Here is a 288,358-nt window from a genome sequence, read left to right on the forward strand (position 1 = left end):
GATTTTTACATAGAATGAAAGGGAGTAGGCTTACCTTTATCGGTAGAATACTGTAATAATGACTGCTATCGTCTTGTTGATTGTGCTTATGCAGGGTCATAAAAAAGAACTTCAGGGAACCGTAAGAACTTGGGAAGTTGGGAATGTTGGACTGCAGTATGACAAACTAAAGATTTTAGTACTGTGAATGAACCAAAGGTTTACTCAATAATTTCATTGAGCCATTGTTGCTATAATTAGAGCATAAATGACATGAACCATAGTATATTTGCCGGCCTCGGTGGCGGCGAGGTAAAGTCCTCGCCTGCCGAACCGAGTCCCGCCTGGGTAAGGTATCCTTGTCCAGGGCACGGATGTTCGTTCACGTTTGATTGTTAATTGTTTACAGAAACCCCGATGATAAGACCGAAAAGAGCTGTTTCCGGAGGTGTGAAAAATAATAAAATAAAATTTAAAAAATACAGCGACCGGCTGGAACCTAATCTCGTTCCTCTTAGCACAATTGGTTCAGTGTGTGCAATAAATTCCGTAGCACATCCATTCCCTAGCACCACCGTTCCACAGACGTTGATACCATATTTGACTGCCCACTTACCTATCGTTGAGGATGCAAAATTTATCTCGCTTCCACGACAGGGCGCTACGCTGAACCGTTAGGCGAGTTCTCCATACAAGTATGCCGCGCGCAGAAGTGCATTTGCATCCGAAAACAAAAAAGCAGCTCGACGCGCATATGTGAGATGCTGGGGCGTGATAAAGGGACGTTCGCCTCGATTGAGAACCGGACGAATCCGTAGAGCGATACGCCTGGCGAAGAATGATTCATTGCCTCGCGCACAAGGAGAGAGGAGGAGACATTGGCGTTGCAAGCGCCGATATGTCGGAAGAGATATGAAGGCATTAAAAAGGGGAATACGCCCAGCGCCGCTTATGGATACACGGCGGAGCGCGGAAAACACTATCGGTCTGTTAAGGGAGTGCGAAATGAACAGATGACGCAATTGATTAATGCACCCATCGCTCCTACTGGGGAAAATGGGTTCTCTCCTACCTATTTTTTTTCGCCATTCGGTTATGGCACTTTCTACCTCTGTAGCGAGAGTTTTTGTGAGATTCCAAGCCCAAGTGATGGCTGATTTTGACAAAAATTCTCACTTTAAAGAAATATTAATGAATAATGGGCAAGTGATGCATTTTGTAAATAAAAATTCTTCTACATTCCACCCCTCCTCCCTTTTAAATAAAAAAAAATCGCACAGTACATCTTTAGCTTGGGTTCTCTCCTACTTAATGTTTTCGCGCCTCTGTTATGGCACTTACTACCAATGCAGTGAGAGTTTTGTAAAATTCCAAGCCCAAGTGATTGCTGATTTTGACAAAAATTCTCACTTTAAAGTAATATTAATGAATAATGGGTAAGTAATGCATTTCGTAAATAAAAATTCTTCTACATTCCACCCCTCCTCCCTTTTAAGTTTAAAAAATCGCACAGTACATCTTTAACTTTTTGGAGTAAGTTTATGACGTCATCAGAGATCCAACTCCGTGTCCATTTTAAACAAGTAATGCATATCGTTAATAAAAAGTCTTCTACATTCCCCCCGTCTCCCTTTTAAATTTCAAAAATCGCAAAGTACATCCTTAACTTTATGGAATAAGTTTATGACGTCATCAGAGATCCAACTCCGTGTCCATTTTAAACAAATATCGCTATCATATAAATTACGAATTTGGTGAAAAGGAAAACAGATTTTGGACAGGAAGATTACTCCCCCACTCCATGCATGTAAAAAGAATACTTTTGATTTTGCCTCCTCTTTTCCTGAAAAGTTTATGACGTCAGTAGAGATTAGGCTCCACTCCCAACGTGATCATTAGAAAGCTGGTAAGGAAACGGTACTCAGAATCAGGTGGTTTAAAGGAGGTTGTAAATATCTGGAGGGGCTGTGTTCGAGTTTTAAGTGTGGTCAAAATTCCGCCATATTGGTTTGACAATTTTCGGACTTAGTCTCAAACAGTGTACGTATATAATCAATTATTCTATTCCTTATATCGCTTCTGTACTGACATATATCGCCTATATTTTATAAAATGAAAATGCAACAATTACTTCTTGGTTGTCGTCGGAGTTTTCCGATCGTTCGTCATACTACTGTGTGTATTATACTGTCCATATAGTCATGTCGTGGTGATAATATATCGTCGTGAACATACTTTCTTTCTATTATTGCGACCGGTCCGCAATCGTAAGATTTCCATTGGCTGTAATCTTATTAATTACCAGTGGAAGAGCAAGGGGATGGATATTTTACACTTGTAAAATGTTATTTTCGGCTAAGCTAGTTGCACAGCGGAACCATGGTGATTGACCGTAATTTTTCCTTGGGAAAAGACATTCGAAGCATATTTTCACAAAGCCTTCCCATGATGATAGAAAAAAGGTTCACTGCGTTCGTTTTCGACAGTTTATTTTAGCGTAACAACGATCATGACCGAACATTCCACCAAATTTAAATAAATAAAAGATCGTAGCACTTTTCCACAAAATGTTTTACTGCGTACAACGCGTTTCGGCTCACTGAGCCATCATGTGGTAAAAGACAATGGCTCATTGAGCCGAAACGCGTTGTACGCAGTAAAAAATTTCGTGGAAAAGTGCTACGATCTTTTATTTATTTAAATATGTCTAACTTCCACCTATTGAAGCCTGAAAATATTGAACTTTCACCAAATAGTTAGCATTGACTCTTATGGGATTGTCAATATTTTGGTCAAAGTGGGCGTGGCTATCCTACCCAAGCACCCCCATTCCTGCCACACTGCGCTCAACGCTCGGAACCAGTGGTGCCCCCTCCAGTACATTTACAACCTCCCTGGGCGATTTAAACTTCAGCTCTCTAATTACTTGTAATAAAGTGGCTTGAGAATAGCAATAGCTTCCTTCTTTGCATCGAAATTGAAAGGATATAAAGGCTTTAAAAAGTGAATTAAACCGAGTGCCGCCCATAGAAATACGCCGAAGCGAAGTAAACACTATCGGTTCGGTAAGGGAGTACGAAACGAAGAGATGACACAGTTGATTATTTCTCCTATCGCTCCTTGTGAGAATACGGGTAACTACCGATCTAGTTGTTCCGCGCTTCGTTTATCGCACTTCAATCCTCCGCGACCCTAATGGGGAAATGATTATCGAATACGATTGAATCTTTGCTAAAAGTGCATAAAACGACAAAATATCAGCGCAAAGGCCTAAGGAGGGATTTTTGCAAATTTGTTTTATATATTTATGTTTGGAACAGGTCTTATAAATACGGCCTAATGACAAAGGGTAGATATTTAAGTGGTCATAATAATCATTGGTAAAAAATCCTAAAATTGCTTTGAAGCAGCTCTCCATTCCAATCTCCTATTAGCTAGTCTGTCCACACCAACGTACACCTGCTCTTTCACACCCTTCTTTGCCTCCTTAAAATATTTTATTCCAGATCATCCTTATCCATTCTTGCCATCCACTTGTCCCAAGACTATTGTCTTCATCAGGCCATCATGCCTATTAGCCCGGTCAAAATAGACATTGACCCTTGCATAAATTGCCAACAAGCTGAAAATTTGCATGAACCTCAAGGATGAACCACTCTAATGAAATCCTGAAAAGTCCCCATCGATCACGTGTGTGCAAAAAATTTTATTCAAGGCCAAAGGTCACAAAAATGAGTTTTTTACATTTTTTGGCCAAATGGTTAGTTTTATGATAAAAATTGCTTAAATGAAAATTGTAGATCAAAACATTATCTACACAATTGTCATTTCTATTTTTTCTCTAAGATTTACCGTTTCTGAGAAAAAGCCTTTCGAATGTAGGCTGGAGCTGTACTTTCCGTAATATGCTTGACTATATTGTTGCGTTCTCCGAGCATTATTGGAACATTATTAATTATTATTTAAAAGGTTTTTTCTCAGAAACGGTAAATCTTAGAGAAAAAATAGAAAAGACAATTTTGTAGATAATTTTCTGATCTACAATTTTCATCTGAGCAATTTTTATCATAAAACTAACCGTTTCGCCAAAAAATGCAAAAAAACTCATTTTTGTGACCTTTGACCTTGAATAAAATATTTTGCACACACGGGATTGATGGGGACTTTTCAGGATTTCATTAGAGTGGTATCTTAGAGGTTCATGAGAAATTTCAGCTTGTTGGCAATTTATGCAAGGGTACCCCTATTTTTTGGGCTAATTTGACCGGGCTATATTAGATATGGACGATTTGGTAGTTCCACTTTCCCATATGGTGAAAAACAGTGCCTTAGTTGGGAATAAAATTTAGGCGGTACTCCCCAAAATTTGCCAACAGCTGAACATGTATTATACATCCGGCCGCGATTGAAATATCAAACCACAACTCTGATATTAGCTCCAAGCTGTGCCACGAGATAACTCTGAACAAGTAAATAATCATTTTCCGATTTTTCTTTCTGAAATCCATCGGACAATTTACAGTAGGGCTATTTTTTTACAGATTTTAAAAGGTAGTTCAACCGGTACGCCTGTAATGATTTTGGATTGTAGGGGGTTCGCCGTACCGGCTCGTAGCGGCCCAACTACAGCACTGGTGAAAAATATGTATTAATTCTAACCACTCTAGGTTATATTTTTTTAAACAAATACAGACTTTCAGTGTGCCATTAGTATTTTTAGTGAAGCATTAACCTAAGATAAAGAATAAATATTTTTGAGTCACATAATTTTGTGCATATGCGATTGTAAATTATGAAAATTTTGACATCTATTGCCGCTATATCCCTCTCTGTTTATGCATTTAAAGTTTGTGCTGTATACTTTCCATGCACTGCAGAAGACTCTTACGCTATGATGCGTGAGGTACTGTAGTTTTTTGAGTAACCAATATTATTGTAGTAATGCTGAAGAATATGAATTCAATCGACCCTTTGTTATGATTTTTAATAAATATTGTTCGTCAATGTGTCATGAGTCTTGTTTGTCGCACCATCAACCTGAAATGAAAAATAAACGGTTGAGTGAGTCTTTTGTGGTGCATGTACCTGATAATAACTTTCATATCCACCCCTGCTCTCTCCCAGATTGACTATGTACTTGAAAAATGTGCTGAATAATGTGCCATGCACTGCAACCTGAAGGAGACACTTCGGATCGAAAGCGTATCAAGTATGAATAGAGTAGTTGCAAGCAGTACTATATAACAGAGTTCACTTCTTTGATGGTGTAGCACAAACACAGTTGTTACTAGTTAGAGAATCCAGGTAAACCAGGTAAAAGTAAAAATAATCTCATGGTGACAGGGAAAATTTGTCATGACGGGCGAATAATAGGAAGACCTCGCTATTAGTCGGCCCAGGGCTACCATCATTGACAGGGAAATATTCGGTCAATTTAACAAATGGAAATCTAGAGTACACAAGCTCCTATCTGTGGGTATTATGAAGCAAGCAAACTAAATTATACTACCGATTTTATGCGTTGATTATAAATACTATATTTTGGGTGTGTCAATTGAAAATTGACACCAAATTTTGCTCTTATCTGATCGAATATAATATAATAAGTGACTATCTAGTTTTTCTACGAGTTCCCCGTAAATTAATCTGTTTTAAAATGAATGCACACATATTTATAGAACTTCAGTATTTTTACCCCAATCCCTCTTAGTCCTGAAATATTTTATATTATTCAAAATATTTATTATTTTATTATTATATATTATTTTTATATTTTATATTATATATTTTTCGCACCATTTTATATTATGTTTGTAGTCACGGAAAATAATTTTATTTTTTCCTTGGATATTTCAGGGAGGAGTTTGGGAATTAGAAAATAGGAATATTTTAACACTCATAACAACAGAGTTCAGAGAGGAGAAATCAATTTCCGTTACCGTGGTTTGATTTTTAATTTATCCCCCAATGCCACTGCGTATCACGTTGCAAACATGCCTTACAGAAGCATTTTTTATCGTATTCGATGCTATATATATCTGTGTATCGATTGTATATCGACTATACATTCGACTTTATCTCGTATTCGAGTCAACAATCAAGAAAAAGGAGACACTTTTGCTTCATGCGACAGATACTTAGAGGTACTTTGACTTACTTCATGAAAAGTAAACAAAGGGGTGAAGTGTAAACGGGTATACGTTTACAGTTTCGGCCAATTGCTGGGGAGTGACCCCACCTTAAGGTCCCTTTATAATGAGAAAGATTTATATATACTTGAGATCCATCCAGGGCCCCTAGCCACGCCCCTTCTCCTCCGAAGGCAAAAACTTCCCATGCCATACATCCTACCTTCCTCCCCCGCCTCCCCAATGCCGTCCCGCCACGCCCCCAACCACAACCCCCGAGCGATCATCACGTGATACCATGTTCCCACAATCCACTAGCACTTTGACCATTCTCAATGAGGGTAATGTTTGTTCATAGAGTGTTATTTTTGGTTGTGCTTCAGAAACAGTGAAAAATCTGAGATTAACGAAACTATAAATCCTTCCTGGTGAGCAAAAGAGATCTGTGACAGAGCCCTAGTCGTTTAAACACGCAATTTGCAGGAGAGAATATTCCTGCATGTAAGTACATGTAGAAACGTAGACTTTACTTGAATGCTAGAATGATTGATGTAAGCCTATCCCTACGTAAACCTATCCTATATAAACCTATCTTCGTGTAAACCTATCACTATGTAAACATATCTCTGTGCAAACTAATCCCTTTACAAACATATCTCAATCTAAACCTATCTCTTTTCTAACGTATGCACTTTTAAACCTATTTCTATGTAATCATATAATTATGCATAAATATCTCTATATAAACCTACTTCTGTGTAAACATATTTCTAAGTAAAACTACGCCTGTGTATAACTACTTATCTCTATGTAAGTCTATCTCTACATAAACCTATATAACCAATGTGACGTTTGCCTTTGAATAGATACGCGTTTTATATAGATAGAGATTTTTAGATAGATAAAGTTCATTTATTTAATGAACCTTTTCGTTTCTAATTATTCGCGTCTTCCTTTGGCCCCTTTTGTCCTGCCCCTCTGCGTCTTCTTCACTGCCGCCGGTGTAGGGCAGGGATTGGGGGAGATGGCGCCCAAGCGGACTGGACCACGCGTATATACCTCCTCGATTTAAAAAAACCGTCACTGACTGCCTCAGTATGGCATATTCCTATTCTTCCAACGAGGTGGGCGCAGCTATTAAAAGCAGTCATCCGATTAACATAGGCACCAAAAGTAAGCGAAACATTTTTGCTATTTCATAAGAGTCTCGGCTTCCGGGCGATCCTCCGCGTTGAGTTGTCCATAGTTGACGACAGTTTCTTGAGAGGCCAGCAGGATGGCTTGAGAAACTGTCGTCACCTATGGACAACTCAACGCGGAGGAACGCCCGGAAGCCAAGACTCATTTGAAGATACGCCGCGGAAACCTCGGATCAAATTCTTGCAATTTTTACCCGGAGATCGTCCACGTGGAGAGGAAAAGCTGAATACTGCTCACGCCTCTACTCCTACGTAACATTCCGCCTTAAAACGTGTGTGGCACGGGGTGTTAGGACACCAGCCGTTAAAATATGAAAAGCAAATGCTCATGCAAATTACGACTAGCATTTACGGTTCAGGGGAAAAAGGATAAGCCATATCTATCCGTTCGGCTAAATATGTCTTAATTTATCCTTTCTGTCGGATCTGGAAATATAGTGGGGCTCAAATATTAAGTTCTCCGTGTCGCTCCTAAAGATATCAGTTTTCAATTGTTCGAGCAATCTAAGCCTAGCGCACAGCCTCCGAGTCTCCAACGGCTCCCAGCCTAATTCGCTTAACATCTGGGTTACGCTGTCCGCACGCCCGTAGCGGTTTTTGACGAACCGCGCAGCCTTCCTTTGTATTTTGTTCAGTTAACGGATTAAGTCATTTTGCACCGGATCCAATAATCAAGGATTGGTGGGACGAGTGCGAAATAGCACCTCTCTTTTACTTTCTCATCCGAGAATCTTCCCACAATACGCTTGACGAAACTTCTTCAGGGATCTGCCACAAATATTGAGGCATTGGAAATTGTGCAGGAAGAGGGAATTAATGAATGAAGAAGCAATCATGGGCCACTGCCCACTCCTTGCCATTCCATTCCACAAGTGCATTACCCAATAACACACTTCCCGCCCCCTTTTTCAACCTTATTACCCACTCATCCGAGCTGTATACTTGCAGCTACTGATTTTTACATTTTCCACGTTGTACTTGAGAACGACCTGAAGGTCGAAATGAGTGGAACATTATTAAATAAATTCGTGGAAAATTGCCGTCTCTCTTTTTCATTAAACCAGATTAACGTAGGTTTTCATTTAGTATTAAAGAGGCATTCTGGCAGTCTCCCCTCCCTAAAAGGACTTCTCTCTTATTTTGAAGGTAAATTTTGGAGTGTGGAAACTATGTTCTACAGTAATTTGATTAATTATTAATAAATAGAAGAATAATTTGATTGCGGGGTATTATTTCGCAAAAAATCATTCGCTGCAATTTATTTTATGAACCTTCGTCAATCATAAGGTAGGTGTATTTAAAACTGAAGCCGAGTCTTTATTATTATATTAAGGTATTATTCGTTTACGGCAGGCTTTCATGGAGTATTTATTAAGTAATCTGGCCGTCTTCTCTTTCTTAATACACTCCCCTCTTCAATTCTATGTGAGGGCTACTCCCTTTTGCTCTATATAAAAATCCTATATTCTTTTTTTCTCTCCCGTGTTTAATCTACACTCTACCCTGCAGCACTATGCTCAACATCTCCTCCCCGCTAAGTACACCTTCCATTCATACCTCCTGTACACGTGTCACTGAAGAGATTACTAATTACATTCTGTGTGCTAATCCTTACTATTAATTGAGTTAGCATTCTTGTAACTTTTTCTATTTAAATTCCGGTATTGGATCGTAAAAACCCTTTAAGTTTGAAAAAATGCGTTCGTTATTCTTTTCATTTAATTTCGGACTCACGAAAAAGATTTATCAATTCTTCAATGGAATCCCATTTTGAGCGTTTCATTAAGGCTTCTGATTTGTCGAAATTAAGTTGAAAAAATGTCTAAGACACCTAATCTCTTGGTACAATTCAGAATTATGCTGAATGAAAGTCGAATATTGCGCTCTTGTTTGCATTTACTTTTGAGTTTGCAGTCATTTCTTCACATACGAGGCTCTCAGATTGAGAGACGGAAACCTTCTCCAGACGCCTTAACTACACCCACGCAACCCTTGATTGCGATGAGATCTTCTCGGCCAATCGTTGGACTTTTATGGCTTCTCGGCAGATCATTAAGGAGGGCCCATCCTCAGAAATATTTCCCTACGAACGTGCATTCTTTCCTGTCTGTCCGATTCTACTGTGTATAGAACTAGCCTGTATGAATGAGTACCTGCGTATTAACTGATACTAACCTTTTATGTTTAAACTGCATTTAGGATCTATCATTCAGTTGGTAATTTGAGTTTTAATAGGAAGCTAGACTTAGGAACAAAGAGGGAAAATTTTGAATGAAATACGAATGAGTCAGTGTACCAACTGAGCAGCTACGGCAGGGGACTTAAACGTGCGGCCCGCGGGCTAATTCCTTGCGGCCCCTAGGGGATAAAGAAAATATTGTATCGCGAACCAAATGTCGACACACTTGTCAAAAAATAAGCAATGTCCAAAATCGTATTGTTTGATTTAACTACAAAAGTAAGTCTTTCCAACCAAATATTTTACCCGAAAAGATTATTGCACTTTGAAATTATATTTTTTTTTCTAATTTTATTGATGTGGTGACAAAGTGATGAGGGGCGTTGTGGCCCTCCAGACGATGTGAAATTGGTTTTTGGCCCTTGCATTAAAAAATGTCGAAAACCACTGAGTTAAGCGATTGTAAAAACTGTTTGAAGGGAAGAATGCTAGGCAAGCAAGAGGGGGGGGGGGAGGAATAAAATATTTTTCTGGGAATGAAATTTTGCATTCCCAAAATGCCAGCTTTAGCAAAATAATAGCCTTTATGCTTGGGAAACACAAAAATATCACTCTATAAACAAACATTACGCTGGTGGAGGATGAAAGAAAATGTAGCAGGCCGTAATGTATTTAGTAAAGGGAAATCCTATTTTAACGGGTAGTCAGGGTGGGAAAATTCGCAAAATACTGCAATTAAATATACCGTAACCGCTGGAATACTTTAATAATAGTAGAACATTCTTTTGGGTGAATAGAGGCCAATTGCGATAAGTTTGGCTGACATTCAAATATTTCTAAGTTAACATAAAAACTGTTACAAAAAATTAAGATTCTCCTAAATGAAAATCTTCGCTGTGCTGTAAATCCAACGCAAAGGGTCTGGCATCCTATCCCTGAATAGGTGAATTTTATGCTCCCGTAACGCAGGGTTTTTCTTAATGCTAAGTCTGAACTTCAATTGTCCCCGTAGCTCCACAGGCTCTATGCAGCAATGCATTCTTTTGATATTTCTTCAATACTTACTTTTATTGTCTTTTTAAAATCCTTTTTTCCAATCCCAATCATAGTTATCTCATAGAATATCATACCTCAATGTAGTTACACAGTGGCCCCCCAGAGCTCAGAGAATTTTTTAATTTTAATCCATTTTATTTAATTGGATTGCTATTACTAATAAAATAGTGTAAGGATTAATAAAATATCCCTCAAAAAGCCGTAAAACTCACCATTTTCAACCATTTATCTTAAAATTCCGCAATTTATTAATCACTCACCTAACGCTTATCCTAGTGGGTATACCAAACACTCACACACCCTGATATTAGTTGCACCTAAACCCCCCCACCAGCCTTAATTCCTAGCTGCGACCCAGTAGCTACTTGCATCTCTCATCAGTGTAGCTTAATTCTTTCTGAAAAATGTTTCACTTACCTCAATTTGAATCCCTCACTCTGAAGCTCGAGCCCAGCCTTCCTGCATTCGTCAGTTACCTTTGTATACTTACGCTATTTTGAATCTCATTTCTTAGGATAACGTGTATTTAGCCCTGAAGTTACTCGCAGTACTTTTATATGGCTATAAGCTGACCTCTAGATTCCACAGTAAATACTTTGCTATTTATGATGAGGTTAACTGTTTCTCGGCTTTCAATTCAGCATTCCTGTCACGGTCGTCAGCTTTGAGAAACATAATTTTTGGCATATTTTTAACTACTAACCACAACAAGTGCCCACTTTGATTAAGCAGCCATTGGATTTGAACGTATCAGGAGCATTTGACTAATTTAACTGTTATTTCATAATATACATTACGTAAGAAAGAAGTTTCTTATTAGTATTTAAAACTGATTCGAAGCTGATTGGATCGGTGCTATTTTTCTGGGTTCATAAGAACACCAATCGTGTGCAGATTAGAAATATTCTAACTGCCACATCAACTATCCAGAATTTAAATACTCATTTAAACTGCAGCATTTATAAAATAAATTCATGTATTTTAAACGCCTTCCTAAGCTCTATGTGGGCACTGTAACATTATTGTATTTTAGGTAACTTTACTTCAAGATGTTTAAGGAGTCTTCAGGTGTATGGTTGCTTTTCTGGATTAATGCTTATTCTCCCAATCCAATCTTCAAAAATGTTATCAAAATCCAATGCCTTTGTCAAAGTCAAAAACTTTTTTTGAGACATCGTTAATATCTACAAGAGATGATCGTGGTGAGGAGAAAGCGAGTCAATGAAATCACAAAACATTCGCTCATATTAATAGTGTATTTTACAGAGAAAAAAACACGATTCAAAATTTACATTTACCATCATGTCACATTATAGCTTAGTAAATAATATAATATTAATTTGTTTTGGTAAAACTTCAAACATTCCAGATAAGATTTTTATTACAATTCATCCCATGGGGGTACGTTCACACGAGTAAAATAAAAAATAAACTTTATACAACTTCATCTTACACTTTCGGGGAAAAAAAAGATGGAATGGTAACGAACGTGGTTAACCAAATGCTTTAAAAAAAAAGAATAGCGTACCGTACAACAACGTGGCCTCCGTTTTAATCCTCAACAATAAATAGTGTAATTACTTCAAATCTCGGGCCTTGAATAAGAGTGATGTACAATATCTGTCCACCATTCAAAGCTGTATCAACAGGTCAATTTTGAGGCAGATAAACTGAAACATTTTCATGCTACAGCTTTTTCATGAATTGGGATTGTAGTCAAAAACACGTACATGCTTCGTACTGAACGCTTAGTCAAGTTGAAACATACATCCTTATTAAGGTGGCAAAATTCGTTTTTTTTGTAACCAAATATTCCGTTTTTGATACATGAATTTGGGAAGTATTTTTAATGTATATTATTCAAAATATTTTACAAAAAAACTAACAAAAACGAGGTGAAACACGACAAGGAGGAGCTATCTGAATATGAACATTGAAGAGATCTAGAGACTTTCCAGAGCAGATAGAATGGCGACTTTTTTCATGGACGGGATAATCGCTGAGAGATTGAAAAGAAGATTACTCGGCCAAGAATTAGTTTCTAGCTTTTCAACTTCCAAATCTCTACTCCACACCCTTTCCTCTGCTCTTTTGTAACATCAGCACCTTTGTCTCCTTTTCTGCTCGTAGTAAAATCTGTAGTTTCGACACGGATCACGCTATCCGTTATGAACAAACGCCAAGGACTCGATTTGTAGCTCAGCCAATGCCATCAATACCATTCTTCAGTTAACAGTCCATTTTATTTCCGTTTTTGATGTTTCTACGTTATTTTTCACGAGGTCCTGAGAAACAAGACCCATTTCATCGGAATGACGATCTTTCTGCGATACCTCGTCGTCATAACAACGACCTTTCACACTTAGGAAACGACTCATATCCAAGAATATATATTTATGTATGTATATAATTTTCAAAGCCCGAAAAAAAACAGACATTCGATCATCCACAAACATATTGGTTACATAATTACTAGTGAAGAGGTTTAAACACGGCAGTCTATTTCTCCCGGCCTCTGGGGAGCACGTGATATTGTATAATTGTTTCAACGTGGGCATTATTTAATTTCAATGCTGTGTTCAATGTTTTTTTTTTATCCCGAGTTTGACCACAGTGTTGCACAGATGAAAAACACTTATTTACTACCTAATTTTCCAGTACTTCAACGTACAAGTTAGCTGGGTACAAAACAAAGTCAAACTGCGATGTCACTAGCATAATCTCTTAGCCGTAGAATTGCACTGACCCACTGCAGTCCAGCTACGTTGGGAGCCAATAATTTCATCACTGAGCTTTAGCACTATCAACAGTTTTTTCGACCCAAAAACTGTCACTCTTTTGCACTGGAGGTGTGGTCTCATGAGTAAGCAAATATCCAAGCACTTTTTATCAGAATCACCCATCGAAAATTAAAATACCACAAGCGGAAAAGAAGACATTTTCAATGAGTTTCTTTTGAAATACCGAAGAACTCACTGTAAGTATTTACTGGGAGTTAAGATCGTACTGAAAATTTTGCTTCTCTCTTTTCCTTTAACTCGCATTGTTCATTAATCCTTCTGTTCATGTGCTCCTTCACTTTTCTCAGGTTTAACCGATAATTATTCACTCTGTTCTTGAAGAAGCCATTTTGTTGAGTGACTTCGTAACCCCTAAAGTTGCACATGCGTAAAGACAAAACCCGATTTAGAAATTTCTTCCAAAGGAAAGCGTGTCTTTACTGGAGAATCTCACATTCACCTGTACTCGATAACAGCAACGCACCATTTGAGGTCCTCAACACAAAAGAACACGTATACTTCGAGACAAGGCGTGCTAATTTTCCAACGCACTGGGTCAACCACTTCGAAACATTCCTTTCCTTCACGACAGAAAGAAGAAAATTCACGGGACATTTGATCGGTCCCTTGCCCTTACCAATGTCCACTCTCCTACCCCTCTGCTTTTATCGAGCTAACTGCGCTATGCTTGTCAGTACGTCCTCAAGCACCACGAGTATCGACAATGAAGTTAACACTACCCGACAGACAGCTGATCCACCTTTTTAAACTCCTCCTTAAGGACACGCCACTTTTCTGCGCATAAGCAGTAGCTTGCCTGTTGAAAGGGCTTCTGGAAAAATATGTTGATACCTGGAACCACAGCTTCGGATAGCAAGCTCCGGCAAAAGGGATTAAACCTAGCCACTTTTACAAAAGAGGTCCTTTTTCACCAGTCAAGGTTGAAGCTTCTTTCCCGATCCGAGCCGTACGTCAGCGGCCTAGTCAACACTTAAGGCTCCGCGCCAGCTTGGTACCATGGCGATGTTCCTTTGATGCAGGGATAAACGACTCTGGATACCAAGGGGATCGGTCAGAAGGAAACAACAACGTCGGCCACTTTTTGACAAAGAGGTCCTTTCGTTCACCAGTCAAAGTCGTAACTTTGTCCCCTATCAACCGCGCGCTACGTCAGCAGACCCTGAGGGTTCATCGAAACGTTCCCCGGCTCCGTACTGGCCTGGTACCACGAGTACTGATGATGGTGGTGGTGCGGCATCGCGTAAGCGGCAGCCGCAGCCGCCGCCGCGCTCATCTGCATCTGGTTCACCACGTGCTTCATGTCCCAGGAGGTGTTGAAGCCGCCTCCACCGCCGCCTCCAGCTCCGCTCCCTGCACCGCCGTTTCCACCGCCGCCTAGGGAGTGCAGGTGGTGTCCGCCAGGGCCTCCACCGTTGCCCCCGTGTCCGCCGATGCCTAGGGGCGGCGAGGACGGGATCAGGGGCGGAGGTTGTGGGGAGCACATCTCGTCGGAGACTGGGGTCGAAGAGGGTGTCGGGGTGCCGTGTTGACCGTATGCCTGTCCTCCGTCGCTCATGGCTTCGTCTTCGCCTCCGGAGCCGACCTGAGGGCCTCCGGACAGTGAAGAGAGGGGATGTGGCTGCGGGGGTTGTAAACCGGGTCCACCGGGGTTCGAGCCGGGGCCCACTTGGGCCGTTGAGGGCTGGGAAACCTGCTGCTGGGCGGCCTTCATCATCTTCTTGTACTTGCTGCGGCGGTTCTGGAACCAGATCTTGACCTGGAAGTAAAAGAAGAAGGAAATATGTTAATCAATGCTTACCGTAGCTATGGTTACTATGCAACCATTTCTGGGTTAGGCTGAAAGAAAACAACCTCTATGTCACCCAATTAACTGCAAGTGACATCTTTATGCGTAAACTCATTTTCCGTCAAAAGTTTATATGGAAAAATAAATATTTAGGCAAAAAAAGAGCCTATTTAATATAAGAGGCTACTTTGTTCAATATTTCGTGAAATACAAAAAAGTTTACGCTAAGATTCACCATTGCTTTTAGGAGCCTATAACTTAAGTTTATTTCTTATAAATAATGAAAAGAACAATCTTTTTACTGTCTAATCGCTTAAGTTCTTTCAACATTTATTGATCAATAATTCTTTGACCACAGTAGGCAAACATCAATTCACCACAAACAAAATAAAGCAATTGTCAACCCAAAAAGCTGTATATATTCCTTTACCCTACAACGGTTGATTATAAGGCAACTTTCAAGTAATGGCGTTTTTTTTTAATATTGTGACATCTCCCCAGGAAAAATATAGTATTATTTCAGCAAAACCTCTTCCTGTGGTACTACAGTGTGGCATGGGGCTACTGAGTGTTCACTAACCATTGATTGCCGACTTTTAATGGAGAATTCGTTGACTTTTGACGGTAGTCGTAGTGTTAGTCATTGTATTGTAGCAGTCTATGCTTGTTATTGGTATTTGAAGACATCATCCAATCGCTTTGGTCAAAGTCATCGATGATATTTTCCAGTCATCGAGGAAGCCAACGCGGAACGTTGGCACGGCGGTGGAGTTTGGATGTTTGGAAAGCTCTCACGTACACACACGGAGGAAGTTGATTAGAAAGAAGGAAGGGACCCCACGAGAGAGAATTTAGGGGAGGAGTGGAGGCGGGAGTGATGGTGGTACGAGGTTGGGTTAAAGGGTTGCATGTGGGGGAGGAGGAGAGGATGTTGGTCAGGACAGTGTGTGGTTGTTGGACCCGTGGGCGACCTTTCGTGTTCTTTGCGTGGTTGGAGGCGGGGTGGGGGGACGGCGGGGGCGGAGGGGCAGCGGAGGTGGGCGTTCCCGGAGGAGCAGAGATATGCGGGGGCGTGGCTGCTAGGAGGGAATATGAAAGGAAGATATAGGGAGGGATGGGGCTCAGGGGGAGGAGAGGTAAGGGTAGGCGGACGGGATACGGGGAGCTGCTCTGTGCCCCAGCGTCAGAGGGATGAAGCAAGTTTAGCATTTCCGATACATCGATTAATCGAAAACATCGTTCCGTTAAATCAAAGTTTCGATTTTTCAACCCAATGCATGCATTCAATACTGGCTCAGCGTCAGAGGGATGAAGCAAGGAGAAACTTTCAGCATTTTCGATACTTCGATTGATCGAAAATATCGTTTCGTTCAATCAAAATATTGGTTTTTCGACCTCAATGCTTCAATGAAATACTGCAAATGATGGAGAACGTGGTGCGTTGAGTAGAAATATACCCCAGCGTCAGAAGGATGAATCAAAAGATGAACGTTCAGAATTTTCGATAAATCGATTAATCGAAGAAATCGTTTCGTTTGATCGAAGTTTTCGTTTTTCGATCGCAATGCATCGACTCAATGGTGGACGTGAGAGAATTCGTGGTGCGCTGAGCAGATCTTTGCCCTGGCTGTCGAGAAAAAAGTAAATAGGCTTGTTCGATGCACTGTTATATCGAAATCAAAGTACATGGTTTCCATTAATCACACAGTGGGCATACGTTAATATCAAGAATGGGAATGAGAGTATGGATTCTGCTGAGCTGGATTATGTCATATTTGTAAGCATTTTAAAAAATTCATCACGGTGTATCCTTTACATCAAGAAGAAACTTCTGCATAGATAGACTTTCCCATTTTGTAGCAAATTCTCGATTTAATATATCTCATCAGAGTTGTCTTCCTCATTGTAAAAGGTTGCATTTCTTGAAGATTTGGTCATAAAAATGTAGTTAGAGGCCATGACAACGTTTCGGCTTATAGTTAAATCTTAATCTCAGAGTATCTTCAAGAACTTAAAGAAGATTCCATGGTGGTAGTATTTCTCACCTTGCTGCAAGTTTTATTCGCCAGAGTTGCTGACCTGAATTGAAAGTATTTGTAAGGGTTGGTTTTCTCGTAACTTTAAACGATGAAATGTTTCTTTGGCAAGAAAGCGTGGACTTTGTGAACCCTTCCTGAGGGAGGAGAGGACGAGGGAGAGTTGGTTCGAAGGGGTTGATGGTCTCGAGGCGTTGTGCCCCCCCTTACGTCCGATCTGATCGTGTGTGAGCGACTGGATGCCGTCCAGCCACGCCCCTGAATCCCACCTCACTCCACCCCCGGCGCCACCAGCCCCCCCTAGCGGCGGGTGAAAAAATACTGCGCGCCCTCAGACCCCTCGTTCTTGCCAGCCGGCGAGCTTCAACAACACCGGAGCTAATATCGAAGCCATGCTCTAGCCCTACCTTCCTGTTGCCTGCATTTCATCTGCTCGTAAGTTTTCATGCACTCCCTCCTCGAGAAAGGGGGTCAATCATTGACTGAACTGGCGTACACCCGGTCTCTCCCGTTGCCTTATAAGGGTTTATGCTCGAAACTTGATAGTCCATAAGAACATGTTATCTTTAAGTGCACTTATGCGTAAAAATGCTAAGTGTAAAGATAGTCAGTTTGGAGAGATGTACCGCAAGATTTTTTTCTTTCCTTACTCATGTGATACGTAGGAATACACACTCTTTTAACCTAAATAAATATGATCACATGCCTTGAAGAGTGGGTAGACTATATTTGTCTCTCCTTGATATTGGAAGTATATTTAACATATTCTCAATAAAAATTATTAAGAAAAATGACAGACTGCTATTGCTTCTGGTTCTTATTAAAAAAGAACTCAAATTCTGCAATAACATCCTGTTATTTTGGTGGTCTCTGAAATCGTATTAAAATTTATTGGGTTTTTCGATATTTCTATCCTCATTCGCCAAGATTAAAATGAAGATGTACAAGATAGCGGCGGGCAGATGTTACGCTGATGACAGTAGTTCTTAGAGTATGTATATAATTTTGTGTATCACTAAATAATAACTGAAACATTTTTGGTAAATTGCATAAGGTCTGTCGAAAAGTGGAGTACTTAATAAAAATATAGCGGTACAGTTATGGATCAATTATTTTCCCTCGAACTCATGTGATACGTAGGAATACACACTCTTTTAACCTAAATAAATATGATCACATGCCTGATATGATATGGTATGGTGTTATGGAAGGAAATTTTCACCTAAGAAAGGCATAGTGCCTTCGCTCTACGCCACAGTGGAGACATTAACGTGATCCTGATTAGATCGGAAATCTCACTCTTTAGATCTCCTGCAGAAACTATAGCGATTGTTTCCTCTCTACAGATGGTTAATTAGATGATATTTTTAGATGGCCCTTGATTCTATTTCATTTCATTATCCTTCAAATCCGATGAGAAAGGGATGAAAAAGCTGGCTAGGTTCAGAACTCATGCAGTAACTCGGTTGAACATTTTTCCTGTCTCTGAAATTGTTACTTTAAAGTGTCTTTCCCATGTGTTCTTGAGGAATTTATTGGACTTCCAAGTAGTTCAATGCATTCATTTAGTTCGACTTTGAGCGTAGAAATAACTGACCAAGAAATAACTGACTGGGTGGCTTGGTGCTTATCAAAAAATCAAATTTTAGATACCGTGAAATTTATTTCATACCAACGCAGCAGATTAAAATAGGTGTGCACGAGAAAGAAATAATTGGCCAAATAAAATAGCAATAGGTGTAATTTTCTCCTGAAAACCATTTCGAATAGCTTTCAAGTCTATTATGTGTATTTCCTATGATACAATCAGTTACCGCATAATTGCTTGTCTACGATTGGGAGATTAGGGCACACTGAAACTTCAAATTAAATTCTTTTTAAGAATTTGTACGAGCACACATCATTGTATCCATGGATTAAATGAGCTTGAAGTCACCAAGTTATGTGTATTGTACCATTTCACTTTAAAAATGCAGATGAAGAGCAGTTGAGCTGTAATGGTATTAGGATATTAAAAAATAATATGGTTGAAAATATTTATTGTATTGGCCTAATTAAATAAAACATGCCTGATACAGGTATTCAAAATTTTGTTAAATCTAGAATTACTCCAGGTGACAAGGTTGAAGGTATTTTGAATCTTTTAAGTTTCGTGTAAGTCTTGTCCTTACACCAAGGTTATTGAAGTCACAGTTAAGAAAATTGAATTGTGGTGGTGTTCATGAATCAATTTCACCAGCTAATTCGAAGGGGAATCGATGATGTACGTGTCTTTCAAAAATTCCCTATGAAGATATTAATGAAACTGTATCCCAGTTGTCATTATTTAACTCATATATCAGTAATAATAATCACGTACAAATATTTCTTGATGAGCTTAAAAAATGTGGAGTTCTAAATTCAGCGTGAAATTCTAAATCCTCAGTTATTTGTGGGTATCGTACTATGGTGACTTAGCGACTGCAGATAAAGAGTGACGGGGGAAGAATCTTATGTGCGATTAGACAAAAAAATGACGGAGCCTGGAGTGAGCATAAAAACGGAAGGTGTATGGAAGAGGGAGTGGGAAGGTTAGGGGGGAGGGGGTTGGAGGGGTGGGAGGCGGAGCTGGGTATAATTCTCGCTGTGAGGGGAAGGGGGGCGGACGCAACGGTTGTTCCTGTCCAGGCTAACTAATTTACATCGCTCAAGGCTCGTGCATACTCTCTTCTCTCTCCAATACAGGGAACGCCATGAATAATGCGGCATCTCACGCTGGGGAAAAAATATTTATAATATGTTCGTGAAAAAAAATTTGACGATTAAAAATTTATGAAAAAAATACAAAAAAAAAGATTTGACGATGGCAAAAATTTCGATAATGAGTGTTTGTACAATGACAAACACGACATGTTGCCCGCAATGATAATCTCAACTTATTGGAGATTCTGAATGATTTTAACGTAAGATATCAAGTGCTTGAATAATTTCTGATACTGGGAATAGCTCTATGCATTTAATGCTTTTATAATATCGATTACATCATGAGAATTGGTAGGGTACTAGTGAAAATCACCAAAGCTTCAACATTTTCCGAGCTACTTGTCGAATAAGAGTAAAATATTAACTCTATTTACTCTATTTACTTTAAAGTTATCTAAGACTTTATCTAACTTAAAGTTATCTAACTTAAAGTTATCTAACTTAAAGACTATTTATATTAAAAATAAGAATTAAAAAAAACGAAATATTAAAGTTATATAATGATAGTGTAGCAAAACCTATTTTTCCACTATTTTTTCGTGAAAATTGCGTGAAAATTGCATTAATGTCTAATAACTTTCAGATAAGAGAATCATAAGTATCTAGCCACTTTTGATGTGATTGCAGTTCAAAATAAACTAGAACTGGGGCTGGAATAGCACACCGATGAAATGATAAGGCGTAGGGGGTGGTCTATCTTAAGCCTCGCTTTCTGCGCTTGCCACCAAAATATAGCGTCACGAACTCATCTGAGTAAAAATAAATTGTTTCGACGATTTACTGAGGTCTTGGCAATGTGAAAGGCGTATTTCGGATGACTCAAAAACCAGGAGGTAGATGTCATATTTTTCGTCTGTAACACCTTTACGCCTAGTACGAGGGTGGGAAACTGCTGGGCTCATATAGCAAGATAATATTTTGACAGGACGGCGGCCGGAAGCATAAGCTTCTTCAAATAATCCATTCCAACAAGTCCACTGACAGTTATTGTCGCTGGAAGGTAGAGGGCAGATACACGAAGCATCCGCCATATGCACTTGAAATACTAGTCTGGCACGTGGTATGGCCATATCTTTTATAGTTTATGGATACATACATGCTTAGGAGAACCAGCGAAGCTAGTATAAGAAAAAACCGGTATCAACGAACGGCAACCCGCGTCTACTTTGGGACTAATTTGGTCTACTCATTCTTTGTTATTATTGATTGCATTTGTACTATTTATCTAATAAATAATGGGAGGGTTTTACCGAAGTTGTAGAGATAAATATATAATCGCTCAAAGACCTTGTCATAGACTGAAAAAAGGTTCTGTAAGCGCTACGTGATGAAGATAGAATAAACTGCAAGCGGCAGTACGAGGCATCTGAAGTTGAGTTCTCAGAAAGGGGGTAAATATTTTAATAAAAAAAGTAATAATGTTTCAACTGCTTTCAAAGATAAATAAAGATTTCCGTCAGCATTTGGTATATTCAAAAACTGATTTCATTGCAGTAAATTTACCTTGTTGCCTCGATGCCGTCCAATCATAGGCATTTTTAAAGAACAGCAAATATCTCCTTTGCCCTTTGATAAAACTTCGTAATATATCAAATAAATTAGTGAGAATATTTTATTTTTTTGGAATATATATTTTGTGTGTGTGTGTGTGTGCGCCATCAATAAACATTCCACCAAATCGTCCGTCGCCCCTGGTGACTCTTGAGGCCCTGACGTGGACAGCGTGGAGGGGGTGGGAAGGGTTGACGTTGAAGGTTCGACGCCAACGCCATCCCACGCGAGAGCGGCGCCTCCGGGAACAACCCATCCGTTTCTTTTTTTTTCCTCTTCCTTCAACGTGATGGGAGGAGGAGGAGGAATATATATGTGAATGTGTGTGTGTATAGGAAGGGACGTCTGGCTGCTAATCTTTTATTCATTCGGCGCTCCGCACAAGTTGCAAGCGGCGTTCCCGCCTCCTCCAACACCGAAGGAGGCCCTTCCATCTCTTTCCTCCCTTCCCGTCTCATTCGCATTTAGTTCGCAGCCATTGGCTCTCTCTCCTCTTAAACCTCCTTCTTTCCCTTCTGCTTATCATTCGTCCCCGCTTGTCTTCTTCTTTCGCCATTCCCTCCCTTCACCAATTTATGATCCTCAACTTCTAAGAGGCATCGGTGGTGGCGTTAGGTATCGTTCACTAAAGTTAAAATTTGAAGAAAGCAGTTGGTCGTTCACAATTTTTTGTGGCACTTTTCAACATATTAAAACGAAAGTTAGTTGTACTTTTCCACAAGTATTTACTGAGTACGTTTCGGCTCACTGAGTCATCATCTGGTACAAATTTGGTCTTGTACCAGATGATTGTTCTGCGCACCGAAACGCGTCGATCGCATTAAATACTTGCGGAGAAGTGCAACACCCTTTTATGTCAATACTTCGCTAATAGCTTTCACTATATCACGCCTGAATCTGCAGAACACTTTTCAACACACACCGGTCTAAAATATAGAAATTCTGTCTATTTTTAAAGTAAATGGAGTTTCTATTAGCACCTGAGGATGATTGTATAACAATCGAAACACGAGTAGTACTGGTTTAATAAATTGTGGACAATACGATATCTTTGTTTATCATCATCATAGAAATTCCACGCCTGAGAAAATACTTAGGCAAAATCTGCAAAATTAAGGTGGATGTTTAATATATGTATCGTGAAAATTTCGTCTATTTCAGCGAAGCTTCGACTACTTAAGTTAGCTGATTTCGACCTAGTTCCGCAGCAAATGACGGATATAATTTTCCCTGCGTGTATCATGGCAGCCATATTTTCCAACCATTATAATAGATCATCCTTCTCTGTTCTTCAATCTTACTTTCATCTATCCCTTCGTATACCCATGAAAACGTCATCCCTATTACTAAGCTGTCATTATAAAACGTCATCTTCTTTCACCATTCCTTCTCTTCGCCTTTTTAATCAAATTCTTGTTCACAACCAGGGAACTAGATGCAACTTAGGAGTTGAGAATTAGGAAAGAGCGTCTCCTAGTTCTTACATAAAAAAATGAAACCTTATGACTTGCCTCGGTCGTATTTTTCATCCGTGATTGGTTGGAGTTTGTCTCGATTGCCTTTCAAATTGCTTGTTAAATGCACTGTCACCTTGAAATTTTCAGTGTAAATAGAATAGACTTTTTTATATTATCCCCTCCATGTGGAATAAGATAGTTTCACTTCAGAGCTAACAATGGCGTAAAATTTTCATGTTTGATCTGAATGTGGTTACTACTTAAGGAATTAAGGCCATATCATTGCTAATTTATTTAAAACATAAGTGCATTTTGGGAAACATTACAACTAAAGCAAAAACTGGAGACGAATCAATTAACATTAACTTAAATTTCATTATTAACAAATTCGTTGCGTTCACTACTAAGGATCGATATATTTCGTGTCTCCCCCAGCAACAAACCTTCCGCCTATGCACCTTCGAATCACTAGAACAACATGGCACCAGCCAAAAGTAAAGGTCTGCAGATGCTTGCGTATAAATGTAGGAATTAGTCAAGAAATCAATGCGATAGGTAATGCATCCGAATACAACAATAAAGATGACGCACGATTACAACTTCATCGAACTACGCCGAAATATTTGACAAATACTCTTCAAGATTGAATATTAGTCAAATGAAGTCATGGGTCGACTGTAACGGAAACGTCAAAAGGGAGGGCAGTGGTTATTGATACCCAATTTGACCACCTCCTCTCCTCCGGTTACTCACCTCGTTATATTCAGGAGGCGTACGGAATCGCCCGTTCCAAATGGGTAGAGAGCAAAGTGATTTGTAACTCTCGGGCCATCCCTATATTTTAAGCGTCATTCCACCCATTCTCATCTTGTCAGATTGAATCTTTATGAATCTCTCTCTCCTGGGAGTCGCATTCAGCGTGCCGTCTCCCACCAACATTAATTCAATAAACATTTCCATTCGGAAGGACTTGTCAAACATTTCGGCTCTCTCTCTCTCTCTCTCTCTCCAAGCTGACCGTGAAAAAAGGTGAGGAAGAATTCGGGGTTTCTCGCCTCTCGCGAGTCGAATGTTTTCCTTCGATGCGAGATCGATGGCATTTCCCGAGCGTTCGACCCTTGAGGATTACCAAGGAGACTGCATGCAGGAAGCCCAATTCCATCCCTACAGGACGCTATACACGGAGAATGATTTCATTCGCATGATCATTCAGCATGATCATGCGCATGATAATTCACCGTGTATCACGGAACAATAGGGTGGTTTCCTATTATTTTTTTATTGCCGAAATCGAAAGATTATTACTCCTGGAGTGCGCATTTCACGATCTTAGATTAGGAAGAAAATAATTACGTATGCAATTGCGTCGGCGACTTCAAGGGCCAGTTTTATAATGCCTGGTTATTGGTAATCGGAACATGATACAATCTCAACCTTACCTTGACATCATTTGAAAGTATTTGCAAAACAACTTGCTCAGAATAACATTTACGCAATTGATCAGGTGACCGTAATTGGAAGGATTCTTTATATTCAGTTTCTAAAACGCACAATTTTTTAAAAGTATAGAGGAAGTCCTTTATTATTCGGGGGAAAAAAGAATTCCATACCTATCCGTTCCAAAAAACTCTCTCTTTAAATATTTGGTTTCTGTCGGAAATATAGTGGGTTTCCAATATGCAGTTCTCCGTGATGCTCTGAAAATATCAATTATCAATATCAATCAAATCTCAAGCAAGCTAAGCCTGGCGCGCGGCCTCGGAGTCTCTAGCAGCTCTCAGCCTAATTCGTTTAACACCTCTGTAATACTTTTGGTACGTCCGTAGCAGTTTCTGACGAATCGTGCATCTTTATTTTGTATTTTTTAAGTTCAAGGATTAAGAATTTCAGTGCCATATCCCATATGCTCTCTCCAAATCCAAGGTGCGGCCGGACTAGTGCGAAATAGCACCTTTCTTTTAATATACGAAAATCTTACCACAGAAGTCCTAGTACCAATCAATAGGCCAGCCATCAAGCTTCTCGAAGACCATTACAAATAAATAAAATTCTGCTTCTTATTCAACCATGCCTCATTTACTATTTCTTGTGCTCTGTCTTCCGCAGCTTCAGCTACTCCACCTGTCGACCCCTGTGAAATCTTTTCCTTTTCCTCCGTTATTGCAAAAGGCGACCTCTGCTGCCTCGCGCGGAGATCTCGATTTCAATTGTTTTTCCATGTTTCCGGCCGTGAAAAAAATACCCCGCAATTTGTCCTTGCCTAACGCTCACCCGGTGACAAAGCCATGCATTATGGATGAGATGAAGATTCGCCGTGCGATTAAGAGCACGTGGAGAGCTGTTCTTCAGCGAGAAAAAAATGACTTTGATTCCTTGAATGATTGCTAGGTTTAATAATTTACCCTGAAATCGAGCTTACCGTTGTTAGATATCCTAAAAGAATTTGGTAATCATGCATCAAAACGGAAGAAAGAGAAGCTCTTATTAATATTTGGATCTTCACTTTGTTGAAGCAAGAATTGCGACATGAAAATTCCCTTTATACGTTCCATCCTGATAATTTCCTAACATGGGTTCAACACTAGACTATCTTGACTCACGACACCTTGATAATAACAAGCAGTGTCGAAACCGTGGTCGAAATAAATTATCACGTTGGAAAGAATGAAGTGAATTTCCTTTTGCCAAGAAGTCATTACTTTTCACCCGAGGTAGAAGGAAAGAAAAAGTATTTTTTTTCTCTGAGTGGCTTCATCACATCAAAGTGCATAAAATTTTATATTAGCTATGAGTATTCCTTAATATCATCGCGTTTCTTATTCTTAACTTTACCACTAAACAAAGGCATAAACTGCCGTGATGCACTTATGAGATTCAGGTAATTTTAGTTATTGTGTGGAACTGGCAGTTTAGAGGCAAAATGAGCCAGCTTCGTTATGAATACCGATGAGGGATTCACAAGGTAGAGAATGAAAATGACGAAACGTTTTCAACGTAAATAGATTGTAGAGAGTCGCAAAAAAAACCAAAATATTTAGCAAAAGGTGATTATTGGAGTCGAGTCACTCTGCTGTAATTGTTATTTATTATGTTATGCTGGTAACTTGCGGATGCTCATGAACCAGAAATTTGAGCCATATTGGCTGTATTTATGTGTTTATATATTTAATTCAACTTCAGTGCGTCATGCGTACTTAGAACCCTCAATATAAGTTTTCCGTAATCTTTTCACATCCCCCGACCGCATATTTTAATTAATTCAGCTACGAGAGATTAAAATACTCATATTCTTGATGACTATTTTTTAAAAATACTCTATTTTCTTCACTCTCTACTCTTTATCTCCGTAAGATCCTTCCACTTAAAAAAAATAAACCAGTTAATAACTGATAATTTTGTGGTCTGCGGGTTGCCGACATCCATATCAACATGTCATGCTAAATACTACTGTTTTACATAGAACTAGATTCTTTGAAACGCTGCATTCACCTAGATTTTCTCCAAATCTTTGATGAAGTTCATGTTTAAAATAAGTATTATATTCATCTTTCGGGGGATCCGGATTCGCATCCTGGTATTGTCTAATTATTTTTTACGAAGCGAATTTCCATCCTCAGTATTAAGGCAATAATATTATTTTTATTCAGTATGTGGTCCCAAAAAAGCTATGGCTATTCGCTATCAAAACGAAAACAATTCTGTTATCAGTGCAAAGAAAAAGAATGCCACCACTTGGTTCGGAATCGGTCTCATCAATTCATGAGAGGCAGCGCGCATCGAACCCGCCGCCACCGTCTCAAAACGCGTCTCCAATTTGTCGTTTGCCTCCAAATTCAAGCTTAATGGCATTCTTGCTGCTCATTTGTGAACCAGATTAAACGGTCTCCTCTCTTCAAGCAACCAGGGGGAACTTGGGGTAGGCTGGATTTGCCGGCAGGAAAAAAAAGGAAGATCAAAATAATGAAACGCGTTGGATTCCTTGGCCGCGAGACCTCAGTCAACGGGCATTCATATAATGGTACTCCGGAGATAATTAGCAACTTGAAAAATGCTGTGGGGCGGGAGAGGGTCGCTGGAGGACTCGAAATAAGGTCAGTGTGCTGAACCTTTCCTGACTGTTCATTCATTCACTTTCCGGGTCGAAAAAAACCACGGGATAATCCATAGGTATTTTTCGCCTTTCGTCGGTTGCTTTTAAAGTAAAGGGAAGCAAAAGTTTTCAAGCGATTGGAAACGATAGCATATTTTGACCACATCCAGGGATGCATAATATATGTAAGTACTGTGAAAAACCTCAGAGTAATTAAAAACAAAGGACTGATGAAGGTATCTGCGTGGTTACCAAAAGCTTGGACCAGTATTGGAATCTCCAAAGTTTGATCTTAAGAAAGACAGCAGGGGGAACTTAACGTAGTAAAAGTCCTAATCTATATCCACACTCATTTATTTCAACCATTTTCAACTAGTTGAAAAATAAATCTTGAAAATGACATGTGCCGAAACATGGGTTGGTGGGAATAAAGAAGTCTAGAAATAGATGAGGACTTTCATTATTTTAAATATCAAAGAGTTCCACTGAACTACGCCGAAAACTGTATTTTTTAAGCAAGTGGTATTCTTATGAATATATTTTATAATAATTCTAATACTTCTCATTCTTCCTTAGCGACGAACTTGGCGAAAAAATGTTTCCGATCAAAACTTAGGCTGATTTAATCAAAGGCATAGTCAGAATCGGATTATTAGACCCGTCTGGAATTGCTCGATTAGACCAGTTCCAACCTTGCTCACATACGCAGAGGCCGAGAATTGCCCTTTTTGCAATGAATCTACAAAATAACACGAAACGAATTCACGGGATCGATTGTTCACCTATTTGTAAATTTTACTTGCTACGTAGCATTCGAAAAAATGTAGCTATCCGTCTTCAACTACTGATTGTTTGATGAAAGTAAAAGTTCCTTCCTCAGTACGTCATTACCAACATGAAAAGGGCAAAAGCGTCGAGTAAAAGCGCATTAATTGGCATTCAAACATGCCGAACGATGAGAGTGAATTCTACATCAGCGCTAATAAGTTGTGAAAGGAAAAAAACTCAAGATATTAATAACTACTTCAGCCATATCAGCGACTGCAGCTCATGGTATATGGAGGCGCTTTCTTTGGTTCCCTTAGCTTTTGTAATCCGAATTTATCTGTCTATTCCATTGAATTTCCATTAATAATCATATCTGAATCCTTATCTATCAGTGACTTGAAAGGTAGAATGTTAAAGATTTTTCGTACTTAGTGCTCCATATTTAATGAAACGAATTCACGGGACCTAAATATATCTGGTAAATTATGAAAAAAAACAATTACATGCTACACTAAATGAAGACACCGACCTGGTATAAGACCCGAAAAAAATTAGCAACCGATAATGCGTCATGCATGGATATCGATATAGTTATTAATTCAATTAACTGAATCAAGAATTTATTTGATTTTTCAGCGTTCACTTTCAGCATAATCAAGCCTCAATGTGTGTACAGAAATTTTAGTTTTCTCACTGGATATAGAAAATGTTCTTCATGCACCGATAAAGGGATCATTTAAGAAATATTTCGTGCTGATAGTAAGGCTAGGTTAAAGGTTCAATCACCGAGATTAGCCTACCAGGAACACGAAACGAGGAAGCAAGGTGATTTCTGAATCAAAAAATTGGGAACAGTCAAGATAGGGTTTCCAGGTATCCTTGATCGGTTTGATGGATTAGTTGGGAATGACTGATAGTTGTGAAAGTTCATGAATCCCATAAATTCATTAACCTCTGAACCACATCATAACTTTCACGTTAGCTGAACCTCATCTTAACAGGTTTTTACAGTACCGCCGTGGAGTTGAAATATCCACCCCCCCTTTCCTCCACTATTAAGTGATTCAGCAGCATGTCTTTGGTTTCCTTGAAATAACGCGCAAAAAGCGACTGAGAAACGCTGGCTTTCACGTAAATAATTCATTTTCTAGGCGCATCTGAGAAAATTTTCTCGTTGAGCATCAGACGGCGCACTTTGCAGTTTTTTTTGTGGTGAGGCCTGACCGGTGAGGACACTGTGACTGTTCCTTCGGAAAAGTGTATAATCAATAAATTGGATTCTGTTTGTCCGTAGTATCATTCCATGAGGTTAAAATATTAGCCTAAACATTACCTGGCTTCTTACCGTACTACCGCCTACATGCGATATCTTAATATGAGACTTACCCTAAAGTGAAAAATGAACCACATATATATCTACGTATAATGAATGGCAACATAGGCCGATTTAGCAGGGGGGGCACGTGCCCCTCCTAGACAATTTTTTTATACTGCCATCATTACGTTTGCTTTGTTTTATGCATTACGGAGCCACAATCATTTAATTTAATATTAATAACCATCATGTCAAAATGTATAGAATATTTTGTACAGTAACTGTTGTACCTTGTTTTTAATCACAAGTATGAGAAGAATGTTTGTTTGTCAAACCCTTGTGCCCCCACAGAAATAAAATCCTGGATCCGCCCCTGAATGCCAACAACAACAGCTAAATTTGAATTATGAAAGAGTACAATCGTAAACAGAGTGTAGGCATAGGAAAATATTTCCCCACTAAGGAATTTCTATCAATGTTGTCTGACTAAAAATCACTGATGCTATTCTCTACATGATAAAAAGCTATATAATGAATAAAGATAATTGAATTTTTGCAGAGGTAAAATTGTTCTGAAGTGAAGAATGCTATTTTTTCACTCGGTGCTCATTATTTTGGGGACCGTAGTTGCCTGAGGAGTATCTGAGGCAAAATAAATATCGCCAAATGACACGATTCAATTCCAGATGAAGCCTGGGTTGGAGACGTCACCAAAATTAAAAATCTCGCGGTGCGGTGCCAATGTAACGCAATGCCCCCTTCTCGGTAAGAGCAAAAATTTCAACCCATGGCTTAGTTCGGGAGAGCTCTACCCAAGCCAATCTATACCACACTTAGGGTTTAAGCACAGGTAGACTGTAATTAACAGGTAACTATTACCGTGAAATTAATAATTCATTAAAGATCTGTACAAAACATCAAGGTATATTTTCAAAATATTTTTTTTAGATATTTTAATCGTCTTCGAATTCTTTTTGATTTTGTGCATTGATTCCTAGATAACTCAGCATCTCAAAATTTGCCACGTAAAAATTCTCATAAGGCCTATTTTGCTTTTCCATCTTAAAATGCTCTCAATAATGCATTATATTTTTAATTTGTACAATATTAAAAAATACTTATGTCTAAATTAACTCAAAAAGTGCAAAATATTCACAGTGCAAACAAAATTAAAGGAATCTGAAGTTCGATAAAATATTTACAATAAAATATGGGACGGAATAAAATAATACTTATTCTCTTACGAGTTTTTTTTTATTGTTCTTAATAAAAAAAGTTTCGTTCACAGATAGGAGGGTATTCCTCGTGGAACTATGGGGGATTGGGGGGGGGGGATTCTCGTTGGAAGGCACCAGTGAGGCTGAAGGGGCTGATGGGAAACAAAGTGAAACGCAGTGAAACAAAAAGGACAAGCTGTGCGTAACGGAGTTGAACGCTTGGCGTGGAGGCGGGGGTTTGGGGGAAGGAAGGAGTTCAGCGGAGGCAGAAGGGCATTGTGTCCGTGGGGGGGAGGAAGGTGATAGACGGAGCGGCAGAAGGACGCAAGAAGGGAAGGTTAGAGCGTAGACAATTGATGGAATGACGCAAGGGAGAGAGGAGGACATTGAATGCCATTTGGCGGAAAAATTAGCGAGGTAAGACGAATCCTTAGCTAGTCTCCACGCCGGGGCGATTGCAAGGTGCTTTCCAGAAGGGCGAATTTCTTGATTCGAAACACGCAGCGCGGTTTTCCCGCAAAGGCACGCGAATCATATTGGACGGTGGTTTTATAGGGTAGTTTCCTATTATTTTTTATTATGCCTAAATCGAAAGATTATTACTCCTGAAGTACACATTTCCCGCTTTTAGATTTTTAAATGACGACGTCTATTTTTCGCGATTGCATGAAAAGTGATTATTTTCAAGCGCACGAAAACAATTGATCCATGTATAGTTTGGTCAAATGGGTTATATGAGGAGTGAAATATGGGATTTCATTGTGATTTATGTGTGGAGAGAGTGAAACTGAGTTATTTGGTTCAAACTTCATTTGCTAGTGGAACGATATTCGAATTAATGTATTTTCTGTCCCTTTACTTTGGTCATCGATAGCCTTTTCACTCATTCATTTAAATCGCATGCTGCCACCAGGCAATCGCTTATTTGTAGCAATAAGTAATAAACGAGCGTGATGCGCCCGATCCCAGCGGGCTTCCCCCGCTCTTTTCAATGCTGGTCCACAGAGGGATAGGCGCATTTCTAATTTTAAAATGTAGAAAAAAAGGCAGGGTCTTATGTACAAATTTAATTGGAATGCTCATGTACAAATTGAGGTCAGAGGACCTCTTTAAACACAACATTGGAAGTAATTACACTATCCACTGTTAAACGCACATAATGACTCATACTTACGTATCAACAGGAGACTTGAATGTGGAATCAGTCGCATTTTGATAAAAGTTATTTAAAGAATGCGAGATATCGTTGCAAATGAACAAATGTATCAGTTTGTGCTCCGTTAACGTAAGGAATATTTACCGGTTTTTGTTTTTTTTTATTTTTTTGTAATCTTTTGTTTTTTTTAATTATTTAATAACCAATTTTAGGAAATAATAGCAATATGTAGGAAGTAAGGTATGCCGTCGCATGTTCTCTGATAAATTCTGTGCATTTTGGTGCCTCATTTGTAGAGTTTGGTTGCGTATAAGCTGAGAAAAAGGTATCTATACAGTAGAAATAATACAGAAGATAAATTAATGAATAAAATAAATAAATAAATTATGTAACTTCAGGGAGCAGAGTTGTGAGAAATGTTTGGAAAATGGATTTAAAAAATGGATGGGAGCTGTGTAGAGAAGAAACGGGAGTGGCTTCAGGGGATTGAAGTTCTTTATTTTTTCTCTCTCCTCACAGAGCATGAGCCGCCCTTGAAGCTCTTTTGAGTCCGAATCCTCTGAGTCGGGGCTCACTCCAACCACTGTCGGCATCATCGCCTTCGGAGCGGTCGTAAAACTGGATTCTTGAATCGCTCCCGGGACATAGGGGAGGAGAGAAAACTCGTGAAAAAACGCATCATTTTTTTCTCGTCCCTCGCTTGCTTTCGTGAGTATTCCCTCAGGATGGGATCTTTTTAACGTCTTCCTCCTAGGAAAACTATCCCTTTCCTCAACATATCCAACCCTTTCTCCCTTTAACCACCCTTTTCATTTTCCCTCGTAAACGTGCTGCGGGCGAAGTCAAATACCAGTGTCCCAACACGACTTGGTTCTGATACGGGGAATAAAGCTCTGGCAGAACTGCATGCAATGGGCTGGGGGCATATCGGGGGAAGGCACAGTGGCGTAGCGAGGGGGGGAAGTTCGAGGGGTCCGGAGCCTCCCCGAAATATAAAAACACAATTCATTTTCTCAATAAGAGTAAACAAAATAATGAAAAATCATGAATTTATAAAAGATTACTTTTAAAAATGAAGTTTTTTACGATTATGAAACGTGTTAAAATTAGTTTAAAACCCTCTACTTAGTATCCTGTACTTCAAAAATTTTCCCCTTTGATTTTGGACCCCCCCGAACAAAATTCCTCCCCCTCTCTCCCTCTGGCTCCCCCCATGGGAAGGCAGGTTCTTGGATTTCGAATTTCAAGAAGTTAGATTTTTGGCAGCAAACGCGTCAATCCTCCCAAACAATTGGTATTATACGCACTGTACTTAATATTGCGGTTAATTAATATGCGTGCGTGAAGAGCACTCGGGATCGCCACCGGGTCAGGAATTGCATTACTGCCGACGTTTCGACGTCCGACTCGGCCATCGTCCTCAGTATAAAATAAAAATAATTTGTTCTATTCCACACTTTATTTTAAATGGTGCGACCCGGGTTTCTGCATCTCATACTATCATCAGTGACATCATCATGACCGTGCTATCATCATGACCGTGTTATATCGTCCTCAGGGCTATGAGCCGGACGAAGGTCGAAATTTCAGTAAAAACATCGGCAGTAATAAAGTTCCTCACCCGGTGGCCATCCCGAGAAATATTCACGCAGTCCATTCGCCGGGAAAGCACTAATTCCCTCTTAATTAATATGCATTTTAAAGGTTTTTGAGCGAACAACCCCTTTGCTCACTCTCAAGCTAAGACACCATTGAGTACCTATACTACCCAGCTATAGCATAAATTATAATATCTCGACAAAGTACTGCGGCCGTGATAAATCCTTGTGTATTGAATTATTTAATATTATATGATTTTGCTGCAGTACCTTGCACTAGCTAATCACAGCTGAACATTCGAAAAGGAATATATTAATCCCTAATGAGACGCTTGATAGACAGACGGTCACGAATTCCGATTCTGCAAAAATAAGTTTTCTAAGAAAGGTGGCTTAGAGTTTTTAGTAAACTGTATTATCAAAGACATCCATCGTAACACATAAATGTACAGTGTTTAAAATACCTTCTTTGTTAACCTTTACATCGAAAACCTTATTTAATGTCACTTAAAATTTAACCTCATACTTCCTAGCTAAGATCGGGTTAGAGTGGTGGCTAGAAGCGTTTACCTTTCAGGAGAGATAGGTCTGTTTGTATAAAATGAATATTGTACATTATCAATGGAAAGTCTTACATCCTATCGTAATAAAATGCAGGAGTGCGCGAAAGAAGATCTCACAAAAAATGAACACACTGGATGGGTAATACCGGTTCTTGAGTTTATAGCGCTCATATCTTAAGAATTACAATTTCAAATGCCTCCTCTATCCAGAATCGACGTTTACGCATGTTTCACCCAAGAATTTGTCATCTCAAGTTCAAAACTTGCAGTTCATATCTCAGCCAGTTTCCTTTCCATCTTACCGAAAAAAAAAGAAAAAAAATGCTCTCAATCATATTACGAGGATTCTATTTTTCATTCAAATGCAAGTGATTTCTCAATAAAGACGGAGGGGTTATTTTGCTTTTTACCTGGAAGAAAGTTGTGTATTGCCTTTGTAAGTAATAACCAAGCATAAAATTAGGTATTTATAACGCAGAAAATTCACCGCCAAGAGAAAAAGGGAAGGAGCTGAAGTAAAACTATAGGAGGAGAAACGATTGGAGCTGTAATCCAGATAAATCGTTGTCATGCTTTGAGGCAGGAGGTTTTAATTAATGGGGTCACATTATGTAGTGGGTGGAATTATATCTCTTTATATCTAATTATATCTGTGTATAGAAACCCAGGATGCTGGCTTTGAATTCATTTGGAGGCAAATAGTTTTTTACTGTCCAATTCTTGCTTGGGTACTATTCCACTGCTAACCTTCAAGTATTTTTTCGTCAGCCAGATGAGACGACTATTGGAGGCTTTCCTTAAGAATAGGAATATGCGGTAATTAACACTTCCATCCTGTGCTTCTCTTATGGTGCAAAGAACTAAAGCTGTATGCAACCTCCTATCTGTTTGCAGTTTTGATGAAATAACTTACAGTGTAATTACATGATTTTATATACATTTCCTGAAGATAAAATGTAGTATCTGCTGAAGTGTGCAACGATGAAGTCAATTTAATCGATTCTTCATTTGCATGGCTTTCAAAATTAGTACATTTGTTGCGTCATAAGTTCGCAAAACATTACATTATTTATATTATTTTCGTGGAAGTGCATTTTAATAATTCAAAAGGATTAATTATTCCATGCATATGTAGGCTAGAAAATGAAAATGTTTTTTGCAACTGTTGAATGATTTATTATAAACGGTAATAGCTATGAAAGCATCTGTAAATTGTATTTTTATTACGCAAAAAGTTAACAGTACATCAATTTTTTGTGTTATTTTGTTGAAATAGATTCGAAAAATTCAAAAGTATTCATTAGACCATAAATATGTATCCTTTAAAAAGGAAAATATTTTTCTGTAACAGAAGAATGAATGACTTATCACGAACGGCCACAGTTGTGAAAGCGAATATTGCTGGGAAAATTTTGCAAAGAGATATATATTTTTCGTTGTAATTGATACATATTGATATATTGGGAAATTTTGAGCGATTGTAAGGGCAGAAGCTTCATCAGCGAGTTGGTGCACTTGGATGAAGTAGTTTTCTTCCCGTCTTGAAGGCAGTTACCATTCTGTATTTTCTTCCAGATAAATTTTTCTGAATTTCTTGGTTATTTTAGCACGGTAATTTTGGCTGATTACCAAGTAAAAGAAATTAAGGTATAAAATAGTTTCAAGATCTTCATATATTTTTTTTTTATAAATTTCTGATTGACATAGTATAAATAAGACAACACAATTTCCTGTCATTATTTGCGCGTGAAAGGCAATAAAAGCGTTAACGTACACACCTTGATAGATTGGGAAATTTTGCGCGATTTGAGAGGGAGAAGTTCCACCCGCGAGCTAGCATACTCGGATGAAGTAGTTATTTTCAAGTAAAAGAAGTTTAAAAATAAATAGCTTCAATGCATTCACATTGAATTATTAATAAAAGTCTAATTAAAATCGTACAAATAAGTAAAAAAATAGAAATCCCACATTTTTCGCGTGTATTAAGATACACAGGGTGCTAATAAAAGGGTAAATGTTCGCATAATGATAGTTTTGGAAATTTGAGGGGTAGAAGCTTCATCCGCAAGTTAGTACAATTGGATGAAGTAGTTATTGTCCCGTCGTGAAGACAGTTTGCTGTCATTCTGTCTTCCCTCCCCGATCAGACCTCGTCAGCCATCAACCTTCCTTGCCCGCCCATCCCTTTCTCTCCACTATGAACTGTCTCCTGGGCTGGCAGACGTTTTTCTGCGACCGACGACTTCAAAGACGACGATTGTCGGTCGGCGAGGTTGTCCGGCGGTAGCGAAAGGTGACATTCCTATATGTCGCCGAAGGAATGCGCTGAATACTTCCAACGCCGGCAAGAGACTTGAGGATTGTGGCGGGAAAAGAGAGAAGTGGAACAAAAAAACATCGCGACGAACAGAAGGCCCAAAAGGATTGGGGAAAAAGAAAGAAAAAACAAAACAGAAACGAAAAGGAAAAGAATGTTCATACCGCGGACGAATATTCATTTTCCATCGGAAACACAATGGAACTACATGTGAGTAGATTTTTTTTTTAACCTTTCAATGTTTCCCTCCACCATTTCGTTCGTGCTTTCGGGTTCTCGGATTCTCGAAAAAAATACCCACAATCCTGTTCGCGAGCTGCACTGTTTGTCCGGAAAAACTGGAAATGTTGCAGAAAATGAAAAAACGCGCCCGCGGTGGTGGTTGGCCGTGAAATTCTCAAAAAGAGGATGCAAGAATACTTGAAGATTAGCCTCTTTTGGAAGAAAGGAGATAATTTTACAACTGACGATGCAGGTGTGCTTTAATATGAATGTCAGCTTTCACCCAAATTCTATGTGTGTGAGACTTATAAGCCCCTTCCTTTTCATTTCGATAGTGGACATCAATGAGCGTGATGAATTACTCGTACGATCGTTAATTTTTAGGGGGATTCTAGGCGAATAAGCTATTCCGCATAAATATTTAGAGTAATTAGAGGAAGTTTTATCGTAATCGATATAAGGACGCAGGGTCGCGACTCTGCGGCTCAAAATTGCTCATTTTTCGTAAGCTCTTGGAATTTCTTTTGCTACTATAGACAACAACCTTTGAGGTAACAAAGTAATGCAGTGTGGACTATTTAATCCTCGCATTTTCAAGTTAAGATGAATTCCAGTTCTTCGGGCCGTTATTTACGCAATTTTCGTGTTATTAATTATTTTATACGACTTACGTGCAGCATTCAGTTGTTATTCACTCATGAAGTATCCCTGGGTCGTGCCGAAATGTTATTTCATCCCGTTTCTTGAGGTAAAACGAACTTTATATCAGTTTTATGTCAAACCGGCGTATGTATTCTAGCATCAATCAACATTTTTCGTAGGGATATAGTTTAACAATAGGGAAAAATTTTTGACTCTCTTTATCACCACAAAATGTCACTCACATTAATTAGGAATGATCAAAGGGGAAGAAAATTTATATGAGGCTAATACAGGGTGCTGCTCTGACTCTTAAATAGAATGTTATCAAATTGCAGACGATGAATGCAACTCAGTTTCTGATGTTGCCGGTAATCACTGGCTGGAATGGATTTTAAAATTGCTTAAATTTCCCAATACTCACAGGCCGTTGTCATAAAATGTCAATAGCACTCATCCTGAGAATAAAGTGGCCGTTTTTATTGAGAAAAAGAATTTATACGTCTGCTTGGTATTCCAAAAAGTGTGTTGATATTTATGTTATATGCTTTTACAAACCACGTTGATTCGTCATCATCGTCAAATAAAAAAAACTGAAAGCCCATCGCCTCACGGATGAGTCAGGGTGCAATAAAAATATCTCAAAAGCTCTTAAAACCTCAAGGAATTGATAAAAAAACCTATCTCCCTTCGAACTTTTTTTTTAAATCCTTTCGGAAACCACACTAGTCTCCAACCTTGCTATCCCTTCCTACCTGGCACCTGAGGGTGTCTTATTTCCTGTATCATCTCTGCCACCCTTCCATCTTCGTATTCAATGCTCGGATGCATAATGCATTCCTCCTTTTGCACCATCTGCATCCGTCAATCGCAAGACTGATTTTTTGCAGCCCCAACCTCTATTTCCTTTCCCCCATACACCTTACCGTTTCATATACTCTTGTACGAGTGTATTTCTTCATCGGTTGATGATATCTTTTTTGTTATTTGATTTGCCTCCTTGAAGCCTTATTCCAATTACCCTCACATAATTTCCTTGTGGCTGCTTTGTTGATAAAGGCAAGGCCAGCTTTGTCTATTTATTCCTACTGATTACTGCATACGCAATATATTAATTTTGCCCTCCGTTCCGCGTCGTTATTAATGTTTAAATTTATGATCTACGCGTGATGATATACATGATATTTTTAACACAATACCCTGCAATGCTTCCATCAATCATATTCTGCAAACTCATTCAAATCTCTTCTTCTTAAACTATTACCTCAAACTTGTATCAGCTACTGTGTCGTGAAACTAATACTATAGGTCTCAAAAGCGATTATTAACTAAAAAATAGCCATCTTTCCGATATGAAAAAGAAATTTTGAAGTAAAAATGTGACTGTCACTCGGAAATTAAACCAACTACACCCTCTCGGCGACACACATTTCCTTGCCTGTTGTTCAAACATGGAAGTTTTATCTCAGTATTTAATTTTAGTTAAAATTTCCGTTCTTTACACACATGTAAATGTGGTAAGGGTCTTCTATATAAACGAACCCTGAGGATATAAATATTACAATGTTATTTAAAAATAAGTAATACGTATGGCAGGAAACTAAACAAAATACGACCGGTCTGAAGGATTGAGTATATCTCCGTGCGTCATTCTGGAACGGCATCAATATTATTCGCAGAAGGGAATAGATACGATTAGAGGAAAGAAATAAAATACTTGGATATAGCCAAATGAAACAAATGAATGCCTGATAGTCTTGCATGTAAAGGTAGCGTTTACACTGTGTAACATGGTATATAAAAGTGCTATATGAAACAAGTTACTGGTAACATTTGTTTTATATAACATTTGCTTTATAAAAAGAGTCCAGCGGAGCCAAAAATGCACTAATAACATGTTAAAGATTCCGTCCCAGCCCACCCGTCAGCTGGCTATCCTCACCCTGTGCCTCACCTCTTTTCTGTAACATGTTTTACATCTTCCCACTTCAGGCGGGAACCCAAAAACTTGTTATGTAACACGAATTTTTGTTTTGTAGGCAGTACGTTAGAGGAAAACGGATACAGTAGTAAGGACATTAGGAAGAGAATTGCATTAGCAAAGGGGGCGTTCATGAACAGGAAGGAGCTTCTGAGAGGATCGTTATGTAAGAGTTTAAAGAAAAGTGAAGAGTTTAAAGGGTAGTGAAGAGTTTGATTTGGAGTGTAGCGCTCTACGGTGCGGAAACGTGGACATTGGGGAAAGAAGACGAGAGAAGATTGGAGGCATTCGAGATGTGGATACGGAGAAGAATGGAGAGGGTGAAATGGACAGAGAGGAAAAGGAACGACGAAGTGCTGGATATGGTTGGCGGGGAGAGGTAGCTTTTATATGAGATACGGAGGAGACAGAAGGTATGGTGGAGTTAGTGCTTAGCGGGGAGGGGATGTTGAAAATGGTGTTAGAGGGTAGAATGTTAGAGAAACGAGGGAGGAGAAAAAAAGAATAGGATTTTTTGATAGATTGAAAGGGATTAGGCCTTACAATGGATTAAAAAAGGCAGTGCTGGAAGGAAAGGTAGGCTTCCAGATAACTTCTTACACACTCCATGGAAACCTACATTAATCGGTAGAATACTGTAATAATAACATAATGTTACGTGTAACTTGTTATACGGATTTGTAACTTTATCGTAAAACATGTTACATGTATATTGTTTATATAACATGTTACACAGTGTAAACGCATCTTAAAGGAATCGTCGAGGTAAAGATGTGATGTTTGGGAAAGGGACCAGCTATTCCTTATATTGGCCTCATCTCCCCAGCGTCAGGGGCAGCCCTCGCTTTTAATCGCTGCTGCTGCTGCCACCTTGTCACTTGCCCCAGCATACAAAGAGTTCACCGCCACCGGTCTTCAGCGATGATTGCCTCTCCCCCTTATACCTTCGCTTCCGGGCGACCGCCGCCAAACTGCTGTAAAACCCAGTCAACACGACGCCTGTTTATGGCCCCACCTTATACTTATACCTCATCCCAACCACCCCCCCTGATTCCTGAGGTCACTTAACACTTTGCCTATCAGACGCGAGCAGTGGCCCCCAGTCCATCCATTTTGGGTCCGTTCGCTACTTTAGCCAATCGATTCAATAGTCGACATGACAATATCGACGGCGTAATTGTGAATATCGACATCGGAAGCAGAGGCTGTAGACTTTTGTAAAATTATTTCAATTTTATAAGGTAAGTTTTGTAGGATAACCACATTGATAATGCACTGTCCATAATTTCACCACACGAAAACTGTTTAACCCTTTATAACCCGATGTTGCTTCTAATATAAGTAGTATCAAAAATGTTTAAACTTTCAGCTCTATTTAGGAAGCATCTAAACTACCCATTATTTTGTGGAGTAAATTTTAATGACGAAATATTTAGCTGCCAGGATAATTATAGTTGAGTGTTAAATTATTAAGTTTTCGAAATGAAAAATCTTCAAATTTGATTTCTCCAATAAAAAGCTCTGAGTTAGAGAGGGTTAAACGACACATTAAATCGTCCGAGTTCATGGCTGATTGCATGAATGATTTTTGTGGACCGGACGGGAACATGAACCAATCCTTGAATTAAAATTAGAGCAGGTTCTATTTTCTGTAAAAGTTGATCACATTCGAATAAGTTGTTACAAGGTACACTATGGCGTTCAATCTCACGTGTGTACGAAGGCGCAGTCAAAATTGCGTCGTGCACAGCGGTGAATTGCTAGAACACATGCGAGAATGCGTGAAAGTTAGATGGCAAAATAGCTCCTGTTCTAATTCCGTACATGCATTCGCGCAATTCCACGCCATTTTAGAAGCTAATGCAGCTCTAATTTGCGCAATTCCGTGCCCCGTGTAAAACGGCATTAAGAGTCCATGTAACCACACGGTAAAGCGCTCTAGATCAGACTTTTCGCTAACCTTTTCTTGAAACTCTCTCACAACGATCCTCTCATAAGCTCCTTCCTGTTCATAAACGCCTCCTTCGCTGACGAAATTCTCTTCATAATGTCCTTACTCCTGTATCCGTTCTCCTCGGAGTCGATAATTGAGGGTATGGTTCACCAAAAAGTAAACCACCAACGTGTGCTTGGGAATATATGTGGGGTATACCCTTCACAATTGAGGTTCATGGTGACGAATGGCAATGATGAAGGAGAAAGAGCTGGACATACCTACTTAGGAGGGCGTGATAAGGAGGAAGGACAAGGGTGTGAAACATATTCGTGAGGCCCACCAAAACGAGCAAGGGTAGATGCGTATCGCATAGGTTCTCGGAACGAACGTAAATTACGTCCTAATGGGTTCCTTGGGCCTCCCTCCCGTGGGACTCGCGGAAGAAAAGTAGTGAAACTTGCCCAAGCCGCGGCGCCCGGGACCCACGTCTCCGCCAGGGTTGCCAACAGTCCAGAATTTCTCCGCAAAGTATGGATTCATGTGACGTTGCCTATGGAGAGGGATTGCCATAATCCCAACCGCATTAACTATCGGCTTTAAGCCAAATATTATTGCTTAAAAGATTGAAATAATAGTTAGTTGCACTTTTGCATAGTTAAACAATTGAAAAGAAATGAAAATGGAAATGAATTAATGTTTTCAAATTACATTTCATCCTCTCTAACTTCCATTAAATCACGCTTAGACCGTTTAAACTTTGTAGTCGGCTTAAGTAAGTCGTTTTGTAAATAAGTTTGTAGTCGGTTAAGCCGTTAACTTCAAAAGTTCGGCTAAATTTCCGAGTAAATTTCGGTAAAATAAGTTAATTTCCTTTGTGGCCATAACATATACGGATCGTACAATTCGGCATCGTCTGCTTCTTTGACCATTGTATGGCGATATGATTAAAAATTCTCTTATTGTTCTATGACGCCAATTCGTCTTTTTTTATTCTATTTCAAAGATAAAGAGTCACATTAAGCGGTGTTGCCTTTTTATAGTGCCCAGGTAAGAATAGATAAATTCGGGGGTAAAAAAGCAATGTAACAAGGATAAACAAGAATTAAATTTGCAAAAAAGGCAATGAGAATCAGCAAGTTAGATAACAGGTAAGAATTTGATGCCTAAATGCGATTAAAATAAATTATTTTAATTAAGTTATAAGTTGCTATAATGAGTATAATTTGTTTTTATAGCGTGTATGAAAAGTTCGTTAAGTTTAGGACATTACTACTCCGCATTATAGTCAGTGATAAATATTACTCAAATTCCTCCTTCCGGCTGTGTTGAAGGCTAATTATCCGCAGTTGTTGTTGAAGTTGAAAGCAAAGCAAAGTAGAAGCCGCAAATTAAAACTTCGTAATGCGAAAGGTTTTGGGGTGAGGTATTTGGAATTGGCGGCGTCGAGAATACGAAGTTTAAATTGCTGCTTCTACTTTGCTTTGCTTTCAACTTCAACATCAACTGCGGATTTGGATTTAAAAAAAGCGCTTTAAGGTTGTTTGAAATTTTAAAAGTAGAGAAATGAGGCCGCAAAATTGTCGAATCTTCCGGCTTGATGGTAGTACGGAAATCCAGTTATCCTGGAGTTGGTAACCATGGTCCCGGTCAGTCGACCTTTGTTCTTTCCCGCCGTGATCCAATGGCACTTGCGCGGAAGCCCTTAACCTACGTCAATGGGGAATAATATTAGGGACACCCTATGAGGTTTCATTGCGACCGTGGAGCTTATAGTAGCCGGAGTACACCCTTTTTTACATTTTATTGCCCCCCATCTGCTGTTAAGCACACCGCACTGTTTGAAAAAGAGCGTTCAGAAGCACTTTCGTTCTCGTAAGAAGCGTTTTATTGGGCTGGAACGGGAAAGAAAGATGAACCCCATCATGCCGCGATAAAAATTTCGGACCCTCATGATGATGTGGTCAGTTGATAAGTTCTTCTACCCATTCCTCCAACGTCTTCTCTCAAGCGAGAAAGCTCGGAACGCAGTCTGCGGGATGAATGTAACTGAGATGCTCGATAAAGTGAAAATAAGCGCTTTAATTTACAATGGTTATTACTCGCATAATGTGGATAACTGCATATAAATTTTGTTCTCAAGTATGTTTCACTTTCCGTGTCTTCGCCGCAGGGTCTATAACAGTAGCGTGGGACTAATGCGCTTCCGATCAGGTATTTCGACCGCCTTATATGGATACTGGATAGTGACAGTAATATTGGATTTTATTTTAAATTAATAGTGGTCAGAAACAGGTACTGCATCAATTAGAGTCTGAAATTAATATAACTGGGATGTTGTAGAATTGAGCATTAGTGCTTAATTGATTTATTTTATTTTATTATTTACTCAGCACTCCACCGTTAATAGCATTGTGCGGCCTTTACATCGGGGTTATTTATTTATTTTTTTTATTTCGAACACCACCTATAACAGCGTTGTTCAGCCTTTACATCGGGGTTGACAACATTCAACTATGCCCTGGATAAGGGTAACCTATCCAGGTGGGACTCAAACCCGCGACCTTTGTTTTGGCAGGCGCGGACTTTATCCCGCCGCCACCGAGGCCTACGAAGAGAATTATGCCTGGAACAAAATTTTTATGCAGTTGTCCACATTATGCGAGCAATGACAATCGTAAATAAAAGTACTAATGTTCACTTTATCAAACATCTCAGATACATTCATCTCAGACACCATATTCTGAGCTTCCTCGCTTGAGAGAAGACGTTGAGGGAATGTGAATTTACACAGTTATTAATCGCATAACATGGTTAGCTGTCAATAAATTGTGTTTTTCGTTTTACGTTTTTAGTTTTTTTTTACCTCATTCAGACAAACTTCTGCCGAAATGAAGCACTTTTTAGTGGGATAAAATTAGGTTTTATGATGAAATAGTTCTAATAATCGGTATTATATGATCTGTGGCGACGTATATGCAGCAAAGAATAAAGTGACACGCTGCTAATGCACGTTATTTTCCGTGGATATTAAAATAGCAACAAATCTTTACATAGGAGAAAAAAATTAATGATATATAATTCAAGTCATTTTACGATGAAAACGCGCAAAATCTTATGCCTTTTTAGAACCAGGGAGCCTCTAGTTTTTATCTACATACTTGTCTCAAATTGAAACTTCCGCCAAAATGAAGCCATTTGACATGATAAATTATAGGTTTTACATAACGTCATTATCATGGGATATAATCATTTATGGATTTTTCGATCTGGAGCCATCAAAATCGTCACGCCCCTTTCCTCTTATACCCAAATAAAAATTGATTGAAATGGAATCGTTATATTTCCCCTCCATTCAAGTTCCCCAAAGATCCCATTCGCCAATTTTCACACCTCGGCCATGAGGTGGCCGACTCTTGCGTCCGTCTCACGCCTTTCAAAAGGGACCCGCTTCTTCTCCAGCCATTCGTCATCCAGAGAAAGAGAGCGGTCGCAGCATGATTACTCGGAACACCTTCTCTCATCCATTTCCTGGCCGAAAAATTTTCGCTTCCCCTTCTTCCCAACTTGCCTCCCATCCCTCTATATAGAGTGATTCTTTCCCCGGGCAGCCTGTCGCCTCCCTTAGCGGCCAAAAACATTCGGAGTGGGCTCCCTTGAGCACCTGCCGCCAAATAACTCCTTCCCACTCTCATGCTCAGCTGGAACAACCTCACGCTTCAACTGGATATCTTGACTTCTATCGTCATTCAATCATATGCCATTTTCAATGCTAGGGTTATATGCCGCTCACACAAATGTTACAATAAAGAATTCTCCAATGCATAAAATATTCTCTGGCTTTACAATAATGCCTGGAAACATATTAGGAAATTTATAGAAATTCTGTTCCACAGAAAGACTTTCACTCACCAATCTAGGTTTATACAGCTCGCAAGACATTTTTAAGGTTAACTTTCCTCAATACCATTAGGTACAATTGATACAACTTACATCATTACAAGTAACTTTAGTGACACCATTTGATGAAGAATTGTTAAGTTTTTAAATCAAACAATAATTCGGTAAATTAAGAACTTTCCGCGAAACACCAAGTAAAATTACCAAGCCAAATATCGAGTACTCTCCTATCGGCCTCTAAATCAGTAAACCGCCACGCCATAGTTTAATTAGCAAACCAAAGCAAGGCCACAATTCCTTAATGATTTCGCGAAAAAAATCTCATAAAAATATTAAAGTAAAACCTCCACATCAGTCCAATGATTCACCCACATATACATGTTTTAAAGGTAGTTTCTAGGTAGAACGAATCGTTGACTTCAATGCTAAATCTCTGATTTACTGTATCATGCAGTTCCTTTTTGAGATTTTCAAATTCTGTATATCTCGCGAAATTACTTGATGTTCGTCCCATAAATAAGAAAAATATTTACGCACGATCATGGACAATTGAGCGACAACTCCAGACTAATTCGTCATCTTCTCTGGCATTCAAGGCCGTAGCAAGGGGGGGGGGGGGATCAAGGGGGATTGATCCCCCCCGAAATGAAAAAAATTAAATGGATACTTTATGCTCGTTTGATGCTCACACGACGATATTATATAGCGGCGCAGGGACATCTAGTAGTCCAATGCGACTTAAGTCAATAATTATCTAAGCGAATTTGTAGGTGCAGTGTGTGTAGTTGTGGTGCAGTGTGTGAAATAATAGTGCTGTGAATTAGTAGAGAGGTGAGTGACTTATGAGCCTCCTGGGGGACCGCAGAATTGACATCGACACCGAGGAGTTAACTCATTTGGTCGCTGCAAAAAAAAGCTAGAAGGCTAAATTCAATTTTATAATAATATTTTTATAATTTCCTTTAAGGGTTTAAAATAAACATGTATATTTAACCGTATACGCTATTTTATTTATCTTATAAAAATAATTTTATGTTTATCTACTATTCCATAAACCCCCCCCCGAAAATATTTTCTGGCTACGGCCTTGCTGACATTAAACGGCTTTCCATAAATGTAAACACTTCTATACTTAGATTAATAGAATATAAATTAAACTAATACACCCCACCCTTCTTGGCAAGCGTGCATCCGTGCCTTGGGAAGCGTGTGCAAGACCTCGGTAGAATCTTTCTCTCTCTCGCAGGGGCTCATGTCCGAAGGAGTCGTGGGAAAAAGGATAGGAGTGACTTGAATGGGAGGTTGATCGTCTTAGGAAGGAGAGGAGTAGAGGGGGTGGGGGGCAGGAAGGCGAGAAGTCGACTGTCGTGGTAAGAGGGGGGGGAGCAACCGGAAAGAGAGGTAGCGATTGCAATAATGAAAAAAAAAATAAAAGATGAAGATCACGATGCGCGGAGGGAAGAGAGAGAGGTGGCCACACTTCCAGGAAGAGAAAGGAAAAGGAAGGAGTTTTTTTTCATGCGTTCGCTCTTAATCCTTGTTGCGTGTGGAATGGGGAAGGAATATGGAGGAAAGGAAAACATGCCAAGGAGAAGATGAAGGAATGAATGCACGTGAAAGTTTCAAGTGTTTGTACTAATTGCTACTACTAGTATACCTGCTAGGTTTGACAGGCGAGGGTAGAGCTCACCTTCAACTAAGCCACAACTATTACCAGTACTGCTGTTAGGTTTGACTGGCGAGGGTAAGGATCCCCTCGATCTAGGCCACAGCTACAACTAGAGGTGCTGATAGGATTAATAGGAGAGGGTAGGGCTCCCCTCAAACTATGCCACAGCTACTACTAGTATTGCTATTACGTTTGATAAAGGAGGGCAGAGCTCACCTTGAACTAAGCCACAACTATTACAAGTACTGCTGTTAGGTTTGACTGGCGAGGGTAAGGATCCCCTCGAACTAGGCCACAGCTACAACTAGAGGTGCTGATAGGATTAATGGGAGAGGGTAGGGCTCCCCTCAAACTATGCCACAGCTACTACTAGTATTGCTATTACGTTTGATAAAGGAGGGCAGAGCTCATCTCGAACTAACAATAAGCCACAGTTACTACTAGTACTGCTCATAGGTTTACTGCTGATAGGGCGAGGGTAGAGCTCACCTCGAATTAAGCCACAGCTATTGTTAGTTCTGTTGACAGGTTTCATAGAAGAGGGTAGGGCTCTCCTCGAACTAAGCCACAGCTACTATTAGAAATGCTGATAGGTTTGATAGGCTAGGGTGGAAGTAACCTCGAACTATGCCACAGCCACTACTAGTATTGCTAGTAAGTTTGATAAACGAGTGCAGAGCTCACCTCAAACCAACAATAAGCCACAGTTACTACTAGTATTACTGCTGATTGGGAAACTGGGACTTCTAAAACCAAATAATTTGTATATTATGAATACATTTATGGTGGGTAACGTATCGCAATCAATGCCTTTCGTTTTCTCTGATGCAGGAATCGACCCTATTACCTCGGGCGTTCTCGTATGTACTTATTCTGAGGTTCGTCTGCGCCATCAACGCGGACTCCTAGAGATAGAAATCGTGCGGACATCTTGCGGCACGCATTTGCGTGTTGCTTCAAAAGGCCGACTCTCTCTCCCGGCCTCATGTGTTTTTGTAGGTTTACATTTTTTTCAAACACCCATCTCCATCCATTCCCCCTCATGCAAAGGGAGGAAGTGAGATCCGTGTCGTTGCGTGAGCCAGCCAGCCTCTGTTTTTTCCTGTTCCCTCCTCAATTTTTATATTTTTCTTTATTTCTTTTTGCCATTGGTAATCTAACATGGCACCGATGAGGGTTCTCCTCAAACTGCGATGCCTCCGCTTTCTTTATTAACTCACTTCACAACCATCAAGAGGGAGACAATTCTTCCCATCCTTGAAGAAAGGATAGTATCCTTATAGTTAGAATAAATAAAAGCAATTTTCGACTCCACGCATGTTGTCAATATTTAAATTTAAAATACCTAGATCGCGTATTCCCTGTGGAAGCGAGGCTTGGACGTTGACAGCAGCAGAGAAGTCAAGAGTGGAAGCATTCGAAATGTGGTGCCACCGAAGAACGATGAAGATAAAATGGATTAACCGTGTAAGTAACGAGGAAGTGCTAAGAAGAGTCGTTGAAGGACTAGTGGAAGGGAAAAAGGGCAAGGGACGGCCCCGAATGAGTTATATAGGACAGGTTATAAAGGATGTAAAAGAGAAGAAATATGTAGCTATGAAGAGATTAGCGGATAGGACATAGGAATGGAGAGCTGTGTATGACCAATCGTAGGATTGCTGACTAATATTGATGATGATGTTTTCCTGAGCCTGTGATTGGAAGACCGGCATACAAAGTGTTCATTAAACCGAAAAATCAGACACCTCTTTACTTCCCTACCTCACTGCTCCCTCCATTTTGCCACTCACAACCTCAAGCTCCACCTTCTCTTACCCCCAGTCATTTTATATTCTCAAAATATAGGTAAATGGCAGTTTCCGGCAATAGCAAGGTTTCATGCAAATTTATTTATTAATTTTATGTATTTTTCCTACAACGAAATTACAGGGAAAACTCAATTCACATAAAGTATATAAACGTAAACGAGGATATAGTCCCAGTCATCATAATGTATCAAATACATTGTATTTAGTCATTATAATCCATTAATAACAAATTAAGCTTTACAAAATTTGTTTCCTTCTTTTAACATATCAAGTTTACTATAATATTAATTTATTTTTCTCACCCATTCTAAATAGTGACAAATTATTGGCATAATTGTGTTTGACATAGCTTACATAAAATGAAGTTTAATTTAAGCTAAGAAAAATATATTGTTTTACTTAAAATAACTTCGTTTTATTTCAACAAATTCTGCATTTTAAGCATAATTTTACATGAAGAGTTGGTGTAAATGTTATTTATTTCAATCGAACATTCAATTTACAATGAAGTTAACTATCATCAACAGTCCTTCTACAACCATTTCAGAAAAGAAAAAAAAAATGATTTGGTTTCAGCAGCAAGTGGAAGAATACTCCACTCAGAAATTCAGTTCCATGATTACCATTTTCTTTAGAACTGATAATTTTTTTGGAAGAGTTCCATTAATATGTTTTTATTTGTGTCCTACCATTGCGAGACATTAGGTCAAAATTCTACGTACAATATAATTTTTGTAATTTACTTAAAAAATAGGGGTGTAGTTAAAATAGTACCGTCAAAATATTAATAATTTTTCAGCCAGTAAACAAGTCTAGTAAAGATTTGGAAGAAGAGGAACTTCCTTATGATATTTTTTCATCTGGAAACAATGAAAATGATCGAAAAGTGAATCTTCCAAATAAATAGGTGCACAGACTTCAGGTAAATTGTATTATTGTGGATTTATCATTTCAAGGGTAAAATGTGATACAGTCGCCTTGACAGCCAGCATGCGTTATTGTATTCGGTCTCTGGGACAGCGGGAAATCTCCCCGGGTGATAAGCGACTTAGCGGGCGGAGAATTTTTTTCCGGGTAGGAGAAAAAGCTTAAGATTTTCCGAAGGCGACGTGCGTCGAAACGAGAGAATTAGGCGACGAAGAAGATAAGGAGAGATTGTGAGATGAACAAGGTGGAATGGAGGAACGCGTCCCATTTGTAATAAAATACGGAAATGGGACGTGGTCATAGGGTATGAATATGCATATAACGAGCTTAGACGCGGCAATAGACGTGTGTGAGATAAGGAAAGCCATGACCTTTCAGATTTAGGGAAGTGATAAAGAGGGAATCTGAAAACACAGCGACTGAACGAGGAATGGTCACTTCTATTGAATTTATTTGCATTTTTACTTCTGTCATTACAGAAATTATGTTTGAGATGATTAAGGAATCAAGCTGTAAAGGAAGAATTAAGTAATAAATGATGATAGATTTGACTTTTGGTTTCGACAAAAGGATAACACCTTAAAATCTCGATATTGTTCAAGAGTTTCAAACTTTATCACTTCTGATCGGTAAGTATAGGTAACATGGAGGATTGATTATTAAAAAAAAACAAAGTAATAAATCCCCTTCCAAACGTGGGACAAGTTAGTATTCACTTCTTCAGGGCTACAATTAATCTTTCATAGGTGTAAAAAATGAAATAAATAAATATTTCATGACTCTTAAAAAAGAGAAAATAATACCCCAATTTTTTATAAGTTTACTAATATGTTCAGCTGATCCTAATACCTTCAATGCGATTTGAAATGACTATGTACCTATGCTCATTTCAGTTGAAATATACGTTTTTTCGTCGTACTGAGGAATTTTTATTTTAATGAGCAAATATATTTTGTGAAACTATTGAAATGTATGGAGGAACACAGATATTTGTGACCCCGAGTGAATAATCAGTGATACAGAGTTACGATCGTCGAAACCTTTGCCCGTTTATTTATTTCATGCTAATTTATATTGTGTTGTATATATTTTAATTACAGCCAATATTCTGATTGGCAATTTCACAATTTGTTAAAAATTACAAAAATAAGCAAACTAAAAATATTTTCTGGGCTCATATATTTTCTAAATGAAGAAGAGTTTTTCACTTTCCCACACGTTTTTTTTCAACGAAATTACATTCTTAGGGCTAAACCCATTATAAGGGTTCAAATTCCGCTACATTCCCCCGTTGATACTCACCCCATGGAGAGAGAATAAAGTATCAGAAGCAAACATGATCACGCGAATCCGTAGTTATATCCTCCTTGGAAAAATAGTTAATGCGATCTTTCGGGCGGAGCGTCACTAATTCCTTTGGCGAAGAGCTTTTTTTTATTTTGGGCGGCCCAGAGTCACACGCGAAGAAAGGTCGTCACACCAGGGAAGTCGTTGAGTTTTCAGGGGGGGACTATTGTGAGCTGAATTCGTCCCCTTTCTCTCTCATGGCGCGTCACGGAAATGAAATATGAAAAGACGTCAGTGTGTGCACAAGTACGAAGAGAAAAATGAGGCGTAGACTGAGGATAGGTGGGAGAGAGATAGAAATGAATGAAAGTGGAGAAAGAGGGAGGGGAAAAGGATAGACACCTTTCGTATACAGCAGCGGTTCCCAACAGTGGCGCAGCGCGGGGGGGGGGGGGGGGGGGGGGGTTTGGGGGATATACCCCCCCTACCCCCCAGAGCTCAGAGAAATTTTTGAGTTTAATCCATTTTACTTACATTGGATCAGTATTACTTATAGCATAGTGTTATGACTAATCGATTATCTCTCATAAAGCGGTAAAACTAGTTAATTTGAACCATCAATTTTAAAATTTTCTGGAGGAGGGCCCCCGCAACTCCCACTTACTCTGGTGGATATGCAATACCCCGCACCCCAAAGTATTAGTTGCGCCTAAAACCCCCCCTAGCCTTAATTCTTCGCTGCGCCCCTGGTTCCCAACCTGTGGTACGTGACGAACCAGACGATGGTACGCAAAAAATAATCGGAAATAGCGGAAGTCACGTGCCCTAATAGTAGCCTGGCAACGGTGGCAGTCAACTATTATACATCTTTATGCGCACAAATAAACAAAAGTGAGATTACAATCAATATTTTGTCTTTCATTAAAAAAAATATTAAGTATACTTACATAACATGTGTACTTACAGTGAAAGTAGATGAAAGTTAAATACAAAAGTAAATTATAAAACAAAATAACATCTTACCAAGCAATTAATAATCTAAAGTTTAAAATAGTGTAAGATCAAGTATTAACCAGGAAATATGTATACTGATATGTTATATGGAGTATTTAAAACAAAGTTTATATTTATAAAATTATTTATAACTAAAAGAGTCACCCACCCGAGCTGAAATTATATAAAAAAATGAAGAAACTAGGCCGCAAGAAACTAGCCTGCGGGCCACATGCGGCCTGCAGACTAGTGTCTTGCGGCCCCTAGACCTAGAGGCTAAAGAAAATATTTTATAGCGCCGCCCAAGCGGGGACGCTAGCGATACCGAGTTAGAACTTTTCAAATATAAAAAAAAGAAATATCGACACAATCATCAAAAATAAACAATTTCAAAAATCGCATTGATCGATTGAACTTTTAAACGAATAAAGATTATTGCACTTTGATATTATATGTTTTTTTAATTTTTATTTTATTGGTCTTGTGGTAAATTCATGTGGAGCATTGCGGCCCTCCGGACGATGTATAATCGATTTTTGGCCCTTGAATTTAAAAAAAGTTTGAAGACCCCTGGTATAGAGGAAGAGGTGGTTGGTGGAAGGAGGTTGAAGGCAAAGAGAGAGAGAGAAACAGAGGACAGTGTGGTCTACTTCCGGTTTCTTCATATATATTCCGGATCTACACATGAAGAAACACGCGTCTGTAAACACTGCTCTTCTGACGGACGGCAGAGGGAGCCAGGGGAGGGGAAGGGTAGGATAAGTGGGAGGGAGAGAGAAGGACAGGAGGGGAGGTAATGCACTGTGAGAAGTAGGGGAAAAAGAAGCCGCGTGCATGACCACGTAAACCTTCAACATTATAATTTTTATCCAGATAAATTACCACATCACAGTGAAACCTTTGGATTTTTGCTGTTGAGTAACGTTTTCCGAGCCTCGATATTAGTCATAAGTTTTAGGAAGCCGCGTTCACAACCACAAACCGTCGAATAAACCTTCAACATAATAATTTTTACCCTGATAACTAACCGTAATACATTGAGACCTGTGGATTTTGGCGGTTTTAGTAACGTTTTTCGAACCTCAATATTGGTCAGAAATACTAAGAAATGACCACAAAGCTTCGTATAAACCTTCAACACAATAATAAACGATTTTAATTTCTTCCGGTGAATACTATTGATGAATATTTTTCGGGTTCTCATCCAGGTTAATTCTGTTATATAATCCGACGTTTCGAGAGACGATTAAGAAGAAGAAGAAGAATTTCGTTTTGAAGAAGGGAGACAAGCCGTATCTCGTAACGACGGCTTATATAAAAGAATTAACCTGGCTGAGAACCCGAGAAATATTCTTCAACACAATAATTTTTCTCCTGGTAACTCACATCAGTAGAGTGAGACCTTGGATTTTGGCTGCTGGGTAACGTTTTTCGAATCTCGATATTAGTCAATAGCTTCAGTCGCTACTAAGTGATATTACTTCATGTTTAATAAAATAACCTAATTGATTTCTCATAACTCATTTCACAAGATCGGTTTCCTCGTAGTGTAACATCATCTGGTGTAGATACAGGAAAAAGTTTAAAGGTTTTTTAACGAAACAGGTCGCGTGAAATTAAATTTGTGAAATTAGCAAAGTTATTTCATTTGATTCAATATTGGTAATTCGAATGCTTCCCAAGACAGGAAAACCACGTACCAATTGAAGGCTGAAAGGAAAAATACCCCCACTGAGGGAATTTATATATCCTGAGTACTAATAATATCCCCCATTTCAGGATAAATTCTACTTTCTACTTGACACTAGGATTTCCGGGCATAATTCACTTAAGCTAATTGATAGCTCAACTTAATTCTTGTAATTCGAAGTTAAGATTTAATTTATTTTTTCATGAATAAATAAACATATTTTTCCGCTGTTCAGCACTGTGCAAGATCATTTGTGCATGATAGGAGCTGGAGAGAACTTCATAGACAAAATTGAACAGAAAAAAATGGACTCATAAACGCTAATAAATTTGGAAATATACAGTATTAAATAAGGGAACATTATTCATTGGTGGGAACCCAAAAACCAATGATACGAAGTCAATTAGTCTATAATCGCGGCTATAGTCTTCAAAACTGATATATGCAATAGTGTGTTAAGTTATCGCTAAGCGCTCACACCAGCTGGGAAAAGGATAATCATCGTGACTGGCAGCGTCCTCGCGTAACCTGTTAGAAATTATCAAGAAACGTGATAGACGATAGCCTCCTCTGTGACTTCAATCAGTCGTTCCCACCTGCCAAATGGTGCGGCAAAAGAAAGCTTTTCTCTTCACTTTGCGTTGTAGGCCAGAACTCTTTAGAGTTTGACCTTGTAATAAGTATTTCACGTTGAATCTGTTAGTCCACTTCGTGTCCACCAGATGGAGCCTTTAGATGTGGTCTCCGATGTTTCTATTATTTCTGATAAAAAATCAATGCCGTATTTTTTGGGTGCTGCAAATCAAAAATATGCTTCCAATGTTCACTCTAATAGCGATAAAATGGTATTAATTATCTATGCGTAGAAAACTGATCGCAAATACATTAAGGTATTTGTAGCGACTGGAACTTCTTCATAAGCAATTCTGAAAGATGATCGTCTGGTTGCCAAGGCTTTCTAGCTGTAATTGGAGAAATAAATACAAGGAGGAAAAGCTACGGAATGAGAATTCCTAATTAAAATGGAGATGTTAATTTGGATAAATAATCACCGAAGATTTTGTAGAAATTACGATATGGTGGAGCCAGGTTTAGTCGAGGTCTACGAAGCTACAGAAGTCTTCCCACTTCATTACATCGCGAGGTAAAGTTAGTAAGTAGGTCATGATTGACGTTATGATAAAGGCTTCGGATAGTTCAGTAATTAATTCCTCTTTCTCTCCATATATCCAATGTAAATAAACTTTACGAATTTTTTAGACTGTTCAAGAATTTACGTATACATTTGACGGAGAATCCGATGAAATCAGTCACGAAAAGCCTCAATCAGGACTTCATCGTGTACATTCCTAATGAAATCCGAAGTATTGAGCTTTTCTCTGCTAGGTACTATGCATATGTACGTTATGTAGCCATGCAGAAGAGAGGATTGCATGCATGAAAATCATTACCACAGTCTACCATCAAATATAGGAATTCCCTGTCTGTAATTTTGAAAGAGTTCCTCCTGATATTCTGACAAATAAATCCCGTAGAACTTAACTAATTTCCATTATTGGAATCATCTGACCATTTATCCAATATAACTACCAGTGGATGATGTTATTTCCAGTACGAAAGTGAACGTAAGTTCATTACCTTAGGAATTGAATTATTTTGCAGTGATGGTTTTTGAGCGTCTCATTACAACTTTGCTAGCATGTTTAATTTACCTGAATAAATGCGAATAAAATCAGTGACATATATCGTTTAATAAATATTTAAAGCCTAAGCAAGCTGTTTTGCCAACATTGATATTATTGGTGGGAGTAGTCGTAAAGATTAATTTCATGGTATAAATTTCCTTCGGCAATTTTCCCAAACCTCTTCCATGTAAAGCACCTTGGTAATTTTCCAACAAAATCGGCTATGCCATGCTTCTCATAGCTCAAAACAGTGAAGATACAGCTATCTAAACCGGAAGACAAAATATCGAAAACAGGTCGGTCGATGGGCGAGTAAAAAAATGTGACAAGTAGTAAGAAAACCGGAGCATGTGTGACCAGCTAGAGACCGTTATCGCAGTGAGTTGCACCAAATTAGAAGTTGCCGAAAAAAAGTCAGAAGCAAGGAGCATCCTGTAATAGGTTGTCATAAATTCGAACTCCACTTCGCACCGAGCAAGTTCCAAAAAAAATCGGTCCTTTGGGACTGAATAGCGTACTACAAGTTGAAATGATAAATAGAAATAAATATGAGAAAGGTCGAAAAAGCATTATTTAAGAAAATGGGTCACTTGACTTTCCGCTTTCGTTCTTAATTGGATTGTTTTCCGGGAATGCCTTGTTGACGTGAGTTTTAATCCTACCTGCCGCGGCTATGATGAGCTTACGAGTTCGTGAAAGGAAAAAGAAAACAAAACTAACTAAAAATATTGATTTGAAAAGTTTTTAACAAGAAATCGCTTGCCTGCTTAAATGAGCATAAATAAAATACATATTTACATTCACGAACACCATTTGAGATGCCTCTCGTACCTAGAAATTTCTTCCAGCACGATAGTGTATGGATGATGGGCATATGAAGCAATTAATTAAAAGGTTTTGCGGTGTGATACCTTGCCACCCCTCATCTTCCATTATTAAATTTTCAGAAAGCATAAAAGACCAGGGTTCACTTTCCGAGTGTTGCCTGGTAAACAAAGAACAGATGACGTCATTGTTGTTGTTCTCCATTCAAAGACGTCAATATGCTTTACCTAAAGCGGATTTTGACCAAAACTGCTTATTACTTCTTGTACTTTTCTGACTTATTAGCAAGGGTGCTAGAATGGAGTCATTTCAAGCAACAAATACTGTCATTTCCATTTCTAGGCTTAGGTAATTTTTCATTGAGTAAAAAGTAACGAAGCCCTACAAAAAATGACTTCGTACACCGTAATGCTAACTGGCATAAGGATATAAGGACCGTAGTTAAAACGCACTTTGAAAAAATATTCTGTAATTCTGATCAAGTCAAATAATTCTTTTCACCGCTGATGTTTAACTTTCGTAAGGATTTATGTGATATTAGCTAACTTTCCAAAGTTGATTATTTTCTTCTCCCGTTCTAATTACATGTTTCCACGAGGATGACATAAATACTTGAAACTATATTCACGAAGGGTATTTCGATGAAATAAGCATAGTTCGTCCCTTTTTCTACAGTAAATAAATATGCGCATGAATTGAGGATTTTTTTCGACCTATAAGTCTCAACCACTTTCTTGCGGAAATGAAGTTCAATTTGTCTTTCCAATAGTTATTCACAGTATTTACGCTCCAAAATCCTTCATAAAACAGTCTTATATATATCCTCCGCTTCGCTAACTGCTAGCAGTGCCTTCTTTCTGCAAGTAATTCAGCGGAATGGGATTCAAGGTGCCAGTTTTTGCGAAGCCTTCCATCTAGTTTGCTGTCATCTGTTTTTTGTGCGTTGAATATATCCATTCTACTTGTTTTCGTTTCGGATTACTAAGCTAACGGGACTTAAAATTAAAACTGCTACGGCTTATAACGCTCTCCCCTTCTCAATTACTGAAGTAACTCGTTGGGAAAACTCGTATGATAGGATCATTGGATGGGCATTTTTATTTTCAAGACCATTCCTGTTTAAATGAACCAAACATCTCAGCAATTCGCTCCAGTAATTTTCTTTACAATGGATTCCAGCCACACTTCCTTGAAATCCATGAAATCAAACCAGTTGCTACCGTAAGTTTGAAAGGGGAATTAAAATTTTCTTCATAAACAGCTGCACCTCCACCTTACGTATTATTGTGCCTCTTCTTGATAGCCAACACTTTCGTTGTTTGATGTTGCAATCAGACTTGAGATTACTCCCGAGTGTTGGAACGTAGATTTGATTGAAAAATATTAATACATTTTGGCCATGTTTACTAAATAAGTTAGTGCATTAAGTTAAAAGGCCATGCAGTCAATGAAATTTTGTTGGAGAAAGGAAGAAATTATGCTTGAATTTTATGTGAAAAACTTATATCATAGCACTAGGTAAAAAATTAATTTGAATATTAAAAAGTAAGTTTCTCTTTAAATCCGTTTTTCGAAGTTCACATCAGAGTTCACTCCGAGAGTTAGTTTAGGCACGTCTTCCAATTTTTGGTTTTATCGTTTCTGAAAATATGGCACTAGGCCGATAGTAATACAAAATATTTCCCTTTCCTTTACTCTCCAGGAAGATAAGATCTCAAGAAAGGAACACTTTGCCACGAACTTCTACGATGGCTACCAAGGAGACAGATATCCTACCAAAGAATAGCCTTACGAATGTGCGATCTCAGATTAAATGTTAACAAAATGGTCAAGGTTGCATGGAATTCAAAAGCTGATAGCAACATCGAAACCCTCAAATTTCAATATTATATCCGTAAATAGAAAAGTTTAGTATGTGATACGCGTAAGAATAGATTATAGCAAAATTCTTACACATCTCCTCCTTTATACATCTTTATTATCATTATAGTATTCTACCGAATAAGGTAGGTTTCCATGGAGAACTAAAGAGGTGATCTCCCTTCCAGCACTGCCTTCTTTAATTCAATGTAAGGCCTAATCCCTTTCAATCTACCTAAAAATCCTATTCTTTTCCGTCCCTTCCCTCGTTTCCCTAACATTCTACCCTATAACACCTTTTTCAACATCCCCTCCCCGCTAAGCACTAACTCCATCCATACCTTCTGTCTCCTCCGTATCTCATCTAAAAGCTGCCTCTCCTCGCACCCAATATCCAGCACTTCGTCGTTCCTTTTCCTCTCCGTCCATTTCACCCTCTCCATTCTTCGCCATACCCACATCTCGAATGCCTCCAATCTTCTCTCGTCTTCTTTCCTCAGTGTTCACGTTTCCGCACCGTAGAGAGCTACACTCCAAATCAAACTCGTCACTAACCTTATGGGAGTTTAATTAAAATGAAAAAATACTAATAAATAAACGTTACTTATATCCTGATATGTCTTTTCATTATTGGAGGATTAATGCCGAAACATTTTTTTCCATCGAAAACAGAACACCTAATTTATAAAATCTGCCTTCGGAATCAAGGGAAGGATCGAATATGGGAACAAACGATCTGGAATTTGACCATTTCAATCTTAGTAGTATGCTCAGGAGCCGAAAATCTTTCTTTTTTATTTTTACTGTTGAGCGTGCGATGACGTACCGACGGCACTCATTTGCAAATTGGTTTCGTCATGCGCCCTTAGTTCGTTCCGTCGCCGACACCCACGAGGACGGCGCCTTTGTTTTCCAAAAATTCCCCCTCCTACGAATCCGATTCCCTCATTAACAAAGCTCCCAAGTGTCTCTCGACCCCAAAACCTGTGCTTTCCAACCTCTTTCTCTCCTTGAACAGCCGCCGTTGAAGACAAATGGCTTACAGAAATAATTCGAAGTGATACGTTTTCTGCATTCAAACGAAAGTGCCTTGATAAAAATTAATACATATTATTGCTTGCACCGAACATTTAGCACTATTTAAAACCATAATACATACGTTTAATGAAAATAACGAAGGAATCGCTGTAAGCAGTTGGTACAAAACATATATATAAAATATATCCGAATGCTAAGCCATAAAACTATGCTTGTAACCTCAGAAAGTGCCATTCTTGAAAGCTTCATATAAAAACAGTATTTACTTATTAAAAAAGTTTACTAGAATACATCACATTTCAAAGCGAGATAAAACTTTCCTTCGTAAAGAGGAAGTTAAAAATTCGTTTTAAATCAAAAGTCGTTACGGAACCTTAATGATAATAGTGTGCACTTACGATGCAGAATGGGAGTAAGTACCTCCTTTCCCCTTTGAAATTGAGATACAACGCAGAGAGAAAAAATTAATTTTTCTGTATGGTTCTCTTCGCCTTTGGGCATTGTATGTAACTGTTAACTCATCGCATCTCCAAAAGGCAGCCTAAGGTTAAGAAGGTTCCACCGAGAAACAAATTTAATATTATTTTATGATACATTGACCTGACTTTTCAACATTCACTCACCATGAAAAAAATTGGCTTTGCATAGCCAAACTTAAATAGAGATCATTATGGCAATGCTAGTCTACATGTCCTTCATGAAAACATAACTTAATTAACTATGATATTTCTGAGGGTATTAGCCCTTGGATTAAGCCAAATTCTTCAGCTAAAAAAATAGATTTCGCAGCACCGAGGGTTAATTTAAGGCTATTCAACAATAGGGGTGACATCGTGAAATCTGTATGAAAACAGCATTTACTCACTAATAAAGGAAGACGATTGAGGACCCTAGAAAGCAATGGATACACGTGCAATTTGTATTACTTTGGAACTGAGTGCAGATAATGGTTGGTGGAGTTGACAGTATTGTTGTGGTAAAGGGATTTCGAGTGAATTACTGATGAGTATCTCGATGGCTAGGTTCTTACGCCACGTAACTCAAAAATAGCAACTTTTCAGGAGAGCAAAAAAAACGATTTATTTTTTAATTGCATATAATTTTAATTAAAATTAAAAAAATGCATAAAACTGAAAAACAAGCAAACATTTGAAAACAAGAGTTATTTTTTGCTTGAATTTTATGTTTTATTAATAGTATCAACAGTAAGTACCAGACCGACCAAATTTTGAGGTACGTGTTGTTAGAACTTAACCATCGATATGCATATAGAATAGGGTAATATTAAATTAAATTACCTGCGAAAAAGGAAGCTTAATATTTGTTTTTACTCGAGTATTCGTGGCGGAACCTTGGTACTTGGGTGAACTTGCGATAGCTTAGGTCTGCGCAACGAAGTCCTCAAGTGTGGCAACGCTTCCGACTAGAGCTCTTTCCCGTGGAAATAGTGACACATCGTGGGAGGGAAAAAAAAGAGAAGCTTCCTCCCTAGCTATGCCCTCGAGCGTTTTGTGTTATTGTGCGTGCACTGACAGTCAGTCAGTCCTCTCTCCCAACCTCCCCTTCCACCTTACTGGCGTCCACGCCCCCTTCCATGCCATGTAGCGTGGGCGCAGAGCGTGAATTATAAAAGAACGACGCAAAAAAAAATCGACGACGAGGTAGAAATAAAAACAGGACAATGTGAGGGATTGAAATGAATAAAAAAAAAAGAATACAATTCTTGGCCATCCTTCCCTCACCGCTGCCATAGGAATCGTCCGTCCTTGTTGACGACAGGGAAAAACGTTTCCTATGGGAAGGTAGGTTGCTTCGTGCGTTTTGCCATAAGCTTTGAGCGCCCTTGCGTGGTCTTCAATGTGAACTTGAAAGTAGTCGAGATTGTGCGCGTGCATACGCTTTTATGATGAAAATTTTAGTTTTTTCCTTTCCTTAGCTTATTATCGGAAGACCATTACTAGGCACAGGAGTAGGATTACTTTAATTATTATACTATATAATTTATTACAAATATATGCTATTTTTGGAGGTGTGGGAATTACTTCGCTTCCAATTTTTTCCTGAATTTCGACAAGAAATTATTTTAGAAATCATTAGTAATATCTAGGCTGATGACGAATATATAGATTTACCCAATTTTTAACACGCGCACAGTTAACTAAAAATGTTTACTTAAAACCACTGCTCCTCCATTACATAAAAACTTCATGCTTCCTTCAATACTTTTGTGGATAAAATATTACTTGCTCTTGTAAATAATCTACTTTTGGCCAATCATTTCTATTTATACATTAACCTTCTACTCAGTGCATAAGAAAATGGCTAGATACTAGTCGTCACAATATTCAAATCCAATTATTATTATTGTCAAGTAAATTTTTTATCCTGAAATCGGGGAATAAATATTATTTTCCTTCACTATTTATATTCATAAACTCAATTTTGCATTATTGATTGCCTTAAATGTATATCGGACTCATATTTACGTTGAGCAATCCGCTTCTCATTTTGATCGTTGTTTTTTTTATTGCGTAAAATCATAATTGACGTTTAGTATTTTGTAATATAGGATAAATGCCGTACATTTTGATTTCCTGAAATGTAATGTGTTATTTGCGTAACACAATGATACGTTATCGAAGGTCAGTCTGTCGAAAAGAAAACAAAGGAACAGCTATTTTGGAAGAAAGTGAGTTCCTGGAGACGCCTTCAAACTTCCGTGCTCGGTAACGTGTTGGAGTCTTTGAATACCCTCCTATCTTATATTCCCATCGCTTGAATGTGGCCCCCTACAGCTCTTAAATGTCGTGTCAACAAAACGACCAGCTGCTTCTTTATTGCACTTTAATTTTATGCGTTCCCTTCAACTTTTTTCGGATGGTTGAGTGAGAGGTAAAGCATTATCTCGCTGGCACCTGCTGCGATTAAAGATCTCCGAGGAAAAGGAAAAATTCCTGAATAGGTTCTTTCCTTGGGAACACAGTCAAAGTAGACGTGATGAAACCATTCGGAACTAACAAATTCACCATGAAACTACTACAAGTACATGAAGGTCCTACGAGGCTTTTGGCATCAGAGAAAAGTTGCAGCTTCTGGGTTCTATATCAAATAAATTGAATTAATGAAAATCTGTGAATAATTTAAGAGGACTCGCAAAAAAACTATCTTGAATGTACCGAGATTAATATAATATTCATGTTCACTTTTTGGCCATTTATTAGCATTAGAATCACTCAACTGTAAGCCACATGTGAGGTTATATAATGCTAGGATTCACGCTTGGGATACGGAAGGGAGGTAAATAATAAATAAAATATTTAAAAATATCATTTATAAGTTGTCTCTCCATTATCGTTTTCGAATAGTAAGGTAGATATATGTCTACATTGTAAAATTTACTCTTGGGCTAATTCTGAGAGAATTTACGTTACAATTTTTTAAACATATATAAATGATAATAATAGGAAAGAAAATGTATTCACTGTTTGCATGCTTAATGTCTTATGGAGACTCTTTTGTTAGCTTTAAAATAATCCATAAATAATGAGCTAAATGACAGCTTGGTGGAAAAATAGGAAATTTATTCGAATCTGGATTTTTTAGTAAAAACGCGACACATTTAAATTGTGAACGCATTTTTTGTACAATGCTCTCGGCTATTTAGTTGGCGAGGAATTTGGACACTATGCAAAAATTTTTACTTGGCACCCCAATGAACTTTGTTGACATTAGGTGGAATGAACCGCATGATAACATCGTAGTAATAATACCAGTCTCACCTATCCCTATGTGACTGCAAGGACTTCCATAAGAGTTTATAAGGTTTCTTTATATCCAAGCGGTGATCATGGAAGCTCAAATCCCGTTCCGCTAACGTTTTTTTTATAATAGTATTTTGCGCTGATTAATCTCTGGAGGAAAGCGCGGCGTCGGTCAAGCGTGGTGTCCTTATCGTGGAAAGCGATTCCTGACCAGCTACTTCTCAGGGTCGAGGGCTAAGGAGACATTACATAATGCGTTCTTGAGATAGTGCAACTATTTACGCCTTACACAATATTTCTCCCGATTTTCTGCTCCAAATATGGCAGTGGTTATACACATGTACTCATATGCTCCAAGAAAGAAGCGTAATATAGTGGAATATGGAGATGTAAACAAATTTTGATTTTTTTAACACAGGTAATTTTCAATGCCACACCGGGCTTCAATTATCAAATCACTTTAACGTATCACACCGATTAAATTCAATGTAGATATCACTTGACACTCTGTTTTATTCTCAATCCTATTTTACATCCACTTCAAGATGGCTCTCTCCTTAACAATTCATTATTTATCTTTTATCACCATAGCATCGTCTCAAACAAAGAAATAAAAGAAATCAAAATAAAAACAAACATGCTCACAAATAAACAAAACAAACAACAAATTAACTTAAAAACAGAAAATAAAGTAAACATATACAAAAGTGATATTGGTCATAAAGACATGCATCAACTTTTAAATTTTATGGCACGTTTCATGTCCATATGGTACGCTTCGCAATGATAAAATTCAAAGCGCTCACAATCAGTAAAAATAAACAAACTACTGTTTCACGTGAAGCTCGAGTAAAATACTTCCTCGAGTGATTACAATTATTATCAATGAATAGGCTATGGTAATCACGAAAAACTAAATCTGTTTAGTATTGTGGGTGTGATATGAGGACTTTCATAAAGGCAACAGCGACCTAAATACTTTGGAGTAATAATAGAGTTCATTCAGTCGCAAAGCGCATTAGATAATTTTCTGTTGAGTTCGAGATACTGCGATTACAATTGAGGGCAACACTCCCTTATTACAGTCCTATTTACGTGACGAACTTCTTGCCTATAACGAAAATATCTTGACTGTTTCTAATTTTCCCCCTGCCAAATACCCTAGAGGTGGCTCGCAGGGTATTATGTAGATGTAGATGTAATTAAATCAAGTAGACCGTATTTTACGTTTGCTTACATTAAAATTAGAAAATTTTAGCTCAGTAATGTCTCCATTGTATAATTTTTGTAGTTAGATGTTGTAAAGGGTTTACTGTAAACGCCTTCAAATTTTCAATGTGATACCTTGAATTATAACGTGTAATACTTAACAAAAAAATTGAATTGTCTCAGGAAAGTGATACTTCCTCTTACTAGGCAAATTCCTTTGCTAAATTCTCAATAGGAATGTTATCATACAGATTGTCTTCGATGAGATTTCTAGTTAACCTTCGTGAATGCGGTTCCTTGCTTAAAATCCTTTTAATTGGGGGATTTTTATGCTTGGAAGGCAGTAAAATATTTCGGACATGAAAATTATCGATAACGCATATCTGTTGCCATTTTGTCACAAATCGCGGAAAGATCAGAGTTAGCGAAAGAGGTGGAAACTGGAATGGAAATTAAACGATGGAATATGGTGAGGTGAAGGGGGGAGATTAGGAATTAGCCTTGGGGACAAAGGCGGACAGAAGGTTGTCATTCCGTAGCCTGGGAACGCCCACCCTTGAAACGGAAGTAGCGGACAGGTCCGTCTTTCTCCCTTGCCCCTGCTCACCCTCTTTGTATAGACCGCTTTAAAGGCCACGCAGGGGTAAGCAGGGGAGGGAAAATAGGACATGGAAAAGAATAATAATCTTCTATATTATTTCTACTGTATAGACACCTTTTTATCAACTTATACGCGACCAAACTCTACAAATGAGGTACCAAAATGCACAGAATTTATCAGCGAACATGAGACGGCGTATCTTACTTTCTAAACATTGCTATTGTTTCCTAAAATTGGTTTTTAAATAATAAAAAAAAAACAAAAAAAACCTGCGAAAACCTACTGAGTGAAAGCTAATTATTTGTAAAATACAACCTAGTTAATGGGATACAAAGTGTACACAAATATTACATATGCAATTAAGATATAAAATTTATAGTAGGGGGACTAGCGTAACGTAAAGGATAAGATATAAAATAAGAGAAAAAATTGATATATCAAAGGATGCCTACAAGTCAGTTGGTAAAACAGTATTTTCATATAAAATTAATCCTACATTCTAGAAATTTGAAAAAGTTTTTTTTTCTAATTTCGATAAATAAAATTTTCATAGAATTTATTAATTTTCACTCGACTTAAAATTTTTATGGCCATTGTTTACCAAGATTCATATCTTTACAGTTGGATTTTCAGTTATTATTACTCAAACAAAATCGCTGACTTCGGCAGTGAAAGTTTTGTGCTGCTATATATCGAACCGTGAAAAAATGAGCTAACTTTGATTAAAACAAAACTTTGGAACATTCCTTACGCATGCAATAATAGATCTGTGCCTTAAGGTAAATTGACCGAAGTAAGTCCTACCCTATATTTTTTCTTATTTTCTTAAATGACGCACACTGACGCTTAAATTGATTGAAAAACCATGTCAGAAAAAAATACGAAAAAACTTTCGTTATTTAACTTAACGAACTGATACATATAGATACATAAATCACAGAAAATAAGAGAATTTACATTAGTGGGAAAAATACCAAGAACGTTAAAAGGGTTACATAAGTCAAAAAGCCAGTCTTGTGTACACTAGGGAGACGTTTTTGAAATGCGGAAAAAGGCGAATTATGGCTTCCAGTAACAATAAGTCATGGAGTGAGAACAGCTACTTGGTTAGCTCAATAATGGAAATCACAATGCTACCTCGCAGCCTGCAGGAAAAAATGCCATTCGGGGATTTCATTTCCTAGAAGATGAATTATAGTATGCAAGCATGACTGGTGAAAATATTATCCTTGGTAAGGAAACGCATTGCTTTCCCTTCAAAATGAATCATGGAATTCATGACGAAGTAGCAAAACCTGGCAGATGTCATTCCGAAAGAGTTTATTTCTTTGCCCCAATTTATGCGAGAAAATACCAATTTGAAGAGTGATAGTTATTCACGTACACATCCTGCACTCAGAGCAATCTAATAAGGTTGGGATAACATTTCAAAGTTTACACCACTATTTATTATTACTGTTACGGAAAAGTGCTTTAGTGCATTCAAGAGAAAAAAGAATACTTTTCACCAAAAACATGATCTTCAGGGGGAAAGATGGATACAGGAAAAATTTAGGAACAGCATAATTATTTTGTAAAGCTGATGAATAAAATGTCAGCTAAAATAATACTTGGCATAGCTGCATGAAAATCGGTTATTCATATCGAAGAAAGAAAGAAAAAAAATAAATAAAATTTTTAAAATCCCAAAGGCTGATTTCCTCTAACAGTCAGCATCATCAGGCGAGCAAAAAACAGAGCATATCCCTCAAATTTAAAAACCAAGGAGTGAGATTGGTTGCTATTTAAGGAACATTTTCTTAAAGTTCTCACTTGATGATGCCAATCGTTCAGTGAAAACGTGGAAGCGAAATATACCATCTTGTGAAAGCGGAAAAAAATATTTTCTCGTTAGTTCAACATGAATTTTTAGCTTCCTCGTAATGAGGGCAAGTAATAAAAAAAACGTAAAGTGAAACTAGTGCAACGAGCAAATACTAGTAACATGGACCACTCAGTAGGCTCTTCCGTGGTATCCGAGGGACAGTCGCAACTAATTAAGAGGCACATAAGAAACTTCTCCTTGGAAAACTAAATAAATTTCGATATTCATGTCGAAATACACTTGCCAACTTTGATTATGATCGAATGTATGCTATAGCAATGCATAAAGAACAAAAAAGGTAGGCAAACTTTTTTTAACATGCAGAATGGACGAATGAGATTCTTTGCCGAGGGGTGAGTCTGAATACACAAGAAAGGTCTGATAGAACTGCTGTTTGTAATATCTTCCCGTTTTCATTATTTACCACACTTTTTGTTCCAGTGAAGTGCTCCGGTTTCAATCAAAGTTGATGGCTAACCATCAAGATACTTGCCACTTCTTTAAATTATGCATCTAGCTCCGACTGACGTTGCTTTGAAGGTAAATTCCATCGGGTAATCGCGCTGACATTTGGTTGGAATATTCTGAAGAATGGCTTCCGGAGGAAAATATAATAAACTGTGGCGTTCTGTCACATCCTTCCATGGATTACTTTTGAAAAAAGACGTACTCGTAAATGAATAAAAAATACCATAATTTATTCTCTTCTCTCAACTACTTTTCATACTCGGTTATGTCTTTTTGCATTAGTTCCCCTAAATAGTTTACCGAGTGGTTTTGAAGATGTTCACTGTTTGCAGAAGTTAGTTTTTGATTATCCGAGATTTTTTAATATACTTTTCATATCTGGTTGTCTTTTAGAACATACTTCTAACCTTAAATAGTTTATTACGTGCTTTTGAGCCAGTTTATAGTTTTCATAAATTATTTATTGATCATCCGCGTTTTTTAAAATACTATGCGTGCAAAACAAAAGTCTTCGAAACACTTGTGGAAGCGCTGGAAAACTCTTAGATAATAATGTAGCAACGGTCAAAAATGCAAATACTATGAAATTGTCAAGAAAGTTTTGTTTAATGTAGAACAGAGTTTTTGCGGAACTACTTTTGGATTGAAGAAAAAATATTTTTTCCACAGACTAGTAGCGTGTTTGGTAACTCACTGCGAATCGAAGGTAAATTACCTAAGTAATTTCAGTTAGCAAACTTTTTGTGTGGTTTAATATGATTTTTACCCTCAACTAACCTCAAGCAATGACTATAACTAAATTGATATCGGTAAGCAGTAAAAAAAGAAAATCGTGCCGTAATGTCTGTTACAACCGTGGACATTCTGTGGTCTATAAAAATCCGAATAAGTCTGATTTTCCCTTATTTCTAGGCTACAGGAAACTGCATTACTCAGTTATTTTATATCTATTTACTTGTGAACGTCGGACAAAGATGAATGGCTCTCAATTCGACCTCCAAAGGACAATAGTACGAAAGTATTTGGAGCAAAATCACTCTGGAAGATGGGAGTTATGAAAAAAAGGGCAAGCACCATAGACGGAAAGTCGAATCGAGACAGGATGGATAGAAAAACTGGACCGCGGATAGAAATATACTTTAGAATCGGGCAATGATATATCACCGATTGAGTCTCTAGTAGGTGTAGAGCCTGTTCGTGGCGCAAGACTTTTCAAAAGCTGTGTCGAAACTAAAAAAAAATCCTGTTGTGAGAGCTTGGCTGAGGATCACCTCGACGGCAGCGCGGCGTCTTTGTGAGCGAGCGTGGGTGCAATTAGGGAGATGATCAAACATTTTACGGGGCACTGATGAGTCTGAGGCGTTGAGTTGAAGACGGGAATGCAGTCAGTCGTTGGCTAGCGGGGTGGGGCGGAGTCTTGGGCAAGACGTCACTGCGGGGAAGGTGAACCAAGACGTGAGCAATGGTTAGCGTAGTGGTCGGAAAAACACAAGATTTTGAAATTGGTGGTTTGAGGAATTACTTGGTGAAATGTCTTCATTTAAATTTTTAAAAAATTGTAAATTTCACATGTGATTTTAATAACGATCAGTTTTGTCACTGTGCCGCATCGTCAGGTTCAAATACTGGAAAGGAGGGTATTGTGGTACTTAAGTCATAAAAAGTTCTGTGCCCTTCCCAGCTTCCCCACCTTTGCCTACCCCTTCTGTCTCAATGTATATAAGGTCATACTCTCCTTGTATTTGAACTTGACGATGTTCCACAGCGACGAAACTGGTCGTTGGTAAAATCACATGTGAAATTTACAAAGTTTTTTATTTTAAATAAGTTTTGGGCGACCCGTAGTGTTGACATAGGTTTCCATAGTTGATACTTAAAGGAGCTCATTACGTCGGCGAAAAGCATCGCTGCAAAATATACGATTTCCAAAATTGGGAGGAGATGCTTATTAACTAATGTGCTATTTATAATTGTCATCATCATCATTAGTCAACAATTCTAACATTGGTTTGACGCGGCTCTCCACTTCTCTCTCCTATCCACTGGCCTTTTCATAGCGACGTATTTCTTCCCTTTTGCATCCTTTATAACCTGTCCAATGTAACACATTCGGGGCCGTCCCTTGCCATTCTTCCCTTCCACCTGTCCTTCTACAATTGTTTTCATCAGGCCATCAAGTCTCATAATATATATTTACAGTGGTTTTCAACTGACTAAACAGTCATATTAGCACAGAGTAATTTTTTATCAGACATTGACTTTCGCTCGATGGCGGAATTCTTGACTAAAGCACTTGATTTTTTTATGAATATCATAGTCCTGTCTCCAATTAGGCCTATAGAGATATTGAATGGAAGCTCCCAAAATTTTTTTCCGCTGAGTACCTACCTTTACTATTGGTGAGTTAATTCTTGACGAAAGCACTTGAAATACCTATAAACACCATCATCCTGTCTCCGATAGGGACGAAAGATATACGGAATGGAAGATACCAAATTTCTTTTCCGCTGATTAGCTTTACTTAAACAGTAGGCAGACGGCACAACAAAGTAACTGGTATGGTAGTATTAGTGTATTTGTTGCAGCCGGTGTTGGCGTTACTGCGGGCGGTGGAGCAGCATAAATAATTCCCCGCCAAGGACTTTTCTTTTCCGCTCCAACGAATCCGGTCACGAGCCACGAGCCAACGCATACACACACCAACTGCGATGCACTCTCTCGTCGCTCCGGGCAACAGGGAATGAAAAAATAAATATATATTTATTGCATCCGCAATGCGTTAGGCGCGCAGAAGAAACCATACTCTCGAGATTCATATGTATTCTTTTGAAAGAATATTTATTGGATACAGCTTCGACCTCAACAGGTCTGACAACTGAAGGAAACCAGTAAAGCATGAAGTATAGAGTAGGGTATATAGTATCAGTCCTTTATACAATATTTTAAAGTAATTGAAAGTTTAATACACTGTTTAACAATAAAATACTCAAGTTTTAAGATGCAGTAGTCCAAGATGTTAAAAGTCCACAAGTGGCGGAAAAAGGCCTCAAAAAAACATTCAGGACCTCGTTTAGGAATACATTTTGTACATAGCTACGAATGGAGTAATTTCTACTATCATTATTTAGTTTTTTTTCTAAGGACAGGTAAAATTGGTTTCATAAACATAATAAGTCTTCAGGTAAGTTAAACCACTATCAACTTGCAATGATTAGTATCATTCGAACTTGAAGAAGTTAACGGAACTTTGAATAGACCCTCCGCTAAAGTAAGCTATAATTGCAAAAACATATCTTATGAGAAGTAATTGATTCAGATGCTCGACCCCACGTAAGACTTACGAGGTCGGACTATTTACTTTGGGAATTTTTGCGAATGTTGCTTTGACATAGTCCAAACAAAGCTCGTAACAGATAGTAACACCTATTCATACCGCTACTTCAGAGATTTGTTGCGTGACATTTCTCCAGATCTTTCAAGTTTATTGTCTTTAAATAGATTTTGTCCAAAACCCCGTAAACTTTTTATTTCCAAAAATACATCACATTTGTTCTCAGATAAATGAGATAATTTACGTCGTCGAAGCAATTAGTTGACCTTATCTTTGAAAGATTGATTTTGACGACCAATTAGGATACTTTGTAAACATTAATAAATGTCATAAAAGGTCGCCGTTACAGAAATTGGACGAACAAACGATATCACCGCATGATTTTAGCTCCAGGAAAGTTTATGAGACGATATAACAAACATTCTATTTTTCGCAAGGTCGGAGTTACGTTGACGACCAGATTCAAATGCTACGTTACGTTCAAGTGCTTCGAGGCATAGCTGTTGAAAATAGTCGTCAACACAAAAACCTATAATAATAGAGCATTTATTTATCCATCCCATAGTGGCAATGTAGTTGTACTTAACTTAATAAGTCTTCGTCTATTTTGAGTCCTAATACCGAAATCCTAGATACTAGTTTCTCTATTCCAGACAGGCATTCCATCACGGACTCCAGCGGTTACGCAACAACCGTGGTGTTTTCTTACTTGAGGAATCTCAAGGCATAGAGCATATTTAAATGCATCCACGTGGGAGCAAGCAATAGTGACTCATGACTTTCTTGCCGTCTTATGGATATAAAGGCGATTTTCTGATATTTCTCTTTGACCGACGCTTTCCACTTTTTACGCTGTTTATTGAAAAGCCACTTACCAAAGATACCAAAGCACGTGCGACGCAAAATTATTGGCAATATTTTTAAAAACTACTTCTTTCGTTTTTTAGAAAGATATTCCTGTCATGTGCTTCTGCTTATGTAAAATGAGACATTTCTTGAATATTCGGCATGTATTTACGTTTTATATTAATCTCTAAGTACTATGCAGCAAGCCTTATGAATAAGAAAAACATATCCATCATTGAGGAGTTGTAAAAATGTGGTTTATGTCGTTTATTTTGCAAGCGATCCGCGTAAATGAATAAGATAATTGAAAGGTAAAGTGAATTTTGGCATAATTTGAAAGCAGCTCATTTTTTATTAGTCACTTTTTCTCCGAAAAACAAGGAATGTTTTCTAAATGCTGGTGCATGATATTTCATGTTTTTGACCGTCAATTGGATTCTATTATTACAAGTTCAGTGCAACCTAAGACTGAATTAAAGGAAAAAAGAAAGGAAACCTATCTATATTACTCAGCCATGACCTCCTTTTTGTCGAAGTTATTTCAAGTTTTTTTTTAACTTCGGGTCCGACACCTGTTCATACTAAAGAGTTTAAAACTTATTTGTTTCTATGATTGCCTCGCCAGATTTAAAAAAACTTATGTGGTTAAAAGAGAAGCCATAGATTTTATGTCCAAAGTCTATCCACGACCTACCTTTGCTTATTTATTGATGTGAGCGTGGTGTTGGCAAAGGTAGTCTGTTTTAGTTAAATAAAGAGAATTGTTTTGCAAGTTTCCATGAGCAGAGTTTTCTAACCATTTAATAACATTTCAATGCAGCAATAAAATCTTTAAAATACTTGGGTTTGATTTAGTTTCGCGGTTTTACATGAAGCTGCTGAGTCATAACATGCCCTGATTTCTGCGAGTTCATTCCAATATGCAAATTAACTGTCGCAGGATTTATATTGATTTGTATGCATGATAATTAAGCTTCGATTTGCACTTCGTTTTATTCAAAGAACCAATTGATCCATTCACTCTCAGATAACCATCATTAAATTAAGCGCAATGTTTTATCGCCGATAACATATTCAGTAAATTAAAAAATGTGCACATTGGAATTTATCAAAAATGCCTGTACGTATGGGGGATTATTTTTCATTGCTTTTCAGTACCTAATTAAATTGCTTAATTTATGGAGTTCCCAAGCAAGAGTTTTGGTGGAGTACATAGTTTAGTTTGGAACAGTTCATGTGGGTATTCATGATGTTTGTAAAAGACTCTGAACAGCAATTAATTATAAAAAAACTACTACTGAGAGGGACCCTAAGGTGATTCTCATGCATTGAAAATAACCTTCGTTTTTACTTCTTTTTTCATTATAAGCAGCTAATCAAAACGTATTTATGTCTTTTCCATATGTCCTTCATGCTTACAGCGATGTGATGTAACCTCAATCGGTAACTATGGATTCTCAAGAGTTATAATTAAAAAAACAGTTTCAAGTTATGCTTTTTCAAGGTCTTCGATCAGCTTTTCATTAAAATGTTATCTGCTGACGATCCTTGCTATTTCTAGTTTAATGATACTGGTCTTTCACTTTTAATTTTTTTAAATAGATACAGTTAAATATGCTGATATTCTGTTGGAATCCATATTGAGGTTACGAAATAATTTATAAATGAACTAAAGTAGGGGTAAATTACTCTTTCTATGAGTAATTTAAAATGCGTATTGTTCCAACAATGAACAGATAATAGTTCAGCGGGCCTCATAGAACATCCTTGCATCTAACACAGAGTAATAGATGCATCCTATGGCCAGTTAGTACTCGCTCTATCCAAAACCTCTATTTACTCCGGCTCTGTCATCTTCAAGTTTCCTCTGCTCACTCACCATGTAAAGCACTACTTACAAACTTTTTATCCGTCTACACTTCTTCGTTCTCCTCAGCACCTTCAGCATTTTCTCATTCCCTTTCTCCATGATCCACGATCAGTGCAGCTCTATACTTCAAATCAGACTTTAGATTATTCTATACTTCTTTGCGCAGTGTTCTTCACGCCAAGCTTATCTCTTCCTGATACAATGACCACTGTTTCGGTTTTTTTTTAATATCGTGGAAAAATAAAACCACTACCTGAACTTAGCGTCAACACTCACTAACTCAGTGATTCAACCCGAAGGTTGGTTTGGAAAGTTGAGGGTAGAGCTCACCCCAGACTAAGCCTAAGGAGCGTGAATATCTCACGCGCAGGGAAGGGGGACCGGTTCTTTTCCCTTGTCCACCTTACTACTTCAAGCATGTTGTTTGGGGTAGTTCGAAGGCTCACGTCAGGGATACGAATCGCGAAAATTCGGTGCCTGTACCAACATCATATTCGTACCAACATCATATTCGTATTATATGACGCTCATTAAAAAACAAGATCTTCTCGGGTTTTCCACCGGTTGAGATGCTTGTAGGCCGAAGACGACATACCCTGGGGGCGATGGCAGAGGCAGCCATCGAAACTTTGGCTAAAAGTATGGAATATTGCGAGGTGTGGAATCAACTGTCAGACATCGTAAAAAAATGTAAAAAGTACAAGTCAATTCAAAAATAAATACAATAAAATATTGCTACATGTGAATTGAATATTGTAAGGTAACTGAATATTGTTCTAAAGCAACACAATTTGGTGTTTTTAAGAGTAGTCATACGTTTGCCTTGCTAAATAATAAATAAACGTGTTTATTTATTTTTCCTGTGAGTTAGTATTTTTTGATCTATTGTGTCATATATTGAGTCGCATTCTGGGACATCGATGTTTAATGTAAATCTTCATATTGTTTGTAATATTTTTGACTCTATATTATTTATAACCATGTTTGTTTCCGAGGGACACACTTGTCCCAGAATAAAAATTTCATTTTTTATTCTATTCTAAAAGCAACTCATCCGGAAGAACATCCGGACAGATTTCACCAGCATGGGAAGGGAGGAAAAAATAAATTAAACTCATTTTGATTAGCAGCATACCGCACGAATATGATGTTGGTAAAATTATATTGTAATGGTGAAATCCTCTCGGGTTTTTCATCGCGTGGCTTGTAGGCCGACGTTTTGATGGCTGCCTCTTCCATCGTCCTCAGGGCATGATAATCCAAGTCCTGTCCTGTCTACTACCAAAATATCATACCATGAGGAGGTAGAGATAGCGCCGAGAAGATCTGGATTTTGAATGAGCAGCATACCGTACGAATATGATGTTGGTATAGGCACAGAATTTTCGCAATTCTTACCCCCATACTTGCAGGGCATTTTCAATTAATTCCAATGTGCAGTTTGAACAAATATATTTTTTCATTGACGGAATAAGTTATCGGCGATGAAACATTGCGCTTATTTTAATGATGGTTATCCGAGAGTGAACGAATAAATTGGTTCTTTGATTAAAACGAAGTACAAATCGAAACTTAATTGTCATGCATACGAATCAATATAATTCCTTCGAGAATTAATTTGCGCGTCGGCTTTACAGGAACTCAACCGGTGGAAAACCCGTAAAGATTTCACCAGTATCATACTCCGGGAAAGAGCAAAATCATACCCTTTTATTTCACTTGGCTTTCTCCTCTCAATAATTTTTGAAAAGCCACCCCTTACGACCCTCCGCCACCCCCCCTTGCCCCTTGTTCTGCCGCCGAACATAACCGCTGTGCCCATCTAGCACCTGTCTCTGCCTTTCCCCTCCACTACCTCACCCCCTTCCACTCTTAGCTTACTCCTCCCGTCTCCCCCACCTCCCTCCCTCTTTGCCCCAGGCGGTGAATTGTCTAAAGCCTCCGTGGCCGGAAACAGCACTCAGCCCCGATGCTCTGCTGCCCTTCAAGGGCCCCCACTCTGAGGGGGGGGGGGGGAAGGAAGTGTGCGGGGGACCGCTTTGGCAGGCTGTGTTTCAAGAGTTCCTCGCCAGGGGGCGGGGGGGCTTATCAATGGATATATAAGGGGTCATGTGCAAATGTGTAACTACACCAAGTTGCCGATGGTCTGAGAGAAATGTTCGTATTTTTGATACTATTTGACTGTCATTGCAAATGAAATTCTTGCAAATTCCAATCCTATGGCAGACTGTGTTTCAAGAGTTCCTTGCCAGGGGGGGGGGGGCTTATCAATAGATATATATAGGGTCATGTGCAAACGTGTAACTACACCAAGTTGCCGAAGGTATGAGAGAAATGTTCGTATTTTTGCTACAATTTGACTGTCATTGCAAATGTTCGTATTTCATCTTGCGAATTCTTCCGATCCTATGGCAGGCTGTGTTTCAAGGGTTCGTCGCTACGGGGGAGTATCAATGGATAGGATCGTGTAAAAATGTGTAACTGTTCTAAGTTTCTGAAGATCTTAGAGAAATGTTCGTATTTTTGATACTATTTGATAGTCATTGCAAATTAAATTCTTGCGAAGTCTTCCTATCCTATGACAGGCTGTTTTTCAAGAGTTCCTTGCTATGGGGGCGTATCAATGGATAGGATCGTGTACAAATGTGTAACTGTTACCAAGTATCGGAGGGATTGAGAGAAATGATCGCATTTTTCATACTAATCGACTATCACTCCTCATGAAATTTTAGCAAAGTGTTACGTGACAATGTCTCCCGATGAGATCATGTTTTTTCGAGCTTTCATTGAGATTTTCTTGTCTGTGGACAACAGTTTTACTGGCAATTTCGCCATCATCTTCTTCAGATCTGAAGCGGATTCGGGTTTTTTTTCATCATCGCCCGAAAAACAACGCATTTAAGGCCTTTGCAGCAGAGGAACGTAAAAACAATAACTTACGACTATCAAAAACACCCACACCCATAAGATAGAGGCGTTCCACCCAGGCAGAACTGTACCCCGCCGCCGCAGAGGTCAGTGTATCTCAATGTGCGGGACTGTGAATAAGGAAATTTGCCATTTTATGGGGAAAACCATGTTATATTAATATCTTTCGAAAATTTCGCTATTGAAACATTGGTGCTCCCAAAAATTAATACCCGGTGGGAAATCGGTGAAACATTCACTGGCCAACACTGTAGGCACCAGTGTAATCACTGCACCATGTCATATAGTAATCAGGTTTGAAGAAGTTGCTTCTAGAGATGGTGCTCAAATATCATTTGAACTTAGGAAAGTGAATAAATGAAACCTGAATGGCAACAAAACGCTTGAATGTGACAAATACATTACTTCATTTATCTGTTCCACGCATGATTGAAAATTAGATGACTCTGTTTATGGGTTCCTTTTCGTATCCACTAACTCTCAAGGCAACGATCCTTCGCCGATTTCAAGGTCATGAAAACCCAGAGATTATTTTTTGCATGAATGAGAGTATAGAAATTTTAACACTTTATCGCCGCAAATAGTTTATTGAAATTAAGTCTGCCACTTCCCCCGACATATTTTCCCTAAGAGGGTGGCTATTGAAGAATTCCGTGAGTCTAAATATCATGCTTTTATATTCGCACACACTTTATGCTTAATCTAAATTGACGGGAAGTCAAAACACTTCATTCTGAGCTCGATTGCTGTATCAGCAATTTGCCCGTTTGATCTATCTGCTCTTCACCAACAATGATCAATCGTTTTGACGCGAAGATAATCATGTGAGCATGACCACCGTTTGAAGATGCCTTTTCTCCGTTATAAACATCAGTTCATTTTCATATTTATTTCCGGAAGAGTGACGGCGCTCAGGGGATCCCAAAACGTGAGAGGATCGTAAGGTTTTGACATAATCACGACGTATATTAATTGGATGAGCACAGGCATTTTGAAAAAGTGTCCACTTCGCTGCCCTTCCAGTCTTATTTGTCTCCCGCTTCCGACAGCTAAAGGGTTTATTCACTAATTAAGTGCACCACGCAGCTAGCAGATGGCAAGATGAAGGCTTAAGCTGTCTCCGCGATATGATCTTTGCTGTTTGGGAACTTAAGGAAATAGCAAAGGCCGCGAATTGACTCCTTCAAGGTAGCATAACCGGAAGAAGGAACGTAGAAAATAAAAAAAATAGCTATCAACCGTCAAGGAATTTGCAAAAAAAAACTTTTGCTTCCTTTGCTGATCAAAAACTAATTAAGACGTTAAAAGCGTTTTGTTTTTTTACATTTAAATTTTTTATTTGATAAATTCCATTTTATTTTCGTCTGGAGCAAGTGAAGAAATCACTTTTTATCAAAATATCTTCCGAATGATTTTAGGGAAACAATGGAGTTTTAAGCATGCCCTCCTTAATTGGACCAAATCTGTATCCCAAAGATAGATTTTCATGCGAGTGGTATATATCATGAATACTTTCATCTGTTATAATAAGGAATTTTTTGACTTTATAAGTAATTCTTATCCGCACAAAGAAACATAAGTAACCATGTCGTTCAGTAATCAGGCAAAGTCTTATCACAGTCGAGTTTTGACAGTAAAAAGAGTTATTGAACTCTTTGCTGATAAAAGGACCTCGAAAGCTACGATACAAGTCTATTAACTGCTCTTAGTAATGCCGTTCATTATATTTAATCTGAATGTTACCCTGTAATAATCCAGGAGGTATTTTTAAAAATGTTTCTGAACTTTTCAGTTGGTGTAACTCACAGTTTCTGTGCAGTCATGCGAACTCTGAATCCAAAGTTTGATGGCACCAAGTCATGGGATGTTTACCTGAGGAATAAAAAAGAAAAATACTAATTAAAATCTCAAAATATCGCTACGAGGTAGAAAAACATGTTTATGTAAAATTATGACCATTAGATTCAAACGCGATTGATTAACATAGAATACATGCTAAAGCATTGTGAATTTATACGCCAGGCACCATACATTTAAAATGTTATTTATTTTCCAATTTCTATCTTTATTCACTCTACACGTGTACGAAATTCCAAGTACTGCCCTTAAGCAACCTTTTTCAATGCAAATTCTCCTTTTACTATGAATAATAAACGTGAAAGCAAAGTCTTAAGGAATATCGAGTGAAAGATTAGTGCCCGCCATGTAGATAAGAACGTTTCGTAATCCAGCTGGTCTTAAGTTCCCCCTTGGCGGCCTCCGTTTCCCGTATCTGGAATCATATCGATGAAAAAATGCCCCCGTGGTGAAGGGATCAAAGTGACTATCCGATGATTTGAGCAGCAACTGACGTTTAGCTCAGTCAAATGGACGGATAGCAATATTAATGACAAGAGGTATTCGTAAAATTGTTATTTCTACGCCTCGAAATTCTAATATAATAACGAACATTGAAATTTCATTAGAGGAAGCCTGTCTTTGCTCCACGGTTTTTTTTTTCGTAAATGTTTCGTTAAAATTTCGATAGCATGGACGAATCCAGGATTTCATCTGGGAGGTCAGCAGGGTCTGACCGGCAAATGATGTTATCATATTTTGGATTAAAAACTGCGTGTAACAATTACTCCACGAAATACACTTTTAATTTCAATATAAAAGTTATTAATAGATAAGTATTCATAACTTTTATATTAAAATTTAAATTTACTAATATTTGTATTAAAAATATCGGTTATTTTTTGAGCGTCTGGGGGGGGGGGGGCGCGTGCCCCCTCCTAAATCCGCCTATGGGTAATAATCTAAAACCTCCCAATATTCTTGAAATTTTCAGAGAAAATAAAGACTTTTCAACATTTCCCCATATCTCAAATATTAAAATTTTCTCTCAGTAGCTATTCTCTAGAATAACTTCTACTTTAGACAGAGGAGAATATTGACTAAGCCTACCCTTTCAGGAATGACGATTTCAAACAAAAGTGATAGCAGAAATTATAAAGAAGTAAAACGTAAAGGCAAGATGGAAAATATGACCACTGAAGCGGAAGTAATAGGCTAGTCATTTTAGGTAAAAATTCATTTTATCCATTTAAAGTTCCTCATCAAGAAAACCGATAACGGCTAGAAATCCTTGTACTCACAACAAATTCTTCAAATGAAAATCATACCGATACTTCTTTCCGTTAAAGTCATCGAATATTTATATTACTGAATTTTATACGTTATTTTAAGTTTTTTTTGGCCATAAACAGTTATCAGTCGTTTATTTATGAAGTAGAATTTGTTCTTATATCGCTCTAGCTATCTTAACAAACTCAAAAAAATATCTTTAAAAAATATATCCCAATACCATACGACGAAAATCGTTTATCATAACTTACGCTTTTACTAGAGTAGTACAACGTAAATTTAGGAAAAAAATAGCAAAATTTTAGGACGTAAACGAAAATGAGGGACGATCGTGTACCTTTTACTGCAAAAGTTATAAAAAAAACGAGTTTTTAATTCTAAAATAATCAACTGGCGTTTTTAGGAAGAAGTTCTACCAGGTTCGCATCTGATAATCTATACCTACTCCTATCCTCTTCACTATCGGTCGCCGACCATTCCATGTCCTTCGGACGTAAAAGAAACAAACGACCCCATAAAAACCATTATCAGTTGTAAGTTAAATGGTGAAGGGGAAGTCACTCGAATTCCTGCTCAACTAAATCTCGCTTGGGCCGCTTAAGGTAGCTTCCCACTTTGGAAATCTTATCGCCGTTACCTCAACATAAAACCTATTGCCATTGAAGTCATGTTTTTCAATCAATTCTCGTATTTAGGTAATCGTTTCATGCTTAACTTCGCACAAATTTTTACATTCGCAAAGAAAAATAATTTGACTCTGACTGCCGCAAGCTTCAACCCCAACGCGTCTACACTCCCGCTTTTCTTCTTTGAACTATACATATAAACCCCGATGAACGCTACTTAGATGATGGCATTAATGTTACTTTGGAAGAAGGGTCGATTTATGAATTTAAAACATCTACTTGAACTAATTGTAAGTTATTTTCTATATGGATTGATATATATATATTCGGGTAGGTTTCCGACCACAGAAAAGAAGGTACTTCCTACCCCTCGTGTTTTTTATTGCTCCAATAAAAAATTGTGTATTCGGGCAGGTTTTAGAGAATAACTTTGCGCGACCTATCCCAATGCTTTCAATTTATGTATCAGCCAATATAATTTTAGGCTAATTTTCATTTATTTAAACTATTTTCAAAGCTTGACGTTTACGTAACCACACGAAGTGCATAACTCGTTTTGAAATTATAGTACTGGCTATCAGTGCAAAAATTAATATTTGTAAAGTTCTCATCCTCCAATCTTAAAGATAGGTAATTAACTTTTTCACCAATTCTACTCTGACTAGATTAGGAGATTGAGTAGGCGTGGTGGCTAGAGTTTAGTCTTCCCATCCTGTAGAACCGGGTTCAAATCGCAGCGGTAGCAGAGATCTTTCGTTGATTGCCCAATCCTTACCTGAGTGTGGAACTTGAGGGCACTTCAAGTTGAGTACTCCGACCGTAAAAATTCGACGAAGTGAATGTTAAAGACGCAATAGGCAAGGCAAATAGGTTGTAATGGGTGATTAGTCTTTGATGCTTATAACCCATATTATGAATTATAATTCTTTGCCCTTCTTTGCAAACATCTGCTACGGCTACATCTTACACTCAAACCACAATCTTACCGCGGTACTTTCATTGATGTAAAAGTTTTACTACAAGCAAATTCAGGCATAGGTGCGCTTGATTTAAATTCTAAATTTTGGTGTTATCTCGTTAGTTTTAAACGATAAATTGTCGACAAAAGAAGATAAAATACGACCAGATGAGAGGGAGTGATACATCTCCATAACATCGAAATTTGTTTTGCCTGGTCTGCTATGCTTACATTCCGAACAAAAGTGACTGAGGTGGACAAGAATTAGAGGTAAGAATGCATAATGGTAGCAGGAAACAAGAAAGCACTTTGCCCTCAAGTCTTACTTTGGTGCTAAGCATTTCAACAGCTAGGTCATCATCAGGCACATATATTTGTGTAGCCATACATCTATGAGCCTGATGATGATGCCCTAGCGGTTAAAACGCATAGTACCAAAGTGAAATTCGATTAGGATTATGTAGTAGGAAAGTAGGATTCATTAAGCGTGATTCGGGGAGATCTTCGGATGAGAACGTAAAAGGAAGGTGCTATTACGCACCCGTCCGACCGCAACTTGAATATGCAGCGAGCATATGGGATCCGGTGCAGATATATTTAATCCGCGAAGTGAATAAAATACAAAGAAAGACTGCGCGGTACATCAAAAACTGCTACGAGCGTGCAGACAGCGTTACTCAGATGTTAAGCGAATTAGACTGGGAGCCGCTTGAGACTCGGAGGCTGTGCGCTAGGCTTAGATTGCTTGAAAAATTGTAAATAGATATCTTTAAGAGCTACACAGAGAACATAATATTAGAGCCACACTATATTTCCAGGCCCGACAGAAGCGATAAATTAAGAGAGATATATTGCGGAACGGATAGATATGGCAATTCCTTTTGCCCCCCGAAACATAAAGGACTTTAAAAAATGCTATTCGTAATTTCCTTAGAGCACTTCCTTCTTATTTGTAAACGGCTGGTGTCCTAACACCCCCTGCCACACCCCTTTAAGGCGGCTTGCGGGGTAGTATGTAGATGTAGATGAAAACTTGTGGAAAAAGTGTTTTCTTGTTTTCTTCAACCAATCGAAATGTGGTTGAAACCGACCCAATTTTCTTTTCCCAGTTATTCGGTTTTTTTCGAATATTCCGACCACAAAAAAAGAAGGTACTACCTGCGCCTCGTGTGTTTATTGTTCCAATAAAAAAGTCTCGGGATGGCGCCAACACAGTCGCTTCTTCCGTTACGATGGACGGAATTCCTAGTTCGGTGGAACGCCACCAGAGAGCGTTGGTGATGGGAGAGAGCGAGAGGAGAAATATGCACTAATTTGAATCAGTCTTTTTTTTAAATATATTTTTCGGTTTTTTTTTTGTTTACGATGCGCGTCAGCTCCCGACAGTGAAGTGTAGCAGGTGGTAACGGAAGCCTTCTCTTTCCTTCACCGCAATGATGGAATATCCGTCTCCCTTGACGCGTGAGTGAGACGTCGACTCGTATGTATGCCTTTATAATTACGAGGGTGACGGCGAAAGTGGTGTCTTTCGGCCCCCCAGGGTAACATGGGTGGTCTGTTATTTCCATATTTTATGCATTGCCCCATCAAGTCGATATCCTGCTGTTTTGAGTGAAATTACACACTTTGCGATTTGCGGATTTGCAAGTAGGATGGCTGATAGAAATTAGTAAGAAAATGGTAAGAAAGTTCGATAAGAAAGAAATTGTCATAATATGCGTCGGAAATTTATGTATTCCAGCGGGAGAGCCAAATGTGCATGACCTCAGTTACGGGAAATGAAAAAGAAGAAAATTGATTTAGGATATTCAACTGAATGGACGTTTGCATCGCTCCAAGGTGGGATGAAATTATAGCAATGGGTTAAATTTACCCTCACCTCAAAATTTACCCTCACCTTAAATTTACCTCAAAAATTTACCCCTTTCCAAACCGACCCTTTCCCCCGGCCCAGGAACCCTACCTGCCTCTCCTAGCGTGGGCTTAATCACGCTTCCCAACCATTCCCTCACCAACCCTCCCACTCCTTCCCAATTTTCCCCCCCTGTATAACCCTCTCCCTCCACCCCTGCCAGAATTGGGTATATATTGGATTGTAGATATTACAAGAGTGTACTTGATAATGACGCCTCAGCGTCGAAACGCGTCGTACGAATAAATTTTCCTGTGAAAAGATACCAAGGTTGTACAATTTCATTTCAGCAATGGGTTAATTAGATGTATTTCAATTAGCTTCCTCGATCATTTTCAATGAAGAAGAGCGTCAAATTGAAGTCGTTGTCGTCTTTGCACTTATTTCTTTAAGGGCTCTTGGCCACCGCCTGCGGTAGGTTTCTTGCATTGCCAAGTTGGTTTTCTCGCTCTCATCGTCTCTGTTTAGGCTGGCACCGAGGGAAGTAAAGCCATCGGCTGCTTTAAAGTGTCCAAAGGCGTTTGACGCCACAATAGAGCAGGTAGTGAGGATGTGGACTGATTGTCGGCGCTGGGAAAGCGGCTCCAAGCTTGGAAACATATATAAGGAGTTCATTGGTGACAAGATGGGGGAATCAGGCGCCCGAAAAGGAATTGTACAATGGAGTCTACATCGCCAACGATCACGCGAAAATGGACTCCCGACCTGCGAATCACTTCATCGCTAAGTGATTAAGGGTTGAGAGAACAAAGAGACTAAAGCTTACTCAGTGCCCTTACAACATTGGATCTTTTAAGCATAAAATGCGCTCGTAAACCATATTCCCTTCTGAAGAAAGACCTATCGGATTTTTTATCCGCTTGACTTCCCCACGGGACAAATCACAGACCTAAGTTTCAAGCTGTTCATATAGATATTTTAGTATATTAAGGCGACATCAACATTTTAATGTATGAGTATTTAGATTTTGATAATATCACGGAAATTTAAAAAAATGGACCGGAAATCATGGTAATTAAAACAGGAAATAGTATTCCTTCTTTCCCAAGATAATTTACCCGTTTTATTTTATTTCTTCAACTTAGACGTAGATACGAGGGTGGTTCGATAAGTCCGAGACTTTTTTGAATATGGGTAGAATATTTTTTCGGAAAAAAGAATTTTTTTTCCTACATAGTCTCCTTTTAGCTCGATACAGGTTTTACAAATATTTTATTCCTTCTAAATAATAGCTTTTATCAAGGCCATCATTTACGGTCATTTTTCCTTGAAATTGATATCGAATCTTCTCAAAAGCCCCAAATAATATTATCCGGTGATCGTTTTACTCTTTTCAAGATATTCGATGAGAATAGAATAGAATAGAAAACAAATTTATTGTTCAAGGCAAAGCCTATGGAACATGCATCCAATAAATAAAGAAAAAGAACAAGCTCTGTGGTATTACAAGAGATATATGCAAGTCACCTTGCTATAACGACAGGATCATTGAAACACAAAAGTAATATAGAATCGATTACAAGGACAGAATTTACCATAAAATATCAAGCCATTACAATAGAATAAACAAAAAAAACATTTAATGAAATCAACGTAGATTCTTTGAAAGGAAGAAAAAAAATCAATAAATGATTGAACGGTGGAGGTACACACTCAATCTCCATAACATTCATTAATCAGGTACGCAAACATTTTTATTTTGAATTGATTTATAGTTTTAGCTTCCGATATGAAGTCAGCCTTATATTGGACAATTGGTATACAAATGGTGGACAATTGGAATACAGTTGTTCTACACTGAGGAACTTTGAATCGTTTTCTGACTCTAATAGATCTACTTAATAAATTGCTTAATTTAATACACATGACACCGTGCGTCCCAAAAAGCTGTGGCCATGACCTTGTTGGCAGAGTGACCACCTTAGCTTCCTTTGGTGTACGCTCACCCACAGAAACAAATGGTCTTGATTGCTCTTCGGTTTCTGGTGTGTTTTGATGGATCCATGTTTCAGCCACGGTTACGAAACGGCGCAAAAACTCGCTCGGATTGCAACTTAACATCGCCAATCACTCCTTTGAAGTGGTCTCACGGTTGTGCGTATGCTCGACTATGAGCAATCGAGGCACCCATCGCGCGAATAGATTTTTATGTCCAAATATTCATTTAAAATTTGATGTACCCGCTCTTTTGAGATGCCTACGTCATTAGTCATCTCATACGCTTATTCTTTGATCTCCCAGTAGTAATCCATGAATTTTATCCACGATTTCTGGCTTGACGACCTCTTTCGGGAGACCTGAACGTTCGACGTCACTTGAGCTGGTACGACCACAACGGAATTCAGTTAACCACTTCTTCACCACTGAAATTGATGCTGCCGAGTTTCCCTAGTATTTACAAATTCTTCCATAAGTGACAGTTTTTTCGCGCCAAAAATAATGTTTAGTTAGCACGCGAAATTCACTTTTTTCCCGTTATTGTTAAAAGTCAAAAGATTGTCTGCTTTCAATGGATGTCAAACGCACACTAAACGACGGAGCTAGCTCAAATATTCACAGCTGTTTACTAATAGGTGGTAACTAACATGAGTTTAGTTGTTTTTATATTAACTAGGTGGGAAATTCAAAAAGTCACGGACTTATCAAACGACCCTCGCTTTTCCGCGTCTCTCCCCCGCCGTTCTCCTCTTTGTCCCTTTCTTTTCAATCCTCGCGACGTATACCATCATCCTCTCCCGAGTCCCATCGATTTACTCCACGATTCCCTAAGCCGTGTTCCTCGCATCGCGAATGCTGGTCACGCACACAGCATCAGACAGATGTCTCACTCCCGTGTCTACCGCTAAAGGAGGGCGAAGGGGAAGGAGAAAAGCAGAGGACGGAGTATACGATAGTAGCATAAAGGGAAGATGTCCAGAGAGAGAGAGAGAGGAATAGGAGTGGGTTGAAGCAGAGACGTTTGTTCTCAGGCCGACCACGAATGTAGGCTCTTTCGTTGAGCGGCCGTGGCCAGCAGCGTAACGAAGGAGGGGATCCGGACCCCTCCCCCGAAATATATAAAAATTACCTTGCTTCGTCATGAAAGTCATAAATATGAAAATAATTGTTTCATAATTTTCACCAGAATTGATGGATTAGATTGTGAACATTAATAATGGATAATAGATCACCTTTCACCTATGTTCTAATCAGCGGCGTAGGGGAGGGGGAGTTCCGGACCCCCCTGGAACACACAATTTCTTTCCTTCATAAAAGAAAACAATATATAGAAAAATCGTGAATTTACATAATATTTCTTTGAAAAATGAAGTTTTTTCGATTATTAAAAGTGTTAAAATTAGTTCAAAACCCTCTAATTAGTATCCTGTTTTTCAAACACTTTTCCCCGGACCCGCCTGGTATTGGAACCCCGCCCAACAAAATTCCTGGCCACGCCGCTGGCTGCAGACGGCGAATTTCAATGAATAACATTAATATGACATTTCTAATGTCGGCTTCGGATTGAGGACCCTTGATCTAGATAGATGAAGTCGAAATCATATATTCGATAAAAATGGTGCATTTATTTTAATCCCTACCTAGTCTTTTAAATAATTCTTCTGCTGTAAGGTATCTCACGGAGACACCTTTCCAGGCTTACCTCATGCATTTCCAGCTGCTACCGCTAGACTCGGATCGCGTGCCCCCAGATGTCGCCAATGTCATCGTCATTCACTTTACCCCTTCCTTCCCACCACCCGATTCCGAAATGTATCCCTAGGGGGGGAGATATCCAAGAGGAGCACTTCAGCTCGCCTTTACAGGAACTGTTGCCTGTGCATGGAGGGTGGCGGGCGTAAGTCATGAGGGCCTTCAGCAAAAGGGTAAGAAGTGTGTGGCGCTCTTGTTGGTTGGCCAGGGGATTTAAAACGGTGCGGGTGACTTGTTGAGAGGTCTGGCGGAGAGGAATGACTGCATGGAGGTCCAGACGCATGATGTAGCGAATTGAGAGGAAGCATGGAAGGATTTAAACTTGCTAGCCCCGACCTAGGCTACTGGGCGACAGTAACGTAGCCAGGATTTTTAAATGGGGGGATTGGTTTACCGGAGATTTTGGGGCCTTTGCGGGGTTCATGGAATACACACATAGGCAAAAGGGGGTCCTTGGCAAATTTTAGGACTTTTGATCGTGAAAATGTAATTTTTAGGACTCAAAAACAGTAATTTTGTGTATACGAGTATTTATTAAAATAAAGTATATAAATGTATGAAAATAAAGGATATCATTTGAATTATATTTATCGAGCCATCTTACTCGCTTTTGGCGCCTATTTTAAAGGCTCAAGGGGGGATTTGTAACCCATCAATTCACGCTTCCGCTTTGGACTTCCGTTTGGATCCAATTCAAGATTCCTCTATTAGGTCCTTTTCAATAAACGACAAATCGTAAATATCGGGCAACAAGTAAGAAAACAACGGTCGATTAATAAAAATCGGAGTTCGATCGGTAACGCTACATATTGGGCACAAAATATGTTTAAAACATAATGAAATGTAATAAACTTTGTAATTCCACATAAATTTAATACTGTACGACGTAGGTATTGAATAGACACTTCATTATCTGGTACAAATCGAAGACAGAGCTTGCCAGATGATGACAGTCTATATCTACTTAGTACAGTTTTAAATTTATGTGGAATAGCAAACCTTGTTTTGACATTTCGTGTTGTTTAGTCGATTCTATGAGTTCACGCCCAAGAAAAATAATTTAAATTTTACGTTTAATGGAGAAAAATCAACTCCCCTCTGCTTCCAAACAATGAGAATACGGTTAACATGTTCAGAACTGAACGATGCAGCCGGATGCTCATTTACTTACCTTCAGTTTCTCCCTCAATTATTTTAACGCCAAGGCTGGTCTCATAAGAGGGGAGAACTCTTCTGTGCTGCATGATTGAAAACTCCATTTATGCATTAAATTACGTGCTTTATAGTGGTAAAAACACTTAAATAATTACATAAATATGTTACAAAACTACTGTTCTTCCTAAAGGTAACTGGCCCTCTGCTGCGTAAAATATAGAGTGAAAGGTGTCCTTAGTTATCGATAATTTTTCCTGTGTGTATTTGAAGTGACACGAAGTTCTGTCTCTTATATATCAATGCGTTGTTTCACTAAGCAATGACTAAATCTGATTGACTTGGCAAATATAACATTAAAAATTAATCTATTTTGATTTTACATGCCCCCTTTATACCCCAACTGAAGTTCATTCTCGTGACCTCGTCACCTAAAATTACTTCCTGAAATTTCAAAAAAACAATCCCGTTAAAGTTCGTAGACCTGATCTTTCACCTGAAGCCACTGACACAACTTTCTCCCGTCGTTCCAAATGCCCTTAACTTTGGCTCGAGAGAAACATGTCTTAGCTGAGACCGGATGTGGGAATTACATGGTTGGGAAGTGTTAATTGTTGGCACTCGTATTTTCACGAACAAAAATTGTAAGTAGCTTTGCGTTGCATTGGCTAGTCCCGGGAAATGGCTGAAGTTTTCTTGACACCTTGTAATGCAAATTTTACCGCAGCCGATGACGTCGGAGCATAAAATCGAGAGAAGCCGTCTGCAGAGACCGCTAAGCCTTAGGAAATAAGAGGATTAGTCTCAAAGGAAGTGACACGTTGGGAATCCGGCGAGCGTATAAATACAGGTTTTGGATCCGGTTTCAATATCAATAATATTTACGTATTCCTCAAGGAACGTCGTGCCGCAAAACGCTTAAGTACGAATCGTTTTCCAATTTACCGTTTCAGAAATTCAGAAGCGATCTAATCTGCTCTTTCCCGCGGTTCCAGGAATATTTTCTAATTAACGAGTACCAGGAAGGTGCACCAATTAGTCGTTTGTATCACGTGTCCGTACGATTTGAATAATAATTTGAAAACTAGAAGACTGAATAATCTTCCGTCCAGAGTGCTTAAATTTTATTGTGTGCCAGTGAATGCCTTTAGAGAATTTTTATTCCACGCGGAATAAAAAATATTTTTTACACAAGGGCGTTTTCAGATAATAAATACGATTTCCTGCATATTTAATTTAATATTTCAGAATAGTTAATTCGTTATCATTCACGAGCCAGTTCCATTTTTATCACACGATTTTTAGTTTTCTTGCCGTTGAATGATGAATAAGAGATTTTACAATGATTAATGCTAAGCGAAAACCTGCAGCTTCAACGAGGTGGAAGGTCATGAATAGTTTTAATATCCGGTAATCTTTTGGTTTATTTTTTTGCGCGATATGTGGAACGATGCTGTGGAAGTTATTAATTATACTTGAATAAGACATTACTATTTTTCCACATGGAAATATTGCAATACCTAATTTAAGGAAAAATTTTGACGGTTTGATTCCATGCTTTTGAAAAAAGTAAAGCTATGGGAGTCACCTACGATTTGGTCATCATTATCAACTTGAGTTTTTTCAGGCTTCTCTCCAGTCGATCTCAAGCAGATCAAATTTGACAATTTGGAGTTCATACGGCTGTAATTATTGAATGACATATGCTATATAGCAAACACTATGATTTTGGGCGATCTTATCATTTAACGGATGTGATTTTCGCTGTGATAATGGCTCTAATATTCCACCTTGTCTGTAAACCTTGCTTGGCTAAGACAAAGGTTTCTTAAGCGAATGAATATCGAAATCCGATTACAACACGTAATTGGCGACTAAAGGTCTCTTTTTTGTGTAAATGTTGTATTCTCATGGTTTATGTACCACCGGGATTTTCCACAGAATATTTTTTACTTTCAATCACGCGACGCATGTAATTAACCTGCGATAAATTCATATCCATAGTAAATATCGATAATTGAATTATTTTACCTTGGTATAAATCCCTATATTGTGGCAATAACGCCTTTTTAGCAATTAGAAATCGTAATCCAATGTCAAAATGAAATTGGTGACTTCGGGGCTCACTTTTTGGAAAGGTTATATTCTCATGGTGAATGAACAAACTTTATGTTTCCCACAGAATTTTTTTTTATTTTAACCATGCAACACATTTCATAACCCTGCTGTAAATTCATATTCATGACAAATATCGCTTATTGAGCAAACTGACTACGGTTAAAGAAGAATGCCCTACTGTTTCGACTCAGTGTTAACATGAATAGGAAGGTCTTTGTGGAGGGGTTAGAGGATTGTAACAATGACGAGTGTGTCCCACACCACAGGGTAAACCCTTCAAGGATTCTCGCCAATCCCCGACGTATTCCACCCCTATTTAAACCCCATCCCCTCAAAAACATTTCCTCGCAGTCACTCATAAAAAGACCGGAATCGTCACAATCGCGAACTCTTTCCGCCGCCCATGAAAGAAGAACCAAACGTCGAGGACTGCGCCACAGCAGTCCACGCGGATGATGCCTTCGTTGTCGAACAAAAGAGGAGCGGAAAGCGAGGGGGATCATTGTTCTCCGAACTGCCTTGGCTCTCCAAGTTGAAACGGAGGGTGGCAAATGCATTTCCCCTCGACATAGAGAGGACGCCCACTGGCCACATGTTACCACTCCTGAAACAAAAGGGCTTAATCGTCTCCAGCGTTGGGTTGCGTGGTGCATTTCCCGGTCAGCTGTGCTGTGGTTTGTCGACGAGCATTCAATTCTCTCAAAAATTAATTTGGAGTTTCTCGTAGTATTTTAAGCACACTATTGATACAGCTATGGTTAATGGAATTCTAAACGGACATATTTTGACCAGCAGGTTCAAATTCAGCGTTCTCTTTGGAAGTTTTGGAAGTGAATCGTTTTGGAAGTGAATATAGACAGTTGGCGGTCTTGAAAAGGGAAACGGAATTAAATTAGCGACCAGAATCCCTCGTGTTGATGGAAATAGTTTCAAATTTATAATTATTAAATGTCAGGCACTTTGTCACAGACTGTGACATAGTGCCTGACAGACACAGACAGACTGTGAAAAAAAAGGGCTTAACCATCATTGGGTATTTGTTTCGTGGTGTATAGCCCAGTTAGCTACTTGAGTTTTTCTAATGGTGCGCAAGTTATAAGAAATGAATATGTATGTCACTGAGTTATCATTTTATGGTTTTATGGGAACCGCATATCGCTCTACTGCTTAATTCTTATTGAAAACTGGAGAATGTTGATATGATTATATTTTTATGCACACATGGAGATTTCGTTAATTAAAACAAACAAACTTTGTATTAATACACCGATTTATTTTCTGATTGGTGGATTGAAAGTAAATTTGTGGATTAATACAAAGTTTGTTCGTTGTAATCATTGAAATAAACTTCGTCAAAGTTGAGCCCGAGACTATAGAGATTATAGTAGCTTCGAATTGTGTTTTTTTCCTAAAGTACTAGAATGCTTTTGGGGATAGGGTTGGTGTGGTAGCTAGAGTGTTGGCTTCCTACCCGGCGGGCTTGGGTTCAAATCCCGGCAGTAGCAGAGAATTTTCAGAGACTGCTCGATCCCCGCTTGAGTGTTGTGTGGAGGACATTTCAAGCGCAACACTCCGTCCGTCGGATGGGACGTAAAGCCGTGGTTCCCTTGGCGCCTTTCGTTTAGAGCAGGCTAATGCTGACGCCGGGTTTCTCTCCACCCTTCCTCAACTAACCTTCTCTCATGACGCAAATGACCTCAGCTGTCGGTCGCCTCCTCATAATACCATACCATACTGGAAAAATTAAATTTACGTCGGCACTTTTCACCAGTATCACCACATTTCGGTGGCACCTAGGAGGTTAAGGATGAAGTGTAAAGCCCAAATCTGTAACTGGGGTGCATAAGAGTCTACCCACGTAAACAGAAGTGAGGCATTGAGTGAGGAGGGGTAAATTACGGGGAGGAGAAGTAGGGAAGTGGGTATGGGGGAAAGAACGGTTCTCGAGGGCAACACACCACAACAAGCCTCCCCCCCCCCCCCCATGAAGACTGAATGCGCCGAGATGGACTTAATTGCTTTAATCGCCGGCCGTTGCTTATAATATATATCCGCCCACTTAATACCACCTTTTGTGCACGGCTAATAACCCAGGAGGAGCCGTGGAGAGGCGGGGAAAGAAGTGCCGATCGCAATTGCTAATGAGATGACGGATTGATTTTTAAAGAACCCGCCACTTACTTGAGGGAAGGGAAGTGTGGTTGGATAAGGACGCGTGCCCACACAAATTGGTTTGCCGTATCGAAAAGTTATAATTTGGTAAACAGGTGAAGAAAAAAACACTTCCGGACTGGGTACACACTCATGATGGAGATCCGTCGCGATTTGTTTTGGTCAAGGAATGAAACTTTGTTCGTGATTATGTGAGGACGTTGGGTGCACTACGGTTCAATCAACGCTTTGCACCTTTGATTGAGGAGCAAGATAAGAAAGAGGAGCTGATAGCTTGAAAATTAAGTAATATTGATTGATTTTACGAAAATACTTCCGGATAAATTAAAAGCTTTTTTCTTTATTCGGCAGAACAAAATAGTAAATTTTTGAGCCCTTTGCGTCTTGAGGTTCATAGAGGAGGGAGACACTAATAGTCTGTTACGTTAAAAGGAGCTGGTTGCTTAAATTATAAGATGTATAGCGATTTATTTTACGTAATATATTTCGTATAAATTGACAACTTCTTCCTTCATCCGACAGTACAATTTACGAACGCTCTGCGTCTTTAGATTCATTAAGAGGATAGATGGAAGTGGTCTGTTTCACTAAGCTGTGCTGATAGCATGAAAATTAATGCATAGTGATTGATTTTAAATAAAAATATTTTCTAATATAAACTGATAACTCTCTTCTTTATTAGGCAGGAAAAGTAAAATTTTCGAAAATATTTCTATACACACTCTTCTAATGGCACTTTCTACAGGGCCTTATTGCTTTTCTGGCCTGTGCGTCGCATAAATTCAATAATAACGCGTTGTTTTATTGAAAAAGCGCGGTAAGCTATAACATATCAGAGTGATGAAGATAGAACAGAGCCACTTCACGATAATTATTTTCAAATTTGTATGAAGCGAACGCCCGTAACTGAAGCCAAAATAATTAATACCGATATTGAAACATTAAATATAAAGTATTATTTTATAGCTATAAAAGTGAAAAAAGTTTTCATTGGATTCCCAAAATACTTTAAAGAGAGCGTAGGTTCAAATCAATACTTCACTTCGTACGAAACTTTACTATTGCTGATTTCTTACGAACAATTAACCCATTATATCCCAATTTTGCCTCTAAGCAACATAAAAAAATGTATAAATTTTCTGCTATACTTAGGAAGTCTCTCAACTACATATTATGTTGTGGTTTAAATTGTAATGAGGAAATATTTAGCCACCACGATAATTATGATTGAGTGAAGTTTCAATATGAGCATCTTGAAATCTGATTTATCCCAGAAACAGCTCTGGGTTAGAAATAGTTAGCTATAAGTGTCTTTATACACCACTATGCGGGCTTACTATAATTAACTCCTATTCACAGATGTATTCCCCTTCTAATATTACCAATTACAAGCAGAAAAGAGCAGAAAATGTAGCATTTATGTACACCGTAATATTTATTTCCTCATGTTCCAAAAGACTCGAATAGTGTTACTGTCCCCATTCCATACACTCAAACCTTCACACTCAGCAGACCGCTTGCGATCCAATTGCTTTCTCGCCCACTTTCCTTCCCCCGGGATTTCCTCGAATTAAGGCCACTAATTGATGGAGGCGCGTTTGGTGTCGACAGGCGGATCATTCGAGGTGGGCAGGGCTGTCGGTCATCGGACCAAAGGGCGTCATTACTAAGTGGAGAAGGAAGAGGGACACAAGACTCTGGAATGGAGAGGCTCAACTTCCAGGAAGGACATCACATGGAATCTCCCGAGGAGGAAGTGTTCGTAGGAATATTCTTTTCACTGAATTCTAAATGAAAGAAATTCGCTTTTGCGATTATCAACTAAACAAAAAAAAACCAAAAAAATGTAAAAAATCCAAACTAAATTACTTACCAGTTTGGTAATAAACAATAATATTACTTTGTTCTTTAAATTATTTGCAATTTGGACATGTAATTCTTTTAAAAATCGTTAGTTTTAAGTGTCCTTCTCACACGAACATCACATGTTACTGTCAGCGGAAACGTATGCGCCAAATCAAAAAAAAATCTTTGTGGACTGGCTGGTTGGGGTGAGAAAAACTTAGCGGAACAGCTAGTAGTATGCGCGCCTCAGGAGCGGTCATGTTCGTGATTAACATGGATGATAACCCTTCAGTGATCCTTGGTAAAATGGTCACGGATTCAGAAGTTAGAAAAATTCAGAGATTATCATACATTTTCGACAGTCCTCTACGTGAGCACTAATCAATTATCAATATCAACTAATTTACGAAAATAAGTCATTGGGTCACAAGAATTGATGGATTTAATCGTAAAATTAATAATAGGTAATAAATCACTTTTCACTTATATTCTTATGAGTGGCATGGCTATGGGGGAGATCCAGGGGTCCGGACCCCCGACATATAGCTCACAATTTTTTTTTCCTTCATAAAAGAAAACAAAATATTGAAAAATCATGAATTTACAAAAGATTTTGACAAATGAAGTTTTTTCGATTATGAAAAGTGGTAAAATTAGTTTAAAACCCTCTCCTCAGAACCCTGCTTTTTTTTATTTCCCCCCTAATTTTGGGCCCCTCCGCGAACGAAATTCTTGGCTAGCCCACTGATTGTGATGGATAAAATCCCGCGCTGAAAGCCCAGCTAGCGGATGTAAGATAGTACGAGCGTGCTGCGCCCGCTCCCAGCGGGCTTCCCCCGCTCTTTTCGATGCCGGTCCTCAGAGGGATAGGCGCGTTTCTAATTTTAAAATGTAGAAAAAAAGGCAGGGTCTTATGTACAAATTAATTGGAATGTTCATGTACAGATTGAGGTCAGAAGACCTCTTTAAACACAACATTGGAAGTAATTACACTATCCTCTGTTGAACGCACATGATGACTCATACTAACGTATCAACAGGAGACTTGAATGTGCAATCGGCCGCATTTTGATAAAAGTTATTTAGAGAATGCGAGATATTGTTGCAAATGAACAAATGTATTAGTTTGTGCGCAAATAACGTCAGGAATATTTACCGTTTTTTTTATTATTTAAAAACCAATTTTAGGGAACAATAGCAATATTTAGGATGTAAGATATGCCGTCGCATGTTCTCTGATAAATTCTGTGTATTTTTGTATCTCATTTGTTTAGTTTGGTTGCGTATAAATTCAGAGAAAGGTATCTATACAGTAGAAATAATACAGAAGATTAAGTTGGAGTGTTAAAAACAGGAAGGGAGGAGACTTGACTTCCCTGGAAGTTGATTCTCCTAGGGTGGAATTCCGTCACTGCTGATGACCTCGTTGCATTAGGGGCGTCTCGTGCGAGTGATAGAAGGGAGGGGAGAGGTGTGGGTTGGCGCGGAATTCGGCTGAGGTCGCTGTGGGCAGTTTCCGTTGGACTGGGTCAGTTTCTCTTCCCGATTTTTTTCGTCCACCGCCTTCTGGACTTATTTTTCCGCTTCCCACCGAAAAAAAAGATGAATCGCGATGCGCGTTCTCTTTCCCATGACGCTCGTGGCTGACCCAGCTCTTAACGCACATTCGAGGGATAGTGCACATTGACACAAATGAGTTATTTTGAACCTCATAAATGAATTACAACTTCTGAATGATGAATCATCATGAATCATGAATAAATGAATCCTTAGCATAAAAAGCCTCCCAGCATTCGCGAAATCGATTTTAAAGGACTGAAAATGTATTTTATGTTCTTCTATTGACGAAATTATCGGTTTATGTCAAGAAAACTGTTAACTTTCCTCAATCGATGACAACTATATCCCGATTGTCGCCATCTTAATTACCTGTGAATCAATAGAATCCGTTTTTTAATTTTCAACGGCATAGTAACTCTTAGTTAAGTCTCGTTAAGTAGTTGTAAACAAGACAACAACTATAACAATGAACTAGGCTGATAACTCTATCATTGCTCAGAATAGCGCCCAGGATCTATCTCTATAAACAGAGCGTAATAATCCCCTATCACTCAGAATAGAACTTTACTACACTACTAATCCAAATCATCTTCCAATATGTATGAGTGGTAAATCGCATTTATTTGCGCACATCGCATATATCTCGCAATCATCGCATTTTGCGATTTTCACGCATCTCTAATTATAATTATAGCACCCATGGCAAATGCATTAAACTTTTCCATCGCTCCGAATAGCGCCCAGCGGATATTGTAGCCGCCCTAGCGCCTCCCTTGCTCCCCGCATCAATTGCGCATCATTGCAGTCGGATCACGATCCTTAACTCGCGTCCGCAGACTTCGGAACCGTCGAAAACACAATTGACCCCTCTCTCTCTCTCTCTCTCTCGCTCGACCGCGGTTTCAATAAGAAATTTAAAAAAAAACTTGTCCGCGCGTCTGCGCAGTTGCTTTTGACGCAGAGGGGAAGGTCCCATCACTCCATAAATTTCAAACGCCACTGCTGCTTCTTCTCCGTCTCAACTGCGCGGCCACAAATTAATGAGGTCCGCCCAGGAGGCGGTGGGAAACAAAAACGGGACATCTGGTGGGAGAAATTATCACTAGGATTCTTCTCTTAAGCGGCGAGCTTCTTTCTTTTTCATGAGATAAGAGGGTTTGAGTTGTAGAGGGGGATTTCTTCCTTGCGGAGGCAGTGGAAGGTGTCAGACTAGATCCTTGGTCTTGGATCAACCCGTCTTCTCATGAAGTTCTTTCCCGTTTATGCATCGTGGGAAATATAAAAAAATAGCGCGCATAGACTTTTGTGTACTGTAACATGACTTTAATCGCCAGAGCCTATATCGCGTGATGAACCGAATAGGTCTGATCGTCTCACTACTACAGTATCGAATGATTTTATGAAGTTTATATGAAAGGGAACTTTGATTTCAATTTTTAATAATGAGATTTTTTTATTTATTCAAAGAAATTTATTGGTGTCGACTACTTCTGGCGACCAGTGAGTTAAATTCAGGACAAGTCCAGTATTTATAGGTATTTTACCTCGCTAACAGTTTTCATTTTCATCAAAAATATGGTTAGTGTATCTGTACTGTATTTTTAACATGAATTAATTCTAATTTTTTTAATGCACCCCCTGAATAAATATGAGTGTGCATGCGGGATAGGCAATAATCAAAGGCTGAGAAAAACATCGGAAGCCAAATTCAACCATATTTTTGATGAAAATGAATGAAGTTAGCAAAGTATATGGCGAAAAATACCCAAATCAACAGGTATTTCCCTGAAAAAGACGAAATAGTCGTTAAAAAGTAGTCGACAGCAATACATTTCTCTATTCCAAAAGAAACAAGTGACTTTGTACGCAGTCACGCGCACGGGTGCAAGGTTAAATACACCAACGGACGAAGTTCGACATGAAAAAATAAGGGTTTTTCACCCCGACAGTGGCTTAGTAAGCACGACCCTCGCCACGTGTGCCTCAGTGTGGACTGGTGACGTCAACATCTTGTTCGGTAAAACCCCACACCGAAGTTCGCTCTGAGACAACGGCTTGGTGGTGTAACCGGCAAACACACCTGACCGGCAATCGGGAGATCTTGGTTCGAATCCCGGCTAAGTAAAATATTATTTCATGGCGAACTTATCCGTTGGTGTATTTAACATTTCTCTATTGCTTAACACTTTGCGTGCCATGGACGTAATATTACGTCCTGTTAATCTCTCTGAAGATTGCCGTGGACTTAATATTACGTCTTTATATTAAATTGGCTTTGTATGCGTGAAGCCGTAATATTTCGCCTGTGGTAATTTTCCAGTTTTAACTGTATATCTTGAGGACGAGAGGTCCTCTGTAGCTACCGGCATCCTTACCTTAGGCCACTTTGTGTGAAAATTCTTTGGAGGAAAGAAACTTTCGTTGAGGGTGTAGTGACCCTTTTTGTCAACCAGGATTTATAATGCTTTGCTTGCAACAATGATTTTTTATGATTTCCATGCTTTAAATAGTTCGAATTGAGCGTAATAAAAATATTATGCATGTTTTGGCGATACATCATATGTTGCAACTTTTTTTTATTTTTCAAAAACAGCAGGTTTTCATTGTCAAATTATATACTTAATAATTAGCAATAAATGTTATTCAACTCACTCATAAAGAAGAGTAAAGTCCATTTTTTATTGAAATACACATCGATATAAATATATTTTTGATGCTTATGTTTTAAAAAAATGTACGAATTTAGAAAAAATGGCTGGATTTTTCAGTAGGGCTTTGAAATTAGCAGTCGGCACCAAAGTGTTAAAATGCACACTCTGTAATTCCTGTGAGGACGCCAGGCACAGTATACTATGAGAGCTCTTGTTTAGGAATAGTTCATCGGAGGCTCACAGTAGACATCAATAACGCTAGCAAACGATGCTGCATGAAAAACAGCTGCATGGCAACGCCCAAAGCAATCTTTCTCGCTCTCATTTCAAGATCGCTGCTCTGTGACAAGAAGTGGAAGGGGAAGCAGGAAAGATTGGCGGCAGCCAGCGGCTATCTCCTGACGCCCAGGCGATCCGTCAGCAGTTCCTGCCCTGCCTGAAGCCTCATGCACTGACCCACATTATTATTCCATCCAGAGTTTCCCCTCCTCGAGGTAAGCAACTGTAGTAGCACTCGTGCCAGTGGTATACGTTCATCATCATCACTGGTCACCAATCCTAGGATTCGATTGGTTTGACGCAGCTCTCCACTAAGTTCTCCTATCAGCTAATCTTTTCACACCTACGTATTTCTTATATAAGATTATAATTGCTTATTTATTGGTAAAGGTTTTCCTTAAATGTTCCCCAACTAACTATAAACTTTGGGTCTAAATAATGGTTGGAGAACTAGGTAGCGTTTTGGTAATCATGGCTTGAGTCTATGTGAAGAATTCATTCTCTTTCGAGAATTATGTGCGAGTCGCTTGAACTTGATCAATTACGGAATTTTCAACCCGCGCAAACATAAGCCTTGAGTCAACTTAACGGCATTTTTACATGTCATCTTATTTCTCGAAAGTAAAATTTGGTTTTTATTATAATTAAATTCTGGTTTATATTTATTTCCAACGCGCCATAGCTTGACTCTCGTGATGTGCAACCATGTACATAAAGGATTTTATGTTAAATTCAGTTTAATGTAAGCAATATTTTAGGAATATTTGAGTCGAAATCATTCTAACACAAAACCACAGGAGCGGCTATAAAAACGCGAAGCTCGCAAAAACTCGCATTTGTTTTCAGGTAATGTGTCGTTGACATGAGCTAACTCCGTTAAATCTATTGAGAATTGACATAGATGTCATCAGACGAGTGGATTTGTGTCCTTCGTTCAAGAGAATGGAACCTTCCTCATTACCTTGGCGATATATTGTTGTCAGCGCGTCATTTTATTGGAGGATCGTGGTTGATGGTGTCCAGATAATCGCCAATTACGAGCGGGAAATGCATTATCGGCTCGCTATTACAAGTGATGGCTGCTGCACGGAACACTTTATCCGACAACTCAATCCGAATGCCAAGCGAACAGGCATTTAATCACTAGTGTCATTCAACCGCTTGTGATAGAAGCTCGATTCATTATTATGCCACTCTGACTGTTCAAATGGGTGTTATCTCCAGAAATTAGGCCCCATTTCTACAAACACCCTGTATATTACACCTTTGAGGAATCCTTTCTTTCAAAGAGGGGCTCTCTCTAAGTGAATGGATGAGCCGAAAATGTAATGACGTCTTAAACTTATTGTAAGCGGGCGAAAACTTTCATGACTTTCTTTTATTTAAATATTACGAGAAAATGGGTGACTCCATACTGTTTTTAATTGTTGTAAATTATTTTTTCCTTGTTTCACTGATTTTTTTTTAAGAATTGCGTTTTTCGGTGAAATTTAGAACCAAATTTTAAGCTAATGCGTAAAAGAATTTACTGGAGCTAAAGTTAGTTCTAAACGGGTCACAAGTCGCGAAAAAACAAGACACTTTCGGTCTAGATGGCGTGATGTGTACTCTAAAATCTTCCATCGAAAAAGTTATTTTAAGGAAATCAATATTTTGCTCTCGTTTAAGTTGGCAGAAAATGCATCAAAGAAAGGGAAGAAGCGATGATGAAGCGATGAAATCACATCAGGCTATATCATTTTAACTTAATGAAATGATAAACTTCACTGTATACCACCAATTTATTTTAAGGTCATCATCATCACTGGTCAACAATCCTAGGATTGGTTTGACGCAGCTCTCCACTCAGTTCTCCTATAAGCGAATCTTTTCACACCTACGTATTTCTTCTCTTTCACATCTCTCTTTACTTGTTCCATATATATTGCTCGAGGTCATCCTTTTCCGTTCTCGCCTTCCACTTGTCCCTCGACGATTGTCTTCATCAGGCCATCATGTCTCAAGATGTGGCCTATAAGGTTGTTCCGTCTTCTTGTTAAGGTTTTCATGAGGCTTCTCTTCTCTCCTACTCTTCTTAGGACTTCCTTGTTACTAACTCGGTCGATCCATTTGATTTTCATCATTCTTCTGTAGCACCACATTTCGAAGGCCTCTATCCTTGCTTCCTCCGCTGCGGTCATTGTCCATGTGTCACTTCCGTATAGAAGCATACTCCAAATGTAGGTTCTTGTAAATTGTTTCTTTACTTCCAAGTTTAAGTTTCCCGCTGTAAGCAGGTCTCTCTTTTGGTGGAATGCTCTCTTCGCCTGGGCTATTCTGCTGATAATTTCTTTCTTACCTCTCCCGTCACTAGTTATCTTGCTTCCCAAATAACCGAATTCATCCACCTCTATCAGTTTTTGCTTCCCTATTTTAATGTTAGTCTTGACTTCTACTCTTCTGGTACGAACCAATAATGACTCCGCTGCGTTGAAACTAGTAATACCGAAACAAATTGTTGGAATACAATTCAGTTTTTCATTCCATTAAGGTGCAAAATTAACTTTTGGCATCGAGACTTTTGGGTGGCATGCATTCGCGGCGATTGGGCTCTTAGAGGTATCAGGGGCACACGGGGCGCGAGGAGGTTTTCAACGCATTTCCCCGGCTCACTTCAAAGACTCCGGCAGCCGTAGGGTATCGCCCGATTTGGCGGCGAAAGCTCCGCAGACGAACGAATCTGGGTTACGCACTGCCTTTGCCACCCGCCGACAGGTCCCGGAATTGATGAATTCTGCGTGTGACTGAGAACGCATCACAGTGGTAATTACTAGCACGCTTCACCCTCAGGTATCACCTCTGTACCTAATTCTTGCCTACAAATGCGCATTTTTTCCAATTAAACCTGTTGAAAACTACGGAAAAAACCATGTGGGTACACCACCAAGTCAGCCACTCAAAAGATTATTAATAATTTTTCATGAAAAGTTATTTATATCTGTTATTCTGTTTTTGACTAAGCATTAACTATTTAAAGAATTTATTTAATACTTAAAATGTAATTAAAATGATTTTTTCGATGTATTTTTTTTTCGCCAAGCTCTTTTGTTGTTTTAATCATTACTTTGATAGTTTTTTGTCTTTTTGATTATTTATCTACCGCAAAGTTAATTTAAAAACCGACCGCAGCTGATCACAACAAGTCATTTGAATAAATTGCATGATTTATTGTATCTCGAGGCTAGAGTAGATATGTGCCATTGGCATCGTAGGAAGGAAATATTTTCCATAAATTTCCTAGTTCAAAATATTTTGCGGTAATTCCTGCAGCAATAATAATGTATTTTCTGATTAAGGCGCGAGAAATACAACCGTACTCTGCTGTACCTACGCCAACAAAATTCTTCATAAAAAAAAACAAAATATGTTGTGATATCGCGTGATATATAATATGAAGAACGATAAAAAATAAAAGAAATGTAATTAATAATTTACTGTTTTACAATGAATTATTTTGGATATATTACTGTATATTACAATTATAACTGCTATGTGATATACGCAATTCAAATAGGAGGAAAGAAGAATTAAACAGCGCATCAAATTTAATATAATAGTCTTGCTCAATCAATTGGGTAACTAATTATTCAAAATGAAAGAATACTTAAGTAGTTAGGCTCAATAATATATTTGAAAAAGCATGATCCCGGGTTTCATAATGTCGTTTCTAGTGATATACCTAGTAATGTTAGTGGGCCTAACAAAGTTTATTAATTCATTTCCCATATTGGAAAGGTTTCACACAGGTAAGCCTGGAGTTATCAGATAACTAATTTTTCTTTCGTGAATATGATGTATACACGGCAATTGGAATGTATTAAAATTTTAAATGGAAAAGTTCAGTCTATATGCCTACTAGTGGTTACCGGGTTGCTACCAAGCAAAGCCGTGGTCACCCTCAGTATTAATGGGTTGTCTCAGTTGATACGAATTGCAGCAGTGCCGGCCCGGCAGCACCCCGCAACTCCACGCCTTGATTCCGCCAAGCGTCCCAACGCCGCGCCGCTACCGTGCACTTCTGGTAGTAAAATGTTTCGCGTCAAACGCGCCCGCCGTCACGCGTTTTTTCCCCTTAATTTGCTCCCCAATTACGTCCGCAAGTGCTTCATTATCCGCTCAACGAAGTTCCTATAGGTGAGCGGACTGACTGTCCGCGAATTTCGGGATTTATGGCCGTTAAAAGGCGTTGCCTCGTCCGGAACTGTAGTTTGCGACGGAACGCGCGAAAAACGCTGCGTCACGATCGCTATCGCGTCGTGGACTGGAGAGAAATTAAGGATCGCTGGAATGAGGAACCACCTCCATATCACCCATCCATCCGCACGTAGCCATAAACATTCAGTTAAAGGCAATGACGTGGTGTAATGCAAGAAATATAAGGATATCCGAGGTTTAGATCACAGTTGGCCATCCGCTAATGAGTTCTCATGGCGTATTGCATAAATTAAAACCAGTGCCTTAATCGTTAGGACTAGTACGGGAACTCAAAATTCAAGGTTCGAAACTTCTATAGCCACGTGGGATGACATTCACTAAACATTTACCCAACTGTTTACATTTGTAAAACATTATTTTTCCCGAATAGGCTTTCTACGTAATCAGTTTATAAATGTTATATTTACGTTAGACTAAATTTTTTATCGTTGAGCTCAATACCACCACCATATTTTATCATTTCCTACGTTGCAGGTCTTCATCTATTTAAATCTTTTGTACAAACAGTAATTTTTTCGCAATGACTGCACATAGAGATAAATTTTGGCATGATAAACATTCATGAGATCTTGATCGTACCTTCTCTGCGCAGCTAAGCTGGTATTGTACCATGAAAACAGCATAAATGCCGTTTCTTGAGTAAAATACTAATTTCCGTTGAAACTGAATTTTTTATATATGGAATTTGTACGCCGTACCAGAACTTAATAACATTAAATATCCGTTGTTAGCATGTAAAGTTTCGAATTCTATTCGTAATATTCTCAAAATGAAAATAATAACCGAGTAATTGTACTATTGAATAATTAATCCATGGCGAATAATATGATAACCCCAGTTGATAGCTACACTACGTGCAAATTCAAGTAACTGTGAGAAATTTAAAGAAAAAAATTCATTCGCGATTTCCGAAAAAAATTAGCCTTGAATATACGCCAGGATTCGTGCAGAGGTAGTCTTTTAAAGATGAGCATCACTTTCTGCCACCCATACAGTTAAAATCGAGTTCAAAGGTTAAATTTCATTCCAGCCATGAATTTAACCGCTAAAAGTTGATTAATTCTATTCATTATGGGAAGTTATTTAATTATCTGTGTGGTCAAAATAAAAATTGCAGCGAAAAAGTAGTATATAAGAGTGTATGTGAATAATAATTTATCGTGAACAAACATGTTTATCCGCGTTGATAAAGCTACGGTACGACCAAGGGGACCGAATAGAGGAGGCCCAATTTCATTTCAAAGAAGGCTGCTGTCTGTTGCCGCTTCGGTCGCATTTTAATCGGTTTTCAATAATGTTCGCGGCGCCGTGATGAGTGTAATGCAATCCACTTTTTCCCAGTATTTTGCTTTATAATGTTAGTAATTGCGCGGAATATCATTGGAAAGTTATTTATTTGATAGATCACGTTAAAATCTGTATTAATTTCGGTTAACACCCTTAATTATACCTTATTTCTCCACGAAATTCGACTCACTTTGTCCGTCAGCGACGCGAGTGGCGACTTTTGTAAATCTATTCGAATGCGCGGTGGGTGACCACACATTTTGGAGGGCCGATTTGAGGTTCCTCTCTTGTAATATTCGTGTTTACGGGAAACTTAGATGCGCATTCTGTGCTTCCTTTTGCGACTCTCAATTTTTATTCCGATGTGACATTGAAATTCGGCGAAGCGGTATTCGTCACGTCCCAAAACCACTGGGTGATCCAATCCCCTCGGAAATATCCTTGGAGAGTTAAAAAAAAGAAGAAAAAGCGACAAAAAAAGACAATGCGACTGTCGAGTCATAAATATGCCTCCGAGACAAAACTCCACCTACTGCGCAGAGAGAGAGGCTCCACAACAATGACCCCCATCCAAACTCCATTTATGGAACCGCGTTCCTCACCTCCACAACGCATATTCCCCTCGGTCCACTATTCCACCCGTACCGCGAGTTAAAAAATCCTAAAATTCGTGACTTCTTCGGTTAAATGTAGGTGGGTTGAAACAAAAGAGAAGCCGATAGTAGCTCGGCTCGAGTATAGAGAGGAACCACATTTCGAGTGTTGAAAAAAGAGGGAAAGGCATTGAAGTTCGTGACTGCTATATTCGAAGCATATACTTTTAGCGTATTTAACAGTAAAATAAGGTCTTCCATTATTTCAAACTTGTGGAGAGATTTAAAAGCGAAATAAAGGCACGCAGAATGAAAAACAATCCTTTTTAATTTTACTTTGATTCTTTTTCCTACCAATAGAGCCAGCTGTAAGCTAATTTCGTTTAACTCACGTCTGTTGCCTTACAGAACAACATTAATTTGCTCGTAATTCAGGATATCTTGGTTTATATGTGCCATATGAATCGTGTATTTGAAGGCCTGCAAGAGGAAAATATTTCCCATCATGTTATAGAAAGATTGAACTTATGTAACACTGTCTTGTTTATTTCTGATTAAAAACCCTTTTTTTAATCGTTAGCATATAACTACGCATGTATTAACGTATCTCAAAATTAATTTCACTTTCCCCCTTTTCGTTATTTCTTAGTTTTTCCTTTGAGTGCATTTCCATTTTTCATACATCACAATGCATTATTTCAATCACAAATGTATTCACAAATTCACTTTTTCGCGTTGCAAGGAGTCGAAGATAAGGTATATTTGATGTTCTCGGCTACATATTCAAGGAACTATTTTTTTCTGAGTTTTTTCAATATTTTCATTTATGTCGTAGAATTTTTACATGAAACTATCCTCCAGGATGTGTAATACAAAACACCGAGGTGAATACAAAAGGTTAGCTTGTATTGGTGGAAGTTTATGATTTGTTATATTAATTTTCATATTTTGCAATAACTTGTACACATTCGTTGAACTTTCTTTAGTATTTTCGATAGATTCCTCTTTCTTAATTCTTCAGCTGCACGACTAGAAGCGTACTTAGTCGGGGGGAACCTAGAGTTTCTGTTATTTGATGATAATATTTACGTTTTCCCCCAGTTTCTTCATATATCCGTCAGCCTTCCTTCAGTATTTTTTATAGATACCCTTTCTTTCATTCTTCAGAATGCGAGCCACGTACTTCGTTGGGGGAAAACCTAGAGTTTCTGATATTTAATAATAATTTTTGTATTTTGTCTCAACTTTTTCAAATATTCGTAGGCTTTTCTTCAGAATATTTCAATATAAATTTTCCTGTTCCTTTAGAATTCACAACTAGCCGCGTGCTTCGGCGGGGGAAAGACTAGAGCATCTGACATTTGATTATAATTTTTATATTTTGTCTCAATTTATACAAATATTCTTTTCACCTTTCTTCTCTGATTTAGATAGAACGTAACCTTGTCCCTTCAGCATGCACAACTTGCCGCGTACTTCGGCGGCATAAAATTTAGACTACCTGATATTTGATAACAATTTCTATACTTTGCCACATTTTGCACAAATATCCCTTGGTCTTACTTCATCATTTTCAATTTATTTCATTCCTTTACCCTTCGGCATGCACAACTAGCCGCGTGCTTCGACGGGGGAAAACCTAGAGCTCGCAGAATAGCAAGGTTAAGGTGGGTGGGCGTGGGAGACAATGAATGTGGTGGGGTTTGGGGTTGGAGGCAGTGGGGCAAGGCGGGGGCGGCTTGGAGACAAAGGGCCGCGATCAGCCAGGCACAGCCCCCAACCCCGCTGCACCCCTCCTGCCCACCCCACCCCCTTCGCCAGCAACCGTCCGTGTCTCCCACTCACTAACTCGTCACTGACTGCACATCCACCCATCCAACAATCATGACCAACCCTCCCCTACATGGTAACAGCCATTTATTCACCATCCTTACATTGCCATCATTTTAATCGTGCGATGTTGAAGTTCTTCATTTGTAATATACAATGATACATTGATCACGAAGATATGGTTAAAATCCTCTATATTATTTCTACTGTATAGATCCCTTTTTCTCAACTCATACGCAACCAAACTCTACAAATGAGGTACCAAAATGCACAGAATCTATCAGAGAACATGCGACGGCATATATTATTTCCTAAATATTGCTATTGTTTCCTAAAATTGTTTTTTTTATAAAAAAAATAATAATCGATAAAAAAATAATAATCGATTTCGGCAAGAATGTACTCATCCCAAGAATACAGTTAACGCCGTCGGATCCCACCATGCCTTTTAACTTGACTCGCAGACAATTTCCCATTAAGGTTTCCTATGCGATGACTATTGACAAGGCTCAGGGTCAGACTTTGCAAAGAGCTGGCTTATTCCTGCCTGACCCTGTATTCTCTCAAGACCAATTTTATGCAGCATTCTCTAGGATAAGATCTTTTCAAAATATTTTTGTAAATATTAAGGAAAACGCTAAACAAGTATTAACAGAGGATAGTGTAATTACTTCCAATGTTGTGTTTAAAGAGGTCCTCTGACCTCAATTTGTACATGAACATTCAAATTAAATTTGTACATAAGACCCTGCCTTTTTTGTATACATTTTAAAATTAGAAACGCGCCTATCCCTCTGTGGACCTGCATTGAAAAGAGCGGGGGAAGCCCGCTGGGAGCGGGCGCATCACGCTCGTAATGAATTATTTGTGGCCATTTTATGCATTTTCTCTTATTTTTCATGATAAATTTTCCTCACTTTTCGCTATCGCAGGCCTTACACTCGAATGCTGAATATATTTACCGTATTAATTCAGGAATTATATAGTTATTGCAAGACATGGTTAAAATAATGAATAACTTATGGCCATTTTATGTACTTTCAATCCTTTATCATCTTTAATTTTTTTACTTTATTTCCTTATCAGAGACCGTACATTTGAATACGATTAGTATTTTCCGTGATTAGTTCTGAAATTACATAATTAGTGTTTAAGAAAATGTTACCATGGCAAGGTAGATATTAAGCCTTAGCCTTTAGTTGTTATTCCCAATAACTTTTATTCATTTCTATTTCCTCGGCTGGTATTTACTGCACTTAGCCTTAAATTATATTTATATTGCTTCCAAGTTCTTGAAAAGATTCAGTATTCATTCTAACTTAAATCACGCCAATAAATACGCGGAAATGTGAAATCTGCACCTTCTTGTATGTTTTTATAGCATCTGTTGTCCTGAAGAAAGTGAAGAGATTATTCCTTCATGAGTTCAGTTTCATGTAATGACATCGCGTATATTTTTTAAGAACTACTTGTGTTCTTTCTTCTTAAGTGATGTAAGTATTGAGGATTACAATCGCTCTTGTCTGATTGTTACGATTGTAGCATTGGTCAACATGTTATTATCACCATCGTCGTCGATGAACCAATATACTCTGAGAAACTTTTGAAAATAACACGCACTTTTCGTCCATTTGCATATCAGCATTCCCACAGCAGCAAGCAACATTTAAGCAAATAAGATAACAACAACTCAACTTTAAAGTATTGAAATATCAGTAAATAATACAAAAGTCTTTAAAAATGAATATACACTGTAGTCGACTCAGATTTAGACGATATTTTTTTAAGCTCAGTATAAGCAACGACCTTGCTAAGATTTTTTCTTTCGTTTTGCCCTCCTGAATGAGCCAAAAAACAATTGAAACAGACAACATTTCGACAAAGAAGAAACAGAAACTCAACTTCAAGTATTAAAAAATATTATTAAATATGACAAAAGGCTTCTAAATTGGAGACTTATGACATTTTACCCAAATATGGAAGATAATTGTTTTATGTACAACATGAGCACCGACCTTGCTAAGGTTTGTTCATTTTTTTTTACCGGAACGTGCCGAAATAAAAAGAGAGTTCCATCTGATTTTTCTGTCTGCTCTTCCTTTCCCCTCCCCTACCGACACTGTTAAACGCGCTCGCGATTTTTTTGATGGCTCCGAATAAAAGAAGCGAGATAACAAATTTTTTCACCCACGTTTTCGTTCACAGAAACCTGACCTAACGCAACCGTCGAAACTTGCACTGCACCTCTTTCTCTCACCCGTTGGTCACAAATCAAAATAAATGACTTTCCTCTCACTCCATTCAGACCTTCTTCTTCCTCTCCACCACCGCCGGCTTCACGGTATGCACGGCCTGGGTGGGTTGGTTGTATTTAATCGACCCGCAGAGTGTAAGGAAGGCCGGTTTTTTTGAGAAAGGCGAGGCCGCGCCGCTCAGCGCCCTCTGGGGGGCAGTCTTTTAGTTCCTCTCTCCTCCGCCACCATCGTCCGTCCGTGGCGCTGCTCGACCTAGTTCGCTGGCGGGAAAACTTATTGCCCGGCCTGGCTCCCCTCTCTTTTCTTTCCCTCTATCTTTCCACCTGACAAATTGCCGCTTGTTTCCTTGCAACTTCATTGCCGAGATAGCAGACTCATCACGCTCGCTACAAAGTTTAATCTTACGTTCACGAAACAACTCCCTCACATAATAATTTTTGTACCACTAGTAACACGTGTCTATGGTGTTTTTGCGGAGCGCTTCCGAGATGGCACTAGTGTCAGCAAAAGTGAATTGATTGGAGGAAAATTTTATTTAATTATTATTATTATTATCATTTAAGTATTTTATTTTAATACGCATTGTGATTTCTGGCAGGAATTTCAGTGTAAAAGTGGGGAGAGATTACAATTTTTTCCCCATGCTGATAAAAGGTACCCTGGGCCTTCAAAAATTACTGAATAAAAATTAGGAACCTATGTCATTGAAAAGAAACTATTATCAGGTTCAGGTTATAGACTAATCTGTTGCTTTGCTATTATTTTGATGTGAACTAACTTCCACCGCAGTTTTTGCTAGCTTAGCTTGAAGCTGCATTGCTCGCATTTCGGAGCGGCAAATATTTCAGTGAGAACAATTCCTTGCCATTGCATTTAGTATGAAAATTTCTTTATTAATCAAGCTTTATCTGGCCTTAGCGACGCATCAAGTTTATTCTTCATAATGTTTTCTAACTAATCTTTCTATTGACGCCGCGAGGCCTGGTAACTGTCATTATTCGCCATCTCCTAAACCACTTACACTTTCCCAGATCCTAAAATGAAAGCGTATTTCTTCATAAAGTAATAGTACGTAAGGGTTAATATAAATGAGTTTACTCTGTGGGCTCAGTTATGTTTCCTCAAGACTTAGCCTCAGTATTATTAAAGGTATTTTAACCGTCAAGGTAGTAAAAATTGGAGCATTTCGCGACTTCCGCCGTTCGATCTTCCCTCCCAAATTGGCCTTCCCCTTTCCGTTCACAATAAAGCTTATCTTATTTAATGATACCAGTTCAGAGGTTAGCGGAGAACAATATTACAACGGTTACTGAAATAACTTCTGATTGAAATTGAACCCAGTACTATTAACATAAAAATACATACGAGTTCTTGTAAAGCGTAGTCATCCAAGTGTGATGTCTCGGATTAGTGCAGCTGTCCGGGTTTCGATACCCGGTTGGGGAAGCTTTCCACGCGACAATGAATTTAAGTGGCTTGGTTACCGATCATTTTTTTTTCTGTGGCAGTAAATGTGAATTCAATCGTAGCTTACTGCAAGTTGAATGCGAGCAGTGCTCATCGCAACGCATTTCCCAGTCCAATTCTCTATAGAGACTTGCATAAATCTCTGCGCGCAGTGACGTCGATTGTTTTACGCCGGATTTAAACCCATCCCATTCTCTAATAAGCGATGCCCGACTCCCCCTCCCCCCCACCTCTTTTCCACAACCAGTCTTGCCCACAGCCTTCCTCCCCAGACACATTGCCTCACCAAACAGCACGAATACAACAAATTGCGCAAGGGAGTCGGTCTGGGGAGTGGGAGCGTAGGTACGTTTCCACACTCTCCGCAGCATTTTCAGCCCTTTCCCTCCAGAGTGCCGCCGGCACCAGTCAAGGCTGCGGCCGACGCTTGGTAGGCTCCGATCCGTTCGGATACTTCCACCTCACCTCTCGGCTCTCTTTCCTCGTTCGCGGACAACGAGCGCTTTCTTGGGCGTTGCCATAACTCTCTGGACCCGCGGCAGATGAAAGGAGACATAGAGGCGGTGTCACATGACAGCCATGCACTCGAGTCGTTCTTGGTTGCTTCGGGTGGACAGATACGGAGGGATACCTGTGTTCAATCAGATCGATTGTTGACGAGTTCACTTTGTGAAAATTCATCGATAGTAATAATACAAACTGCTGGAGTACTTTTCCACAATATTTTAATTGCTCAAACGGTTTCAACGTTTACACATGCTGGGAGGAGTAGGTGGGGTAAAATTTACAATTAATACAGCTGTTCGTATCATTACTACCTCAACTACTCACCTACCTATTCAACTCTCCTCGGGATCATAATGACTCCGAGTAACAAATATTACGAATATAAACTGATATCCAAGTCAAAAAAATATTTGAGAAAACTTTTCTCCACGGCAACGAGATTTGGATGGCAAGAGGCAATTAAGGAAACTGGATTTATCTAATAAGTGATTTCGAATGGTAAACATTATTTCGAATGAATGAGATAATTTCAAGCGATAACAGTAATTTTCATTCATAAATAATTACTTTAAATCATAAGAGTTGAAGAAATAGTGATGGTCTCACATTGGCAATAATTATTTCAAGTGCTACCTATCAATAACTTCGAATGACAATAATGATTTCGGATGGCAATAATGATTTCAGATTACAACAATGATTTCGGATGACAACAATAATTTTGAATGATAGAAATCTAGTTTGGATAATAACAATGATTTTTGATTATCTATTTCGAATAGTCACTATTCTTTCAAATCACAACAATGACTTCTGAGTAACACGATTTCATACGAATTCCAAGATGGTCTCCGCAAAGTAGGTAGGCCAGTATTGACATGCGGGCAAAAGGCAGCCTCAAAGTGGAATATAGAATGTTAACTGCCAAGACTGTGCACTCCATGTCTCTAGCAACTGTTCTTTTTAACTTGAATGATACGTTTGAACTAATTTAACTCTATATTGGTGCGTTGATAGGCTATATAGCCAACTGCCTGTAGCTTTAGCAATTTTAGGTGACCTAGCGGTTAACATCGAGCCAAATGTTTTCAAATAAATAAGCTGACTTTGAACATTTGGAAGATATTTCTTGGGTACAGACCGTGATAAACTCTTAAATGTTGCCTCAAACTAGCAGCAGTGGTTCTCCTGAACTGGACATGCATTGCAATGGGAGTAAGGCGTTCACTTTTTTTCTCTGCGATTTCCTCACGAAATTTTCATCGCCTACTTTTACGCTATCATACGTACACCCCGAATCAAATTGCCGCGCCAAAATAAGCCCTATTTTGCGGTCACAAGCGAGAAAAGCAAGCTCGTATCTTTTCGTTTTCCTCAAGAATCATAATATCCCCCGCGTCCCGTTATCCTGAGCCCTTGAAACCTTTTGCGAAAGTGCATTTGTGGCAGAAATGCGCAGAGGATGAGGTATCGTGGAGTTGTGACCATCAGAACCGAACGTATCCCTCTCACACTCCGTGTTTTTTTTTTATTCTCGTCCCGTTTACTTCTCAGCTGTCCGCCACAGACTTCGGTAGCCAAGAAATGCATGACTAAGCATGCGAAGTGCGGTTTGTGTTTTGAAGGGAACGAAATGATGGAAATCAGATAGGCCGAGGTGATTGGCTCGCGATGAACTGGATAGTATAGCACGTGCCAGAAAAGAATTGACGAAGAAAATTGCTAAAGAGCTAAACAGAAAAAAAAATATTTCGGTAAATAAGCCTTCTGAGCGAATATCTTTAACAATGCTCAAGGTGACTGCGCAGTAACCGATTTGTTTGCAAGTATATGTCAGAAAATATAGCTCACAATATCAGAGACATTTTGTTTTGAACTGCTATCAATTGAGCATGCGATGAAGAGAATATTTTGTTCTATTGGTGAAAAACTGCAGACTCTTCGTTCTGCAGCGACTTGTCCTCAGTATCAGTGGGAAAAATGATACACAAAGAGTGAGTTAATTCATAGCTGCACAATAATTTTAGCAAAGGCTTATTTTCGGATTACCTGCAGTTATTCTTAATTCATCATAACCCAATGTTGCTTCTAAGCAATATCAAAAATGCATAAATTTTCAGCAGTATTTAGGAATGATTTAAGCTACGCGTTATTAAGTGCTGTAAAGTTTAATGGTGAAATATTTATGTAGCTGCCACAATAATTATGATTGATAAAAAACATTTATCGAATATTTATCGGGTTTGCAGCCAGGTTAATGCTTTTATACAAGCCGACGTTTCGGGAGACGACTTGTCTCCCATCTTCAAGGCTGTGTTACTTTATGGAAGCCCAATTTCACACAAAAACAATAACAGTGTGAAATTGCACTTCCATAAAGTAACACAGCCTTGAGGATGGGAGACAAGTTGTCCCCCGAAACGTCGGCTAGTATAAACCCATTAACCTAGCTGCAAACCCGAGAAATATTCGTCAGAAGTATTCACCAGGAAAAATTAAAATCGTCTAAAAAAATTTAAAATTTTTAAAATGAGAAACGTTAAAGTTTACTTTCACCCAGAAGCAGCTATGGGTTAAAATATTTAAAACGAAAAATATTTGCGAACGAGACGAAGGTGGAAATATTATTGAAACTGCTATCCATAACGAAAGCTTGAGCATTTCAGCTTCGTGAAAACCTCATAATCTTCCTATTGCACTGGTCACAGGTTTTTCAATTGGGAAGGGCAATGACAAAAAAAACTATGAAATGAAACTGGCTGACATAATTTCTCTCTCTCTCTCTCTGAACTATGGAATGAAAAAATAATAAGAAAGCCAAGTCATGATGTGTTTTTGCTCGTTATTCAACCTCGCTATCCTTCACATCCCATATCTGTCAACTGGATTAATGGAACTCATCCCATTTACTCACAACGTAATCATTTTTTTATCAAGTAACAAATTATGGCATAAAACCAAGCCAAGAATTTCATAGGCGTCTTTTGATAAGGACGCTGTAACACTATTTCTTGTTTGGAGTACCTATTTATCAATCTCAGTTTAAGTGGTCAGAAACGTATGTAAAATAACCATTTAACGAAATCAATCGTTTCAGTTTTCACTTAGTGGAAATTAATAAGGAATGAAGATGTACAATCTTTGAATTTTTTTACAATTTTTTCTTACTTTTTACCAAATATAAATTTACAAACGCTGTATGTCTTCGCTAAACTGATCAATTGCTAAAAGATTATTACCCATCTGAATCATATAGATGGCGTTAATGTATGTTATGAACTCTCCTTGCAGTGTTCTCAATTTCACTTACAGACTCTGTCGTTTTAGGTAATTAACTCCTTGCGCTGTAATGACGAGTCTATCACGTCATGAACTTTCGATGCAAAACTGCGCAATGACGAGTGTATCTCGTCATCGGATTTTCATAATGCTAGCACTATTTATAGGAACAACATAATTATTTTGAAAGCTTAACCATGTTAAAATATACATAGTATACATAAATAATTCATATTTCATAAAACATCACATGCATTGGAAGGATTAAAATGATCTCATTCGAGTAGCGATAGCTGTGTTCTCCATGTTTAACAATACCATTTTTATTCACGGTTGTACGTTGAATACAAATTACAAAATATCATTTCACTACCCACCATTTAGAAGAGAACGACAGAAAGAAATATGTAGAGTTAATTAATAAAAAACACTTTCTTACTTCCACAAAATTCACAGAGTTTCTATTTTATTACCGGTTTCGGCTATTATACCATTTTCAAATACATGTAAAATAGAAACTATGTGAATTTTGTGGAAGCAACAAAGTGTTTTTTATTATTAATATGGAGCCCTTCCACCACATAAAAGCTTCAAGTTTCGATTTAAATAAGTAGAGAATAGGAGGACGGTATTCGGAAAATTAATCGAAGTGTAAGGGTACATATAGGTAATAGTTTGTTTGTTAGAACAAATATCTTCTGAAATGAACAAAAGGCAGTCTTCTCTCTCTCCTACCTCTGGTAGCAAAAGCCCTCTTCAACCTTTGCCATGATCAACTATGCATAGCTCTTTTTCCGTGGAATTGTTGGATGAGAAGCTACATGTAAGGTCAAATAACTGTCTCCATCCTTATGGATAGCAAGCATATTTAAAAAACAATAGCATACAAGTCTTCAAACAGCATCTTCTTAATTAATCAAGCTTGCCCATTCATTCTCTTATCTTATGGGGCCAATCATCAATTACATGACGTTGTCATGATAATTACAATGAATTATGCGCAGGTACCCATTTGAATTCCAAATATTTTGGATGCCTAACATGTTTAATCGTTGACAGGCAATAAACTGTCACCACATGAAGATTGATTGCTTACATAAGGCGGCAAATGAAAGCAATTGCACAGTGCTTTGAAAACTGGGGTGATGGATGTAACCGGTTGCCATAAAGAATGCTCTTTAGAACTGGGTAGCAGTTTCTGTTATTCAAAGTACATCATTTATCTTCATAATTCATCTTCATTAAATTGAATTCGTAGAACGTATAAATTATACTGAGCATAAACATTTATACTCGTGATTTAATGCTCAAGCTAGCAGATGCACAAATTCCCCAGACAGCGGCAGCCGGAACCAGAATGACATCACACGGGCTTTTCCCAGCATTCATACTTAGCCGTCGCGTTTTCGCGCTTGAAAATTTTCACTTTTCATTCAATCGCGAAAAAAAAAGATATCGTCATTTAAAAATCTAAAATCGGGAAATACGTACTCCAGGAGTAATTATCTTTCTATTTAGGCAATAAAAAAATAATAGGAAACCACCCGATTGGTGAATTGCCGATCTATCAGGCAATAAACACGAAAAACTCATTCGAAATCGACGAGTAGGTATATTTCTGAGCCTCTATCCACCCATGGGGTACATAAAATCCCGAGGAATGCCGAATATTTTCTCTCGCATCTGCAAGCTGGCTATACTTTTTCCGTGCCTTTGGAAGTTGTATGCGATCGTACAACAATACCGGGGAACTCCTTTCCATTTCCTCCTACCACCGCACGCTGTACACTTGCTTTCCTATTCTGCTGGTGGGAGGGGAGGGGGAATTTGTTGGAGTGGGGGAGATATTACACAAGTCCCGCGGCCTTGCCCCCCACCCCCTCCTTCCCCTCCCTTCCCTTCACGTCCACCTTTCCATGTCACTATGGAAGCGAGACCCCTCACCTTTTAACCCTTCCCAAGTCAATCTATCCTTCGCAGCCATCACGGCATGCGCCTGCGAACCAAAACGCCAAGTACACAAGAATGCTGGAAAATTCTCTCTTAGGAAACCAAAGGTCGAAACCTCAGTATTTACAACTCCTAGTTTTTTCTATGCTTAAAAAATCCCCATAATGATCGTTGGGCGATGAAAAAGCAGTTTACCGAGTTTTTTTTTAATTTTTAGATTTTTTTTAAATTTCGTTTCAGTTGGCTAATTAAATATATATTTAATTTCCACGGTTGAGCAAGGATGTCAGTGGGCCGTATTATGATTTCTGGCAGGAATTTCAGTGTAAAGGTGGGGAGAGATTACAATTTTTTCCCCCATGCTGATTAAAGTTACCCTGGGCCTTCAAAAATTACTGAATAAAAATTAGGAACCTACCTCATTGAAAAGAAACTATTATCAGGTTCAGGTTATAAACTAATCTGTTGCTTGGCAATTGTTTTAATGTGAACTAACTTTCACCGCAGTTTTTGCTAGCTTAGCTTGAAGCTGCATTGCTCGCATTTTGGAGCGGCAAATATTTCAGTAAGAACGATTCCTTGCCATTGGATTTAATATGGATATTCCTTTATTAATCAAGCTTTTATCAAGGAAAAATGCGATGGTGGTTGGCGTAACATGGTGGAACTCCTTCATGATGCACAAAGGTTAAGAAAATAGGTTAAGAACAGCGGAGTCTTTTTCTTAACCTTTGTGCATTTTATCAAAGAATTTAAGTTAGATTACACCGCTTGCCATAGATATTATAGCTTGGTCAATTTTTGATCAAGTTAAATTTGTTCCAGACCACATTGAACCGTTCTCTTTACCTAACCGCACTTTTACAAACCGCGCTCTTTCCTATCTTAATAGAACCTCTTAAGGTCAATATAATTAGATTCAATAACAGAAGCAGGCTGAATTTAGTGGAATGACATTCTGTAAGTATTAAAAGAATAGAGAGAACAGGTTTATTGTACTTGATAATGACCTAACGGTCGAAACGCGTCGTACTCTCAATAAACCTGTGTAAAAGTGCCATCTGTCTATTCTTTTAATACTTGCATTGTTATTTATTTAAATTTATTACGTTTATTGTGTTTGTACTTTATATGTTTGTTATTGTGCCACTGTAAACTGGCAGTTATGCTATATGTGGACAACTTGATGATAAATAAATTTTCTTTAAAAATAAATAATGAATAACAATAACAGAATTAAAAAGTAGCTTTTAATAGCTTAAAAATTCCTTTGCGTTGCCGAGTTTAGGGGATTTTCTAATGAAGACTACATTTTTAATCGCTTACTTAGCGCGTGACCAATAACAATTTAACACATTGATCGAGCTTCTTTGTAAGTGGATTCTCTTATGAATTAGCCGCCGTAAATGGTCTGAATGAGCTTTAATTCCGCCAGATAACGATTTAAACTTCTTTATAATAAATACAACTGGGAGAATTGCGTCGCTCGACTGAAAATTCGTATCTCCCCCGCTTCGCGTCGGACAGCGCAGCGGAAAGATTACGTAATTTGTTTCTCGCCTCTGGGATAACCGCCGCTGGCGGAAACAGAAAGGTCAGCAAAGGTGATTAGAATGAAGTCTATCATTTCCATTACAAATCAATCCGCACTTGGCTCGTGGATAGACACGAGGAGTATGCTGGATCACCATCATCATGATGCATTAAATAAGGTTACGTTTCAATCACATAAGCAACCTGTTTTGATGCCCGGATAAACATTTCACTATCCCATACTTCTGCTAGCTTCAATACTTTTACTAACCAGGTTTAGGCTTTTCTAAAATAATTCAAAAGCTAAAGTTTAAGCCTTTCCAACGGAATATATTAGAAAATCATTGTGGTGCTTATAATGAAAAGATAATTAATAACGGAATACTGGTTAATGCTCAGTGCTGACCAATAGCGATTACTAAATGGACAGGGGATGCCAAACAACCTTGTAAGACGGATGAATGTTAGGTAGGAGGGTAATGAGAATGAATAGATTCGTATTGAAAAATACAATAAAATATGAATAGGTTTTATTATGAACTGAAAAGGGAAGTTACATGTGTTCGCAAAAACGCCCCATGGAAGCCTATTCCCACCAGTATAAAACTTTCAAGGTGGACACTGTATTCAACTAAAGTGCCTAACTTTTCCATACAGCCTTGTTAATTTTCTGGACACTTAGTTAATACCTATTTTACTTCTTATTCATCGTTACCGTAAAAATAAATCAACATAATTGAAGTCAAGTAATAATGCTGAAAGTCAAATATATTCAAAATATAAAATAGAATATTAGCTCTCATGGAGCACCACGTGAAGGATGTATTAGGAATAGTTTGTTTAAATTACAAAGATGTATACGTCTATTCTTAAGAGGACGAGGAAAAAATCACAATTCGACTATTATTTTAAATATGAGTTTTCCTATTTTATTTCCGTTTTCCCCACACATATTATGATTTTTCAAAAAAATAAAATCATTGAAGTGATAAGGTGGACTTTTCCACAAAAATATATTGTGATGCGACCTAGTTTTCAATATTACAACTCTAACTCCAGGGTAAATTTAATGTTTTAACATCGAATTTCGAGTCGGATTACTATTTCAAGAAAATTGCTCCTCATTATTCCACTATGCACAATTCCACTCCATTTTCCTAATATCTTAGGATTTGGTACGGGGCAATTACGTGAATGCCCATGTTTTCTTCCGTAGTGTGGCGATCCTGCGTTAATAGTGAGACTTTCAGAGGGTGTGAGGGATGGAGGGGGGGTAGGAGGGTGAGGAAGAAGTGGAGGGGAGGGGGTTAATTTACCCCCTCCACCCGTTTCCCCCTTCCCCTCCGTCGACGCCTAAATTACGTGGTTGGGTGTTTGGCGTTAATCACCATCCTTACGGCCGCAGTGCACTCTGCATTAGGGCGAATGATATATACACACAACTCAACACCCTGACACCTCCACCAACCATCCCTCCGAGATCTTTCTCCACAGCTTTCCGACCTCCGTCCTCAACAATGCCATCCCTATATTTTCACAATGGCACCTATTTCACAAAATATAGGCCGTTTTCCAATCCACGTAGTATGCACTCATTCCCTCGTTCCCTTTCTCCCTTGCACCCTGCTCCCTTACTACTGCTCTACTGGCGCCATAAAGTGTGAACGGAAATAATACGAAGATGTAGTAATATCGAAGATGGAGGTGATGTAGTAATATCGAAAACTATGTAGGAATAAAAGTCTACAATCGTGGAAAATTGCAAGTGTTTATTCCAACATGGAAAAATTCCACTCCATCATGCTTGGTTCTTCTGATTTTATCCTTTCACAAACGTTTATGCACTCATTGATATGCTATGAAATACATTAGAATATTTTACTCATATGGTATCGGATCTAAAGATAATTTTTTACCCAAATATACCTTATCCATCAAAGAGTCCCCAATATTATAAAAAATGTGCACTGATCCATTGAGTTCTATAAATTGGTTTGGTTTTTTCTATCTTAGATTTAAAAATTTAAAAACATCTTTGCTTATGAAAAACATATTATGCACTTCTCAAAGCTTACGCAAAAAAGCGATATTACTGTAGAAATATCCCTTTTTTTGTATTCTCATCCAAAGTGACGGTAATCTTTGGGAATTGAAAATTCATACTAAGTGAACTTAAAGACTGGGCACAAATTTTACACGATTTCTCCTTTTGCTACCTGTGTGACACTTGAAAAAAGATATTCTTCTCTAGATACACGGTTTAAATTGTCCACAAACTAAGAGCACTAGTTTTGCTAGTATTACATGTCATATTGCGTCTTATATGGCTATACTGTTTGAATAATACGCACCCAAAGTACTTTTTTTGAACCGCGCAGTCCTTAGCTAACCTTAAGGGCTACTGAATGCATTTATCTCGATCGGAATTCACGTTCGCGACACGAACAACTAGCGCTCGAATTATTCTGGTATATCTGTTTTTTTTTCTTGTAAATTCCCACCCGTGAAGTGTACGAGTGAAAAGTAAACAAAAGACTGTCGGACACGCGAATGAGAAGTCGTCGTAACCCTTCCGGAATGAGATCGGGCCGCAAAGAACGTCATTCCGCTCATGCAGGGTGAAATATGCGCCTTATCATGCTCCGCTCGAACATTTGCATGCCTGAGTGATGTTTCTCACGTCCGATGCGACTACCACACCTTTCTTGACGCCCTTTTTCTGGGTGGCAATAATTTTTCTTTCCTCGGACGTAGCTATCGTTAGATCTCGTTTTAATGTTTTTTGATGAAAATTCTAAATTTTTAATGATAGTAATACCCTTGCTGCGCACGATAAAAATGTTAAAATATTTAATATTCCACTATCACATTACTACTTTAATTTTCTAGAAAGCACCTGCCAAATCTTAGAACAAAGAGCTAAATTATAATGGTCACTCCGTTATATCCGTTCGTATCTTAGCTAATAGATTAATCCTAGAGGACAAAAATAAGAAAAGTAACTGCTTACTCTTTTTGCATATATTTTTGAACTTGCAATTTAGACAAATCCTTCAACCTCATAAGGATTGCTACATCATTGACCGTATCTATTTTAGTTGATATATTTCGCCCTTCGATGAACTGTTGCGTTAACGTGTGTAACTGATTGCACAAAAGAAATCTCAGATTATTCGTCTTGCTTGCAACATGAAAAAGTAATAGGAGTCAAGTTTTTCCGTTGTACCCATATTTGTTTTATTAATCCTGTCTGTAAAAATCGAGAAATAACTAATCTGCCTTCAAATATTTAAATAAAAAGATGTTTTTGAAACGTTAACTAATACGATTTTTTACTGATTGATAAATAATGGAACAATAAATAAGGATATTGATTTTACCTCGATATTTCTAATCGTCTACATGCGTTTGGATGACATAGTTTTTACAGGTTTGTCCGCGTGACTTCATGGTGCTTCTTGTTTTACGCAAGATCCTTCGCCATTTCTCGATCATTCGTAATTTCCATAGAAAAGTGCTACTTGCTTGCCTTAAACGGCTGACTAACCAGAGACTAACAAAGGCGATTCATAGTGGGTTGCGTTCCTTCGCCCTTGAGAAAGAACCCAGATTGCGTCACATCCGGCAGGAAACAAAAGTGCATAGTGCATTAAGATCATCTCGAGTAGATCTCACTCGAAGATATTGGAGAAATTCCACTGGGCAAGAAAGGTGGACTGAGGAAAAAGTTGAAGGGAGATATGAAGATCCGCGTATAAGAGACACTGTTGGGACGAAATGTGTTATGTGCCGGGCAGCAATGAATCACTTAAGATCATCACGCCCACCATACATCATCTTACGAATCCAAGAAGTGAGGTTGCAATGTAAATTGCACTCGAAAGAAACGCTTTATTCTCGTAGGGGCGAGCTAAGGATGAGAACTCAGTCGTACATTTTATCTGTTTTGATCATATCTTTCCCTTCCGGGCTTCTATCGTGCTGCTTTCACACTGCTACCTCACAAAAACTAGCCTTTGTTTGAATTATTATGAATTTTCTTAGAGTAGCTCTTACTGCGAGAATTATCCACGTTTTGATCATGGATAATATATTTTATGTTTTAATTTTTATTAACTTGCAGTTTCACGAGCAAAATGTATGGAGTGATGTTCAAACTAAGATATCAGGTTTTCATTACCAGTGTTAAGGGTGTGGATTTCTCGGGATTTCCGCTGTATTTGCTGGTGCAATTGGCTCAACGTTTCGTTGATATAGATGAGCGCAGATAGAGATCGAATATTATATAAACTTTTTCTTAGCTGCACTGGGGGGGGGGGGGGGTTTGTCTTTCTGTCACTCGGTTCAGTAAAAATGTTGCAATCGATTTCTCGACCACTTTCCGATAAGCAGTTGCCCTATAATTTTCAGGATTGCTCAAAAGTGCATGACAATACCATATTCTCACACTTTTACCATGACTGGAATAGTATCTCGAGTAGGTAATATTGAGGAATAAAAATGAAATATGGAATTGGTTCCAAAAGTAGCCGCTAAAAATCCAAAGGTGACGCTATTATCGTCAAAACATCGAAACTCCTAGAAGAAAAATTTAACGAATAACTTGTGGCGATAAACCATTCAGCTTAAAACCACCTTCTTAAAAATTGTGTTTCCTCAGATAACTTTGGTCGCGAGTATCGCTAAAAATGGTCATCCAGCTTATCAATACCATTGATTTAAGTCAACGCCTAGTAGCTGCCATTCTATCTTTCAGGGCTTCCTACAAACGAGATGAAATGCAACATTCGTTGGGAATATAAACCACGAATTTTAGGGATAGTTATGGATTATAATTGGCTTAATTAACTGTTTCCGCTTTGTAAAATTTGAAGTTTTCCCACTTTTTCAATCCATTAAGATCGATAGCGATCTGTTCAGGTAACGCCTACCATCTGCTTCGCGTCTAACACCGCCGGGCCTTTTTTCTTAAGTACCTGCGGGACATAGCCACGCCTTCGACTGCCATTGGAATCTGTTCCTATGGAATCCATGGATGCTCAATGCGATTCATCACCACCTCTTTGCAAGTTATCCTCATTATATATGTGGAGATCTTAGATGCTCTGTACACTTCCACTCATATTTCCTTATTCACGATTAAGAATCAATGTTTTTCTTGGGAATTTTATTCCTTCTAGAATGATCTTTAGCTGTTTAAGATACTTTAAAGTCAATTTCTATAATTTCACCTTAATATTTCATTGATACATATCAGCCTCCAAGGTGAAGTGATCTGTTAACAATGGGATATGCAAGTCATTTCGTCATTATGGCAGTGCAAATTGATTAAAAATTCTAAATAACGTTTTTATCTGTAATGAGAGTGTAGTTTTGCAAATGGTCGAGATGAATGCAATAAGCGGTTGCGGTAAAAATAATTCAGCTGAGAGATAAGTTTAACAATTTAACAATTGGCAGTTTAAATGAATCATAGCTTCAAATGCACTGAAAATTTGAAGTGCTCCATGGCCCAGGTTAAGGGGACATTCAAGTGATTACTAAGCACTATTCGTGGAGATAGCGTAACAATTTTCTTACTTTTGCGGTTTGATAAATGCTTGTTTTGGCTTACGTTACAGGGGGATGGGTCAGAAGTGTCCAAAAATATGCTTGCGGAATAATTGAACTCGGTCAGTAACGAAATGTGGAATCGCGATGGTCTGTGTCGACGCTTTTTGACGAGATAATGAGCCCTATTAAAGTTTCTATAGGTCAGTAAGACATGGAGAGGAAGTGACTAAGGGACCATATTGGTGTGGTTACTGACTTCCCATCCTGCGATTCCGGGTTCTAATCCCGGCAGTGGCGAGGATGAGAAAATGGCCAACTTCTCCTTGAGTGCTTTTCGAAGGATACTTCAAGCACAGAACTCCGTCCGTTGGATGGGACGTTAAGCTGCGGTCCCTTAGGCGCCTCTCGTTAAAGCCGACGCAGGCTTTCACTCCACTTTCAGCTATTTGAGATTCCAGAAAAGCAATACGCCAACAAGCGGCCGAATTCGGAAGTAGGTCTCCGAGGATGATAAGAAATTACCTTAGGAAACCACGTTGACAAATCATTGGGTTTGTTGATTATTTTTTCATATTTCTTATAATATTTTAGTAATAAACTATCATAACTTAGTAATTGATATACGAGCGTTATGCGCCCGCTCCCAGCGGGCTTCCCCCGCTCTTTTCAATGCAGGTCCACAGAGGGATAGGTGCGTTTCTAATTTTAAAATGTAGAAAAAAAAGGCAGGGTCTTATGTACAAATTTCATTGGATGTTCATGTACAAATTGAGGTCAGAGGACCTCTTTAAACACAACATTGGAAGTAATTACACTATCCTCTATTAAACGCACATGATGACTCATACTTACGTATCAACAGGAGACTTGAATGTGGAATCAGCCTCATTTTGATAAAAGTTATTCAAAGAATGCGAGATATTGTTGCAAATGAACAAATGTATCAGTTTGTGCGACGTTAACGTCAGTAATAATTACCGGTTTTTGTTTTTTTTTGTTTTCTTTTTTAATTATTTAAAAACCAATTTTAGGAAACAATAGCAATGTTTAGGAAGTAAGATATGCCGTCGCATGTTCTCTGATAAATTCTGTGCATTTTGGTACCTCATTTGTAGAGTTTGGTTGCGTATAAGTTGAGAAAAAGGTATCTATACAGTGGAAATAATATAGAAGATCAGTGGAAGTCAACGAAGTCTTCATTTGTGAATATCAACTTCCACATAGTTCAGCCTGGTACCAGTTTTGAAAGTTTGAACTTACTCAAGACAGCAGGAGGTGACTACAAGAAAGGATAGTGGGTGCAGGGAGAGGAATGCGTGCATAAATCCTCCTTTTTTACTTCGCCTTTGCGTTGACGGGAGGCAAAGTTATCTTTCGCGTAGTGTGTGTGTGTGTGCCATACCAGTCCAGCTCCTCTCCCCCCCTCGAAGAAGAAAGCGTCGCGTAGTCGGCGACTTGGGCGGAGCAGCTTGAAGGCGAATCAGGAGTCGAATGCAAATCAGGCGGGAGAGAGGCCAATGACAGCTTAAACTAGTCGGGTTAGGGGGGAGAGGGGTTGCTTATATGCGGCCGGGCTGAGGGGGGAGGATTGGGGGGGAGGGGTTGACAGCGATAATGTTCTGGCGCCGAAGGAAGGGGGTCTCACGTGTGGAGAGAGGCGGGAGATAGCGCCGCGGGTGGCGAAGGAGGAGTCACTGAGGACAGCGTTGGGTGTCATGCCGTAGTGTCACCGCCATCTGCATTTCCTAATCTCGTGGCTCGCTCGTTCCGCGATTTTCTCGATAGTATTTCAGAACATGGGCGTACCCTGCGTGGGCCATGAGGGGGGCGGCAGCTGCCCCCCCCCAAGAAGCAAAAATCGGAAATTAAGCAAAATCAGTACTGAATTGAAACGAAAGCATTCAACAAATTTTCTTTAAACCCACGAAAAATGAAATGTACTAGTAAAAGATATGTAACTAAAATAAAACAATTTTTTCAAGGAAATAATCTCACAAACTTATGTCACAACTTGGTTTGCCTCCTCCCCCTAGACCATGGCTTGCCCCCCCCCCCCCACCGTATTAGTTATGATCCTGGGTACGCCCTTGTTTCAGAAATTTACGATATTTTGTAACGTTCTCAGGGATGCCGACTTACAAAAAATATTGGGGGGCCCAAACCGCGGATCTTGCCCCGGGAATTTTCATAAGTAGTGAGTTTTAAGATTTTTAGCATTTTAAAAGAGACATATGATCAACATTAGAACCCTGATAACTCGAATCTCGATATCTAGACACTCCGGGGAAAATCGGCGTGCCTTACACATTTTTTCCTCACACCCATAACGAATTTTTGAGGGGGCTCGTGCCCCCTCAGGCCCCATGGAGTCTGCGCCACTGAACGCTCTTACACTTTTACCGCGATCAGTACAATATCTAGAGTAAAATTCAGAAATAAGAATTAAATATGGACATAATTCCCTATGAAAAATTGACCAGCAAAGGCCACGAAAAGTTGCCCGCGTCGCTCAAAAATAGAATATGTACGCGGGGTAGACCAGAAAAGCATCACCAACAGCTACACACATACCGAAAACAGTCGGGCGCATTTGGCACTATAATATTGAATATACAAGAAACACTATTTTCACTCAATGTGCCTAAAAACCAGGGGTGCCGACTTACAAAAAATATTGGGAGGCCCAAACCGGGGACCTTGCCTCGGTAAATTTTATAAGTAGTGAATTTTAATTTTTTCAAGCATGTTAGAAGAGTCATATGATCAAAATTAGTACTCGGATAACTTTAATCTCGATATCTGGACACTCCGTGGAAAATCGACAATCCTGACACATTTTATCCTCACATCTGTAACGAATTTTTAGGGGGGCTCGGGCCCCCTCAAGCCCCATGGAGTCGGCGCCACTGCTAAAAACGTTTGTTTAGGTAAAAAATGCTCCATTATTAAAATACAGAAACTTAGAGCCAAGCGAGACTGCGAGTGTCCGCTGTTGCTTGGCGCCTCGAAAACTTCGCGAACTCCGGCAGTCAAAGCATTCAAAGTCATGAGTTATCCAGAGCATCCGCCAACAGGGCAAACTCGCGACCAAACGAGGCGCTTGACTCAAATTCACTGAAGTTTAAAATTGGTGCGCTTTCGACATAAACAGCATTGTTGATTTTGGTTCCTACCGACATCTCAGCACTCCAAGGTTAAAATTTCGATGAGTACACAAATTTTCTCCACCGTGCATAGAGTGAAACCTGAAGTTTTTAATAATATCAGGACGTGTTGAAAAATGAAACAAAGGCGTTCATAGATTATAATCGTTGCATTAAAATGAGCGGTAGCAGTTTCAGAGGGCGATTATTGGTGAATGTGAAAGGCGGTATTGTTGGAAACTTAAAAGAGAGGTGGGGGTGTCAGTGAGGAGACTGAGAAAAAAAGCCTCGTAATAAACTGGATGAGCTTGAGGGAAAGAAAAGAGCTGGAAAAGAGGAGGGGGAAGGGGGTAAGGAGTGGGGGGAGAGTGTATAAAGACGAGTCGACCGGTTTCTCATTCTTATACCGAGAACCATTAAGGATTTCAATGAGGGAGGTGGGGAGGTCTCGGAGGGGGTCGCCAGTTTTCTTCATAGGCAACCGCTGCTCACAACGCAGCACTCCTTAGATAAGTACGGTGGGAGGGGAATGGGTTACCCATCTTGATTATGCAATAGCGTTATGTGAGCGACAAGTGCGAGTATACGCGCGCATGGGAAACAAGCGAAGATCGCCGAGCGGGGATCGAGTATGAAGGATTGAGAAACAGCGGATCTTCGAGCGTCTTTTATTTTTTTTCCTTTTCTGCAACTGCTACGAGGCAATTTTTACAAGGTCTTCGTATCCACATTATGACTAGAATGACTCGAATATCTTGACCGTAAGGAAATGGTAGGTACTTACTATTTGAAATAGTTGAATAGCGCTCGGAGAGGTTAAATTTATGTTAAATTAGAGATAAAATTACATATGGGATTAGCAATATGATTGATTACTTCGTAATGATTCAATATTCGTCGAGTATTTCGAAGTTTTGGGCGCGTAAATGGATGGAGAGATAAATTTATCGATTCATCTCATTCAATGATGCCGCTACAACTTATTTAAGGCTTATGGCCTTAGCCGCCGACGCACCCTATAAAAGAAACACTACTACTTCTACTACTACTCTAAAATTTCCCTCAGTGATATCCAAAGAGTTTCAAACGTCTCTGTTTTCTTTTCTAGCTACCCGATGATTGATATCCGTGACCCATGCACTGCAATCTGCCAATCTTCAGCAACGACTTCACGTCAAACGAGGCGGGTATAATGGCGCTGATCTTTGTGGGAGGGCCAAATATCCTCGATCGTGCCAAGCACGACCGCAGCCTCTCTGTAGCGGCATGACTCAATTTATCGCAGGTCAGTGATGGATGAGTCAATATTGGATGACGAGGTCAAAGCCATAACTCCCCCGAGGAAACAATGGATCGAATAACGCCACCCACTGGCGAAAATGTGTACTGAACATGTGGGCCTCATCGTGCAGTGAGAATATGTCTAGAATGACTTGCTAAATTTAATCGGAAAAGACTGAATTTTCGCCGATTGCGACTGTTGGAAATGGTTTTCGCTACAAATTTCGAAGTCTTGTCATCAGAATCCTGGGACGCCGACTTACAAAAAATATTGGGGGGCCCAAACCGGGATCTTGCCCCGGGAAATTTTATGATTAGTGAGTTTATAGGTTTTTAAGCATTTTAAAAGTCATATGATCAACATTAGAACCCTGATAACTCGAATATCGATATCTGGACACTCCGGGAAAAATCAACAAGCCTGACACATTTTTCCCTCACACCTATAACGAATATTTGAGGGGGCTTAGGCTCCCTCAGGCCCCATGGAGTCGGCGCGTGTCAGAATCACAATATTTTCAAGGACTGCGAATCCCGAGGTCCTACTCAATCAGACGCCTGAATCTTCATTCATGACTACACACGAGGGAGACGATGATAGAGGAAAGAATGGTAATTTTTTTCGTCAGCATACATAATAAATCATCAAATATTCATACCTTAATCATGATCAAGGAAAATTTGTCCCTGAAATAATATTTGGAACAGTTCATAACCAATTTTATAAATTAAAATAAAATTTCTATGTTACTTTTTCTCAGTAACAACTATATTCTGCTCCTAATATCGTGGTGAATATGCAAAGATATTCCTTCAAACCGCTACACTTGGCAGATTGAAAACAATTCTTATTGGTATCAACATATCGGCCATGATGGGGTCTCTAACAGTGGAGACGATAATCAGTTTTTCTAATGTGACGCAGGTACCCCAAACGGATATTACCTACTTACTTGACAATGGCAGCCTTTAATTCCCAGTGCCCACCCACAAGAGTCATTATAAAGGTGTGTTTTGATTCCCCCATGGTTCGTACAAGTATCTAGTATTTGAATCAGTCAATCCTTGGAATGGAGTTGTATTTGACTGCATTATACCTGTATATTAATACTCATAATATCTGTTAGACCCTTTAACTTTATGGGCGGAAATCTATCCAACGTGTTGAACCGGATATGAATTCTTCATGCGCCCAAAAGATTCAATATGTGACTCCTAAACCATTGTCTCCTGGGATCTAAGAATCGATTTAGAACCACTCTCGCATTGTATGCAGTGATCTTCGTGGCTTTGACGGCATCTATCACTAAATTGAGGAGTAAACAAGCGGAGACCACCCTGTGTTTGGGTTAGGGCATTGCGATTCTCCCCTGAAGTTAACCGAAGAACTCCCAAGCTACTTCGTCTTACGGCCTTTGCCCATGAGTCCCTTCCATTTCGATCGCCTACGCCTTTATCCGCTCACCACACCCGTCATTGTATGCTAAACTGACGCGAAATTTCCCGTACGGGATCGGTCGTATAATATACAATATCCTCCCTCCTTGCATCGACTCTTGATATGAACTTCCTACGATGAAAGGTGGGTTCACTCACAACCACACTTTGTGATCGATTCCCGGTGTGGGGAATTTCAGCTATATTAACTGGGAAATAAAGCTCGCTGAAAAGTTCATCGAGCTCATAATTAATCCCTAGATGCATGTTGAATCACCGAACGGTATCTAATGCAAGAAGTTTCCTCCAAACAAAACGAGTCATCCAGTAAACGCTGTAAAAATTATCATTGCTATGATTTAGCGCTAGCTAATAGAAGTTGTGAAGAAGTGCATACGTACCTGCAATAAATAATTAGCTCTCGGAACACCAAATGACTTTGACATACCTTCTACTCATATTCACTTTTTTCCCCCCATAATGGATGAAAACATCATATTATACTAACCACTAACATTCCGCGGAGCATTTCTCATTTATCGAAATCTCCATAGGATATTTAAGTTGAAATAAAACTGATGCATAAAATCAATACAAGCATATCAAAGCATGTATGGATGAAACGCGGGGTTAGGATTGTGTATTTTTTTCTGACAGTCTCTATATTTAATTTGAAATGTGGGTCCAGTATCCATGGTGCTCCAGTATTTTTCTTCATATTAAACAGTGATTACGGCTGAAATGTAATTATTATTCTGCTATACTTATTGCCCCATCATCGAAGCGGCTACGGCAAATACCGTCCATAACTATTGTTGACCATCGATGATCATCAATGGCCATTAATCAATAAACCCCATGGGTATCTAAGTCCATCGGCAATTTTAGGCACCGAACTTCGGCTTCCATAACTGTTCATCGAGTAAGCCTAGCTTCAGCATGGTGTGTAGGTAAGTAGATTGTTTTTACTGAGGCTCGGTTTTCTAGCATCCTATTCTGCTTAGTCTTGCGGCATCTTGCCGACAAAATGTCAATGTGCATGAGAAATTTAATTTCGCGATCGTAGCGAGGAATACATAATTGGCCTATCTACACCTTCAAAATTTCTTATTTTCCATGAGAAAAAGAGCTACCTGTCTTTACCATAATTTTTAAACCATGCGTAAGTAGAATATTTTCAATTAGGAGATAAGATTAAGGATAGTTAGTGGTGAAAACCTACTTTATTGATATAAATAGTAAAGTGACAATAATAGTGGAAATTATAGCGATAATCCTTCTAACGTAACTAGTTTCAGCAATATTTTGGTGGATTAGTTACAGGAAACATTTATCATTTTTTATATTTAAACTTATAGAAATTAATTTTGGTGGTTTTAAAAGAAATTTTTTGTTAAAGAAAATTTTTCTTGCATTGCATCACCATGAAAATATATAATTGTGCTAGTGGATAGCGAATGTTATGTCCCGATAGAGTCACGGATTAAACACAAAGCAATGCATCGCTAATGTTCGTGTAAATTGTAGACGTTGATAGAGGTGAGAAGGAGTCTGGTTTTTTGAGTGACGAGAAAGCGGTGGCAGCGAGGAAATGGAGGAAGAGGGATAAAAAGAAATTAAGAGGAAGGCAAGAGAGGGGGGAGGCGGATTCCGAGGAAGGAGAGCGGGGAGGGGGAAGATTGATTTGGAGGGGGGAGAGATTGGGTATCCAAGGACGCCGAGGTTCACGCATTCACACGCTTGGAGGCGCCACCGTCGGACTGGACTGCCCGGGATGCCCCAGGAGGAAGGAAATAAGGTGGGGTGGGGAGGAGAGTGGGGTGGGGATGTTCAGATGAAACTGAAATTCAGGGGAAACTGTGATTGACAAGAGGGGAAGAGGTATCAGTGAGAAGCGTGGAGGGGGAAGATGAATGGAGCAAAAAAATATATAGGGAGGAATTACGATAGGAGACTGCGAAGCCTGGCAAAAAATCATAACATTCTGGCTTGTACTGAAAGCATAAATACTCTCTTATTTCACGCTGAGAGAATGGTACACGAGAAAAATAATTTAGCCTCGTACTATAGGAAATTGTTTCCCTATGGAAGTGTAATGAGTACCGATTCTAAATTTTGAATTCACAGAGGAATTTGCAATTCAGCCATGATTTCTACGTTTTTGACTGAAAATATCTCTTTTTTTGCGTCATTTATTGCATTCATATCGTAAAATAAGGCTACTTGTTGCGGTAAAATGTCATTTTCTCGATGATTAACAACAATATAGCTGACGATTTTGCTCTTAAATATCAATGAAAGTTCAACCTTCTACGCCATTGCAAATAAAAGAGTATTCGCTCAAGAAGAATTTTAATTATTTTCATTTTTAGCACTTTTCGTGAAAAATTTCTAAATTTTACGGCAAAATGGCGAACAGAAGATATTAACCGATTTGGAAAAAAAATCTTACCTCTAATACCCATTCGGGTACACTTCTTTTGCCGAATAAATGTGGCAAAACGTCCTAAAAAAAGTGGCAAAACGAGGCACCCTAGAATATACATCCTGAGAAGGATACTTGAACAGCACTCATCACAAAAAAACTAAAATCATTAAAAAAATACCTCTCAAGTCGTTGCGGTTTTCCACGTAACTTTTTTGATTACGTGTTCCGGAGAGATAAGACGACGTTTCATTCCTTTTCGAACGGTAAAGTTTCGTGCAGCATCATTTGAAAACTTACTGTAATGAAACTTACAGAATAAATCGATTACGCCCGTGTCATTAATTACCTTTATCTGAAATATTGCAGTTTTGACTACGTATTATCTTTCCTTACAGATATAAAACAGGTAAATGAGGATTTAAAAGAGAAGCATTACACTTAAATTGGATTTTCCATGGAAGCCTTTATAGAAGGTTCAAATTTTTACTTAGACTAAGGATATTCCTCATTTATAACCACAATAAAAAGAATAAGCAATTTACATAGCACAAAGTTCAAATATATTTTAAACTTCAAGTTTCAAGGTAGTTCATATAGGAAAATATGTGAATGTCAGACTCTGACCCAATCATTATGTACATTGTGGTAAGCTCTCCCCTCACCTATACCATTATAATCTGCGTTAACACACGTTAATCCGTGATACCTCGAGTGTTTCTGCAAGCCTATTATATCGTTTTAGTAAAAATATTGAGTCCGTCTTCGAATTATTCAAAACCTCGGAATCGATGTTCATTTTCCCTTTTAAATTGCAAAATCAGATTACATAGCAAAGACTGAGTGCCTGATATGTCATTATGTCGGCCACGTGTCGTTGGAAATCAGAAAAAAATCGCGGTAAAATTTCTCAATCAACTTTATTGGAATAATTTTCCATGCTTTCTTTCAGCTTGCACATGGTAAATGCATAACGCAAGATGTGCCCTAAGTTTCAGCACGTGACCTCGAAAATAGAGATTTACCGTGGTTAAATTCTTCTTTCAGTTTGGTGTTCTTGCAGATTTTTTTTATGCTTTGCGTATGGTAATCCCGAATTTTTTATCGCTGTCCATTTTTGCTTTCGAATGACAAAATCATGTTACCAAGAAGCACCAAAAAGCATGATACGCCCGTCTTTGGCCGCTTATCGTTGAAAATCGAGAAAAAATTGCGGTTTACTTCTTGGATCAACCTAGCAAACTTGAAATAACTTTCCGTGTTTTATTTCAAATTGCACATCGCATGTATGACGCAAGATATGTCCGAATTTTAGCCACATGTCCTCAAAAACACCAGCATCCTGCGATTAAAGTCGTCGATCACTACGGTATCCGTGCAGTTATTTTATTTTTATACGTTTCTGAAAAAATATGGAGTTTCCATACGAAGCCTAGTTTATATAGTTTCGCCTCTCACCGTTAACCTTCGGAATACTACCATCAATTCGTGCTGTGTTTTTTTTCCATCGTTTGAATGGGATATTTCGGAATCCTCCGTCAGCCACCTTTCAAACCGCGAGGATTGCATGTTGTGCCGTGCGGGAGTCCTTGACAAGACATTTTGCAACGCCATATCAATTCCCACGCGAGAGCAAAAGACGTCGCAAAATCGCTTTCACCCATGTGTCACTCTGAAGTGTTTCTCTCATAGTTGTTAACTCTTGTTGGCAAACATTGAGAGTTTCCATGTTATGACGCATGCTAGAGAATTTCATCTCGTGGAATGGAAGCAATTTTCCGTAACGTTTATGGGATTCTAGTTAAGTACACTTGTGGTGTTGGAATTCTTGAGTAAAATACCCGTGATATCAAGGAGCCTGGAAAGCATAGTGTGTGCTGCGCATTGCCCTGGGAAGTCATAGGTCCGCGGTCCTTTTCCCGGTCTGGAGCAGTATTTTCCAGCGAAAATTAATTTTAATATCTATCTTCATAAGATTTTTAGGCTAAAGGCGGAGCAAATTGCCTTAAAACTATAGAATCTTAGGAAAAATTGAAGATTTTTTGAAAATTGATATAAATTGAAAAGGTGTTCAGTCATGAACACCATTTAGAAGTCGAAGGAGAGTTAGACTATTTTTAAGCAGTCTTATCTCATTATTCTCCCGCGTACTGAAATAGTAGGCACTGAAATGGGAACTGATGCCTGAATGAATCGTTATTGTTGTCACTTTGCAATGCATACCATTAGAAGGGTAGCAGTTTAGGATGGGTTATCGCCTCTTATTCTAAGTTACTAAAATATCGCCTGAATGTCATCTCCTAATTGATAAAAGTTTTACATGTTTTTTAAATTCTACTAATAACAAAGAGCTCTTTTTCTCATGAAAAATAAGAAAACTTTTGGAATAGTTTGTCAGAAATAAAGTGACAGGTGAGCGGTCCACTTGCTCTAGGAATTTTCGAATTTATTAACTATTCGTGTACACTCATAAAGTGACTTTATTTCATGCTGTCCATTGAATGGTTTGATTCTGAAGTCATAAAATAAAAATACATTGTTCTATTCCACACTTTATTTTAAATAGTACGACCCGGGTTTCTGAATATCATGCTATCATTCCTTGTGGAATAGAACGAAGTATTTTTATTTTATGATGAAACAGTTCCACAAACTAACGCCGGAGACCGTGTCTTAGATTCTAAAGTCTTTAAAATGTGATTATGGCTTAATTAGGTTTATTTTCATCCGTTTAAATATTCACATGCGGCCTTGATATTTATACCCGTTAATTTTAGGAATTCGATAAGATAAATATTTCAAGTCATTTATTCAAATATTTTTTTCTTCTGTTTGATCAGAAACACGGTGCAGTTTTAATCATCTAGCACGACTCTGAATGAATGCGTTGAATATTGAGGCAAGAATTCCGAGTGTGGTAAGTGTAGCGTCATTTTACGTCGCCGAGAAATTACCGCGATTTGCTACGTTCGATCACGTACGATTACCCGCATGAACCATTATTTGATGAGTTAGAAACGGATATATGTATGTATAAAAACTGCGTGGAATAAGGGCACGGAGAAATGCCACACTCCATATACGGAGCCAACCTTGCCTCCTTATTAAGGCCTCGATTTTTTTCGCCTCCAACAGATTCCGTCAGGTACTAAATGCAATTTTAGTCCCGAAGATTGTTTCTAATTGAAAAAAAGAAAAGCAACCGAGGATTTGAGTCCGTCAAATTCTTCGAGACGTAAGGAGGTCGGAATGGCTAGGGTTGTTTAAGAGGCAACCGGGTATATCTTAACCTATATCGTGTATTCCTTTAAAGGAAGTTTAATTTTTCAAGGGACAGCGAGAAGTAGGTTTGCTCGATGGTTCAATCAGTCGAAACTATCGTCGATATAATTTAGCCAAGGATTTGAAATCAAGGCATCGAAAACTTTACTAGCCAGTGGTCCTTGGTGCAGATTATCAAAGGCTAACTTTTCCGATAGAGTAATTCTATTGTCGACAGTCATAAGTTGCCAATTGCCTTTCAAGAATTGATAGCGAGCATACTACACTTGACAGTTGATCCCGAATAATTTTGTCCATGGATGACATTTTGATATTGAGAGCGGAAAATGAATGCTGACTTTCCATTTACGGCTGCCATTGACGGTCAAAAGCAAATATACATCTGAAAATAACGGAAATGAGCTCTAAAAAATTGCGTATATTTACCAACAAATATGAGGGAGATAATTTGTTCTCGTATTTATAGGATTGCTTTCCCGAGGCTAAAGATATATTTCTTTCTCGAATTGTGTACAATAGATGCTAGAGAACTTTTAAGTATATTTCCATTTCGTCCGATATTGATGATATTTGCTTAGTTGGAGTCGCCTTGTATCCAAAGAATATGATTTTTATTAACATGCTTATCTAATCAATGTTAGTACATAATAATGAGGTACAGATTGGTATATTGACTAGAGGGTTAGCTTCGCAATCCGTGGGCCCGGGTTCAAATCCCAACGTCATACATTTTTCAGAGATGGTCCGAACCCTGCTTGAGTGCTTTGGAGGGCTTTTCAAGCACCCACTCCGTCCGTCGGATGGGACGTCAAGCCGTGGTCCTCAAGGCGTATTTCGTTAAGAGCACGGTAATGCCAACGCCGGGTTTCCCTTCTTCCCCCATCTCTTACCCGTCCCTCATTGCGTAGTTGACTCAAATTACCCATCCAAATAACTTTCAACACCACCAGTGTATTTGTTTGTTTAAGTTAATACATTATGGAGCACTCCTTGTCTCCAAGGAAACGCTCTGAATTCTCAAAGTATACTTGGTACATTTTATAATTTTCATTTTTGTATCTCCCGAAATTTTTACCTGGTTCCATCATGTTTCTAAGAATCCATGTTCTATGGAAAATGAAGGAATTAACTTTTTTGGGTTCTCGTAATATATTTCGTCAGGTGACGATGTAACCTTGTTATGAAACCCGGGTCGTACTTTTTCAAATACATTAATGAACCTAACAAAGTTTATTCTTATATTTTACACTATGGAAAGGTTTCACACAGTCAAGCCTGAAATCATCATTTTTACCCATGTTTTTCCGATGTTTGCTTCATAACCGCAGATATAATTACTATCAAAAGTCGACATTATAGATAGCATACTGTTCTTGGTAGGTATTTCGTGTTCGCTAATGTATAAGGTGACGACATAACTACGCTACGATATACGGGTCGAGCTTTTAAAATATGCAAGTGAACCTAAAAAAGTTTATTCATTCATTTTTCATAAGGAAATGTTTCACTCAGTTAAGCCTGAAATCATCAATTGCACCCATGTTTCGCCGAAACTTACTTCATTATCACGTGCATATTTTCCATCGGAAATCAAATACACAGATCACACACTATTCATGGTTAGTGAGAATAACTCATCAGTAATGTTTCCCACCCGTAGTAGCTGCGGTTTGTGGATGGGGGCGTGGCTGCTTTGAGTGACGCAGAGTCGGCCTAGGCGCCACGTGGATTCCCCCCCCCCCCCCCTCGAATACCTACTCCCCTATTCTTGCCTGTGTACCCTTGCGCCACTTCCTTTATTCGCCATTATCCGCCACATCCTCCTCCACCCTGCGTCCTTCCTAGTTCCGCCTCTCTCGCCCCCAACCTCACCTTTGCTAAGGTCGCGCCAAAGCAACGGGGTCGCGCAAGGTAACAGGCATATCGGGTGTGCCACAAGGGTATGCCCTATGTCCTCTTTTTTTTCTTAATTTTCGAGTTTTCTTCGTGGCACTTTTCTATCGAACACGTGTATTCGTTGGCATACTGGCAGAAGTCTAATCGATCTTACCTACCATTTGGGAATAAGACTTAAAAGAAAATAATTCCGACGCAAATATTTGGTGGGATGGCGTACGACAAGGCTATAGTCAAATCAGACATGAAAAGGGAGTTTTCTATCCCCCATTTTATTCTAAACTTTAAGAGTACAATTTTAACGGAATTATTTCGTTCATATAGGCATAATTCTTTTTCGGTATAAGATTAGATGAGTTAGCAAACGAATCAACGTTGTAAAAAATGACACTGAATTCATAACCTATGGCTGGTGCTCATGGAAGCGAATATTGAGGTTTCCTGAGCTTCCAGTGCTCATCTGGCGTTATTTTTATATCTAAAATGCTATTTTCAAGAAAAAAAATTATACATGCTAAAGCTCGCATGAATGCTTTTTAAGGAAAGAAGTTATTCATTAAACATAATTCATGAAAATAATTCATTTCCAAGTAAAAACTATACGCTGCTTCTAAGAGCCTTATGAGCTAATCCGTCAGAGTTTCAGCTTGATTGGATCAAATTCATTTTCCTGTCGGCCATACAAGCGTCAACTAGCCTAATGTAGCGGGAAAAAACCTTTAGGTTTGTGGCAGCTGAGTAAGCGGTAGTATATTAGTACTTATACTAACCTGAGGAAAGCGACTGCGTTTATTCAAAACACACCCGCTGGCAACCATGCGATGTTTTGTTCCGGGTTTATTTGGTGGCTTTTGCTTTCTTTTCACGTTTATTTTCAACGTTCTATTGTTACTATTGATAGGCGAGAAGGAAGGAATTTTCGACGTCATCCAAATTTTGGACGTCTCAGCTGGCTTTGCCTGAACTCCCGTTCCTTTTTCTCCCCTCTTGTATTGCCGCCAATGTGCAAACAAGTGTTTCACGCCCTCTTTCAAATACAACCGCACCGGCACAAAATCGGACAGGAGTAGCCATTTACCAAAGCAGAACAAAGAGCCCCAAATACACCCCTTGAGGTCGAACTTCTTGACATTTCCAACCGGGAGCAAGTTTACTTCTAATTAACCATGAGATAAATTGGCGCACGGCACACGTCATGTGTCTAAGGGGCCAATGCAACAATGGGGGTGGTAGGGTTTGAATGGGTAAGGGGGAAGTTGATTGAAGAAGGGAGAAGTTGACTATAAAGGGGGTGAGAATGCATGAAATGGGAGTTTGCAGTCAAATTGACGTATAAGGGGATGAGAACTGTCAGTCGTAAGAGGTATAGCGTAGGGTGAACAACTTAATTATTAACCTTCCCTCCCCCGCCACCCCAAACGTTATTGAATTCATGGTTGAGCCGGTCAACATCAATCACATTAGAGTCAAGCAGCTTACGAAAATATAGGGGCAAATTTATTTGGGTCATTGTTATAAATAATGACATTACACTTCCGTGTTAGTAAAGAATTAAATGTTACTGCCAATTTCCCATAATACATTCATTTTCACTTCAATACATTTTGCAGTACATTCATTATTTATATTTTGCAGAAAATACATTATTTAAATATATATTGGAGATTATAAATTATATGTGCAAAATTTATTGAAACAAATTGCGAAAAAAAAGCATTTCGGGAAAATGGACATTATATACAATATTCGAACATATTCGTAAATTAACCGATAATTGACTTGGTTACAGAAGGAACGAACCAAGTATTGCTAGTTTACGAATATGTTCGAATATCACCAAATTAAGTCTATAACAACTATCTAAAAAATCACATTTCCGCCTAAAAATTCTTCTTTTTTCGCATTAATATTTGAACTTTGCGTCCTTTTGCTATGAAATTTGTGCCTGCTTAGCAATCGACCTAAATAGTATGTACATATAGTCATAAAATAAAGCTGTAATCATATTATTCATATCCTCGAAAATGTATTACATCCACTGGATATGTAACCATAGCCTTCTATTCGAGTGAAATAGATAACAGCCCATACAAGAGCATTTATATTTGAATTTTATATTTTATCATTTTAGTGCCAAGTTTGCATAAGCCATAAGTTATCATTGCAAATTTCTGTGTTGACACGAAATGCCCAATTACCACGAGAATATAGACTACATTCCTTTTTCATTTCTTTACCTTCGCAGAAAGGCCACGAGATAAAAGTAAACCTTGTCGTAGGCTGGAAAATCAGCCGTCACATTCGGGGAGGGAACAGGAATTAAAAAATTCTTTGGCCATTAGCCACAGAAAATAACACTCGAGGAACGGGTGTACGGCTTTCTTTCATCTCACATTCCACTTCGTTATGACAGCTAAAACGCATTTGCGCTTTTAAATTTAAAGCCTATATAATGTGCCAGCGCATCCCGCAGGGAGAGGAAAAAAACTCTTCAGATCCGACTAACTTTTAGGTGTGCATCTGCACTCATGAAGAGTTTAAATGTGCCGAGCCATTAACAACAGAACATCGCAGAAATAATAATTCCATTCGGCTATTCCCGTTTTGGGGGCCGTGTCCTCAATCTGACAAGGAACAGAAAAACTAAGAAATCATAAGATAAGGCTAAAAATTATAACTTGAATAAATAATGGACCATTTTTTTCTTTAGCGCAAATCAATTTTTCTTAATTTACTGGTGGTTTTCCCCGCAGTTTACTTGAAGGAAAGGTATTTTTGGCGTTTTTTAATTAAAACCGAATTTTAGCGTCATTATTTTATGTTAGCAGTCATCTAAAATCGTAGGTGTTTAAAATATATTTTAAAACATTTCTCCGCGCTAAGTTGCTCGTTGAATGTATTCAAAATACAGGAATTAGGGAAAGGTGTTTTTAGCTAAGGTATAACTTTTTGGGTCATTTTAACGTTAAATTTTCTACCAACCAAAATGCGATGGGGTTTTTGTGAATGCGTCAAATATAAATAGCCAGTTATTAACACAGTTGTTTTTATAACTTTGCGATTTATTACCCGGAATACTACTTCTCAATTTTTCACCAAATGTCAGTAAATGCATAGCAATGTAGGTACCAAGAGATCGCTAATAAATTCAAGCAATATGCTAACCATGGGCAAGTATATCATTGACGAATAAACCGGCCAATATCAATAAAGGCGATGTACCTACACAATGTCGTAAATTCACTTAGTGTTCCTCAATTGGTATCTTTTAAACCGCGCCCAAGATTGAATAGTGTCAAAGAACGGAGAACGAGATAACACTAGTTGAAAACGAGGGGTTTGGCACGGACTACGGTCCCCTTATTCACGACTGGGTTGAATGCACAAGAATTGAATCGACGCTGAGCACTTTAGGAGTATTCTTTCCTGTCGTTGACGATTCCATTTGCTTGCAAAACATTCAATAAACTCAAAGCGATGCGAATTCAATGAGCAACCAACCATGTTTCTCATTCGCCGGCTGACATGATCCAGCGTATTGCCCATGAAATTGACACATAAGAAATGAAGTTATTTACCAGTTTACTTAGGTTTATATGGGATGTTATAGCTACTAATAACTCCAGCATGACATTCATACCATATTCCTCTTCCATCTTTAGGCCTGTACCCTTACTTTCATCGTGAAACCCTGTTCTCATCCTCCTTTGTGCAGAGTGGGTAGTTATATAAAAATGACTGTGAGAAATGGAGTAATAAGTACATAGCAAATTGCAATAGACGTTCTTGTAAAATATGAGTTAATCTTGACAGTTTACTAGCATTCAAAGAATCTTCTGTCACGTATGTTAATCAATTTCCATCGACAATAAATTTTTTAGTGAGGATTTTAGCTCCATAAGCATTCATGTGTTAATATTATTTTAACCTTTTAAGAAAATTAATTTTTTCCTTGTTTTATATAGGAATTCTAACATAATTCGCTATTCTCCTTCCTGGCAAGAGATGATTCTTTATTTCGCTGTACGAATGAAACTCAGCGCGCATCTGAACGATTTTTTCTTGGCCCAACTCCGGTAACGCGAGATATAAATACTGATCGCGATACAAAACACGAATTATTTTGGACTTATTGTTAGCTTCAAATGCGTAGAACAATTTGCTCCTTCATTCAAGTGGGTCATTGATTTTAAGATGAGGTAAATTATATCATAGGTCAAATTATGTAGGAATAACTCATGAATTTCTTTAGTTCTTCCCGAGAATTATATTCAAAAATTTTACTTTGTGTTTCTTCTAGAATTTTTTTTTCGTATTCTCTCACAGGTTTATGGCATATGAATTATATTACTATATGAATTATATAGTCTTCCACCTCATGCCTACTGACTTCTGGGATACTCTTCCGGGTCAAGTATATAGAAGTAGGAGAGGATTAGCCTATAATTATTTATTTTTAGCTCATAAGTGAATGACATTTTTCTGTATACGCCACCCATGCGCCACCTAGCGACCTTAAACCAAAAATATTCGTCTAGTAATAATATAAGATACCCATTATATTTAATGACAAATAGAAAAGGCCATTCCATTTATTTTGGTCCAAAAAGGTTTATGTTGGATAAGGTGAGCTCCACAAAACGTTTGATTACGCTTACGTCATCATTAGCATTTTTTTACCTCGACCAAGGACCTCGACATCCTATGAAGTATGTCCGAGTCTCGAATTATTTTCCCTTAACGAGCGCACTTGAAGCTCTGAGTACAAATACTCGCACTTAAGTTGGACGTAAGTGGGCCATAAAAGTTTTATTGCTATTCCACCGCTGATCGACCCTTTCGTGGAAATACTTAAGTTACCCAGCATCTCGTGACATTAGTCATGTTGTCGTCAAGACGGTTACACCGCGAAAAAAGAACTCAAAATACCCTATGCTCCTTATACGGAATATTTTCAAATGTGGCTATGGAAAACCAACTCTACAAACTACCCAAAACGGCCTCGGTAGGCATGTGGCGGGGTTGTTACAACAATAGCTAATGAAAAAAATAAATGAAAAATGAAGTCCGCATACGGCCCTTTATGTATCGTTCTGTTCGACTTAGAAATATACATAGGGAGGTTCTAAGATGCGGTTCTCCATGTCACTCTGAAATGATAATACTCTCTATTGCTTAAGAAATCTAAACTAACATGCAACAGTACCAGGACACAGATAATCATACACAAGCGAAATAACTTGCCACGATTTCGTTTTACGCCTTAGCGAATATCTTTGGTAAACATACTTGCCCATTTTGAGAGGTTACTAAAATATCGTTTATCATTCGTTAAAATATCGTTCTTAAATGACAGTAAAGCTTCTCCGAGAGTTGACTAAATTTTATCATCTGATATGGACAATGAATTGAGTGGAGAGCTGCGTCAAATCAATCCTAGGATCGTTGACCAGTGATGATGATGGACAATGAAATACGCATGGTACCTCATAGGCTGTAACCTGATCCCAAAAAATCATTCCCTGTTGAACTGAATACGATCTGGCTCATCCATGTACAATTTAAGTGCTATAATAATTGTAAAAAGTTGTTGATTAATTAATTATTTGATTATTTTTTCAATTATAATATTATCTTCTTATTTTTTAAATTGATTCGCAATATCTACCAGGTGAAACACTCATTAACTGCTCACGTCTTTGTGGCCAACTCCATAGACACGGCAATGTTTAGACATGTTTTAATACGTAAATCATTACAATAATATTTTGCGTATCCCACTTAACTCCATTAATGTCTCAATCAAATTTAATATAATACATTATATATATTCATTTTTTTAGCATAAATGTCATCCCTTATTGTTACCATTACATTTCTACTTCCGATTCCGAATGCCGACGGTTCCAAAAATATATCCGACCATTTCTCTTCCGAGAAATTCCCTTCGTGTTTTGCGTGCCGCTACGTTTCTTTCGAATCGATTGATACCTTTTTAACGCTTTTAAACTCCGCATTTCCAAGAAATCTGACGACGCGTTCTTATCTCCGTCGCGTGAAATGACAAATCCGTATTTGAGAGATTAGAAAAAAGAAAATACGTCCCGAATCCTGAAGCAGAGGTAAGGATTTTGATGGATAGATTGCGAGATGGCATCGGCTGCGCTAAATAGGTTACTTTCTCCAAAGAGGGAGATTCTTTAAGGGGTGTTGTCCTGTTAGAATACTTACTTAGTTTGAAGGATAATTGACTATTACAGAGGTGTCGTTGAAATGAAATTAATTAGTACATGGTCATGATTAATGCCTATCAAAATCGTGAAGGAGTAATTCTTAGAACATTGGATATGTTTGATGGTAATGGAGAAATTATATGGACCCCTATATAAAGAAACCATACTTTTAAATGTTAAAGAACATTTTTTTTCATGCCATGACAAGTGAGAAACGCATGTCTCTTTTAAATGGCGGTGTTTCTCGTGGTGTTCTTGACTTTTCATTTTCAGGCCTTCACTTTTCATTTCAGCAGTTTATTGCATTTTTGAGTAAGGTCAATCAGTTATGTAAAATATGAAAAAGTAACTAACTACCTCTCTCATTTATTCCACTTGTACCCACTTGAAGCATAAGAGTAATTTTTCAAAGATTTTTCAGTAATGTAACGTGGGAGATACAGATGATTGGATTTGTGAAATATGTGGAATTGTACTATGTATGATAGTTTTCGTAGCAGTGGCTTCAAACCTCGGAAATTAATTAGTTGTTTGATATCAGTCTGAACGTCGTAGCATTGGTTTATATTTTCATTCTCGAATAAAATGCTCCTCACGAATTAGTACGATGTATCTACTTACAATTAATGGAAATGAACTAGAGGTTAATAAAAAAAGAAAAACAGAATGTTTAATTAATTAGTATACCAAATATTTTTGGTCTACACCACAAAAATACTTGTCTTCGAATGAACGAAGACTTTTAAACACTGCCTTCAGGTTTGCCATTTTTCTTCAGCAGTTATACATTCTAGAGTCAAACCTGTTGATAATGAAACGTCATGGAGTAAAAAGTTTTTTGAGCGAAATTCTAAGCCAGTTTTATGTAAATCAGTAGCTGCTCTTAATCTCACTTTCTCATTTCAGCCGATAAATACTTTTAGATGTCTGTCTACCTGCCAGTTATTCTATTTCCCATTGAAAGTGTATGGAGCGGCGACTTTACAAATTATCAATTTATACACGGAAAAGTGTTTTTATATCTAAAACCGCTGGGGTTGGGTATTTTTTCGACCCCTTATCAATGAAAGAAAACTTTTAAATGTTAGTGGACAATGTTTTGATAAACACATTTCTCTTTTAAATGGCAGCATTTCTGCTGGTGTTTATCTGACAACGTTTGCGTGACTCTTTCAGTGAATTGATGAATCTAAAAGATGATAGCCCGTGAAGTTTACTCGTAAAATTATCAGACGGCAAGTTCTAAGTTCAGATCAAAATTTGTCTCAAGGAACAAAACAAAATACTGCCGCGAGGTTCGCCGGGAACTCCTTGTCACTTTTATCTGGTTGATGATTTTATATTTTATGGTCTAATTACAGCGTAAGTAAGATATCTCCGTGGCAGATATTGCGATATTATGGCTTTCCAAAAAAAAATATCGGTGACAATTAAAAATTGTGCTGAAGATAGTATTTATTCTTAAAAGTCTTGATTCTTTGTGCCCCAGGGGTCAAGGTTCTCAAAATATCATCGTCAGATTATCACCATAATGAATATTCACGTCAACTGCAAATGTTGCGAATGCACATACACTGCGTCTCTGTAGTTTGAAGAACAATTAAAATAAACTTTTCGCTTAAGCTAGATAAAGCTACAATTAAATATTTTAGTTGCAGGGAAATGTCAGTTCCCAAATGCTTCTCATTTGATTGCTAGTGTTAATGATGATCTATATTGCGCCAACCAGTTTCTAAAATGAAAGTTATGACGCATAAAATAGGTACCTGAACCGGAAAGGAGATATTTTAGTGCCCCATACAGGAAACAAAATTACAAATGTTAAATTTTTAACACAGGGAAAACAGAAGGAAAGCTATAATTTAAGCATAAAGCGTGCATCAATTTCATCTCTGGCCAACAATCCTAAGATTGGTTTGACGCAGCTCTCCGCTCAATTCTTAAATCGGGAAATCTTTTAAAATCTTCTTATTCCTTCTCTTTCACATCCTTCTTTACCTGTTCCACATATTCCATTCTGGGCCTTCCTTTTCCGTTCCTGCTATCTTTTCTTATCGAGGATTGTCTTCAGCAAAGCGTACAGATCTTACCAAATAAGGTGGATTCCTATTATTTTTTTACTGCCTAAATCGAAAGATTATTACTCCTGGAGTAAGTAATTCACGCTTTTAGATTTTTAAATTACGATATCTATTTTTCGCGATGGAATGAAAAGTGAAAATTTTCTGGCGAGCGAACACGCGACGGCTAAGTATGAATGCTGGGAAAACCCCGTGTGACGTCATTCTGGTTCCGGCTGCCACCGTGTGAGGCCACCTTGGTGCGAAGCTATGTGCGCCGCTACGATGCAGGCTGCTAGCAGGTAGCAGAGTACCCTGGTAGCAGGTAGAGCTTGGCTTAAATAAGGATTATTAATACCCTATCAAACGAAGGAAACTTTTCGACCTTATGCAATTTTAATAGGCTATTACTTGGAGATGTTTCCCTGAGCTATGTGCCTGAAGCATGCATTGGCAATCTCAGACGATGTAAAACTCCTATCTACTCGTGTAGCATCTTGGTCCCTTTGACGTCACGTGGAGTGGCATCGCATAGGCGCCAATCTGGCCTTTTTCAAATGAGGTTAAAAAAAACAAATAATTTGTATATTATGAATAGGTACACAAATGGTGGGTAACGAATCGCAATCAATTCCTTTCCTTTTCTTTGATGAAATAAACTACCGTATTGTCGGGAAAGTATGAGAAGGTTAGGGAATTCCAGTTTGATATTTGAGTTGATACCGTGGAAAGGGGGGGGGAGCAGCGAACAAATCTTTCGGAATCGGGGCGAATAAGGGGATAGATGGGGTACGTAATGGTTCCGGATGGGGGAGGAAACGTGAGAGAGGGAATTATGGGTAGGAGATCCAGGTTTTATTTTCGTCGGGGAGGTCGGAAAGACAAAAGGGAGGAAGCGGTGGCTAGTTAGTCATAGAGGGAGCGGCGGTGGCAGCGTCGCGTCCGATTAGCGAGACCTCTGCCGGATTCCCCTAAAACCTAATTGGGAGCGCGGGTGTGCGATGCACCTGCATCCATGGCAGCGTCCGTATTAGCCGCCCTCAGCTGATGCGATGAGCCCAATTACCACTCTGCAGCCTGCAGCCGCCTTTTCCGCTGTTTGGGTCAAGCTCGCGACTGTGAATACGCTCGTATATCCGTAAGAAATACGCTAGGAAATACTGGATCAATACTCGTATTTTAATGACGAAGCTGAATGAAATTTAATTTTGAGCACCAATTTGCACTTTTTTAATTACCAATTTCTATTCTTCATTTTGAAGTTAATATATATTTTTGTGTCGTCTGTTACCACCCAACCCCATGTTTTGTTTAAAAATAATAATTAATTATGATGCATATGTCTTTATGACCAATATTACTCTAGTATATGTTTAGTTTATTTTCTGTTTTTAAGTTCATTTGTTGTTTGTTTTGTTTATTTGTGAGCATTTTTGTTTTTATTTTGATTTCTTTTATTTCTTTGTTTGAGACGATGCTATGGTGATGAAAGATAAACAATGAATTGTTAAGGAGAGAGCCATCTTGAAGTGGATGTAAAATAGGATTGAGAATAAAACAGAGTGTCAAGTGATATTTACATTGAATTTAATTGCTGTCTGTGATGCGTTAATTATTAGAATGAGCCGGCTCAATTTTCAATAACATTGTAAGGTATAATTCCATAGAATTAGAGACAACGCCCAAAAAATGAAAATATCAAATACGCCTATAAAACGATAGCTTATCATACTATCCATTATATTCTAAAAGACAAAATTCTTATCAACATTTCGGTTTTATTCAATCGCAGTTCACTTCGAAACACTTTTCAATCAAGATATTGTGAAATGGCTTTTAACCTGCTTGAATGACTGTGTTAAAAAATTAACTATTCTTTTTTGCTTGATAGTTTCGATTTAAATTCCAAATTCTTCTCAAATGATTCATCCATGCAAGTATTAAAAATGAACATTATTGGGTTAACCAGTTTCCATTAGGAAAGTAAATTTTTTAAAAATACGTTAACTGTAAGAGGAGGCTATTTTAGTGTCCCATGCGTAGAATAAAATTCCTAATCTTAAATTTTTTCAAGTGGTGCAAAAGCTATAATTTATAATTTAATCATAAAGCTTAAATATCTTACAAAAATGCACTAATGACTATTCCACTGAGCTATCTCAAAAAGTTATTTATTTTTAGGCATCACTGTGGCTAATTTTTTTCGAGATATTTCCCAGTATCCCATGCGTAGAACAAAATTCCTAATCCTAATTTTTTTAAAGTGGTGCAAAAGAAGGAAAGCTATTTTTAAACGTATTATTAACGTATTTTAAAATACTTTAACTGTAAGAGGAAGCTATTTTAGTGTCCCATACGTAGAAAAAAATTCCTAATCTTAAATTTTCTCAAGTGGTGCAAAAGCTATAATTTATTATTTAATCATAAAGCTTAAATATGTTACAAAAATTCACTAATGACCATTCCTCTTAGCTATCTCATAAGGTTATTTATTTTTAGGCATCACAGTGGCTGAGTTTTTTTTCGAGATATTTCGCATTTGATTCCACACATCTCTCTTGTGTCACCAAATACTACATCATGAGAACACCGCGCCCCCTGAGGGGGATGAAACGGATGATTTTAGCGTGAAAATGACCACCAGAGAAAGGTTCAAGTGATGGACACTGGTCAGTGACTAAAGCACCGAAATGAAAGGAGGGTAGTGACATAGCAGAGTATCCGTTTCCTGGACATCTCATTGGAGATTCACGTCAAGCACACCCAAGGGGATTGAGAAAAGTTGCCCACACGCTCACAGTTGCGTGGGGATGGTGTTGGCTGGAAGAAGGAAAGTCCCCATAGATTATTAGGTGTGAAAACAGTTTATAACCATTGCGCCACTCTGGAATACTCGGGAGACCTCTAAATAAACCGTATATTAGACGAACGAAGTAGACCAGTTCGGTATGACGAAATGTGTGGGAGAATCATATTGCAGTCCCTAAGGGAGGAGGGATTGAAGAGAAATATAGCTATTGGGGTTGTGACTTCGGAATCCCTCAAATTATATAAGCTTCCTTGAAATCCTCATTTGGCATTGTCCCTCTTTATTACACGTATTCTCTCTTAAACTATCTTTTTAACAATTCCCTTCTTTTTGTCAACAACAGAGTGGATTAAAAAAAAAATAATAAACAATGTGAAACAATACCCTAGAAAGCATACATTAAAATATAAATTCTTCGGAATGTTCCTCGATGAGGTGAATCACATTAAAATATTCAAGGTTGGGCAGAAACACAGGACACAAAAAGATTTAAAAAAACACTCTCTGAACTAAATTTTCGGTGCTATACATCCACCTTCCTCAGAGCTAGGGAGGAGACTCAAGTAGGAGTGTATGCCACCAAAAATTTAGTTCAGTGAGTGGTTTTTCATCTTTTTGTGTCCTATGTTTCTGCCAAACCTGGGATATTTTAATGTCATTAAAACATACATTAATACAATTAAAAACCCAAATAAGGAACGAAACGAAATATATCAAGTTAAATTAAATAAATCAAAATGGATTCGGACAAGGCACGACTTTACAGGGTCGATACTGAAACAATAGCATTCGATTGTGCGAGGCCTGTAGATTTTCCTATTGATTCAAATGACAGCCGCAGCGGAGTTTATCTTGTATGATTTTGTAACTGTAAACCTAGTTATTACTGTCAAATGGCATGTTAATTATAGGCGGTGGGCATAATTAGACTTCCAGAGGCGGAAGAGAATTCAACTGACTATGGCTGCTAAAGAAAATAGCACATTAGATTAAAACTTAAGAAGTAAGTGGTAAATGCTGCAGAGAAGAGGTTGATTTAGCTGCTATACTTATTAATCTCCTCGTTCCTGGAGTTTTGTATGCAATACATCGACGTTTGATTTTTTTCCCCACTTGGATAAATGAAATGTCGTTATTGCAACTAGTTCCGTTTTTCCTGATAGATGACAGCATCATAAAAAAGAACGATTCACAGAAATCGCTAATGTAGATTGTCAACATCTAATTGACCAAGAAATATGACATTCATACCAAAAATATCAGTAGATACGTCCCGAGAATAAGGAGGATAATCTCTACTTCAGTCTCGCCATATAAACTGTAATCCTGTCGGGTTAGCAGGTGCTATAATCAGTTGATTCCACCAGTCAGATATTGTGACATCATCACAGGTTATTCTTCGGTTCACGGTGAAGATGCGGGGAACATACATCACCGTGAGGATCTCACCTTATGAGTGGCAAAACAGCTTCCATAATTGGGGTACTAGGGAATCGGAGTATGGTGGCAGATTGAAAGAGGGTTGGGAAACCTTGGGATGTAAACAGGGGTTAATCACAGGGTTGGATTCGGGTCGCAGCAGTACCCCTTCTGAAGCGACCCTTTGTAATCCGCTGACCTCTACGAGGGTCGACCTCTTCGTCACCTTACCCTAATACGCAACAATACCGTTAACCATGGCAACATATCCCCCTGGTCCTCAACAAGGCCTTCGTCCATACAATGCCCCTCTCCCTCAAATGACTACCAGCTTGGACCCCCGCTGTTTTGCACAGCCCGCGATCAGATATCACAGATGACCCCCGTGGTCTTACCATTCATAAATCCCAAGTTCTATGCCCCACCGAAGTGACGGCAATAAGTCGTGCAGGAGAAATGAGGGCGAAAACGGATGAAATATGTTGAAGAGAGGTAATCGGATACTTATCGGTCAGCTCATCAACCACTAAGGGGTCCCCTGAGGGCCGTTTCACAGTTGCGATGCTTCAAGAGGCATGAAGCGCACCTCGTCAAAATGTAGAATGATGCACTAATAGTACGAAATACGAAGCATAACTCTTGCGATAATGTATTTGCCGAACACTTGGGTTTTTGGCGCTTTGAGACTTAAATATTTGTCTCCCAACATCCCCTTTATAGCTTTTTATCTGAACCCAAAATTCATTGGGCTCAAACATAGTATATTTACGAAATACAATGAGAGGTATAAAGTTAATATTTTCGAGTAGGTACACTGGGTTATTGGAGCTAATAAGTCATCTTAGTAAAAAATGATGATTGACGGCTGAACCGGCACAAATTGCATCTATTTGCGGGTTAAGAATGGCAGTTATTTTTAAGCTCACTTGGTTAATTACCTCACTTTTTCTCTTGATAGCATTCACATTATTTACGTGCATTCTTGTCAATACCTTCGTAATTTTTTGTGTAGTAAGTATGAGGTTTATAGTGCGGTGCATGAAGTTCAAAACTCTTCGCAAACCAACTGTCATTACCGCGACCATGCCATCCCCCATAATGTAGTGATTAATAAGTAACTTTTTTGAAACTTCATTCTGGCAGCAGTAAGAATCAAATCTCATTAGAAAATATTTTCCCTACTTTTTTGAGATATGGCAGAATAAAAATCTATAAACTTAAAGGGAATAACCATTTACATCGAGAAATATTAATTCGTCCCTTACAAATAACAATTTTAAGCAAAACGAATGTCTTTTTGCCTCCATTCCCAAGGCCGAATGCGTAGTTGACACTTGTTTAACGGACATAAAAGCGGCCTATTACCTATTTTTCTGTCACGGCGAGAATATTTTGAATTGCAGATCGCAGTCACGTCCACGCGATGTGGGCTTGTTGGATAACAAGAATCAGACATGCGGGTGATTTCGGCAGCGTCAATGGGCTTATTTGTCGCTCGTTAGTGAATTTTCCGTTACGCTCAATAAGAGGAGAATACGATGAATTTCGTCTGAAGCTAGTAATACCTAGGGCAGACAGACCATCACAAGTTCTCCTGTCCGTAGCTTAATACTGGCGCTAGCGCAATTCTCCTTTTTCAGTTAAGTATATGAGGAGGAATAGATCTCTGCAGCCACCAAACTGTTCGTTTTAGCATTGGTGGTTAGGAGAACCGTCTAAAAATTAATTTTTCGTTAATTCAACAGTGTTCTATACAGTTTTGAACCAAGAAAGAAAGATAAAATGGTGTACTTGCTGGGAAACTTGGCCATCTACCTTCCCATGAGCGCAATAAGAACTAATACATTCACCCAAACCACTACATGAAATAAGTAACTTTGTTAACTCTTACGTAATGATCCTCTCATGAGCTCCTTCATGTTCATGAACGCCTCCCATGCTGATGCAATTCTTTTCCTGATATCCTTACTACTGTATCCGTTTTCCTATAATTTGCTGCCCAAATAGCTGATTTAATCTACCTGCTAAAGCTCTCCCCCACTTACTTTTATCTTGAGTCTCACCTTAAGTACTAGCTCGAGAAGCTTTACAAAACCGCTATGCCTCATCTCATAAGGTCCTTCATGTTCATGAACACCTCATTTGCTAATGCGATTCCCTTCCTGATGTCCTTACCACTGTATCAGTTGGGAGGAAAGAATTAAGGATGAAATTCCAAAGATAATGTGCGGAAAAATGAAGAAGGCATACTAAGAAGAATACAAAGATCGAAGTCGACGTCTAATTTTTAGGCACCATATCTAAATACCAGTAGCCATCCCGGAAGGGAAATATAGAGCGCGGCCAGGGGTTCAAGAGGAAAGAATAACGGGTGGTATCCGAAGGATAGCGCGCCGCTAAGGTGGGAGGTATACACAAAGAGGGAGGTGGAATATGCATAAAGGGCCAAAGGGAAGAGTTGGAACGGGATCGGAAGAGATATGGCCAACGGAAGGGAGGAAAAACCAACCACAAGGGGTTTAATTATCCGGCACCATTACTTGACCCCTGCCCTTGTCTCTCCCCCCCAAAATGCCCCCCCTCTGACGTCATTTCATCCCCTTCGATTCAACTCGAGACGATTCGCCACGCTGACCCTTAAAGCGTACCATTAAAATGAACACCCTTGGGGTTTTTGGTGGTGGGTTGTGAGGTGAAGAATAGAATAACGCCTGGCCACCATTAATGAGGAGTGTAGACCATCTATAATAGGAGCTCACATATCCGCTAACAAGAAATCATTTTGACGAAACTTTAGGTGTCGAAATGTTGATATTATTTTATGAAAATCAAAGGTATTCTATCGTATAAGGTAGGCTGGCATGAAATATTTTGCGCACGAACCCGCACTCTGCCCACTTCGACGTATAATTTGCAACTTCTATTTGCATTTAGCCATATTCCTTTTAATTATATCCATGGCGCCGGGGTAAAGTCCCCGACTGCCAACCTAGAGGTCGCGGGTTCGAATCCCGCCTGGGTGGCTTGACTACCATCCAGGGCATGGATGTTTGTGAATGTCTAACAAGTTAATTGTAAGAGAGGACAACGCTGTCCTAAATTCGCTTGTATAATAAAGACAAATTATTATTATTATTATTATTATTAAATCGTTCTCTTCGTCATTTCACTGAGTACAACTCTGTCTTCAAATACAATCTTAAGTGATCTAAGTATTGAAATATTCAATTATTTTATATTAATAATCATTTATAGCGGTTATTCTAGAAAAATTACTAGCGGAGGTCACGTTTAGAAGGGAACTCTTTGCGTCTGAGACTACATGCTGCCGCGCAAGAAATTTTGATGACGGATAGCGGAGAATGCCAACTCAGTTTACTTTAGAACTCCTCGTATGCCTACAATAGCATTAAGGCAGTATGATATCCCAGCAGAAGGAGTAATATCTCAGAAAGTAATACCTGATATATATCCAATACCTATAAGTCCTAGAGACCTGTAAGTCCTATAGACCTGTAAGTCCTATAGACCTGTAAGTCCTATATCTTTGTATTTAACCTCACTGCAGTACCAATCGAGTTACAGGTATGAATATACTGAACAGCGTCAGATACAGGATTTCTTTCATCAACTCTTAGGATTTATCATTGAAACGACTGGAAAAATTCGCTCCTATACTCTGCTCTGTGCATTTATAATCATAAATGCTAGGTGTCATTCACCAAAGAATGTTTAACCGTCATTTTTAATGTTTTTGATTCGGTTGAATTAATAATTAAAATGACGCATTTAATTTGTAGAGATCTTTTTTTAATATTAATACAGCAATACTCTTAAATACTTAAGATGAATCTCAACCGGTTTCAGTGGAAATCCATTCGGATGATGGTAATCGCTTGCTTGAAACCGGTACCCAGACGGATGTTTCTTTCTCGTGGATGGATATGCATGCATATTTAATAAGCCTGAAATTAATATTTTTTTCTTTTCAACACGAAAGGTGAATCTTGTCACAAACGATCAGACATTTCTCCCAGAGCCCCGTTTCCCTGGATTTTGCCTCATTATCTTCATTTTTTCAGCACAGAAATACATAAGTGAGCAAGTTTACTAGTTTACTATGTACTTTGTCGTTATTTTATTTAGGTATAACCGCAGGCTAGCGTCAAGAAGGAGATTATGTAGGCTTCACTTGTTTGAAGTATTAGATAGGAATTTGTAAGTAAATCTATGCCTGTTTAATTTAATGACATAGGTAAATGTATGATTCTTTAGAATATCATCCCAGCAAGAAATTTTGCCGAAAAATACCTTGAGTCTGCCTTATCCAATAATACGACTTATACTGGCGGTGCTGCTACTCAATGTACAAAGTATTTGCTAGTTAGCGTACATTGGAAATTTAGTATCCTCATGGATGTGAGATGGGCAACTGATCGAAGAGTCCCTGGTTAAAATTCCAGGGCCTTAGAAGTTAGAACCCTTCCAAAAATTATGTATGGAGTACGAGGTGACCAAAGAAATGGAATTATCCCCCTAACCCCGAACTAGTGAATTTCGCACGCAAGTGGCTTACCCAGGTGTGAGATTTACTCTTTCCTTAAAGTTGGGCTGAATCACTGAGGACCGCTATTATACGCCATTCTGACTTAGTTACCCTCCATACCCCATACATTAACCTGCTAACATTTCCTTCCTCGCGTTACCGATCAATCCCACACATTTTCATTCGATCCCCGAACCCTACGCCCCTTATAGCCTCATAAACCCTTTTGCTATCTCGACCCTACCACCGCCCACTTCCCGGTACAAGCAGCGAACCCGAGCACCCTGGAACCCCCACATAATCCTGTGTCGTTTCACCTTTCCACGCCGAGCAGCTCGACGACGGCTAATTCCCTTAAAATCGACCCCTGGTGGGCGTTTGCGCGATTCCATAGTATTCCCTGCGTTCATCCTATATTTTAATTTTTACCTTCGAGTTTTTTTTCCTCTTTTTTTTGGGTGATATTTTTCTCCTCTTTTCGGAAGCTCGAATATCTTTCCCTCCCTTCTATTTCTGCGATCGGGAAATAAAAGCTGCCGCTCCGTTTAATGAGCGGAATTCGAGATGGCCAGCGCTGGGGAAATAGTATATCCCCTCTTCCAACGTTAGGGAAGCAGTCAGTTGAATATTTTTCCTGTTGGAAGAATGTTATATGGCGGTTCTATTTATATTTTTTCTCGTCTGTTTGAATCACGAGTGTTCGAGTGGTGTAAAATTCTTGGTGAAGCGTATTTTGTGTGGAAATTGGATAACGTTCAAAATAATTTTCTTCATTTCTCGGATTGTACCTCGTCGGTTTTTGTGTTTACGACAAAAAGATCTTGGATGTTTCGAAGAAATTCCTATTTTCACTGGCTTTAGGACATACACCCATGCATATCATTTCAGCCAGTTATAAACTCCTCCAATTTCAATGTAAACAATATATGTTAGACCCTCCGTAGTATCCAATAATGTTCCATCCATGGAGTAAATATATCACATCATGGAGTATATGTATCACAGAGTACCAACACTTACTTCCCGAGAAATTTTGTTTGTTTGCCTTTAGATTTAGGTCCTAGTTAAAGATTAAATGAGATCAATTCGGCCTAAGTAATATCACATTGACATGATTACATCTGCTTTCCACCAGATGAATTCAGACGTGTAATACGCTAAGGAACTTTTTATTTGTTTAAAATGCGCTCATATATTGTTTTTTCCGTGTTCTTTTCTCAAGTGATATTGTTTTTATAAAAATTAACATTTAAAGCAAGAAATGATCATTTAATCTCTAAAATTCTGACGCCAATATGTTTTCTTCTACTAAGGTCGACGTCTGGGCACAAGATGATTCTGCGAATTGTATCTATTTTAATAAATGAGAGTAATTCGGCCTAATATCACATTGACATGATTACATCTGCTTTCCACGAGATGAATTCAGGCGTGTATCACGCTAAAGGACTTTTTATTTGTTTAAAAGGCGCTCATAAATTGTTTTTTTCCGTGTCCTTTGCTCAAGCGATATTTTTTCTTGTAAAAATTAACATTTAAAACCAGAAATGATCGTTCAATCTCTAAAATGTCAACGCCAATATGGTTTCTTCTACTTAGGTCTACGTCTGGAAAGAAGATGATTCTACGAATTATATCTATTTTTTATTTCGAGACATTAAATCTTCCGTCAACTCGATGGATTCAGGATTGCCAACATTAGAGGTTAAACTCACCTGAGTTTGCGTGAGGCCAAGTGATGCGGCCAACTCCGCCCTTTCCGGCAGCGCCAGGTACTGCGTCCGCTGGAACCTCCGGTTCAACTGTTGAAGCTGCAGGCTCGAGTAGATGGTCCGTGGTTTTCGCATCTTCTTACCCTTGCCGTTCACACGCATCGACGGGTCATCCTGGCACTTGTCTGCAAAGGGAGAAAATAACGTTAGGAACAGTGCTGGTGATATAGTACAGAGAAAATTGTATCGTAACATAGTCGTAATTCCATATTTTCATCCGTCCACGGTAGCGTTCAAGCATGAAAGAGATTATAATATATAATTTGATGGACGACATGCTCATATTTTGAATTTTTTGTACGGATGATATAACTTTGTTGAGTTTTTTATGAAATAAAATTACTAATTGTAAGTGCGAAATAAGTCAGTTTTTATCAAGGTGATGGGTTACCTGGGTTTGAACTACTTGATAGTCATATCAAGTAGTAGAGACTCTTGATAATGTCTATCTAGTATATGAAACCCAGGGTTTTGTAGAACACTCCAAATGAATTATTTCGCAATCTAGATAAGTGGTTCCATCGAGTGAAGCCTGAACACTTGATATATAAAATAACTAAGATCTAATGCGGTAGGTAAGGTACATTTTCGTGCGGTAAATACGCACCATTAATAAAAGAAGACATACTTACACTAAAAATTTTTATCGACAATGAGAAACCACGGATAATTTAATCCGAATTCTTGACGGCTACCGAAGAGTAAGTTTTAAGTATGCGGAAAAGTTCCCTACTTACACTCGCAACACCTTTTGAACAATGAAATTCTCGTAGTGACTGATTCATATTCAGTGACATTTCAATATCATTCATTAAGGATGACATTTACTAGCAAGAAACAAGATATTCATTATTGTTCAAGTATCTAGCTTAAGTATCTTACTCTCATGCTTTTTCTCCGTCGAGAATATAACCCACGGTCGTAAAAAAATTGTTTTTTTTCCATAATTTGTCGTAGTAAGGGAATATCACCAAGCAACGCTCAAAGTATGCGAAAAAGTTGGTCTACCGAAATCTCATTTTAACACTGATGTCGCTGATTGCCGAATTTATGCGAAAAACTTTTTTTTTGTGGAACCCAGAGTTCTCAAGACACAATAATATATAAGAAACACTAGCATGACAAGAAAGAAAGACAAAAATCTTTCGTATTGTTTGCTTTTCTGCCTTTAAAATTATTGCGATCGTCATAAATTTCCTGCTAATCCTGCTCCCCTAAATCTTTGGAATGATGATTCATTTTCGGTTTTACCCGCACGGGTAGCAAGTATGTAATTAAACGTCGTTATGTGCATACACTAAAAACTTGGATTGTCGCGATAACGGAGATAATTGAAATTTCATCGAGCGGTAAAACTATAAAAATGATATGATCACTCGGGATTCTTCGCGATAAAAATGACCGCGGAGCCGTGGCGTTTCAATATTTTTCAGGCTCGTAAACTTCTCTAAAGACCTCCGCAGCCCATCTAACGGAGCGAAGTTTCATCACGACATAATTCACGTGTGTTTCACTTACAATTTAATCTTGGTCAGAAGACGGAAGCCGCGGAGATAGGCATCAATATCCTTGCGACACTCCAGGCATCAAAGACTTCACGGGAATGGAGCATAATTTTGTGAAACCTAAGCCGTCGGAAGTTTATATCTTTTATCAGTGCCGTGCGACCTTCCAGAGAAATCACTTAACTATTACGCGCGATGTTATGGGAGCATAACTTCTTTGTCGGAAGCAAGGAATCCCAACATTAGCGGCGTAGTTCATAGATTGTACGTAATGAGACGGTCAGGAAAAGTCGATTCAGCCGTAAAAATAAAGGACGCAGCTGAAAACATGCCTATAACCAATTAGACACATTTTGTATATTCAGAAAGTATGTATAATTAACTTCAATTATGTCTGATTTGTAGTTTAGGTAAGCTGGTATGTTCAGCGTATTTTAATTAGTCTAAAGTAATAGGATGGGCCAAAATATTGTCCCTTGAAGAAAGGAAAATATGATCGCAACCAAAATAAGCGGCATTGAAAATACCGGGGTGCCCATCAACGTAATAATTGGAATATAAAACTCATTTCATTAAAGAATTGAAATTTATTCCAAATTTAATTACCGTGTAGGGCGTGCAGCATGGTTAAGAGTTAGGTACCTGCATATTGTAATTAAATTTTCGTTCAGAAAATACTTCGGAAGCTTTATATAAAATCATACCCCAATCATTAAGTATTTGTCATGACTGCTTTTATGTTTCATATGGTCACATAAGATGGTGGTATTTTTTTATCAATTGAAGATTAGTATTAGAACTGCATATAAATACTGTATTTATGGATTCAGGTGCGGATTGATGGTAAAACCTGCACAAACCAACACTAAAAGTACATTTTATTTACTCGATGCAATTGTACGTAATGTGACCTTTTCTATTCTCCACAGCAAGCCCTGTAAGTACATTTTACTTGCTCTATGTAAATGTACGTGATTTAACTATGTGGATTTACGTTCAATAACGTACACTGTTAGTTTACTTTGCAGAGAGTGTAGAGTTGGAACTGCATATTAGAACTATAATTATGGATTCAGGATATCTTAAAAATCCTAGCTAGTATCAGCCATTTCTAACCGCTTCCCTTTTTTTCTTCGACGGCACACCTTTTAACCCTGACCGCCCCATAAAAATTCACATGGCGCCCGATAATGATCACCCTTCCTCTATTCCAGGAAGTTCTGTGGTTAGCCATAACTCCCTGTCTGATCTATTCTCCTTCAAAGTCACCCATTGAAAGGGTAATTGATGCGGCATAACACGTCGAGAATGCCATGAACACTCGGCGGAAGTACCAGAGAATTTCTTCGTGTGTGAATAAATAGGTACCCACCGAGGGAAAAGACTGCATAACTATGAGAACCCATTAAAAGTTGTGCAGGCCTTTTTTTTTAATTCAAGAAATTGAATATCAGCTTCGGGAGTTGACATTGCTAGATTACCCTAGCCCGAAAATAAGTCTAACATATTAAAACTATTATGTTTTCAGAAGTGCGCGTAATATTCAGGATATTCCGTTCAGAAAAGAGGCAAATATTTTGTTACGGTTAAGAAAAAATACCACCATCATTTTTGCACGTATGAAACATAAAAGTAGTCAAATCGAATACGTATATTGATGAATTTTTTTACTAGGTTCCTTCAAATTTGAAAAACAATTCTGAAAGGTTTCTGAAAAAAACACAATTAAATTACAGCAAGCAAATCACTGTTTTGGACCCTGCACAGAATTAGCGGCAGTTGCAGTGATTTCGTGTTCATCCTTCTTAAAATAATATATCTCCTTTTGTTACTTCTTCAGCGACCGAAATAAATATAACATTAGAATTCTTCAGTCTTTATTTTTCTCCGTATTTGAAGCACTAACCTCTGCTGACAACAGGAAAAAGAGTAGACAACTGTATTCGTTGATATTTATGTAGAATAAGCATTTATGTTTTATAAAATGATAACAGGTCTTAAAATAAATCCAAATGCTAGGTTTTAGATTAATAATCATATTTTGAAGTGCCTTGGCTAGTAGAATAAAAGTAAAGTTATTGAATTATTACCTTTATAACGCAATTATAAGTTAACGCAGTAAGACCCGATGAGAATGTAAATATGGATTGCGATGTTTTGTATTCTTCGAGCTGCTCGGATTCTTTCGCGGGCGACTGTTAATCCAGGCGACGCCATTTTGCTTTTCCGCCGGCGCGCGAGTTCGGCGCTTATCGCGGCGGTACTGATGCGAAGTGAGTTGGGGCTCCCTTTGCGGGTTTGTCAGGAAGAACAGTTGAATATGTAGAAATGGAAGAGATAGCCGTCTGTCCAAAAAAACTGACGACTGTCAAAAATAAATAAACGCCCTAAGTATTACTTCTGCCTTTAGCCATTGCATGAGCAGGCATTACCACGCGGAAACATTTTTTAGATAGGAACTACGCAGGTATTTTTTTTAAGGTTTTACTGATGATTTAAGTAAGTTTCAACACCGCTGATAATCCAATTATGTTTGATATTTTTACGAATCTTTTCACCACGCTGTTATACGATATTTCTCCGGAACATTTGAATACGTATAATTGGAAGAGATAGCACTCCGTCCAAAAAATGGAAAGCTGTCAAAAATCCAGGAGAAAAATACGCCAGAAGAACTTCCCTCTGCCTTTAGCCATTGCACTGTCATGCATTATCGTGCGTAAACGTACTTTCTTTTAGATAGGAACCATGCAGATATTTAAGCATCGCAAAGGTGATTTGAGGAAGTTTCAACAACGCTGATAATATTCGAAACTGTTTCCTTGCGTGAAACATTGACTGACGAAATTGATGGACGTAAAAATATCAAACAATGTACTTTTCAAGTGATTATACTTTCGTGGGAATTGGCAAATTGGAATATGGCATCCATGAATATACTATCATAATTAGCGAATTATCGCTATAAGAAACCAGAAGCTGATTTTGTTGTCATTCAATCCTCTTTTCCAATTATAATTTCGAGCCTTACATAAATGCCTCGAGGTACAATTGGGTTGCTCTTATACCCACTGAGATAAAATTCCGAGAACAAGCGTGTTTTAGATATTCGTCAAGCGCAATATTGGAATTGCTGAGTTCATGCGCAATGTGCCGGACTGGCACAGGTGCAAAAAAATTATTAACTCCAATAAAGGCTCAGTGATATGCCTTTAAAGTTTAAATCACCATTATTAGTGTTCACGAAATCTTAAATCATGTCTTATATGCTATGTATTTCCCGGTATATACACCGTCATATGGCTCCTGACCGATCCAGCAAGGTGCGATTTAACGTGATCTTTTGGCTATTAAGTATCAGGGGCGCAGACTTACAAAAAATATTGGGGGGGCCAAAATCGGGGATCTTGCCCCGGAAGATTTTATAAGTAGTGAGTTTTAAGTTTTTTAAGCATTTTAAAAGAGTCATATGATCAACATTAGAACCCTGTTAACTCGAATATCGAGATCTGGACACTCCGGGGAAAATCGACAAGCCTGACACATTTTTTCCTCACACCAATAACGAATTTTCGAGGGGGCTCGGGCCCCCTCAGGCCCCATGGAGTCGGCGCCACTGTTAAGCATTATTATACGTTAAGTATTTAAGCATGTGAATTCTATTGGATCAGTTTTTTTATTTTGCTGGTTTATTCAGGTAATAATGCTTTTATTTTGCTTTACAGGGTCATTATTTTGTTAAACTATGTTTAATAATCAGCCACTGATCTGTCGGCATAAATGCGAAAAGCGAAAGGCTGCATAAAGCGTGTCAAAACAAAAATCAACTATAAGCGTCAAGAGTCTATGCCACCTATTGGCGCGAATAAACGAAAAATCACTCGCGCTGAGTCTGTCAGATCCATTGCGCCCGACGAAAGGTTAAAGATACTTATTGTCAATCTAAAACATTTCAAACTTCACCTAACCATCATATTATGAGGTCATTATCCTCCGTAAAATTCCTATGTATATTCTTATTCAAGCAATGCCATCACCAAGCATGTTTACTCAATAGAAACGTAATGTCTATCCGTTTTTGTGGTTTTGGAGGAGGTTATGAGGGTTGTTCTGTTAACCCAGGGACTTCGTGATTCCGTCACGTGATTTCGGACTTTCAGAGGGTTTACGAGGACTTTACCAGGGTTGTTAAGTTATTCAGTTCTACGTGAAGAAGCCGCCGAGCGCTTACAGTAAATATATTTCCTCTGAATATGTACTTTACGCCTCTTAAGGCCTGTTTACACGATACATTAACACGTACTAGTTAATGTCTGTTTGCGTGAATGATTTTTGAGGACCGGAACGGAACGTGTACGAATGCATGAACCAAATTAGAACAGGTTCTATTTTCTGTGCATGCATTCGCACGAGTTGGGTGGTTACACGGTGCATTTTGGCGTTCATTCTCGCGTTCATACATTTAGACATTAACCCGTACGTGTTAATGTACCGTGTAAACAGGCCTTCACTGAATCTCGGCTCTCAATGACGGTTGGCCGATGTTCGTCCGGGAGAAGATGGCCGAAAGACGTCAGTTAGAGCCGTGGGACGCATGATCTTGCGTTTCTTATGAATTATGCTGCTACTGTTAGGCAAACGCCCTTCAGAACTCACTCATCCAGACGCAATAATTAAGGACTTCCACACGTGAGCATCGGTTAATGATTTAAACACAGAGCAGGAGGAGCTAAGATGCCCCTGGGAGGTGAAGAAGGCGCCGAACTGCTCAAGGGTTCTCTTCTTTGCTTCCTTAACCGATTGCGACCGAGGTTTAACGAGGTCCAAACGGCCGAGGGCAATGGCTTTTATCCAGCAATAAGTTAGCATTACTTTGTGTCACTGTTTGGATGACTAATCGCCTTTCCTAACGGGTCAACAGCCTGTGATGTTGAAAAGCAATAAAAAGGTATAAAATATGATTGATTTGCTTACATGCTGATTTAAAACCGAATTACCTTAGATAGAGAAGGGTATATAAGTAACGCTAATTAAAATATCTTGAAACGAAATAATTCAGTATCTTTTATTGATAAACGCTAAGTACAATGTTTATTGAAGTAAAGCGTTCCCTTAATAAAGGCTCACACAAAAGAAATCCGGGGTTCTTTAAAAGTTACCCTTCAACCAATAAGTTGGCATTTTCTGAGACATTATTCAGTCTCCAACACATACCATGGCTTTTATATAACAATAATTTATCATGTATTCATCATACAATAATTTGTGTAATTTCACTGTTTTTAAACAAACGAACAACAACCTTGCGCATCGAAATTTTTATCGTTTCTTAGCTTTTCAAATAAAGTCGAGTTTTCAGAATTCATTTTTGTGGTATGTATATGATTTGAAGCGTTGAAATGGGAAAGGCAGGAAATATAATAAAAGATATTCTGAGTCGTATGTTCCACAAAAGTGTACTTGAGCAACTTAAGTTTCGACATGTGCACTTTGCCATTTTCAAAGCTGACATAGTGTACATGTTGAAACCTGGGTCTGTCATGTAAACTTTTGTCGAACATAAGACTCAGTTTATCCTTTATTATGTTTCCTGTCACCAAGGTCCACCAAATATCGCCATCCAGCTTTAAGTTGATGGGAAAGGTAGTAATTCAGAAAATATCGAAATTTCGTTTCTTCATGGAGAAGGCGGTACATGCGCATGCCAATGGACTTTAAAATATGGACAAGGTAGAAAGCCAATTGGTTAAATATATCAGTTGCTACGGTTGACGAAGTTTTTACGCTAATATAAGCTTCAAAATGTTGGCAAATCTCTTTCTTTCGTCTCCTGTAAAGTTCAAATTTAGTGACTTACTACCTTTTCCATGGTTATGCCTCATTTATTCATGATTAACAAAAATCACGTGATCCAAGCACATGGGAAAACTTCAGATTCAAAAAACAAAGATTTGATTCCTAATAAAATGTTTCTTATTTCGGAGATGAATTTTGATATTCTAGGTTGGTACTAATATAAGCTTCACAATGTTGGCAAACCTATTTCTTTCGTCTCCTATAAAATTAACATTTAGTGACTTATTACCTTTCACATGACAATGCTTCATTTATTCATCATAAACAAAAAATCAACTTCTCGACTTGTCATTGATGCCAGTTTCCTAGCAAAATGAACACGAAATCAGTCGTCTTTTCGGTGGATCCATTCAGATATGACTGTTATTCATCTCCGTGTCGCGTTCCCATCTAAGCTAGGCCAATCGTCACGCCTTGAGTATCTTTGACGAAGGGCAAGAAGTGTCCATGAAACCGTGAAAATGGCCGACGGTGCTTAAATGCGGTTTCGCCAAAAAAAATATGGATGGAGATTGTGTTAAGTAAAAAGGTGATTTAGGGAATTACGTCCCTGAAATGTTCCAGCCAACGACATCTCAGCCGTGAAAATTTCTTCGTCAAATTGCCGAATTACAAACAATAAAACAATTAATTCCTTGATCAGAATTTATGTTTTACTGACGCCTCATGGCATGCAATAAAGTAATCACATTTTACTCTGCCATCTTTGATAGGCTGCGTAAGAGCTTGTAATTTTGGTCATCAGATTCCTCGGGTACACCGCGCGGCTAACAAAGCGTGGAATCAGGATTTCCAGGAAAAAAATCATGTTATCCAAGCACATGGGAAAACTTAAAAAAAAAAGATTTGATTCCTAATAAAATGCTTCTTATTTTGGTGATAAACTTCGAAATTTTAGGTAGGTACCACGGGTTTATCACAAAAAACACGCTATAGAGTTAACTTGGGGGGATCCTTTAAATCCTAATGCCGACTCTTCAAGGGGAGTTTCATATAAATAAGGGTGAATATTTGCTAGAGCTCCCGTCTATGGCTGCGTTATGAAGTTTTTTTATAGTCAATTAGGAGTGATGTATTCTATATGCCAAGAAGTAGACATATCTTAATAAAGTCTTGAATTATCCGCTTCCTTATTTTGCAAATGATCATCATGCCCATTCTCTTATGCGATGAAGTATTATGAAGATTAATGGTTTTAGAGAAAAGATCACAATAGGGTAGTTTCTTTCATCAAAGAAAACGAAAGGCATTGATTGCGATTCCTTACCCACCATTAGTGTATTCATAATATACAAATTATTTGGTTTTAGAAATACCGGTTTAGACGAATGGCAAGGGTCAATTTTATCATCATTTAAAAAAGGCCAGATTGGCGCCCATGCGATGTCACTCCACGTGATGTCACAGGGACCTAGTTTCTACACGAGAGGATAGGAGTTTTACATCGTCTGAGGTTACCAATGCATGCACGAGGCACAGAGCTCAGGGAAACATCTCTTAATAATCACCTATTAAAACTGCCTAAAGGTCGGAAAGTTTCCTTCGTTTGATAAGGTATTAATAATCCTTATTTAAGCTAAGCGCTACCAGTTAGCATGGTACTCTGCTACCTGCTAGCATCCTGCGTCGTATCAGTGCTCAGAGCCTCGCCCCAAGGTCACCTCACTCGCCGACAGTGGGAACCAGAATGACGTCACGCGGCGTTTTCCCATCATTCATACTTAGCCGTCGCGTTTTCGCGCGCTTGAAAATTTTCACTTTTCATTTAATCTCTAAAAATAGATATCGTCATTAAAAAATCTAAAAGCGTTAAATAAGTACTCCAGGAGTAATAATCTTTCGATTTAGGCAATAAAAAAATAATAGGAAACCACCCTTTTGTAAATATGGACACGGCATTGAATATCTCTACCTTTTTTCCCCACATACCTCGAAAACAGCTCGCAATAGCCTTTACATCGATGATTAAAACAATTAATAACATTCTTGCACAAGCTCGAAAATCCATACCCCTGATGAAGGTAACTCACCCAGGCGGGACTCGAGCCCACAATCTTCGGAATAGCAGGCGAGGACCTCACCCCGTCGCCTCCGAGGCCGGCGAATGTATTTTATTTTTTCTATTCCATGAATATGATACGCAGAAATATGAATTTTGAAATCGTCATTTTTTTTCCATTTCGTAGAAAACAATTTTCTTCTCTCATTTCTATCTACCCTATGGCGAAACTCTAAAAGTTTCAATTTTTTTGCCTCCTTTTTTCTCCACCTCTTCCCCACACAAGATAGACGACCTATTTTTTTGCGAAATCCCCTGCGCCGTGAGGTTTCTGTCATTACGCGACCCGAAGCGTGTCATTATAGGTCTCCGTTTCCGCCGCCCGTCCTGCATCGCAGAGAGCTCGCTTCCATTCGCCTCCGCGCACTCGAAAATGACCTCCCTGCTGAGCATCGCGTGTCGCTCCGTGGGCCTCCTGACGGGCAGAGCCACCGGCTCCCATGAACGGCGCCACCGCCAAACACATTTGTACACCCCACTCCATCCTACATCGATAAAAATTCTCCTCAAAGAATAGTTTTTATGAACAAGATCCTATTTGGAGGTAAAATTTCATCTCATTCATTCCCTTTCTACATTCAACCGATTCGGGCGTAATTTGGTGGATGTTCCACATAATTATTATTTAAGCATTTTACCGATTAAGGTAGATTTCCATGGGGTACTTTAGAAGTATTCTGGTAGCCTTCCTTCCCTTCATATACTTCCTTATTTAATTAACAATAAGGTTTACATACTTTCATTCCTCTTACCTCTAACTCTGTTTTCAACATCCCCTCCCCGCTAAGTACTCGCTCCATGCATACCTCCTGTCTCCTCCGTATCTCATCTAAAAGTTGCCTCTCCTCACCCACCATGTCCAGCACTACGCCGTTCCTCCTCATCTCCTTCCACTTCAACCTCTCCATTCTTCGCCACACCCACATAACGAATGACTCCAGTCTTCTCTCGTCTTCTTTCCTGTGTCCACGTTTCCGCACCGTAGAGAGCTACATACCAGATCAAACTCTTCACTAATATCTTCTTCAAAATTTTACATAAAGATTCTCTCAAAACTCCTTCCTGTTCATGAACGCCTCCTTTGCAAACGCAATTTTCTCCCTCAAGTCCTTACTCTGACCAATCCCTACTTGAGTGATTTGAGGATGGCACCTCAAGTCCAGCAATACGTCTGTCGGATGGGACATTTAGCCGTGGTCCCCTTGGCGCCTACCGTTAGAAGCAGGTTAATGTCGACGCCGGATTTCTCTCTTGTCAAGCGACTTAGGGCGCACATATTGACTCTTATTAATTGTGTAAAAAGTAGTTGAGACGACAAATTTGAAAAATATAAAAGATTAACTAGTACGTAATTATGGAATTCCGTTCTCGTTTAAACCATGTTCAAAGCAGCACTATTCATTTTTGATAACTCTGTATATTGTATTTGGGTATTTTTAATATCGTTTCATGTTCTCTCAATCTCAATCAGTGATTCTATCCGAGGGTTGGTTTGGTTAGGTGAGGGTAGGGCTCACCCCGGACTAGGCCACAGGCGTAAGAACTTCGCACATTCAGGTTGGGGGGCAAATTCATATTTCCAACCTCGCACTGCGATGATTTTCATTTGGGGTGTCCGAAGGGTTCAGCTGGAAATTGAGCCCAGTACCCCTCTATCATCAACCAAACGCTCCCCTCACCAGGGTACCAAGCATACCCATGTAAAAGTAAACTGGATCAAATAAAAGCCTGTATTTATGTAAGAATTACTTCGAATTCTAGCGGATTCATTCAAGTGCCTTTTCAATCATCCATCTTGCTATCCAAATATTCACTCAGGCTCCCCGTAAACATAAGATGACTACCGTTAGAACGTAGGTTTCCGCGGCGATGGTTTGATCTCTGCATTTCTTCAGGGTTTTCTTCCGCGTCAGCTTGTTTGTGGACAGCAGTTTCGACCTGAAGACGCTGGCAGGATAGCCAGCGAAACTGTTGTCCACAAACAAGGTGACGCGGAAGAAAACCCTGAAGAAATACAGAGATCAAGATGAATACCTTAGGATGGGAAGAAATACTTTCCAGCTATCAAAGAGAGGATTTTTTTTGGGAAATTTCAAAAGATAGGCGAGAAACGTCGCACGTTAGTTATGCCTCGGATATTGTGGCTTCGTAGCACACAGCCTGAGTCCGCTGCCCGTCTCCTTAGGCTTCACGTCGTAGTGGAGGCTGACATCAGTGGCGCCGCCTACTGTAGCCCGGTGCCGCGAATCAGCACGAAAGAGGGACAGACATCCTCGGCTACCAGATGGTGCCTGCCTTGGAGCACGACTCATACGCGTCCGATCGACTCGCATCCTATCTTTCTTATTCACCCCAACACCTGCCTCTTATCTCCTTCAAACGCTCGCCTACCCATCTTACCGATGTGATGCAACCCCTCGTCTCCTGAACTCCTCGTGTACGCTTTCTGGAGATGAAAGATGAATAATCACATGGCCACGCCACTAAAAAATCGGTATACATCTTCTATATTATTTCTACTGTATAGATACCTTTTTCTCAACTTATACACAACCAAACTCTACAAATGAGGTACCAAAATGCACAGAATTTATCAGAGAACATGCGACGGCATATCATACTTCCTAAATATTGCTATTGTTTCCTAAAATTGGTTTTTAAATAATAAAAAAAAAAAAAAACGGTAAATATTCCTGACGTTAACGGCGCACAAACTGATACATTTGTTTATTTTCAACAATATCTCGCATTCTTTTAATAAATTTTATCAAAATGCGGCTGATTCCACATTCAAGTCTCCTATTGATACGTAAGTATGAGTCATCATGTGCGTTTAATAGAGGATAGTGTAATTACTTCCAATGTTGTGTTCTGACCTCAATTTGTACATGAACATTCCAATTAAATTTGTACCTAAGACCCTGCCTTTTTTTCTACATTTAAAAATTAGGAAGGCGCCTATCCCTCTGTGGACATGCATTGAAAAGAGCGGGGGAAGCCCGCTGGGTGCGGGCTCACAACGCTCGTATATACTTGTTTGGACTAAATTTACGGTAACTTTTGTAGCATTCCTTATTTATTCGGTTGATCATCTTTGTACGCAACAGTTTCGTCGGCAATGAATGAGGATATCTATATTGGGGGCTCATAATGCTTTTTTTCACCATCCATTTTCCTTGTCAACCCTCTGAATTTTATCGCACATGCGACAATCCTTACATAAAAATCCCTTTCACTTAAAGCGTTTTCTTTTTCATTTTTTTCTTAAAAATGTATTAAAAAAATCTTTCAATTCTGGAGATGAAAGATGAATAATCACATGGTTACCCCATTAAAAAATTGTTTTATATTCTAATTTGGACTAAATTTACCATAAAGTAGGTTTCTACGCGTTTAAACTGGTATGCGTTACTATGGCCAATATTTATCGTTTCACTTAACTTGAAATTGCAGCGTGAAACGCTGAAAAATAAATTCTAGTATAGGCATGGTTTCCTAGAAGTATTGACGTAGCTATTTCACTTAGAAACCCTGCAATAACTCTTCTCACTGTGTCGTACTTCGACCTTCCTTGAAATTCGTGCTATAGATTCGTATTGGCTAGCAGTCTTGAGGTATTGGTCTTAGAATCCAAGGTAGAGAAACCTGACGTCAATGAAAGGAAAAAAAACGAACTCAAACTACGAAAAAACGTTAAACGAAGCACGCAGTTTGACTTCTAAATTATTTTTGGCTTGCAGTCTTGAAGAATTGGTCTAAGAATCTAAGGAACATCTGATGCCAATGAAAGGAAAAAAAAACGAACTCAAACTACGAATAAACGTTAAACGAAGCACGCAGTTTGACTTCTAAATTATTTTTGGCTTGCAGTCTTGAAGAATTGGTCTAAGAATCTAAGGAAGAAATATCTGACGCCAATGAAAGGAAAAAAATCGAACACAAACTAGGAATCAACGCGAAAACTTTGACGTTTAGGTGGAAATATCCATCGTATCGTTTTACCCAGTTTTACTTTCACATACAAGTATTCACTGTGACGTCTGGCATTTTTTCCGTGCAAAGATATACGGATGTCTCGGTATAACGAATAGCATCGGTTGAAACGTAGGGAGATCAGAGGAAAATTGAGAGATCAATTATTCCGGAGTGCCTTTTGAAGACAAGTCAATTGGTTCGAGACTCCCACACTGCCGTGAGAAGCATCGCCGCCCCACTATGAATACAATAACGAGATTTCTTTCGTTGTGAGTGGGTCGAACTGGAAAATCACGTAGGTACGCATTCGGAACGCTTATAAGGAAACGACATATCCACGATCGATTTATCTTTCATATGCCTCAACGCCGCGAGTTACCAGGCGCCACTTTGTCGAACGAAATCGGTGACTAGATTTCTTGGTCTATCCTGCGTTGAGAAAACTATTCATCGACCCGTAGAACTTTAGCATTTGGCTCATATATTTTAGATTTTTTAAGATTTACAGTATTTTTTTGAAAATGGATATAAAGTTGAAAATCAGGTTGTATCAGGATTGTAATTCATGGCTTGAATAAATCATACACGCTACCAGTATTTATCGTTTGATGTATGATCACAACATTCTTATTACGCACAGATTTATGGCGCCAATTCCGTAATAAAATTGTAGAGCCAGCAATATTGGAGTAGTTAATGTTATACGTATGTAAATATTGGAAGGAATCCCCTCTGAAAGCTAGATTTAACTTCAACGGCGGCTATGTATTTAAGATTCCCCAAATGAGTTGTTTTATGTGCATATGCCTTTCTTTTACAAGAATTTATTATCATATTTAGTAATATTGCAAAATGGGCAGAATAAGTAATGGTTGAATGACGATAAATCACCAAGTGTGAACTTGTCCAACGATATTTATTAAGCTCTGAAATATCTAAAGATACATTCACTTTGCAAAGAAAATTATTAAAGTTAAATGCTATCGGAGGCAGTCTTGAAGCACTGCTTTTTTAATGAGAGGGAAAAAACCTGATAGCAGTGAAAACTGTAGAAAATCATATAAAAAGTAGGGATAATCATAGAATGCAAAATTTATTATTCACTTGGACATGTGTCAAATATCAACAAAGGTGTACTGACGCATTAATGCAAACCAATTTAACAGCATTATTATAAATTGTTTAAAGGACAAGAGGAAAAAATTAACATTTTATAATAGTTTTATGAATAATAGTTACCATAGTTATTAAAATTTCAAGTCCGTTAATTCGTCCAATTTCAATTTTTAAGACGCAGTAGTAGTTAATAAAATTTTATTCGAGTTAGAAAATTTTTTTTTCCACAATTTCATAGAAATGTTCCACCACATTGACAGAAATGCGTTATATTACCCCCTGTACATATTTTAACCAAAATTTACTACGAGAATGACTGCTTGGATCAAATTGATCATGTAACTGTGTGTAAAATAACTCTAAGATGTTTATCTATGGTACCAGTGGCGTAACTAGGAATATGCTTTTGGGGGAGGGGTTGAAGGGGGGCGGAATGGATGGTTCTAGGGAGGGATCCTACCCCCATCCTCTCCCCAGGCAACGGAAAAATTTTTGAAAACTAAAATGCCTGGAAATACATTTTACATTATTTTGACACTTAAAATTTGAGTTTCACTAGTAACTCTGCGGGAAATCATCACAGCAGGAAAAACATTAGTATACTGTAAAATTTTCTGAGGGTTTGGGGGAGTGATCTATCTCCCTATCCCCCCCCCCATAGTTCCACCACTGTGCGGTACTATTCCTGTCCCTGCTGCCAAATAAGCATACTGCCTGCCACGTGCCGGCTACTTCTGACCAGGGGTGCCGATTGGGGACCTTGCCCCGGTAAATTTTATAAGTAGTGAATTTTAAGTTCTTAAAAATTTTAGAAGAGTCATATGATCCACATTAGAACCCTGACACACTCGAATCTCGATATCTGGGCACTCCGGGGAAAATCGACAAGCCTTTCACATTTTTCCCCACATCTGTAACGAATTTTGAGGGGGCTCGGGCCCCCTCAGGCCCCATGGAGTCGGCGCCACTGCTTCTGACCCAGTTGAAAGCATATAAAAGGGAACTACTGAATCCGAAATATTCTCGAGCGCTCCTCGTATTTCTTTCCGCGTGTCACCATTAGGAACACCACGCCTACCGAAGTCATCGGCCGATGGTTTCGCTAGATAATACTGCCGTAATATCTCCATTACCGAGCATTCACGCTAATTAGAGGTAATGCCGCGAGGACAGAAAAGAAGCGAGGTTGCCATTATTCCGGTCGAAGGAGTCCATTTAATCATTCCTCATGACGTCTTTTCCGCAGAGAGACGCTTTTATGAATTTTTCAGAGTCCAGTGGTCGCATCTTATTGCGTTCATTAATTAGTCCCAATGTGTGGACTCCGTGCGATTTCATTCCCATTTTTGAGTGTTAGGGTTTTCTTAATGTGGCGACACCGTATCCAAGGCAATCAGTAGCCATGACATCTTTTACGGTACGAATTATATAGAAACGGAGAAATAGACGACCGAAAAATTGGGTTGAGGCTATTCTTCGGTGACTATTCCAATGCTGATTGCATAGTTCACGTTCCAAAACGTAGAAAATGTTTGTGATTAATAGGAGATACGTTCTCTGATAGAAGTTTAGCTTTCTTGAAGAGAAACGCGGTATTCAGTATTAATATATAAGAGAAATTATTGTACGCAGAACGTAAATTATGTACTGTTTCCTCTCAGAGAAATAAAGCATATTCAATTTCCACAAAATAAAAATCGGGTAATGTTCCTAGAAGTTTTTTTTTTCGTAGTGACTTTGTTTAAGAGTAAGCTTGTGATTTTTTACTTTTTGCTCCATGCTAAAGTTGCAGAATTTCTATGTATTTTTCTCATTGAAATCTATCATTCCAATTATATACCGAATTAATCGAGTTACCGTTTACGGGTCAGTGAAAACGCTCACATACAGGAAAATATGATTACTGCTGTTTGAAAAATCAGCATTAAATAAAAATATTGGCATGAAAATGCTTTGAGATGGAGTTGGGAGCAACACTATTTTACTCAATCATAAATACTTAATGGAATATTTACAATGAATTAGCTAATTTAGGAGGTCTTTTTAGGCATCATCATATTTAAAATGGCAGATATTTACTTACATATTTAGAAAATAAGAATATAATCTGGTGATGCTAAATGACTCGGTGGACCTTAAGAATATAAAATGATAATTGATTGCTATAAGCCCTCTTCCTAGAACTGATGACTTACATGTTTCCCTTTGTGCAAATGCAAATGTCCGAGATGGCGACTCGAACGGTAGTCAAACGGAGGAATGTTAGATCTGTGGGAAATCTGCTCGAGAACTGCCCCTTACCGTGCCATTGTTATTATTTCTTTTTTATTTTCAATCGAGGGCGTGGCTAATCTTAATTCGAGCAATCTCCTGTGCGCGCTGAATGGAAAAGATAAAGCGATATGAAAAAGTCTGTCTCCTCGGTAGAGTTGGCGCAGAGAAAAGGTTTATGTGTAGTGGAGAAAAAGTTTGAGGGAGGCGAGTAAAATGTCGTGGACAAAACAGCGGGGTATGACCAAAAGGTGAACAATTCCTCGCCTGGGAGAGAAGACTCGAGGATTACACCTTCCGATGCACGGAAGCAACTTGCATTCATCACCTGTGTCAGAATGGAAGTGGAGATATTATGGATAAGGTTGAGAATAAAGGTCTAAGCTCACGGATCGTCTGTACAACAAGGCAAAATATACCTAAAGCTTATATCTAAGTAAGTGAAAAAGGGGCTACTGCTTATCAGTTAGTGCTGGATGGAGGCGTTCGTGAAGTGGGTCCAGAGAAGACGTGAGAAGGTGAAGTGTACGGAGAGGAGGAGGAACGACGAAGTGCTGGACATTGTGGGTGAGAAGAGGCATCTTTTGAGGCTGTTTTACACGCCACGTACCAACACAATCTGACGTGTGTACAAAGGCGCAGTCAAAATTGCGTCGTGTAAAGCGGTGAATTGTTAAGGCCGTTTTACACGGGGCACGGAATTGCGCAGGTTAGAATTGCATTAATTTCTAAAATGGCGTGGAATTGCGCGAATGCATGAACGAAATTAGATCAGGGGCTATTTTGCCGTCTTGCATCCACGCATTCTCGCATGTGTTCTAGCAATTCACCGCTTTACACGACGCAATTTAGATTGCGCCTTCGCACGTACGTCAGATTGCGCAATTCCGTATACCTACCATGTAAAACGGCCTTTAGAACACATGAAGAATGCGTAGACGTGTGATGGCAAAATAACCCATTATAATTTCGTTCATGCATTAGCGCAATTCCACGCCATTTTAGAAATTTGTGCAGTTCTAACCGTCACAATTCCGTGACCCGTGTAAAACGGCCTTTGGATGAGATACAAAGGAGACAGAAAGTAAGGATGGAGCGAGTACTTAGCGGCAAGCGGATGGTGAAAATATTATTAGAGGAGAGAATGTTGGGTAAACGAGGGAGAGGAAGGAGGAGAATAAGAGTTTTAGATAGAATGAAAGGGAGCAAAACTTAATGTGAATTTAAAAGGTAAGTCCATGAAATAAAGGGAGAATGCCAGAATATTTCAATACTCCATAAAGACCACTCATAATCGGTAGAATAATTAAATAAGTAAACTCTCACCACACCGCGAAAGCCTACGCAGGGATTGGCTGCAGGTAGTTCACGTTTGTATCGATGGTTGAGCTTGGAAATAGGATGTCTGGTGGAATAAGATGAATGAAGGAAGGGAAGTACGCAGAAAAGTGGCGTAGCTAAGGGGGATGAGGGGTTAGATCTCCACCCAAAAGCCTCAGAGAAATAAAAAAAATGTTAAAAATTATTATCAAGTTTTGACACATGATAACTGCATCTACTTAAAGCTAAATTACACAGGCCAACAAAAAAATTATGTTTGAAAACTTTTTTATTTTAATATCTGACCTCTATAGATTTTTATGTACCGAATCCAAACCTGGCCTTAGTATTTTTGTATCACCCATAGTTTCCAAGCAATATGTACTTAAAATTTAGTCTAATACCCCTATACGGTATACAGGGAAATCAATGAAACACTGTGTTACATCATAAAATTGCTTGTGTTTACTGTTCACTACATCGTGATAAAATTGTTTGAATTCACTACAGCGTGATAATACAGGGTTCACTTGTCAACTGGAATTGGTCCACATTTTTCCCCCTTTTTTCCTTTAAGCTTCTTGTGTAGCTTTTTCTGCGATTAATGGCTTGCTGAACTTCTCGGTGAAGTACCAACAGTAATCCCCCATTATCTTCGTTCATTAGACCTACCTTTTCAATTTTATTAAACTATAAAAAAGCTGTTAAATTCTAAAAACATTGCTTGATTACACAAATTTAGCTGTAAAATGTGAATAAATGGTGGGTGATTCAACTTTAAAACCATCATATTTGGATTCAGAAACTAAAAACATAAGAAAAAGGTATTTTCAGTAAAAAAGTTTTTTCATTGTTGGCCTGTGTGACAAATGATGTAAATTTTATTTCTAGATTGTCATTTTTCAAAAATTTTCCCTGCCCCCCGTAGTCTGGTGGATGGTGACCCTCCCATCCCCTTCAAATCATATTCCTAATTATGCCACTGGTGCAGAACATATGAGCAAGGAAAACGAGGCGAAAGATCTAGTTAATGAATGAAGGGGAGAATGTCAGAAAACTCCTTGTTAACCTATTTTAATCAATGGAATAATTTTTTAGCAATGATTGTTACCTGAGATTCAAGAAAACGTCGGTAAGGGTCTACTCTACGTTCTCAATTTCAATAAACCGTCCTTCGCTTGTGGATGCAAACCAAGGGAAGAACAGAGTGGAGTGGTAGGGGTTGATAGGGGTTCTGGGAGGGGGGGGTTTGTGTGAAAGAGTGACAAGACAGATATACATGCAAGAGGGAGGAGTTAAGGAGGGGGAGGGGGGCGAGATGCGCGCGCAGCACGTCACCCATCCCTACCCCCTTCAGCCCTCCTCACACTCCCGCCTCCTCCCGCCCTCCTGGGGCTATCAGGAGAAAAAAGGAAGACAGGGAAAGGAGACACAGAGGGCTTTTGTGGGATGTCGGAGTGCGGTTGGGTGACGGCCGAACAAATGGGCGAGGGGGGGATGAGGCGAGGGAATTCCTTCATGTGGGGAGGAAGGGGTGAATTCAAGGGTTGGGGTAAAGGTAGAGAGGTGAGTGTGGAGAACACGGTGGGGGTAGGAAGATGGAGGCTGAGCGCATTCAGCGCACGGAGGCACGGGTAGTATTCACCCTAGAGTACGTTTACATCTACATCCACGAACTACCCCGCAAGCCACCTCAATAGGCACGTGGCAGGGGATGTTAGCATAATTTCTCGTTTTTTATTATTTTTGTTAAAGTATTCTACCTATTACTGGTAGGTTTCCATGGAGTACTCAAGAAGAATTCTGAGAGCCTCCCCTTCTTTCATGTACTTCTTTAATACATGCAAAAGAAGGCCTACAGCCTTTCTTTTTATCTAAAAATCCCGTTCTCTTTCTTCCTCTTTTACCTAGCATTCTACCCTCTAGCACTATTTTCTACATCCCCTCCCCGCTAAGTACTACCTCCAACCATGCTTTCTGCGCCCTTCGTATCTCATCTCGAAGTTGCTTCTTCTCACCCACCATGTCCAGCACTTCGTCATTCTCTCATTATTTAGGGAAAGAAAATTTTGGAATAATGCGATATGAAGCAATATATAATATCGTTTCAGGCTCGATTTTGTGGAGGTTCGATACTTATATCCATGATGAAATAACAAAAATTTCAATTTCCTCACTTTTAATACAAAACTCAGGAACCGACCATGTTAAATTAAAACTTTTGGGCTATGTCGCCGCATCAATTTCTGTGAGGCCCAAACGTTTCCCTATGCTTGCTGGTCGGGAAACATTGAGGACACCCATAAAATTGACGCGGCGGCACACCCCAAAAGTTTTTATTTAACATGACGAGTACCCGCGAAAGTTTTAACGAAGAATCGACCATGGTTTTAACATATTGCGTTGTCTTGAAACCCTGCATTACCTTAAAAATGATACAATGAGTGGACACTATGGTTGGTTGGTGAGTTTCGTATTAAAAGTGTGGAAAATATCATTTGTGTTATTTTATCAAGGATGGAGCAATATGTATTTGATGGAACTTTGAGAAACATTTTAACATACATTCTACATTTACGTACTACCTCGCAAGCCGCTAAAATAGGCGTGTAGCAGGGGAGTGATTCAACAGCCATTAACTAATAAAAAGGAATTTCTTTGGCGAAGCTCCACCTTGCATTAATTAAAGTACTTATTTCTCGGGAGAAAAACGAATTCCCTTACCTATCCGTTCGGGAAATATCACGCTTAATTTATCGCTTCTGCCGGATGGTAGGAGAAATAGTTGGATGTAATATTCATACGACCAAGAAAAATTGGCCTTTTTATCAAGATTCAGGTTGGTTTTGAGTGTTGGAATTACACTCGGATTTCATTACACATTTGTTTAGCGATAGCGGCTCATGGCATTCTGGAGATGCAAATTTTGAATTCTCCGTAATCACAGTGTTCATTCTACTCGTAAATCAACCCGTCAAAAGCTCGTGGAAGTTAGATCGTAGTTTATGTTCGAGTAGAGCTTAAATCATAAACCAAAGCCAAATACTGGCGGTGATTTCAATGTTGCCAACGTATGCTGGATGCATAATTAAGAGAATACACAGGCGAAGTATGTGATAACTTCCAATTAAGTACCATTCGCAATTTACAATAGACTCTACTAGTAGTCGGGAGTTATTTTTTGGAATGGGAATACATGAGTTCTTATTTTCCATGACAAGTAAGTTTACTGACTAAGAAGACAAATGATATATTATATTGCATAGTCTTCGGAGATTACCTACGCATATGAACAACGGATATACACGTCGCTATGTAAGTACTCTATGTATTCATCTCCTTCAACTTCACCTTATCAAATCTTCTCAATAACCACATCTTCAACGCCTCCAATATTTTCTTGTTCTTCTTCCTAAGCCTCCACGTTTCCGCGTCGTCCGCGTCCTCGTTCCGCGCTGCACTCCAAATCAAACTCTTCACTGGCCTTTTCTTGTTGTTCTTACCTAGTGATCCTCTCATCAGATATTTCTTTTTCATGAACGCTTCCCTTGCCAATACAATTCTGTCTCCCGACACCTGCATCTGATCTCCACTAGGGTGCTACCGTGAGAGTTGAACTTCTTTAACTGATCTTGTTTTTGCCCGCCTACTTTTAAACTGAGGCTCACGTTCCTAGTTTGCGATGATTTACCAAACCATATATACGTAGGTACATCACAATCTTTGTCGTCGGTCTTGCGGTAATCCGTCTCATCCAGTAACCCAGTGTGCAAGACTAGCGACCTCCCTTCGACTGATATAAATTCGTAGGTTTAAAATAAAAGACTTTTCATTACATGGCTCGTGTTTGTTTTATTAACATGCATGGATTGACTATAGTTTTCAATAATATGTAGACACGAGTCCCAGTTAACTAATGGGGCCGGGTCGGTGAAACCTTGGATGAATGGCACATGAAGCAGCCTGCATCTTTTGCCTTCATTATTTATTGAGTTACTGTTTTTACTATGTTGATGATAAGAATTATTCTTTCACAAAATGAAAAAAATTAACCTTACTTCGCAGGGGCGCAGCTAGGAATTAAGGCTAGAGGGGGTTTTAAGCGCAACTAATACGGGGGGTATGAGAGTATTGCATACCCGCCAGGGTAATCAGGAGTTGCGAGGGTCCTCTCCCAGAAAATGTTTAAGAATAATGGTTCAAAATGGCGAGTTTTATGGCTTTCTGAGGGATATTTTTTTTTATCCTTACACTATTCTATTAGTAATATCAATCCAATTAAGTGAAATGGATTAAACTTAAAAATTTCTGTGAGCTCTGGGGGGGTTTTATCCCCCAAAACCCCCCCTCGCTGCGCCACTGTTACTTCGGACTCGAACCCTCCTAAAACTCAAGCGTAATAAATTCGCGTGAAACAAACCCACTCAGCTACGGAGCGACATATATTTAATATGTGAACGTTGTGTCCAAACATGAATCTAAAGAGAGGAGCAACCTCGCCAAGGAGCCGGATTGAAAACACTGCGACGACCGAAAACGTGTGCGTGAACGTCAGTTTCCTCGGTGCATTCCACCCGCTTGGGCTATTGCGCCTGGAGTTTGACTCCTGTCTCGCTAGCCCTATCGCCCCCGCGTCCGTCCCCGTCGGCTCTCGGTGGCGTAAGGTTGAGGGATGCAAGTTACATCATGTGCCAACCTCACTATGTTTTATCGACCCGACCGCATCAGTTATTTGGGGCTCGTGGCTGTCTACATATTATTGGAAACGATAGTACCGTGACTCATACCCAAAGCAGTACGGAGGGTTGGCGTCACTATGCATTTATTTTTTTAAATGTATAGCCATACCGTAGAAAACAGCACGTGGTGCCCGTTTTAAATCTGGGTGTTCAACAATTTTAACAATTACACGCGTGCGAACAGCTATGCCCAGTATAGAGGCAGTCTATCCAAGCGGTATCTCTGAAAAAATCTTTATTACTTACTCTAGTTTGGCAGGCGAGGAATTTACCCTGTCGCCACCGAGACCGGCAATATGTATTTAATAGAAAAATTATATCCTAAAAAGTTCTCCGCACATCGTGCCTGTTTCCTGCACGTTTCCAAAAACCCGGCTATGCCACGGCAGCATATGCTTCGGATTACCGAGATTGCACTGTATGCATCAATAAATCGAACAAACATAGCCGAATTCGTCAACCCCAAAGGGATAAAAGTTAAGGATGTAAGTCGGTTTGTATAGTTTCCCTTAGGGAAGGAAAGGGGAGGAGTTTCCGGAACCCTTCCTCCCCCCACACCCCAGTGGGACTCCCACGTAAAACAAACGAGGTGAGACAAGGCGCAGGGGATGATTGTGGTCGAAAGGGTGGAAACTCTGCGTGATAACATATGGAGTTCCCTCCGCGCCTGCGTGATGGAAGATGTCAGGCCTGGAGGGGATTCGTATGCGGTTAGGGGAGACGTAGGGGTGGAGTTCGATAGGGCTTTTTTCAGGGGGGAGGGGGTAAGGGGAAACACCCCGAGGGGAGGGGGTGAACTGAATAGGGGGACAGAGCGTGCGTGAGGCAAACAAGTGTCCTCCCCCTTACCCAGAATCCCCTTCGCCTACCCCTTCCTCCCACAAAAGCACGCTTCCGAAAAGACACGAACACCGCAGGGGAGGCATTTGACTCCCCACAGCGAACGCTCACTATCTCTCGCCCCTTTTGACTTCCCGGCTTCAACACCACGCCCTTTCGTACCCATCCCATTTGACCCGAAACTCTTTTTATAGTCCCACCAATCTCCTGCCTCATCCTACCCTACTTACACGAATCCTCTACATTTTTTATTCTTCATATATCTTCGTCTTCCTTCTTCGATCACGCGCAACAACAAGGTGTTTGGTAAGTGAAATTTTATGTATTTTTTGGAGCAAATTCGAAAGCGGAAACTGATTGACATTATGCCAGTCTACTAGTTCCATGACATGATCGAAATAAAAAAACCATGCGTCTTTCCTTAGGTAGCAAATTTTTCGCAATATTGTAGAATCATTATTATCTTTGATTATTCGAATGAAAAATCAATTAATGAAATCAAGTATGTAGCATCTACAAATTGGAGAGAGGAAATCATAACGATAAATAACTTTCTGATTCAGATCATACTTAACCGTTTCATGAAAAGGTAATGGTGATGCTTTCCTCGAATTTATCGCAAAAGTCCAAAATTAACACTGGAATGTGGATTCTATATTTTGATATACATACGTTTGAATAAATCTATGAAATATACTATAGGGCACTTGAAAATGTAGGCATTTGAATTGTATTTCCAAAAAAAACAAATTGTACCCTTTGTGCGATATATATCTTCTAGGAAAGCCTTCAAATTGTTGGTCGTACAAAAAGACGCTTACGATAGATTAAAGCCCAACAGACACCTTGCATGCAAGGTGGAATATTAATCTTTTTTTTCCTTGAGAATCTTTCGCCTTTCTCCAGTGCATGTTTTCCAGTCACTTCCAATATTTCTTCCCGGCGTCGGAGAGCATGAAAACAGTTCTCTGTGTTCAAGTTAGATTTTTTTGCTAACGCAGGAACATGCTCTATTTTTTGTACTGTCAATGGTTTACCTCGTGTGCTCATAGTATCTATCCGTCCATGTCTGAATGTACCCACACGGTGAAGGCTGTTGCCATGAGATTGAATGCTTCACGAAAGTGAGTGGTGAATAGTTGCTTATAAGAGACGTAGAAAAAAAACTCGGTTGAATTCCTGCAAGGAGGCAGATATATTTTTCAATGTCTAAAGGGCAAAAAAGATATTTCGCCACGCTATTGCGAAAGCTGCCACTCTACGTTTTTTCCATTAAGTTCTTCCGCGATCCTTCGGCTTTCATTTCGAACATTAATTTTTTAATCCCTCATTTCACTATTCTATAAACTACATAAATACTCTTCAATCTTCTATATTATTTCTACTGTATAGATACCTTTTCTCAACTTATACGCAACCAAACTCTACAAATGAGGTACCAAAATGCACAGAATTTATCAGAGAACATGCAACGGCATATCTTACTTCCTAAATATTGCTATTGTTTCCTAAAATTGGTTTTTAAATAATTAAAAAAACCTGAAAATATTCCTGACGTTAACGGCGCACAAACTGATACATTTGTTCATTTGCAACAATATCTCGCATTCTTTAAATAACTTTTATCAAAATGCGGCTGATTCCACATTCAAGTCTCCTGTTGATACGTAAGTGTGAGTCATCATGTGCGTTTAACAGAGGATAGTGTAATTACTTCCAATGATGTGTTTAAAGAGGTCCTCTGACCTAAATTTGTACATGAACATTAACGCTCGTATCATGTGTATATTAAAGAAGTAAGTCTTAATTATCTTCAGTCTAAAATTTTGATGCAGCGTTGTTGTTAATTAAAATAAAGAATACATATTTATGGAAATTTGACGTTCGAAGTTTCAGACGCGTTACTTTGGTTAATACCCGCTTGTGCATCGTTTAAATTTAAGCTGCATAATAAAGATAATGTTCAGTTATCTAGATTTAAGTTATTTTATTCACCTACTTCATCCTATTAAATGGGCATGCTTGAATTTCGTCCTTGTGTAACGCGTTACTGCGTAAGTCATATACAATGCACTGATGAGGGCCCTTAAGAGTTAAGAACTTCGGAAGTCGGACAAGACGTAGTGGGATATATCATAGAATAATATGTGGAATATAATTTAGAATGAAAAAACGATTCTGGATATTGAATTGATTACCTTAATAATCTTAAGGCCCAACATTGTCTCCAATTACTCCCTGGATCTCTCCCTAATACCCATAAAATGGTCAGTGCTTACAGTTCTCGTTAGATAAAAAATATTTATTGGCGGCTACCTCAAAGTAAATATCGACAAGAAGGATAATCGACATTGGGAAATACAACTAACATAAGATCTAAATCGAAACCCCGAAAGGGACGGAAAAATAGTCTTATGATTCAGGCTCAATACTTACAAAGAAGGAGAAGAATCACTATTACAATAAAATTAATCTTCGCATATTTCGTTTGCCAATTTTACTTCGCCAACACGATAGAGAGCGTTTATCATTACTGAAAATTATTCAATTCCTGTGACATTGCCTTCCTTTTTTCGTGGTCTTTTGAGTCTTCCCGATTGTTTATTTCGCGAGGCTTCCGTCCTAGGGCGATAAAATGGTGGACTCGTATAAGACGCTTCTGTTTCAACTCACTCCCCTCTCCCTCCCATCCCCTTCCCATCATCCTCTACCCCTTCCTCTCCGCATGCGACCGGCGCCCACCCTATGGGCAGCCGTCGCAATTATCACCCCCGCCCTTAGCTCGCTTTGGGCTTCTGTGGGCGGTCTAATGATGCTTTTTTTTACTTTGATCCAGAAGAGGGCGCCGACAGGCGGGAAGTTTGTGATATTCCCGGTGATGCGTAATCAATGCGTATGGAAGAATGTATGTACGAAGGATAATTATACACGCATAATTCTGAAAATACACAGTTTTAAAAATGTTAACAAATGAGCAGGGTATCTATTTAGAAGATTCATCTACACACTACCCCGCGAGCCTCTTAAATAGGTGTGTGATCGGGATAGTTGGCACAAAAGAAATTCATAAATAAGGAGGATGTTTTCTAGCGAAGCAAGTTAACAATCACATCTACATACTACCCCGCCAGCCACCTCTAGGGGGGGGGGGGTGTTGGGATACAATCTGTTCATGAATAAGAGGGATATGTTCTGCCAAGGTTCCGCCTATTATTTATTAAAATCCTTTTTATGTACACTGTACAGAGGAAAAAGGAATTCCCAAACCTATTCGTACGGAAAAATGTCACTCTTAAGATATCGTTTCTTTCGGACCTGGATATGCAGTGGAGTTCTGATATGATGTCCAGCGGGAATGAATTCCTTACGATGTATCTCCGTGTGGCTATGACAGATATCTCTTCTCAATTGCAAAATCAATCTAAGCCTAGCGCTAAGCCTAAGAGGATAAACGAAGAGTTTTATTGGAATTATATTTATTTAGGAAAACAGATTGCTTTAAGATCAATAATCGAACATCAGAAAAAGATTGGTTTGAAGTTATTTCTCGACCGGAGCTTACTGATTACAACGCCATTATGCGTCTTTCTCATCGATGCCATTTAAAATGGAAATACTCAGTTGGCTTGTGCATCTGCGGGTATGATGCCTACCCCGTTTTTAGGCCGCGGAAAAGGAAAAAGTATTTGCTCGTGGTAGGTAAGTACGTGAGAAAATACGGTACCTAATAGAAAATGCGAGGATATGATCTACATTTACACACCAACCCGCGCGCCGCTTAAATAGTGTCGGGGACTGCTATGACACCAACCGTTCACAAATTCTTCTCCACCCGTATACGAGTAGTACACGTATACGAGTAGTATTCGACTGCCATTAAACGAGTGGTACTCGAGTATGAGTATACAGGGATCCATCGGTTATTTATCTATTTCTACACTACCGAAATCAGCTGTATTCGGCCTTTACATCGGGGTTTTTGTGATAACATATAAAAAATTAACGTGCACCAACATCCATGCTTAGGATAAGAGTAATTTACACAGGCGGGACACGAACCCGCGACCTTTGGTTTTGCAGGCGTGGACTTTACCCCGCCGCGCCGCCACCGTATTGTCGGAATGCATGCCGCAATTTTTTTTTGCACATCCTTTTACACCTTCTTTTGCTCACATGAAGACGTCGCATTTCCGAGAACAACTCCTCATGGTGCGCCCATGAGGCGCCCGCTCCTTCCCTCTCTCCCCCCTGACTCACCCTGCAAGGGGGAAAAAGGCATTCCGAAGAGGGCATCGCCTGTCTTGTTTTTCTCCCAACGGTCACCTTATTCTCCTTCTTCCTCGCTGCTGCCGCCATCTCGTGCCACCCGTCCTCGTCAGCAAGAAAGGGTTGGAGGGAGGGAGGGGGGAAGAAAAGGGCGGACTGGGGGGAATCCGTCGTGGGAAGTTGGCGGAGGCAAAGATGGCCGAAGCCTCGCTACCTACCATCTCTACGCACTGAAGATAATCCTCGTAGGTATACATGTAGATGAGCTACGCACATACTTGAACAATTTTGAGGAGCCACCAGCTCTTTCCCTGTAGCTGGGGTAATTAGTCCGGGTGTAGATGGTGCAGCTAATACTCCCCTATTGTAATCAGCTAATACTTGTAATTATCCGATACTCGGATCGGTTAAAATTTGTCGTCTCCTCAATAAATTACATTCTATTTACGATGGTGCACAGCAGTGGCGCAGCGAGGGGGGTTTTGGGGGTTAAACCCCCCCCCCCCAGAGCTAAGAGAAATATTTAAATTTAATCCATTTTACTTAATTGGATTGATATTACTAATAAAATAGTGTAAGGATTAATAAAATATTCCTCTGAAAGCCGTAAAACTCACCATTTTGAACCGTTTACTCATATTAAAATTCCGCAATTTATTAATCTCGCATCTACCGCTTATCCTGGTGGGTATTCCATACCCCCACACACCCCGGTATTAGTTGCACCTAAACCCCCCCCCCCCCCCCCCCCAGCCTTAATTCCTAGCAGCGCCCCTGGTGCAGAGGACGTATGAGAGGTTTAGAAGGCAAGAGGAACAAGTGATTTTCTTTTTCTAGACAGAGTTAGATACATAAACGAGACCAACTAGATATGTTTAACACATTTGATTTTCTGTCCATGTCAGCGCATAACACAGATTCATCCCTTGGCCACCAAGTTTTAATATATTTCTTCTATCAATTTCTGTATCTAACTCTGTTTATAGAAAAAAAAATCACTTGTTTCTCTTGGCTTCAAAGCCCCTCATATAACAGATAGATTCGGACACAAGGAGGCTTACTTCTCGTGTACGGCGGTAAAAACTATTATATTTGTAGACAGTGTAGTCTCGGAGATACATAAGAATTGCTTCCTTCCTCCAATGCTACCTCATAGCGTTTCTATAATTGCGTAATGTATTTCGGCCTCATCAGCCATTTTAGCGGAGTATCGATTAACTCCACTTTCACGCAGATTTTAAAAATCGGATTTATTTAACAAACTTGAAATGATATTTCATAAAAGTAACAAGTAGGCAAGATATTATTGAAGAATGATATCTTTTTAGTTTTGACAGAATAGAGACATGGCACTTTTCCACAGGTTTATTATTGAAAGTACCACGCGTTTCAACCGCTAGGTCATTATCAATTACAAAGAGGATTTTTGGTTCTTGAGATGTACTTATATCCCATTCGTTCAGTATAAATACATTTCCGGAACCAAAAGTCCTCATTGTACCTGACGGTGGAAACGCGTTGTACTTTCAATAATGAACCTGTGGAAAAGTGCCATATCTCTGTTCTTTCAATACTAATAGGATATGTTATCTCAAAATTGAGCTTTGCCATTGATCATGTTGGCATATGTGACCCAGCGCTTGCTGACATACTTATGTTATTGCTCAAGGTAGTAACCGGCGTATTGTTATATTTCTAATAATAATTGATAAGCGCCTGGTCGTTGACGAGGTTTTCCACTAAGGGAGTCATACTTTCCGATCATTGCCGATGTGGCGTGGAGCGGTTGGCAAATTACTCCTCGTATTCTTCTCGCTGCGAGCCCGGATCCGACCGTCATTTGGTTCATACTTCATCGGCGATTCTCGGAAATGTACGTGAAGAGACGTTTCCGATCGCACGGCAGTAGATGAGTGCGTCCGCCGCGCCTCAACTGTCACGGACAAGAGGCCTACCCACCAGTTGCGTTCGACAAGAAGCCTACCAACCAATAGTTTCTTCCGCTTGATATTAACACTAGAACCGATGAACTTTCCAACCCCACCAAAACCGCGGCATGGGACTTTTTTGTCCCATTGACAAAATACGTTGATCCGTCATGTTTAAGTATAATTGACGGTTTTTTGTGGTTTGTGTGAACAAAACACGTGTTTAGGTAATGTTTAAAAGGTTTTATTAAGAATAACTAGGAATATAGTAAGCTTATTTTGGAGCGCGTTGGTTGCAAGCTCAGACCTGCAGACGCGCCGGGCAGAGGTGACGCGGCCGGCACAGTGCACAGATTATTCCCTTCTGCGCTTCTAACTGGCAGAATAACGGTATCTGTGCATCGATCCCCTTCGTAATAAACTGTTATTATGCTAAATACAAAATAAGTGTACAAAAAAAACTGAAATTGTATGTTTTCCCCATATGGGACATAAAAGTCCCATCCCGCGGTTCTAGGTAAATCGTCGTTTTTCTCGCGAACCAAACATTGTACAATATTTTCGATATGACCATTCGAAAGAGCATAAGAATGAGTAATAGTCAGTAAATTCAAAGTGATCAAACCACTGGTACATGAATGGCAAACATTTGCAAAGGGCGATGGGACAAAAAAGTCCCGTCCGCGGTTCTAGTGTTAAAACTCAGTATCCTCAGTTTATCCTGTACTTGAAGACAGGAGGCAGCCCCGCGAACCAAATGCGGACCGGGAGGCCTCCTTATCCGTTTAGTGAAGGCCTTTTATCCACGGGAAATATTTTAAGAGAACTTTAACCATTTTCACTCATTCATTTGTTCAAAACCAGTGTATCATTTGTTATTAACTGAATAAAATAAATAAAGAAAAAATCATCTGATCTACCCATACATGTTTTCAGTAATCATAAGTTCATGTTATAAATAATTACTTTTTACTGCTAAAATAATTATAAATTGGTAAAAATAACATCATCTACGTTTTGATGCTTTTTTAAAATTTGAGTGTCTCATTAGCCCACAGTTAGCGACGATTCAGGACATTTATTATTGAGTATATTTCAGGATACATTACTGTGATGGATTAAAAGACAGACCAGAGGAAACTTACGAAATCACTATCATCAGTTAGTTAAAATTGTTCCAATGAGTCTGCTAACGAGAAAGACTGTGATTTTAGAATAACATTTTGTTCACGACTCGGCGTAGTAAAAATTCTAAATGCAGTAGATTCCGTTTAATGGGTCCACCGGTTACTTGGGGCAACCGCTTAATTGGGGGAGATCTTGAAGAATAGAACCCAATAGAGGAATATCCCAGAGTATTCATTCCTTAATTGGGATAGCATGCCGCTTTATCGGGCCATGACTCGGCGACATAGACACTATCCTCGCGACGAAATTAAAATATTTTGTTTTCAGAATACTATTTTTTTATAATTTCCTCCTTTGATTTACTCTTATTTTTCAAAGATGTTCCTATTTTTGTCCTATTTTGAAAGCTATTTCTGTTATACTATCCGAAAGAGGATAGGCCTTTTCTTTAATAGGACTTAGTTAAACGTATTCATTCAGCGTCACCCGAGGCTGTGAAAAATATTTTTAACAAAAATGTTACAATTCTTAAAAATGATAATAAAATAACTAAACTCGCTGATTTATTAGTCAAATTAATAGTTTAATAAACTAATGTTGCATTATAAACATTCTTTAGTCTTCTTTCTATGATTTCAACGTTTTTTTATGCCCATATACGGGATAGTTCGCTTAATTGGGGCATAGTGCACAAGTTCCGAAATATCCCAATTAACCGGAATCTATTGTACTTGCAATTTACCATAATTATAAAATTTAAACTAAGGTCGTATTAAATATTATAATCGTGGAACGTCGTTAAGTATTTATTTCAGTTTTGGTTCGAAGTACTAAGCGAGTGGGAAAAGCCATTGATTGTCGGCCATAGTTTGGAGAATTTTTGGCTCGAGAAGATTACGCTCGAAAACAATCGAAAAATTACTTACGGCTGAATTATAGTCATCTATAGGTTACATTACGTTTGAATCAGACACTCAACACTAACATTGAATCGCGATGCAGTAAAAAGTTCGTACCTACTGAATGCGATGCACCTTTTCTTATCGTAACAGAGAAAAAGATGGATTGTATTTTTGGTTCGCGGCTTACAATTAGTGAGAAATTGATATCTGCCCTCAGCTATGAAAACTAACCTTAGTAAGATATCCGTTTATTTGCCGGCCATTGTTTAGAGAACTTTTGGTCCGCATGCAAAAACATCTAACACTAAAATAATTGAAAATTTTTCTATGGCCTAATTATAATCATCTATTGGTCAATGTCATACATTGCACCTGCATCAGAGACTCAGCAATAATATTTAATTACGATGCCGTCAGAAATTTGTACCTTCTGGATCCGGGACTCCCTTTCTTGTCACAATACAGAAAAAGATGGATTACTTTTTTTGTTCGCGGCTTGGTATGAATTGAGATTTTGACCTCAAATTTGAAAATCAACCATAGTAAATATTCATTGATTGTCGACAATTATTTGGTTTGAATTAGGCAATTCTTTGATCCCATAGGAGAACATTTCGCTCTAAAATAATCGAAAAAATTGCTCATGGCTGAATTGAAACCATCCATTGGTTGCGTTGCGTTTGCATCGGAGTCTCAACAGTAACATTGAATTACGACGCCGTCACAAGTTTGTACCTACTGAATGCGAGACACCCTTTCCTATCGCAACACAGAGAAAAAGATGGATTGTCTTTTTAGTTTGTCGTCGCTTAGGGGAATTATCCAGCGTGACTGCGTTTCAGAACAAGAGAAGTCGCCGACCATCCTTTGTTCCGGCAACGGCAAGGCAGAGAAGATAGGGGGAGGTTTGGGAGTGGGGGAGAGAATCTTGGAAAACTCGAGACCAGTATTTTCTCATGCGTGCAGAAGTCATCTTGCCATCCACCGAGCTTCCGCGTGACTGATTTCCTTTGAAATCGTCGCTGAGTCCCGACTTTACGCTCCTTAAACTTTGTCATCACGAAAAAATTATGTATAATATAATACATAAAATGGACGCTCAAATTGATCAAATCATTGTTATCAAATTGACTGCGCAAAAGGTGGTCGATTTTCCGCAGGAATTGTTTCATCTGTAATCTTGCGTCATGAGTATGTTTATTAAACCCATTTAGAGTCACCTACAGTACCTGTAGTAGCTTTACGAGAAATGCCAAAACGATTTAAGTTAAACGTAACACCTCCGAGGAAAAAATTCTGTTGCGTAGTTTTTAGTAAGTCAAAATGTGCTCTTTTAATTTTGTTCTTATTGTACTCATTAATTTTTAACTTCATAATTAAATCCGATTTTTTTCAAGATTTTAGTTACTGCATAAATATTAATTTGAACAATTAGCTACCTTACTACTAACTAACTAAAATTTAACCAATTTTTTTAAAGGGGTATCAGCCATTTTTGGTAAAAACGGCTCCGTATCACAAGGGGGGAATTCTGTGTCAAGTGGTTGCTCCTAATGACTGCAATTTTCTCTATAATGTGAACCGTAATTACCGCTCCTGGGTCATAAATCAGCCCAAATAATTGCTCCAAATTATTCAGATATTTTCGTCACCTAAAAATAAGAAGGTCCACCCGCGACAAAACATTAATTTTGACACAATTCACTTTTCCCCTCGAGGAAGATTGTTTTGTTTCACATCAATCCATGCGCAGTTTTTCACTTCCTTCCACATTCCTGGGAATTCTTAGCTTATTCACGGATTGAATCATTTGTAAGTCATTTGAGAGGAATTTTCCCTCCGGAATGAATAAAGTTCTCCTGGAAACGTTGAGGATAAAAGAGATCATAGAATTAGATGAAGCTCTCTAAAGATACGCTGGGTTTTCAGATTTAATTCTTTGAAGGCGAGATAATTTAAACGTGCCGTTTGATGCTCCACTATGGCATTATTTAAAAACAATCATATTAATTTATTTAAAGAGGCATTGAAATATTCGAATCTGTTTAGGAAATAGGCTGGGATCAAATGAGGATGGTAAGGAATATAATAGTACAGGTAGTTTTATGTGATAATTCACGTGCAAATCAGTAAAAAGAAGTCTGAAGAACCTATTTCAGTTCTCACCTTTCTGAATGCTACTCGCTGGTATAAAAAAGCAAGGTAGACTGAAGATATAGAACAGACTGTAATTGGAAAAATAGCCAAGATGCATAAAATATTAAATAGACTACTTCAAGTCTAGTTACAAGCCTATTTACAGGAAAAAAGTATGAATTTTCCAAATTAAAACATATACTCTCGCGTGTTGCGGGTGGTACCTGGCTCCATTGAATGCAGGCATAGAGAAATAAAGATGCATTGAAAGTAAAGAGGAATGCATAAATGGATCAAAAAATAAGGCTTGAGTTATTAGCGAAAAATTTGTTGAAAAACCGTCAGAAAGATATGAAGAATTAGCGCTCTAGGGTAAGACTGAAATTGATCTTTAAGTGCTCCAACATTCGATAAAATATTTTACAGAAAGTTAATACGCCAATGCGATACAAGATAATCATAATATACATCGGAAGCGATGGATATAAGTATGCTATCATCATAGGCATACCAAAATCACATATATATTACATTTTTGATACGACGTTTCTGATAAAAACCTTCATTTACGTATAATTAGGGCCTGAATGGCGTCAGAGAACAACAAAACGAATTTACAGAGATTCGTTTAAATCCATAACTCAAAGAATGATTGATTCAACGTTATTATTTCATTAATTAGTTTCCTCTTATGCAAACACATTCCCGTTTCGAGTTCGTACACTGGCTGAAGAAATCCCACCTTACCATGGAACTGAGTCTTGCATTTCGGTGGCGACCAAGAGATTATTCCCTCAGAGTGATATTCGAAGTGGAATTGAATATTTTAATATTTAATGTTTCATGCAGGGTGTCACTCTAAGGACCACTTGGCAATCTCAAAGATGTTTATAAAACAAATAGGACATCGTATGTAAATGTCCTCCTTTTTTGAGCCGTTTTCCGTTCCTCTGACATGGGAAGTAAACCTTATTAACTTATTGGGGGTGTCCTTAATCGTTAAAATTACTTTTTTTGGTCACTTCCCTCTAAAACCACCCATTTTCATGCTCCGAAAATTATCATAATTGACAATGCAGTAGGGAAGAAGATGACTGCAGTGAGCCAATCATTATGATTCTGACACTAATGATAAAAAGTGTACACAGTTTTCTGACCTCTCATTATGATGTGATGTTTAAATACAGGATGGTGCCGGACCAATTCGTGAGCAGGTTGAATTCTACAAGTAGGTACCGCAAAGCTTGTGCTTAAAAGTTAATAGCGTACAAGCATGACCGAAGCGTCATTATGAAAAAAAGACCGACTTTTTGCCTTGCAGTAATTACAAGCTTCTCCTCGTCCGCATTTGACGGTTTCAATTAAAATTGACATAGATGCAGCGTACACGTGTGAGGTAAAAGAAGTTCATTTCTGCTCAAGGACAGAAAAATTTTCGCCCCTAATAGGTTATGAAAAGCTTGGCGTGGTGCGCAGAATGAGGATTTATGGGAGAGGAAAAGGGTAGTTTCCTTCATCAAAGAAAACGAAAGGCATTGATTGCGATTCATTACCTACCATTAGTGTATTCATAACATACAAATTATTTGGTTTTAGACATACCAGTTTCGACGAATGGCAATGGTCAATTTTAACGTCATTTAAAAAAGGCCAGATTGGCGCCCATGCGATGCCACTTCACGTGACGTCAAAGGGACCAAGATGCTACACGAGTAGATAGGAGTTTAACATCGTCTGATATTGCCAATGCATGCTTGAGGCACATAGCTCAGGGAAACATTTCCAAAGATTAGCCTGTTATAATTGCATAAGGTCGGAAAATTTCCTTCGTTTGATAGGGTATTAATACTCATTTAAGGCAAGCGCTACCTGCTAGCATGGTACTCTGCTACCTGCTAGCAGCCTGCATCGTAGCGGCGCTCATAGTCTCCCACCACGGTCACCTCACACACCGTCAGCCGGCACCAGAATGACGTCACACGGGCTTTTCCCAGAATTCATACTTGGCCGTCGCGTTTTCGCGCGCTTGAAAATTTTCACTTTTCATTTAATCGCTAAAAATAGATATCGTCATTAAAAAATCTAAAAGCGTGATATGCGTACTCCAGGAGTTTTAATCATTCGTTTTATGCAATAAAAAAGTAATAGGGAACCACCCTATTTTTTACTTGAGTTTAACAAGTTAGACATTCAACACAATTGTTGATGGAGAGTGGTGTCAGTTTTAACATCCGCATCTGAATAATATCCTGTCTCAATCGTATGTGTTGAGTGGTGTTAGGGCACCAGCCATTAACTGCAAAAACAAGTACGCATCAGAGTAATTTTAAGACTGAGTTCCACCTAGCTTTTATAAAAGTTGCTTCCTGTTCGCGAGAAAAACGAACGTAAAGGACTGGTTACACGATACATTAACACGTACGGGTTAATGTCTAAATGCATGAACGCGATGATGAACGCCAAAATGCACCGTGTTACCACCCAACTTGTGCGAGTGCATGCACAGAAAATAGAACCTGTTCTAATTTGGATCGTGCATTCGTGCATGCTCCCTTCCGGTCCACCAAAATCATTCATGCAAACGTACATTAACTTGTATGTGTTTATGTACCGTGTAACTAGGCCTTAATGGAAGGTTATTCATTCGGCAAAATATTTTCTCTTTTGATCTTTTCTTCCGGAGACATTTCCTCACTAGCCTTTTAATTTCTTCAACAATACCCTTAGCGAAAAAACTGTTGAAATTTCAACAGTTTTTTCGCTAAGGGTATTGGGACCACTGTTGAATCCAACAGTAACCGCTTAATTCATCAATAACTGTTGGATTTATTGGTTACTGTTAGAGTTAACAGTTATTGTTAGTTTAATTAGTTATTGTTAGTTTTAACAGTTACCGTTCGTTTTAACAATTAATTTTAGTTTTAACAGTTGCTGTTAGTTTTAACAGTGGTCCCAATTTACGTTGAATTCAACAGTTACTGTTGGATTCAACAATGGTCCCAATTAATTGTTGAAATCTCAACAGTTTTTTTCGCTAAGGGTACAACTTTACAATTACATAAGTAAAACTGACCGAGTATAACAACTCGGACAAGTTGAAAAAAAAAACTCTTTTCGTGTTGCTTTCACACAGCGATCTTCCATCAGTTAACTCTAGTCGTGTGATCCTTTAAGCGCCCGGGTCAAACAGCATTAAATACTTACGGCGGTGTCGGAGATGCATTGTCTCTCCGACAAATTCTTCCCTTCCCCTTTACAACGTGAGTTTGAGAGGTCGAACGGAGCGATTTCGGGAGCGTGTCCAAAGTCACGGAACGAACACTACGCTTCGTGGCCTTCTTTTGTCTGTTCGGTTCGGGACATGCTCGTACCAAAGCGGCCAAGCGATGTAACGACCACGTAACCACTGAAGATACCGCGCGTGTGTCTCTTATGCTCTGGTGTCTTCCGACCGAAGGGGAAGGAAGGAAAGAAGACGGTTCACTTCCCGTCGTCACGTGTGTCGATCCCGTCATCTATGTTCACCGCCCGACGAACAAAAGTGCGCGGAACTGTGTCCAGGAGGAAATGGGATCGACCAAGGAAACAATTAGCGACGCCGCTGCAACCATGGTAACGCACTGTGGCTGAGAAATACGTCATCGCGGTGGCATTGTTGGCAATGGAGGAAGTGGGGCTGCCGAAGGGGTTACATTTTATTGTTAGAACTATTTTAGACTCTTACGATCATTTCCTTCCTTAAATAGTTAGGTTTATCACTGAATTTATCAATGGCACTGAAATTTTGGAAAAAAAGTAACGCCGATGCAACCATGGTAACGCACTGTGGCTGAAAAATACGTCATCGCGGTGGCATTGTTGGCAAAGGAGGAAGTGGGGCTGGCTTCCTCGAAGCTGACGGAGGGATAGAATAGGCTAAATATTATTGAGTATAAAAAAATAGAAAATCGTTACACTTTATTTTTATAACTATTTTAGAATCTTACAATCATTTCCTTCTTTTAATAGTTAGGCATATCACTTAATTCATCAATGGCACTGAAATTTTGGAAAAAAGTGACGCCGATGCAACCATGGTAACGCACTGTGGCTGAGAAATACGTCACCGCAATGCCATTGTTTGAGCAAGGAGGAAGTAGGGCTGCCTTCCTAGGAAATCACGGAGAGACACGATAGCCTAAAATTATGAATTATAGAAATAACTTAATCGTTATATTTGTTTTGCTTCTCAGTTTTACTCTACCATCATTAAGTATTTTATAACCATTTCCCTCCATTAATATCCAATTGTATCATTGAATTTCATCAATGGCGCTGAAAGTTTGGGAATTAATATCTGAGTTTTTTTTATCTTGAGGAATTAAATTTGAAGGGGCTAGAAGCCAAGGATTACAAGTGGTTTATTTCTAAAAAGGATAAGGTACAGAAATTGATGGCAGAAATATACAAAAACTTAGCGGCAATGGGATACGAAGAAATAAGTCTCGAGTTCGTACAGACATCGAGTGAAAAATCAAATGCACTACTAAAATCTACTTGATCACGTTTTTTACCTTTACCTAATTCCTGTACCTTACTCTGTTTAGAAAAAAATCACTTGTACCCCCCTGCTTCTTAACCCCTCCTATGAAATTGAAAATTTGAAATTTGTCGAGGGATATCTTCCGCCTTAAATAAATTTTATGTAGTCATTCTTGCCGTGCTTGGATTTTAAATCATATTATAATGAATATTGAATGAGTAATATCGTTTTTTTATAAAAACATTGCTATTCATGTGCTTTCAGACCTTTTTAGAGTTATTTTGACCCTGTCGCTACCCACCTGATTGACAGCCGCAATCCCACTGGGTGGAGTCTCTTGTAACTAATTTTCTAGCTTACTGTATGCGTTCCACGATATTATATTAATATTTACACGTAGGAAAATATACCTATTCATTATATTAAAATACTTTTTGTTTGACTGAATAGCACAATTACGCAACCATGGGCATTCAAATGAAAATTACCACAACCGTACCCAGGCTACCCAACTGGCATGATCACCCTTGAGTAATATAATCTTTCATTACTAGGTTCCTGAGACCGACTAGTACGCTAGCAAGTGAATCATATCTTAAGAGAACCAGCTTTAGGACCATGGAAATAACGCTGAAGTCAGTTTTTCACGAATCGCCGTATCTTCTGTGAGGTTGGTGGAAGGTCTAAGATAAGTCTTCGGCCATGTTTACTGCTCTGTCGGCAAGAAACAGGAGAAAATCGTCACGCGATCTTATAAGGGACCCCACTACGTCTCAAGTCTTTTCTCAAAGGGACTCAGCAAGGGCCATAAAACAATTGTGTATAAAAATTTTAAGTGTATATAGTGTCTATAAACAACCGCTTCCTGTTTTGTACCGGGATCTATGCGAGATATTGCGAGTTGAAGGCCTTATCTGTTAGTGATCGCAAGTCGGTTTTTCTCTATCCATAAATATGATAAGCGGGGTTAGGTCTGAAAAACGCTTTTTACCAGGAATATAAAAAGTTTCCACTCTCACATTTCCATAAAAATATCTATGACTAGCTGAGAGAAAGATTTAAAAATGCTTAATGGAAATTTATTTTATATTACCCAGTTACATAACCTCTCTACTGCCGCTATCCTTAAGTATTCAAAGTGGTTATGATATCAGTTATGATTGCACAATTATTTGAGTAAAGTTGTTTGCACTTTTTTAAATTGAACGTAAAGTCATACAATGTAGATGCAACTGCCAAAATAAACAAAATCTCGTGATGGCAGCACAAAGCGACCCTTTTCAAATCATAGAATTGCGCTGGCAAACATATACTTTAGCAAAAATTTGCGGAAGAATTAAAGTTGGGGACAATTTTTCGGAACTTGGTAAAAATTCGTGCCTTGGATCTGAAAGTAATATCTACGCCTCCGCAAATACCTTGCAGAAATCATTATAATTTCATAATTTCACTTTAATTGCAGAACTCGGTTTGCTAATAAATAGTCCAAACAGAAACTAAATGGAGTGCCTACGTTTATTTTTAATCTTGCCTGATACGGTGTACCGGACTTCATTTCAGTTTTTTACCACATAGGTATTCGTACTCAGGTTTTTTTCGTAAGCATAAACAAGTGTCGCCATAGGATCCTATTATGTTACAATTTTAGTATTCAAAATTAATATACAGAATATAGAAGGAAAGCTCAATTTTTCTTATGGTTTTTCAATGAAGTACCAACGATCAGAGTGTGTGTACAATCAATATTGTGGAAAATATCATTTCATCGACACTTCCTTCATTCCTCACCGTATAAACACCCTAGAAGGACGAATTATTCCCGCCCATCTGACCAAAATTATATTTTGTCAAGCATTACTTGCTTACAACTTATATTATTATCTCAAATATTTGTAGAATATAGAGAGGGTAGAACTCCGTTATATATTTTTCCTGAACATCGAGTATGAATTTTTTACCTCTGAGTAAAATGAATTGGAATACCTACTTTGTAAGATATGTAACACGATGCGGTGAAATTAATAATATTACTTAAATGAGTCATTGCAATTTTTCCAATGATTTTATTTTCGCAGTACGCGTTTCGCCGTTATAGCAACATTTTCCAGTGCTCTATAAAAAGTTGTTGTGAGAATGATACGCGTATTGCGTTAAGAAATACCGAGGATATATTTCAATGTCTAAGTTGGAAAATGTTGAAGAGTCTGCACTTTATTCTCCAAAAATTTCAAGAATATAACTTAATATAAGACGCAGTCTCAGGCGTTACCTTGTGGAACTGCTACGTCATAAAATAAAATAATTTACTTTGCTCTATTCCACACTTTATTTTAACCCTTAACCGGTGACGTACGGTCTGAGAGACCGCTGCGTTTTTAAAATTATGAATATTATCAAAATTGCTATTTCAAAATATCTATAATCCTCGGGAGCGTCTTAATTTTGTATTATAAGAACATAACACTCTTAAAATTTCACGTTCTTATTATTTATTTCTGAAAATTTGCAACTGAATTTTTAGTAGCCGTCTGTGAGACCTCACGTCACTAAATTGGGAAAACCAATTAAGGTAATGTTGTTGGAAATAATTCAAAAAGTTGTTAAAAACATTTTTCAAGAATGAAAATAATTAATAATTAGTAATGAAGCATTTCTAGTTGCATAACATGGATAATTAAGTACTTGATTAAAAAAGTACGATGATAATAAAAGTGTTTTTGATATCAGTTTTTTGATCCTGTTTCAAATAACAATTTTTACTCAAAAAGTTGGTTGGTATTGTGAATGCATAATATTAATAATACGTGTTATAATAGTTGAGAAGTCAAAGAAACATTATACTAACGATTAAAAATGAATTTGCAACGTTTTGCGAATTTTTGTTTTATTGCGGTCTCCCAGACCGCACGTCACAGGCAGTGTAACAAGAATCGCACGTCACTGGATAAGGGTAGAATAGAACGACCCGCGTTTCTGCATCTTATGCTGTCATCAGGTGCAAGCCTGATCCAAACCTGATGATAGCATCAGATGCAGACGCGCCGGGTCGTGCTATTTAAAATAAAGTGTGGAAGGGAACAAAGTAATTTATTTTATTTTATAATACAACTCAAGTTAAACAAGCAATTCTACTAAGTAAATTCTACAACTACGGAAGACTAGTCGAGTGGGAGTGATGAGTTTGCAATGACGATTCTCATATAGCCGCAGATAAGGCAAATTTGTCAATACAACACGTCAACACATGAGGGGTGCGAATTGCCCTGTAAAGAAAAGGGACCGAACCCCAAGGGTGGTCGAACCAGGAGGTCGCATATGGCGTCTCAAGTGTGGAACCCTCTCTGGGGTATCCCCCTCTCCAGGGAACAAGACCAAACAAGGGTTCTTGTGCGAAGACACACCCCTTCTATCGATTATGAGAGCCTCCCCTCAACACGTGATGGGTCACAGCCTATTTCGAATCAATTAGGATGGGCTTTGATGTTTTACCACTGCAAACGCTTGGGGAATACAAGTATTAGTTCTCTCTAGAAAGAAACTCCAGTTATGCCGATAAATATAAGTTCAATTTCAATGAAAAATTCATACACAGTAGCTTCTAAAGAATTTGGCGGGGCCACAAAAAAATTCCAACGAAATTTTTCGTGTTTTTTAATCTTAAATGTGAGCCAAGCTTTTAACCGCGAGACTTATTTTGCCGGTTATCAGAATAAATACATTGCCGACCACGAAGTACCATGTCCAGATACTTCAATTGTCTTCATGGGCATTCTATGAAAGCATATGAGCAAAATGTAGCCACAGGTAGTACAAAGTATTCAATACCTCTTTCTTTCGGTGTTCATTTTATTGGAGAAATGAACGTGCATATAAATATTAATCGCATTTAAATAAGGTATTGGATAAAATTTCCGTCTATTTTTCTTCTTAGTGCTCGACCTTTCCCTGTGTTGTTTGATGTAGAGATACGGTATACTTTCTGGCAGTTCCGCTAGCATTTTCAGATCCTCATCTTACACTATGTTCCTTAGGTATCGTGGTAGCAAAGGGACCAGTGAACCAAATTAACGTTTTCAATCTATTCGGAGGTGCCAGATTTATTATTACTATTCGTAAAATTGGAAAGAATTGCTGATATACAAACATTCATTTTCTACGTAATTTCACCTCCACTGAACTGATTCGATATAAACGGTTGAGATATTCCCATTTTTGACAAATTTATTGGTTTCTAATAAAATAATTCACTACCTCCAGTTTCGCAGGGTGAAACCACAGTTGGGTAATAATGATAGATGAACATGGTGACAACCAACCTACATTTAATGCCGAATGTCAAAAATTTCAGCTCTTTCTCAGTGATTTTAAACATAATATTGGCAGTCACCGTGGCGTTAAATATAAAATATTCGCGGCACCATGCATGGTAGAAATTAATAATTTTCAGAGATAAGTGATTCTATTTCCCATATTATAATCACAAACTTATCAATCCCAATGCAGACATGCATTCTAATTATTAAGCAACGCAGTTGAGTATTTCTTTACCGATTGTTCTTCCGCAGTACTACGAGGACTGAATCGTTACTACATTTATCACTCGATTGCAAAATGTACGTGCTTCTGTGAGTACCGTCATTATCCTCCTCAGTCCAGGCGTATAGTACTATACAATTTTTCGAAGTTTGATTTTTTTTACTGCTCCACTAATTGTAAGCGAAATATCGTTGTTGAAAGTAGTTTAATTCTTCCTGACAAATGACAGCATCATACAGAAGCATGATAAATATACATCACTAATGTTGTTTGTGAACATTTAATAACCAGAAAACATGAAATTCAGACCAAAAAGAAAGGTAGATTTGTCGCGAAATTGAGGAGGATACAGGTCAAGGGTCTTAAATCCGCAGCCCCCAGGTCGGCTAATTTCTTGCGGCCCCTAGAGACTAAGGAAAATATTGTATAGCGCCACACAATATATAATATATATCGACACACTCGTCAAAAATAAACAATGCCGAAAATCGCACTAATTAATTCATCTTTTTAACCAATAAAGGCTATTGCACTTTTAAATTGTACGTTTTTTTGCTTAATTTTATTAATAAGGTGGTACAATGAAGTGGAGCATTGCGGCCCTTCGGACGATGTGAATTCGATTCTTGGCCCTTGCATTAAAAAAAGGTAAAAGACTCCTGACATTGGGTGATATATTTCCTATTGCAGATGCACTCATATTCCTGATCCAGAGTTGCAGCTGGAGAAGACCAAGGAGTTTAGGGAGCCCTCATCCCCTCCAATCACCCCTATCGCATTCGCTGACGGTTGCATCTCCAAACCCCGTGACCCCTCCTTCCTTCTCCCCCCCCCCCCACTGGACCATTAAATTCGGCGGCCCCGTTTGTTGGTACATGTCACGGCCGATTACCCAGATTCTTATCACCTCGGCTCGAGTTACGACCGCCACACACGTCCTTACTACTCCAATAGGGTATCCTTCGCCTACCCACCCGTATCACATCCTATCTTCTACATTATTTCTACTGTATAGATACCTTTTTCTCAACTTATACGCAACCAAACTCTACACATGAGGTACCAAAATGCACAGAATTTATCAGAGAACGGGCGACGGCATATCTTACTTCCTAAATATTGCTATTGTTTCCTAAAATTGGTTTTTAAATAATTAAAAAAACCAGTAAGTAAATATTCCTGACGTTAACGGCGCACAAACTGATACATTTGTTCATATGCAACAATATCTCGCATTCTTTAAATAACTTTTATCAAAATGCGGCTGATTCCACATTCAAGTCTCCTGTTTATACGTAAGTATGAGCATAGAGTAAGTATCCTTACTCTATGGTATGAATCATCATGTGCGTTTAACAGAGGATAGTGTAATTAATTCCAATGTTGTGTTTAAAGAGGTCCTCTGATCTCAATTTGTACATGAAAATCCCAATTAAATTTGTGCATAAGACCCTGCCTTTGTTTTCTACATTTAAAAATTAGAAACGCGCCTATCCCTCTGTGGACCTGCATTGAAAAGTGCGGGGGAAGCCCGCTGAGTGTGGGCGCAGCACGCTCGTCTATCTTTATTGCAGCATCTTTCTCTCCCTGTATTATCACCACATATCAACTCTGTACCGCTCAAGTCGGCACTTCAGCATTTGTTTCACTCATCACGATTAGAAAGACCTTTTTTTCATCGGTGAAAATAATGTCGTTTATCAATCCGTATCTCTTCCAAATTTATGTTCATCGCTGCATCTCTTTCCTTCTATATTATCGCCACATATCAACTCTGTGCCGCACAAGTCGGCACTTCAGCATTTTTTTCACTCACCACGAGTAGGAAGACCCTTTTGTAACGATGAAAACAAGACCCTAGTCAAAGGGAATATTATTTTTAGAATGACGCAAGCGTATTCAACGCATTTTTGTCTTACGAAAGCCAATGTTTCCAGGTATTTATCGCAATTCAGCGTCTCTACTGCAAGCATCATTATCATGATACATCGGAAGATGAGACGAAGAAGAGTATAAGCCCGCTAACAGCACTAAAAATACTGGAGTACCACATCATAGTGCTTTGCGTCCATTTGCTTTCCTCTCAGCATCGTCTGAGCGAAGGGAATATCATCTAGAGTCTTTCTTACTTAATTACTCTAAGTATAGGGACAGTGACTCTACTGCTAGGGCAATGACTACGTTAGGTTGATAAATTAGCTGGAAAAGAGAAGTATATCGCGTCGCCACAACTGACTAGAAATAGTGAAATGAATTAAGGTCTTATCCACAGGCGGAGTACTATGCTTTCTCAAGTTTACACCTCACATCGCGGAAGCTAAAAACAGAAGTCGGGTTGAATAAATCAAGATAAGAGTATCATCCCTAATTATAACTAGGAACGGTTTAAGCCTCTGGACCACATATTCTCATTTCTGCATGAAGCTTTTACAATACTATGCTTATGGTATATCCAAGTTCTTTCGGCAACGGTGCGTCGTTGTATATTTATAATGTCTTACATACAGGTATAAAATTGCTTGAAACGACGATATATTGCCCAAAATCATGGATATCATGCTCACTCATAATCAACTTATATTTCAATCATTCTACTAATAAATGCCCAACATAAACCCCTGAGTCCATCGCTCACCTTCAGCTCCCGATATTTGTGGCAAATATAGCCGAAAGACAATGCCTATTGACAATAGTCTCAGTTAATGGAAGTCCATTTAGAATGATCAGTCGCCTTAGAGCAGAAGGTAACCTCTTGGGTATGAATTGACAAACAATCACCGGAATTGACAACCATCGACAATCACCAAGGAAAATGGTCTCACTTTTCTATCTACTCCTGCCCATTACCAAAAACTGTAACAAGATTTGCCAGTGAAAATAGAGCTTGCTACAAGCCTTCCAAGCGCAAAACCCAGGTGATGGACTGGCCTGTAAGTGGACGATTCCAACCGAGTGGTGGACGAAGTATAAGGCGTATTGCTTGGAACAAACATCTCTCTTCGCGTCTTCGCATCGGTGTTCCCAGGGGCGATGCCGGCGACTCCCGTCGGCAACTGCGGGCGCTTCCCCCGCGGCGCTCTCCAACGGCCTACCTCACTTCAGTCGGCTCGAGTTATACTTTGGCTATCGGGAAACCACCCCGTGAATCTTTGATTCTTATCACAAGGAAATTTATCGACGAGTAAAAGAATTGACAGTGCAAGCCATTTTTCAGGAAATGCCCATGTATCATTACAAATCGGATTAAACATATTATATGCCTGAAAAACTTGGGCAAAAAGGCATCAAATTAACTCTTTAAGTCGCAGAAAACTGTTCATAATGAAAATTATTTTATCAAAGGTATCAACCGTGTCAGAAGGCTCATTGTTGCTATGTTTGATACACCCAAAAACTATTCATCAAGATTGTTTACCATGGAAGCAACTACTTCTTCATTATGCATGAAAAATAAGCATATGCTCCTGTTTTCTTAGGAGTTACATGATCATTAGGAAAGAGTTGGTTAAGCATTAGGCTGACGAGGAAAATTACTCTAAAAACACAACTGTGCAAATTTAAGCATAATCTTTACGCAAATCACCACGATTCTTGTGAGAACAAATTCGGTTCATGGTGGATAAGGTATTCTGCATACTTATCTCCATATCACTATATAAATATAGATAGGATAGTGAAAAACGTGTATAATTCTTATGCTGCATAGATTCACGAGCACAAATCAGCCACCAATGATAATGCCAGCAATCAATTATTCCTAATTACATTTAAAATACCCGTAATTCTCTTTGGTGTTTTAATTTCAATCTGTCTTTCTCTGCTTCATCTCCTAGCTTGGATTTCAAGAAGGGGCTGTAAAGGGATAGTCCGCTGAGACGGCGCCCGACCCGACGGGCGTCGTTGAACTTCGCTTCTTCGTCGGGAGGGAGACGCGGGGCGTGTCGCAGCGGGCGGTGCGGGTGGCGACGCGGCGGAGCGGCAGGTGGGTGCTGTGGACAAGACGGAGCTCCGTCGAAACGTCTATACTGAAGACTTCTAAGGGGTACTTGCAATAATCCAAGGTATTGAATCTATATTTTAAATTTTTAATTACTCCTAGTTATAATGTTATTATTACTAGTCATACTGTTTAACAGGGGCGCAGCTAGGAATTAAGGCTAGGGGGATTTTAGGAGCAACTAATACTTACTGGTGTGGGGGTATTGCATACCTATCACGGCAAGCAGGAGTTGCGAGGGCCCTGCTCCAGAAAAATTTGAAGAATAATGGTTCAAAATGGCGAGTTTTACGGCTTTCTGAGGGATATGTGGTAAGTCCTATCTTTATTCTATAAGTAATGCTGATCCAAATAAGTAAAATGGATTAAACTTCAAAATTTCTCTGAGCTCTGGGGGGGGGGGGTTTATCCCCCAAAACCCCCCCTCGCTGCGCCACTGTACTATTATAGTTTTCGGAACAGTAATGTGTGTATAGCGCGAAAAAAATCACTTTCCAATGTTCCACAAAACTATTATTCGGACCCTGGGTTAGCTAGATATAATTAGTTCAGTGAGTTATTTTGCACTCTAGATATGTGGTTTCACAAAGCGAAGCTTGAACAAGTGATACATATTTATAAGTTGAATAGTGTACTTGAATGATGAGATTAACTCCATTACATTACCTAAGATATTATCCAATGGATTAGTAATTAGTATTAGGGATTAAACAGTACCCGAATTATTCACGAACGATTCAGCCAGTCTCCTCAGATCTTCAAAGAATAGGATTCACGGGCTTTGGGGGATTCGCGGACTCAACAGGAAAGATTAGAATTTGCTGATACTCGAGCTTTCCTTTACCAAACTTTTTAATGCAAATATGTTATATTTACTGCCAAATCATAGGGAAATGGAATACCTGAAAATTTCCAATATTCTTTGGGTTCATTCTCGTAACCAATAAATTAAATGGTTTATTGAAAAATGTTCAGTGTTACGTACTTATAGGTACAAGTTGGTGCATCGCTCTTGTCACTACCTCTCGTACAAAAGATCTTTTGGTCCTAGGCATACGGCCGATGATTTTTAAATCTATAAATTTTCCCTTTTAACATTGATGAAAATGTTTCAATAGCGCATATTTTTGTTTATATTAATATTTTACTAATTTATCTTCACCACCCCGAAAACAGCGCAGTAACGGCCTTTAGAGGGGGGTAATTTAACAAACAACAAGGTAGGATGATGTCACAATCACCCATGTCTTAGATAGGGGCCAACTACCCGGGCGGGACTCGATCCCGCGACCTTTGGTTGGTTGGCGTGGACTTTACCCCGCCGTCACCGAGGCCAGTTGCCACTTTTGCGTGAGCATCTCTGCACCTTCACCCGACTAACAACCCGTGGAAACTTCTTCAGAAACTATCAAGCGTCTTTACCCTACACACTGAACGCTCTGCGGTGAATTCCACCAAACGAGTAAAAAAAAAAAAAATTCGTCTTTCTCAGCGGCGGGGGATAGTTCAATCGCTATCAGCGCTTAGGCATTATGCCGGGATGAGAAGCCACCCGCAGTGTGTCGCTTTAATCAGGCGTCGCTCTTGTCGCCTTGGTGACATAGTATAGGGGGCGCTCGCCACCTTTCAGCCATTGTGTGCCTGCCTCCTGCGGGGCGTAATGATAGTTCCGCATACGGCCGCAGGGTCGCCCCCGTTTCAAAGCGCATCACAACCTGCCATGAAGTGCGCGCTGCGGGAATGTGATGACACCGAGCGACCTCCATGTTCTCTTCAATGAGAGCGAGTAATATACGACCTGATAGAGGTGTCAAGCCATGCCTTTGATTTCAATGCTTGAGGGGCAAAACTAATGCGACAATTGAACGGCGATAGCGAAAGGTGCAGGTGGATATTTAAATTTTATTGGAATGAATGCCGAGTTACATCGTAAAGACATAAATTGTGATGATCACATTAATTAGTGGCATACTCTCAGGTGTTGATATTGAAAGTATTGCTGACTCCTCTGAGTGGTCGTACATTATTCATTGTCGTCCTCATTGATAATAGTCTAATATCAAAACGACACTCAGCGACCTCCATGTTGTCATCAATGAGAGCAAAAGCGAATAATATACGATCTGACAGAGGTGTCAAGCTTTGCCTTTGATTTCAGTGTTAGATGTGTAAAACTTATGCGACAACTGAACGCCGATAGCGAATGGTGCAGGTGAATATTCTGGCTTTATTGGTATGAATTCCTAGGTTCATCATCTACACCTAAATTATGATGATCGCATGAATAAGTGGCATACTCCAAAGCATTGCTATTGAAATTACTGCTGATTCCTCTTAGTTTTCGTATAATATTCGTCGTGGTCCTCATTGACGATAGACCAATATTAGAATGACACACACAGCGACCTATATGCTGTCATCAATGAGAACAGCGGCGATTGATATACTCTCCGACGTAGGTGCGAGCAATACCTTTGATGTCAGTGCTTGGGTACGATATTAATTATGCTTCAATTGAACGATGGCACTTAATTCCAGGGGAATTTTTTTATTTTCACAATATTATCACATTCTCTATCCAGTGCAAGGCCTGGTATCAAGGGTTTTGGTTATAATTTAATACGCTTTGATATATGAAAATAAGCACTGCGATATCTCATGACCGCATCGTATCACATGCTTTGATAACTATCCGCGAAAATTTTATGAGACCTATGGACCTCTACGTTTTCATCAATGAGAACCACGACGTAATACTATACGACCTGAAGGAAGAGTAGGCCCTCTATTTACATCTACGTCTGTGCACTACCCCGTAAGCTGCCTTAAAAGGCGTGTGGCAGGGAGTGTAACGGCACCAGCCGATTTCATGTATAAAGCAAATGCTAAAACAAGATTACGACTAGTATTTATTAAAGTCCTTTATGGTTCGGGGGAAAAACGAATTCCCATATCTATCCGTTCGGCAAAACATCTCTCTTAATTTATCGCTCCTGTCGGACCTGGAAATATAGCGGGGCTCTAATATGATGCTTTCTGTGTCGCTCTCTAAGATATTATATTGTTTTCTCTGGCGCAATTTGTGCATTTAGGATGACTCCGTAAAGATATCGCCGTGGCTAGACCCGGTAATCTTAAATTAGTCAAGAGCGAACGCCTATATGAGGTCAAAGTTCGCTCTCCGGCTGTGGCAATGTGCGCACGATCTGGACTGTTTGCGGCACAATATGCTAAGGAGTTCATACTACCTTGTCCGGTAGAGTCCTCGAATTTCCACAGGGAAGAATAACGCCACGGGAGCTTAACTGGATGAAGTATGTGACTGGAAATTGAGGGATCCGGGTTCGAATCCTGGTCAAGGCGAATGATCTTTTCTCTTTGGATTTTTCGCACACTTTAAGATATCCATTCTCAATTGCTCAAGCAATCTAGCAAGCTTAGGAGGCTGCCTCCGAGCCTCCAGCGGCTACCAACCTAATTTGCTTAACATCTGTGTAACGCTGTAGAGAAAACAAAGGTATATGGGTAACGATAAACGCTTATAAGTATTTTCATTAAACAGAGAGAAACTCTAATGATAGAACTATGGATTACAGACGGGGTGAAATGCATTCTATTCCGAGGCGGATGAGTCACCATGTCTGTGAGGATCTGTGGTTTTCAAATCAGCAGTTGGAAGCCGTTTCCCACGGCATGCCGCCGGTCGGAGCAGTTGGCTTAATCAGAGGAATATTGCCCACGCCGATTACGGCGCAATGAACCGTCCCTGCCGGCAAATCCGATTCAGGGCGGAATGCTGCAGCCGCATTGCCCCTCGGTGTGTGTGGATGTGCGCGGAGCCTTATGAAGACTGACTGGCAGCCTCCCAGGGGGAACTGGAGCGAAGGCTTATAATGCTGCCGCTGCACCCGACTGGACCGCATCCAGATGGTTGGAAAAGGAGCCGACGAAGGGACAAGGGGAGTGGTAAACACGTGTGTAGGATGCACGGATAGTGTGTGCATTGAGAGAGATTATATGGAGAATCATTGGTTCGAAAAACTCGAGGATATACCTACTAACTGAGATTATTATTGGGTATAAGAAGGTAGTTAGTAAGTAATATTGGATTCATTTTAGTGATGAGTCGATTCCACGTTTTCTGATCCCGATTCTATCGATTCTTATTCATATTAGCATGTGGGATGATGATCTTTCATTGGAATTTCTGTAAACAAACTGTGACAATTGAATTGAATGAAATATCAAAGAGTATTAAGTGTCGCAAAGAGCATATTTTTTTAAATAGCGAATTAGTATTGAGTATAGAAATATATCCTTAGCTTAAGTAGAATAATAAACACTTTAAAACTGTTCCAGTAATAAATTGTTTACTAAATAATGTACATTGCAAAATGCTCAGGTGTTTGGCGGTCTCTATTCTCCAAACTTAGGTATAGCTTATTTTCAAAATATTTATCTTATTATTCATGTTTATCTTCCTGGAATCGATGAAATATGAATCGACTTTAGGCGATCGATTCTCGATTCCGATTCTCTGCCCGAGAATCGGTGGAATCGAGAATTCACATTCGGATTCGACTTATCCCTAATTTATTTCTTTCCCGGCGAACTAATGAGATGAAATATTATCGGGTTTCCAACCGTGTAGGGTCTTCTGCCGACGATGTTTCAATGGCTAACTCCGCAATCACCTCAGGGCGTTGAAGCCGAGTTGAATCTTCTCGCCTTTACCGAATGGGCCACCACGATTGGCAGAGTGCATTTCCAGCTTATCTATGAATTTCTTCTTCTCTATTTCGTTCTCAATGGATTATTGTGTCAATTCATCCCAGTACCTCTCGTCTCTGCAAATCAATTCCGTCTTAACAAAATAGATACTGTTTGTCTTGTGTCAGGCTGTGTTCGGCGATGGCTGATTTTTCGGGATAGCCTAGCCCAGAGATACCGACTTACAAAAAAAATTGGGGGGCGCAAACCGGGGATCTTTCCCCGGGAAATTTTATAAGTAGTGAGTTGGAAGTTTTTAAGCATTTTAGAAGAGTCGTATCATCAACATTTGAACCCTTATAACTCGAATCTCGATACCTGGACACTCCGGGGAAAATCGACAAGCCTGACACATTTTTTCCTTACACCCATAACGAATTTTTGAGGGGACTCGGGCCCCCTTAAGCCCCATGGAGTCGGCGCCACTGGCCTAGCCTAAAGCACTAGTTATTTTCTTTAACTCATTTGTACATAGTACGGCCAGACGATTCGGAATATTATATAAAATTCCGTCAAAAGCTGCAGTCTTTGCCGGTTTCGTAGGCAGAGGGGTAAAGTTTCCGTCTGCTTACCCGGTGGTCACGGGTTCAGCAGCAGCCTTGGTGGAAATTCCACCATCTAGGGCCAGCATTAATATGTTCATCAATGTAATTTTAAAAGAAGACAAATTAGTCCAAAATGGGGTGCTCATTAGGGTATAAAATTTTATTCTTATTTTTGCTACCGCCTCTTATTTTCATGTGCCCCTTTTGATGTTAGGCAACGAAAATTCATCACTTCATTCAAACATGGTAAAATATGAATTACCTTGCGTGGATATAAAAAATCGTCCAGGTTTTAAGATTCTGAAAAAAACTGAAGGACTGAAATTTTACGACTTCGCATTGTATTTGAAGGTGCCAACTCAAGGCTTAGTAGTATTTGCACCTTAAGGAATGGATAGGGAAGGTAGGGTTGAGAGAAACCCTTCGGCATTATCCTGCTCGCGAAAAGCGCCAAAAGGACTTCGTCATAGTGTGAGGGCATGTCTTTCCATAAGCAAGTTGATAATGAGGAGAAACAACCATTTATCTCATTAAGTTCCCCTATGCCAAAGACCCTTTAGAGCCGTCCTAATGAATAAAGTGTAAGTGTTGGAAAATGCGTAGAAAGAGTGCTCCGAAAAACTATTTACTTATCCGTTCTGTTAATCTATTTTTCTAGAACGGTGACACGAATGTTGTGATACGCAGACTTGCTCAGAGATATATCGACTGTTCAGGTGAATCAACGGGTTTTCTCTATCACCACAGACCTATCAACCAGGTACAATAATGCCACGAGTATACAGGCGCCGTTCTGCGTGCCCAGTCAGGCTATGCTCCCTATATTGTTGGCATAAACATGTTTTCATGCGGAGGAGACGCCGGCTCTACAGTCGAACTCTATCGCCTTCCCCAAACATGTTTCCAGAAGGATTTCCGCGAATTTTGCAGATAATGTATCGTTCCAACATTATCTCCGAATGTGTCTCTTTGAATTTCACTTCGAAGCAATCTTTTTTGTCAACGCGCGCGTTTCCGCAGACAAAAGGCGCCTGGCGTAAAGGTGGTGTCGTAGCTAATTAAAATATTAACCTCTCTTCTCATACTCCAAAGGAGGTAATGTTTTTAACAGTGAATTCAAGGGCTATAGTTAGTTTTATAGAAAGTGGAGACCTATTATCGTCGACTAATAGGCAAAATTGGTTGATTTAATGTGGCTATTAAGTTTACTCTTAACTAATTTCTAACATTCACTTTTTTTCAATCGCTTTTATTCATAATGCTTTAGTTTATCATTACGTTTTATTAATTTTATATTTTGTTCTTAATGCTGCTTATCAATATTTGCCTATCGTATTCAATATGCCCAACATCAATAGGTCGAAGAAGTGAGCAAGGATGAGCAGAAATGCCAATTCTAGATGTAGAATTTAACAATGAAAAGTAGAAAATTGCATTAAAAACTCTTGCATAAAATTGATCAATAACGTTATTTTGAGAGGGTAAATAAAATTATTTTCCTATGACTTGTAAGCATTCTATAAAATTTTGATGGCGGTTAGAAGATGCATAGGTATTGCACAACGGAGCAATGAATCTTAACAAGTCAAAAGAATGGAGTCATATGCTATAATGCAACGATATATTCTCATACCACGTGAGGCAAGCTGATTGATGTGAAAGTACGAAGCACCATACTGTATGATCGCCGTGACCACTTTAATTACAACGATCAGTACTCCAGAGGGTGCTATTTGTTTTGACGAATGAGCAGGTAATGCTCACGAAAAATGATATTTTTTATCTTTCCGTGATAACTCGTCAAAGCAGGCGGGCGAATTAGCATTGCGCTCAAAAGTTAGCCTTAACGGACGTGTTCACCGAGCTTGTTGCCCAATTGCGATATACTTAAGGTACGAAGACCAAATAACCTTAAGTTCCAAAGAAGACCACACTGCCGTTCTTTTAAAGAAACGTGAATCCCCTTGCGATATTAGCGATTCAAGACATTTTGAAATTTGTAAGTCCTTCGTATTGTCTTTGCTCTGCCGACTGTCGATTATTCAATTTCCGTGCTATAAGAAATTCTGGAAATAGCATTTAAACATTGGAAAATATCTGTATTTCAAACGGCTATACTATTCTACATACAGAGAAAATCAGAATTACAATTTGCTTTGAACAAGAAGCAGGAAAATTTGAGCGGATGACCAGAGTACAATTGAGTACAGTATAGAGCAATTTGTTTAACTTTACAGTATTTTGCGACTGTAAACAAAATATCAATAAATAAAAATGTATGATTGGAAAGAGGTTAAGACATAGGGAATACTCATAAACGAGTAATTTTTTAGCAAGAGTGTATGTAAGGAGGCCTGTTGTTTAACCCATTCGGGTAAATAGACGGAGATTCGCCGATTTGACACGATTTTCCTTAAGGTAAAGAGCCAGCGAACTGCCGGTAGCGTCGTTGTTGTTGCATTTTATTAAAATTGCTTGTCCAATGAATATTATCTTAAAACTAAATATCATGTGCGAAAAAAAAACAACTATAATTATCCAATAAAAATTCTATGCATCTTGACACAAAATTCATATTCTATAAAATAATAGGTAAACGAAAACCCTAGGAAAAATATAAAAGGCATTTAGGTTAGAAATTTCTATGAAAAATTAAGAGGCGAATGGGTTAAGAATGCCCCGCCGGACGTGAGGCGGCGATCCGACGACACCTCAACCGCTAGGCGGCTACCCCCTCGCCCGTTTCCCGAGGGCTCGACCGTCGGCAGTCCCCCACCGAAGGGTTGCAGTGAGGAAGAAAGGCAGGCGGGTAGGGCAGGATAACTCGTCGGGCAGAAACCAATTAAAATCAATTACCTTTGTACGAGATCAACCGTTGTCACCGTTGGGGGTGCGAACCGAACCGAAGCCTCCCCCGCAATGAGGAAATGAACACGTCAGCGAATAACAGGTGATCGATCTTTTAATAGTATTAGTGGAGGGCGGGGGACGAAATGCAATCAAGCTTATGAACGCGGCATCAACCCCCTCTACAGCTAAGCAGGGCTCGCCCCCTTGAACAAACCCTCAAAATGGGATTCGGGTAATCAGTTGAACTTCCCCCACTCTTAGTCCTTTTTTTCCACTTTATAGTAACTACTTGTTGGTTCAACTTGTCGACAGCTTGGTAGATTGGTTACTATTTCAATTAAAAATCGACTGCTGGTCGTGTACGGCCATAGTTTGTTGGTATACTGCTCGGGGCTGAAAGGATTACCACAAAAGCTGTTTAAAACCAGAAGTACAAAGCGTGATGGAGTGGATTTTTTCGAAATCGAAATAAACAATTGCAATTTTCCACGATTATAAACTTACAAGCTGACCTAAGTTCCGATGTTACTGCATCATCTTCAAGATACAAAATGGTTTTTCAAGTTTAGTATATTTAAGGCGAGTTGAATAGGATTAAGGTTTTTTCAGAGTATTAAATCAGAGTTAACGATGTCTTCCACTCATGGTGCACTGTTTTTACTAAACGTTAATCTGAACTGCTATGATTTACTTTAACTTTTAAATATATTCTCAAATTAAGGTTTCAGCACTATCATGAATGTTTCCCAGACAGTATAAAAACGGCCCTCACTGCTATAACCCTAAAGCAAGTAAAATAATACTATCACGCTTTAAACCACTCATAATTTTGCATAAATATATTTTAGTAAAGCGGTAGGACTAGCCAAAAACTGAAACCACATAGATGGGAAAGGATAATATTGAAACGACTGAAATTACATTACTTTATTAATTAAAGTAAACAAACCGGTATAATTAGCAGCATATTTTTATGAAAATCCCAAAGCAATAGAACTATCAATGTTATGTAAAATAAAGGAACGATAACGTACTTATTGTTAGTGGTATTAAGAAAAAAAATATGCACTGGTCGAGGAACAGGGCCTTTAGCGTTTGATAAACACTATAATATTCTCGATCGATCCACAGTGGAAACGGTATTTATATAAATACTCGAAAATTCAACGTTTAACATCATTACGTTTATTTCTATGCATAATTTTTAGTTACGGCAAAAAACAAAACACTATCAACGTTCTAAGAAACAAAAGGTAAAATATTTTTCACGAAAGGTTGATTATAGCTTTTATTTTCCTCGGCAAATAGTGAATCCTGGTGTTTGAGATTAGGCGGGAAAACGTCATTTGGCGCGCTGAAATCCAGACGGTCATGGGGTCATAGGACGATAAAATACTCATTAGTCTCACGAAAAAAAATGTAAAAGAAATTATTTTCGAATTTTCGGCCGGAGGATAGGAAGTGGAAATTGGAGATTGTTGGAAACATGCGGGAAAGTGAATGGGATTTGAGACAGTGTGACCCTCCTGAAACATGTTTATGCGTGGAAAGCCATCAGAACAGGCTAGTAAAACAACATTAATTTTAAATTGAAAATTAACAGTTGCAGATAACCATAGCAGAATTTATCCATGAATCAATAACTTGCGGTGCTCTTCCTTGCGTCATAATTATCACGTTAAGCGTTTCAATGCACTATATCCCAATCAGAAGCAGGACAAGAAAAGTCTGAAGACCCGTAAAGAATATTTAAAATGTTGGTATCTTCCTCTTGATTACTATGTTCGCTGAATGCGCTACTTAGTGATTTCACAACTATTTGGTAAATTGCTAAAGTGTTTCAGTACTTTTTTAAATTCTGGGTATTTTTAAGAAACAAAATCCTAATGAGTTAAGTCTTGAAAGTCTGCAAAAACCAGCCTTTGCAGTTTTCCAATTTTGCACTAAATTTGGTAAAATTATTCCGACTGGAAACACCTGTATGTATTTTTCCATTGAAATGACTTGCGTTTCAACTTAATCTCTGCATCACCGAGAACTTTTAGTCACATTTCTGGATATTTTCAAGGAATATATGCCGCTATAATATACCTACTCCTCATTATATAGATATAAATTTTTCAAATAAATTCGTCCGTAAAGGGAGTGGTTTTAATATTGTTGCTGACAGTTATGTATAACTTCGATCTCTGACAACTTCATGCATGAAATGTGGTAATGGCAGAGAAGGATATAAATATTTTTATTTCCGAACTATTTCATAAAACTCTAAAATAGAAAACTACTAATGGATTTCGGTTTATCTTATAATTCTGCCTCATTTGTCTCTAAAGCCTCTTGAAGAAAAGACGCGCGAGTACTTTGTAATTATAAGTATGCAAGCGTGAAACCGCCTAAATATCTTTCCCCGCATTCAAATCGGCAAAGAATCGGAAATACGAATTCGGCTACAGTATAAAAATTACGTGCCTATGGAAATGCTTTCCATAAGCCAGCTATATATACTAAGTTCTTGAGGTATATGGCCGCGTAAGAATGTATCTTTTACCGATTGGTGCCCGGAGGTGGCGCATCGTCTTGCCGGGATGTCCGACCTCAACTCCCGCGGAACCTTTCAAGCCCCGCCGCACCGGCCTAGGCCTCCGTCACTGAAGGCGGCCGACGACGTACTTTGGAAACCATATTTATAACTAATTTCCGCGTCCATACATATTATCTCATCACGTTTCTCTTCCATGAGTCTTTCCTATGGATTTACATCACTTCCAGTTTTAATAATGTCAAATTTTGAATATGTTTATAGCATTGGAAGTTAAAACGTGACGCTATCAAATATTGATAAAAAATAAAGAAACTAGCTACTTGCAACAAAAAAGAAAAAATAAGAGGATGGAACGATAAAAAAGGTAATACAATAGATATTCTTTAAAATTTATTTACCTTGCAAATAACATTATGAATGTAATCGTAAAAAAATGGTCGCATTTACGATCTCAATTTTTAATTTCTAAGTTTTCACTAGCTAAAACAACACACTACTCACATATCGCGGACAAATGCGCATAAAAAAATATTGAATTGTCAACTGCCTGGTTGGGGTGAACATAGTTTACCGGGGCATCTTCTGTAAGTACCTGCGACGCGACGAGTAGAGAGAAAGAGTGCCTAATTCTCCTCATTTTCCTATTTTCTGCAGTTAATTACCTAGTTTAGGCGTATTTTGTTCCCACACTGGACCGACAGGCCGTAAAAATGTAAGAAAAAAGGTAACAACTCGCGGAAAAATGCTATGACGAAGCGTTTAATACAAAATCCCGCTAATCCTCCAAAATAAATTCTGACAGTTCTAGGTGGCACCCGGAGAGGAATTGGATCCCTAACATAAATATTCGTAATCCTTACTTCTCTGACTTCGTTCTAAGTGAGCTCCACCATCACTTACACCAACTAACCTTCGAGTTGAACTGCAGAGTGAGTGAGGAGGCGATTGACGAGTGTCTTAGTAAGTTGGGAAAAAATATTTTTCTAAAAATTCGTGTTTAAAATCTCGCAAAACAGCCGGAACTAGAAGTCAACTCAGTAAATCTTCCGCAATAGGAAATTCTATTTTTCGAAAAACTGGGGAATCTACGGCGCATAGCAAGTGTCGCTCAGTCTTGGCGTGAACACATTGTTACCCATGCTTACGTAAAAAAAAGTCATTATTTACCTGAAATGGTGGCGCTCCTTTTTAATAAGCATTTAAAATCAATCGGTGAGTACTCGTAATAGCGAAGATGTCTTTCTATGTAGCCGCATAACTTGAAGTTCCCCTTTTTATTAAGTAGTGAAAATCAATCAGCAATTACTCGAATAGCGAAGTCGTCTTTCTTTACATTTACGAAGTTCCGGCAAGACTAAAACTCAACGCACCAATTCAGAGTTCCAGTTTCGGTTGTGCCAAATAAAATATGTATGCACTTTTTTTTAGAGAAATCGAATGAAAGCGAGGATATCCTGATGAATACTAGGGCACTCCATAGAATGCGAAAATACCCCAATGAATGTAATGTTTAGGCTTACGGAAACTATTGCGGGATCAATCGAGAACTCGCCCGTGAATTCAATTCACGTAGGTATCTACTCTCAGTATTCACTGAAGCACGCGTAAAGTTGCTTGTTTAGGTATTCGTCCGGTTAGTTTTCATTGGTATATTCATTATTGTGCTCGATTTATTTTGAGGGAATAATTCGGCTCATCAGTATATTGGTTAATAAAGGGGCAAATTATTTTTTCAGGTAAATAGTTCTAAAACCAGACTTAAGGTGTGTTTTACACTGTGTAACATGTTATATAAAACAAGTTACATTAGGCATGTTTTACGAAAAAGTTAGAAATCCGTGTATATTATTACATGCAGCATTATGTTATAAAACAAAAACTTGTTGTAAGACAGAAATTTGTAACTTTTTCGTAAAAAATGTTGCATGTAAAACGTGTTAGTGTAAACGCACCTCCTTACCGCGAAAAATTAGAAGACTAAGAAATAAGAACGACTTACGTTGGTATTCCGTACCCTTAGTATTTATTCATAAACTTGTCACTCACATTTAGGTCCACTCTAGCATTTATAAATTCTTCAAACTTGATAAGCGAAAAAGAGGAATAAATTATCCTAACGTCGAAAAATTTAGCTTGAAATTAGTATTCATTGGATATTTTTATTTTGTAAATGAAAAGTTTACAAAGCAATGAATTGTAAAAGGGTTTATGACGCAAAGGAGTGGTAGCAGGTCAGTTTTGTAAGTTAACAATGCGTTCTTCATTAAGAAACTGAATAAAATATAACGTGCGCGGAGATAAAATACTGTTTCTTGCATTGGGGTACATATTAACCTACGTGCGATTCATTCTGTGAAAGACCAGCTCGCATATTAAATGCCCGATGTCAATGTATTTATTGCCCTTCACAATTTATGATTATTGCAAAATACAGTCGTGGCTAATTCGTATCATTAAATTATTTTAATTTTTTTAAGATGACTACTTGTAGTTTAATAAGTGTAATAATTGAATGCTCGTAAGAAAACAAACTGGAATAATTTGTTTTCTGTACATGCTACATCTAAACATGCTGCTGCCATAGCCTTAATGAATCAACGCACTTGATTATCTTATTTATTCCCTAAGAAGAATCAGTTTTAGGAAGCATTCACACAACATCTTCCTAGGTATTTCATGGTTGTTCCTCCATGCTGTTTAAAAGACGCGACATTAGCTAAAGCTTACATCCGGAGCATTCGCTTGCTTCGCTACATTGTTATCTGAGAATTAACTACGAGTAAGAATTTCGGATAGACTCAACTACCGTTTACGGAGTATGTTCAAATATAACAAAAAATAACACTCCCATCTTTTCTTTAGCGTTGAATATTAACGAGATATTTATATTGATAAATAAACAGCGTCAACATTTTGATAGAAAAAACTTAGAAAATTCTCAGTATGCCTAAGAGTAAAGTTACTATCTTATCTTAGGCATTGGTACGAAGCGACTTCAGGCAGTGCAATGGCTATAACTTAAGTAGGATACAATCAATTGAGTATCTGTGAAAACGGGGTGTGAATACGTGATTATTTTTCTATCTTTTATTAAGTAATAAATTATGCATCTGCAAACCAAGACGAGGAATTTTTCCCAGGCCCTAAATGATTTGTTTTATCATCGAATATTGTTATCTTGCGCATTCGCGAAGCAAATTCGTTCCTGCCGGGTTCTTTATTTCGAAAAACTGACGGTTGATGCCCCGAAAAATGTGAGTTATCTAAGCCGTACTGCATCGGTGACTCGGAGCTACCGCGATCCCCTGCTTAGCCACATTGTCTTCGCACGCGTTCAAGACCGACCCACGAATATGAACCTCGGATTTCCTGACCTTGCGGGGCTCATGTACATTGTCTCTCCGGAAAGCATTCTAGTGGTTCAATTCACAAAGGACCCTTTTCGCATTTTTTCTCTCTTCCACGATCAGATTCTTTTCTTTCCCTTCTTTGTCTCAAAGACTTTTCCCCAAAACCGCGCCGCAAACGATTTCGGCACCAATTCTTTGGATGCTTCTCAACAATCGCAGCTCCCATGTTAAGTCTTTTGTCTTTTCCATTTTTTCAATGGCAAAAGACCGCTTGTTGCATGCCATCCGTCCTCCAATTTGTAATGAACACCTTGCGAAAATACGATCCCGAATTTTTTTTTTTTTTTAACTTGTCCGAACAAAATGCTCTTAGTTGGAGCATGCTGTAGCTACCTGCTTTTGTCTTTCACGTAAAATTCGGTTCTCATAGTTAAAAGTGGTGGGATGCATGAAACTTTCTCCTGGAGAACACGCGCGATTTGTATATCCCTGTTCGGCAAATTAATTCGTCTTCCACTTTTTTAAGACGTAGTTAATAGGTAACTAGCATTTAACTTTACGAAAAAGAAGCGACCATTTCTGCCTTCTTAAGAATCTCAATCCTTTCGTTAAGTTGCTAGTGATCGATAAATACTTTCACAGACAATTTAAATGTAAATTAATCTAGAAAAACTCAGTAACTGCTTGATGCAATCCAAATGCGCGTTTTTCTGTTGAATAAAAATTAATTATGGAATGAATGAAAACAGCCGATTCATTCCATTCTATGCTTTTTATAATGTATCCGAGTATTTTTATAATGCCTTGCTGCCGATGTTCCCCACAAGTATACTCCCATCACCCATTTTATTGGTTTTTTAATATATATCTTCGTGCTAATTAAAATTCAACTTGTGCGCTACTGCTAGGACTTCTGTAAAGGAGTTCACATTGCAATTAATTACAGAAAATTTTCACGCATCCAATATTTATTGCTCGGTTTTTACATATATTAGGGCCGCTATTTTTTAAAATTTATTTTTCTAGTAATCTTTGACGAGACTGCTTTATATCCCTTACATGTATAGAATCACAGGCAATAAGCTCAGAAGAGGCCTCTAATTGTTGCGAAGTTCCCGCTTCCTCGGTTAGTCACGAAAGAAAGATTTCTCCGCAAACACAGACTGTTACCACGTATGTGATGTGACTATTCAAGGAGGCGTTATCTGGAGGTCAAAAAGTATTTCAAAAGGAAAATATTTTCCTAGGATCAATTCTCTTGTCAGATCTCTCATCCTATGCGTGAATGGGCTAAGTCGTTTGCATTCGGTGACAACCACACACGGCCATTGAATAACAAAATCCCCAAAACCATGGCCCCATTCCTAAGTGGCTCCATGGATGCTAATAATAAGCTGATGCAGACCATTGGGCGCCTTTTCCTTTGTAAATTAATCGTGCTCCTATCTTTTAACCTCTCGAATTACTGAGTTGGTGATTAACTGTATGGTGTAAGGCAATTTCTCTCACGCAATCCTATGTTTCAAATCCTGCGCAATAATCGCAACTTCACCTGAAAAATGCATAAAGAATACCATGGCTTATCCCATCCATGCTTTAGCCGAACCGTTTGTATTTGAACGCTTTTATGAATCACTATTAAATAAAAACCACATCGTTTTCATAACCTCTATCATAGACTTCACATAATTCACAATTACTACGCATCGTTTGCAATTGAGAGAAATAATGTTTTTATCAACACCTAATTTTGCACTGCATTAACTAACGTATATCCCTAAAGTATATGTCGTATTGTACCTTACGCAGAAAATTATAATTAAATTTGTTATTATCTTGCCCTAAACCATCATAATAACAATGCAATCACACCTCTCTAAAGTTCATAGAAAATGATTCTAGATCAATAGACGTGATTTTCAATTAGATGAATCATGTTTTCATGGATATTTGGCAAAACTTCCTCAATTCCTCAAGTGTAATCGTATCTATTATAGCCTACTCAACAATTGTGAATAAATGGCACCAGTTGTTTTTCCTAATATTTACATTACGATACAAGTAGGTGAACACGTCCTTCTTCTCACACACAGGTGCACTTTCTTGCTTGGTCACTTCACAGTCCATCAATGAACATACCGACAGCCGCCCTAAAGCACACATTGACGCAAAAATGCCATCCCTACGGCAACAATCCACTGGGGGGTAACAACACTTTTCGTCTCTAGGGTACACACACATTTTTTTGCGGGCCATTGTTGTTGAGCACTTACCATCTTTCGGTGGCGACGGGCACTGCGCTGCGTACGATCCCAAGTGATGATATCCGGCGTACGCGTTCTGGTGGTGATGGTGCATGGCCTGGAAGGCGTAAGCACCAAGGGGCGGCGGGGGCGGCGCGTGGTGCGGCGGCCCTTGCTGCTGTCCCTGCTGCCCCTGTTGCCCAGCCTGCCCCTGCTGAGAAGCCCTAGCCACCGCCGCGAACCCCGAGTTCGGCGTCAGCTGACCGTGGTGCTGCAACGCGTGGTGGTGATGGGACGCGGCGTGGTGGTGCCCCGGGTTCAAGGCGTGGTGCGGATGGTGCGGGTGGTGATTAAAGGCGTGGTGGGGATGGTGCGGCGGCGGGGCGTGGTGGTGCGGACTGGCGTGGTGCATGGTCCCGTGGAGGTGGTGGTGATAGGCCGGGGCCGATGCCCGGAGCGGGTACGAGGCGGCGGAGAGGGCCGCCGCGGCCGACACCATGCCGCCTCCCGGGGACGGGGCAGAGTCCGGTGCGGAGTTCGACACTGGGGTGGAGGCGGTGGGGGCGGAGGGCGTGGAGGCCGTGGGGGCAGCCGAAGACGGCGTCGACGACGAAGAAGACGAGGAGGATGATGAGGAACAGGGGGAGGCCGTGGATGCGGCGGCGGCGGCCGCGGCCACCACCCCCGCCGCCCCCGAGGACGTCGACGAGGACGAGGAGGTCGGCGTCGGGGGCAGCGGGGGCGGCGGCGGCGGCGGGGGCTGCTGTCCGCCCCCGCTACCGCCCCCGCCGGTGAGGTTCTGCAGTTGTTGCTGGATGTCGATGAAGGCGGACTTGCCCAGGTCCTGACCGTGCTGGTGGTGGGGGTTATGCTGGTCCAGAGGGTCGCTCATCGTCACGAGTCCGCCTCCGCCGTTTCCGCTGAGGCCCCCGCCTCCATTCCCGTACGGGCTGCCCAGTTCCGTGAAATTCAGCGTGATGGCCGTGGGTGGTATCCAGGTGTGTGGATGGTGGTGTTGCGACGGGTGCAGCGCCGTCAGAGGGTGTTGCAGTGGGTGCTGGTGCGGTGACGGTGTCCCGGGGGAGTTGTGCGAGCCTCCTCCGCCGCCTCCGCCCTGAGAGGTCTGCCTTGGCGGCGAGAGCGGTGGGGACGGCGCGAGACAGGGTCCCACCCCCGACCCGAACAGAGACGCCGTCTTGCCGGAGGTTTTGGCCGCTTGGGGCTCCCGTACGGCCGGGACCACGAGGTTTCCTAGCCTCCCTCGCCGCTCTTATGTCTCCCCGGAGACTTCGACGGACGCTGAGACTTGCATAACACAAGCTTCGTACTGTAGCACTTGCAGACTTACAACTGCAACGCAGTGGCTACAAACCCACTATGAACAACTGGGCCTTCGGCTTATCCTAGACCTCTTCAATATTACGTCTCCTCGGAGACTTCTATGACTGCCGAACCTTGCATACCACTATTATTCTTCTGCTGGTAGACTTCGCACAAGAATTCAGTTGCGCAAAGTTGTTGAAAATTCGAAAGCACTTACAATAGTAAAGCGCCGATCGTAAGATCGGCCACTACGGTCTACCTCAAAGCGAAGGATATTTTTGGTATCACTTGATAAAACGATGCCAAACGCAAAGTAAAAGGTCCCGCGCAACAATGTAATATCCGTTTTCTGAACTTTCTGTTAAGACAAACTTTCCGCTTCTCAGCGGAAAACGTGGATGTTATTCACTGCACAGTCTCTTTTTAAACTATGTCCACTTTTCTCAGGTTCCTCCGAGTACAACAGTCCAGGCGTAGAGCATGCAAAAATCAAATCCTCCAAGTCCCGTAAAAGCAACACGTTCTCCGTAAAAATCCACGTAATTTGCGTAAAAGTTTCTTCACGATTCACGCAACTCTCAATCCCGGATGATCGCAAACACACGTCCTTGCAAGGGTCTTCCAAGATCACTTAACAATCACTGCCACTTCCTTCCGGACTGAGAGGAATGCTAAGAGTACGCAATTAATCCCTTGTTGACGAAAAGAGCAATTTCCTCGTTTTCTCTTTCAATTACGATTTCGCGAGCACACCACTGTCACAGTTTCCACATGCTGGGAAGTGGGGGGGAATCCCAAAAGGGGTTGGAATGTACGATTATTGTGTGAGTGTACAGACGGATAAAAAAAAGCGCTAATCGTCCGCTAAGAGTGGTGTTATTGAGTCTGCCGATTAGTGCAGATGATGATACTTGAGTGGCATATGGTGGAGAGCTATTGGGGAAGGTAGGTCGCTTTGGTTGAGGGACACTTGAAGGGGTGGGGGTATGAGCACTGTTCCTTGGTCTCCAGTGGGTGGGGGTAGTTTGACTTCTGGGAGGCGCTTGTAGTCTTGGTGGAAGGGGGTTGGATAAGCTCGACCCTTAAGGGGTGGGGTAACAATCAAGGAGGTCTCTTCCCTTTTTTGAACAGGGTTTTGCCGCACGAGGTGGTGTGTATGTTTGTTCCGCACTTGTTTTCTTGCACAGCACCGTAATTGTCGCAATTACGGTCAGTTTTCAGGTTCCCCCGAAGGTTTCTCCGTCGACACTTTGCACAGACGGCTCCGAAATCCTCAGAGAACACTTCCTCAAGCTGGAGAACGAACGCGCGCCAGGTAAACAACCCAACTTTTGGCCCTCGATATCTAGAACAACACTGCTGCTTTCGGCTCCGGAGGTGGAATTATCCGTTTTACACAATTCCGCACCGGTGCGAAGGAAATCTAGGCGGAAACTCTGCAGGTTCTTCAGGAAATCCGCGCTCAACTCCAGCAACGCAGTCGTGAACACTCCGATCACGCCACTCTCTGGATCTCGACTCCAGAGAAGAAAGAACAGCGCCCGTTCCCGCCCCTCCCCTCCTCCACTTCCCCTCCTTCCCCCCTCCAATCGTCCATGCAAGCAACACCCCCGCCCCTTCCACTACCCACGTCTCTCCCCAACCCCCACACATATAACAGGGACACCCACTCCTCCGCTCCTACCAAGATTTTTCCTCCTTGAAACGGCAACACGGGGCGACCGCAGCGCCTCACGGTCTCCCCGAGAACCTCTTTAACACCCCGCCCCTTTAGTGGGCGCGGCTTCGACAATCCGATGTGCGTTGAAGTGGGCGCGGCTTATCGCGGTCGTCGCGTAAGGCCCCGCCCATTTAGTGACGTGTCGCTCGCGCGTTGGTCGCGGTGCAAAGAACCGTTCAGGGATTGGTCGAGGGGGCTTGGCCCACCCCCGGCGCCATTGCGATGGGTCTTTCTCGCCCTGGGGAGGTCTGTTTCCTCCACCCCTTCGCCCAGGACGGCGCCAGTGGTGAGGTTGAAGGGTGCAGTCCTTCCACCATAGACTGGAGAGGTGGAATAGGAGATGTTTTTTTTACGTCTCTTTTTTCCTCGTGCCGAAGGGAATGGAGGCAGCGCCTCGAAGTCCTGTGGGCGTGAATGCAGAGTGGAGGAAAGTCGGTGGGAAGATGGTGGAGGCGGTGCCCCAGCTCAGACTTCTTCTCCGTTCGGGATTTTTATTGACTCCACGAGACCCGGTTACTGCCTTGCGTCTCCCACACCACTTCGGCTGCGCCTTGTTCTCAAACCAAAAGCGTGTTTCTTTCTCTATGGGAAAAAGTACGAGTGACTTTGCTGCGTGATTTTATTATCGTTCAAATGTATTTATTGTGTTGTTCTTTTACGGTGACGATAGAGAAGTTCTGCAAAGTAAAACCTCAGTCGTTGGTTTATAGTAGGGTCCTTATTTTGCTAATCATTTTCAGTCTGCGTTTAAAATTAAAAAAAAATAATAATTCGCCTTGACCAGGATGATTTTTTTTTCGAATGATTTTTTTTCCCTGTGGATTTGTCGCCCAACTTGTGTATTGCGGGTGACTCCCGTTAAAGTTTTCACTGTGGCTAATCCCACGTGAGATATACTTTGAATATGTGAGCTATTATATTGCACTGCCATCCTACTTCATGGATATTTCCCAATGTTTTTCTCTACGTGACCCGTCTCCTTTGTCATCCGCACCACTTCGACTACGATTTGTTCTTAAACCAAATGCGTGTTTCTTTATTTACAGGAATAGCACGAGTGAATTTTCTCCGTAGGTTTAGTTATGCTTCTATGTATTGTGCTTTTCTTTTACCGTCACGATAGAGAAGTTCCGCAAAGCAAAATCTAAGTCAGTTGTTTATAGTAATGTCCTTGGTTGTCAGTCATTTCGCTAAAATATTTTACGCGGATATTTATGACTTGAATTGTGTGAGTTATTGTATTATGCTGCCATTTTACCACATATATATTAACCACACTTTTTGTTCTTCATGATTCGCTACTTTGTCTTCCGCAACACTTCGGCTGTGCCTTCTTATCAAAACAAAAGCGAGTTCTCATCTCCATTGGAAAATACTAGTGGCTTTATTCCTTAGGTTTACTAATCGTTCTTATCTATTGTGGTTTTCTATTACCGACACGATAGACAAGTTCCGCTAAGTAAAACCTCGGTCAGTCGTTTTCAGTGTGGTTGTTGTTAGTTAAGACAGATTGCTGGCATATTTTATGCGTAAATTTATATTTTAAACAAGATTTCCTTGAGTATTTTATGAGAAAATACAGCGTTAATTTCGAGAAAGTTTTACGGAATATCCGTGATAGCACCGCGGTGTACTGAGAGAATATGGAATACGTGTACCGCCGAGGTAAATTCTCGTATCTTTTTTTACTTTTCCCAAAAATCAGTTCCTCGCTTTTTCTTTGGGATTTAACGAACGTGAGGTCATATTTCGATATCCAAAGTTATAGGATCTTTGTTTCCAAATAAAGCTTCCACGACTTTTTTTTGGAAGATTCGTATTGTTACGTCGAGTTTTTATGAGCATGAGCTGTGCATGTAAGGATTGTCTTGCATGCTGGCGATTGGTCACCCCTGCCAAACACCCTTGAGGTATCATTTAGAGGTAGGGTATCATTTAGATGTACATGTAGATTTAGGAACGACGCAGAGAACTTATCAGAACCCCATTATATTTTCAGGTCCAAAGGGAATCATAAACTAAGAGAGACATTTTGCCGAACGAAGAGGTATAAAAATTTGTTTTTCCCTCGAACAATTAAGTACTTTAATGCATGCTAGGTGGTCTTCCTTACGAAATTCATTTTTATTTTTTAAGGACTGGTGTTTTAATTACCCTCGCAACACGCCTAATAAGGCTGATTATTGTATTACAGTGCTTTCTTACTTCATGGATATTGCCCAGCATTTAATATGAGCGATCTAGCTGCACCTCATTGTGGAACCAAAAACGTTTTTTTCCCCATGGAAAATTACGAGTGATTATACTTCGTACGTTTAGTCATCGTTCTAATTAATGTGTTTTTCTATTACCGCCAAAATGGAGAAGTTCCGCAAACCTGAGAATGTTGATGTTAGCACGGTCCATGTTTGTGGAGGAATTTTATGAGTATACTTAAGACTTAAATTATGTGAGTTATTATAAAATTATGTGTTCTTACTTCATAGGTATTGTCCAACATTTTACTCTAGGTGACCAGTCTGCTAAGTTTTCCACGCCACTTCGGCTGCGCATAGGTCTTATACCAATAGCATGTTTCTTTCTCTATGGAAAAATACTTGTGACTTTACTCTGTAGCTTAAGCTATCGTTCTAATGTACTACTTACTACGATTTTCTTTCACCGACACGATAGTGAAGTTCCGCGAAGTAAAACATACCGGTCAGTTTTTTAGTAATGCACTTGTTTGTAAGTCATTTTTTAAAATTAATAGCGTTTGAATAATGTGATTTTTCAAATCGTGCAGCCTTCTTCCTTCATAGAAAGTACCCCACATTTTACTTTTCGTGACCCGGTTACTTTGCCTTCTTCTCCATCTCGGCTGTGCTAAGTTCCTGAACATAATGCGAATATCTTTCTCCATGGGAAACGAGTGAACATTACGGAAATTACGCTGTGGGTTTAGTTATCTTTATGATGGGTGCAAATAAGTAATGAAAATACACATAAGACGTTGCATGGAACTCCTTTTTATTTTATTTTGTTTAGCTAAATTTTACTCACGCATGATTGTGGGTTATTTGGGGAATCTGGGCTGTATATTACACTGCATTCTTACGCTATTGATATCACGATTTTATGGCTCCACCTTACCCCAATACTACGCCTTTCAATCAAATTCTGCTGTGCCTTTTTCTCGAACCGAAAGATCGTTTATTTCACACGGCTAATACTTGCGAGTGAATGTTTCGGCCCTTACTCCATCAGTTTAGTTATTTTTCTGTAGTCCTGAGTGCATATATTGCACGAAAATCTCCGAGATGTTATCTGCAATACGATCTTCTTCGTTTTTCTTTTTTTTGCATTATTTAACAGACATACCTATTTCTATCATGCAATATGAATATTTATATTAGGTGTACGTTACAGATGCTGTTTACTCTTTGAATTATTATATCAGAAATTGATTAGCTACTCCAATACATCCGATTACAGCCTTCTAGATCATTCGATTTAGGCAATAAAAAAATAATAGGAAACCACCCTATTGTCCAAATGAGCTGTCAACACCAATGAACACACGTATAATCTTGTGGCCGTTAAATATCCAAAACGTTGATATCCGACAGATGGCCCCCGGCCTCTTGCGTCCCATAAGATCTATTCTAATGGTCCCTTAAGTGATAGGTGATAGCAATTTTGAAGTTTTAATTCGGCTGCTGCCAAAGATATATCGGGCAGCCAGTTTTCGTGCAAGATGGAGAAGTAAAATTTAAAATTTTTCTGACTAATTAATCAATTATGGGTCAATATGCTGAGTTCTAGAGTGTCATTTGTTGTCTTTGTGAAGGTTTCATCATGACCGAGGCAATCAAAACCAATTCTTAACAACAAATATTTTGTAATGAATACTGTTTTCACATTCGAGATTTTGAAATGTTAATATCAGCTTACACAGACTAATGTAGACTCTGTATTATTAGGTATGCAAAGTACTTAATAGCCTGACTATCCAAAGGAATGCGTGGTATTCTATTCAACAATGAATTGATAGCCTGCCAATATCAATTAGAAAATCGGACCCTACGAATCAAAAAACGTCTGATCATCGAATATAGGACGAAGAAGTATGCTTGCAATGCCCGTATTGATTAGGTAAAATAAACGAACTCGAAATTAAAAAAACCATAACCTTTTACCAAAGGAATCTACGGAAGAATCCTCCTGACTTACTGCTGTAGGGTTTGCAGCCGATCAAGAATCTCTTTGTTGCCGACGTTTCCAAGGTTAAGTCGTCCATTCAAACGTCTGCAATAATAGATATCCTGACCCGACAGGAATTTATCAACACCATACGGTGGCAAACTTCAGATTTTTCTTCTCAACTCGCGGATTCATCACCAAGCGCAAACTAGAATTGTTTTCGAGAATAGAACTTTTTTATTAATACAAACGTATTGACGAGATATTTATTAATTGATAAATGATACAGCCGATACTTATCCAACAACTGTCTTTAGCTAACTCAACTAAATAATTGCACTGGTCTCTCTGCTCCGTTTACAATTGCAAGGAGCTGTTTAAGGCAAACAGGGATCGGAATGGAGAGAAAGTGTACTTTTTTCTTAACCAAAAGATACCATCTTGGAAAGTAAGTATAATAGTAGTACATTTTCTTTAAGTAAGCAAGTGTGAGTCTATCAACGCTAGATAGAATTAGTTCCGACGAACGAGTAAGAAGAATAAGAAGAAGATAATAAAACCAATTCTTTAATACCAGCGTTTAGAATACATACCAGCTCTTAAGGCCTGTTTACACGGTACATTAACACGTACGGGTTAATGTCTAAATGTATGAACGCCAAAATGCACCGTGAAACCACACAACTTGTGCGAATGCATGCACAGAAAATAGAACCTGTTCTAATTTGGTTCATGCATTCGTACATGTTCCGTTCCGGTCCACAAAAATAATTCACGCCAACGTACATTAGCTCGTACGTGTTAATGTATCAAGTAAACAGGCCATTAGAATTTATAAATCTTCCTTTTTGATGCCTGCTAACGATAACTTTTTATAAGCACCGAATTTGACAATGTTTTCGATTCGTCGAAAAATCTAAATGATAATATTAACAGACTAAATGATAACATTAAAGAGCACCTATTTTCGTTCACGTAAATTGAAATTTCTACGGTTACAATGCTCTCTTATTCTCCCTTTGGTGCATCCATACTTTAACTCCGATCATTCATTAATTTACTGTATTGTGTGCATAACATATTTCATTAAAACCTATTAGTTGCTAACTTTCGGGTCTCGTTTGTTTGTCATATTTTCTTGCGTGTTGACGACACATACTTCTGTTAGGTCAGGCAGTCTTCATACAACCCCTGCCTTCAACCTCTTCTCCACCCTCAGTGTACACGGTAGGTATCATGATACCCCATCTTTACTCTTTCAACAATAGGGAGGAGACGACTGAGGTAACCATGGAAACAGGAGGGGTGGGGAAGGGACTTCAACCCGATCCTCATGTCTCCCACGATGCAGAAATCCTGTGCCTTCAAGTTCATCCCCTCACCCTTTACCAAGACTTTCCTTCTCACGTCAGCGAGACGGGTCAGATCTCTCGGGCGATGAAAAAAATATTACCATAGCAATTAGAGGGAAGAGGATACCGACGCAGGCGGAGGGGTCTTTTGTCAGGGAATGCTTCTGTATACATTTGTGCTGTCTTTCGTGAGAGAGAAGGAACTCACACACACACATATCCGAGGACCGTAATTGGGTTGAGTATAAACTACGCCACTACTGTCTGTAAAAAAAAAGCAAGTCACCCGATTTTGAGGAGCCCTAACGTCTAACACTAGAACTACCATTGGAGTCATTTTGACTCCTCAGAATTTTTTGGAAAGCGCGTGCTATTTTATTTTCTAGAACTATTTTACTCGTTAAGCCTTATTTTGTGTCAAAAATGAATAAAGTCATGGAATTTCAGGTCTTAATTCGGAAAATTTAGTCAGTGCGGAGAAATAAAAATCGCGGAGTCAAAATGACTCCATCGGTAGTTCTAGTGCTAAACGGAGGAATCTATTCCAATGAAATAAAAAGCATGCGAAAGAGAATTTCTTTATTCGTTGGATCATTTACTTTTAAAAATCTTCGGCTTCATAGTATTTCCTGCACTTAATTTTTTCACAAAAAGTACCAGTTTTTGAGCGTAAAAACAAGTTGCTCAACTTTGGTACTGTACATCAATTTTAGTGGTATAATCAATTTGTTTTCAACAAACAGTTAGCGATAGATTTGGCTTTGATGCATCAAAATTGCAAGTTCAGGGAACGAAAACTACGGTAATAACAAGCGCTCAAAGTTGGAAAACTTGATTTTACCCGTAGAAAAAGGGGTACTTATTTGAGGAAAAATAAAGTACAGGAAATACTATAAAGCTGAATATTTTTCAAAGCAAATGATCCATCGTAGATATAAATTTTCTTTCGTATATTTTTTGTCGCATTGGGATTGATGGCTTTGTTTAGATGATAGAACTCCACAAACTCGGGTGCCTTGGTTTTTTTTTATAGACAGTAGTTTGCGGGTAGGAAATGGTTGCCAAAAACCTACGTCAGTCCAAAACCTACCAACGTGGCTGAAATATATTAATCCAGGAATTCTTTTCGGACTCTACTCCAGGTTAATTTAGTGGCTAAATTTAGAAATAATGGAAACGTATTTTTTTTAATATATAAAATTGATGCAAGATAAAAGTGGGTGGTGAAAAACTTGAGCAGGTTGAGCAGTTCAACTATTTAGGCAGTACGCTAGAGGAAAACGGATACAGTAGTAAGGACATTAGAAAGAGAATTGCATTAGCAAAGGAGGCGTTCATGAACAGGAAGGAGCTTCTGAGAGGATCGTTATGTAAGAGTTTAAAGAAAAGGTTAGTGAAGAGTTTGATCTGGAGTGTAGCGCTCTACGGTGAGGAAACGTGGACACTGAGGAAAGAAGACGAGAGAAGATTGGAGGCATTCGAGATGTGGGTATGGAGAAGAATGGAGAGGGTGAAATGGACGGAGAGGAAAAGGAATGACGAAGTGCTGGATATGGTTGGCGAGGAGAGACAGCTTTTAGATGAGATACGGAGGAGACAGAAGGTATGGATGGAGTTAGTGCTTAGCGGGGAGGGGATGTTGAAAATGGTGTTAGAGGGTAGAATGTTAGGGAAACGAGGGAGGGGAAGGAAAAGAATAGGATTTTTAGATAGATTGAAAGAGAGTAGGCCTTACAGTGTATTGAAGAAGGCAGCGCTGGAAGGAAAGGGAGGCTCCCAGATCACTTCTTTAGTACTCCATGGAAACCTACCTTAATCTGTAGAATACTGTAATAATAATAATAAAATTGATGCCGGTCGTTCAAAGTACAAGCATCAAACTTGATGATGAGTTATTTCGTTCCTCGCGTAAAGGCCGTTTTACGCGGGGCGCGTCATTGCGCAATCTGATATGCACGAAGGCGCGGTTCAAATAACGTCACATGAAGCGGTACATTGCAAGAACGATGCGAGAATGGATGGATGAGAGATGCTGGCCCATGTAACGACCTTATCACAGGCCTTCAGGGGCGGATCCAGGATTTTTTCTGGGGGGGTGGGGCGTAAAGGTCGTTTTACACGGGGCACGGAATTGCGCAGGTTAGAGCTGCATTAATTTCTAAAATGGCGCGGAATTGCGCGAATGCATGACCGAAATTAGAACAGGGACTATTTTGCCGTCTCGCATCCACGCATTCTCGCATGTGTTTTAGCAATTCACCGCTTTACACGATGCAATTTTGATTGCGCCTTCGCACGTACGTCAGATTGCGCAATTGCGTGGTCGGTGTAAAACGGCCTTGAGGGTCTGACAGGGAAACGATCTTCTCATACTTGAGATTAAAAGCAACATACAATAATTGCTGTACTAAATATTCTTTTATTTTAATATGGAAGTTATTAAATGAAATAAAATGAGACTCCGTAATGCACAAAACAAAACGAGCTTAATGATGACCGCATAAAAACTTTCTACTCTTTAAAGGCCGTTTTACACCGCACACGCAATTGCGCAATCTGACGTACGTGCGAGGGCGCAATCAAAATTACGTCGTGTAAAGCGGTGAATTGCTAGAGCACATTCGAGAATGCGTGGATGCGAGACGGCAAAATAGCCCCTGTTCTAATTTCGTTCATGCATTCGCGCCATTCCACGCCATTTTAGAAATTAATGCAGCTCTAACCTGCGCAATTCCGTCCCCCGTGTATAACGGCCTTAAGAGTCTGAGGAGGTTACGTGGCCCCCGCCCCCCGAAAATCTGCCTATGCAGGGCTTATCGATACTTCAAAATTTCGCAGTATTTGACGATGTATCGATGCAACGCCCAGGTATGAGCGCACCGGAAGAGGCACCCGAGAATTGGAACTAGGGCCTCAGTTTGGTGGTGTGAGGAGTAGCTCTTGTGCAGGTTGATGGGAAACGGTGAAAAGGAAGTCAAAGGAAGGAACTTCCCCCTCTCCGCGCTCCTTGCTGGCCTCGCCTCTTGGCGTCCACGCTGGCGCCGGCTAGGCCCAACGCCTCGCTTTCCTTGCTAACCTCCTCCCCAACTTCCTTTCTTCATCTCCTCCTTTCTTCATCTTCCTCCACCTCACATTCTACTCCCCGATCTCAGCCATCTCTGCAAACTTGAGCTAACTATCCTACCGTAGTCTTTCGTGGTGTTTCTTACGAGTATGACCGCGCCGAATTTGCGTTGCAGAAGCTGTACCAGTGAGTCCAATACTCACTTCAATCAGCCAGTTTACAAAAGCATATTGCATAAAAATAGCGCACGTGTATCGTTGTCACTGTAATGTAATGTTTGAGTAAAAAAGAAACTTTTGACTATCGCATTTCAACAAGATTTAAAATACTAAAACATTGAGTAAATTTATACAAATATTTAACATTTTTAAATCGATCTGGAGCTGATTTCTTATTCGCTGCAGCGAAATTGTGGTGAGGATTTATTAAATAAAGTATTCTACGGATTAAGGTAGGTTAGCGTGAAGTATTTATGACATCCCATCTCCTGGCTCAATCATCGCTATAAACGTCAATTAACTGCAGGAAAACCTTATGTTAGCTTTCTCGGTGAGATGAAGATTTATTTATTAAAGTATTCTCCCGAGTAAGGTGGGTTTGAATGAACTATTCTGACAGTCTTTCCTCCTTCCTTCCAGTCCTTGATGGACTCCCCTCTTCAATTCACAATACAACCTTCTCCCTATCATTCTATCTAATGACCCTTTTCTCTTCCTCGTGTGTCCTAACATTGTAATTTCATTCCCCATGTCGCATTTGAGGGATTTTTTCAGTATTTTTTCAAGAGCCACACCTGGGATCGAACTCAAGTCAGTATCCTCACGCTCCATTCCAGTCTTTGGCTGCGTGCCACCTTCCCCCCCCCCCCCCCCCATGGAGTACCGTGATATTCAACATTTACTTTGCGTCTTATTTTCATATCTTTTGACTTAGTTTTCATTTTGTTATCTTCAAAGGTATTTTACCGATCAAGGTAGGTTTCCATGGAGTACTCAAGAAGCATTCTGGGAGCCTCCCCTTACTCTAAGCACAATTCACAACAAGCACTCTTCAATTCACAATAAGGCTTACTCCATTTCAATCTATCTAAAAATCCTATTCTCTTCCTTCCTCTCCCTCGTTTACCAAACATTCTACCCTCTAACACCGTTTTCAACATCCCAACCCCGCTAAGTACTCTCTCCATCCATACCCTCTGTCTACTCCCTATCTCCTGCCTTTTCTCACCCACCATTTCCAGCACTTCTTCGTTTCTCCTCCTATAGGTTCACTTCACCTTCTCCATTCTTCTCCGCACCCTCATATCGAACACCTCCAATCTGCTCTCGTCCGACTTTCTAAGAGTCCATGTTGTGGGGCAGAGAAAATATTAGACTTTCATTAACGAGTAACGGGTTTAGGTTTACCCAATAACTCCTCGAATAGTACTTTTGGTGCTTTTATTTAACAAAAATTATTATACTAATGGAAATTGAAATATAATTTTTCGTGCTGGCAGTAGAATGTCGCAGAATATCTCGTGCGCATTTAGTAAATTAGAGGCAGTAGAGAGAACAGATTTAACATAATTTTATCCCAATATCGTAGGCAGAAAGCTGTAAACACAAAAAGAAAAACACAAAATGGTAAGGCTAGAGCTGGAATTGAAGTGAAGATGAACTACATTTGTTAGTTTTTATTGAAATTGACTAACTATCACTCGTTTGTTCCATCCATCTAACCAGAAAGTGTTCCGTCGATGATTTCAATCGGATTGAGCGGGTGCCAACTACTCTTAAAAACATAATTTGTTTTCGATTAAGGTAGGTTCCCATGCAGAATTTAAGAAGCATTCCGTCAGTGTCACCTCCCTTCATGGAATTCTTTCTTCAATAAGGTCTACTCCCTGTCTTTCTATCTAAAAATCCCATTCTCTTCCTTCCTCTCCCTCGTTTACATAACATTCAACCTTCTAACATCGTATTCAACATCCACTCCCCACTCAGTACTCGCTCCATACCCTCTTTCTCCAACGTATCTCATCTAAAAGTTGCCTCACCTCACCCACAATACTACGACTAACGAAACATCAATCGGAATGAATAAGAAAGTCCTTTTTTTCAGAGTTGATGCCTATGACATGAAAATGAAAATGCCAATGAAATGACCAATGGAAAGAAAAGAAAAGGAATCAGAAAAGAAGGTATTATTTAAATAAAAAGAGATGTAATATATAAACATTTTGATGAATTACACATAGTTGGGGCACATGCGGTACAAATTCCGCAAACCTGTCCTCTGCAACTGCGGGAAAATTTGTTCAATGAACAATATTGAGCATCGAAATCGTTTTGAAACTTTTAGAAAAAAGAAATATGTTCCGTTTAAGTTATTAATAAATTACCGATGGTTGACTTCATGGTTGACCGGTATCATGACGATTTCCGACGATTGGAATCTGTGATCGACGTTTAAGTAATCGATGATTATGTTCATGATTATCATGAACAATGATTTTGTGCTCCTAGTTGTTATTATTATTATTATTATTATTCTTTATTCCACAAGATTTACTTGGAGGTCTGCCAGCGTCGGGCCTTGCCAAGACGCTGCCTCAAGTTACAATTCATTTAAAAACAATCTAACTGTTCTACATGTATCCAGTATTACAGATTTTTGAATGTTATAATTTGTGTTTCTTTTAATTTTTAATTGTTCAATTCCAAAATTGAGTGATGAATGTATTATTCCTGTTGATGATATTACTATGGGGATGATGGTGACCACGTCCTATTTCCAGATAGTTTTTATTTGCCTTGCGAGGTCTTGATATTTTTGTTTCTTTTCCTCGTATTTCTTCTTAAGGTTGTGGTCAGCCGGAACTGCTATTTCAATTATAAAGGTCTGCTTTTCTTTTTTTTAATGCAGATTATGTCCGGTCTGTTATGCTGAACAGGTTTGTCAGGTTTATTATTATTATTATTATTAATACATAATTTGTTACAAGTCGACCATGAAGTCGGGTGGTAACATAAAGTTAGGAAGTACATTAAGACAAAAAAATAAAATGCAAAAAATTTTGAAAAGCCCTCAAAATACCATTTTTTACACATTACATGTCCCCATGTACATAGCACCAAATCAGCAGAAAACAATACATGTCTACATTTACATTGCCCTCAAAATCCATTTTTACACAATAATATATGAAGGCCAAAGTAAAAAAGACAAGAAATACCAAATTAAAAAAAATATACGTTTATAAAGCCCTCAAAATTCAATTTTATTTATCCTTTGTTCTGTTACTCATAGAAAAAAATGGTATCAATTATCCCTTTCGTCTCCGGCTCAACTTTGAGGAAATTCTTTTTGTGCCTCTTGGTAGACAAAGTTGGTCATATTTTGAAATCTGCTAGATACTGGTTGATTAATGGATAAATTTGGTCTTTTCTCTCAACTAATGACAATCGTAATACGTGGAATGCTATTTTAAGCCTTTTGAACCGACAGACGCTCTTTTTGAATTATTTAAACTATACCTGTATAGTTAAGTCAAGGTAATATATGCTCAGTTGTTTTGAATAAGACTTTCTTCACCTTCAAAAAACGAGCAAAGTTTACCCTTCAGTTCCGTGTATTGCTACAGACAAGTAGATTTAACGCGAAACGTCTGTATGGATTTTTTTTCTTTTTGTACCCGATCTGGGTGCGTTTAATAGGTCGAGAGAGTTCTAAAGCTTTACTCCCATGCTATGGGCGACTGTTGAAGAGGAAAGAGTTACGACTTGTGTCCGTATAACGGTCGCAAAAATGTTTCATTCCAACGGTCTGTGCTGGTATGCTCATGAGTCAAAAGGTGCTTTTTCAAAGGCCTTTTTCCTCACGTGAGTAACTGGATGTTTTCATCGAGCATAGAATACTTTTTCGAATTTCTTAAATTTAAGCGCAGTGCGAATGGCTTTCTGAAAATGCCACAGCTGTTCCTTGGAGAGTCATTGTGAAATATTGGCGTCGGATAAAAAGTTTAAAATTGTTCTCCCTTGGCAAACGGGTCTCTCAAATCTTGAATTGGGCCCGAACATACGAAGGAGAAATCGTGAGAATAAGAAAATAGGACTGAGTTGTCCCGTGGTAAAAAATTACATTCGCACCAAATGTCTGCTCCCAGTGAATCATACGAATGTTAACAAGTGCCATTCGTCATGGGTTGGAAAATTTGTGTCATTGGCATCAACTCTGAAAAGGGACTTTCTTATTCATTCTGATCGGTGTTTCCTAAGTCGTAGGATGGTGGGTGAGGAGAGGCAACTTTTAGATGAGATACGTTGGAGAAAGAAGGTATGGAGCGATTACTGAGTGGGGAGTGGATGTTGAAAACGGTGATAGAAGGTAGAATGTTAAACAATAAAAAGTTATGGTACTTTATCACGCGATTTATTCAAGACGACCGGTTTCGTTGCAGAGGCGACATCATCAGGTACAGAAATCGTTATTTTTACATTTATTTTGTTGCTTTTTATTTGGTGGCTATTACGCGTTGTCAGGGGAGGGTTGCGTTGTGGTTGGAGCGTTACTCAGCTTCAGGGGAATTTCTATGATGTCGCCCCTGCGACGAAACCGGTCGTCTTGAATAAATCGTGTGAAAAGTACCATAACTTTGTATAGTTTACAATGGATTTCACAACGTAAAGCCTGAAAAAAGGTAAAATGTTATGTAAACGAGGAAGAGGAAGGAATAGAATGGGATTTTTAGATAGAATGACAGGGAGTAGACCTTATTGAAGAAAGAAGTCCATGAAGGGAGGTGACACTGACGGAATGCTTCTTAAATTCTGCATGGGAACCTACCTTAATCGAAAACAAATGATGTTTTTAAGAGTAGTTTGCACCCACTCAACCTGATTGAAATCATCGACAGAACACTTTCTGGTTAGATGGATGGGATAAACGAGTGATAGCTAGTCAATTTCAATAGAAACTAGCCAATGTAGTTCATCTTCACTTCAATTTCAGGTCTAGCTTTACCATTTTGTGTTAACTTTCCAGGCAAAAATTTGTTTCATCATAATAAACATTCACTCGGCGGGCTAAAAAAACATTGACATATCAAAACTTTTTCGTATCCAAAAAGCAAACTGTTTTTATGTGCTGTTGTGTGAGGTTTAATGAATTCGTTAACGACTGAGGGAATTCGGAATCCTTAGAATTTAACTAACGTCAATTCAGTGGCGCCGACTCCATGGGGCCTGAGGGGGCCCGAGCCCCCTCAAAGATTCGTTTGGGGAAGCGGAGCCCCCTCAATATTTCAAGAAAATAAGTAAGTCATATTATGCTTTGTGAAATCGCAAAAATATATTGGTAATTTTTATTTCCCATGTTTGACGATAGTTACCTTTTAAAATAAATTCAACAATGTGTTAAAACAAATAATTATAAGGTGAAGCAGGTTGACTGAATCAGGTGGTGTGAATCATGATAGTGTTTCGGTGCTGCGACACACTTTGAATTTAACCTCTTCCCGGAGCAAGACCTCGGATATCGGCCCCCCAATATTTTTTATTAGTCGGCGCCCCTGAACGTCATCATGAAAAATAGCCACTATTCTTCACTAGCCACTGTTCCTCTGGCCACATTAATCAATATCCATTAGTTCTAGTCACAATAGTCTTACATTTAATTTAAAAAATAGGTATTCGTAATTATCTACAGGCTAAGCGTAAATTTTTACATGAATCCTTGGGCCTTTTCTTTGCGTCTGGCCTATTTGACTATTCGTCATTAAAAGATAATTTTTAACATAATTGTTCGTTCAGTTTTACTTGATTTTAAATTACAAGCACATTGATAAACTACAACTTTGTATGAATTGAAATAAATCTAAATTTTTACCATGAAAATACCAAATGACACCACTTGGTCTTCACCGGTTACCCAGCCATATTATACTATACTAAAACCATTATATTGATCTACATTTATGTTTGTAACTGATTGTGGAAGATTAATGCTGTAGACGTAGTATTTTTCCCTAGGTTGAGTTTCTGAGTTCGCGAAGTTGACAAAACGGCTAATTTTCATCTACATCTATATACTACCCCGCAAGCCGCCTAAAAGACGTGTGGCAAGGGGTGTTAGGACACCAGCCGTTTACGGCTAAAAAAAATGAAGTACTCTAACTAGGTTGGTACTAGCGTTTATTAAAGACCTTTATGGCTCGGAGGAAAAACGAATTTCCATATCTATCCGTTCGGCAAAATATCTCTCTTAATTTATCGCTTCTATCGAACCTGGAAATATAGTGTGGCTCTAATATTATGTTCTCTGTGTCGGTCTTAAAGATATCCATTCTCAATTGTTTAAGCAATTTAAGCCTAGCGCGCAGCCTCCGAGTCTCCAATGGCTCCCAGCCTAATTCGCTTAACATCTGGGTAACGCTAAGTTTTACGGTGCCCGGAGTCATTAATTGCACTAACGTGTCAACATTGCAGAAGCTGTACCGGTGAGACCAATACTCACTTCAACCAGCCAGTGTAACGATGCATATTGCAAAAAATGGCACACGTGTATCTTTGTGGGTGTAATGTAATGTTTGAGGGAAAGGATACTTATAACCATTGAATTTTAATAAGATTTAAAATACTAAAGCATTGAGTGAAATTATTGCAAATATTTAATATTTGAAAATCAATCTGGAGATGATTATTAACTCGTCTTCTCCCTATCATTCTATCTGATAGCCCTATTCTCTTCCCTACTCTTCCCCGAGTACACAACATTGAAATTTCGTTCCTCGTGTTGCAATTGGAGGATTTCTTTCTGTGATTTAAGTATACCGGGACTAGCCACTGTTACAGCTTTTACGGGAGTTACCCGCAATGCACAAATTTTTCGAAAAATCCACATAGAAAAAAATCAATCACCTTGACCAGGATTCGAACCCGGGTCCCCCGATTTCCGGCCCTCAAATTTCTACATTTCAATTCCAGAATGACGCCTCGGTAGCTTAACTGGCTAAATCACTCGACCGGAATTCGGGGGATCCGGGTTCGAATCCTGGTCAAGGCGAATGATTTTCTTCTCTGTGGATTTTTCGCACTATTTATTCTGTAATTTTCCGAGGGCAACTCCTGGGATCAAAACCAAGTCAGTATCCCAACGGTAGTGAACCTTATTATATACGCCAGAAAAGCTGGGGCATTCATTACCTTAAATCAATCACCTACCGAGGATAAAATTCAAGTGAAGATATGCAAATATTGCCGGTGGAAAAAAGGGACAAAAATTATTGACCATGTAATGGTATCCAGCTTAAAAAAGGGGTTGACACGAGACGAGGAGATCCTTATTGTCGGCAGCCATGGAGGAGATTACCCGGTGGAGAACTCGAATAGCCTTCACTACCAGCATACGCCGGGAAAGCATCCGATCTTTTTTCACAGTATCCCAACGCTCCATTTTAGGATTTCGCTATGCTGCCACACACCCCCATGGGGTAGCATGGAATTCAACATTTACTTAGCATCTCTTTTTCGTATCTTTTGACTTAGTAGTTTAGTTACAAAGATCGTGAAGTCGACAAAACGGCTAATTTTACGGTGCGCGGAGTCATTTATTGCACTAGCGTGTCAACATTTTTGAAATTTTCATGAAGCAAAAAATAAAACAGAATTTAAAAAAAATCTTTATTGAAAATGACGCATTATTCATTATTATAGCATGCCCCGAAGTCCCAATTTAAATTTGCAAAGTACAGAGGCAGATCATTTTGACCCCGACAGTAAGGGTCACCTCGTCTCGTGTCAACCCCTTTTTTAAGCTGGATACCATTACATGGTCAACAATTTTTGCCTCTTTTTTCACCGGCAATGTTTGCATATCTTCCCTTGAATTTTATCCTCGGTAGGTAATTGAATTAAGGTAATGAATACCCCAGCTTTTCTGGCGTAGATAATAAGGGCTCATGCATTATGTTACCACCATTCTCCATCTTTTTTTCCTTGGAAATCCCAACTCTTCGTTCTAATATCCTTCCCATCCTTGCCTACCTGGTGGTGTTTTATATTTTTTATAAATCTTTTTTTATCCCTCCAATCCTCGCTCCGTGAGGTCTACCGCTGATGCCGGCGTTTGATTTACGGCGTTCTCTGGAGCGTATGAACAACACGAGAGAAAGGAAAAGATTTTGGGTAGGGGATCAAGAGGCAGTAGGTGTGGTGGGAAGGATACTTATAGAGGGCCAGTGTCCAGTGAAATTAGGGATTGGTGAAGCATGAAAAAATATCGCTAGATTTCGTGTCGAAAGTAGATCTCTATTATTAAATCACTACGTATGAAATAGGTATTTCATCATCTAAATCTACATCTACCTACAACCCCGCAAGCCGCCTAGAAGGCGTGTGGCAGGGGGTGTTAGGACACCAGCCATTTTCATATAAAAAGGAAATGCTCAAACGACTGGCATTACGAAATTACGACTGGCATTTATTAAAGTCCTTTATGGTTCGGGAGAAAAAGGAATTCGCATATCTAACCGTTCGGCGAAATACCTCTCTTAATTTATCGCTTCTGTGTGACCTGGAAATATAGTGTGGCTCTAATATTATGTTCCCCGTGTCACTCTTGAAGGTATCCATTCTCAATTGTTCAAGCAATCTAAGCCTAGCGCCCAGCCTCCGAGTCTCTAGCGGCCTCCAGCCGAATTAGCTTTACACCTGAGTAACGCTGTCTGTACGCCCGTGGCAGTTTTTGACGAGTCGCGTAAAAATCGCGTCATTCCATTATTTGGAGTGGTTAGCTTAGGAATATTTTTCCAACAGCCTAAAGACCATGACATATTTGATAATATGTGTCACTTTTTTCACTGGTATTGTTTGTATATCATCCATTAAATTTTATTCTCGGTAGGTTTTACGATTAAGTTTGTAAGGTTAAAAGAGGCGAAATTTTTCAATTAAATCCATAATCGCAAAATTTTTTCATGCTTAGCGGTAATTTTTTGTAAAATCTTTGGCACTTTTTTATTTCGTGTTTTGTAACTCTTTATTTTGCTGTTTATAATTTAAAAATGAATTTTTGTATCATATTTTTCAATTTTTTTGCTTTGTCATGAATTTTGCCATACATTTTATGTTCAAAATCCTATTAATGAATTTGAAAAAAGCTAATTGTTTGTCTAACTCTATTTCCTACCTCTTGTATAAAGTTACAGAATGGTATACTGAGACATTACTGTAAATTACGAAATCGATAGAAGCATCTTCACATTTCTTTAGCGATTGCTCACCGTATCAAAAAAAATGTTCTCATTTCATTATCTTCATTTGTACGGTCGGAAAAATAGCTTCACTAACCACCCCAAAGCATAAAAAGTCGCGAATTTTCTCCAGCAATGTTTCCTTCCTCGTTATATACCTAATTTCGACCTGATCTACCGTGATATTCGGAAATGTCTTCATAAAATCGTTGCTTTTTATTGATTTGGATTGATTTTTTTGCTTCTCAGTGAGGATATCATTTTTACCGCCTAAACTATGGGGAAAATGCTGGGAAAAACTTTATATGCAGGAAGAAGAATTCTTGAAGATAAAGGATTATCAGTCATGATGAATTTTGAAATTGAAACCTCTTTATGCAATTTTAATGCATATTTTTTCATGAATTTGGTCTCCTTATCATTTACCCCCGAGATCATTTTTTCGTAGGTTATAGGCAAATCGCATAACATCAGGTTAATATCTAGACCGTATCGCTTTTCGGTGCGGGAACTTGTAAGTTGAGGAATGAATACTAGAAATGGCGAGGAGTTGTTCAAGATGTAGGAGTGGAGAAGAATGTAGGTGTGGAAGATGTAAAGAGGATAAGGAACATAAAAATCTACATATTACTCCCCAAGCCGCCTCAAAAAGCTTATGGCGGAGGGTGTTAGGACACCAGCCGATAAATTGTGAAAAGAAAATGTTCCAGCAAAGATCCTATGAACATTTATAAATCTTTTACTGTGTGCAGTTTTTATTTAAAACGAATACCTATCCGTTCGAAGAAATATCTCTCTTTATTTATCGTTTATGTAGCACCTGGAGATAAAGTGCTGCTCAATTATCATTTGCTCTGTCGCTCCGAAAAAAAGCATATTTAAGTACTACTCTCTGGTTCATTTAGTTCTGTCTGAGGTATTGAAACCTAATTTTTTTCATGGGGAGAACATCACGGAAAAATACGATGAACCCAAAAGGTAACTGAGGAATACGAGAAAAAAATTTACAACCCTATTTTCTTGATGCACTTAAAGGATAGAAATTGATATCATTTATTATAAAAGCAGTTTTTCAATTTCAGAGTTATCTCCGAGATTTAAAAAAAGTTTTTGTGTGGCTTTCCATTAATAAAGAAAAGCAAAATTTCTGTATTTAGCTTTTATTTGCATTCTACCCTATCGCTTACTAATGAAACTTATTTTGTTTTCGAGAAAAATCCTTTGATAGCGAAACCGAAATTTTTGTTGGAGAACATTTTCGTAATTCTCATAATTTGAATGCAAAATACCGTAAAAAATTGGAAATATAAACTCAAATTTCAAGAAAGTAACGCCTTCGCCCTCCACCCCGGGTTCCTTCGATGCATCACCACGTTTTCTCCCTATCGGTCCTCCACTCACCGTCAATACCAATACTTCAAGTCTTTCTGCTCAGCTTTTCTCTCAAGTAATGCACCAACAATTAGAGAGTTTTTTAAGGTCCATATTCATAGGTGTTTTAATTTCAACTGCAACTCCTTTTGGATTTCTATTTTAACTTTTAACGCATGTTTTTAAGGAAAATGTAAAGACCGTTTTACACGTGGCACGGAATTGCGCGAATGCATGAACGAAATTAGGACAGGGGCTATTTTTCCATCTCACGTCCACGCATTCTCGCATGTGTTCTAGCAATTTATCGCTTTACACGACGCAATTTAGACTGCGCCTTCGTACACACCTCAGAATGCGCAATTCCGTGTACCGTGTAAAACGGCCTTTCCTCATTGCTTACAGGGTCGATCCATTTATCTTCATCATTCTTCGGCAGAACTACATTTCTATTGCTTCCACACTCGACTTCCTCGCTGCTGTCAACATCCAAGCCTCGCTTCCATAGAGAAACATGCTACATTAGTAGCATCTGATGAAATGCCTCCTTACTTCTATACTTGTGCTCTCATCTGTAAGAAGATTCTCCTTTTTGTATAGGGCCCTCTTCGCCCGCGGTATTTCACTTACAATTTCTTTCTTCCTTCGTCCGTCGTCGGAAATTCGGCTTCCTGGAGATAAAGTGCTGCTCTATTATGATATGCCGTGTCGCTCCGAAAAAAACATAATTAAGTATTAGTCTCTTGTTCATGTAGTACAGTCTGAGATATTGAAATATAATTTTTTTCAGAAGGAGAACATCACGAAAAAATATGATGAACCCATAGCGATATTGGAATATAAATTTTACTCTGAAAAGGAACATCACTATTCCCATTTGGTATCTATTGTGAAAAATACGGTGGAAACTTCAAAGTGTAAAAAAAACTATTTCAAGGGAATAACCCTTTTTTTTCTTCCTACCTATGTGCCTCTTGGCCTATTTCCCCCCCTTCACTTCTGCTGGCGCCACAAATCTATCCAAAGCCGCCTATTCTTTGACTCCAGCATGCCGTCCATCTCTTCCATGACATTCACCTCCTCCCCTACGGGGCCCTCTGGAGTTTCTCCGACTGGAACCACCCCTCCCTCCTTCCCCCTCCACCGCCTCGGCGCCTTCCCCTCCCACCCCCTCCCACTTTCCCTCCTTTTCTTCTCTTTCTTTCTCTCCCTCTCCCAACGACTGATCCTCACACACCAGCATCGCCGGGTGTGCCTACTTCACATTGCGGGACGCCGAGATCAACGACCCCTATGGTGTCTTAAAATTGCACTTTATATCCATGTAATGGGTTATTTTTTTTAGGGCCATTTTACACAGAGCACGTTCTTGCACAATCTGACGTGTGTACGAAGGCGCAGTCAAAACTTCGTCGTGTAAAGCGGTGAATTGCTAGAACACATGCGAGAATGCGTGGATGCGAGACGGCAAAATAGCCCCTGTTCTAATTACGTTCATGCATTCGCGCAATTCCACGCCATTTTAGAGATCAGTGCAGTTCTAACTTGCGTAATCCCTTGCCCCGTGTAAAACGGCCTTTAGGCAATCCTAAGACTCAAGCGTGATGGAGGGGAATGTTGGAATAAATACTTGCAAAATCCACGTTTTCCTATCCGACTATATAAAATCTATAACAATTATTGGCCTCGGTGGCGGCGGGGTAACGTTCTCGCCTGCCAAACAATAGGTCGCGGGTTCGAGTCCCGCCTGGGTAGGTTTCCCCAGTCCAGGGCATGGTCGTTTGTGTACGTTTACTTGTTACATTTGTTGAGCACCCCGGTGTAAAATGGCCAATAAGAGCTGTATCTGGTGGTTTGAGAATAAAATAAAATAAATATAAAAAAAATAAATTATATACATATATATTAAATACTAGCTGACCCGGCTAAAGTTTTTTGCCCTATAAATTATTTCTAGTGAACATATATTTTTTTAACATTTTGGTAATCTAATTAAAATCAATAAATAATTGTGATTTTGTACGGATTTTGTGTATGACTGAAACAGGAATGGCACTTTGTGATCGATGACGATCAATAAAAATAACAAAACACCAAACATTCATTTTTTGAATTCATTGCCCTTTTCTTATCTTAATCCAAAAATTTTAAGTTACATCTCTCTCTCACTCAAATTATGATGATTAAAAAAAGAAACATTATTCGTCTCTTAGTCAATTTTTAGCCAACATAAACAAACTGTTTTACCCACGCCAGAACTTGCCCGTGTGGAAAATACGGTGTGTACAAATCTACGCCACAAACAGACATCGATCGGCCTTTATACTAATTGATTGTCATTTCGAAATCCAATCTAATTGGAAATTGATCCCGTTTGAGTTAAATTGGCGCATCTGCCGGAATAACAGGGATCATACTTGGTAGGTAGTAACACATCTTCTCCTTGGAACTAATCGACTGGCTTCGACAACTTTTTTCATAAATTTTTTAAATACTTATCGCGTGCCATTGCACAGCCGAGGTGAGCTCAAATTACGAAGAAAAATAACATGAGATCCATCCTTCAGAAGTAAATAGTGCGGTGGCATGCCTGGCAAATCCGATGAGTTCAAAAACTCTGCTGGATAATTTACAGCTTCGTCGGTATCGCAAATTGTATCGATAGATTTGCATGACGCTAAGTCCTCTGACAACATCATAAACAATACTGACGGTCGTCAAGGGGACAGTAAGTCAAAAACGCAAAAACAATTTCAGCAATTTTTTAATTTTTTTTGATAAATCACCGTAAACCACGTGGAAAACGAAAATCAAATGCAAGAATGTTATACATGATGTGATTTTTATTTTGTGTATTTAAAAAAAAATAATACTAAAAAGAGAAAAATAAACAAAAAAGAAGAAAATAAATATTTAAAAATAATAAAAGATATGATAACAATAATTTAAAAAAATAATAATAAGATATAAGTTCAAAAATATGTTATGAACATAAAAATATATATAATTTTATTTTGGCTTCTGTTGTAAAAACTCAAGTCAAATTAGTACGTAAGTTTCTTTTTCACGCAAACCACACCACAGACGACAACAGAACATATGCGGACGCCACCATTAATTCTTTGTAATTCTGACTGGTTGGCGTGAGGTTGACTCACCGGTACAGTGTTAAATTTACGCGCCTTAAAAAAATATTTTCTGTATTTGACAATGTTGTAACAGCCAAAACAGGACATAAAATAGACATTTTTCTAAATATTTCGTGGAAGTAACCAAGCCTCTGTTATTGATAGCAGTAAAGATACTGTCATCTTGAAATTATATGAAGATAAAAAACTATAACAGGCCTGCGACGAATAAAATTGACGCGTTTGGAAATGTGATGGTTATTTATTTAGCTGGATAGAAAGCTATACTATCCGATTTACCTATTGCGCATAGTGCCAAAGTGGACAAAATGTATCTCAAAGAGAGCAAAACCGTGAGATATATATACTTCCAATGAAAGGTCGTCTCGTAGAAACAAAAGACTTACGAATGCGATGGTCATTTGTCTCCTCTGAGGGCGCCACGCGAAACGCTGATTAAGGGTTTGACGGCAGCTAGTGATATTTCTCTCTTCCGTCTCTGTCCTTATCGGGCGTCCGATGGAAAAATGGCGGGCTTGAACGGAACCATGGGAAAACGATGATGGCACTGAAAGGGGGAAAATTTAGTAGGGAGGGAGGCCTGATTCTGGGAACGATGTATGGAAACAGATGTTATCATGACGTTGACGAAGGATAGATTCGTCCGATGGGAAACTAGCTCGCTGAAAAGTATCCAGATTGTTAAAAAATCTCAATATTGATACTTATATCAAATTATAGCGCGGGTCACAGAATCATGATTGTACAGTATACAAGAGGGAGTACGTGTGTACAATGTACACTCCTACCCTCACAAAGCTTTAATATAAATTCAACGAAAAACAGCTTCCGTACTTGCAAAATCCAAGTAAATAGCTCATAAATGTCTTATCAGAAACATTTCTAACCATTTAGGTACTGAGATTATTTGGATACAATTGGAGTAATGATCGACCGTAACTCCCGAAAGAAATAATGGTAGAAAAATGTACTTAATGTGTAATATAAATATCAATTAGCCTGATTTTGTGATCTCTTGTATCTCAATTTTTAAACTAGTAACTAGTAAAAAAGTAAGTACTAGGAGTAAATTGTAATAAATGAGGTGTAGTTAAATGTCGATAGGGTTCCACCATTGTACCCTTAAAACTTCTACATGATTGAAGGGAGAATAGATCACGAAAAAATACAAAACATACCCGGTTAACCGGGAATACCTAATGCCTCCTCTAATGGTCATGCTGTTATTGATTCAAAAGCCTGAATCACACCGTCATTTTTTTCGTCCCTTTCGAGGGACAGCTCCAGCGAGGGCTCGAATGATGGCGGAAAAAATGAACGTTTCACGCGATCATTTTCCGCGATGGTTTGAGGGATAGATCTCCCATACCTTTTTCCATGGGGATTACATAGAGGAGGCCCAATGGGGATTCCACTGAACATGGATGATTATGCGATAAAAAAATATCCTTCGTGCTGAAAATTACAATGATAGCTTCTTACAGTTACAATTCTCAGACCGTATTATTCGTAAAATTCCAATTTCAAAATTGTGTATCCATCTTCTGCTCCAAACGATCCATAGCCATGTTGGCTGAGCGTGACATCAGAGTCCAGTAAACAATTCGTTTACGTGGTGCCAGTAGACTATTTGTCCCAGTTTAAGAAAAAACTATGCATCTCTCTATGCAGTTTTTTATGTTAATTTCATCACCAGTCATGTGAAATATTTATCCTGAGTAATTGACAGGTTTAAAGAATGTATGCATACTGGAAGATGCAGCACAGTCTTGACAAATAGTGCTTATTACTTTTTCATCCTCCTCATCTACGGCGATTATCACAGTATGAGGTTATTGTTCTCACTTAATGTTCTGGTGTCACCTTAGCCCCAACTGTGCAAACGCTCAAATTTATTAACACTTGAACCTAACAAACTGGTGAAACACCGTATGTCTCTCTTCCAGACCTTAGGAATACTAAGTAAATCGGCGTTGAATTTCTCCAAAACGTTAACTTCACACGTTCCAATATTGCGCCGAGTATCTATTAAAAGCAATGAGTAAATGACAATAGTTAAATGAGATACAAACCAAGCTTTAGACCACTAGCGAACGAGATTGTTGATTTAATTTATGTTACATTTCAAATTCGCGGCTTCTCTACTCCGAGCCGAGATGTATTCGTTACTGGATAAGAATAAGTGACAGTGAATTAGTCTACCTTCAGAATGTTCCCGGAATGCGTCTTTACGAAGTAGGAGTCAGCCATTGCGCAATACACGCACCGTAAAAACTTTTAAACTATTCACAATAGTTTTTCACACACCCTTCAAGTTATGAAACAGTATCATCGTAGATGTTTGCTATCCGTCGTTACTGTTTTGTTATTGCCATGAAGTGAGTCTGATTAATCGCATTATGACTTCACAGGACGTTCTTGTAGCCCGAAAGAATTAAGTAATTTTTGCGAACTTTGAAGATCAAGCTCTCTAGCAACATGAATATTGAGAATTATGAAGTCATATTTTTGCATACGTTAATAAATTTAACTTACTTTTCTAGACATGTAAAAAAATTACCTTTTTAATTTTATTATAGCACTCCATTCCACCCCATACAATTTGATATCTGTTGGCGCTTCTGTCGCATTTTAATCGGCTTTCACAAATTTCCGCGGCGCGGTTAATGCAATGCCATCCACTTTTTCCATTATTTTGCAGCAAAATGTTTGTAATTGCGAGGAATACCATTGCAGAGCTATTAATTTGATAAATAAAATCATCATGAATGTAAATTTCGGTTGACACCCCAATCAACACCTACCTTATATTCCCCGTGAAACTCGGATCACTTTGTCCGTCAGCGACACGAGCGGCGAATTATGTGAACCCATTTAGATGCGTGGTGAGCGAAAACAAAGAATGATGCCGACTTGAGGAACCTTTATTGTAACTTGCGTGCCTTTTTCCATCCCTCGGCAAGTCCATTTCTGCGTCGCTGAAACCATCGCCGGCACCGTCCTTCAGCCAATCACAACGTACGGCCGCATATTGCGATTCTAACGCCACGCTTGACTTTAAATTAATTGACCGTTGTAAATACCGAAAGTGACGGAAAAGGTGATGGAAAAAGAGACAATAGGAATGACCGTGTGATTCAGATAATGAGCGATCATTTATTTGATCTCTTAAAAGCTATCCTTGGCGCTATCAATCTGAGGGACGGAAAAAATGATCGTGGTACTCAGGTTAAAGGCTTCATGGCAAAATGGTTAATGGCAAACTTAATTGCGATTTTGTAAACATGATTGAAAAACAATGAACGAATACTACATGAACCACATCAACAGACCTTATTGCAAGGTGTCTGTAAATAGTTGACATATTTCCAAGGGAATGCTCCTACGTTAGACACTGGCAATGGCGCCAATATGTTCACAACACGGTCAGTCGGGGAATTATCCAAAGATCTGCTCAAAAACAAGAAAAAGATCGACCCGCCCTTAAATTACCACCTGAATGATTTTCTTCAATTAATAAGATCGGGCGATAATCTTGCAAATACTGGCATCATTATCAGTATATATATAGAAATAATTTACTAACTGAGAAAGCGTGGGACATTGAAGAAATATATTAGGCAGCATACCCAGGGGAAAAAATGTTGATTGGGATACGGATTGGCTCGGAGAATACAACTCAGCTATTGTGCTATGATATCCTTGACGAAATGCTTATGACGGAAGGGCTAATGGATCCTAAACGAGGAAGAAAGGAACTGAATTTATAGAAAACTTTTAAAATTGCTTGTCGTGAATTCTGAAAAATATGAATCTTAAAATAAGCATATGAGTGAATGAAAGTTTTTAAAAATTTAAAAATTAATTTTTACGTTTTTTTAAACAATTGATTGATTATTGTGTTTCCAAGGATGAATTTAATGAATAAATAATTAGCTCATCGGGATAAACTTGTGGATCGTCACTAAGATCCGAGATTGGTCGATTAGTAAAACTTTCAAAATGGCGTGTCAGGGAATTAGAAAAATAATGAAATACATCTCTAATATATAACATTCCAAGTGAGAAAATTCACATGTGTCACTTGTGTGGGCTAATTTAAGGCTTTAAAGCAGTGAATAAATAGTTGTTTTCATCATAAGGAGCTCTATTATTGTAAGTTGTACGTGATGAATGTAAGAATGGTAGTGCCTTCCAGTGTATGATAATTGTATTTGCCTATTTCCCACTATATTTTATGGTATATGCTAGTATATTGTTAATGGATTTACCTATATTATTGAAATAGGTTGTAGCTTGTGTGTGTGTTGGCAGCGGAACTTATTCGCGATCTCACATGTGAATTGTGTGCAGTGTGGACTGTTTTGCTGTGAATTCGTACCGTAGGACGGATAGGACTTCCTTCTCCGCTAATACGGCGTTGTCATATTCAACAGCACAGCTCGTACGCTTACGATCGTTATCCTTCAGTATTACAAGTTTCTTTTACATCTCGATTTGCCGCCGACGTATAGCAATAATTTGTTATAACAAATTCTATGAGGGTCGTGGCATCAATTCTTGGTGTCCTAAAAAAAAGGCTGGTCTCCCAGCAACCCCTGCCACACGCCTTTTTGGCGGCTTGCGGGGTATTATGTAGATGTAGATGAACTTCAGGTGTACTATTCGAACGAGCGGCAACGTTATCATCCATTTTTCTGATAACCAAAACATACGAAGTGAAACACTTGTACCTCATCATCCCGATGTCGCATTTTTAATATCCCAAGTAAGAATCGAGGCACAATAGCAGTAGAAAAACTTGCCCAAGAATAACAGAACAAAATAAAGCGACGATGAGCGGCTAACTACTCCCTCGAAACAAAATTTACAGCATGCGTTCAGCGTATTTCCCAACTCCCTACCGTTGTTTAGGTACCTATGATGTCACGCCTGGCCTCGGCAACGCTCGGGTGTCTTCGCGCAGTGGTCGGCTCAGAGAAAATTTTCTCGATTTTAAAGTCATTTTTTTAATTTATTTTGATGATGAATGGAGAAACTTAAGGTATTTTTGCGAGCTACTGTATCCATTTTACTTAGTATTCAAAATAATTTTTAGAGCAGACTACGATCCAAGCAAGTTCCCCATTGTTAAACTTTAATTTATAAATACCATTTCGATTTGAATATCGTTATTGCTAGTAATTTTATACATATGTGTCAATTTTAGTGTATTGTTAACCTCCCTTTACCTTGGGCTACAACATAGTCGCTGTGGAAAGACTTGCGAATACCTGTGACCCCTAGAGTTGCACTGGCGGGATAGATTCTATATTACTCCCGGTAGGGCCACCCTTGCCAGATAAGTCGAAGGGTTTGGGCCAGAAGAAAGTTAGTCCACGTTATTGTGTCACGTAAAAAACACTTTTGGAATGGAAGTTGGATACCCTACCAACTATATCTTCCCTTAAAACATGGAGTACACCCCAATGAGCCTCGGAAACTCATCGAACGGGAACCCTCCGCAAAGAGCGGGTTTCATTCATAGCAGCGAGGTCGGCAAGGTCCTTGGGGCCATCAACATGCGAAATCCTTGCAGAATCATCATCATCAGCAGCAATTAAGAATGAAGAAAAGAAGACCAATTAGATGGAGAAGGAAGAAGAAGGCAGCAATAAATGTAGGGACGTGGAATGTGAGGACAATGATGAGGGCGGGAAAGTTATAAAATCTCAAAAGGGGAAATAAATGGGTCTAGGCCTTATTGTGCATTGAAGAGGGAAGTACATGAAGGAGGAGGAGGCTGCCAGAACACTTCATTAATACTCCATGGAAAACTACCTTAATCGGTAGAATACTTTAATAATAACAATTGCTCTCATATGTATTCGATTGTTTTGCGTTTTCTGTTTCTGAAGAGGGAATTACTTTGACACTTCCCTTTTATTTTTCGCATCCAGGTGAAACCTTAGGACACCAAAACAAAATACTTGGAGTACCAGATGGGGCACGGAAATTAGCTGTCCTACCCTGAGTGTGTGATATTCTCAAACCTGTGGCTTAATTTGGGGTGAGCTCTACCCCAACCTAACCGAACCAAACTCCGGGTTAATAACCCGGTGAGTATTTAATATATTTTATAGGCCGTTAATCGTTTCCTAATTTCATTTAAAGCTTATTATTCCATTGAACACTCAATATTGCATAACCTTCATTGTGGAATTTTTATTTTTTACGGTCTATTATTACTATTATATTTTGCAACGAATACACTCCAATTGTACTATTAATTTTCATACCTTGTTTTCTTTAGTGATGATGCGGGTTGGCCCATCCAGAGTCCGCGTAACGAATACGATCCCTAAAGAACTTCCAAGTTTGTCGAGCAAATTTTGGACAAGATATTTTCAACAATTCAGAGATACTCCTTGAAGCCAGAGCATATCGACGCAGTATGAAACTGCAGAATTCCTTTCAAAAACATCTCTTGAAAAAGGTTGGTATTTTTCAAGCCTCAAAGCTATCTATAAAAAATTAACGCAGTTGCGACATAAGTGAAACTTACGTACAATTAGAGCATTTTCATTTTATCTGGTGTCCTTACAACCCACGCCATACACCTATTTTTAGCGGCTTGTGGGGTAGTATTTACATTTTGATGTAAGTGATTGGAGTTACTCACCCGGTGGAAGGCTCAAGACAAATTAAACCAATTGATTCGCCGGGAAAGCACCCATTCTTTATTTCTCTTTTGTTCGGAAAAGATAGTACGTGCATGTAACAATGCAGTATAAATAATTATACAAAATAACAATAAATTAAACAACATTTTTATCGCGAACTAATAGGAATGCTAGTAAATTTTAGTTCAATAAATTTTTCAATGAACTATGATGTAAACAAATTTGTTGCTATGGCTCTATCATTATAGTTCTTTTAAATGGTCGCAGCGCCGCTATCAGATTTTGGTGGCAATTTTTAAACTAATCTCCAAATTTAATTTTAAATTCTGAATAATAATGGAGATAAAGTTAAAATCATAATAAAAATATAAGAATATTTCATTATCATCTGGCCCTGAGTTATCCTGAAAATTTCAGCTCGATAGCTAATCGTAAAAGGGTTAAAATTGAGTTGCAATATTTGACCCGGACAACATGAAAAATTACAAATCATGTTAAAATAATCGTTATAAAATTAGCAAATACTGCATTAAATAATTCAATAACGTGTATTATTGTATCTTTCATTTTCGATGATATAATGAAATCAAACATTCATGAGAGCACGGGAAATATAAATTCTTGTGCAAAGTGTGGGAAAGTTGCTGAGATAAGAGATGTGGGGTATGGACATTAACAATATGCGTTACTACATTGAATAATTCAATTATGATGATTATTATTACATCTTGCAGTTTCGATAATGTAATGGAATTAACATTCAGATGAGCATGGGAAATATATTCTAGAATAAAGTGAGGGGAAGTTTTTGAGATAAGGGATTGTTGAATGGAAACGGAAATTCGCGACTGCATCCTTTTCATTCGACTGTCAGATCGGAATCTCGGCCATTTTCCAGTTCCTCATCCGGGGGTTCATTTTCCGCTGCTGCTCCCTCAACTGGCGTCACGCCGAAACACGAAACCTTCGAGGCAAAACTCACGCATACCCACCCCACCCCCTCTCCTATCACATCTGATTCCACACCCTTCCCTCACTCCCAGATATTACTCGCTACTCCGAAACCATTTATTTAGCATCCATTTATCCCTGGGCTAGATCAAGCCAAACACAAAACTAAAACCACCCAATGCATTTCGTAAGTATCATCTATTATGTTATTACAGGAAGGTCGTTCTGTCATTCCGTATATTCTCCGTCAATACCGCACCTTCAGTGAAAGGCTGCACAAGATTGGATAAAATAAGAAACACTCAAATAAGAGATGAACTGGGTGTCCAGAAAGTCAATGACAAACTACAAGACTACAAACATAGATGGAAGGAACATTTACCTCGAATGCCAAATGAAATAATTCCAAAACATGCAATGGAATATCAACCATTTGGCAAGAGAAATATGGGAAGACCAAGGGAAATATGGTAATGTGGAGCCGGAACAGGCTTAGTAGCCTGGAAGGAAGAAGAAGAAGTATCAGATATAAATGCAACTAAAATTAGTGCTCAGTCTTGTTTGATGATGTAACTTAAATTAATTTGTGTGTGGGAGCAATTGGATTGGAGGAAGGGGCGTTCTTGCGTAGCCTAAATCTATCAAGCCTTGTGAGGCTTGCTAAAATATTCAATTTAATTGCTCCCTCTCATAAAGTCGCGCATAAATAGCATTTTTTTCAACTATTTTAATTGCCCATGATGTTAACACTCTTCTCTACCTACCCCTGCATTATATTTTAGAAACATACCATTAGTGGTGCTATATTGATATTTTCTAACTACATATCTCTCTATATCATTATTAAGAAGTACTATTTGTTGGGAAGGCAGCGTCAGTGTCTTGTTACAAATGGCCGACAAATCTCTTTCGGAGCGTCATCATGTGAAGCGATAAATATAAATGTTATGCTTCTTATTCAATAGTAGCTTCTTACGCGCCAAAATTGCTTAATAGTTGGGTACGTGTTATCATTTATTGTGATTTATCTCTGGTTATCCCGATTGGAAACCCAGTCATTGCTTTTAATTCATAATTACAATACTTCGTCGAAAAGGGCTAACAAGATGAAGATAGACTTTTTTAAAAATATTTATTAAATTTGAAAAAAATAAATTCATGGAGTTCGAAAATTAAATTCGTGAAATCACTTCTATGAGGATAAGATGGTCGTGATATACAAAAAACCAGCGAATTCGTGTGTTCCTATTTCTCTAACTTTCATTGAGCTAAATATGGGACTGGATGTCACCCATGGAAACTAAAGTCGGTCGATTACAACGCTCTTCCTGCGAGAAAAGGGATACAATAAAAAAACCTGCGAGCCGATAAAATAATTAAGAAACTGTTTTCGATGGGGATCATGGAAAAATTAATTCTCTCAGAGAGAGCATGTTCCGTAAACACTAACGTGATGCGTGCGATTCGTGAACGCTTCAAAAACTTGGATGCGTATCGGAGTAGTTAAAGTGTACGGAGTATCGTGCATGAAAAGATTTTCGAGATTGGACACGAAAAGAAAGATCCTCGCTGGTACGTGCTAATGAGTATCATTTGTTACATGCGAAGAACGAAATTAGCCTCTTTAAGATCCTCGCGCTATTTAATTGGTGTGAAGATATCCTTCGTTAAAGCAATCCGGATTTCATGACGTAAGAAGCGAAGGTAGCTTGGCCTACTGCTGCGAAATTAACCAGCGTCTGAATATGTCCCTTACATACTTAAAAGGTGTTCCAATCGCACACCAGTAAAAATGGAATAAATTAATAAAACTGCCATTTCATGCCGAGTTTGGAATTTTGTAAATATGTACACTTGTATACCCTCTGATATTTAAGATGATAATGTTGGTTAGCAATGATTGTATTATAAATTTTTTTAATGATCCTACCATGCTCTTTTTTGTACTCTATCATTAAGGAATCTCAAGAAAGTAACAAAAATTTTATGCATCCTATTTTCAAACCATTGAAACAAAATAAATGAACGTCCATTTTATCAAAAGTCAATGGTAAAAAAAAGTGCTTATAAAAATATGTGATTCAGCACCTCAGGCCAGACACAGGCTTAGAATTAAGCATGACAGTAAGGACGTAACACAATAGTTAATAAAAAAATAAATAAATAAAGTGAAAGAAAGTAACACAATTACAGTTTTCGCTCCGCTTGAGTTCGTACAATATATTGTATTAATATTGATTTAATGTATTTCATATTTCACTGCGATATGGTATTTAATTTAATTCTTTTTATTCCATCTTCACATCCTTTTTAAAAATCAAGTCCCCATCGTGAAGGACACCATCGAGTGATAGGCGTCAAAAGCGCGTATTGCCCGGAAGGCATATTCGCGTCTTGCATTCTCCGTCCAAATGCCCCGCAGCTCGTCACGGGATCTTTAAGAGGCCACGCAAAGCACACAGACGCACGCAACCACATCAACATTTCCCGTATTCGCTGCTAGATGGAAACCCGTTCTTGGTCACCGTGCACAAAAAACGACGCGCTCCTGTGTTTTGATGAATATGCGCTACTTAGCGTGGAAGCGTCCCGCAACCAGTCATTACCCACGACTTATTTTCCACACGACTGATACTTTCCTGATGAATTTCAAGTGCGTAACGGCAGGAGTCGGCGATCGTGCACTTAACGATGCAACTCTGGAAGCATGGAAATTAATTATTTCGCAATAAAAAATTGTTTTTGTATTGGGGTTTCAACTGCGAGACAAAATATTGTATGTCAAGTATTATATCGTAATTTATGTATCCGTCACCCATAAATTCCGCATTTAAAATAATTATAAATTTGTTGTCAATGTTTATTATCATTTTTCGATCATTTTTATCTTTCAATTACAATAGGGCAAGAATTTTTTGCGGGTGAAAAGAAACAGTAGTAAACTGGATACGTAATTTTCTGAGTGATCGTAAGCAAAATGTAGTTCCTAAAGAAATTTGTTTTGGTGTAATAACGTGCCATCAGGTGTTCCACAAGGGAGCGTAATCGGCCCTCTTTTGTTCTTTATGCATATGTATGCGGGGTAAAATGTACAATTTACATGTACTACATATTACCGTTATTATTTCTCCTCTCTGATATTACATTATATATTATTCATGTACAATGTACATGTAATGTAACATGAATAATGTATCATCATCGATAAAATTGTTCTGCTACTTTCTCTCCAGATGCCCTTTTCTTCCATTGTTGACGATAAATGAAATATTCTAAGGCGCAGGAGCCCAATGTCGTCTATTTGTGGGTCTATTTGTCGTCTGAGCATGTCTTTCATAGTCTCCTTCACTCACTCTACAAAGGTAACACTGGTCTCTTTACACTTGCTAATGGCAATTGTCCCCTTTGTACACTATGCTGCAACAACTCTTCCGTTGAATAGGTGGAAAATATCACCCAGGCAACTGGAATGCTACTAAGTGTATATAACCGTTACGTAGTTAGCGTCGTCACAGGAAAACCATAAAAGAGAAATTAAAAAAATTAATAGTAAGAATTTCGCAATAGAGCATTCTATTGAAACTACAAATAAAAATGTAAAAAATGGAAATAATTATTTTTACTGCTTACTTTTTGATTGCATATTGATTGAATTCAAATCGATAGTTTTAAGCTTCCTTTTTTCACAGAAACAACATTTAACACTGCCAACGGTACATATGCGCCATTGTTTAAATTTCCTTTTGTAAACTGGCTGGTTGGGGTGTGAGTTCGACTCACGGTGCAGCTAATGCCACGCACTTTTCGGCGCGGCCATACTTACCGTGAGATTCGCGTCGTAATACTTCAACGATTCTATCGCGTAAAGAAGATCCATGCTCCCTTCGTCCCCTTTTAGCTGACTGTCCTATGAACGGATCATCATGATTTCGTCTCTACTATACTCTGTTCATTTTATCTCTGCGGGTGAGCTGGTGTGGCCAAAGCAAGTGGGGATGAGGGGAGGGAAAGTTTCTCCACATGTGACTTTGTCTTTGCCAATCAGCAAACAGTAGGCGGGGCCTCAGCGAGTCGCTCTCAGACCTACGCCGAGTGAACATCGTGAATCTGCTCGTGAAGCAGTGTTGCCAAACCTCTCGCGTTCTCCTTGTATGTGACTAAGTATGCCTTTCACCAATGGGGCCTCATTCAGCACGGTAACGACAATGTCATGGGCCTCTGTGAAAGGATCATACCCAATGCCATCCAAATGAGTTGGTATATTTTCTCGGCGCCGGGGCCAAAATACCTGTGTTCACCCCATGACTCACACGTTTTCAGTGACAAAGTAGGGCGGCTATGTACATTTGGCAACGTTATGTTCGCTCCTCCTCTCTCTCTCTCTCTCGATACTACCCTTCCCCTATCAGCGAAGCTATTCGAGAGTGTCCGGGTTCTCACGAATGCTCACCCGCAGACATAAAGCGAACAGACTATACTTCACGTTACCTGCTTCTTTACCTTCTCCATTCCTTCACCTTTCCCCCCTCCCCCCTTGCCCTCCTAACTCATCCTCTCTGACACCACCCCATTGTTTCGGCTTCCTTTTCATTACTAGCGCCTAATCTGTGAGCCTTTTTACCTCCTCCTCGCCGGCCGTAAAAGAGGTGGTGGCACAGGGCGTCTTGAGTCCCTCTCTCTCTCTCTCTGTCTAGTGGCGGGAGAGGACACCTTGTTTATGTGGCGACGGAGCGGTTCCCTTTGGGCCGATCTCGCTAGACGGAGCAGAAATTGCGAAAATGGGGAGAAATGGCATTTTTGCGAAGAGCGGTCCCTCCGCCCACTTTAGGCGAGGAAGAGGATGAGGACCTCCCGCGGGCAACCGAATAACTCGCACTTTGTAGGGCCGTCTCCTGGGACATATCCGTGGAATTGGGCTACAATGTTTTATATCTCACGCCTTCCGGTTTTCGTCGTTCGCCTCCATCTTTAAGTTTCCTTTAAGGGGACTATGTACCTATATGACTATATATGGAAGGACTATATAGGTGACATATTTGTGGTGGTCAATTTTTGTCGATTTTGAGATATTCCAGGCGACCGACTCCAAAATAGTCTATTTACCAGAAACACGATGAAGACATAGTTACATTTGGTGATAGGGAGTGGCAAATAGTAGCACATACAGGGAGCCCTCAGCTCATTTCCGAAGTGGGTCTGACTTACACCACCGTGTACGGTAGCAGTTGACACTGATTGCTGAATTTTAGCATTGTATAATGAAAAGCAACTGTGAAGAAAGTTTAAATTCTTGCCTGGTCATTTGGTGATAGGCGCCCGCTTTGTATTTGTGTCTAACAATATATTCGCGAAGATTCTTATTTACACATTAGAGAATGCATTCATATAATGAGATACGCAATTAGTTAACACCGCACTCAAATACGCCTGAGTGAGAAACTACGTTAGGCAGAAACCAGCCCTACGGGTAACCTTTACAAACATTTCCAGGGACCGCTCCTAGTTAGGGGTTATAAGTTGATAAATGAGCACTTCGCTACACGAAGGTCTGTTGAGGCGACTCATTTGTATTTGCAAATGTAATCATGTAGGTTCTCATTTTCATATTGTAGTATTTGCACGTTATTTCTGGTCTAAAAATATTTTGAAGCGCACTAAAATAAGTGTGAGTGGATATTTACATAGGGAAAAGCCTACCCTGCGAATACCCTATGTAAACATTCCCGGGGCCCGCTCCTTGCCAGGGATTATTCGTTCGCAGATGAACCCTTCGCTACAAAGTAGGCCTTTGTGTGGCCTATTTATTTATGTTAGTGTAATCATGAAGGTTCTCACTTACTAAGAGTAGTGTTTGCAGTTTCTTTCAGGTCTAAAAATATTTAACCGCGCACTATTATAAGTGTAAATGGATGTTTCTCATTGGGTAAAAGCTTATCCTACTCTGCGTAAACATTTCTGGAGCCCGCACCTTGTCAGGGCTTATGTAGGAATAGAAGGAACAGTAACTTTGCTATTTCCACATGGTAATTTTTTGAGACCGACCATGGCTTCGTTACTTTTTGTTAAATGTTTTTTTTTTGTTATTGCGAGTCCTTAGTTAAAGGCCTTGTGCTGCTTTTGGGCTGCATTAAATAAAATTTTAAAAATAAAAAATAAGTTTGTATGGCTGTTTACATTGGGGTAACTTGTGAATACTTTATGTGAGGAGTCATCAAGCTATTGCCCGACACATAATATCATCTGGCCCGCCAAACGAATCCCTTTGAGTTGGTTACAATTCACTCATTTGACCTGGAACCTGATTTTAATGAAAATTTGAAGTCGAAATGACAGTGTCATTCGTCACATTAATTTGGTTGAATAAAACTAAAGGCAGGAATTCGTTTAGGAATTTCGTTTAACCCGATTTTCTCCGACAGTATATTTTTTAATACCGTATATGTCTGAATATAGTCTCCCCTTTTTTTCCAAAAATATCAGTAGCAAAAGTAAAGGGGGGACTATATTCAAACGCATTTTTAATTTATTTCCTGAAACTGAGGTCTCAAAATTAGGGGGGGGGACTATAATCAGAGGGGGACTATATTCGGAGAAATACGTATTCCATATTTCTACTCTAATTTTTGCCGAAATTGAATTACTGTCACTGATCTGTTTTCTTTTCTTCCTTCGGCCCGCATAAATGATATGCAGCGAGCGTATGGGATCCCGTGCATAAAGACTTAATCCGCGAACTGAACAAAATACAAAGAATGCCTGCGCGTTTCGTCAAAAACTGCTACTGGCGTACAAACAGTGTTACCCAGATGCTAAGCGAATTAGGCTGGGAGCCATTGGAGACTCGGAGGCTGCGCGCTAGGCTTAGATTGCTTGAACAATTGAGAATGGATATCTTTAAGAGCGACACAGTGAACATACTATTAGAGCCACACTATATTTCCAGTTCCGATAGAAGCGACGCATTAAGAGAGATGTTTTGCCGAACGGATAGATATGGGAATTCGTTTTTCCCCCGAACGATGAAGGGCTTTAATAAACGCTAGTCCCAACCTCGTTAGAGCACTTCATTTTTTTTAGCTGTAAACGGCTGGTGTCCTAACACCCCCTGCCTCACGCCTTTTAGTCGGCTTGCGGGGTATTATGTAGATGTAGATGTAGAAATGTAGGAAATATGTAATGTGGCCCCAACATAGAAAAATTTGGAGACTCTATATGCTCCTCTGCTCTATGTAAACATTTCCGGAGCCCGCTCCTAGCGAGGGTTTATGCGTTCGCAAATGATGAGGAACACTCGTCCTTTGAGGGGAAAGAAGCACTAATCGAGAGAAGTGACTCCTCTTTTATGGAGTGGAAGGGAACCAACCGCTACGAACACACCCCTTATCCCTATTCATCTTCGGCCTGCCCCGCTCTGCCCTGCCGACCTTTACAAGTGTTTCCTACAGGACGATGACAGCTAAGAGGGTGGAAGAGGGAAGAAGGATATTTAAGGGGGTGCCGACCCCTTGTCACCCCCTGCCATGCACCTTCGCTCGTGGCGGGAAAGATTAGAAGGAAGTCGGCGTGACGGAATAGGTCAAAGGATGGAGAAAGGGTGTCTTGTCAGGGTAAGGCAGGGAGGGACCGCTAAGAGCCTGAGACCAAGCGGGAGTCGAGGGTAAAGGGTGTTGTCTCCACAATCCTTTCAAACACACCATTGTCCCCCTTTCACTCGTCCAGTTTTTATGTTTTCAGGGAACCGAGTACAGCTTTGAGGGTGTCTCTTTGGCGCAATAAAAGTCTAGGAGTACATAATACACTGGTTACGGCGATCCAAACAAGCCTTTGTTGTTGAATGAGTCATCAAGAACCTATTGTGCCAACAACAGCTATGGAATTTACGGAAAGGGTAGAATTCTCCATGAAATCCTTCATTTTGGCTATCCGCGATTTGAACCCTGATCTCCGAATTGTCAGTTAGGTCCGCAACAAGTTACGTCACCAAGTATATCAGAAAGTCATCAGAGCGATCGTTTGAAGCTATTATACATATATATAGTCCTTATGTATACTCGTGAACGGCTTAGCAAGCTGAAATATATCATCTACTCACCAGGTTCCTTCTTCTATTAGATATCCACGAGAGTGATATCATACCAGAAGTCTTCCATTCCTAATGCATACGGCTCAGGATGGACTTTCTTGAAAACTTGGAAATTATTTTGCATTAAAAAACCGACAATGTATAAGTTTTAAAAGAAATGCTCCCTTCCCAATCTCCCCTCCTTACCTTACCTTTGTCCCCTGTCCCCAGTGATGTAATTCCTTAACAATGCTCTTCCCTCCCCTCATTTTGGACCAGTCATGCACTCCTCGTCTGTTGACCTCCTCCCTTTTACTCAGAATTTTTACACCCTCTTTGTATATAAAGGGCTCGTGGTGAATCATTAGGTCACCTTGATAATCACAATATACTAGTCGAAACCCTGCGTCAAAACAATGAAAGTCTATTTGGAACACTGCTTACCGATTTATTTCGCACTATATTAAGATAGAGACGCTTGGATTCTAGTTGTGTTTTAATTACTTTTTAAATATCCAAATATTTTAGTGAGTGAAACATTGATAAATGAGAATGAATTGCAATGGCCAATGTCTCTCAAATACTGTATAGCCTATTCTTACGGACACTTCTGTCCAAGGAACAGTGTCTCATTCCTGTGAAGAAGGATATTCTTTTTTAGGATTAAAAATATTACTCCAAAATTCTGCATATTTGTTTTGTTCTTATGCGGTATTGTATTGAATCTCAGATAAACCATCCATGAGAGCGATATTTATTTTCGCGTTTTAGTCCAAATGCATTAATTCTCTACTTTGTTCGACTAAGTCATCATTCCTTTAGTGAGTGCAACATTGGTAAATGAGATTAATTTCAATAGCAAATGCACCTCAAATATAATGTATTTTCTACTGACAGACACCTCTAAGGGATAGTTTCTCATTCCTGCAAACGAGGATATTCTTCAAACGATCCAAAGAAAAAAATATTTGTATATTCGTTTTGTTTTAATATGGCGTATGGTGTTGATTCTCGATGACTAGAAAATTCTGCATATTTGTTTGGTTTTAATACTGTATTGTGTTGATTCTGGGATACATCATCTATGAGAGGGACATATATTTTTCTCTCTCAAATACAGTTTATTATCAACTTACCTATTTTTTTCATAAAATAGTATTGTGTTGATTCTCTGACACAGCAACTACGAGAGAAATATTTTTTGCATTACTGTCAAAATGCATCAATTCGCTATTTTATTTGACTCGATTATTATAGAGAACTTTTTACTGAATGACCCTTTCCAGAACGAAGCCGACGATATGAGTAGCAGGAGAAGAAGACGGAGAGCAGAATGAAATAGTGTTAGGGCGATTCAAGATGAGAGATTCCCGCCCTGTAGTCCATCCAAGTCTCATCTATTCCCTAAAGAACCACGCTCCGGAAGCAGCCGAAGGAGGAGGTGGAGAAGAATAAACACCTCGTAGATGGCGCTATAACACTCAAGACGCCGGACAGAGATGGCATGAGTTGCGAGGGACATAATAGGTGGGCAAGATTTATGGGAAGGTGGTTCAAAGGAAAGAATGAAAGAGGACAAAACTATATAGAGAGGGAAGGCTGCCTTCCGGGAGAGGCTATGGTGGACAGACGAGTTGGAAAAGACCTTTCCTTTGTTCCAAACCGACTCCCACACACGCTATTTTAAGAAAAAAAGAAACTTCCACCTCTCACACCAAACCTTACTTCTCTTCCTTTTAAACCACTACCTCTCCTCCTTCTTCCCTGCCTGTCCCTCATTCCTATGCCTACCTACCCATCAAGTGCTCCGCTCTTAACAATGCCGCAGCCTTGTCGTACATGGCGCCTTTCATGTTATAGCCTCCTTGTTCTCCCACCCCACCCACCCTGTGTCAACCGCCCCCACCTGCACCTCCTACGCAATCCCCTGGGATTTCCTCAGGTCGTGGAAGCGGTTCCAATGCAACAGAGACCACCCCTTTCCGCATGAAGGAAACAGTATTTTTTATCACTCTCTCAGTGATTCAATCCGGAGGGTTATGGGGATAGGTGAGGGTAGAGTTCATCCCAGACCAGGGATGCCGACTTAAGAAAAATATTGGGGGGGCCCCAACCGGGGATCTTGCCCCAGGAAATGTTATAAGTAGTGAGTTTTAAGTTTTTTAAGCATTTTTAGAAGTGTCATATGATCAACATTAGAACCCTGATAACTCATCTCTCGATATCTGGACACTCCGGGGAAAATCGACAAGCCTGACACATTTTTTCCTCACACCCATAACGAATTTTTGAGGGGGCTCGGCCCCCCTCTAGTCCCATGAAGTCGGCATCACTGCCCCAGACTAAACGGCAGGCGTATGGACCCATCTACATCTACAGACTACTCCGCAAGTCGTGTCAGTGGTGCATGACGGGCGGTTTTAGGGCACCAACGGTTTACGAATTAAAAGGGAAGTCCGCTAACGAAGTTCCGCCTAGTATTTATACCTTTTTTGAAGTCCTGCATTGTTCGGGGGAAAACTAATTCTCATACTTATCCGTAAGGTAAAATACTTATCTTAATTCATCGTTTCCATTAGGAATGGAAATCTCGTTGTGTTCTAAAGCGATGTACTCCTTGTCGCTCTGAATGACATCTCGATAGCGCAATAAAAAATGCAATAATCGATCATTGGCTCATCTCTATTTTTTTACTTGTATTCCCCGTTCTAAAAAAATTGATAAATTATAAATCTGTGACTGGTGCATATCCACGATTAAATGCAAAAATATATGCATTGTGTTTTGTTTGCCATTGTTTACTAATAACTGATTAATATCAATGAAAAACAGGTTCGGTATATATTAGTTACCTACTCTGTATTAAATTCATCATCTTAAGATTTGCTTTAGATATTCATCAGCTAGTCGCAGGTCTGACCAGTAACTAATACATATAGCGGAGTGTCCAGATATCGAGATTCGAGTTATCAGGGCTCTAATGTTGATCATATGACACTTCTAAAATGCTTAAAAAACTTCAAACTCACTGCTTATACAATTTCCCGGGGCAAGATCCCCGGTACAGCCAGGTATACATATCTCCAGCTAAAGCCGGAAATTGACCTGTATTGAAGGATTCATCAATGTTTTCCCCCTCAAATGTAAATAATAAATTACATATACATAGGTATGTACATAGAAAGCCGAAAAAATATTCTATACGTGAGTAGCGGTAAAAGAATATTTGCCCTTAAACTAGCGCTGTCTTAAAGTTGAGGTTACCACTATAAAACCATATTTTTTTATTTCACCTCGATATTATTATCGAATAGATATTAAAGGTAGCTGAAATTAATACTTCTATTTGAATTTTTAAATCTGAGAAATCATAAGAAATTGATAACGATTAATATAAAACGTATTTTTTCTTCGGCCGATTGAAAATTCGAGAAACGTTTTCCACATTTTTCTTGTAGCGGTCACACAAACACATCATGTGCTCTGTAAACCCGTGGAGATGGTGAATGCAGGAAAGAAAAAATATACTCAAAAAGGTTTGTGCGCACGTTTACAAGAGGTTCGATCTTTGTGCAAAATGATTCATATCTTTGCCATCTCGATGGGGGCGGGATAAAGTCTTCGCCTGTCAAACAAGAGGTCGCGGGTTCGAGTCCCGCCGGGGTAGGTTTCCCCTGCCCAGGGCGTGGTTGCTCATGCGTGTTTAATTGTAAAATTCGCTGAACAGCCCGAAATAAAATGGCCATTATTAGCTGTTTTCAGTGGTTTGAGAATATTTTTTTTACCAAATGAAAATATAATATCCCTCTTTCCGGGAATGAGTATTTGTCCTTTAGTCAGAGGTGTTTGTAAGTAGAGGTAACACTGTATTTGTGAGACACTGGCTATTGCAATAAGATCCCATTTATCTATATTCAACTCACTTTTTAAAAACATTTGGATACTTAAAGAGTAGTCAAAACACCTCTCGTTCCAAGTGTCTCTATCTTAATAGTCTCTTGGTGCATCGTTACCCTCTCTTCAGACCTCGTCCCAAAACCATTTACTTCCCTTCCTTGGGTTTCCTGTCTCGTGCCTGTGTCGCAAAATGTTCCCCTTAGTTCTAGCGCGAGGCCGCTTGTCTCTTGACTCCTGAGCGTTTGCAATCGGCTGTCATTTTAAAATAGCTTTTCGGCTTCCCCTTGAAATGACTCCCACCCGTTCCTAATTCCTCTTCCGTCAGTCAATTCAAAGAGGACCCAACCCGGTGTGTTTTTCACCCTCGTGTACACTACTGTCATTAACATCCGTGTGAAGTTAATAGGTTGGCAGTCTTAACATTTTTAAGCGTTCTATATAATTCATTCTAATGTTGGTATGAGGTATTGATCATAGTTTTTATGTTTCATACCCTCAGGTGTGAATATTGCGTCTGATATTTATGGTAACTACATGCTATAATCCGTGGTAGAGAATTTTCAGAGACTGCCCGATTCCTGCTTGAATGTTGTGTGGAGGGCATTTCAAGCGCAACACTCCGTCCGTCGGATGGGACGTTAAGCCGTGGTCCCTTTGGCGCCTGTCGTTATGAGTAGGCTAATGCCGACGCCGGGTTTCTCTCCACCCTTCCTTACCTACCCCTTCCCTCTTGGCGCAAATTACCTAAGCTGTCGGTCGCCTACTCAAATTACCATGCCATATGATTTGCCAGCAAAAATATTTTAGCCTTTCCGGAAAACGTTATCTATTTTTTAAAATTGGCTAAATAAGTAAGTTTCAAGAGGTATTTATAATGATGACAATCGTTTCACTCGTATGCTAATGGTAATACAAGACCATTACGAGACTCCTTCATATACCATACCAAACATGCTATAATGCGTATATTGTCAATAATTTGCGAATAACGCATTTTTATGGGGAAATTTTTAGCTATTATTGCATTTTTACACCACCACAATTGTCGATTTGAGAAATTTTGTGAAATTTCAGCCTTATTTTCAATTAAATTTCATCGAAATCCAGAGATTTTAATACAAGGCCAATAAATAAAGCCAATAATATAAAGAAATTGTTAAGTGAGAAATGGATTTTCAATGAAAAGAAAAATATTTGCTTTCATTTTCATGAAAATGAAATTTACTTCACCTCTCTGAGGAACTGCCCTTAAATACGTTTTGGGACTGGAAACCGTTCGTAGAAATGGGTCTCTCCCGTCAGTCAACCATAAGGTACCTCACCGATGTCTTTTAAAGCTCTCCTTTCTTCTGCGCTCTCCGTAACTTGCGTGAACACTTAATGTCCGACAGTGGACTTCTTGGAGGAGGCTTAGGTTATTCAATGTGATTCAAAACAAATAATTAGTTGCCAAATTCTTTTGTACAATATATGCTGCGCTCCTCTATAAGACAGTACGATATTTTCAAGCAAATATCAGGTGATTACCTTGCCAGCAGCTTTCTATTGTGTATTTTTATAACTATGCTTTTTCTTTACCTTTTGGTCGGTGTGTGACGCCATTTATATTCTACTTTCGTAATGTCGCTTCAGTTATATTGCATTAATTTTTCAGTCACTCTAAATGACTTCAGTGATTAATATAAAACTATATTGTATCAAAATTTCATTTGCATGATTATATTCCAGATTATTTATTCCTATTTGCAAACATACCGTCCAGCAAGAGAAGGTGGGGTGGAAAGGATAGCAAGGAATACCCCACCCTTCTCTTCGCCTTGCTGGACGGTATATATAGAACGAGGAAGGCCAAAATTTGTACCTTGATAATGACACTACGCATCGAAACCGGGTTGGTATTTAAATAAAATTGTGTAGAAGTTTACCTTTTATAGTTTATTCTCATGTAGATCAAAGATTTCCACAAGACATCGCCGGGCACTGTTAATTATGTAATTTAACGCTTTTAATAATCGAAAAACTTCATTTTTCAGAGAAATCTTTCGCAAATACATAATTTTTCAACATTTTGTTTTCTTTTATGAAGCAAAGTAAATGTGTTTTTACATTTCGAGATGGGTCCGGACCCCCTGTGCCCACCCTTGCCACCGAGGAACTACCTTTAAATAGGTTTTGGAACAGGTACATTCGGACAGGGCAGGCCCGTAGAAATGGGTCCCTCCCGTCAAGAAATACCCTGAGGGTTATCCCACCCGGTGTGTTTTAAGATTCTCTTCCTTCTCCGCTCATTAACATGCGTGAACAGTAAATGTCTGGAAGCGGACTCCTTGAAAGCGTTTCCCAAAACGACGGCACGCCGGAGACTCGCGTGTTTAAGGGCCTCTTTCTCTCTCTCTTGGAACGTCTCTCCAACGCTGACGTTTATGGAGTCCGCATTATGCTTACGACCCCTCAACCGGGAGACCCCCGGAAACCAGAATGGCTGAGAGTCGGAAGGTTTCTTTGACTGATGCCGAAAGGAGGAAAACACGGGAGTCACGTTTGAGAAGAGTAAATTACCACGCGCGGAGAGATATGTGTGGCGTCTGCCGAAAGATAAGAACGACGTCGACGCGTAAAATTTAAATTTCCAATTGAGAAAAAGTTTTCGACAATACGAAGGGGGGGCCAAAAATAACCGGACGTAAATCGCTGGGCACGTAACACTTATATTTTGGGCTTCTTCCACCATATGGGTGTTATTTCATCATTTCTGAGACAGTATGCGAATCGGCGTGGCTTTAGACGGTTGTAGCAAGCCCCTGTGAATGTTCGATGAGTTAATTGATCTCTTCAAGAGCCTACCCAGGATCAAAACTGAGGGGGGGGGGGGGACAATCCGTGGTGGTTCAAGTTTTAGGTAAGATTTCAGCATGGAAAAGGTGAATGAAATCAACATTTTAAGGAAAATGTAGCAGCTCTTTATTAGTTTTTAAAGTTATTAGCTTGAAAAAATATTAATTTCCTTAAAGACATTTGCGATTTTTGCTTCTAGGGGGGGGGGGGAGCTCCCCCTCCTGCCACTCGCTGGATACGCCCATGGATTTCTTCGATTTTTGAAATGGCTGATATTCGAGGACAGCGTGCAGCGTTGGATATTAGTTATCTGCTCTGTAAAATTTAGCAGGACATGGTTAATATTTTGTCTACAGCTTATAAAGAACACGTCTTAAAAAGTACAGGAGTGCACGAGTGGTATTCGGAATTCAAACGCGGCAACATGACGACCGAAGACATTCAACGCCCTGGCCGGCCTTCCATGTCCAGAACAGATAAAATTGTGGAAAAAATCGTGCCCTTGTGCACGAGGATATGAGGCGTACTATATTCGAGCGTCACACGGAAGATCCCCTGTGGATGATCAGCAAGTCGCGGATCGAAACGTCAGGAGATATGGTCGACATCAACCGGTGGGCAACCCGAGAAACTTTTCTGCAAGAGACTTACTATTCGCTGAACAATCTGGTCTTTCTTTGAGTTCATTGGAGTGAATTTAAGCTGAATATTAGCAAATGAGACGAATCGCGGCGAAATTCATCCCCCGTTTGCTGACTCCTGATGAAAATGCGGCGCGTGTTTAGTTTTTGGTAAAAAATTGCATGAAACTGCTTTCTCACCCACCCTACTCACTAGATCTCGCACCTTGTGATTTCCTTTTGCTTCTCCGGATCAAAATGGCGATGAGAAAAAAATGTTTCCATCACATTACAGAGGTGAATATGGAATCGAAGGTGGTCCTGCAAGGCATCGGAATTCAACGAGTACCAAAGGTGTTTCGCGCAGTGTAAAAAAACGTTTTTACCAATGTATCAGTTAAAACGGAGAGTACTTCGAAGGTGACTGGCGTTTGTAGCACAAAAAATTAAATTTTGATTTTTTTAAAATTGTGTCTGGTTTCTTTTGGTTCTCGCCTCGTATGTCACGGTAAGGTAAAGATTTTGCGGGTATTTCCCAATTTTTCATCCAGGTATGATATGGTATTTAGAGGAGGTGACCGACAGCTTAAGTCATTTGTCCCATGAGGGAAGGGTATGGAAGGAAGGGTGGAGAGAAACCCGGCGTCCGCATTAGCTCTTAACGAAGGGTGACAAAGGGATCCCCAATCTTTACAGCCGAAGTCAATAATTAAAACTTTGTTTTCGATAGTCCTTCCTAGACGTCCGTGGGGCGAATGTTTTGAATGGTATTAGTTATAAGACGCATATAACTGTTTTCAAGCAATGATTTCGTGGGATAACGCCTTTTAACTCTTCCATAAGCGCTCTAAATATCCAGCATATTCTGGCCGCATGATATTTTCGCATGATAAGTTCCGATCACTATTCTTTAATGAGGTTGCGAAACTCAAGTTGGCGAAGATGTTAACGACTATTTTACCTCTATCTTCAAGGAGCTTGCTGATGTTGGTATAAGATAACCGTCAACCACGAGAGAACCTGAATATTTGGTGTTACATATTTTCAACAGTTTTTCAACTATGTTTTTGATGAATGAAACCTTTGATCAAACCTGATCAATGTTTGGTATGGTATTTAGAGGAGGTGACCGACAGCTTACGTCATTTGCGCCATGAGGGAAGGGTAGGTTAGGAAGGGTGGAGAGAAATCCGGCGTCGGCATTAGCCTGCTCTTAACGAAAGGCGCCAAGGGGACCACGGTTTAACGTCTCATCCGACGGACGGAGTGTTGCGCTTGAAATGTCCTCCACACAACATTCAAGCAGGGATCAGGCAGTATCTGAAAATTCTCTGCCACCGCAGGGATTTGAACCCGAGCTCGTCGGGTGGGAAGCCAACACTCTAGCCACAACACGAACCAGTGGCCCTATTTTTTTCCACATTCGTTTTTAGTTTCTCGTGGTCCGTAAAACCTAATGTTTCCTCAGCTGAAGTTTCTCAATTCAATTTTCATTATCTTCAGCCAAACGGAAAGCTAATTAGCACCTACGTCCCAGACGATACCGCTAGGCAGCGTGACGCGTCGTACCAAAAATATGGAAAAGCAAGAGTGATATTATTTTGGTTGTGAAATGGTACAAATAATTACGATTTGCGATGCCGTCTTGCACTATTGGTCCACTTAACTGGCTCATGGCAGATTTACGCCTTTTCTTAATAATTTGAATGGCTCCTTGGAAAATGCTGAGGATCTTAAAATTTTCGATTTCATGCGAATATTAAAATCTGGTTACCTTTAAATTTGACCGATTAGCTACGGTAGATGGACTCGGAAAATTAAAATCGAACTCATAAATTCCACATGAAATTTCTTCCATTCATTTCTAAGATATAGTTGTTTTGTATTGCTCTGAATACGTAATTATTCATGCAAGGCCTGTTTGGAATTTTTACGAGTATTATGATGTATTATTAGTCATCATCACAGGTCAACAATCCGAAGATTTGTTTGACATAGCTCTCCAGTCAATTGTCCTATCAGCTTTATTATTAGTACGAGTATTTATGTAATGATGGCTATGAATTAATGCAGACGGGACGGAAAGGGCTCTTAGGTCTCTTAAAAAATTCCCCTTAAAAATTGTATTCACTGAATCAGATATCAACAATTGTATCTCTGAATGTTATCCACTGATTCAGTGATACACGAAACATTTGTTTAAAAAATGAGAATCATAAGTCTTTTCTGTGTCTTCCCCTACTCTTGTATGGAATTATTTGATAAATATGCTTCAATTATCAGGATAATTTATCATTCATCGGTTTGCCAGTTCTCTGACGTCACGGGGAAAAACTGGCATTTTAATCTTCATCAGCCTTGGTATGCAGTGAGTGGTGGTAGGCAACTAGATGCAAATCTCGAGTGCTTAGCTGAAGCGTGGCTTATCCACTCGCGAAAATTAAATGGACGTGAATGATTCAGCATCGAATGGGAGACCGGAAAATTAGTTCCGCGACGGTGCATGTGCAGGAGAATGAAGATGGTGAATCGGAAGGATAGAAAATCAAAGAAGAAGCTATGCAGTGTCTCAGTGGCATAACTATGAATGTGTTGTGGGGGATGAAAGGGGGATTGGGGGGCGACCCTCCCCCCAGGTATTAGGGGGTCCGAAATTTAAAAAAAAATGACATACCTGGAAATATAATAAAATCTTTTTAACCCTTAGCCGATGAGCCAAATTGTATAAATTATAAGCCAAAATTTAGCAAAAGTTTTAATTTTGTTTATTCCTCTGAGGCTTTGGGTTTTAGGGGGGAGTGGGGGAGAAAGAGACTTAGAGTGCTGGAGAAAAAGACTGACGTTTCTCATTTATACAAAAAATGTATCGTCTATGCGGGTATACTGTTCTAGGTAATTCAATGGATACGATTGGTTTAGAAACATTGTCTTTCTTTAAGTCTTTTAAGCCCCATCTACGCTGGTTCATTACGATTATCATGTACATCAGGCGATGAATGGAAGCATCAGGCTTTCGTTGCCTGCTGATACGACCTGCAATGGATGCGAAAGCTCGCATGACAAAGAGCAACACGCAGCTGCTCCCGAAAGCCGTTGACAACAATTCATCTCGCTGCGAAAGCCTACGTTCCAATGGCTGATGCTTTCATTCATCGGCTGATGATGCGACCTGCAATGGAAGAGAAAAATCGCAAGACAAAGCGCAACACGCAGCTACTCCCGAAAGCCACTGAAAACAAGAGTTAATAATTTTCTTCACATTTGTACTTCCAGGCACCTTGCGCCTGAAATCAGTAATTCCAATATTGCGCCTGACTGAAGGTTAATGGGTGATCTTTCCTTGCGCGTGTCAGAACTCGAAACATGGACACCGTCGCATTCGTCGGGAAAGGACCGAATAGTTCTTTCACTGTATGCTTATTGAAAAAGATACTTCTTTCACTACAAACTTATCTTATCTAATTTTTCATCTTGGTTATAAAAATTTGAATTTTTAAACCAGCAACCATTCGTGACTTTTCTATGGTAAGGCAACCTTTCATTTTTTAAGTAACAGGTAAATTAAGTATGCATGTAAATTCGATGGACATGTATAGTTTCTTGAGGATTTCTTCAAGGACCTTGAGTTAATAATGGAGCCATTTTCAGTTATGCAACTCGTTCCAACCTAAGTTACTGCATGAATTTACGAACAAATAACAATTATGCCTAGTTATTTCAGCGCTGCTTACTAGGTACCACCTTCGTGAGTAATCACAAAATGTTTAAAAAATTGGTGGAAAGAACCATTAAAGCAATCATTTAAAATTTCTTCAATAATTATAGCCCTATTGGAACCAAATTGACATTAATAGTACTTATATGCTACGGTAGTATGAAGTCTTATATTACTTCCCTTTTTCAACTGATTTTTCATTTATTTCTATGAACATTAAGGAAGGCAAGGATCACTCAACACAACTATGCAAGAAAATTATCACCTAACACTTAAGATTTGATGAATACTCCTTCTTATAATGCTATTTATGACTATATAGTCATGCTGTATTAACCTGTGGAAGCCTTAATGTTGGAAATAATTTTAGGGAAATAAAAGATTCGTACATATTGGTAGAATGAAATTGAACTTGAATTTTGATGCAAAGGCCATAGATAGATAGAAATGAATTCGTTGTTATTTTCGTGTGTAAGACCATTAAAGGGTGGGAGAATACGGTTTATTTTTGCGTAGTTTTAGCTTCAAAATTTCAAACGTAATTTACTCAGTATACCATATGTTCAATAGGGAAAAAGACCTGTATTTGCATATTTTCATTAGTATGAAGAAAAATTCTAAAGTTAATGTCACCTTTATGGTTGCACAACTTATGTGTAACTTTACAGTAGTTTATGCTTTTGAAATTATTGTTCAGCCAGTTAGAGAGAAATTTATCAGATTACTTTTTACGATGGCCTCGTCAAGATAAACCCTTCTTTCATCCCCGAGTGTCCTAAGACCACAGCGAAGCGCAGGTTTGAAACAAATAATTATAGTATAATGGTAAACGACTGCTTTAAACGTGAAATTGTGCTGTTTTGAGCGGTTGAAAATAGTCATTTTCACCACACATCATAGGCAATGAGTGGCAGTTTTGATTCTTCCTGCTGATAGCGGAAGCGGACCGAAAAATTCGCGGTTGAGGGAACTGGAATGCTAAAATTTGAGATTGCACTACGAGATAAACAGCAATCGTCGGGAACTAAAATGAATATGATTCATGGTTCAGGCGCCATAAATTTAGTACTGATGAGCTCCTACAAGTTGCTTTTTTCATGCATGCGGTCACACTCCAAGGCGATTACGCTTTATCTGGATTCCAGACCAGTAAATCAACTTGCCACCTCCGAAAAATAATTTTTCATTTATATTTCTGAGGTCTTTCTCAAGCTGCCTTTCACGTGAAAGAAAGTTGAGGTAGTAGATACGAGAAATGAGATCCCGCCACTTAATAATCGTATGGGAAAAGGTCGCTGGGCACAATTATTCAAGGAAAATATCCCCCAACACTTAAGATCTGATGAATTTGCTGAAATTGTTGCTTATGAATATATATTCATTCTATTTGAATCTATAAAAAATCTTAATTTTGGTAAGAATTTAGATGCGAGCTTCAGTTTTAGCGAGTAGGAGGAACGCCTGAATACCTCTTTATAATACAATTATATTCTTAGAGATTCAGCTTAGCAACATTTAGGAGATATTAAATAATTTTTACAATTATACGTCTTTAAAGGAAGTAGATATAATATATCAGTTATTTATAGTTTTTTGCTGGTTGAGTTCGTAATAATTCTTTATGACTCCTTTATCTTTTTTGCAATTTGGAAGTCTTATTAATTTAATCACTGGCCGTTATTGAAGAGTTAAAACGGTATAAGAAAATCTTGGCTTAAGGTTATTTTTTATCATTTTTGGTCCAATAAAAAATTATGCTACGGTATCAATATCTTTGATGACGTCTAAACTATTCCTTTGGTATTGTTTCAAAGTCACACAGCCACCTAGTGTTAGGTGGCGGTCGCTTTAATTTATCTGTTATAAAAGTATACAATTTGTGTGATTTGAAGATTTGGCTGAACATGTAAACCCACAAATATTTGGATACTACGCTCAAGATTTTTGGTTAATCCAAAGGGATACTTTAAAAAAAGAGAGTATAAGATTGAAATAGACTGACTGTAGGACTAGATTGTAAAATACCTAAACGCCAAGGGGGATAAGAACAATTTTTTTATTTTTGGAGATAAGTATGGATAATGGTTGTTGGGGTACATAATTCCTCCTGTGTGGCAAATGGATACAAGTGAATCGCTGATAAACATATACTTATAGATTCAGTGATTTACATGTATATCTTTGTTTCAACAATATTGTTTACCCCAACAACCAATCATTATCTCCAATTATCTAAAAAAAATTGCACTTATTACCCTTGGCTTCCTAGGTCCTCAATTACCGTATAGTGGTAATTTTTGAGCGTGAGCTTTTAGTTTAGTAAAACTTAAAATTAGATTTTTTTGGTATACTTGTATCTAAAATGATTTTATTTCTGAAATGAATGAAGGAAATCAAGGAATTTTTTCAAAATATTTTATTTTTTTATAAATTTCCCGTCTGTCTTTTGTTTGTATTCATCTGGGGTAAATTCAGATATTTCATTCCGATAAAAGGTTTCCCATCGCTAATCAGATGCTAAACAAATTCAGAAATCTCCTTTCACTCCTATGCGTTGACCGTCCTCATTTTTACGGAAAATACAGCCTCAAGCGGTATTGGAGCACAAAATACCAGCTTCCTCACTTCAGCTGTCATACCTCGAGGAAAATTTTACGGAAAAGGACATTTAACCACACGCACGGTTTTGAATGAAAGAATTATTTTTATGGGAGACAGGTTTTTTTCTCAGATATTTCCAAAAACTTTCTGGCCGAAAGGAACGGTATCTTTTTTTGCAATCTTGGCCTCTTTCTCTAAGTTGTAGCCTCATCGAGAACTGCTAGCTATAATTTCGGCACAGCGTGATGAACAGATGAAACATATTCGACGTGAATGGAACAGGATACGCCTCAATAGTAACATGATTCGATGTGTGAAAGGATTTTTTTCAAAGCGTAGCTTCGTGGTATCTATCTGGGTCAATTTCCAAAAAAAAAAGTAAATTTTCTACAGGAAAATTTTAAATATATTGATTTTTGTTTATATAAGATGCTAAATTGTCTAAATACAGTTTGTTAATCATTTAATCTAATGGCGTAAGTGACAGCGATTGTTAGTATTATTTACATTGTTTATTTTTCATTTTTACTTTTGTGCTACCTACGGACATTATATACATATCTCCGGAGAAGAGGAATATTGTGTTCCCTCAGTCATTTGCCAAACTGTGGTTATTTTCTTATTCAGAGACCAAATGTTAGTTTAAAACAAGTCTCGGATCTAAGACAACTAATTGTTTGTTTCCCAGTGTTATTTATTAACTCTTTTCACCCTCGCGGAGCTGAAGCCTCCAGAATATATGCCCGTTGAAACTGATGGGAAGAGGCTGAAAAGAAGAAGGTCAAAAGTCGAGGAGGACATCTTACGTACCAACCTATTGCCTCACTCCATTGTTACGCCTGGTATTAGAGGTTTCCGTTCAACAATGGAAAGAAACAGGTACTACCTTCGATTTATACTTTCAGCAGGTTGTTCACGACTGTCGTCGTTTTCCTACTCTCAGCTTCCATTTCATATTCTTCCATTTCTTCTTCTCTCCGTATTCCACGTCTCCAATTCTTGGTCTTTCTCTTGTCAGTTTCTCTTGAGGTCTCCAATCCAATATTTATTTGTTCCAATATTTCATTGTTCTATCTGATGTCATACATCTCATTAACATGGCCAAACCAGAGTAGATAATTCCTCTTTACTTCGTTAACTATACGTTTTCCAACTCCATGTTCTTCATTATTGTATCATGCATAACTATACCAAGTCTAGCATCAGTAGACTCATTGTCAGATTTAAGCCGAATGAAGAGATATAATTTTTATTGACCTAACTAGTAGGAAAAATTTGAGTAATGTCATCATAGATAAAGAGAACACAAACCAACTAATCCTCCTAAGTGATGAATTAGAATCCATCATTGGCAATGATTCAAAAGCATTTCACAGCGGAATGCTGCTTTTCAGTTAAGATAGCCTTTGCAAAATCTTTTAGAACTAAATGCTTTTTTTATTATGACAAAGATATTTTTCATTAATATGAAGTTAATCATAAGGCTATGCATTTAAGGGTGCTAAAAGATTGTGCTATCTTTGCTCTGTACACAGCTAAGTTACCATATACAAATTTAGGAGATTTTTTTCTTACTTATAAAAATGTCAACCTCGAATGAGAATATAAGGCATAGCGTAGTGGTGACTAAAACCACCATCAAATTATTCTGAATCCACTTCGAATTTATTTTATTCTACCGAGTGCAGAAGGAAGCATTGTTCATACAAATCTACATCTACATACTTCTCCGTAAGCCACCTCTATAGGCGTTTGACGGGGGGTGTTACGACATCAGTCGTTGACAAATAAATAGGAAAAACCTGTAGCCGTTCCGTCTAACCGAAAAAGTTCTAAAAGTTCCGTCTAGCATTTATTAAAGTCCTTCATTGTTAGGGGGATAAACAAATTCTCATCATTTGTATCCGTTCGTAAAAATATCTCTTTTTTTAACGTTTCTGTCGGAAACGATAAATTATTATTTTGTCTCAAAGTATAGCAAATTGATGCCAAATTGCGTGTACTTTTATTTTTTTGCTCATAGACTATAAACATATAAGTAGTTCATAGACATTTCCTATACGTATGTGCCTGATGAAGACCTAGCGGTTGAAATGCGTAGTACCGAAGTAGAACTTGTGGATATAGTGCGATCTTGTTTTCTTCAACCGATATGGATTCTTTCCACTACATGTCCTCTGGTTCAGTCAATTTTAAGATATATTGTTGCGTAATATCAGTAGATAATCACACACCGCAATCACGTTTTGCCCTTCTCTCAATTTTCCTGGCACTCTTGTGCGGCACGCATATCTTCGCAAGAAAAAAACTTCGTGAATATCTCAAGCGAGAGAATGCAATGACCACCATTGCAAGGGATATTTTCCGTTCCTGGAAATTCATTTGCTCCAGGCCGCAGTTGCATTGGAGACCGTGTCTTACGGCGCTAAATTCCAAGGTCGTTCTCGGCCTCATTATTACCTGCTTGACAGTGCTCATTATTCGGCCTTTAACTCTCGCGGTTAGTCTGTAATTACAAACTTTTATTATTTTCTGCACGCTGTTCAGGGTAATTATTATTTACGCACGCAAATGAAGAAACATTTCACATCGCTGGACAATTTCTTGTCGTAGGGAAAGAATGAATATTTGTTATCTAAACTCGAGAGAAGGCAAAGTTTAAATGCTGCCATCATTCCTTTTCACTCAGGTGTTAGAATATCAGGTAATTTTCCCCAAATATTTTTGATAATATCATCATTTCTTAGAGTCCGCCATTGGTATTGGATGACTCCAATGCCTTCAGAAGCGCTACGCTATATTTTGTTAGACTAGTCTTGATCGCGGTCTCCGATGTCTCGGCTGAAATTTTTGGGAGCTAAATAGATATTTACCTTTTGGCCAAGAGATAAATCATTCACTTTTTCCCTTGAGAAGCAGTCATAAATATAACTATTTAAAAAATTGTTGCATTGTCTTTGCGCCACAATGAACTTAATGCATCTCATTTCAATCTGCATGTTAAAGAGATTGTTTTTGAAGTTTTGACATGCCAGTCTTGAAATAGAGTATCAGGTATTCCTAATCATATTGTAATCACCTAAAATGATTATGTAAAATAACATTCACCTCTAAGCATCCTAAAATTAAGGCCCTTGTATTCTATAATTGGAGACGTTAACCTTGGCCTGTATTTCAGTATCTTGAATTCGTATTACCAGGGTATAAATTCCTCATTTTGATGATTTTAATTAGTACAAGGAGTAGTTAGAGAGTAAGACAAATAAATGATATTTACTTATGATTTGGGTTTCTTCGTAACAGAAAATACGAACACATGCTTCAACATCTGCCCAAAACAATAAAGTAATAATATGGCACACTTTTCTTGGCTATAAAAAAGCAAAAATATTACGCCAGGTAAATTTTTCATATATTTCATAAATCGGATTTTATATTTTTGTGCCGATATAGCAGTAGCAGTCGGGGAAATTAAATCATTTGCAATTGGTGCAACCTCCAGATTCATTACATTCATTAGTTTCTGGAATAGGAAATGACTCTAATCCCCTATAGACTGACACTCAAAAATATGACAGTTGTTTTCAAATGATTCTTCATCTTTGTATTTTAACGCGGAAAGAAAAAAAAACTATCCAGAAAGCATTTAATTTATGAACCTCATTGTAACTGAGTTGTATTTTAAGTAAATGAAGATAGTATATCCATTTGAATTGTGAGGTAAGTTTTATTTATTAACCGCATTTAAAAGTGATAGGCCCTAAACGGTACTAACCGAAAAAATGGTAGATAGGTAGTTATTTGCTGAGATAATTATCAGTAGCACTATGATTAGATAAGCATGGTTGAAAAACATCAAATTTTTGGACTTCCACGGATATATTACAACCAAAATTAGCCAAATAGGTTGAGCCGTTTTTGAGTTTTAGCGAGAACAACTGACAGCAGTTGATTTATGGTTACCTAGGCAGATAATGTAATTCACTATGTCATCTAGTATTGTATGTATTTGGAGGAATTCTTTTTATGTATGCGTTTATATTTATACTTCTATAATTTTTATCATAATGGTATTTATTTTTTCAGAAACGACTCAAGTTTCTAGATATAGAGAAGTATTCATGTATCCATATTAGTTTTACGATATTGAAAAAATATTGCAAAACTTTTCATGCAGCGTAGTGAAACTTAATCCTTTTTAAATTTATATCCATCTGAAATGAAGTTATTTTGTGGAGTATCATAAAGATATCAGGCTAGGGGTAACTGCAATTGATTTATGCTTACCTAGGCATATAAGGTGATACGGAATTCACTATGTCATCTAGTATTGTATATATTTGGAGGAATTGTTTTAATGTATGTATTTATATTTATACTTATATAAGTTTTATCATAATGATATTTATTTTTAAGAAACAACTCAATATTCTAGATATAGAGAAGTATTTATGCATCCATATTAGTTTTACGATATTGAAAAAATATTGCAAAACTTTTCATGCAGCGTAGTGAGACTTAATCCTTTTTAAATTTATATCCATCTGAAATAAAGTCAGTTGTGGAGTATCATAAAGATATCAGGCTAGTGTCTGAGTATCGCTTTATGTTTACAGTGTCCGTACTTAATATCCAGTGAAATCATCTTAAGTGCCTCCTCGCGAGAGGCTCGGATTAAAGTCCGACTTCTTGGAAATCGTGTTTATTGTACCCATCACTACCCCACTCTGCATCCAGTTTTCTTATGTTTTTTGACCTCCCACTCCCCCAACCCTTCCAAATATTCTCACCCCCTCCTCGGCCCGAGCCATTCGATTCGTCCTTCGCTCCTCGCTTGTTTTTTTTTCATTAATAAACCTGCAATCAAAACTCTCTATTCAAAGTTTCCTGTCGCCAAGGACCCATTCGGATCAGGCCAGTGCGAGGGAGACAAGGGGTGTGAGGCGGAGCCATTACTGGCGGGACCGATCCGTAATTGAAATTAGGGAATCATTATGGACAGTGAGCCCAATAAAAATAATATATAAAATTCTGGAAAAAAAATTTAAAAAAACTTTCTTAAAAAGCCGTCCCGTGGAGATAGGGAAAGAGAGAGCTTGGCTGAAGCCAATAAAAGTTATTGAAGAATAAATTCGTCTCCTTTAAGACGTCCATAAGAGGAATTTTACGACGAAAATACCACCCTCCCCCCAAACATATACATCGAAAATGGGGAGTGATACATTTTTTTACGTTGTTTAAACCGGTAGGTAGTCAGCAACTTTTTCTTCTTTTTCGAACATTTTTTTTACAAAAAATAAAACTCTCTCCGTGTTTTGTTTCTTTTGTGGACGTAAACCAACAACCGTGGAGTTCCTTGGAAAGCACTCTTGCCTTTCCCATCTCATACTCCTCTTGCAGACCTTCCTTACGTCAACCCATCACAGCTTCCCGACCACCAGTCTAACGTGCAAATGTGTTTTTGGGCATCGGAGTAATCTTTTATTGCTTTTCCGCGAATTCTTCCGGTCATCCGCCGTGGAGGTAATTGCCCTTACGGGTTATCAGCACGTCCTTGCATTGAGAGGAGCGCTAACGCGCCGGCGTGGGAGAACTTAATATTCTTAATTCCCCTGGTAATTGTCACCTATTACTATTTTTATTATTATTTATCGTAATTTTATCACGTACTGGAACCCCGTGACAAGTTCTTGGGAGCTAGCGGGGCCTCTATTGTTAATATAAAAGGCATTAATATGTGTTGTAAGGTAAACACATTACCCACTTAAAAAAATTATTTATTTTGTGAAATATATTATTATTATTATTTTTTTCTTAAATTTTCTTCAGTTTTCACTGAGTAGCTTTAGTGTTAAGAGCACGGGTTTTCACCAAGGTAACTCTTCACTATTATTATTATTATTATTATTTTAACACAGAATTTTTGCTGGTTTGAGGTGAGGTACGGGTTACACCAAGCACTCTCGTCTCTTCATCCTGAATTTTTCTCACAATTCAGAAAGTATATAAAAATTGCTGCTTTTTTTAACGCAAGGAACGTGTTGTTGTGAGTATTGCTGTTAAATTGCTACTAGAAGGCCATTGGTCTTGTATTACCATTAGCATACGAGTGAAACGATTGTCATCATTATAAATACCACTTGAAACTTACTTCTATAACCAACTAGCTGACCCGGCGAACTTCGTACCGCCTAACAATCAATGAACTTACAGTTTACTTACACCATTTATAAATCAAGAGCGGCTGCATCGTTTTTAATCATGTTTAATTTATTAAAATAAAATAAGGATACAAATTATATAAAAATACGTAAATGAGTACCAAAATTGCTTGTCAGAAAGACATTTTCTTTATTGAATCTACATAGGGTGAATCGGAGCACGTTTACGCGGATTTTTTTCAACAAATTTTCTTACGTTTTAGCTTAAGAAATTTTGGGCATTGTGGTTTAATAAAGCAGCTCATGAAATAAAAGTTATACGCATTCAGTTGTTGGCTATTTGCGTTATTAGCTGTAAAAAAATGTTTTTAGGTCCAAGTCTGTTGCTATTATATATACACTTGGCCCATTCAGGGGGCAGGTTGACACGACCCCAAACCGACGCTTGACTGATTCTCAAAATCATGCAAGAGAAGCCCCTATGAAGCAGCATTCGCATTAAATGACTTAAGGCGCGCCAGTTTTAGTATCTCTGTTTGGAAAAAATGCACTGCGTAAACGTACTGCATGCGTAAACGCACCACGGTGAGCCCTACACATTCGGGTTTAATGTCTTGCGTCAAGCACCTTCTGAGAAACAACTGTTTTCGTTCTGTTATCAGACGCAAGATGAAGCGGATGAAGCTAAATAAATATAGCGAAGCAAAGCAGTGACGCAGTGAAGGGAGGTTTTGGGGAATAAACCCCCGCCCCCAAGAGCTTAGAGAATTTTTTTATGAAAGATTTTGTTATTAATATTAGGGGGACGGATGACTAACAAACAAAACATATTTAACTATTCACACAGCCACAAAACCCACTATTTTGAACCATTTATCTTAAAAAATGTCTGGGGGAAGTGCCCCCACACTTCCCGCTTACCTTAGAGAGTTTTCTATACCCTACAGACCCGTGGTATTAGCTGCGCCCAAAACCCCCTATCCTAGCTACGCACTTGAAGCGAAGGAAGAAATACAGAGGATGGTTTATCGACTCGTGAACATAGCACGCTAAATTGACCATGAGAAAATCATGGGTTTTCATTAGCACATGAGCACAAACAACACAAAAACTGAAAGAATGACCATGCGATTTTTTAATCGTTATCACGAATGCAACACGAATTGTAAATTGAATACGTTTAAGCTCAAAAGGGCTTATGAGTTGAGATCATGGAATCTACGGAATGAGGACTTCCTAACCTTTGAATTTTCCTTTGAGTAAAGTTGCGTGAATCACATTCATCACCAATTTTTTTAATGATCAAACACGTTCCGTTGGATAGTTATGGTTGGTTTAGGCTTCGAAAGATCATGAGCACAGAAACTACATTTTTCTGTAAATCGTGCCTTGGTAAGCCAGGTACGTCCAAGGACTTAAAATATTCAGATAGATAGTTGGTGATTTCGTCTTCGTTTGTAACACATTTAAAAGATTCGAATTCATGCAGAGTACGAACTATTTGAATTTACCTCGTTTTAGTCATCCACATCTTCGTTCTTGCTCGCTAAATCAACCATCTTTGATTCTTTTGGTGATCAATCATATTCTGGAACTCTTTGTTGATGAGCTCACTGAAACTAATTTGCAATCATTCCAAGGAAATGAGTTAAAACTACTCGATTCCTCGACAGGAACACGGACATTACCGTTTGTCAACAATTGCTTGGAGATTTGTTTACAAACACGGTAGTGAAGTGTCAACTCGAGCTGGGCCACGGCTGGGCTTACAATCAGCTCGAATTAAATTTTTTAAATGTAATTTCAATTTAATTAATATTTTGAATATATTTAGTAATTAAAATGTTATATTGTTACTAAATTCAGTTATTAAAGTAGTAAAAACAAAACAAATTATTTAATTTGTAGTTTTGACCGACTTATCAATTGTTGTGTTACTATAACTCCTAAAAGCATGTCCATAGGAAAGAGATGAATTTTTTGTGTGAAATTATCCTTTTTTTAATAGCCTATATGTTAACCCCGCCTGAGACGAATCCAAAGAACCAAATCTCATTGAAATCGGTGCAGCCGTTATCGAGTTATAAGTGTTCTAACTAACACGATTTTCGACTTTCTTTTATATATATAGATTTTAAAAAATAGATAACGTTTTCCGGAGAGGCTAAAATATTTTTGCTGGCAAATCATATGGTATGGTAATTTGAGGAGGCGACCGACTGCTTGGGTCATTTGCACCGTGGGGAAAGCGTAGGTAAGGAAGGGTAGAGGGAAACCCGACGTCTGCATTAGCCTGCTCTTTACGAGAGGCGCCAAGGGGACCACGGCTTAACGTTCCATCCGACGGACGGAGTGTTGCGCTTGAAATGTTAAGAATTAGAAAAATTATTTCAATCCATTTACCGGGAAAAAAATCAGATTCTTTATCACGGATGCAGCTATTTTTTCGTATCAATTTCGTATCCAGGTGCTCACGAATTCATGTCACATATGCTAGACGGTCTAACACCCAATTCGATTTGGCGAATAAAAGCAGACAGTAGGTATATTGGACACTGGAAGTGTCTCTACCAAGGCTTATTATTTTATCTTACTTTGACTGTATTTGCTATAATTGGTATTTGGAGGAGGTGACCGGCAGCTGAGGTCATTTGCGCTATGAGAGATGGGTAGGTAAGGAAGGGTGGAGAGAAACCCGGCGTCGGCATTAGCCTGTTCTCAACGAAAGGCGCCAAGGGGACCACGGCTTAACGTACCATCCGACGGACGGAGTGTTACGCTTGAAATGTCCTCCACACAACATTCAAGCAGGGATCGGGCAGTCTCTGAAAATTCTCTGCCACTGCCCGGATTTGAACCCGAGCTCACGGGGTGGGAATCCAACACACCCGCCCGATCCCCCGGGCAAATCGTTTCAGTCCCATATGGTCTTATTCTAGAAGGAGAACTGACATTTTTCCTCGTCACATTTTATTTTGCCCTGGTGCTCATTTTTTCCCACGGTGTTTTTATTACTTTATTTTGCACATAAGTATACGCTATTTTATGCATCCCACATACCTACTCCTTTTCCTCCTTTCCTGTAAACTCTTCCATCCCAGGACTCTAAGGACCTATGCAACGTTGTCTGTTGTTTTGCGTTTCCCCAACCTATTAAGGCGTATTGAGAGTATTAGTAGGTAACGTTGATAGCATAGGCTTAAAAACACCATCACTTTACGTAACTCCCGAAACCTAACCATTTAGGCAGCTGGCCTTAACATTTACCCAAACACTGACGTCACACTTTCTTATATTTTCTTCTGAAGAGTTCACTCCTGGCGAGGATATGAGATAGCTGTTTTGGGTAGCTCATTTGCCACGAGGCTCTTGAGGTGTGTGACAATGTTTGTCCTTATAAAGGTTCTCATGATTTTACGAAACGTTGATCAGACGTCCAATATTAAGCCCTAGCAACGCATTTACTATTTGCATGATCGATGTCCACCATTTTTGCCTACTATCATTCTGCCCACCGCAGTGAGGGAGATAAAAATTAAAAGAGAGCGTCCAGTGAAAAAAACATCGACATCGTTACAGCCATGGAATCATCAATAATATTGGCTCTATTTATAACTCTAATACATACTTTAATTCTAATATGCGTTGGTTCGATATTCGAATTAAATAGGGAAATTCAATTTGGTGAACTCGCCCTAATCGGTAGAATTCTTGTAACAATATTTAGTGATTGGCATATTGTAGGTTTTATTGAGCCATTCGATGCACTATTTAGGCACCTGATGACTAATCACCATGCTTCAAAGCGCTGAGGTGGATTTGAGTTTTTTTTAGCCGCGTAATATATTTTTACCTGTCCAGGAACCTGCTGAATAAATTACGAGGTATTAGAAACAATGTTGTGTTTATCTTCACAACCACCAGTCTAAACGTAAAAATGTGCTTTTTGGGCATTGGAACAATCTTTTATTTATTTTATTTATGTATTGATTTTATAGTTTTCCCAACAACATAATTACAGGGGCAACTCATCTCGTGTCTATGGTTTTCCGCGAATTCTGCCGTAAAGTTAGCAATCTTGTTGAGTAATCAGTAGGTTCTTGCCTCTATCTAATTTTAATTTAGGTAATGCCTTTATTTGGGAAAGGCTAACGCCAGACTCGGAGTGGGAGAATTTCATACTCTCAATAGGCCCACAAATTGTCTCATTATACCGAACAACAAGCTACAGGTTGTTTTGTAAGCAAAGAGCCTGCCTACTGTCCTAACGCGCCATATTGGTTGTGGTTGGAGGCAATGTAGCAGAAAAAGGTAGATGAAAAGGTGGAAATAACTGAAATAAAATTTTCGTATCATCATTAATTCCATGATGATAGTAAGATTGATCGTATTTATTTTGAGTTTTAGGGGAAAATTCAGGTTGGAGTGGATTTTGGAGTGAAGTCTTATGTGATTAGCTGTGGTTCGAGGTGTATAGCTATTGTTAAAGGTGAGTAAACATAAAATTAGTTTTGAGGGGTGACTTGGTGAAATGAAAAATAAATTGTATGACTTTCACGTATGATTTTAGTAAACAAAGAACTACAATCTGTTAATAATCTTTCAAGATTATTAACTTTACGGCAGGTTACTATAAGCATATATGAAATTTACAGTGTTTTTTATTTAACGAGATTAAACATGCCAGACTCGGCGTGGGAGAATTTTATAGTTTTACGCATTAGCAAGAAACAAGCTACCGAGCAAACAATGTCTGCCTACTGTCCCAGCGCGCCACCTTTCTTGTGGCTGGAGGTTTACATTACTACGGTTGCATATGGGATAAAGGGAGATGAAATGCTTTCTCATAAAATGAGCATGAAATGAGATGTAATATTACTCTTCAAAGTAATTTCGCCGTAATTTTGCGAGTATCGTGATAGGTCACCAGTAAAAAGTAGGATGTTTAAAAATAAAGTTACCATCATAATGCAAACCCTGGTCATAAGATAGTAGACACATTCATTTGAAGCTTTGTTGAGTTCATTTCATCGCGGATATGCTTCCACAAACTTCTGAGGAGTAACGTGCATTTTAAAACAAAAAAGTGTTATTTCCAAGGATAGAATACCTATTTATGCACCTATTGATTTTGATGATCAGCGACACGCTTAGCATTTTATAAAACCTTTAGTTTTAATGTACTCAGGAGATGTCCTTCCCGCATAAGAATTAGGTCATGAATTATTTTTAGCTCATATTCATTTTGTGGAAATGAAAAACTTCTTTTGAGCATATATTTTCTCCCTGTAATCAATTTACTCAAAGGAAAATCACTTTCAAAAGATTTGCTATCATTTAATATGCACACTTATCCCATTTTTTAGAAAATATTACCATTTAAAGGCTTTCATCATTTTATATTGGGTTCTCATCTGCAATTTACACCAATATTCCAACTCTTGTTTTTCTTAAGGCTTTATTTGGTACGTTGTGCATGTCAATTATGAAGGATAAATATATGCTCAACAGTATTTATACAGTCCATTAGCAATGAGCGGAACTGTGATTTTCGGTTCACTTCGTTACCTGTGGCTGCTACTCATCAGTAACGGTGATTCTTAACTGTGATTGCGATCACCGACGAGAATAACTCGTAAAAGTCAGCCGTGATTTGTGGCTCTACTATTCCTGCTATTTCTGATTTGATACTCGAAATGCCGTTTTGCGTACTCGTTTCACAAGTCTGCTATTTTGTCCAATTCCAAAGAACGCGAGCTCTACGCAAAAGAAACGAATAAACTTATTGAGAACTGAAAAATTAGGCAAAATAATTTTTTGAGGGAAAAGTTCTGATTCTGAGTTAATATTAAGATATTTAATTAAATTTAATATGGCAAAGGAATTGATAAGTGGCAATCATAAAAATCCCATCGGAATTTTCTTAAGCATATCTGTTATTCGAACCATTTGCTGCATATTTTGTAAAGCATGTTTTATCCACCATAAAAGATGTATAAAGAATAAAGAAAATAAGGCGAGCACGATAGCAGGGCCTCAGTTGGATGTTTGGAATCCATATGCTTCCTAGGTTGGAGGTAGTCGTCTTATACGAAAGTTTATGCTTACATGTGTTGCAAGATGCTATTCCTCCGCTAAACACGGAAAAAAATTCCATAGTTCGCTAAATTTTCTTTTTTCCACTATGCGCCAATAAAACAGTGAAATCGCAAAGACGAGTACGCCGAATGAAGTACTGATCACGTTCAATCTTTAGTTTAAATCGTAAAATCAGTGGTAGCATTGTATGCATTAGTAACATTGCTGCAGTTGGCATCAGTGGTATCAGCCAAAGCTATCTTCACGGTATTCACAGTCGCAGTGATTTCGAGTATGTAGCCACTGGCCGTGACTGATACTTTTTAGAAACGGTGATTAAATCACAGTGATTTCGAGTATGTAGCCACTGGCCGTGACTGATACTTTTTAGAAACGGTGATTAAATCACAGTTCCCGATTTATCGCTCATCACTGCAGTTCATTGATTGTGGTTGAAATAACGTTCTAGATTTGGGAAATTTGGTTCATTTTAAGGATTCGATTCACATGATTCGATTCATTGCGGTGGTTCGATTCTTCAAATCGTTCATGCTGATAAAAATTCTCGTTTACTCGGATTGAACCAAATCCAAGAATCCATGACGCATGCACATTGGATCCAAGTGGTTTTTGTTTATATGTATCGCAAGGGTTCAAGGCTATCACAAATTCATTGCTTTACCCTGAAGATTGATTTGTATGGGTGAGGGCAAAGCTCACCCAAGACTGAGTTAGGGACAACTTCATTTCTCATGTCGCACCTAGAGGAATTTCTCTGTTTTTCCGAGGACTACACCTAGAATTTAAAACCAAGTCTGTATCCTAACGCTCCAGTCCAGGCTTTAGCTGTGCTACATTGCATCCCCTATTTATTGGCCTTGACATTAAATATTTACTTAGCAGCTAATTTTCACATCTGGGGACTTGGTTTTCATTTTGCAGTCACCTTATTCCAATGTACTCGAAGACGTTCTAAAACTTACGAACGTTGTTTCGTGGAGGGTTATGAGTGGTTATTATAAAATTTGATGCACTGAATTGTTGTAGAAAAGCAAAGTAATCTCCTTCCAACCATATTATAAAATTTATATCTATGTGAACTGTACCTATTAAAAGACAAAATTATGCAAAACTGATATATATTTTATTGCAATTTCGCCCTGTGTTTACGACTCATTTATCGTTGAATTTTATTTTTTCAGGTTATAACCTTATTTTATGGGGTGATTAGTGTTGGTAGTAAAGTGCTAAATATGTGATGCGGGCCTTATTTGTACAGGAAGTAACATAGCCTCTCTTTTGAAAATCGGTCTATTCCTTAGAGGGTATATCTGTCGAAGGCAGTGATCGCCTGAGGTGTTGGGCATGGATTTTACGAACTCGGCCTTTACTCCGCCCACTCTCTTGTTTTTAGGCGGGTTGTTTTCTGCCATATACCTGCCGACGCCGTTTATGAGGATTTTTCGGGCGGTCTCGCGGCTATTGACGAGGTTTTCTCCCCTGGCGTGGACCCGAAGGGCCATGGTTCGAGTCCAGATGGCAAGGTGAAATAAGTTTTCTTGGATAATGGAATACCACAAAGTTAGTAACTAGTGTTTTCTTTCCTCGCGTTCTTAATATCTTTGAAAAATTTTCTCTCTCATTCGACGATGTGATATGTTGCAGCTGGGGATATCTCGGCACTAGATTGTCAGTTACTCTGTGTTTGCGCCCTAATGTTGGTTTGAAGCAAAGAGGGAAGAGCTCATCCGAGACTAAGCCACTGCTGCGTGAGTTTTAAAAAATTAGGGTGATTTCAGCTAATTTCCTATGAGTCATCTCACATTGCGATTTTGACCGTACAAGTTGTTCAAAGGCCACATCCAGGATTTAAATGGTAGTCAGAACCCAAACGTTCTTTCATTCATCCTAGTTTTTAGAGGCAGTGTTATGGACCACTCTGTTATTCCTTGATTTTAGCTGGTTTATTATGTTGCACTTGGTTTTCGTCTCGATTTTTTTCACTCAAGTCTTACGAACGATTTACACATTAAGTTATCGTTTTATTGCACGCGGTAAACATTTTATGGATTTAGATTTAATATGGACAAAAATATACACAGACTACGGAAACATTTACTCACGATGTCGAATTATGTTTCTGACACTTTTTCACGTTGTGGCGTTTATTCGGTCAGGTTATCAATTTATTACATGTAGTTATTGGTTGCAAATTCTTCTTTTTATGACTCCTTGACTTGAAACAGGGTATGGTTATCTATCAATTTTGATCAATCGATTAATAGGTAACCTTGTATTAGCTAGTAAACGTGAACAAACATTGCAGGAAAACTATGATTCAAAATTATATTTTTCTTTTTGTTAATTTACCACTAAATTTGTTAATTTTTTATTATTCTACATATTTTTGTTATAAATTTATATTTTGTTTAGATCCCAAAATTATATCCACTATGAGATACGGAGGAGACAGAAGGTACGGATGGAGTTAGTGCTTAGCGGGGAGGGGATGTTGAAAATGGTGTTACAGGGTAGAATGTTAGGGAAGCGAGGGAGGGGAAGGAAAAGAATAGGATATTTAGATAGATTGAAAGGGATTAGGCCTTACAATAAATTAAAAAAGGCAGTGCTGGAAGGAAATGGAGGCTTCCAGATCACTTCTTGAACAATCCATGAAAACCTACCTTAATCGGTAGAATACTGTAATAATAATAATAATTGTTATTTCAAGCCCTGTTGAAGGTTTAAAAATAAACCGAAACTAGGGAAAATTTGCATTCTAATTTTTTCAACAGAAGACTTACACTCATTTGCTGTTATTAGTTGTGATAACATTGTGTTTAGAATATAATGTGAGCCATTTTTATAGAGCAGGTACCAAGCGTTATCTCTTTTACGTGCGGTCAGAAACAATTCCTTCGAGGATATCCCCTGTCGAAGGCAATCATCGCCTGGGGTGTAGGACAAGGCTTTTACGAACTATCCCCTCACCCGTACCACCTTCTCTTGTTTTTAAGGCAGGTTGTTTTTGACCATATACCTGCCGACGCCAGTTATTAGGATTTTTCGGGGGGTCTCGCGGCTTCGGACAAGGTTTTTTTTCCATTCTCTTTTGGGGGTGTTCGGGAAGAGGCATAACGGGCAGCGAGCGATGCGGCGTCGGCCGCACTGGGACCGATCTCATAAATTTGCGCTTCGGACGTCTCCGAATGCTCTTTGTAACTTTCTCCGATCGCGCTTGGCTTTTTAAAAAAAGAAACACCTTTTTGGCTGCAGCACCGTTTCTTTTTCTCCTGCGTGCTTCATAAAAGGCGGCTGTCCAGAGCAGAATACCATGGGAAAACTATTGCTATTCTTGCGTAAATTACTTCCAGTTTCTGCAAGTGCGGGCGTGAAGAGTCGGCGAAAAACGAAGAGGCCTTAGTTTTTTTTAAGAAATCGGTATATGCTAGAACTGGTAACTAAGGCATAGGATGGTATTCCTCAAACCCACCGCGTTATCGGCGGTCACGATTATCAGCATGGCAAAAAATTACCCTAGATCAGGAATCGAACCACAGACTCGAGAGACTCGGAGGCTGCGCGCTAGGCTTAGATTGCTTGAACAATTGAGAATGGATATCTTTAAGGGCGACACAGAGAACATAATATTAGAGCCACAATATATTTCCAGGTCCGATAGAAGTGATAAATTAAGAGAGATGTTTTGCCGAACGGATAGATATGGGAATTCGTTTTTCCCCCAAACATAAAGGATTTAATTAAACGCTAGTACCAACCTCGTTAGAGTACTTCATTTTTTTTTTAAGCTGTA

The 288,358-nt window shown here is 38.9% G+C and overlaps 1 protein-coding gene across 1 annotated transcript; it reads right to left on the minus strand.

The window, feature by feature from the left end:
* Positions 1 to 11,778: 11,778 nt before the first annotated feature.
* Positions 11,779 to 220,396, minus strand: LOC124169109 (homeobox protein DLX-2-like). Its single transcript, XM_046547601.1, has 3 exons — positions 217,600 to 220,396; positions 154,117 to 154,298; positions 11,779 to 15,098 (listed from the first exon to the last, which is right to left on the minus strand). Exons 1-3 carry the CDS (start codon positions 218,459 to 218,461, stop codon positions 14,487 to 14,489), a joined length of 1,656 nt encoding a protein of 551 aa, XP_046403557.1. The 5' UTR covers positions 218,462 to 220,396; the 3' UTR covers positions 11,779 to 14,486.
* Between the last annotated feature and the right edge of the window lie 67,962 nt (positions 220,397 to 288,358).

Source organism: Ischnura elegans, chromosome 12, assembly GCF_921293095.1.
Source record: "Ischnura elegans chromosome 12, ioIscEleg1.1, whole genome shotgun sequence".
NCBI lineage: Eukaryota > Metazoa > Arthropoda > Insecta > Odonata > Coenagrionidae > Ischnura > Ischnura elegans.

What these genes read in the sequence shown, in the direction of transcription:
- LOC124169109 (XM_046547601.1), bottom strand. Translation starts at nt 218,461, where the DNA reads ATGAGCGACCCTCTGGACCAGCATAACCCCCACCACCAGCACGGTCAG. An exon ending in CCCGTCGCCACCGAAAGATG is followed by an intron (nt 154,299 to 217,599) that starts GTAAGTGCTCAA and finishes CTCCCTTTGCAG; the next exon opens with ACAAGTGCCAGGATGACCCG. An exon ending in TTGGCCTCACGCAAACTCAG is followed by an intron (nt 15,099 to 154,116) that starts GTGAGTTTAACC and finishes TTTTACTTCCAG; the next exon opens with GTCAAGATCTGGTTCCAGAA.